The sequence below is a fragment of the Electrona antarctica genome (genome assembly GCF_951216825.1).
Source record: "Electrona antarctica genome assembly, chromosome: 14".
NCBI lineage: Eukaryota > Metazoa > Chordata > Actinopteri > Myctophiformes > Myctophidae > Electrona > Electrona antarctica.
In genome coordinates, this window is record NC_136795.1 from 41,995,197 (window position 1) to 42,283,554 (window position 288,358).

General features: G+C 43.5%; 39 protein-coding genes and 2 pseudogenes across 45 annotated transcripts; 20 read left to right on the plus strand and 21 right to left on the minus strand.

The window, feature by feature from the left end:
• Positions 1-8,348: 8,348 nt before the first annotated feature.
• On the plus strand, positions 8,349-8,660 carry LOC306936650 (histone H4; the record flags this gene model as incomplete). The annotated part of the gene is made up of 1 exon (XM_079520237.1): positions 8,349-8,660. The coding sequence occupies one exon, from the start codon at positions 8,349-8,351 to the stop codon at positions 8,658-8,660; it is 312 nt and encodes a 103-aa protein (XP_079376363.1).
• Positions 8,661-11,869: 3,209 nt separating this feature from the next.
• On the plus strand, positions 11,870-12,484 carry LOC306936620 (histone H1-like; the record flags this gene model as incomplete). Its single annotated transcript, XM_079520204.1, has 1 exon — positions 11,870-12,484. The coding sequence occupies one exon, from the start codon at positions 11,870-11,872 to the stop codon at positions 12,482-12,484; it is 615 nt and encodes a 204-aa protein (XP_079376330.1).
• Positions 11,952-13,407, minus strand: LOC306936636 (histone H2A-like). Its single transcript, XM_079520221.1, has 2 exons — positions 13,007-13,407; positions 11,952-12,054 (listed from the first exon to the last, which is right to left on the minus strand). The coding sequence occupies exon 1, from the start codon at positions 13,390-13,392 to the stop codon at positions 13,009-13,011; it is 384 nt and encodes a 127-aa protein (XP_079376347.1). The 5' UTR covers positions 13,393-13,407; the 3' UTR covers positions 11,952-12,054; positions 13,007-13,008.
• An 898-nt stretch (positions 13,408-14,305) lies between these two features.
• LOC306936631 (histone H3.2-like) lies at positions 14,306-14,797 on the plus strand (the record flags this gene model as incomplete). The annotated part of the gene is made up of 1 exon (XM_079520216.1): positions 14,306-14,797. One exon carries the CDS (start codon positions 14,306-14,308, stop codon positions 14,714-14,716), a length of 411 nt encoding a protein of 136 aa, XP_079376342.1. The 3' UTR covers positions 14,717-14,797.
• Positions 14,798-19,380: 4,583 nt separating this feature from the next.
• LOC306936637 (histone H2A-like) lies at positions 19,381-19,764 on the plus strand (the record flags this gene model as incomplete). Its single annotated transcript, XM_079520222.1, has 1 exon — positions 19,381-19,764. The coding sequence occupies one exon, from the start codon at positions 19,381-19,383 to the stop codon at positions 19,762-19,764; it is 384 nt and encodes a 127-aa protein (XP_079376348.1).
• Positions 19,765-20,337: 573 nt separating this feature from the next.
• On the minus strand, positions 20,338-20,715 carry LOC306936655 (histone H2B-like; the record flags this gene model as incomplete). Its single annotated transcript, XM_079520242.1, has 1 exon — positions 20,338-20,715. Exon 1 carries the CDS (start codon positions 20,710-20,712, stop codon positions 20,338-20,340), a length of 375 nt encoding a protein of 124 aa, XP_079376368.1. The 5' UTR covers positions 20,713-20,715.
• A 1,118-nt stretch (positions 20,716-21,833) lies between these two features.
• Positions 21,834-23,446, minus strand: LOC306936615 (heterogeneous nuclear ribonucleoprotein A/B-like). Its single transcript, XM_079520199.1, has one exon. The coding sequence runs from the start codon at positions 23,392-23,394 to the stop codon at positions 22,201-22,203; it is 1,194 nt and encodes a 397-aa protein (XP_079376325.1). The 5' UTR covers positions 23,395-23,446; the 3' UTR covers positions 21,834-22,200.
• Positions 23,447-29,758: 6,312 nt separating this feature from the next.
• LOC306936623 (histone H1-like) lies at positions 29,759-30,361 on the plus strand (the record flags this gene model as incomplete). The annotated part of the gene is made up of 1 exon (XM_079520207.1): positions 29,759-30,361. The coding sequence occupies one exon, from the start codon at positions 29,759-29,761 to the stop codon at positions 30,359-30,361; it is 603 nt and encodes a 200-aa protein (XP_079376333.1).
• An 838-nt stretch (positions 30,362-31,199) lies between these two features.
• On the minus strand, positions 31,200-32,745 carry LOC306937204 (histone H2A-like; the record flags this gene model as incomplete). The annotated part of the gene is made up of 2 exons (XM_079520870.1): positions 31,200-31,539; positions 32,726-32,745. The coding sequence occupies 2 exons, from the start codon at positions 32,743-32,745 to the stop codon at positions 31,200-31,202; spliced, it is 360 nt and encodes a 119-aa protein (XP_079376996.1).
• A 2,215-nt stretch (positions 32,746-34,960) lies between these two features.
• On the plus strand, positions 34,961-80,656 carry LOC306936618 (histone H1-like; the record flags this gene model as incomplete). Its single annotated transcript, XM_079520202.1, has 2 exons — positions 34,961-35,431; positions 80,394-80,656. The coding sequence occupies 2 exons, from the start codon at positions 34,961-34,963 to the stop codon at positions 80,556-80,558; spliced, it is 636 nt and encodes a 211-aa protein (XP_079376328.1). The 3' UTR covers positions 80,559-80,656.
• Positions 37,527-37,838, plus strand: LOC306936651 (histone H4; the record flags this gene model as incomplete). Its single annotated transcript, XM_079520238.1, has 1 exon — positions 37,527-37,838. One exon carries the CDS (start codon positions 37,527-37,529, stop codon positions 37,836-37,838), a length of 312 nt encoding a protein of 103 aa, XP_079376364.1.
• On the minus strand, positions 38,602-38,985 carry LOC306936638 (histone H2A-like; the record flags this gene model as incomplete). The annotated part of the gene is made up of 1 exon (XM_079520223.1): positions 38,602-38,985. One exon carries the CDS (start codon positions 38,983-38,985, stop codon positions 38,602-38,604), a length of 384 nt encoding a protein of 127 aa, XP_079376349.1.
• Positions 44,293-44,667, plus strand: LOC306936645 (histone H2B-like; the record flags this gene model as incomplete). Its single annotated transcript, XM_079520230.1, has 1 exon — positions 44,293-44,667. The coding sequence occupies one exon, from the start codon at positions 44,293-44,295 to the stop codon at positions 44,665-44,667; it is 375 nt and encodes a 124-aa protein (XP_079376356.1).
• Positions 45,501-45,911, plus strand: LOC306936634 (histone H3.2-like; the record flags this gene model as incomplete). Its single annotated transcript, XM_079520219.1, has 1 exon — positions 45,501-45,911. The coding sequence occupies one exon, from the start codon at positions 45,501-45,503 to the stop codon at positions 45,909-45,911; it is 411 nt and encodes a 136-aa protein (XP_079376345.1).
• On the plus strand, positions 47,674-48,285 carry LOC306936621 (histone H1-like; the record flags this gene model as incomplete). Its single annotated transcript, XM_079520205.1, has 1 exon — positions 47,674-48,285. One exon carries the CDS (start codon positions 47,674-47,676, stop codon positions 48,283-48,285), a length of 612 nt encoding a protein of 203 aa, XP_079376331.1.
• LOC306936649 (histone H4) lies at positions 49,723-50,034 on the plus strand (the record flags this gene model as incomplete). Its single annotated transcript, XM_079520236.1, has 1 exon — positions 49,723-50,034. The coding sequence occupies one exon, from the start codon at positions 49,723-49,725 to the stop codon at positions 50,032-50,034; it is 312 nt and encodes a 103-aa protein (XP_079376362.1).
• Positions 53,300-56,179, plus strand: LOC306936625 (uncharacterized protein). Its single transcript, XM_079520209.1, has 4 exons — positions 53,300-53,502; positions 54,062-54,206; positions 55,307-55,443; positions 55,920-56,179. The coding sequence occupies exons 1-4, from the start codon at positions 53,334-53,336 to the stop codon at positions 55,979-55,981; spliced, it is 513 nt and encodes a 170-aa protein (XP_079376335.1). The 5' UTR covers positions 53,300-53,333; the 3' UTR covers positions 55,982-56,179.
• On the plus strand, positions 61,878-69,609 carry LOC306936236 (5-hydroxytryptamine receptor 3A-like; the record flags this gene model as incomplete). Its single annotated transcript, XM_079519728.1, has 10 exons — positions 61,878-61,917; positions 62,076-62,236; positions 62,982-63,026; positions 63,661-63,770; positions 64,665-64,834; positions 65,491-65,651; positions 66,542-66,752; positions 67,912-68,094; positions 68,714-68,796; positions 69,376-69,609. The coding sequence occupies 10 exons, from the start codon at positions 61,878-61,880 to the stop codon at positions 69,607-69,609; spliced, it is 1,398 nt and encodes a 465-aa protein (XP_079375854.1).
• Positions 74,583-117,703, plus strand: LOC306936642 (histone H2B-like; the record flags this gene model as incomplete). The annotated part of the gene is made up of 2 exons (XM_079520227.1): positions 74,583-74,984; positions 117,614-117,703. The coding sequence occupies one exon, from the start codon at positions 74,583-74,585 to the stop codon at positions 74,955-74,957; it is 375 nt and encodes a 124-aa protein (XP_079376353.1). The 3' UTR covers positions 74,958-74,984; positions 117,614-117,703.
• Positions 81,389-81,799, plus strand: LOC306936632 (histone H3.2-like; the record flags this gene model as incomplete). The annotated part of the gene is made up of 1 exon (XM_079520217.1): positions 81,389-81,799. One exon carries the CDS (start codon positions 81,389-81,391, stop codon positions 81,797-81,799), a length of 411 nt encoding a protein of 136 aa, XP_079376343.1.
• LOC306936639 (histone H2A-like) lies at positions 103,439-103,822 on the plus strand (the record flags this gene model as incomplete). Its single annotated transcript, XM_079520224.1, has 1 exon — positions 103,439-103,822. The coding sequence occupies one exon, from the start codon at positions 103,439-103,441 to the stop codon at positions 103,820-103,822; it is 384 nt and encodes a 127-aa protein (XP_079376350.1).
• Positions 105,584-105,895, minus strand: LOC306936654 (histone H4; the record flags this gene model as incomplete). Its single annotated transcript, XM_079520241.1, has 1 exon — positions 105,584-105,895. The coding sequence occupies one exon, from the start codon at positions 105,893-105,895 to the stop codon at positions 105,584-105,586; it is 312 nt and encodes a 103-aa protein (XP_079376367.1).
• Positions 107,261-107,854, minus strand: LOC306936624 (histone H1-like; the record flags this gene model as incomplete). The annotated part of the gene is made up of 1 exon (XM_079520208.1): positions 107,261-107,854. The coding sequence occupies one exon, from the start codon at positions 107,852-107,854 to the stop codon at positions 107,261-107,263; it is 594 nt and encodes a 197-aa protein (XP_079376334.1).
• On the minus strand, positions 109,912-110,479 carry LOC306936629 (histone H3.2-like; the record flags this gene model as incomplete). Its single annotated transcript, XM_079520213.1, has 1 exon — positions 109,912-110,479. The coding sequence occupies one exon, from the start codon at positions 110,477-110,479 to the stop codon at positions 110,069-110,071; it is 411 nt and encodes a 136-aa protein (XP_079376339.1). The 3' UTR covers positions 109,912-110,068.
• On the plus strand, positions 112,344-112,727 carry LOC306936640 (histone H2A-like; the record flags this gene model as incomplete). The annotated part of the gene is made up of 1 exon (XM_079520225.1): positions 112,344-112,727. The coding sequence occupies one exon, from the start codon at positions 112,344-112,346 to the stop codon at positions 112,725-112,727; it is 384 nt and encodes a 127-aa protein (XP_079376351.1).
• Positions 117,704-128,458: 10,755 nt separating the features above from the next.
• On the plus strand, positions 128,459-130,125 carry LOC306936614 (heterogeneous nuclear ribonucleoprotein A/B-like; annotated as a pseudogene). The gene has a single exon. The product of its transcript is annotated as a heterogeneous nuclear ribonucleoprotein A/B-like (transcript).
• Positions 130,126-135,277: 5,152 nt separating this feature from the next.
• LOC306936641 (histone H2A-like) lies at positions 135,278-135,661 on the minus strand (the record flags this gene model as incomplete). Its single annotated transcript, XM_079520226.1, has 1 exon — positions 135,278-135,661. One exon carries the CDS (start codon positions 135,659-135,661, stop codon positions 135,278-135,280), a length of 384 nt encoding a protein of 127 aa, XP_079376352.1.
• An 8,096-nt stretch (positions 135,662-143,757) lies between these two features.
• Positions 143,758-145,542, minus strand: LOC306937205 (thimet oligopeptidase-like; the record flags this gene model as incomplete). Its single annotated transcript, XM_079520871.1, has 1 exon — positions 143,758-145,542. The coding sequence occupies one exon, from the start codon at positions 145,540-145,542 to the stop codon at positions 143,758-143,760; it is 1,785 nt and encodes a 594-aa protein (XP_079376997.1).
• Positions 145,543-153,730: 8,188 nt separating this feature from the next.
• Positions 153,731-165,097, minus strand: LOC306937206 (5-hydroxytryptamine receptor 3B-like; the record flags this gene model as incomplete). The annotated part of the gene is made up of 8 exons (XM_079520872.1): positions 153,731-153,760; positions 159,029-159,111; positions 160,426-160,608; positions 161,372-161,518; positions 161,884-162,053; positions 163,246-163,329; positions 164,789-164,954; positions 165,058-165,097. The coding sequence occupies 8 exons, from the start codon at positions 165,095-165,097 to the stop codon at positions 153,731-153,733; spliced, it is 903 nt and encodes a 300-aa protein (XP_079376998.1).
• A 7,975-nt stretch (positions 165,098-173,072) lies between these two features.
• Positions 173,073-176,319, minus strand: LOC306936626 (cobalamin binding intrinsic factor-like). Its single transcript, XM_079520210.1, has 4 exons — positions 176,142-176,319; positions 175,230-175,374; positions 173,664-173,800; positions 173,073-173,326 (listed from the first exon to the last, which is right to left on the minus strand). The coding sequence occupies exons 1-4, from the start codon at positions 176,308-176,310 to the stop codon at positions 173,265-173,267; spliced, it is 513 nt and encodes a 170-aa protein (XP_079376336.1). The 5' UTR covers positions 176,311-176,319; the 3' UTR covers positions 173,073-173,264.
• A 5,403-nt stretch (positions 176,320-181,722) lies between these two features.
• LOC306936622 (histone H1-like) lies at positions 181,723-182,353 on the minus strand (the record flags this gene model as incomplete). Its single annotated transcript, XM_079520206.1, has 1 exon — positions 181,723-182,353. Exon 1 carries the CDS (start codon positions 182,332-182,334, stop codon positions 181,723-181,725), a length of 612 nt encoding a protein of 203 aa, XP_079376332.1. The 5' UTR covers positions 182,335-182,353.
• Positions 182,354-184,809: 2,456 nt separating this feature from the next.
• On the minus strand, positions 184,810-185,348 carry LOC306936628 (histone H3.2-like; the record flags this gene model as incomplete). The annotated part of the gene is made up of 1 exon (XM_079520212.1): positions 184,810-185,348. One exon carries the CDS (start codon positions 185,346-185,348, stop codon positions 184,938-184,940), a length of 411 nt encoding a protein of 136 aa, XP_079376338.1. The 3' UTR covers positions 184,810-184,937.
• A 912-nt stretch (positions 185,349-186,260) lies between these two features.
• Positions 186,261-186,635, minus strand: LOC306936646 (histone H2B-like; the record flags this gene model as incomplete). The annotated part of the gene is made up of 1 exon (XM_079520231.1): positions 186,261-186,635. One exon carries the CDS (start codon positions 186,633-186,635, stop codon positions 186,261-186,263), a length of 375 nt encoding a protein of 124 aa, XP_079376357.1.
• Positions 186,636-188,738: 2,103 nt separating this feature from the next.
• Positions 188,739-189,122, plus strand: LOC306937695 (histone H2A-like; the record flags this gene model as incomplete). Its single annotated transcript, XM_079521603.1, has 1 exon — positions 188,739-189,122. One exon carries the CDS (start codon positions 188,739-188,741, stop codon positions 189,120-189,122), a length of 384 nt encoding a protein of 127 aa, XP_079377729.1.
• Positions 189,123-189,949: 827 nt separating this feature from the next.
• LOC306936237 (histone H4-like) lies at positions 189,950-190,662 on the minus strand (the record flags this gene model as incomplete). Its single annotated transcript, XM_079519729.1, has 2 exons — positions 189,950-190,243; positions 190,642-190,662. 2 exons carry the CDS (start codon positions 190,660-190,662, stop codon positions 189,950-189,952), a joined length of 315 nt encoding a protein of 104 aa, XP_079375855.1.
• A 5,355-nt stretch (positions 190,663-196,017) lies between these two features.
• Positions 196,018-196,425, minus strand: LOC306936046 (histone H3.2-like; the record flags this gene model as incomplete). The annotated part of the gene is made up of 1 exon (XM_079519467.1): positions 196,018-196,425. The coding sequence occupies one exon, from the start codon at positions 196,423-196,425 to the stop codon at positions 196,018-196,020; it is 408 nt and encodes a 135-aa protein (XP_079375593.1).
• A 6,771-nt stretch (positions 196,426-203,196) lies between these two features.
• On the plus strand, positions 203,197-203,580 carry LOC306937339 (histone H2A-like; the record flags this gene model as incomplete). The annotated part of the gene is made up of 1 exon (XM_079521044.1): positions 203,197-203,580. One exon carries the CDS (start codon positions 203,197-203,199, stop codon positions 203,578-203,580), a length of 384 nt encoding a protein of 127 aa, XP_079377170.1.
• A 598-nt stretch (positions 203,581-204,178) lies between these two features.
• Positions 204,179-204,553, minus strand: LOC306936740 (histone H2B-like; the record flags this gene model as incomplete). Its single annotated transcript, XM_079520360.1, has 1 exon — positions 204,179-204,553. One exon carries the CDS (start codon positions 204,551-204,553, stop codon positions 204,179-204,181), a length of 375 nt encoding a protein of 124 aa, XP_079376486.1.
• A 6,761-nt stretch (positions 204,554-211,314) lies between these two features.
• Positions 211,315-234,513, minus strand: LOC306935966 (cAMP-dependent protein kinase type I-alpha regulatory subunit-like). Of its 5 annotated transcripts, none has more exons than XM_079519347.1 (11): positions 234,443-234,513; positions 231,641-231,826; positions 225,253-225,429; positions 223,001-223,107; positions 222,301-222,362; positions 221,618-221,664; positions 220,832-220,990; positions 219,593-219,653; positions 218,726-218,847; positions 217,345-217,465; positions 211,315-216,087 (listed from the first exon to the last, which is right to left on the minus strand). In XM_079519347.1, the coding sequence occupies exons 2-11, from the start codon at positions 231,818-231,820 to the stop codon at positions 215,915-215,917; spliced, it is 1,209 nt and encodes a 402-aa protein (XP_079375473.1). In that variant the 5' UTR covers positions 231,821-231,826; positions 234,443-234,513; the 3' UTR covers positions 211,315-215,914. The 5 variants fall into 5 exon arrangements, with proteins under 5 accessions (XP_079375473.1, XP_079375476.1, XP_079375474.1 ...); XM_079519350.1 differs by having other exon boundaries at positions 217,345-217,426; positions 223,001-223,092; positions 234,390-234,488; XM_079519348.1 differs by having other exon boundaries at positions 223,001-223,092; positions 234,390-234,488.
• Positions 234,514-236,380: 1,867 nt separating this feature from the next.
• LOC306936762 (arginine--tRNA ligase, cytoplasmic-like) lies at positions 236,381-238,348 on the minus strand (the record flags this gene model as incomplete). Its single annotated transcript, XM_079520379.1, has 1 exon — positions 236,381-238,348. One exon carries the CDS (start codon positions 238,346-238,348, stop codon positions 236,381-236,383), a length of 1,968 nt encoding a protein of 655 aa, XP_079376505.1.
• A 435-nt stretch (positions 238,349-238,783) lies between these two features.
• Positions 238,784-239,983, minus strand: LOC306936238 (selenocysteine-specific elongation factor-like; annotated as a pseudogene). The gene is made up of 3 exons: positions 239,198-239,983; positions 238,958-239,151; positions 238,784-238,821 (listed from the first exon to the last, which is right to left on the minus strand). The product of its transcript is annotated as a selenocysteine-specific elongation factor-like (transcript).
• Between the last annotated feature and the right edge of the window lie 48,375 nt (positions 239,984-288,358).

The window sequence follows — 288,358 nt, forward strand, 5'->3', positions numbered from 1 at the left end:
GGAAGGACTAGGCTCTGTGGGTTGACTCCTGTCCGGGCCCCTCCTGCGTCTCACCAGGTCCACTCCTGCTCTCACCAGGCCCAGGACCTGTGCGTTGCACCAGAGTCCCAGCACCAGACACTTCATTCAGGAGTGGTGGGCAATGGTTCTGCAAACTCCACCCGCTTGCTGCTTGAATGGCCCTCCTAAGGCCTCACCGAGGGTTTGTTGGGCTTCCTCCTCACAGAGGACACAGGCTGGGGCACTGCAGAGTATCACTGTCATTCGGCTGTTGCAACATGTTTCTCAGATCTATCAGAGCATTAAGTTCAACCATGTGGCCTCCATGGTTCCATTCATGAATGATTTCCAGCTGGAGCGCTCCATTGTGGATGCTGCAGGTTCGAATTGACCATGCAAATCGTACCTTGAGTTTTGGTTTGTGCCAAAGAGTTCTCCCCAGCTTCTCTGGCTAATGCCATCCAAATCATCAAGCCTGCCTCTATCCTGCAAAAAGCGAGTTGCAGGGTGTTAGGGGGCCTAGGGTGGCAAAAACAGTCAAATTTATGTTTTTTGTAAAACTTCTTACTCATTTATATTTTTCATTTCATTCATGAACAGTTTTGCAACATTACATGATTGACATTGACATGACTCATGCTGATTGGCTATAGGCTATGCTCCAAAATGAGTAAATCAATCATATAGTCAGTGTCTAGAAAAATAAATACTTGTCTTGGATATTTACCGTAGTTGTTTATATTCTATAACTTAGCCACTGATCTCACATATGTGTACCCAGATATTGTAGGCTATGTAACCCCCCCCCCCCCCCCCCTTGTGAATATGTCTTAAAAATCACACCTCAGACCTGTGTGAAGTGAGGGGCGCTAATATATTAAAGTCTAACTCATGTTGATTAGGTGATGTAATGGTGATGTAAAACAAACGGTGCCAACACAAACATTACATTCTCTCTCGACAAGATGACGTACATTTTCCCTTCATTGCCAATGTGTTTTTAAAACAAACAAAAACAAACCTTCCCTCAAAAATAACTAACTGACTGACTGACTGACTGACTGACTGACTTTAGATGAACCGACTGTATTCATTCAGTGTGTAATTCAGAGTATCGCCAGTGGGGGTCAGTGGTGTGACTATGATTCAGTATCAGTCAATCTTCATTGTTTATAACAGTCACCTGTTATATAACAGTCAACTCTATGCAGTCACCAAAGTGTTTTTCTAACTATCAAAAAGGATGGAGCGTGCACTGCTTTAGACCTACAAACTAGCTGTGTCACAGAGTTTAACAGGTTTACAAGTATAAATTAGTATTTTAAAGTGACAGTAGGCTACATAAATAGCCTTGTCTGCAAGACCTTCCGTTTAATATGTCTTGTTAGATGTCTATGTTAATATTAAGATTAACTATTATTAAGATGTCTATGTTAATATTTGCAAAATTTGACGACAACAACAACAACAACAAGTAGGCCTACCAATAATATAGAAAAGGATGGCTTTTGAAGATTATGTCATATGGCGCTGGCAGCCATATGTCTATATGGGATTTTTGAGTGGTGCAACCACTCCCTTACGGAGCTATGTGTGTGGCTGGGTGCCTGCATGGCTGGGTGGCTGGGTGGGTATGAGCACGAAAATAGCATGGTTGTTTTTCACCACCTGTGCGCATTTGCGCAACCTAACACACACACAAACACACACGCACATATTAACTGTATATATGATGATTGCGGGTGTGCCAGTACAGTACAGTGACAGTACAGTACGGTCTGGCTTATTAGCCAGGCTAACAGTACAGTACAGTACAGTAGAGGGAGCCCCACACATGGTAGCTCTGTCATTTCTCTACCGTTTCGGACGTGGGGCGGCTCGCCGGAACTGGGCCGGCACCCTGGCCGTGATCCTGTGGGTCTGGAACTTCCGGGGACCCCCCGGGGACCCCCCGGGGACCCCCACACCACTCACTTCACACAGGTGTGATTTTTTTAAACGTTTGTTTAGAGCACTTGACGTAAATCATTTCCAGGTCAAGTCTATGGACTTTAATGTTTGTTTAGGGCAGTAAGAAAAGAGGTCATCATGTGGCCAATATAAATAAATCTTGTAAAAATTTGTTTCATCATGCAAATAGAAACAATGTAAGCCGGCCAGGACGGATAAAAGCAAGACAATTACAACTATAACCATTGTTGTAAAAGCTTCAACAGAAACAGTAAATTAAAACAGATAATTCATAGAGACATGCAGATTCTTGGCTGCCACCTCATCATGTAAGTCAATGGGCCCATTGTGACATTGTCGTCGTATCATCCAATACAACAAATAATATACTTCTTCATGAATTATGTTATTATCTTTTAACCATGATGATACATGTTTAACCCTAGAACACTAAATCGGCAAAATCTGTGAAAAACGTGGATATTATTTTTTCAATATTCCTATAAAAAGAGAAATTAAGTTGGGAACTTCTCTTTTGGTCCACCCATTCCTATGACATGTGAGATTGGTCCAGTGAAAAAATATCCATTGTGGGTGTATTGGATTTTTCTGGATTCTTCTCTATCAGACTATCACTAAACACGGGTGAAATTCACCCGAACACCTGCCTGTAGGAAAAATCAGGGATGTGGGCAGGGAAACAAACCTACCTTCTATGATGTCACTAAGCATCATGAAGGTACTGAAAGACCCACCCACCTCAGACATCAGCAACATTATGAAAATTGCAAAAATATAATCGTCCGGGTGAACATCACCCATGTTTAGTGTTCTAGGGTTAAAAAACCTCATCTTTTCACCATGAACATGTAAGATGACAACTGAAGTTATGTGATTGGTTAGCCGATTTGCTCGTCTAGGCCTACATTTGAATTGTCCTTTCATCGTCAATGGCATACTCATTGAAGGCCAAGTATAGGCCTACTTATTTTTCACAAAGTGCCTCCAGGCCAAAGACTTATTTTTAAAGGGTTAGATTGATAACATTATAATCATGAAGACAAATCTTACAACTCTCGTTCTAAAAAAAATAGAACAAATCTATGGTGGCCTGTGCTGAACTATTGCTACTGCCATTTAGCGGTGGATGAGTTAATGTTTGTGTTGCCATGCACAAATCATATTTCAGGCACATATATGACGTAAATTCTCCTTTCTTTGTCATTGGCAAATGTGAGATGTGACGGGACGAAAAGCTAATCCGCTCCCCTCAAAAAAGGCGCCCCTCCCTTTGATACGTTGGTTGATTTCAACCACATCTCTCCTTGAGGACTCAGTACTGCATGCAATAGAATACAGATATATTCACGTTTAAGTAATGCATTGCATGCGGTTATTATTAAAGATGGGTCTATAGCTGGTCAGTGATTTGCTTGCATGATGACTAACTAACTAACTAACTAACTAACTAACTAACTAACTAACTAACTAACTAACTAACTAACTAACTAACTAACTAGTCCAGGTCTATCTTTATTCAAAATAGACTAATAATTCAGAGTGTGTGATTCAGAGTATCGCCAGTGGGGGGCAGTGTAGGATAAGGGAAAGGTGTGATATGATTCAATATCAGTCTTCAGTTTATAACAGTCACAATCATCTTGCTTGAGATCCAGCAGCCAAAACCATTTTTTTCCCCGAAATACAATACCATTAGAACAAACTATACCTACCTACCTAAACATCAGCAGCACAGGGAACTTCAACCAAGCTGTAAAGGACCTGAGAGACAAGGCAAGATGGGCCTTCTATTGACCATATGCAGACCTCATCCACCTTGCCAGCAAGGTGCTAACTATGGTGCACTAACACACGATTAAACAACGTCAAACTCACCAACCTTGCAGCTGTACGGAAATCTTGAATTATCCTCTATCAATCTGTAAAGTTTCTAGGTTCATACAAATCCACCGTACATGAGTTACTTCCTGTCAAGAACTTCCGTGCAGGTTATTATAATTATAATATTATATAAGTGTCAGAGTTTGGAAGCGCTCGTTATCAGTAAAGCAACCTCCTGCATTATGTGCAAATTCAAAACAGGTGGTAGGCTACTCACGCCGTTGAGTGATATTCAACGAACACTTCCAAACTCCAACACTTGAGAAAATAAATCACCTGCGAGGAATTTCTTGACAAGTATACCTCATAACATGTCTACTGTATATTAATGAAACACACTAACCAATTAGATGTGACTTTTCTGTTTGGATGAATGTGCTGTCAATGGGAAGTTGCCCCTAGGCACCTTAATTGCTGGCAAATGAAATTAAATGGAAATTAAATGATTACTATATTTACCCAGGGTATCTGGGCTAAGCTCAATAACTTGTTTCCAGCCAGGCCCTGCTCATAGAACATTTCATCGTAGTGGTTCAATGCCTTGTTCAAGGGCACTTCAGCGGTGGTAATTTTAACGTGTCGGATCGCTGATTCGAACTGGCGACCTTCCGGTATCAAGACCGCTCCGCAATCCTTTCGGCCACCGCTGCTGCAGTCTGCATATGGTCAATGCCATCAAAATAAACTATCAAAATAGACATCCCTAAAACCTGGCTTAAAATACTGGACTCTGTGATAGAACCAATTTCCCTCTATGGTTGTGAGATCTGGGGTTCATTATCAAACCAGGTCCTCGAAAAATTGGATAAACACCAAACCGAGACACTACTAAGGCTGTACCCTAGCCCTGTTTTTAGGACTCGAACTTCAGCAGGAATTTTCGAGCGAACCTTCGAACCATTCGTTTCTAATTAATTTGAAAAATAACCTTCGAGCTCCGAACCTCGGTGGGGGTGGTGGGAGCACTGAAATGCCCCCCTGATTATTAATAACATCTAAACATGTAACATGTAAACACAACATGAACATAGTACTCTCATTATGCATATCGCATTCTCGCCGAGATATATTTTCGAGTTAAAAAAATAAATAATAATAATAATTTAAAAAAAAAACTAAAAAACTAAAAAAAATGAATGGTTCATGCCCATTCATTAAGATTCGAGTGCCAACCCTAATGAGCGAAGGTTTGAACCCCGGGTTCTGGGGGACAGCCTTATACACTACACACAGCATTCTGCAAATCGATTCTCCAGAACCAGCAAAAAATACCAAATAATGCATGTAAGGCATTGGGACGATAAACACTCATAATCAAAAGAAAAAAAAGAGCACACTTAAATTCTACAACCACCCAAAAGAAAGTGACCCAAATGCACTCCATAACAAGGCACAGCAAAACTCTAGAGCAGTGGTTCCCAAAGTGGGGTCCGGGGACCCCCAGGGGTAACTGAGGGAGTTCCAAGGGGTCCCCCAGCTAAATGATAGTTTGGAACCAAATGGACCATTATGGGTCTGTAACTCAGAGAGTGTACAAATGGAACCAAATGGACCCGTTAGGGTGTACAAATTTGTACACTCTCAGAGTTAAAATAACATTGATTTTACAATATAAATTGGGGGTCCCAGAGATAGAAATGCCATTAAATGCGGGTCCGTAGACTAATGCATGTCAAACTGGGGGTCCTTGAAATTAAACGGGTTGAGAATCACTGCTAGAGCCGTAAAAATCTTCTCTTATGGGCGGTCCCTGGCATATTTTTTCAAATGGGGGTCCGCAGGCTAATTAGTGTCAATTTGGGGGTCCTTGAGAGCGTCTGCTAAATGCCTAAATTGTAAATTGTAAATTGTAAATTGTCTTGACATGACAAAGTTTGGGAAACAGTGCTCTAGAGAGATGCCCCCTCAGCCAGCTGGCCATGGAACTCAAACCCAAACAGAGCCACCAGATAGAAAACCCATTGGACTAAGCCAAATTACCACAAGGAAAGCTATCTGAATCATCAGAAAGAAGAAACCCAAAAGCAGAATAAACTAGAATGCTATCTGTCCCTAAACAGAGAATACACTGTGGCAGAATACCTGAGCACGGTGACCAACCCTAAACAAAGACAAATCTTAACTATAGGTACAGACTCAGTGTGCACAGTCTTGCGAAGTTGCGATCAAGAAATCATCATCATCATCATATAGGCAGACCTGTCTCCCTAGAGAATACAGATTATACACCCACTGCAAACAAAGTGGAAACTGCTACATTTTCTATTAAGACATCAGAGACAGATTACAATCACCCACAGAGATTTTAAAAACATGACTAATGCCAAAAAAACTCCCATATCTGCTGGATGAAGTACATTAATGTGCAAACAGTAACAGCAGCAAGATCTGTCAGCTGCTGTGATAGGAGAAGGTGTTAATGTTTGTAAAGGGCAGTAAGATATGAGGTCATCATGTGGCACGTGGCCGATATATAAATACATATTGTAAACTAATTTTGTTTCATATATAAACAAGCCAGGATGGATAAAATAAAGAAACAGTATAGGTAAATGTAGATGCGAAAAAGAAGGGCGTGCATGTTTCGGATTACTCCGCCGGCAGATGTGGGTGACTGAAGAAAAGGCTGTATCATGCTTGAGGTTGAGTGCATGACTTTAAGAATAGGCCGGTGGCAATTTGGATAATTAAGCAGAGTCCAAGGAGTGATACAACTGCAACCATTGTGGACCCCTGTGACATACAAGCAACAAAATCACACTTGTGTGAAGTGAGGGGTGCTCTTATCATGATACATCATCTCATTCTGACCAATCACAATTTGCGTCCTCACCTTCATCTTCAACGTTTGTATTTACACAATGTTTGTGTTTACATAAACACGTTTAAGTAATGAATGGTTATTACTTGCGCAGGCAGAGCACGCAAGTAATAGTTTTCGTTTCCGTATGTGGCCGTGATGTTTATGCGCCATGCCAGCGTATGACGTAATGACTACTTGTGCTTGATATGGCAGTGGTGTCAGATTACATACATGTATGCATAGGGGCATTACCTTTAATCCTCCCGACACTAAAACATATCGTCATTACGTCACCATCGAAAACCAATTACACCCTGGCATTGGGTCCTTTAATCCACATCTTTATTACGTCATCATTGAGAGCTAGTTGTACCAGTTATACCCTGACGTCATATGCTGCTACGATACATACGCATCAAACGGGGCATACGCAAAGTAACCACAGTATACCGCTAATCAACTTACAAATTACATATACATAGAGGCATTCCCTTTAATCCACCCGAAACTGATCGACATATACGTCACCATCGAAAGCCGTCACTCATGCGTATGACGTAATGACTACTTGTGCTTGATATGGCAGTGGTGTCAGATTACATACATGTATACATAGGGGCATTATTTTAAAACCATACCATATGTGCACGTGCCCATATGGTAGATCCGGCCCTGGACAGCACTAACGACTGTGCCACCGTGCCCCCATGAATGGTTATTAATAAGATTGGTCTTTAATAGCTGGTCAGTGATTTGCTTGCATGATGATGGTGGATGGTGCCGGTGGTGACTTTGAGTAGGTTAGGGTTGACAACTCATGTGCCACCTCTGTGAGGAGTGGGAGTCTGGGAGAGCTCCAACGTGGGTCAAAGGCTAGCCTGTGTGGATAAGACACAGGCTTGCTGCCCATGCAAGATTTACATTTTCTGGAAGTTAAAACATGTAAATACTTTAAAATAATTCCAAGTAACTAAACCTAAATTCCTCGTGTGGGAGCACTACAGCAGAGTTTAAGGCGTTTCTAACATTTCAAATGGCCATAACTCGGTGACCATTGCTTGTACTGGAATACCAGCACCCGTCCCACACATAAAATAGAGTAGTAACATCTGAATTTCAGCGCCTACCCTGCACGCACCCATCGAATTTTGCAGTAGGCCATGCAGGCCTACTGCCTGAATACCTAGCCTGGTTAATAAACCAGACCGAATCAGCCGTTGGCAAAAAAAAGTTGCCTACCGCGACAGTGTTGTGTGATATTAGTCTGGTTTATTAGCCAGGCTACTGAATACCAGCACCCACACATAAATAGATAGTGAATCCTAACACGAACACTAGAGTAGGCCTACACCAATAAAAGAGACCCCCGGGCCCGCTATGATAAACTTCATGATTAAGTGCCTATTGTTGAAAGTACCTATAATTAAAGTGAGGGTCTCAGCTACAACCAGTCAACCATGCTCAATGTGCAAAATAAATCCATGCAGATTTCAGACCGTTGGTGAGATTGAGAACAAAGACAGCAGAACGGCTGCTATTGTGTGAATGGGGAGGGGGTCTGCATCTTTGGCACCGCCCAGTGCACTGCAGAGCAGTCTGCCTGTCCTCACTTACGTCCTCACATCACACTTAAAAACAGGATGCTCTGAGTTTATCCTTCATTCACTTTCGTCTCTTCAACCAAAGCGAAAAAATGTCAGGCCGCGGAAAAGGAGGAAAGGGTCTTGGAAAAGGAGGCGCCAAGCGTCACCGCAAAGTGCTTCGTGATAACATCCAGGGAATCACCAAGCCCGCCATCCGCCGTCTGGCTCGACGTGGCGGTGTGAAGCGTATCTCGGGTCTGATCTACGAGGAGACCCGCGGTGTCCTCAAGGTTTTCCTGGAGAACGTGATCCGTGACGCCGTCACCTACACCGAGCACGCCAAGAGAAAGACTGTGACCGCCATGGATGTTGTCTATGCTCTGAAGAGACAGGGCCGCACTCTGTACGGCTTCGGAGGTTAATAACGCTGACTTGATCTACCAACAACCCAAAGGCTCTTTTAAGAGCCGCCCACACTTTCTTTAAAGAGTTTATTCCATGCTTTCATACACGTTTGCATGAGCCATGATTAATGAACTGAATAAAATCCCTTACAGTTACATCATAGTTCCACACATTGAAAGGTCTTACTGTAACATTGTGATCCCCTAAACAGCCAAGACATGTAGGAAATGCCGGAGCGCGTGCACTCGTCTTCAGTTGCATTGCACAGTGCGCTATTTCCGAACGCGCCCACAGAGTCCCCAGTGGCGGGCAGGGTGGTTGGAGCCGGTGGCCATGACGCACCATTACACGTTTGATAACCGATTATACTGCCAAAAGTCCAGGGTGTAAAAACTCACTTTGCACATTTAACTTCCAGCAAGATACACAAATTCCAAGCGAATATGTAATATAAATGTAATTGTTATAAGATGCTTTATAGTCAAGGTTAAGATGAAGAAACCACTGTCCATTGGTGCTTAAATGGTTGTGGACGATAAAAGCTCAATGCAGATTAAATTCACACCCACTTGCCAGTATTGAGTTCCCATACCAGGAGTCGAACCCGGGTCGCCTGGGTAAAAATCAGGAATCCTAACATAATATGGAACTGTACTAAATTCCTATCACAAAATTACACGATGCTTTAAGTTTGTGCTTGGAGTCAGCGACCCACTCACTCCAGCTTGAATCATGAACATGATGAAATGCAAATATTGATTGCTTTGTGACAGGGACATGGGTCATAGAAATATCATCTCGGATTAGTAGCAAATAGACTTAAATTGACTGCAGTAAGTGGACTGACTATAGAAAGTGTGTTACACGTGGATTTAAATTAGAGCGTCGAAAAGAGCTATTAATTAAATGTGTTTATTATCATAATTACATCCCTACCCTAGTCTAGCGGGACAATATATCAGGCAGGCGGGAGAACATTATGCAGAAAGAAAGACAGTGTGAGACACCCATAGGAGACACCTCCCTCTGTGGGTCACGTGAGCAGTGGCTGCAGAAGCCAATCATGTGCTGGGAGTCGCATACTTAATTTGCTTTGGCTTGGTAATTTCCCATCTCAGGCATTCAATTAATATTTGTATGTATTTTTATATAGAATAATATGTAACAGGGTTGAAAATCATAACAGTAATCCAACAGTAATCCATTACTCAGGGGATTTTTTTTTACTCAAGATGGACACTACTCTACCTGTGGTGATTCAGATATATTGTTGAAATAACAAACATAATTTTCACATAATTGTTTTCTATCTTTATTCCATGTAACAGAGTTGAGCTATTATGCTTTACGACCACATGTGAGAGTAGAAATTACTCTAAAACATTGTAAAATAAGGTGTGAGATTGCCTCTTTCTGTAGCATGTTGTTCAGAAGACTTGTAGAATGCCACTTCATGTTGGTGATGTCACTAAGGGGCCAGTTAAGTATTCTTAGAGTGACTTGTGTAACGGGGTTGCGTGCGATTTTAATGATTAATCATCAATTTATTAAAAAACTAAACATGACCAGCAGTAAAGCACTGATAGATATGTGAATGGCATAATTTATGGATTTTTGTACATTTGTAATAGTGATATCTGAAGTCGACTTTCATCGAAGGCCATTGGGGACATGACAAAATTGACAAAATAGGGGGTGTCTACTAAAATAAATCAAGATAATTTCTGCTATGAAGATACAATCCATGTAATTTTTACACAATATTAAAGGGAACATAAATTGATGAAAAAAGCTTTTAAAAATAAATGTTGGTGACTCAATCAATACAATACACCTTAAAAGTTCACTCAGAGGGACTGCAAATCGTACCGGTTTCATGGAATGACTCAACTATTGCAGAGCCTGCCCACTAAACCAGTTAGGACGGTAATCAATTTTGTCTTGCCTGTATCTTTCATGTAAAAACTGCCGTAGACTTGTCCATTTTGATGTGTATGAGACTAGTGTTAATTATTGTGCGTATATAGTAGCCTTAAAGATTTGTACGATTCTTACACTGATGCATTTGCCCGCAGACCCATCTGAAATGAGATTCCGCCAGGGACCCCACCATAAATTGTCTGTCTTTCTCACTGATCTACAAGCTCACACATTGTAACTTGACGTGACCTTGTATAATGGCTATTTTCGAATAGACAAAGCCCCTCTCTTTCAAGTCGAATAACCAAAGTATAACACTGTAACAATTAAGTGCTTAAAGTTACCTTATTTGGCTGGGGAGACCCCGTTGGCACTTTGATAACCACTCGTTTGTGTGGATAAACTCAGCACCCTAACACAGCATATAGGCCTTTGTCATTCAAGTGTCATACAATGCATTTGAAGGCTGCTTAATACTGGCAATTTGGTTTTACTAGTAAAACACACAAGTAATCAACACCCACACAATACTGTATTTCCTTTGACCAATACAAATATATCATGCAATCTGAGGATAAGTGCGCTGTTACCTATGCAGGCCCATGTACATTGAAAAAGTGATTGTTCTCAATTGGCCATTCTTGAATAAATGTGAAATGACATGTGAAATGAACTGAAACATGTCACATTTATTACAATTAATCACAAGACAACACTTAGAGAGCAAAATAAACGACCACAAGTGTCCTCTCATAAGTCATCATGTCACAGGTCCACGGTTGTGTTTGCAGACACTGACAAGTTTTGATTTTTAAAACAAACACATTGATACAGATGACCTATTTTATTTTTATAACATTGCCAGACATCTCACCTTGCTGTGCAGTGAATATTGCTCAGGGAATTGTATGTGAAACTATTTTAAAAACCAAATGACAGAGGAAAGTTGATGAACAACTCTCCATGTACCTATGTATATGTGATGTTTTCAACGTCTCATTACAAAACGCAGGAGGCCTCGGGGCTCCACATGATTTAATTATGATGCGAAACTAGTCTGCTATATTCTCCATTTGTTGTTTTACTTTAATACTTCAATTTGTCTGTGTTTTATTTGGTTTTTAGTTGTAGAGAAAACACAAGTGTTCCACTATTCTGCAGCACACAGAGCACTGACCTAGTGGGTTGAGTCTACATGGTTCTCACACATCCTTTAAGTTCCACCTCCTCCTCCTCTGCTTCATCATCACTCTACGGCTACGCAGAGAGTTTAGTTCAGTGCAACTGAAATACGAACTACAAGAGAATGGCAGAAGTCGCCCCAGCTCCAGCTGCCGCCTCCCCGGCTAAAGCCTCCAAGAAGAAGGCCGCCGCCAAACCCAAGAAGGCCGGTCCCAACGCCCAGGACCTCATCGTCAAGGCTGTGACCGCTTCCAAGGAGAGGAGCGGTGTGTCTCTGGCCGCACTCAAGAAGGCTCTGGCCGCCGGTGGCTACGACGTGGAGAAGAAAAACAGCCGCGTCAAGGCTGCTGTGAAGAGCCTGGTAGCAAAGGGCACCCTGCTCCAGACCAAGGGTACCGGTGCTGCTGGATCCTTCAAGCTCAACAAGAAGACCGAAGTGAAGGCAAAGAAGCCCGCTAAGAAGGTAGCCACACCCAAGAAGCCGGCAGCCAAGAAACCTGCCGCGGCTAAGAAATCCCCCAAGAAGGTTGCAGCCAAAAAGCCCGCAGCCGCTAAGAAATCCCCCAAGAAGGTAAAGAAGCCTGCCGCTGCAAAGAAAGCCGTAGCTAAGAGCCCCAAGAAGGAGCCTAAGAGTCCCAAGAAGGTGAAGAAGCCCGTCGCCGCTAAGAAAGCACCAGCAAAGAAGGTAGCAAAGCCCAAGGCGGCGAAACCCAAGAAGGCAGCCGCCAAGAAGAAGTAATCATCCACTTTCACACAACAGCATGTTTTAAACCACAAAGGCTCTTTTAAGAGCCACACACAACTTCATTTAAAGAGAATTCCTCAATATAGTATAATGTAATATTGGCTCAACTAGTCAATGTGGAAATAATTCTTCATTGTTCTCACTGCACGAATGAATGGAGTCCCTTCATATGAGTCTTAATAGTCTAGGATTATCCTAAACCTTTCGTTGTCAACAGAATCCGAATGCAATCAATGCATGGTGCATAATTATTGAAATTCAATATTTGCATTGCAGCAAAAAGCTCCAATGAACGCAAGCCTACACTTAAAATGAAGCTACGTGGTATTACAGTTTTAAAGTATTGCAATAAAAGGACTTCATTATAAATGTGAGACATTCATTCGGCATATTACTTAATAGTAATTAGTTTTATAACAAGACTGTTCTCCCGGGTGAAATGGAATGCTCTTTACATGGAAATAGTGGGTGGCTCTTAAAAGAGCCTTTGTGGGGTTCATTAACAGAATGTAGTACATTTATTTCTTGGCGGCTTTCTCGGTCTTCTTGGGGAGCAGAACAGCCTGGATGTTGGGCAGCACACCGCCCTGAGCGATGGTCACTCCACCCAGCAGTTTGTTGAGCTCCTCGTCGTTGCGGACGGCCAGCTGGAGGTGACGGGGGATGATACGAGTCTTCTTGTTGTCACGGGCAGCGTTTCCAGCCAACTCCAGGATCTCAGCGGTCAGATACTCGAGCACCGCAGCGAGGTACACTGGAGCACCGGCGCCGACTCTCTGGGCATAGTTGCCTTTACGCAGCAGTCTGTGGACACGACCCACGGGGAACTGGAGCCCGGCACGGGATGAGCGGGTCTTTGCCTTCGCCCTGGCCTTTCCTCCGGTCTTCCCTCTGCCACTCATTTTGATGTAGCTTTATTTCTGTAGTTGAATATAGAAATGTGATAGAGGAGAGGCGCGCAAGACCTTTTATACCTTCAACAACACAGAGTAAAGTACTTTCGGTATGTGCGGGTGTGCGCCCCACCAATCGTAGAAACGGATGAGAGCGCGGGCTGAGTGTGTATGAGCTTCCAACCAATCAGTAGTAGTGACATGAACTGCTCCTCCCAAAAAGGAGGTTCTTGACCAGAGACAGAGTCTCAGAGCCAATGAGCTTAAAAGCAGCAGTTTGCGCCCTTTTTGTTACAACTCATTTATTAACTTTACAAAGATAGAAAATGACAAGAATCAACAGCATGACCTCTCGTAATAATGACGTTGACTGTGTCTTTTAAGTAAGTATAGGTATACACCATATTATGTGGTAGTAATAATTTGTATGACATCATACATTTAGCCTACATTTAGTGTCACATTGCATGGATTCCAGTGCCTATATCCAAGTTCAATGCACAGTTCTAGTCAACAATCAACACTTCTGTGCAGCAAAGCACCGACATGTCCACATATTGGAAGTTTAACCACATGAATATGCTGTGTGAGTGTGACTACCGTATATCATGTGAATGCGATGTTACTTTCTTATACACTAGTATAAAACAAGTTTGATAGTAGAAATGTTTATTTATTTGCCCCAAATCATACAACAGAGCAAAGTATTTTCTTTGTTCAGTCCATAGTATTTATTACTTGGACTTCTGTAAGAGTTCCCCTCCAATCGGTGCCAGTGATGCATGGTACCTCCCCAAACAAGGAGGTCCCTCACCATTGACCAATCAGAGAACAAACGGCGTCTCAGAAATAAAATAAAAGCAGCAGTTTGCGCTGCAATAACCATTCTATTCTCAACTTCTTTAGAAGAGAACAAGATACAATGGCAAGAACCAAGCAGACCGCTCGTAAGTCCACCGGTGGCAAAGCCCCCAGGAAGCAGCTCGCCACCAAGGCAGCTCGTAAGAGCGCGCCGGCAACCGGTGGCGTGAAGAAGCCTCACCGTTACAGGCCCGGTACAGTGGCTCTGAGGGAGATCCGTCGTTACCAGAAATCCACCGAGCTGCTGATCCGCAAGTTGCCCTTCCAGCGCCTGGTGAGAGAGATCGCCCAGGACTTCAAGACTGACCTGCGCTTCCAGAGCTCCGCCGTCATGGCTCTCCAGGAGTCTGCTGAGGCTTATCTGGTCGGTCTGTTTGAGGACACCAACCTGTGCGCCATCCACGCCAAGAGGGTGACCATCATGCCCAAAGACATCCAGCTGGCCCGTCGTATCCGCGGAGAACGTGCTTAAACTAATCTGTCACTGCCACAACCCCAAAACGGCTCTTTTAAGAGCCACCAAATGCGTTGTTTGGAGAGCAATTATTCCTTTGATATATATATACACACTGGAGTCTGGAGTCGTGCACAATATGACATAACTAAAATAAAAATATTTGCTATAATAACTGGGCCAGCTGTGTAGGGTCACAGCAGACACATCTTTTTTGCATAAAAGCTGATTATTTTTTTGGTCTTCTATAGTTTGTTTCATTGTCTCCACCAGGCCGAAGGCATGGGGAGAGTACGTTTTGCACTCCGTCCGTGTGTGTGTCCGTCTGTCCGTTACCAGTTAATCTCTGGCACCGTTAACCCGGTCGATGCCAAACTTTGCACACACACTCCCTGGATGCCAACGATGAACCTCTGCCCCACATTTTCCAGAACGGCCTGTTATAGCGCCACCATGAGGCAGCTTTTCACATGTTTTACCTAAAACTGCACCGATCTGCGTGAAACGTTGCATGCACACTCCCTAGAGGCCAAGGACAAACCTTTGACCTGCATTTTCCGCATCTGCCTTTTATAGCGCCACCAGGAGGCCGACTTTTGTAAAACACATGTTTTGATATTACTCCTCCAGATTCTGTCCAAAAATCTCACAAATCGTTAGAGTATCTCTATGGTCATGTGCTCAACTTGGATCTGTCCCATATTTCATATTCCATCCTAATTGGCTATAATTGGCTTTCACAGTTTGCAAGATTGCCCCGTTTTGAACAAAAGCCTCAAATCATGAACGCAGCATGCAATTTACGTGAAATCTTTCACACATTTTCCTACTAGGCTGAGGAATATATCCCACCCTTTTCACATTGGCCTGTTATAGCGCCACCAACAGGTTGATTTTTGCAAAACACATTTTTGGAACAAAATGCCTCAAATCATCCAATTGCCATCAAAGGCAAACATGTTTATATTACTCCTAAACATGTTGCCAAACATCTCACACAGTCCTATCCTCCTGGTGGAGACCTGTGCCCAGAAGGGCACTTTTTCTAGTTTTAAGTACTTTTCTCTTTGAATCAGAAATATAATAATTATACATCTCACTGAAATTAACCAATGATTAAATGTGTGATTTCAATCACTCAGACATTCAGCTCCACCCTGGGTGAGGGAAGAGGCATTGTGCCATTGTGTTGAACTCAACATGATGCTTCACACCAAAACCAGTAGATTGTACAAAGCAAGTTTAGAGAGTTTTGGATGTAAATCTAATCTATACATATCAGTGGCTTCACAAAGTGGAGGCGGGGGTGAGCATGTTTCTAGTATTTGGTGGGTCAGGATGTATTTAAATTGTTATCAAAGTGTGCTAAATGTTTTGTCTTATACCCACATGTGCACAGTAAAATCCTCAGTGTCAATGTATCCATGTGTAACTCGGAGAGATTTGCATTGTGGGAGATGTATTTTCCAGTGATGTTCAGATTTGTAGGACTAATTGTCTTATTCTTATTTATTATGCATACCAATATATTTGGTCAAACAAATGTAACACCAATAAATTAGCTAAAATAACCGGGTCTGGTACAAGAGTTTGGTGTGTAGCGTTCCAAAGACCTTTGTTGCAATCAATAGTGACTGAGTTAATATGTGCATGGCAGGGGGAAAAAAGCAATGTGATAAACACAAATGACTTGTGGGCTGATGCTACAATGCATGTGTGTGCATGTGCGCATGCCTGCGTACATAATACATATTGTGTATTTGTAATGTATGCATTGATGTAGGACTATGTATGTGTAAAGGACCCCCCCCCCCCCCCCCCTAAAATGAGAAGCTGCATCAACACATGTTACAAATGTCTTGTGTGGGCTGATGCTACAATAGTTCAGTAGAATTGTGTGTGCGTGAGTGTGTGTGTGTGTGTGCCTGCGTACATATTTGTAATTGATGTAGGTCTACCGTATGTATGTGTAAAGGACCCCCTAAAATGAGAAGCTGCATCTCAAAGGGCTAACTCTGGACACAGAACGAAAAACAACAAGCAATGCTTGCACGGCATAATTAGGGCGATACCCACTCATTATCAAAATAATGAAGAGAGCAATTACATTTCAGGACCACCTAAAAGAAAGCAACCCAGACACACTCCATATAGCCCTCAATCATAGAGAAAACCTACAGTGATGCCCCCTATGTCAGCTGGTCCAGGGACTATATGCCCAAACGCAAGCACAACCACCAGACGGAAATCCATTGGATTTAACCAGATTATAAGAAAACAAAAATAAAGCTACCTGACTACTGGAAAGAGACTACCAAAATAGCTAAATGGGATGCTATCTATCACTAAAAACTAAAGATAATATACATTGGCTGAATACCTGAGCACAGTAAACAACCCAAAACTTAGGAAGCATTGACTAGGTACAGACTCAGTGAACACAGCCTTGTAATAGAGAAAGGCCACCACAGACATAGCCTGGTTAATAAACCAGACCGAATCAGCCGTTGGCAAAAAAAAAATTGCCTGCCAGCGGATTAGGGTCTGGCGAGGCTCAGTAGCACGCCTCTTTCCTACAACCGAGAACAGGTCGGGCCAATCGGGACACGGTATGCAATATGGGCGGGCTTTGGTACAGTGACGTTCAATGCTTGAGACCTTTGACTGACAGTAGCTCTGACCAATTGCGTCGAAGATAAAATGTTTGAACCCGCCCCCCGGGAAATGAAATCCAAGTGGAGCCAGCCCAGACTAATATACCGCGACAGTGTTGTGTGATATTAGTCTGGCTTATTAGCCAGGCTACCACAGACAGACCCCGCTCAAGAGAAAACAGACTATGCACCCACTGCACACAAAATGTGGGGAAACAGAGCTACACTTCCTAACCACCTGCCCACTCTACCAAGACATCAGAGACACATACTCCCCACAGATTACACTGATGACACATGCAAGGCAAGCGCTCAGAGTGATTACTCAACATGGATTATTATGAGGTTATAGGGAGTTATATTATCCGTGACTTGGCCTGTGGGTGGGGTTCACACGTACAGCACCTATCCATTTAGGAAGGCCAGGGGGGAGCTGAGTGTGGAAAATTACTTAAATCTGTCTCCATTTTGCACTGTTCAGCAACACAGACGTGAAAATGATGCCATGGCAAAACTATTATAAATGGGGGTAGATGGCTGTGTTGACTCCAGTGTGAAGTGACTGATATTCACAGTTTGATGTAGGTCACTTAATCAAATTTACAATTACTTCATCACAGTAGTTTGACCATATATCCACTGACAGTGAAAACTTAACAGAGAGTACATTCAGTATGTTGACAAGCTTCATGGAGATGCTAATTTTCCTTTCCAGCTCGATTTGGCACCTGCCCACAGAGCCAAAACTACTAGTAACTGGTGTACTGACCATAGTATTACTGTGCTTAACTGACCAGCCAGAATTACGGCTGTTATCAAAGCAAACCAGGGCTTCCATAACACATCAACAGTGCCACTGGCTGATCACCTCCATGCCATGCCCCATTGATGAAATGATTTGTTCAACAAAAGTAGCCCAGTACCAAGTAATATACTTTTCAGATTTCTCGTCTCGTAAAATATTCTAATTCATTGGGATAGGATTTTTTGATTTTCATGGGCTGTATGCCATAATCATCAAGATTAAAACAATAAAGGTTTTAAATAATTAACTTTATGTACAATGAATTGAGAATATATGAAAGTTTCACTTTTTGAATTATATTATGGAAGAGAATTAACTTTTACAAAATATTCTAATGACATGGGATGGACTTGTATGTAAAGCTGTGCGTGTGTCGCCGTCCTCCTCTGATTGGTCAGTGGTCAGTGGTCAGGAATCTCCTTGTTGTTTGGGGAGCTACCATGCATCACCCACTCACACCGATTGGAGGGGAACTCTTACAAACGTGATTGATTGATTGATTGATTGATTGATTAACAAAATTACAGTACATTTCGAGTACAACTCCTATACTCCTGTACAATAACTGTCAGTGGACGACACCATAAAGCATTACTTAGCCTACTGGACTGGAGTAATAGCAAATAAACCATAATAAACACTATGGAATAGTAGTTTCCAGTGAACTGACAAAAGCAAATGCATTGCTGTATCATGGAGCAAATAAATAAACATTTCTACTACATATCTCATGTCTTCAATTTTGGACAATTCTGTGCTTTTGCTGCACAGAAGGGTTGATTGTGGACTAAACTAAAATGTGCCTTGCACTTTTAGGCACTGCAAGCCTTGGAATGTGAGTGACACTGTAGGCTAAATATATTGATTGCCTAGTGCTTACAATTATTTACGACCACATCACACGATGTATATAATAAGTGAGTTAGTTTATAAACTGATGCTTCTGATTTCAGTGGGCTGCTGTGCTTAGCTTTGTTCTTGCCACTGTTGGGTCTGAAACTCCGTTTCTGGTCAGGAACCTCCTTCTTTGGGAGGAGCCGTTCAGCCACTAGGTCTGATTGGAGGGGAGCTCATACACACTCGCTCTCAATCATTGGTGGGGCGCACAGCCGCACACAGAGATTAGTACTAGGCTGTGTTTGTTGAAGATATAAAAGCTCTCGCGCGCCTCTGTTTCCTCACATTTCTCTGAGATATTACTTCAGAAATAAAACGTCATCATCATGAGTGGAAGAGGGAAGACCGGAGGAAAGGCCAGGGCGAAGGCAAAGACCCGCTCATCCCGTGCCGGGCTTCAGTTCCCCGTGGGTCGTGTCCACAGACTGCTGCGTAAAGGCAACTATGCCCAGAGAGTCGGCGCCGGTGCTCCAGTGTACCTCGCTGCGGTGCTCGAGTATCTGACCGCTGAGATCCTGGAGTTGGCTGGAAACGCTGCCCGTGACAACAAGAAGAGTCGTATCATCCCCCGTCACCTCCAGCTGGCCGTCCGCAACGACGAGGAGCTCAACAAACTGCTGGGTGGAGTGACCATCGCTCAGGGCGGTGTGCTGCCCAACATCCAGGCTGTTTTGCTCCCCAAGAAGACTGAGAAAGCCGCCAAGAAATAGATCTGCTTCATTCGGTTAACGAACCCCAAAGGCTCTTTTAAGAGCCACCCACTCTTTCTATATAAAGGGCAATTCCCAATGTATTCTAGGAGGGAAACTATTTAAAAATACAAATGTCTGAATTTAATAAGCTTCCTATAGTTCCTACGCCTAGTATGAACCCGTCGGTGTCTGCATCAATATAGCTCCACTTATTTCATATAGTAAGTTTAGGGCAAGTGTATAATTAAAACTAGTTACATAATTCAAGTTTATATTCCGCTTTGATTCAGCATTTATCGTCACTTAATTCTGTTGCTGGCTATGACACCCACATTGCCCATGATCTACCACGAATAATGGTAGGTTAAGCAGTTTGTCAATCTTTATCAGCACGTGCGTATGATCACAATGCTACTGTTGCACTGACATTTCAACTTTATCTCGAACACGGTTGTCTGATGCGGCTCATGACATGCTGTCAGGCTCTGCAATAGTTACCATTTGCTTATTATAGTACTTGGATAAACGCTTTCTTGGAAAAGATGGGTGGTCCTTAAAAGGACCGTTGTTTTTAATAGCAGACTATGCAATTTACTTAGAGCTGGTGTACTTGGTGACAGCCTTGGTGCCTTCAGACACGGCGTGCTTGGCCAGCTCACCGGGGAGCAGAAGGCGGACGGCGGTCTGAATCTCCCTGGATGAGATGGTGCGGCGCTTGTTGTAGAGAGCCAGTTTGGAGGCTTCACCGGCGATGCGCTCAAAGATGTCGTTGACGAAGGAGTTCATGATTCCCATGGCCTTGGAAGAGACACCGGTGTCAGGGTGGACCTGCTTCAGGACCTTGTATATGTAGATGGCATAGCTCTCCTTCCTGGACTTTCTGCGCTTCTTTCCGCCCTTAGCGGCGGTCTTGGTGACAGCTTTCTTAGAGCCCTTCTTGGGCGCTGGTTTCGCTACTTCAGGCATGATTATTTCTCAGTGGATTGAAGACAATATGTGAGTATTACTCGGCGTTGCACCAGTATTTATAGCAAGCCAATACAAATGACGCGTGCTACTCCCAGCACATGATTCGCGTCAGCTCAGCTGCCACGGACTGCTTATGTGACCCACAGAGGGAGGAGTCTCACAACACTGTCTTTGTTTCTGCATAATGTTCTCCCGCCTGCCTGATCTACTGTCCCGCTAAAATAGTTTTCCCGCCTGCCTGATCTATTGTCCCACTAAAATATACTATGCATATTTGAATTGGAATTAATAGTTATTCCACGCTGCAATTTAAATCCATGCATTTGTAACACTGTCTATATTCATTCCACTTACTGCAGTCGGAGGGTATGCGCATGCAGTAAATGGCAGATCGAGTGGCAAAGTGAAATTAATGTTGTCATTTAATGGAATGAATTAGGACTTTTCTTTTTGGATGTATGGGCTGCCATGGCCAGAAAGTAGTGTTTTGCCACTCAGTAGGCATTCCCGCATAATTTCCGGGTATGATGTCACACGCATACCCTCTATACGAGATTATATTTCCATGGCCCATCATAGCTGGGGTAAGAGTGGTCTGACTTCTATCACGAATTTAAATATTGTGTTAGTGTTTTGTCAATTAAGCAGGTCATTTTATACAGTCATAGTCTACTGTAGCGTTTAAAATTACTAGTTTTCACACTAGAGGAATGAGTTTCCAGTGAGAGAGGGAGTGCCCTCTTACATTTAAACAGGCTTGCTTTCGGTTGTATCATAACACTAGTAAAGCCACTTAAAATTGCAGACATGATGGGGAAGAATCTCCTTTTAAAAGCCAAAGCAACAAAAAAAGAAAATAACTGGTTGTCCTTGTCTACTTAGCCAACTGCAAACATTCACTTAACACACTTACAATTAACCCTTTGATTAGTTAAATCCCTTATCCGTCTTTCCTCACCCCACATCTGAAGCCATGCAGCTCACATCAAACACTCAACAAAAAATATTCAAACACCAAATATGCAAAAAAAAATGTTTTATTCTTGAGCTCCTTGCTTGTTGGTAAATACAACCATGTAAAATACAACCATACAATACATTCGATTAAAAAAAAAAAAGGTACCAAAAAGTACAGTAAAAAATAACACATCTGAAGCCATGCAGCTCATCAAACACAGGAAAGACAAATCTACAAACACCAAAGAGGGAAAAAAATGCAAATATGCAAAAAAAAAATATTCTTGAGCTTCAAAATCCAGTAGACATGTAATACATTAGATTAAAAAAAAGGTACCAAAAAGTACAGTAAAAATAACACTTCCATTGCTGGAAATGTAAATGGACACAAACCAATATAAAATAAAAAGTGGAAAAGTGACATTTGCTTCCCCAATTCCTCACTTGATCTGTACATATGGAGCATGAGTCCAAATGTCTGCCAACTCCAAAGGAATCGTATTTACTTTAGACCTGCACTACTTGTGATCAGTATGGCATGTAGCTACTCTGGTGGCCTCCACGTCTTGGAGTTTTCCCATAGCTTGTATTGCCCTGGTTGTAGTCGTAGCCACCCCCATAGGCCACCCCCATAGCCCCAGCATGGGGGTAGTCATAGTTGGCATAGCTGCCATATCCATAGCCTTGTCCGTAGACCTGTCCATAGCCCTGGTTGCAGTAGTTGTTGTACAGTACTTGGTTACAGTTCTGGATCTGGCCACTTCCACGTCCTCTGCCACGCCCCCCATATCCTCCTCCACCACCCCCACCGCCATACTGCTGCTGCTGGTACACCTCTTTGGGCTGGGCTATTTTAATCTCACACTTGCTCCCACTGACATTATGGAATTTCTTTTCCAAAACTTTTTTGACTGGATTCTCTTCCTTATACGTGATAAAAACAAATCTCCTCCTCTTCTCCGTCTTTGGATCTTGCGGGAGCTCAATCGTTTCGATCTCTCCAAAAGTGCCAAAGTACTCCTGGATAACATCTTTGTCTGTGTCTGGGTTGAGGCCTCCAACAAAGATCTTCTTGACTGGCTCCTTCTTCATAGCCATGGCCTTCTTAGGGTCAATCTGTCGACCATCTAGCCTGTGTTCCTTCTGTTCAAGGACTTTATCTACTGCTGCTGCTTCTTTAAAGCGAATAAAGCCGAACCCTCTTGAACGGCCTGTCTGCTGGTCCGTTTTTATGGTGCAGTCTGTCACTTCACCAAATTTAGAGAAGTAATCGTTGAGATCCTTCTTACTCGTGTCCCAGCTGAGACCCCCGACAAACATTTTCACCGCATCCTCCTCCCCTTTACTGGCGTTGATCTGTCCGCCTTCCGAGGCTCCACCGCCGCCGTTCTGGGCTTCGTCTCCTGCCTCGCCTCCCCCCTCCTCCGTCGCCTGTTCTTCGCCACCATCGCCGTCTTCCAGAGCGGACTCTGCTTCGACTTCGGGCCCTGCTGCTTCTGCTGCCGCCGCTACTGCTGTTTCTGTGGCGTCCTCCTCCGCGTCGTCCACCAGTTCCGACTCGGCCTCGGCGTCCCCGTCGGTCCCGTCTATGGCCTCCTGCTCCGGCTCTGCCTCCTCTAACTCGTGCTGCGGTTCCTCCTCCTCGGCGGCGCCTCCGTTCAAATCGTCGAGTTCGTGACCGTTTCCCGACGTTTCCATGAACTGCTGCTCGGTGTCGGACATTTTATAAGCCTAGTATGATCCCTCTATTTTATATTCTGATCACACAATCGGAGAGCACTATTCGAAGTGAATGAATTTGAGAACTCAGAGCCTCGTCTCTTTATGTGTGCTCTGAGGACAGGCAGAGTTGTGTGGGAGTAGCCAACACCCTCCCCTCCACCCCCCACTCACCCCCCCCCTCTCTCTAACACACACACACGCCCACGCACACACACACACACGCACACACGCACGCGCACACACACACGCACACACACACACACACACACACACACACACACACACACACACACACACACACACACACACACACACACACACACACACACACACACACACACACACACTTCCTACATTTTGGGTCATTTTACCATGCTCAGGTATTCAGCCATGTATATTATCTTTTTAGTGATAGATAGCATTCCATTTAGCTATGTTTTTTGGTAGTCTCTTTCCAGTCGTCAGGTATAGCTTTCTTTTTGTTTTCTTATAATCTGGTTAAATCCAATGGGTTTTCCGCCTGGCATATAGTCCCTGGACCAGCTGACATAGGGGGCATCCCTGTAGGTTTTCTCTATAATTGACCACCTTTATTTTAGGCGGTCCTGAAATGTAATCGGGTATCGCCCTAATTCTGCTGTGCAATTTACAGCAATTTAGACATTTAGACGCTCTTAATCCAGAGCGATTTACATTAGGCAAGAACAAAAAGCATGGGGATACATCACAAATATATAATGCATTTATCAAGCATTGCTTGTTGTTTTTCAGTCTGTGTGCAGCGTCCACACACAGAGGTTAGCCCTTGAGATGCAGCTTCTCATTTTAGGGGGGGTCCTTTTACACATACATAGGCCTACATCAATGCATACACGCACGCACACACACACACACACACACACACACACACACACACACACACACACACACACACACACACACACACACACACACACACACACACACACACACACACACACACACACACACACACACACACACGACAGACACACACACACACACACACATACACACAAACTCTTCTCCCTTCTGGCCCCAAAACTGTGGAATGCACTGCCCGTTGCAATCAGAACTGCAGCATCACTCCCGATCTTCCGCCGTAGTCTGAAAACCCACCTCTTCAGACTCCATCATGGCCCATAGCACTTACCCTACCCCCTTAGACAGCACTTCTTAGACTTATATAGCATTTGAAACAGACTTATAGCATGTCATGTAGACAGCACAATAAGTGCATTGTATGTAGTCATAGCACTTCATAGTATATATGTACAGCATAGTATAGCATATATGTGTAGTTTATATGTATAGTGTCATTATATAGATATGTTCTAGTTATAGTTTATATGTATAGTGTCATTATATAGATATGTTCTAGTCACGGTCTTAGCTTACGCATGTTTCGCGATAAATGCATTTTTTTACATATGTGATGTATTCCCATGCTTTTTGTTCTTGCCTATTGTAAGTCGCTCTGGATTAAGAGCGTCTGCTAAATGCCTAAATTCTAATTCTAAATTCTAAATTCTGTGTCTGCTTAGCAAATGCCAAATTATTCATGCACTCATCAATGTCTATACATATTCCTGGCCAACAGCATATAGTTATCGTATAGCAAACAGTTGAATATGGAATGATACAATAAATGAGTACCACAGACGAAAAACAGTCTAAGTCCAAATTTCAGACTGACCCCTCCACGAAAAGGCCTTGTTGTCCTGAACCCTTATCTATCATTTATACATTATGGATCAATAGTGTGGACTTAGACTGTTATTCGTCTGTGGTACTCAAATGTCCATCTGAATGTATCAAGGGAGACGATGCAACAAGTTGTACGTAACATTACGTTTTGGAATACAATTTGAAATGAGCCTGCATTCCAGTTTAATGGTGTATCAGTCTAGACTATCAAGCTTAGAATTACAGACCCTATTCACAGCAGTCATTTTATATAATCCTGTCTGATGACATTTGGATAAACTCTTTCTTGGAAAATATGTGTGGTCCTTAAAAGGACCGTTGTATTTAGAGCAGAGAGAATAGTTTACTTGGAGCTGGTGTACTTGGTCACAGCCTTGGTGCCCTCAGACACTGCATGCTTGGCCAGCTCACCGGGGAGAAGCAGGCGGACGGCGGTCTGAATCTCCCTAGACGAGATGGTGCGGCTTATTGTAGTGGCCCAGATGAGAGGCTTCACCGGCGATGCGCTCAAATATGTCGATGCCTGATCTATTTTCCCACTATATAGGTGTATATGATAATAAACGTTTAGGGTAAATCTATACTGTACAGTCAGTCCACTTACTGCAGTCAGTCTATTTGCTACTAATACCGTATTAGTATTAAGAGATTATATTTCTATGGCCCATGGCCCTGACCATGTTCATCATAGCTGTGGTTTGTGGGCAAGCAAACTTAAAGTATTGTGTAAACTTTGTGATGTCAATAATATTAAGCTGGTCATTTTATACAGTCCCGGTCTACTGTATGAGATTTGGATCACTAGTTTTGAAGGCGGCCCGGGAACTCTACTACCCAAACTGAACCAGGGAATATGAATTGACAATGACCACAAGTCACCGTTAACACATTACACATTGTGTGGCCTTTCAAATGAGTCTACTCTGCGATTTTAGACCTAAACAGTGGCTGTCCATGAATCATTGTTACCCAAATCTGTCACAATGCTTTAAAAGTATTGCCTACTTATATAATGGGATCAACTCCGTAAATAGTGTGGGCGGCTCTTAAAAGAGCCTTTGGGTTGTTGGTAGAATAAGATCAAGTCAGCATTAACACTAGTATCAACCCAGCAAGTTATAAACACTACTAAACGTGTATTGTTTCAAGGGATAAGCATGATTAAATGTAGTTGCACCTGCATTCGCACAAATAAACAGCATTGAAGTACCACTATGAATATTGGGAACTGTGGGTGTTATAACATAGTTTATAGCCCATTTTAATTCATTGCAACACATTAAAAAAAAACAATGCAACATTGCTAATGCAGACACCATAAATACAAAGTCTGCCATATTTACAGGTTCATACTAGGCGAAGGACAGACGAAGTTTGTCAAGTTATGGTCATTTAAGAGTACATGCCCCATAGACACAATGTTATGTGTCCCGAGGTAAGATGGCCGCCACGTAACGACGTCACTCTCCATTGGCCAACAGCGCGGGTGAGCTATCTAGAGTTTATATATATCTATGGTCGAAACCCTCTGACAACCAGTCCGTGGGTATTTCCTAGGCTGGATCACCATAGGAAACAAAGTTCTTAGTCTTGCACTGTTGCTTGGTGTTAAAGCACTCTCTGTAGTTGTTCTCATGCATGTGCACACACACACACGCACGCACACACGCACGCACGCACGCACGCACGCACACACACACACACACACACACACACACACACACACACACACACACACACACACACACACACACACACACAAACACACACACACACACACACACACACACACACACACACACACACACACACACACTCACACACACACTTCCTAAATTGTGGGTCATTTTACCGTGCTCAGGTATTCAGCCATGTATATTATCTTTTTAGTGATAGATAGCATTCCATTTAGCTATGTTTTTTGGTAGTCTCTTTCCAGTCGTCAGGTATAGCTTTCTTTTTGTTTTCTTATAATCTGGTTAAATCCAATGGGTTTACCGCCTGGCTGGCATATAGTCCCTGGACCAGCTGACATAGGGGGCATCCCTGTAGGGTTTCTCTATGATCGACCACCTTTATTTTAGGCGGTCCTGAAATGTAATCGCTCTCTTCATTATTTTGATGAGTGGGTATTAATGAGTGGGTATCACCCTAATTCTGCTGTGCAATTTACAACAATTTAGACATTACATTACATTACATTTAGCAGACGCTCTTAATCCAGAGCGATTTACATTAGGCAAGAACAAAAAGCATGGGGATACATCACATATATAAAATGCATTTATCAAGCATTGCTTGTTGTTTTTCATTCTGTGTGCAGCGTCCACACACACAGAGGTTAGCCCTTGAGATGCAGCTTCTCATTTTAGGGGGGTCCTTTTACACATATATACATAGGCCTACATCAATGCATACACACACACACACACACACACACACACACACACACACACACACACACACACACACACACACACACACACACACACACACACACACACACACACACACACACACACACACACACACACACACACATACACACATTATTGGACTTTAGATAACCTTTGAACTCAGTACGACACATCAAATGGGAGATTGAACTAGATTTTATTGCAGATTAACTCCTGGTGACTGGATTCAGGAGTTGTGCAGCTGTACAATGACAGCGTCCTGCTATGTTTTCTGCAATGTCCTGTAAACGCTTGTGTATTTATTACTCTGATAACAATTCTTACAATAAATTCTGATCCCCTCCCCTAGTAAAATATGCTCAACCCCCACATGTGCTTTGAGAAGCCACTGATACTAGACATGTAGATTAGATTTAAACCAAAACTCTAGACTTGCTTGGTACAGAAGAGTCTCATTCCGCACCCATTCCAGGACAATGAAGTGTGAACAACTGCTGGTTTTGGTGTGAAGCATCTTGTTGAGTTCAATACAATGAAACAATGCCTCCCCTCCCCAACAGGGTAGAATGTCTGAGTGAGTGATTGAGGGGATTTAAATGATTTGCATGTTGATCACACATTTAATCCATGGTTTATTTCAGTTAGATGCATTATTAGTTATTATTTCTCATTAAAGTAAGACCAGACCTTTTCTAAGACCAGACCTTCTTAATCAACTATAAAAAATAAATAAACCCAGGCATTTAATCTTCAATGTGTGAATTAAAGTATGTGTCTGCTTAGCAAATGCCACATTATTCATGCACTCATCAATGTCTATACATATTCCTGGCCAACAGCATATAGTTATCGTATAGCAAACAGTTGAATATGGAATGATACAATAAATGTCCATCTATATGAATGTATCAAGGGAGACGATGCAACAAGTTGTACGTAACATTACGTTTTGGAATACAATTTGAAATGAGCCTGCATTCCAGTTTAATGGTGTATCAGTCTAGACTATCAAGCTTAGAATTACAGACCCTATTCACAGCAGTCATTTTATATAATCCTGTCTGATGACATTTGGATAAACTTGAGATGCAGCTTCTCATTTTAGGGGGGTCCTTTTACACATATATACATAGGCCTACATCAATGCATACACACACACACACACACACACACACACACACACACACACACACACACACACACACACACACACACACACACACACACACACACACACACACACACACACACACACACACACACACACACACACACACACACACACACACACACACTACACTCTACTCAGTAGCTCAACCCCCCCTCCACTCTGAGAAGCCACTGATAAGACATGTATAGATTGGATATACATCCAAAACTCTCATTCATTTGTTCATATCACACTGACCCATTCGTTTTGGGATATGTATCACAGTGGTAATCATTCAAAAAATGTTCAATGTTCAACATAGTTTACAATATTTTAGAAGAACAATGACAAAGGCAACACTTTGATCTGACTCTAGACAGGTGATGTTTTGAGGTTATTACTAAAAAGGAGTGCACTGCTTTCATCTTAGATACATTCATGACTGGTCAGCTCTTTGTCGCATTAAATAATATAAACAGTAGTTTGTTATAACTTGTTTTAATCGAGGAGAAAACACAAGTGGCACAAGAGAAGAAGGCCTGTGTGTGTTGACTCCACATGGTTCTCATGTGGTGTTTAAGTCCAGCCCCTTCAGAGCGTTCAGCATCAGTCTGTGAGAGTTTACTTGAGAGAAGGAACAGCAATGTACGAGATAATGCACCCGATAATAATGAAGATAATAATGGCAGAAGTCGCACCAGCACCAGCTCCGTCACCGGCCAAGGCCGCCAAGAAGAAGGCAGCACCCCGACCCAAGAAGACCGGCCCCAGCGTCGCTGATCTGGTCGTCAAGGCCGTGTCTGCCTCCAAGGAGCGGAGCGGTGTGTCCCTGGCTGCGGTCAAGAAGGCTCTGGCTGCCGGCGGCTACGATGTGGAGAAGAACAAGTCCCGCGTTAAGATCGCCGTCAAGAGCCTGGTCACTAAAGGCACCCTGGTCCAGCTGAAAGGCACCGGGGCTTCTGGCTCTTTCAAGATGAACAAGGCAGAAGCGGTGAAGGTAAAGAAACCTATTGCTAAGAAAGCAGTTAAAGCAATGTACGAGATAATGCACCCGATAATAATGAAGATAATAATGGCAGAAGTCGCACCAGCTCCGTCACCGGCCAAGGCCGCCAAGAAGAAGGCAGCACCCCGACCCAAGAAGACCGGCCCCAGCGTCGCTGATCTGGTCGTCAAGGCCGTGTCCGCCTCCAAGGAGCGGAGCGGTGTGTCCCTGGCTGCGGTCAAGAAGGCTCTGGCTGCCGGCGGCTACGATGTGGAGAAGAACAAGTCCCGCGTTAAGATCGCCGTCAAGAGCCTGGTCACTAAAGGCACCCTGGTCCAGCTGAAAGGCACCGGGGCTTCTGGCTCTTTCAAGATGAACAAGGCAGAAGCGGTGAAGGTAAAGAAACCTATTGCTAAGAAAGCAGTAAAAGCAAAGACGCCTGCTGCAGCCAAGAAACCCGTAGCAGCTAAGAAGCCCAAGAAGGTGGCAGCAAAGAAGCCCGCAGACGCCAAGAAATCACCCAAGAAAGCCAAGAAGCCTGCCGCCAAGAAAGTAGCAGCTAAAAGCCAGAAGAAGGCCGCCAAGAGCCCCAAGAAAGTGGCTAAGAAGCCCGCAGCAGTCAAGAAAGCTCCTGCCAAGAAGGTTGCCAAACCCAAGGCAGCAAAGAAGGCCGCTCCCAAAAGGAAGTAAACGGACTTCTCCATCTTTATACCCACAAAAGGCTCTTTTAAGAGCCGACCACATTATTTTACAAGAGTATACTATCCTCACTTGTTACGTCATGGTCACATGTGAGCACTGGAATAATAACCAGTTTATGGCTTTATAGTAATACATTTTTTTTGCCTTTATGTATTGCAAACATCATTTCTGCTGCTGGCCTATCTGATGCTCTCATTGCTCTAATCCAAAATATCACAGTACAACACAATATTCAACGCATGGCATTACATCACATCAGATAAAGAATACATGTCATCAGATTGATACATCAAAGTTACTCACGTAATCAAATCAATACATTCAGTTAGATAAATAACATTTTGCAAATCCCCCCACCCCTAATAAATATTGACATCAATATTTGTGAAGCCATCAATCACTGTTTTGCTATGGCCATGACCACTGTTTTGTTCGAAATAGCATTTCAATTGAGTAGTGCCATTACAAATGTAATAGCAAAACAACTAAAGAGAAAAACAGTAACACGTCCACCTCATCAAATTTAAATTGTCAAGTTAGACATGTATTACCATGTGTTGTGCCTATATCTCACAAATTCATCAAGGATGAGAACATAACATCTGTCTAACAGTAGAATATCTGTACAATCAATAAACACCATAGACACCATAAATACAAAGTCTGCCATATTTACAGGTTCATACTAGGCGAAGGAACTAGGAAACTTAATTCAGGCAGTGTGCGTGTCCCTCCTTAATGACATTGGAAGTTATTCTTTATATGGAGACAGTGGGTGGCTCTTAAAAGAGCCTTTGTGAGTTTGTTCGGTCGAAATGAAGCGGATCTATTTCTTTGCGGCCTTCTCGGTCTTCTTGGGGAGCAGAACAGCCTGGATGTTGGGCACGCCGCCCTTAGCGATGGTCACTCCACCCAGCAGTTTGTTGCGGACGGCCAGCTGGAGGTGACGGGGGATGATACGAGTCTTCTTGTTGTCACGGGCAGCGTTTCCAGCCAACTCCAGGATCTCAGCGGTCAGATATTCGAGCACCGCAGCGAGGTACACTGGAGCTCCGGCACCGACTCTCTGGGCATAGTTGCCTTTACGCAGCAGTATGTGGACACGACCGACGGGAAACTGGAGCCCGGCACGGGATGAGCGGGTCTTGGCCTTTCCTCCGGTTTTCCTAATTTTAAAGTATTTTATTGAATTTCCACAAATTACAAAGCATCACAGTAGCCTACACATCAAGGCTTGGAATTACATTCAAAACAGGCTGCTTGTCATCATATAAATACAAAGTTACATATATGTCATCAAAATTGAGACAAACACCTAGGCGCCAGAGCGCACGAGCAAATAGCACCATGCTTTGGTGCCATGTGTGTCTATCCGCACGCACACTCTAACGTCCAGATGCCTTCACCGGTACCAGGTCGTCTTGCCCCTTTTCCAACTCGCCCCCGCGAAAAGTGAAGACGGCTCGCCACAGAATTTCGAAAAGTGAAGACGGCTCGCCACAGAATTTCGAAAAGTGATGACGGCTCGCCCCGAGCCGTGGAGACAGGTGGATTTTTAAAAATGACTCAAATCATGAAGGCAGTGTGCAATTTACGTGGAATCTTTCGGCTACTATTGTGAATCAGTGGACCATGACAGCTTAAACACAACTCTTCTTTACTTTCAAAACTCAGAGTCAATAATAAGGCAAAGCAACATCATCACACATCATGTTGTATGTATGTCAAGACTGAAGGGGCGACCGCTCTTCCCGTTGGGGCGACCGCTCTTCCCGTTGAGGCGACCGATCTTCACCGCTTTGGGCGAGTTGGAAAGGGGCGAGCCGTCTCGTATTCCCTTCAATTTACAATTTACAATTTAGGCATTTAGCAGACGCTCTTAATCCAGAGCGACTTACATTAAGCAAGAACAAAAAGCATGGGAATACATCACATATGTAAAATGCATTTATCGCGAAACATGCGTAAGCTAAGAACGTGACTAGAACATCTATATAATGACACTATACATATAAACTATAACTAGAACATATCTATATAATGACACTATACATATAAACTATACATATATGCTATACTATGGTGTACATATATACTATGAAGTGCTATGACTACATACAATGCACTTATTGTGCTACATGACATGCTATAAGTCTGTTTCAAATGCTATATAAGTCTAAGAAGTGCTGTCTAAGGGGGGTAGAGTATGTTGTTCTGAAGGTGCTGCCATGCGCCAACAGACACCATGCTTTGGTGCCATGTGTGTCTGTCCGCAAGCACATAACAACACCCCCAAAACCACACACTCAGTATAAACATTTAAATTTAAAATGTTGGTGTGATGCTTCACACCAAAACCAGCAGCTATTCATAGTCATGGGATGAGACTCTTCTGTACAAAGCAAGTGTAGAGAGGAGAGCTTTTGTGTAAATATAATCTGCATGTCTATCAGCGTTTGCTTCTCAAAGTGGAGGTGGGGGTTGAGCGTTGAACATGTTTCTAGTATAGGGGGGGGGGGGGATTTTAACTGTGTGTTAAATGTGTTGTCTAAGTTCAGTTGTGTTTTAGACTCTTAGGGGCCGATTCATACTCCTATTTTACCGCTGTTTCGGCGCTGTAGTGCCGAAATGATTTCGGCTCGTCATAAATTTTCAGTAGCACCGAAGAGCCGACTTTAGGACGGTACCCGCCCCCCGAACCTCAAATGACGTCACATTGTAGGCTCTACAGCGCCGAACCGACTTTTTTTTTTCGGCTCTAAAATAGGAGTATGAATCGCGCCTTTACTCACATGTGCACAGTAGTGGGATATTTACTTTCCAGTTATGTTCAGGTTTTAGGACTCCTAGCTAAAAAAACTGAGTCTGGTACAAGAGTTTGGTGTGACATTGTTGCAATAGCGATTGAGTTAACATGTGCCAGGTTTTAGCATGTGAATTTTGTCAATGATGGCCCGTCTCTGGGAGGAAAAACTAAAATAAATTGGATGACTATTATTGCTTGGCAATGGGCCATTTGCTTTTAATGAAAAGCATGTACACCCAGGTTGGTGTTTTTCTATATACTGTAGAAGAGTGATAAACACATCTTACAAAATGTCTTGTGTTGGGTGACATTGCGTGAAGACTATTAGTTGTGTGGCCCAATGTTCTACATGACTCCTTTTGTTCTAAATAACACAATGAGGGGGGGCACGCTACTATGAAAGGCAAAGCCATTTTATTTCAACAAGTCAATTAAATGTGCTTTACACAGAACATCAAGCAATGGTGTTCCAAAACTATGGAATGCACTTCCCATTACAATCAGAACTGCAGCCTCACTCCCAATATTCCGCTATAGTCTGAAAACCCACCTTTTCAGACTCCATCGTGGCCCGTAGCACTTACACTACCCCCTTAGATAGCACTTTATGTAGACTTATAGATAGCATTTGATACAGACTTATATCGTGTTATGTAGACAACACTAGAATTGCATTGTATGTAGTCACAGCACTTTATAGTATAGTATACGTATAGTTTATAGTGTCATTATATAGATATTCCACTGTTACGTTCTTAGCTTACGCATTTACTACTTTCTATGTATGTGATGTATTGCCATGCTTTTTGTAAATTTAATGTAAATCGCTCTGGATTAAGAGTGTCTGCTAAACGCATACATTGTAATTGTAATTGTAATGGAAATGTGTGAAATGGCACTAGGGAAGAAGTATGCCTATATATATTTGTATTTTATACAGAGTACAATGAGTACATTTGCTTTGCAGCATGGCACATAATGAAGTATCTTAGCCTGGCTAATAAGCCAGACTAATATCACACAACACTGGCAGGCTTTTCTTTTTTTGCCAACGGCTGATTCGGTCTGGTTTATTAACCAGGCTAGAAGTATCTAGGCCTACCTGAGAAGTGTCTCCATAATCAAATATACATACAGTTTATAGAAGATTTAAACACTCTTAGTTTTCTGATCACAGTGAGTTATTTGTCCAAATTAAAATTAACCAAGTTTTCCAACAGCTGGCATTCTGTCATTGGCAGTTGGGATCAACTCCACCATCATGCTTTCCTTGAACAGGAGTGTGTTTACTGCGTTCAGAAAACATTATATTTATAGCAAAACGGATGACATAACAAAATCATAGTTTATGGTATCACGTCACCAGGAATGTCTACTAAATTGTTTGTGAGTATTGTTGTTATTAGAACATAGTTTACAATATTTTAGAAGAAAAATGACAAAGGCAACACTTTGATCTGACTCTAGACAGGTGATGTTTTGAGGTTGTTACTAAAAAGTAAGAGTGCACTGCTTTCATCTTAGATACATTCATGATAGAAAGGCACATGTGTGTTAACTGGTCAGCTCTTTGTCGCATTAAATAATATACACAGTAGTTTGTTATAACTTGTTTTAATCGAGGAGAAAACACAAGTGGCACAAGAGAGAAGAGGGCCTTTGTGTGTTGACTCTACATGGTTCTCATGTGGTGTTTAAGTCCAGCCCCTTCAGAGCGTTCAGCATCAGTCTGTGAGAGTTTACTTGAGAGAAGGAACAGCAATCTACTATCCGAGACAATAATGGCAGAAGTCGCACCAGCACCAGCTCCGTCACCGGCCAAGGCCGCCAAGAAGAAGGCAGCACCCCGACCCAAGAAGACCGGCCCCAGCCTCGCTGAGCTGGTCGTCAAGGCCGTGTCCGCCTCCAAGGAGCGGAGCGGTGTGTCCCTGGCTGCGGTCAAGAAGGCTCTGGCTGCCGGTGGCTACGATGTTGAGAAGAACAAGTCCCGCGTTAAGATCTCCGTCAATAGCCTGGTCGCTAAAGGCACCCTGGTCCAGCTCAAAGGCACCGGGGCTTCTGGCTCTTTCAAGATGAACAAGGCAGAAGCGGTGAAGGTAAAGAAACCTATTGCTAAGAAAGCAGTTAAAGCAAAGAAGCCTGCTGCAGCCAAGAAACCCGCAGCAGCTAAGAAGCCCAAGAAGGTGGCAGCAAAGAAGCCCGCAGCCGCCAAGAAATCACCCAAGAAAGCCAAGAAGCCTGCCGCCAAGAAAGTAGCAGCTAAAAGCCCGAAGAAGGCCGCCAAGAGCCCCAAGAAAGTGGCTGGGCTTCTTAGCGTGTGTTATGTGTGTTCGGAGGCTAGTCGGAGGCTAGTCCTCCGAACACACATAAAAGAGCAAGTCTCTGAGCTCTCAAATCACTCAGTTTTCTATCTCTAACTACAGCTGAACTCAAAATGTCAGGAAGGAAGCAGCGGGCTTCTTAGCCAGGCTAAGATACTTCATTATGTGCCATGCTGCAAAGCAAATGTACTCATTGTACTCTGTATAAAATACAAATATATATAGGCATACTTCTTCCCTAGTGCCATTTCACACATTTCCATTACAATTACAATTACAATGTATGCGTTTAGCAGACACTCTTAATCCAGAGCGATTTAAATTAAATTTACAAAAAGCATGGCAATACATCACATACATAGAAAGTAGTAAATGCGTAAGCTAAGAACGTAACAGTGGAATATCTATATAATGACACTATAAACTATACGTATACTATAAAGTGCTGTGACTACATACAATGCAATTCTAGTGTTGTCTACATAACACGATATAAGTCCAAGCTCCAGCCAAGAAGCCCGCTCCCAAAAATAAGTAAACTGCCTGCTCCATCTTTATACCCACAAAAGGCTCTTTTAAGAGCCGACCACATTATTTTATAAGAGTATACTATCCTCACTTTTTACGTCATGGTCACATGTTGGCACTGGAAGCTTATGGCTTTATATTAATACATTTTCGTATACATTTTTTTTGCCTTACGAGCAAAAATATGGACCCTTTCTAAAATATTCATTGCTAATATTATGTATTGCAAACATAATTTCTGCTGCTGACCTATTTATGATGCTCTCATTGCTCTGATCCAAAACAGTACAACACAATATTCAATGCATGGCATTACATTACATCAGATAATGAATACATGTCATCAGATTAATACATCAAAGTTACTCACGTAATCAAATCAATACATTCAGTTAGAACATTTTGCAAATCCCCCCCACCCCTAATAAATATTGACATCAATATTTGTGAAGCCATCAATCACTGTTTTGCTATGGCCATGACCACTGTTTTGTTCGAAATAGCATTTCAATTGAGTAGTGCCATTACAAATGTAATAGCAAAACAACTAAAGAGAAAAACAGTAACACGTCCACCTCATCAAATTTAAATTGTCAAGTTAGACATGTATTACCATGTGTTGTGCCTATATCTCACAAATTCATCAAGGATGAGAACATAACATCTGTCTAACAGTAGAATATCTGTACAATCAATGAACCTATGAGTATACACTATAGTGCTGGTCTATATAGTATATTATACATGCTATCGAAATAACATAGTTTAGTCTTTGCATGAATTCGTCAAGGCTAGATTTGACAAAACATTAGGAAGGGTGGGGATAATTCATCACATATTAATATATATTATAATATGATATAGAATATAGAGAGAGTTTGTGTGTGTGTGTGAGAGAGAGAACAACACTAAATGTGACCATTATCTTGACACACACACACACACACACACACACACACACACACACACACACACGCACGCACACGCACACACACGCACACACACACACACACACACACACACACACACACACACACACACACACACACACACACACACACACACACGCACACGCACACGCACACACACACACACACACACACACACACACACACACACGCACACACAATGGACACTTTAATACTGTACATAATTTGCATAATTTGTATTGTGTCAGTTAATGTTCTATTTGTATGTTTGATATTGTTTTCTGTTATATTTTTATTTATTTTATTTTTTGCTGCATTGTATGCTTTGGCAATACTATAGTTACTACATTCATGCCAATAAAGCTAATTGAATTGAATTGAGAGAGAGAGAGTGGTGGGGGGCGGGGTTAGTAACGCCCACGCAGCTCGTTTTCCCTTTCGGGGTTAGTAACGCCCACGCAGCTCGCTCTGCCTGTCCTCCCTTACGTCCTCCGAACACACATAAAAGAGCAAGTCTCTGACCTCTCAAATCACTCAGTTTTCTATCTCTAACTACAGCTGAACTCAAAATGTCAGGAAGAGGCAAGGGAGGAAAAGGTCTTGGAAAAGGAGGCGCCAAGCGTCATCGCAAGGTGCTTCGAGATAACATCCAGGGAATCACCAAGCCCGCTATTCGCCGTCTGGCTCGCCGTGGCGGAGTGAAGCGTATCTCCGGCCTGATCTACGAAGAGACCCGCGGGGTCCTCAAGGTCTTCCTGGAGAACGTGATCCGTGACGCTGTCACCTACACGGAGCACGCCAAAAGAAAGACCGTGACCGCCATGGATGTTGTCTATGCTCTGAAGAGACAGGGACGCACTCTGTACGGATTCGGAGGTTAATAATGCTGACTTGATCTACCAACAACCCAAAGGCTCTTTTAAGAGCCGCCCACACTTTCTCTACAGAGCAGATTCCATATACAATTTGTAGAACCTTTTGAAGATTTGTGCTTTACTAGTCAAACAAGCAGTGTTACTATGATCCGTTGACAGTTACGTCTGCCGTTTCCCCAAAATTCCAATACCCTAGCTTTATACACCACTGGCACTAATGTATCATAGTTAGCAAGCTACTGACTGGTCCATTTTCTATATTGTCTAGTCCAGAGAGTGACCGTATACTGCTTTGCATAGGCAAAATAAATGTTCCATTGGCCGATTGGTTTGTGCGGATTAAAAATGCTAGTCTGTTGCAAGTAGTCTTTGACTAGTTGTTCGGACGTGGCTGAGCGTATATAACTGGTACAAACTGTAGACATGGGCCATAAAGTAAAAAATGGTCTGAATTATTAACTTTGGTTCAGACTACATTAATGACAAGTACTATTATGAATACAGATAAGACATATGCATTTATCTAAAAGTATTATATAGTCAGTCTTTAGTATATTGGGTCCTATTTATAAACTACTTTTTGGCTGCTGTTGACGCATATAAATATATAGTCAGCCTTATTTAGTTGCATATTAAGCGACGAAACTAACATTAATCAGTGATTTATAAAGTGTGCTCCTCAAAGACATTGGAAATTAACCTTTACATGGAAACAGTGGGTGGCTCTTAAAAGAGCCTTTGTGGGGTTTGTTAAATGAATTTAGCACATTTATTTCTTGGCGGCTTTCTCGGTCTTCTTGGGCAGCAGAACAGCCTGGATGTTGGGCAGCACACCGCCCTGTGCGATGGTCACTCCACCCAGCAGTTTGTTAAGCTCCTCGTCGTTGCGGACGGCCAGCTGGAGGTGACGGGGGATGATACGACTCTTCTTGTTGTCACGGGCAGCGTTTCCAGCCAACTCCAGGATCTCAGCGGTCAGATACTCGAGCACCGCAGCGAGGTAAACTGGAGCTCCGGCGCCGACTCTCTTGCCATAGTTGCCTTTACGCAGCAGCCTGTGGACACGACCAACGGGGAACTGGAGCCCGGCACGGGATGAGCGGGTCTTAGCCTTCGCCCTGGTCTTTCCTCCGGTTTTCCCTCTGCCGCTCATTTTGATGTAGGTTAAATTCTGGAGTAAAATCTCGAAGAAAATCTCGAAATGTGGTGAAGACAGGCGCGCGAGATCCTTTTATAACTTCAACAACACACAACCTAGTATTGTCTGTATGTGAGGCTGTGCGCTCCACCAATGAATGAGTGTATAAACTGAGCTCCCGTCCAATCAGTGCTAGAGGCGTGAATGCTCCTCCCAAGGAAGGAGGTTCCTTGGGAAAGACGGTGTCGAGAGAGAGAGAGACAAGGGAAATTTGTTTTGCTCAGGTCAATGCATACATTCAGGACAATACATACACAATGAAACACCCAGCATAGTATGAGTAAAATAATTCTAAATGTAAAAGATATTTAAAAGAAAGCAGTCTCTCTCCATACATATACACTGTGTTCGTAATCATTTTGTAGGCAAGCATTACTTGTAGGTAAGGTAATCACTATCCTTGTATTTAGCCTACACGTAGTGTCACATTCCATGGACCACAGTGCATAAAAGTGCAAGGCACATTTGAGTTTCCTACACTTAAGTGTAGGAATATTGAAGACAAGATTATGTATTAAACTGCCAATGTGTTGTGTCATCTCCCTTGATACATATTCATATAGATGGATGTATATTATTTTTTATTTCATAACTTTTTGCTAAGATAACTAATGCTGTTGGCCAGGTATGTAGACATTTAATAGTGCATGCATATATGGCATTTGCTTAGCAGACACAATTTGAAACGTGAAATTTAAATTCCTGGGATTTTTTTTGTATAGTTTGTTTTATTTAAGAAGGCTTGGTCTTATTTTATCTGGAATAACAATAATAATGCATCTAACTGAAAGTGTGATCAATATGCAAATCATTGCCCAAAACGTAGATCGCAATCTACCAGTAAAACTGTAAATCTAATCTGCATGTCTATCAAATTGCAGGTTGAAAAGACCCTCAGCTCTGAACTCAGTAGAATCTGCACCTGGCTCACTGATAACAAACTATCCTTACACCTGGGAAAAACTGAATCTATTCTCTTTGGATCAAATAGTAATCTCAGCAAGGCAGATGGCTTCTTGGTTAGAGTGGGTGACAATATTATCACATGAAAAGATGAAATTACCTACCTAGGTTCCATCCTGGAGGCTAATCTTTCCGGTGATAATGGCCACCAACGTAATAAAAAAAAGTCAATCAAAGAACAAGATTCCTTTACAGGATCTCCTCACTGGTCAACAAAAACACCTTGAAGACCTTAAAGGGTAAGACCACTTTTTTTTTAGGTTTGAGTTGTGTAGTTACCTTGCCATGATGTAACTCCACATGTGGACAAGAAATAAAAAAAAATGTTCCAGTGATCAGAATTGATAATTCAAAATATGCTCCTCATTGATTTACATTGTATGCTAAAACGGCTCTCAAAGTCACTCTTTTAGTACGTAAACAAACACAAACAAAGTTGATTCAGACAATATGGAGCTTCACCAAAATTCATGTGGTTTTATTTTTTCATAAAAATGTTAACTTCCTGTTGATTTTACTAGTTGAAGATCTGGATCCCGATCCACGGATCCAGTCCGGGTTTTCTTCCCAATAAAATGGACAAATCAACAGGAAGTTAACATTTTTATGAAAAAATAAAACCACATGAATTTTGGTGAAGCTCCATATTGTCTGAATCAACTTTGTTTGTGTTTGTTTACGTACTAAAAGAGTGACTTTGAGAGCCGTTTTAGCATACAATGTAAATCAATGAGGAGCATATTTTGAATTATCAATTCTGATCACTGGAACATTTTTTTTTATTTCTTGTCCACATGTGGAGTTACATCATGGCAAGGTAACTACACAACTCAAACCTAAAAAAAAAGTGGTCTTACCCTTTAACAGGAGCCCTCATACAAGGTTTCTTTGACTATGCATGCACCTCTTGGTACCACAGCACCTCAAAGGCCCTTAAAACAAGGCTCCAGACCTCCCAAAAAAAACTGGTCAGGCTCCTACTTGGCCTCACTCCCCGAACCCACCTCACCCCTGCCCACTTTGACAGGCTGGAATGGCTTAGGGTCGAGGACAGAGTACAGCATCTTGCAATGGGTCTGGTCCACAAGATTCGATACACCAACCCAGATTCGGCACAAACAAGGGACTAAATTATTTTCGCTCCTATGCCACCAAAATGTGGAATGCCCTACCAACAGTCATTAAGACATGTGAATCCCTTGACTCCTTCAAAACCGCTCTCAAAGGGCACCTACGGACGGCTGCAATTCCAAACTGTCCCCCGTAAAATCTGAATCCCCCCAAACCGTCCCCCCCTTTTTCCCCTCACTGTATATGTTTATTTTCCCTTTTTACCTCCTTTATGATGAATTCCTGTTCTGTTCTTTGACTATATATAAGTGTCTATTTGTACGTCTCTAAATGTTTTGATGAATTGAACATGGTGGACCCTCTTGTAAACAAGTGTAATGCTTAATTGGGTCGTCCACTCACAGTTAACAGTCTTTGTATTGAGTTTGTGCTTGAAATGTACTGTAATTCTGCAAACTGTTAATACATATTTCAATCAATCAATCAATCAATCAATCAATCAATCAATCAATCAATCAATCAATCAATCAATCAATCAATCAATCAATCAATCAATCAGTGTTGGCTTCTCAAAGTGGAGTGGTGGTTGAGCATGTTTCTAGTAGGTCCAACATATGCACAGTAAAATCCTCAGTGTTAATGTATCCATTTGCAACTCTGAGAGGGCTGCATTGTGGGAGATTTGATTTATTTCCCAGTGGTGTCCAGATTTGTAGGACTATTTTAGCCTGTCATTCATGAATGCCAATATATATCTGTCAAACAAAGAGTTAAACGAACCAAGTCTGTTACAAAAGGTTGGTGTGGTTGAGACCTATGTTGAAATAGTGATTGAGTTTGTATGTGTCAGGTTTTATTATGTGGATTATGTTCCTCCCTGGGTTATTCACATTACTGTAGAAGCTGTGATTAACACCACAGCAGATGACGTTACAACACCAGAGGGAGTTCAACAAACATGCGTGTGCGTGCGTGTCTGTGTGAATGAATTCATGAATGAATACATATTTTATCTCCGTGCCCGGACAATTTCTTGACCCATCCCACATGGGATTATCAGTCACACACAGCAATTAAAACAATAACAAAAAAACAAAACAAAAAAAACAGATTATTACAAACAGTAGTAGTAAACCCACACAGACCTTTTCAGTACATGAAATATATAACCAATCTATAAAACAGTTCATATATAAGTTAATGTAGTTATACGTCACCCTTCGCCATGCCCTGTAAAGATACTCTGAAAAAGCGAAAACATTGTGAAAAATAAACAGAGCAGGGGTGTGGACTTTTTCAAACAATACTACTCTCAGAGCATGATCAGGACACAATAAAATTGATTTTGTTCTCCACCTCGTTCAGATCACAGTATGCACATATCCTGTCCTCCTCAACAATATTTACAATTACAATTTACAATTCAGGCATTTAGCAGACGCTCTTAATCCAGAGCAATTTACATTAAGCAAGAACAGATCACAACATAAAAAGTAGTTATCATGCAACATGCATAAGCTAAGAACGTAACAGTGGAATATCTATATCATTAAACTATGCATATAAACTATTACGTATATAGTATAAAGTGCTATGACTACATAAAATGCAATTCTAGTGCTGTCTACGTAACATGCTATAAATCTGTATAAAAATCACACCCGTGTGAACTGAGTGGTGTAAGGTTTTATATAGCATGATCAGCTCTGATCTGACGTAATGAAATCACACCTGGATGTGATTTCACAACTGGCTTTTTTTGTGCAGAGAAAATGACCATGGTTGCTACGGTCATCCAGTTCACCCGGGTGTGATTTAATTACGTCAGAAATTATTTTGAACATAGCAACCATGCTCATTTTTTTCTGCACACAAAAGCCAGTTGTAGGAGTGGTTTACACCACTCAAAAAGGTAAGTCTACAAAAAGTTCTATCTAAGGGGCTAGGGCACGTGCTTTAAAAATACACATTGCTGAAGCCTAGAATTGAACCTGAGACCACTGGCTCTCTCATCATTCAACTTTGACCGCACCTTATGCCCCACACTACACCGGTCAAGGTCTACTGTGACATGGACACAGCTAGAGGGAAGTGGACAGTCATCCAGAGAAGAGTGGACGGCACTGTGAACATCTACAGACCCTGGGCTCAGTACCAATCTGGGTTTGGAGACGCACATCAGGCGAGTACTGGCTGGGACTGGAGAACATGCATATCCTCACCAACAACAAAATCAAGTTTAAGCTGAGGGTGGACATGGATGACTTTGAGGGAAACACCGTTTGCCTCTTACTCCTCTTTCTCTGTGTATTCTGAGGCTGACGGCTACAAGCTGCAGGTTGCTGGCTTCAGTGACGGAGGAGCAGGGGACTCACTGACCTATCACAATGGTGGGAAATTCTCAACCTTTGACAAAGATCAGGACACCCATGGCCAGAACTATGCATTTAGCATCATGCTAAATGCCTAGTAGTAGTCTATTTTAGTGGGATTCCTTTACAGGATCTCCTCACTTGGTCAACAAAAACACCTTGAATACCTTAACAGGAGCCCTCGTACAAGGTTTCTTTGACTATGCATGCACCTCCTGGTACCACAGCACCTCAACGGCCCTTAAAACTAGGCTCCAGACTTCCCAAAACAAACTGGTCAGGATCCTACTTGGCCTCACCCCCGAACCCACCTCACCCCTGACCACTTTGACAGACAAAGGGCACCTACGGACGGCTGCAATTCGAAACTGGCCTCCGTAAAATCTGAATCCCCCCCACCGCCCACCCCCTTTTCCCCTCACTGTATATTTTTATTTTCCCTTTTTACCTCCCTTATGATGAATTCCTGTTCTGTTCTTTGACTATATAGAAGTGTATATTTGTACATCTCTAAATGTTTTGATGAATTGAACAAGGTGGACCCTCTTGTAAACAAGTGTAATGCTTAATTGGGTCGTCCACTCACAGTTAGCAGTCTTTGTATTGAGTTTGTGCTTGAAATGTACTGTAATTCTGCAAACTGTTAATAAATATGATCAGGCAGGCGGGAGAACATTATACAGAAACAAAGACAGTGTGAGACACCTCCCACTCTGGGTCACATGAGCAGTGCCAGCATAAGCCAATCAACTGCTGGGAGTCGCATATGTCATTTGAATAGGCTTGCTATAAATATTGGTGCAACGCCACGTACAGATCATTTCTTAGCTATTTTCTTCCATACACAGGGAAAACTATGCCTGAAGTAGCGAAACCAGCGCCCAAGAAGGGCTCCAAGAAAGCCGTCGCCAAGACCGCAGCAAAGGGCGGCAAGAAGCGCAGAAAGTCCAGGAAGGAGAGCTATGCCATCTACATATACAAGGTCCTGAAGCAGGTCCACCCTGACACCGGTGTCTCTTCCAAGGCCATGGGCATCATGAACTCCTTCGTCAACGACATCTTTGAGCGCATCGCCGGTGAAGCCTCCAAACTGGCTCACTACAACAAGCGCTCCACCATCTCATCCAGGGAGATTCAGACCGCCGTCCGCCTGCTGCTCCCCGGTGAGCTGGCCAAGCACGCCGTGTCTGAAGGCACCAAGGCTGTGACAAAGTACACTAGCTCCAAGTAAACTGTTCTGTCTGCTCTAAACACAACGGTCCTTTTAAGGACCACCCATCTTCTCCAACAAAGTGTTTATCCTCTTAACATAATGACCAACTATTACATCGCTTGAGATCTAAACCAGTTTGTCCAGTTCGGTTATCGAACGTTTATGTGAAGTGTTCACAGATGACATGAAACATTCTTATTGGGCAATACATTCAGTTAATAATTTTCATATGCAACTACGTATATACAGTACGTTAGAGAAGCTTTCTATTACACTAGTCTCGCTCCACTAAGACTGTAAATTAATTGTATTCTTATGATCCAAGCAATTTATAAACATTACTAAAATGTGTATTTTGTTCTAAGTTGTGAATACATTATTTGTAGGTGCACCTGTATTCTATCATAAAACTCATGATATAGATTAATAAAGACACAGGGTCAATTCAAAAACTGAATACAAACGTGACTTTAAAGCATATAGGCCCTAGCAATGTTTACAGTGCCAATAGAGCGCACGAGTGGGAAAAGAAACGGGATTCAATTAAACAGCAGTGTAGGCTTATTTCACCAATTACTTTTTCCATGTCATACGAAATATGCCTACAGCAATGCATTATCAGTTTGCAATGGAAACTATTTGCACAGCAACCCCAGTGCAGTAGGCTATGGTATTTGTAAGAGTTCCCCTCCAATCGGTGCCAGTGATGCATGATACCTCCCAAACAAGGCGGTACCCTGACCACTGACCAATCAGAGGACGACGGCGTCTCTGGGGCGCTAATAAAAGCAGCAGTTTGCAGTGCCTCTAAGCATTCTATTCTCAACTTCTTTAGAAGAGAACACGATACAATGGCAAGAACCAAGCAGACCGCTCGTAAGTCCACCGGTGGCAAAGCGCCCAGGAAGCAGCTCGCCACCAAGGCAGCTCGTAAGAGCGCGCCGGCAACCGGTGGCGTGAAGAAGCCTCACCGTTACAGGCCCGGTACAGTGGCTCTGAGGGAGATCCGTCGTTACCAGAAATCCACCGAGCTGCTGATCCGCAAGCTGCCCTTCCAGCGCCTGGTGAGGGAGATTGCCCAGGACTTCAAGACCGACCTGCGCTTCCAAAGCTCTGCCGTCATGGCTCTCCAGGAGTCTGCCGAGGCTTATCTGGTCGGTCTGTTTGAGGACACCAACCTGTGCGCCATCCACGCAAAGAGGGTGACCATCATGCCCAAAGACATCCAGCTGGCCCGTCGTATCCGCGGAGAACGTGCTTAGACTAATCTGTCACAACCCCAAAACGGCTCTTTTAAGAGCCACCAAATGTGTTATTTGAAGAGAAATCATTCCGTTCAATAGTATATTTGACAATAAGCCAATAATTACTGATTATTAAAAACGGTCAACGTGTTGCATGTTTGTCTATAGTTATTAGTTATCAGCCTATTAACAGCCATAATTACATATGCTACAATAACTAATTCTTTTAGCCAGTTATGTAGATACATTGGTGAATATTTTTGATTAATTACTATATATAAATAATATGGAGGCTTTTGGTCTGGTTTTACTGATCTGATTTACTAATTAGTAATAATAATGCGTCTAGCTGAAATAATTGTATTTAATGTGATTTAAATCACTTCAATCACTCACATTGACACATTCAGCTCCACCCTGTGGGGTGTTGTTGAACTCAACATGATGCTTCACACCAAAACCAGCAGCAGCTATTCATAGTCCTGGAATGAGACTCTTCTGTACAAAGCAAGTGTAGAGAGGAGAGCTTTGGTGTAAATATAATCTGCATGTCTATCAGCGTTTGCTTCTCAAAGTGGAGGTGGGGGTTGAGCGTTGAACATGTTTCCAGTATTGGGGGAGAGGGGGTTATTTTAATTGTTGTGTGTTAAATGTCTCTGTCTCTAGGAGGAAAAACTAAAATAAAGTACAATTGGGTGACTATTATTGCTTGGCAATGGGCCACTTGCTTTTAATGAAAAGCATGTACACCCAGGTTGGTGTTTTTCTATATACTGTAGTAGAGTGATAAACAAATGTCTTGTGTTGGGTGACATTGTGAGAAGACTGTAATAGTTCAGTAAAACAGAGAGCGAGAGAGAGAGTGTGTGTGTGTGTCAGTGTTTTTCATGACTCCATTTGTTCTAAATAACACAATGAGGTGGGCTACTATGAAAGGCAAAGCCATTTTTATTTCAACAAGGCAATTCAATGTGCTTTACACAGAACATCAAGCAATGGCAATTTGTGAAATGGCACTAGGGAATATTCCTATATATTTTGTATTTTATTTACAAAGAATACAATGATGAGTTAATCATATGCTTTGCAGCATGGCACATTGCACCATGAAATATTCTAGGCATACCTGAGAAGTGTCTCCATAATCAAATATACAATATATCTTAGTTTTCTGATCACAGTGAGTTATTTGTCCAAAATTAACCACGTTTTCCAACAGATGGCATTCTGTCATTGGAAGTTGAGATCAACTCCACCATCATGCTTTCCTTGAACTGGAGTGTGTTTACTGTGGTCAGAAAACATTATATTTATAGCAAAACGGATGACATAACAAAATCATAGTTTATGGTATCGCTTCACCAGGAATCTCTGCTAAATTGATTGTGAGTATTGTTGTTATTACAACATAGTTTACAATATTTTAGAAGAAAAATGACAAAGGCAACACACTGATCTGACTCTAGACAGGTGATGTTTTGAAGTTATTACTAAAAAGGAGTGCACTGCTTTCATCTTAGATATATTCATGACAGAAAGGCACATGTGTGTTAACTGGTCAGCTCTTTGTCGCATTAAATAATATACACAGTAGTTTGTTATAACTTGTTTTAATCGAGGAGAAAACACAAATGGCACAAGAGAGAAGAGGGCCTGTGTGTGTGTTGACTCTACATGGTTCTCATGTGGTGTTTAAGTCCAGCCCCGTTCAGAGCGTTCAGCATCAGTCTGTGAGAGTTTACTTGAGAGAAGGAACAGCAACCTATTATCCGAGACAATAATGGCAGAAGTCGCACCAGCACCCGCTCCGGCACCGGCCAAGGCCGCCAAGAAGAAGGCAGCACCCCAACCCAAGAAGACCGGCCCCAGCGTCGCTGAGCTGGTCGTCAAGGCCGTGTCCGCCTCCAAGGAGCGGAGCGGTGTGTCCCTGGCTGCGGTCAAGAAGGCTCTGGCTGCCGGCGGTTACGATGTTGAGAAGAACAAGTCCCGCGTTAAGATCGCCGTCAAGAGCCTGGTCGCTAAAGGTACACTGGTCCAGCTCAAAGGCACTGGCGCGTCTGGCTCTTTCAAGATTAGCAAGACTGCAGAAGCGGTTAAGGTAAAGAAACCTGTTGCTAAGAAAGCAGTCAAAGCAAAGAAGCCTGCTGCAGCCAAGAAACCCGTAGCGGCTAAGAAGCCCAAGAAGGTGGCAGCAAAGAAGCCCGTAGCCGCCAAGAAATCACCCAAGAAAGCCAAGAAGCCTGCCGCCAAGAAAGTAGTAGCTAAAAGCCCGAAGAAGGCCACCAAGAGCCCCAAGAAAGTGGCTAAGAAGCCCGCAGCACCCAAAAAAGCTCCAGCCAAGAAGGTTGCCAAACCCAAGGCAGCAAAGAAGGCAGCTCCCAAAAAGAAGTAAACTGTCTGCACTCTGCTCATCTGTATACCCACAAAGGCTCTTTTAAGAGCCAACCATATTATTTTATAAGAGTATCTTCTTTGTCTACATCTACACCATGGACACATGTGCTGGGATAATCAGTTTATTACTACATTAATAGTAAAATAAGGCCCTTGCTCAAATATAATAGTGAAGTTATGTGTAAGTTACATGCAGTTTGCCTATGTTCTAAGGCCACTAGGCCAGGGCATTTCTCCCTGAAAGTTTCTCTCAATTTCTTGAGTCACTGTTTGATTTGGTTCAAACTTCAAAAAAACGACAATGAATAGTGGACATGATATATTTAATCATAATCATTCATTCAAACCTTTTATTCTCCAGAGTTTCCCTCATTTGCAGTGTTGTCGAGATACAGTACAACATAATACATTTCCTAGCGATAAACAAATAAAAGGAAAAAATATAAACAGTAACCAACCACTCTACTACATAATTACAACTAGACATTGTGTGCAGTAGCCTGGTTAATAAACCAGACCGAATCAGCCGTTGGCAAAAAAAAAACATACCCTACCCCCTTAGACTGCACTTTTTTAGACTTAGATAGCATTTGAAACAGACTTATAGCATGTCATGTAGACAGCACAATAACAGTACAGCATAGTATAATATATATGTATAGCTTATATGTATAGTGTCATTATATATAGATATGTTCTAGTTACGTTCTTACCTTACGCATGTTTCTTGATAAATGCTGTTTATATATGTGATGTATTCCCATGCTTTTTGTTCTTGCTTAATGTAAATCGCTCTGGATTAAGAGCGTCTGCTAAATGCCTAAATTTTATTGTAACATCAATTTATACATTATTGTATCAGTCTCTTGGATTGACAAAAAATAATAATAGGGGGAATTATTAACAGCATGATAGAGGGGTTGACTACTAGCAATATTACTGTAAACTATCCGAAGGTGATGTGACAACAAAGAACCAGGTCTCAGGAGGGGTATGTTACATAGCCTACTACTGTACATAGGCTACGCAATATCATATTGTATTACATTAAAATAGAGTTAAAGTTTAACTGATGCACCCAATGGGTGATGAACCAAAGGGGGAGGAGTGTGCGTGTGTGCGTGTGTGCGTGTGCGTGTGTGTGTGCGTGTGTGTGTGTGCGTGTGTGTGTGTGTGTGTGTGTGTGTGTGTGTGTGTGTGTGTGTGTGTGTGTGTGTGTGTGTGTGTGTGTGTGTGTGTGTGTGTGTGTGAGAGAGAGAGAGAGAGAGAGAGCGAGAGAGAGAGAGGTGGGCGGGGTTTAGTAACGCCCACGCAGCTCGCTCTGCCTGTCCTCCCCTAAGGTCCTCCCTTACGTCCTCAGAACACACATAAAAGAGCAAGTCTCTAGGCTCTGAAATCACTCAGTTTTCTGACTCCAACTACAGCATAACTCAAAATGTCAGGAAGAGGCAAGGGAGGAAAAGGCCTAGGAAAAGGAGGTGCCAAGCGTCATCGCAAAGTGCTTCGTGATAACATCCAGGGAATCACCAAGCCCGCTATCCGCCGACTCGCTCGCCGTGGCGGCGTGAAGCGTATTTCCGGTCTGATCTACGAGGAGACCCGCGGTGTCCTCAAGGTGTTCCTGGAGAACGTGATCCGTGACGCAGTCACCTACACCGAGCACGCCAAGAGAAAGACTGTGACCGCCATGGATGTTGTCTATGCTCTGAAGAGACAGGGCCGCACTCTGTACGGCTTCGGAGGCTAATAATGCTGACTTGATCTACCAACAACTAAAAGGCTCTTTTAAGAGCCACCCACACTTTCTTTACAGAGTTTGTTTCATTCAAGTAGGCAATATTTGCATTGTATAAAGTTTGCATATGAGCCATGATTCATGGACTAACCGGAATACCGGTAGATCTGAATAAAACGCGTTCTGAAATACCGCACTGTAGCCCCCTCTCATCCTCCCCAGTGGAGGGAAGGGTTCGAGCTAGCCGTTGGCCTCCTGTGGCCATGACGCACTGACACGTTTTATACTGCCAGTAGTCCATGGTGTAAAAACCCACTTTGCACATGTAACTTCCAGCAAGCTACACAAGCGAATATGTGATACAACATGAAGACGCTGTATAGTCATGATACATATAGAGAAACCAGTGTCCATTGGTACCGCATCTATATTGTCTAGTCTAGAGAGCTACTATGCATATAGGCCTACATGGTGTTTAGTTTTTTACTATATGCAGATTAAATTCACACCCACTTTCCAGCATCTATCAATTGATTCGGTTTGGGACTATGGTTTGGGATAAATTGAGTTCCCATACCGGGAGGCGAACCCGGAGTGGAATGTGACTGTATATACATGATGCACTAAATTCATATCACATAATGCTTCAAGTTTGCAAATTATAATTGCTTTGTGTGTCAGGGACATGGATCATAGAAATATCGTCTCGGATTAGTAGCAAATAGACTTGACTGCAGTAAACTATTCATTAAATGTGTTTAATGAATTTGTTTTTATCATAATTATATATCCATACCCTAGTCTATATTTTAGCGGGAGATATATTTAGCAATATATCAGGCAGGCTGGAGAACCATGGGAGAACATTATGCAGAAACCCTCCGGTATATCACGTGAACATTGGCAGCCGTTAGCCACAAACTGCCAAAATTGATTTTAAAAGAGGGGGAAATCTTAACCACTGTGTGTGTATATAAAGGACCCTCTCTAAAATGAGAAGCTTCATGCATCTCAAATGGCTAATGCACTGTAACACCCCCCCCCCCCTTAACACTTGCTATGCATAAGACATTATATAACCTATAACCACTATGTGTGTGTGTGTGTGTGTGTGTGTGTGTGTGTGTGTGTGTGTGTGTGTGTGTGTGTGTGTGTGTGTGTGTGTGTGTGTGTGTGTGTGTTTAATATAGCATTGTGTCTACATTTGTTTGTTTGTGATGTCCACCTCGACCTGCACCCTCTGTTTTAACATAGGTTGATTGTGTCCAGATAGTCAGGGAATATTATCTGTATAATCTGGGAATACATTTCCCACCAAGAATTTTCTTCACCAATGTTTTTGTAAAGGTGTATACTAACATATCCCACATTGGTTTATATTCAACCACCCTAGGGGAATTTTTGACATGCTGCTGAAAGTTGGGGTACCATCAACAGCCAATACAATACAATAAAATGTTCTAAATTTCATTATGCTTTAAATAGCATGTGACTCTCCCGCCCTCTTGAATGGCTGCTCACAGGACAACAGGACCCAGCTTCAACCTAGCCTTTTATGGGTGAAATTCAAGTGAATGACATAGAAAAAAGGATCTCTGAGGACAGGAGGAGACAGGAAGTTCTACCAGCAAAACATTTCTACATTGTAGAAACTCAAGGCCACAAGGCCTGGTCAAGGGTGTGGCACTAAACTGAGAAACGTGTTATTGACACATGAGCCATGTGAGGACACTTGCACACTCATGCACGCGCACATGCACACTCATGCAAGCACTTCCATCTGACACACAAACACAGACACATACACAAGTAGAGAGATGGCTGTCAGGTTGAGACCGAAATTCCAAGAAGTAAACATATCAGCATGACAACTAATATAGGAGTCTGCACACAAAAATAGAAGGAGTGGTTGGGTCAATAAACAAATAAAAAAATGCACGCGCACGCATACACGCACAGTCGGTCGACTACCAATGTTAACTTAATAAATGATGCAAATCTCTTTCTGGGTCCAAGCAGTCTGTCTCTGCCCCAAAAAGCTAGAATTTCAAACCCACAAAATGTATTTTTTTTGTTATTTTAATATCCATTGGATGACATGCCCCAATCTCTTAACTGCCCATGGCCCATGGACATGGGAGAAAACGGATTAGAAAGTACACCAGAAACACACATAGCTGTCTATAGGAGTGGTTGCACCACTCAAAAATCACACCTGTGTGAAGTGAGGGCCGCTCTTCATTGTAGATCATCTATTCATTGTCAATGGGAAATTAATCTTTGTGTAGGACGAAATAGCCGATTTGCTCGTTGACATACATTCTTCATTCATTGTCAATGGCATTTAATGTTTGTTTTAGGACAAAAATCTACACTATATGAATATAGGAGGGGCTAGCGCCCCTCAAAAATCACACCTGTGTGAAGTGAGGGGCGCTCTTATCGTACAGCATATCGTAAAATAGGCACTAAGCCAATTTGCTCAGACACATAAATTCTCCATTCCATGGGAATTGAATTGGACAAAAAGAGCCAATTTGCACGTCCACATCAGAGGCGTATCTACAATGGAAAGGCGAGGGCAGGCGACCGCCTGTCCAAATCCATTTCTCGCCTGGCCAAAATCCATACAATGATAAAAAAAGAGGACAAAAACAAGATCTGAGAACTATTAATGGACAGCTGATTGGCCGTTGTGGTAGAGCGCGACCCTCAATCACCCATTGGAATGTAAATGCATGCCTTTCAGCCTTTGTATCCTACTCGTCTGGCAGGTATATCTCTTTGAAAACCTTTAGTGCTACGATTGTGCGCGGGGAGACGACAATTAACACATATCTTGCCTGGCCAATTCCTGGATACGCCACTGGTCCATATATGACGTACATCCTACCATTCATTGTCAATGGGAATTTAATGTTTGTGTAAGAAGAAAATCATCAAAAAATTCATCCACCCGCCATTGTTAATCCTTCATGTAAACAACGACACACAAGCAGAGGAACTGATCTGTCTGTCTGTCTGTCTGTCTGTCTGTCTGTCTGTCTGTCTGTCTGTCTGTCTGCCTGCCTGCCTGCCTGCCTGCCTGCCTGCCTGCCTGCCTGCCTGCCTGCCTGCCTGCCTGCCTGCCTGCCTGCCTGCCTGCCTGCATGCCTGTCTACCTGTCTACCTGGTTGCATGCCTGCCTGGCCTGCCTGCCTATATCTTATGGACGTCATGTTGAAAAAGGGGCTGTTCCACCTAGAGGTGGGTGAGTATAAAGCGTCTGCATGCTGTGTGCAGGATTAGTATCACAGTCACTGCCTGTCAGGATGAAGACCATCAGCGGAGCTTTGCTGCTCTTCCTCTTCTGTGTGTGTGAGGCTGGGACCGACATTCACTTTCAGCTGAGCATCGACCACCATCAGAACCCAGAAGAACATGAGAACCCACAACCTGAGAACCCAGGACCAGTGGCGACCACCACTCCAGAGCCACACGGTAGGGATGATCCAGACCACTTCAATATGCTTGTGCAAAACTCCATGTAACCACGTGACCCGTTAACCATTTTGCTATTAGTAAAGTAAATTTTATAAAGTATTTTGAATTGTACACAATAATAATAGGCCGCCCCCTTTTTTGTCGTTGAAAGTGTATTTTTTTCCCATTGTTATTATTATTATTATTATTATTATTATTATTATTATTATTATTATTATTATTATTATTATTATTATTATTATTATTATTACATTTTCACAATCTAAAGCCGGCTACCTTCTAATGTTTTAATAATTTGTGCGACAGATGTATGCATATGACGGTAGGCCTATAGAGTTTCATGTGACGAGCTTAATGTAATTGTGAAAATATAATAATGAAATGATTGAACGACAGAACTAGTGTACTCTCTGCTAGCGTGAAAATATAATAATGAAGGCATTAGAGCTCTGGACTAGAGCTAGCCACTACTATGCCCAGCTTTGTGTGTTTGTGTGTATACCACATAGTGACGATTCAATCGGCAGAGCACGGAATGTGATGTTTTTTTTTCCAGCTGGATATGGTCCATACCCCATCAAGCTTCTGGTGATGAATAGCATAGAGAACACCCCCAATAACACCTACTGCATCGAGGTGGCCTACAGAGGTGTTCTAATTGGAGCCATGAGGAGGATTGAGATGGCCTACAACAACTTCACGTAAGATGACAGCACTGTTGGTTTAGGCTAAATTTATAGCATGCAAACCTTGGTTCTTCACTCAAAGCTGATTACATGCCCAAATAGTTGGGTTTGCTTATCCTGATTAACACCTCTGCATTTGGTAAATCAGACAATTGTGAGTCATTGACCATTTATTGTGTTTATTAGCATGTCCAACAGCTAATCTTACCGGGGTCCCCATTCACACAAAAACATGACATGCATCATGTGTCTGGGTAAGGCTAAGAATGTGTTAACTTCATTACTGCGTAAACATGCCAATTAAGTCCTCTAGTGACACTAGTGTGTTGTTTGTGAGACAGGAAAAACAGGTTAGAGAATAAGAGATGAGATTTAATACCCATCACAGAGTTATCATGTCTGCCAAAAAAATTGACATCTTAATCCCAATTCTTTTTTTAAACACACACAACATATCTATCTCACAAGCTCACAGCACATCACTCGCAGCACATTACGAGCTTCTTTATTTTTCCACCTATCTAACCATAACAAAGTTTATTTAAAAAAATAAAAATAAAATAAAAGTGCCCAGATGAACACGAACGTAGACTACAGCCCAACATATAGTAGTATTTATTTGAAATAATTGGGAAGGTTGGCGTTGGGTCATAACTGCTAATGATGTAAACTAAAACGCTATGCTTACCAGAAGGAACCCAACAAAATGCAGGCCTCTTACTTACCTAAATTAAAAACTCAGTACAAATGGGAAAAAATATATATGTTGGTCAGCCGCCAGCCACCCCTGAGCTCCATGAGGCTGCAAAGTGAATTGTGCTTCCCATGCATGGCAACTAACAAACTTAGTTAAAAGGGTCCTTCTGCACACCTGCTCCTGGTGCGTAGGAGTGTAGGAGTCAATAGGCTATACATGAGACAGGGAGAAAGGAATCCTGCACACTTACAGTGAAAGGTTTCAGTCACACTGACCTCATCAGGTACTGTATCTCTGACTAAGTAATAACAAACATAGAAAAGATACAAGATTCAAATGTTCCCTCTCCTCTCCTCTCCTCTCCTCTCCTCTCCTCTCCTCTCCTCTCCTCTCCTCTCCTCTCCTCTCCTCCTTCCAGTTTCACCTACAGTGAACACTTGGACTATGGACCCTACCTGGAGAATGTAAACGGTTTGGCTGGGAATGCTACAGAACATACCTACTGGCAGATACTGGGGACCACGGAAGATGGTACAATCAAGCCAACTGATGTTGGTGAGTCTCTGCTGTTTTCCTAACTAAAACCATATGCAATAAAACAATACATATTACAAAAAAAGTAAAAGTAACACTAACTAGAACTACTCCTTTTTACAAAAACTAGCATTTAAAAAAACCTGAAACTAAACTGAAATGTTATTGTTTTTAATTTTGCAAAATAGAATAAGAAAATTCAAAACCTACATATCTCTCTCTCTCTCTCTCTCTCTCTCTCTCTCTCTCTCTCTCTCTCTCTCTCTCTCTCTCTCTCTCTCTCTCTCCCCTCTACCGTGGGCCGATCATGTTCACACGCAATTTGCACAACTTTAAAGATGAAACGGAAGTGGGGAGGAGGCGTCCCATCCGCTTTATCATCTGTTCATTTTCAGAGCTTCCGTTGCTCAAGACTGTACGACCGGAAGTATTTTGAAATTTCTGTGTGTCTGTTCGTCTATCTTCCTGTGTTACTATACTCTTTCTATTGCTTGCAGGTATTGGCTGTTACATTCCTAAGCGCAACGAGCAAGTGTACCTGAAATACACCAGTTATTGAAGTGCTTGGAGTCCCTGCCCTCGCACCTACCCATCAATCTGAATTACCAGTTATTGAAGATCAATCTGCGATGAGCCACTGTGAGACAATCCCGTTTTTGTCACGAGAATCAAATTATTGTCATGAGAGAATAATGTTACTAATTAAACAAATATCTCTGTGGTGATTTGAATAAATCTGTGGAACTTGAAAAACTCAGCTGGTTTAAGTCACAAATGTCTGTTGTTGTGGATCATGCATAGAAACGGAATTTTCTCTGAAGAGGTGAGTGCTAGGAGGTGAGGTCTTTTATGATGATCTCCTGTTTTTTTGTTATATAGAAGTGTATATTTTTACGTCTCTAAATGTTCTGATGAATTGAAAATGGTGGACCCTATTGTAAACAAGTGTAATGCTTTATGTGGTGTAGTCCAAAGTTTCTGTATTGAGTTGTGCTTGAAGTATATGTGTACCTATACTGTTAATAAATCGATCAAAGGTGGAGTCTGAAGAGGTGAGTGCTAGGGGGTGCTAGGGGGTGAGGTGGAGTTTGAAGAGGTGAGTGCTAGGGGGTGAGGTGGAGTTTGAAGAGGTGAGTGCTAGGGGGTGAGGTGGAGTTTGAAGAGGTGAGTGCTAGGGGGTGAGGTGGAGTTTGAAGAGGTGAGTGCTATAGGGGTGAGGTGGAGTTGCTAGGGGGTGAGGTGGAGTTTGTAGAGGTGAGTGCTAGGGGGTGAGGTGGAGTTTGAAGAGGTGAGTGCTAGGGGGTGAGGTGGAGTTTGAAGAGGTGAGTGCTAGGGGGTGAGGTGGAGTTTGAAGAGGTGAGTGCTAGGGGGTGATGTGGAGTTTGAAGAGGTGAGTGCTAGGGGGTGAGGTGGAGTTTGAAGAGGTGAGTGATATAGGGTGAGGTGAGTCTTCAGAATACGGCTGGGAATTAGGATTGAGAATGCAGTTCTGTCTACGATGGGGACTGTATTCCACAGTTTGGGAGCCAGGAGGGAGAAGAGAAGACTGTAGGTCGGACGGACGTGTGGAGCGTTGTCCCGGGTGTCTTTAGCGAAGTTGTTTTAGGTACAGCACGTTCCATCCAGTGCTATTGCTGATCTAAGTGAGCGGGAGGGGCTGTAGGGTTGTATCAGGCCTCGAGGGTATGGGCATGCCATGAGCCATGAGTCTGACTTTAAAGAGTCCAGTGGTACAGTACGTGGTCTGGTTTATGTAAACATTGGTACCGCCCGAGCTCCCATATAATTATCATATTCACAGTGCCCACATAGACATTTAAAAGCACTGTTTATTACTGTCTGTCTATTGTATGTTTTACAACATGGAACCCCATCAAGGACCACTGGTGGTCCCCGGACCACTGGTGGTCCCCGGACCACTGGCTGAAAACCAGTGAGTCATAGATGATTGTCTCCACCAGGCGGAAGGCATGGGGTGAGAGTATGTTTTCCACTCCGTCCATATGTGTGTCCGTGAGTGTGTGTGCGTCCGTCCGTACGACTGTTACCAGCTAATCTTCGGCACCGTTAACCCAGTCGATGCCAAGTTTTGCACACACACTCCCTGGATGCCAACGATGAACCTCTGCCCCAAATCTTCCAGAATGGCCTGTTATAGCGCCACCAGGAGGCCGACTTTAGAAAAACACACTTTTTGATATTGCTCCTCCAGATTTTGTCCAAAAATCCTGCAAATCGTTACACACCATCTCTATAGTCATGTGTTCAAGACGGATCCGTCCGATACTTCATATTCCATCCTAATTGGCTAACATTGGCTTTCAATTTTGCAGGATTTGCCCGTTTTGAACAAAAGCCTCAAATCATGAACGCAGCGTGCAATTTATGTGAAATCGTTCACAGACTTTCCTACTATAGGTTGAGGAATATATCCCACCCTTTGATGGCCTGTTATAGCGCCACCAGCAGGTGGATTTTTGCACGACACATTTTTGGAACAAAATGCCTCAAATGATCCAATTCCCATCCAAGGCGTAAGAAGAAATGGCCCCCTTTTCACATTGGCCTATTATAGCGCCACCAGGAGGCCACAACCTGACCTGGCCTGGTGGAGACCTGTGCCCCGTGGGGTACTTTATCTAGTTAGATATGCTCTGTCCCATTTTGGTAGGAGAGTCAGTCAGAATGAATATACCCCCATATCAATTTACTTGGCCTATATAATGTGAATGATTATTTATAAAACAATCCTTTTAACGTGATGCAAATTGTCACTGTGTAAATAGAACATTAAAATACATGAAAATGCACGTGCCATTATATTGTGTATTACTATTTTGCTCTCCAGCATGTTCACCATGAAAAGCAGGCAACGTTGCATGACATGACTTTTATTTGAGGCTCACAGATTCATGTTACAGATACTATTGTCTTGTATTATTAATGACAGGGATGCTGGGTCACCTGGGTGGACTGGAGGCTGATCCTCCCAGTGTCTTTGTCAAGGAGCAGTATATCGAAGAAGCACATTAACACGTTAATTCATACGCAACACACTCACCAACTTTAGGTCAATGTTTATACCATCTAAAATGTAACACATACACAGTATAAGCACGTTTGTCTAAAATGATCAAAAGGCTTCAAAGAGAGTGAAAATAGCTTATAAACTCACATCACGTCGCATTATGCGGCAGGTTGTGACCTTGTAGATCGCCTATCTGTGCTACTTGTAAAATATTCTTCCTAACGTGGTGCGCTTTGGGAGCGTGCCTGAAGATGTCTAGGTCCAACATGTCCGTACATAAATAATATAGCATATACATTTATTTCATTATAATGTATATGTCTTCTCAAAATATTGACAATCTAATAAGCCACAAGAGGTCTCAGGTTACCATGGATTTTATAATGGCTGAGAGGCGTAGATATAGACCCGACGCAATAGCGGAGGGTCTTCTACCCTCTCGCCAGAGCAAGCCACACGTCCTTGTTTTGCTTGTGACAGGATAATAGCGCTTCATGTCTTTACGGGGCCACCCGGAGCCACACATTCACAGTCATATGAGCGCGGGCTATGCTTACACGCCCGCACGGCCAGCGTGTGTAAGGCAATCAAGTGCTCCCCTTCTCCAGTTCAGATACAGAGCTGAGGGATCAGCTGGGAATGATATAAAGTGATTGAAAGTGTGGATTATCGTTGATTTTACAACGGTAACCAGCCAATCAGAATCAAGTATTGGGACTAACCGTTTTAGAATAGTTGGTCAAATATCCTATTAGCTTCCTTCCCCATTCTCTGCCTATGGTTTCTGGTAATATTTTTGACCACTTATTTTGTATGTGAGAAAATCAATAATTTGAATAAATAATTGAATCATCTGAATAAAGTTTATTTTAAAAGCAGGAACACTAGGAGATACCGTAACTTCACATGAAATAACAACATAGAAAACTGACAAAACAGTGGAGAAGGCCTATATAGACACACGGATAACAGGACACAGGTGAACACAACTGACAATCAACAGTGGGATAGGCTGGGGAACTAAGAGGACACAGGTGGAAACACTGACAAATCAGAAGGTTAGACAAGGCAGGTACAGAACTACAGAACTACAGGGGCAGACCATAGAGTATATAAAAGGATAGAGACTGAACTGGCGCGAAGCTCCGCCCCCCCAGCTATTCATGTCAGTGGAAGGCACAGAACAATACTGCAAAATGAAGGTACAGCAGTGTAACAAAAAGGTAAACTCTAACTGGAAAATAACAAGGAACGCATCAAAACATTGATGACAAAAAAAGCTTCAAAGATTGTTTTTGATCATTTTGAAACACCACAATGTACAATTTTAACGTGAAGACCAAAAGGAAATACTTATAGATACATTTCCCTGCACTTTCTGAACTAAATGTTCAACCCAGAGAAACCAGTGCACCCGTACACACACCCACACACGTGCGTGCGCACACACACACACACACACACACACACACACACACACACACACACACACACACACACACACACACACACACACACACACACACACACACACACACACACACACACACACATTGTTCCTCTTCATGGACAAACAAATCCTTGCCTCCTGTCCAGCCGCGGTCACCTTGAATCGCACAGCGTATCTGTCACTCAGCCTAATAAACCAATCATAACCACTGATGCCACCGTCACTCAGCCTATAAACCAATCATAACCACCGTTACCCAGCCTTATAAACCAATCACATCCACCGCTACAGCCATGGTCGTGTTGAATTGCACGGCATATATTTTGTGGCAGCGACTCATGCACGATTTGTGTTGTGAAAATGTTTAACAAAATATCCCACATATTTCTAAATATTTAAATATTTTATTTATTTTAGATGCCACGCCTGAGATAACGAGGTTAATCTACCTTTGTTCAGGTCGCCACCCCCGAGAGAAAGAGATTTGATATTTTTTTTAGCTATAGCCACCGCTAGCGTCTCTGTAAAACAGCCAAAATCCCCATGTGCATGCACGCACGCCGTCTTCATGGACATTATGGCTCAAAATGAGATGAAATAGGCATGTAAAAATGATCGGCGTGTAAAAAATCATTACTCCAACCTCCCGCTAATGAAAACACTGATCGCATCGCTGGGCATCCACAGAGCCGGGGGGCTCGATTAGTTTCACTTCCAGCAAAACAACAAGACCACCCCTTCTTCACTCATATTGCAAATTCGGCTGGCACACCTGCTACCTAAAGCATCTACAGCCACCTGGAGTCCAAGGAGTTTTAACTAGAGGTTCTCAAAGGGGGGTCCGGGGACCACCATTGTTCCTTGAGGGAGAGTGGATGTTATACTTCCGCCATTCGAAAATATGGACAATCTACAAGCTCACAACATGTTGTGATGCCATGCGTTGTACTTGTAAATTGTAAGCTTATTTTTATTTTGTAAGCTTATTTCGACACATTTCGAAGAATCTTGAAAATCTGAAAAATATGTGAATCATTTTGTAAACCTAAATCTTCCCTAATGGGGGTCCTTTGCACACAGTCTATTCAGTTGGGGTCCGTGGCAAAAAAAACACATATCAATTTGGGGGTCCTTGACATGAACATGTTGGAGAAGCCCTGCCTCCTCCTCGTCTCTTCTCTGTAACCCGATCAGAGCAGCTGGGATGTGGATCTGCGTGGGACGTTTGTCCCTTTCAGCCAAGCACCTGTCTCGCATTAGCACATCAAAAACAACGCTTAATACGTTTTCTCCAGGCCACCAGAGGTGGAAGAAGTACTCTGCTTTTATTTATAAGTAAAAGTAGCAGTACTCCTGTATTCAAACTATTACTTGAGTAAAATCAAAACTGTATGAAATAAAATATACTTGGTAGCCTATACTAAAGGCAGAATGTCCTCAAAAGGTGTCAATATTCTTAAAATATAGCAGATTGGTAAGCTCACAACACGACACGTCACACGATACATCATGAGTATAAAATAGGGCTTACGTGGTGATGTTTTCAATATATATCATATCAATCTAAATCAAATTGGGTTTTCTAATAATTGTAGGGGAGTAAAATGTGCAAACTCTGCCGCATGTAGTGTAGTAGATTAAGGATCGAGCATTGAAAATATGAAATACACCCATGTAAAGTTAAGTATCGAAGCACCTCAAAATTGTACTTAAAAGTAAATGTACTTAGTTACTCCCCCCCCCCCCCTTCAGTGTAAACTCAATCAAGAGGCTCAGTTGTGCAGGTCTGGTGATACTGACCACAGTTCGGATATATAGACGCAAGTCTCTCAAGGTCTTTCTCAGCGCAGACGAGAGACAGGAGAGGCGAGACACATACACATGCACCTATCGCTCTGACTGCACGCAACAACATACAGTGCCGTACCATATACCGTGCCATACGTGCACACATATAAGCCTACTGCAGGCGCAGCTATGATGCACATCGTCTTGCTTTTCCTGCTCGTGGTCACAGGTAAGGTTTGTGTGTGTGTGTGTGTGCGTGTGTGCGTGTGTGTGTGTGTGTGTGTGTGTGTGTGTGTGTGTGTGTGAGTGTGTGTGTGTGTCTGTGTGTGTTGTGACTGTGAGATTAACATACATAAAGGATCATGTAAACATATATGTTCCCTACAGACACAGCCTCCTGTCAGAAGGTGTGCAGTTACCAGCAGGTTCTGGACCATCTGAACTTCACCAGACTCAACGAGTTGTACACGTCGACGCGGCCCGTGTTGGACCACACACATCTGACCGTGGTCAACCTGGATATCTTCCTCTATGCCATTCTGGCGGTGGTAAGATGTGTATGTGTGTGTGTGTGTGTGTGTGTGTGTGTGTGTGTGTGTGTGTGTGTGTGTGTGTGTGTGTGTGTGTGTGTGTGTGTGTGTGTGTGTGTGTGTACTTGTATTGCTACTTGTGAGAGCCAAATGTCCGCACAAGTATAGTACAATAAGATATAGACAGTGTGAGGAGGATTTTCCTGGTCCTCACAAGATTAATGGTTGTTTTAGAGTACAGTACAACTTACAATTAGGAAAAGATTCAGACCGTTCAGCGGTTTGTGTTGGAGTCATATCTTGATGTATACATAGTTGTGTGCCGGTGTCACGCACCGAATATAGTTGATCTACAAGCTCCCAGCGTGTCAAAGTGTGACACGATTATTGTAGATTTGCTATTTTAATTGTCCGACAACGCCACACGTCAAGTACAAGCACAACTCAGGCTTCCGCGTTAGGGTTCAAAATTTCACCCAAAAGAAACGTAAACAGCAATAATGACATCCACAAAATTGTCCTCACAAGTATCATAATACCAACATGTGCGTGCGTGTGTCATCTGTTGATCTGTATTGCCATAAAGTTTACGTGTGTGTGTGTGTGTTGTGTGTGTGTGCGTGTGTGCGTGCGTGCGTGCGTGCGTGCGTGCATGCGTGCGTGCGTGCGTGCGTGCGTGATTCAAGTGTGTGTGTTATGTTGGAGTGGGTGTGTTATGTTGATGTTTTGTGTTCTCACCTGCATGTGTGTTTGTGTTTGACAGATTGAGAAGACACAAACCTTCATTCCTTTCATCTGGGCAGTAATGGTGAGTTTTCCCAACACATCGATATGAATTCACCGGTCTTCATTAGTGGAACCACACACCGTATAATATTGTACAGCCAGCAACGTGAAGCCTGATTTAAGTCCTTTTCTATCCTAGCTGCATGAATGCAGATCAAAATTCAATTTCAATGAGAGGCGAGCGTTCAGGCAATTTGGCGAAACTGTCCTCCCATGCACTCACAACCGGAGTAGAAATGTATTGCACTTTTTTTCGTGTAGAGATCCAAATACAATTGACAAATTTGCCAAAATTACATTTTAGCCTTTGCATAAGATTGGAAGGTTGTCATGGCTAGGGCAAGTTCTATGGCAAGTAAGTAAGTGCTCCGGGCTAAGGTGGAGTCACAGCGCAACAATGAGGATTGATACTTTGTGTTTCTTAGAATCTTTCAAGTGCTGAATAAAATGCTGCCATGCCCAATTAAATCATATCAGTCTGACCTAGATCTGATCCTCTCTACCTCCAGTGTGTTCACAATTTCAGCGGCCCACATTTTGACATTATGGGTGTGTCTCGTCGTGCATGTCTTTGTCTTTGTGAACCTTTTCTTCCTCTCCTTCTTTTGTGTATTATTTGGCTGGCTTCTGAATGATGTCTTGCTTTCACTGTGTAGACGTGGAACAACGAGTTCATCTCCTGGGACCCCAGTCTGTTCTGTGGAATCACCCAGGTCTCTGTTCCTATAGACATGCTGTGGAGGCCAGACCTGTTCATCTACGAGATGTAAGAAAACAGACACAGCTGCACGCACACGCTAGCATGCACGTATGCACACACACGCTAGAACGCACATATACGCATGCATTTGAGGCTTAATTGGGACTCAAATTAAACTATAGTGAAGTCACATAAATTGGTCTTCATCTTCCTTACTTCCTTCACAGTTCTTAAGGCTCTGGCACTGCTACATTTAGTGTGGCACAGTGGTTCTTAAACATTTTAAAGGACAGCCACAACTCTGAGATTGTACACATGGAACCAAATGGACCCTTAAGGATCATTCTCAGAGTTAGACATCCATAAGGGCCCATTTGGAACCCTCCAAGTAACCATGAGTAAATGTATCACACTATGAGTGAATGTATTTCTTGCATTGCTGTTTTATTAATGTGTTGTAATGTGGCACATTAAACATATTGTTCATGTCTAAGACCATTAGACAGTTGAGATACAGAAAAGGGGGAATGACATCACTCATGTGTCATTAACTGGTTCAGTGCCAGAACGGCGACCTGACAATGACTATAATCTAATAAGCGAACATTTGCTCAAATCAGCACATCCTGTCTTTACTCAGTAGACGAACAGCAATGTTCATTACTTAACCACATAAGCCCTATTCCAAAACTGAAAATAGCTGATCTACAAGCTCACGTGGCTACTTTCACTAGGCCTATGTTTGAAAATGTAAAACATGCCCAAAATAGGGATTGAAAGTTATTAAGAGCTGTCCACGCCAATAAAGATAGCTAAAATAAAAATTGCCATGATTCCGAAATGCTGATGCTTGTGTGTGCGTGCGTGCGTGCGTGCGTGCGTGCGTGCGTGCGTGCGTGCGTGCGTGCGTGCGTGCGTGCGTGCGTGCGTGCGTGCGTGCGTGCGTGCGTGCGTGCGTAGGACAGAGAAAGACGCAGCTCCGCACAGCCCCTATGTGTACGTGTCTCACGACGGGACGGTCACCATGGAGGACGACCTGCGCGTGGTCAGCACCTGCAAGATGGACGTCCACAAGTTCCCCTTCGACACGCAGAGCTGCAACATCACAGTGGGCTCCGCCATTCACTGTGGTGAGCTGGAACATCGCCGTGTAGGAGCTCTGCCATTCACTGTGGTGTATGACAGAAAACTGTGGTGTATAGCCTAGGGTCCATTTGGTTCCATTGGTATACTTTTTTTTTTTTAATGTTTTTTTTTGTGGCTTTCGCTTTTATTTTATATTTTTTATCGAGGGACAGACAGTAGGCTGACAGGAAATGGGGAGAGAGATGGGGGGAAGACATGCAGTAAAGGCACACTGCCAGACTGGATTACCAGCCAAGGTGCCTGGACCACTGAGCCATGGCCCAGGCCTCCATTGGTATACTGGTACTTGGTACAGACCTGTTAACGGTCAATTTAGGACAAAGTGACATAAATTTGGCATGCCACTCTACAAAAACAGCAATTACCTTACCTTGTTTCAAAATGGTATAGGCCTATACCGTTATGTGCCGTTCCAAAAAAAAAGGGCACATACCGTTTTGAAAAACGATATTATGCCATATTTGTAGAGTGGCACATACCACTTTTGGAGGAAGGAACCCTGCAAGAGTCCCTGGACCCCACGTTGAGAACCACCACTAGTAGCAGTATAGGCTATGGTTGTTTACTGTAAATGCCGTCTCTTCAAGTGACATCCTCTTTGCCTCCATGCTCTTTGTCTGTCTGTCGCAACGTCCCTCAGTTGACGAGATGCGTCTCGTCCCGTTCTCCAACTCGTCCCGGGCCACCCAGTTCTCTCTCCAGGTGATGCAGCGCCAGGGGGAGTGGGACTTCCTCCATCTGTCCGTGACCAGCGACACGCTGCCCTACGAAAGAAGAGTCATGGAACGCATAATATACACTGTATGTACATAGTGTACATATACTGTACATTTACATCAATATGACACACTGAGCTGAGGAGACATAGGAACCCGTAGTCTGAAAACTCACCATTTCAGGCTCCGTCTTATAGCCTGTATAGAACTTAGCCTCAACGACCTTACAGGCTTATGCAAAGGCTAAACTAATGTAATTTAGATAGCATTTATGTAGACGTAGCACTCTAGTATAGTGTATAGTATATAGCTTTACTGTACTGATTTTCCACTGTTAGACAGATGCTACTGGTTATTGTCTTCCTTTTGATTCTTGATCACCAATTTGTATGTATTGTATGTAGTACCATGTGTTGTTCTTGCTTACTGTAAATCACTCTGGATTAAGAGCGTCTGCTAAATGCCTCAATTGTGAATTGATAGGAACTCCTCATATATACACTGTAAACGTACTTTAATGTAAACCATATGCACACTTTACACATATACACTTTACACGCGTGATTCGCAACATGTGGGACCACTGGTGGGCTGTGGGGGTATTGCAAGTGGCTCCCCAAATAATTGGCACAACATTACGATTTTGATGATAATATAACATTACTATTTAATAAAGAAAACATGTATCTCATGCTGTTCCGCTGAGCTAATGCAAAATGCAGTATGACCAGTACTACAAATAAATAATATGTAGCGGTAATAAACCTTGGTCTTAATTGTTATGTACAATTACAAACATTTATACAACCTTATAAGTGCATAATTATTAATGCATTATAAAGCATTATAGACCTAACCTTTAATAAAATGTTATCCACCGACTTTAAAGTAGCCTATTTAGAGTAAAATGTGTGTGCGTGCGTGCATTTTCTATAGCGTCACCTCTCGTTAACCCTCTGTGCCCCATGCATGCAGATCACCATGAAGAGAAGACCCCTGCTCCACGTCATCAACTTCCTGCTGCCCATCCTGTTCTTCCTGTGCCTGGACCTGTCCTCCTTCCTGATCTCTGACCACCGCGGAGAGAAGCTGGGCTTCAAGGTCACCGTGCTGCTGGCCATCTCTGTGCTGCTGCTGATCCTCAACGACATCCTGCCCTCCATGTCCAACAGAACTCCACTCATTGGTACAGTACTAAGGTCCTCCATGTCCAATAGAACTCCACTCATTGGTAGAGTAATAATGTCCTCCATGTCCAACAGAACTCCTCTCATTGGTACAGTACTAAGGTCCTCCATGTCCAACAGAACTCCTCTCATTGGTACAGTACTAAGGTCCTCCATGTCCAATAGAACTCCACTCATTATTATTGTAATGTCCTCCATGTCCAACAGAACTCCTCTCATCATTGGTACAGTAATGTCCTCCATGTCCAACAGAACTCCACTCATTGGTACAGTAATAATGTCCAAGGCCTCATACACACGCATCGGACACCATCAAACAAAATGTTTGGTCGTTTTTTTATTTTATTTTTTTATTTTATTTTTTTATACTTATACTTATATTTATACTTTTTCTTATTTTTCATTGTTCAGTGCCTTAGACCTTCAGCACCTCCTCAATTTTGGTGCGCGCCCTTCTCCTGCTTGGTTAACTTCACAGTGACCTATTGTATCATGATCTACATCAGGGGTGCCCACACTTTTTTGACTTGAGAGCTACTTTCACAATGACCAGCTCAACAAGATCTACTCACCCAAAAAAAAGTATTATCCCATTGCTGAAAACAGCAGCACTGGCGTTACATACTATAAGACACATGGAATGGGAAATAGAGAGAGGAAAATGGAATTTGTAGTTATTTGTATATGACTTTGTATTTGTATTGCATTTGTATTGTGTGTTTGAGCTGACAGGCTCTTTTAACCCTCTTTAAACCCTAACCCTAACCCTGAGATCAGATTCTAAAAATGTCTTCTACATCCTGACAGTTTTCTGAAAAAGCTATGTTTCCATGTCAGTGGTTCTTCGTAGCGCGCCACTCGGTGGCGCGCTATGAGCTTGTAGATCTGCTATTTTTCAATAGATAAAGCATAACATAACGCTAACACCAAAAGGGGTTCCCGCCCAGAATGGGTTAATCAATCAGTCACCTTAATTCAAGTAGTTTTTTTTTAATGATATATATTTTGGGACATGTCATGTGGTCTACCTGCAAAGCCTTTGTGATCTACTGGTAGATCGTGATCTACCTTCTGGGCACCCCTGATCTACATAGTAAAGTGTTTTCCTCCTTCACAGTGACCTATACTATCATGAGCTAAGTGTTTTCATCTTCACAGCCACCTACTGCATCGTGATCTTTGCTCTGATGCTGCTGAGTCTGTTGGAGACGGTTCTGGTGACGTACCTGATGGAGAAGGACACTGTCCCCATGCAGGAGACGGGGACAGACGAGGACCACAGCCTGAAGGTGGACTGGCAGGACAAACAGGACAAGACCACCGTCCTCAGCTGTGACAGAGGTGAGGAGGAACATACCTGAAATATTATTATTATTATTAATATATTATATTATTATTAATTATACAGTTCATACAAACTTACACTGGAGTTTAGGTTAGTATATAAACCACATACAATGACAAACCAGCAACTGACTGAGACAAAATGCAGGCACAGATCTGTGAACCCATCAGCAAAATAAAGGAAAAACAGGACCCTCTGCTGTTTGTTTCATTTGAATTTGCCTCAATAGAATGTGTATCGCAGGATGTTGCCCGTTTGGCCCGCCATCAGCCCTCCACTTCCTGTGATGTTCCTGTGTTTTCATTCCCACTATCAACAATGTATACACATTTTGAATGACCCTGCTGGCAGATTCGGTAGCACAGCTCAGAATCTGTGATAGTAGAGAGACAAACTTGAAAGTTGGTGTCCCCTGGTGGATAAACTGGGAGAAACACAGGTAAACTTGTAAAGTGACAAGGGCATGCACAGAAGACACAGCCAATGTGAAGTGTGTGGAATGGCTCGCAATGCACAGAAGCTAAACAGTTGCTGTCTGTAAACCTGTGCCAACAGGACCAAATTATATGAAACAAATTGTTTAGCTTTCATCCATGTGCCAACGTGTCATTTTAGATGGAAGAAGAAGAGTGCTTCCTGCGTACTGTGATGTGACTGGTGGTGACAGGACATGTGAGCTGCTTCCCATCACTGCACAGGTTAGCCTACAACTGAATACCACTTCCTACTTCCTTATCCAACTCTTCTACTTATAGTCCTGACCTATGCATTGACCACAGGATTGCATGCTGTCATAATGCCAGGGGCAGCTGGCATTATGCAACACCACTGCAAGCATAGTAATATGCCTGTGCTGTTGTAGGCACCTATTTGTTGGTGTTTTATAATAACCATTGCTGTTTCCATCTATGATATGGGGTTATATAGTATTCAATTGTTATCGAAGTGTCCTCCATACGTGTCTGACACAACGAACCAAACCACTTGAAAAATATTTGAGAAATCAGTGAGTTATGATGATTGTAATAGTGGAGAGACATTTCCATCCCGTACAGTACTGTTACTACTGTGAGGTTTAGAAATTAGGTGCATTATGAGCATAGCAACCTATTGTACGCCTACTGTTCATAATATAGTTAGACATTAAGGTGGCACGAAGAATCTCAGTGGATTGTAGGCGTGTCAGGTTCAACCACATAGTTCCAGAAAGGGTACATTTCACAGGTATAATATTGCACAAGGTCCATGAATGAACCCAAATCTCTCTCTCTGTCCAGGTTAGTGACATCACCCATCAGGGAGGAGAGTCCCAGGTGTTACAGCAGCAGATCCTGGACCAGCTGAGAGAGCTGGAGAACACCGTGTCTCACTTCCTCAGGAGGAAAGATGGCGGCTGGCAGAATCCCGGCTACTGGACCCGCGTCGCCACCAAGATCAACGCAGCTTTCTTTGTGTTCTACTGTGTCACCGTGGCGGTCTTTCTCATACTCATGTACATAGAATGGAGCTGAGGACGTGTAAGGGGAGTGGGTGTGGTGTGTGGACCCACCTGGAGGTGTTGCTGTGTTATTGTTAACATTTACTAGTTGCATATCGTCACTGTCGGGCAGAAACCATGTATGTCCGGTTTGTAAAGTACATTGTCTTACTATAGTGTCACACAAAAGTATAGCAAAAATAGCTACTCCAGACTGTAACCGGGACGCTTGTCCTCATTCTTTTCTGCCAACCTCACGCTGTCCACTGTCAGAGTGGTTCTTGCATTCTTGTATTTGTTTTACTGAGAATAAGGTTAGAAATAAGTTTAAGGTTAGGCATATAGTTTTACTGAGGTTAGGTTATGAATAGGGTTAGGTTTTGTAACCGTTTTCCTCAGGTTAAGATTAAGAATAAGGTTAGATAAGGTTTAACTGTTTAAGCATAGTTTACTTAGGTTACATAAGGAATATCAGGCCGAGCGGTTCCGCCGGCTGTATGCCCGGGCCCCGGGGTGACTGTGTTTTGAGGTGAGTGTTCTAGTATTCCTTCATACAGTTTTCCACTGCTGCTTGCTTGCTTGTGTTTTTGTTTGTTTGTCTGTTTGTTTGTTTGTTTGTTTGTGGGTTGTTGGTCACATGTGCATATATTAAAAGGTGTTGAATGTTTTGAAAATAGCTGATTATATTATGATGTATGTATATAGAGTCAGCAAATTTATTCTATAATATGAATATCCATTTAGCTGGGGGAACCCTGGAAGCCCCCCCTCCACACACACACACACACACACACACACACACACACACACACACACACACACACACACACACACACACACAAACACACACACACACACACACACACACACACACACACACACACACACACACACACACACACACACACACACACACACACACACACACATACACACACACACACACACACCTAAAGCGATGTCTACGTTATATTGTGCTGATTCTGAATGTAGAGTAAACATAGGCTACCTGTGTCAATAGATTCAAAGCTACTTCGGATTGTACAACCATGCTGCATACTGTATGTCTAAGTAACTTTAATACAGGAAACCCATATGGGCTAAAACGTAATAATGAGATAATAAAATGTGTCATTCTTGTTGTTGTGACCAAAGGTTGCAGATTACGTTTTTGTCACATCACTCACAACAATTCCCATCACTCTAACATGTCACCTAACTCAAATCCCCGTCACTCACCCCAGGCAAGCCCCCTGGTCACCCCAGGCAAGCCCCCAGGTGCCCAGGTCATCGTGACATCAACATGCCATCAAGGACCATGTAAGATAGCTCAAACCAGTGCTATAGCTGTCTCGTTAGATCCCGCTTCAGTGGTGTCCAAACCAAACTTAACCGGGATGCAGGAATCCCAACCCAACAATATCCGGTTTGTAAAGCCAGATATCACTGACATTTGGGTTGTAAGGCCAAATATCCTGTCTCGTCCAGAAGGCAATGGGGTCTCTCGTGAGGAGCATAGCAAATGCTGCTAGCTCCCTAAACCTATGATTCTTCTTATATATGGTTCACTAGATGTGTGTCATGATGACAATGTCAGCCAACTGGTCTATCACCAGGACGATGCCAGGCATGTATATCCATATATGGGGTTTCTACACTAGTCTGATGTCAGCGCTGGATATCGTTGTTGTCTCCATACATGGAGATAATAACGAAGGCTTTCACCTTGAGCTCCATATATGGAGACAACCTATACTCGTCCTATAGCTATAGCTGATGCCCATGCGCTTGTGTGAGTGTGTGTGTGTGTGTGTGTGTGTGTGTGTGTGTGTGTGTGTGTGTGTGTGTGTGTGTGTGTGTGTGTGTGTGTGTGTGTGTGTGTGTGTGTGTGTGTGTGTGTGTGTGTGTGCACGCGTGCTTGTGTGCGTGCGTGTGTTTGAATACTTTATGAGAATTAACAGTACAGAAAATGGTGCTGTTTTTATATAGCGCTTTTATCCAAAGCTCTTTACAATCTTGTGCATTACATTCACCCATGCCAACCTGCACATCAGGACAGGAGCAATTATGGGTTCAGAGTCTTGCTCAAGGACACTTGGACACTACAGTTAGGGTAACTAACCCTAACTCTGGGGGAGCCCATGATCGAACTGGGAACCTCACGTTCCCATTCGGCCTCTCTACTGGCCACTCCACCCCTGATCCACCACTGCCGCCCTAGCCCTGGTCAACCACTTAGTCTAAAAGGATATCACAGAAAAAAGTTTTACTCAGATTATTTGGTTTAAATATGATCAAATAAGCACATTTTATTCAAATAATTTCTGATTTCAATGAATGACGCATGTTAGACATAATGTAGAAGAGTAGATTATTTTGAAAACCATTGACCTCACCCAGCGCCCCCCCCCCTATATGGGTCATAGAAATATGAATACGAGACATCTCACCCCGGTGAGTTGTCTTCACTTTTTGACATGTCGGGGTGAGTTGTCCGGACAGCTCACCCCGGACAGCTCACCCCGGAAAGTGAAGACAGCTCACCCCGGAAAGTGAAGACATCTCACCCCGGTGAGATGTCTTTACTTTCCGGGGTGAGCTGTCTTCACTTTCTGACATTGCGGGGTGAGTTGTCTGTACTTTCCGTGGCACCCATTACAGTAGGCATAATTCAATTTCGGATCTAACTATCGGTTCCTACAGACGTGCGCAGTCACGGCTAATTATTTATTTATTTAACAGTAAAATCCGGTGAAACACTTGTAAGGAGTAGAGCGTCTCTCTCTCTCTCTCTCTCTCTCTCTATGCAGCATTGAGGGGGGGGGGGGGGTCGTTTGTGGATAATGTTTGCGCTTCAAAGGCAGTCTGACGGCTGTACAAAGTTGCTAATTAGGTCACATTCTCACCTAATACTTCGGTAGACTCAAATGCGTATGGGCGGAGAATTTGGATTCTTGCATATTTAATTTGATGCGGTTTGCCTTCACACTGGCTGTGTCAGGCGCAGCAAGGAAACGTAGCAGGGAATTTTATCAATGTGTTCAGAAGCCGATGTTAAAAAATAGACTTTTCACGTAAAGTGAGAGTAACGGATGCAGTGTGTCGTCGGAGACTTACTGTGTGTGTGTGTGTGTGTGTGTGTGTGCGCGCGCCACTGTTCTTTTTTTTTGGGCACATGAACGAGGCACAGCGGAGACGGGAGCGCAAAATGATCCGAAGTTTACAATAGTATAGATAGCCTACTCCCAGAGTCCCATTGATGATCCGATCACAATTATTATGCATATTCCATGTTAGCTATACAGTTTATAGATCCTGCTGAGCTAAACATGTGTTTTAATTTTGAAGTATTTATATTTAAACAAGATGAAGAAAGTCTCCACTCGGATCCCCACACAGTGACAGACAGACACACACGACAGACAGACAGAATATTCTGTACACTGCAGTGTTTTTTATGTGTTTCCTTAAGCAATAGATTAATGTGCTCGTCCTCATATTTCGATCTCCTTATTTGACCACGTCACATGATAACGGGACATCTTTGCACTGCGTAAAATGAATATCCCTTCTCCGTCTCCAACTGTGTTTAGCTCCTTATCAGCCACATGATAGTTTGCTTCATTTCCTTTATTTGCTACGGATTGCATTCCCACCTGCACCGAATCGAAATCAAGTGCGCTTGGAAGCGAAGTGAAACCCCCGTTTTTGGGAGGAGTAGAATGCGGTTCTTTGCTGCGCATTAGGATTCGAATGAGCCTTCACACCTGCCAAACGAAGCGAACTTTCGGACAATGATCTTGCTACTGCTAGTTACATTAGCATGTGAGAAAAGTGACAGCCATCTGGAGTAACCAAATTGAGAGGGGTTCAGTTCACATTTCTTCAGAAGTTTGCACACACACACACACACACACACACACACACACACACACACACACACACACACACACACACACACACACACACACACACACACACACACACACACACACACACACACACACACACACACAAGCCTTGAATTCATGGTGATCTTTTGTTTAAAGACATTTTCAACAATTTAAGATCTCTATTTTGGCAGGAATATGCTTGGAAGATGGAAACAATGTTGCACATTCATCTAATCATATGGGTAGGCTACTGGGTAGCCTACATACAAACAATAATGTTTGTATTTGTAAGGTTTATTATGCATTTGACCTTGACATACTTAAAGGCGAATTCGACATTTTACTGTGTCATAAATATATTTACATCTGTAGCCTGTAGTTTCTATATTTAAATAAACTACATTACATTTGACCGTACATTTGACACTTGTGTTATATTCTTGTGAAATATTCAGTAAAGTATAGCTCAAAGGCTACATATTCAGTCAGACTTTTGGTGAGTTGTCCTGACAACTCACCCCTAAACGTGAAGACATCTCACCCCGAAAGTGGCCAAAAGTGAAGACATCTCACCCCGGAAAGTGAAGACATCTCACCCCTAAAAAAGCAGGGGTGAGATGTCTTCACGTTTAGGGGTGAGTTGTCTGGACAACTCACCAAAAGTGGCTTTAGGGGTGAGTTGTCTTGTTACCGAAATATCATCTCAGGTTAGTAGCAAATAGACTGACTGCAGTAAGTGGACTGACTATAGAAAGTGTCTTCCAATTGGTTTTAAATAGCGCTATTAATTAAAATGTTTATTATCATAATTATATCCCTACCATATATTTTAGCGGGACAAATATTATATCAGGCAGACGGGATAATTATTTTAGCGGGACAATAGATCAGGCAGGCGGGAGAACATTATGCAGAAACAAAGACAGTGTGAGACACCTCCCTCTGTGGTAGCCTGGTTAATAAACCAGTGCTACCTCTGTGGGTCACGTGAGCAGTAGCTGCATAAGCCAATCATGTGCTGGGAGTAGCATACTTCATTTGCTTTGGCTTGGTATAAATGCTGGTGCAACGCTGATCACAGCTCACTTCTTTTCTTCACCACTGAGAAAGAATAATGCCTGAAGTAGCGAAACCAGCGCCCAAGAAGGGCTCTAAGAAAGCCGTCACCAAGACCGCAGCAAAGGGCGGCAAGAAGCGCAGAAAGTCCAGGAAGGAGAGCTATGCCATATACATATACAAGGTCCTGAAGCAGGTACACCCTGACACCGGTGTCTCGTCCAAGGCCATGGGCATCATGAACTCCTTCGTCAACGACATCTTTGAGCGCATCGCCGGTGAAGCCTCCAAACTGGCTCACTACAACAAGCGCTCCACCATCTCATCCAGGGAGATTCAGACCGCCGTCCGCCTGCTGCTCCCCGGTGAGCTGGCCAAGCACGCCGTGTCTGAAGGCACCAAGGCTGTGACCAAGTACACCAGCTCCAAGTAAACTGTTCTGTCTGCTCTAAACACAACTGTCCTTTTAAGGACCACCCATCTTTTCAAGAAAGGGTTGATCCACAAATTAAATTACAAATGCGTTAAACAGCCATGCATTTGAACATTATGGCAAAGTTTTGCTTTATGTCTGTAATGACTGCCTCAGGCATGACTTACAATTTATGCATTTAGCATACTATTTAGTCCAGAGGAATAATAAAAACATGGTAATTCATCATATGCAGTCTTCTGTTGGATTCTGTTTGGTCTGTGTACTTGTGAATGTGTATAAATAGTACATGGTTCAATATGTGATCCTCAGAAACTAAAAACCAGATTTTCAAATCGAACACTCATCACTGACAAGCTTGATGTGGCCAACTACTTGAATATCTTCTTTGCAAACATAGCAACAATGCTGGTTAACAAACTGCCCCCCCACTCTGGGCTCTTTGGTGTAGAGCACATTCAAACTTTCTACAGAAACCTAGGTGTTTGTAAAGACGATTTGAAACTAGTTATGGTAACAACTGATGAGGTACTTAAGAAATTGAGTGCCCTCCAACCCCACAAGGCCACTGGCCATGACAATATTCCCTCCAATATTCTTCTCAGAGACTCAGCCATCTATAGCTCCAATCATCACCCACATAATAAACCTCTCCATCAAACAGGGACAGGTGCCCCAAGATTTCAAACTGGCCAAAGTAACCCCCCTGCACAAGAAAGGGAGTAAATTAGACCCCGGCAACTACCACCCTATTTCTATTCAAAGCTCCATTTCGAAAGTGATGGAAAAAATTGTCTATGAAAGTATCTTGCCACAAATTAATTAATGTATGAGTTCCAATCTGGCTTCAGAATATCCCGCTCCACTGACACATGCCTTCTCTATTTGAGCGACCACATCAAACAGTATTTAGGTGTCAGCGTTGCCAGTTAATGTACATTTAACTTGAAGTGCTATACATATTCCTAGAGCTCATGCTCTAGGAATATGGGGGGGGGGGGGGGTAATTTGTTTATGTAAATGTTATCTATTTGGGTTTCAGTGTTACTTTACTTACTTGAGTTGTTGTTATTTGGCACACAGTTGTATTTATAACATATTTGTAGAGATGCAGAACAAGCTTTGTCACTCAAGCTAGCCCCAGTATGTTCCCTCAGCACTACGCTCATTCTGTAGCTCCGGAGCTACAGAATGAGCGTAGGGAGAGGGCACATTATGGGGCTACACTCAAGCATGCATGATCTATTGTCCTGCTAAAATAGTGTCTCACTGTCTTTGTTTCTGCATAATGTTCTCCGGCCTGCCTGGTCCATTGTCTCACTAGGGACTAGGGATATATGATAAAAAATTAGGGTAAGTCTATATTTCAATTCTTATTAATAGCTCTATTCCACACTCCAATTTAAATTTAACATGATTGTACACACATAGCTAGATACTGGCACAATGTTTCTTGAGGGAAAATAAAAATAGAACCAGTGGAATGTAAGACATTTTAGAAGCGGCAAACAAAGTGTCATCATTCAATTTGTTTACTCTCCTATTGTGTATGTATGTAATTATATATATATATATATATATATATATATATATATATATATATATATATATATATAACTGTAGGCATATACGTTGCCTGCAAATGTGTGGTGTTTCATCTATTACATTTTATTGAGCTATGTCATGTTTTTTGTATTTTGAGTATTGCATACATATAAATTATACATTTGAGTGTGGAATTACCTGAAACATGTCAGATTTCTCATCACAAAACAAGAGCTTAGCAGCGTAAGATAAAGTGCCCTCTGATAAGTCTCCATGCCACAGGGCCAACAGCTGTGTTTGCAGACACTGGTAAGTTGTACATTAAAAACAAAAATATTCACCACAAACGACTTGTTTTACTTTTATTCCAAACCCAGGCATCCCTGCTTGCTCTGCAGCAAATATGGAACAGGGTATCATATGTTAAAACTATTTTAAAAGACAAATGACAGAGGAAAGTTGACAAACAACTGTACATGTAAGGGTGTACAAGTGAGGTTTTAAACGTCCCTAAACAAAACACATGACTCCTCAACGCTCCACATGATTTGATTATGAAGCAAAACTCGTCTGCTATCTGCTCGAGTTTTTTGTATGACTTTAATCCATTTCTTTGTATGTATTTTATTTAGTTTTAGTCGTAGAGAAAACACAACTGTCAGTATTCTGCAGCACAGAGTACTGACCTAGTGGGTTGAGTCTACATCGTTCTCACATATCATTTAAGTTCCACCCCCTCCTCCTCTTACAACATTCTCTACTCTGACTTAGTTCAGTGCATCTGAAACTCGAACCACTACAGAATGGCAGAAGTCGCTCCAGCTCCCGCCGTCTCACCGGCTAAATCCGCCAAGAAGAAGGCAGCACCCCTACCCAAGAAGACCGGCCCCAGCGTCGCCGAGCTGGTCGTCAAGGCCGTTTCCGCCTCCAAGGAACGCAAAGGTGTCTCCCTAGCTGCGGTCAAGAAAGCTCTGGTTGCCGGTGGCTACGATGTCGAGAAGAACAAGGCCCGCGTTAACACTTTGATTGCTGCAAGATCTCAACAGGCCTATTTGGATGTTGCTGCCGTTTAACATTGCACAAAGGCCTTGTTCGGGGGCCCACAGTAAAATGTTCTCTTATAGCGAGAATCACACGCCTACATCAAAAGAAAGCTGAACTTGTCCACTTCAATTAAAAAAATACATTTTGATTTTACCATGTTCCATTCTGGAGATATTGACCTTTTTGCAACACCTGCATTTGCCTGGAAGTGGTTATCTTGAACAGCGAGCAGAGTTATGGATGGTTTAAAGTCAGAGACATTGACAGGCAGATATAAAATTGAACCCAATAAATATCCTATACATCCTATACACCGAATGAAAGCCCTGAATGTGTACTTTTACGAGGAAAACAGTAAACATTGATCCCATCTACAGTTAGACAGTAATTGGTTATTGAATGCAGCTTGTGCCCACCAGATAACTTCAGAGAAGACATGGACGTGAACTCCTCAATATTCACAAAATAAGGCCTATAGCGACATATAAATACTATATACCGTATGAAACAGAAGACTCTCTGCTTTCATAAGGAAATGTAATAATAAAAAAATCACACCCCTGTGAAGTGAGCAGTGCAACTCTACTTCTCTACTTATTCACTACAGCTCGCTATATACGGACTGAGGCAGAAAGTCATGTAAACCTTTTATTTACAGTTTGGTCTGTAAACTTCTACTGTAATAATAAAAATCACACCCCTGTGAAGTGAGCGTTGCAACTGTTCTGTACTTATTCACTACAGCTCGCTATATACGGACTGAGACAGAAAGTCATGTAAACCTTTTATTTACAGTTTGGTCTGTAAACTTCTACTGTAATAATAAAAATCACACCCCTGTGAAGTGAGCGGTGCAACTGTTCTTTATAGTTGCGCGGTGCAACTGTAGAGAACAGTTGCACCGCTCACTTCACAGGGGTGTGATTTTTATTATTACAGTAGAAGTTTACAGACCAAACTGTAAATAAAAGGTTTACATGACTTTGTCTCAGTCCGTATATAGCGAGCTGTAGTGAATAAGTACAGAACAGTTGCAACGCTCACTTCACAGGGGTGTGATTTTTATTATTACAGTAGAAGTTTACAGACCAAACTGTAAATAAAAGGTTTACATGACTTTCTGCCTCAGTCCGTATATAGCGAGCTGTAGTGAATAAGTAGAGAAGTAGAGTTGCACTGCTCACTTCACAGGGGTGTGATTTTTTTATTATTACAGTACAATTTTTTTCCTTATGAAAGCAGAGAGTCTTCTGTTTCATACGGTATATAGTATTTATATGTCGCTATAGGCCTTATTTTGTGAATATTGAGTTCGGGTCCATGTCTTCTCTGCAGTTATATCTGGTGGGCGCAATGTGCATCCACCCAGTATCCAATTTATGACAAACTGTACATGGGATCAATGTTTACTATTTTCCTCGTAAAAGTACACATTCAGGGCTTTCATTCGATGTATAGGATGTATAGCATATTTATTGTGTTTATTGTTATATCTGCCTGTCAATGTCTGACTATAAACCTTCATAACTATGCTTTCTTTTTGATGATGATTGCCGCCTCGCCTAATCTATCTCACTGCTTTCATTGTTTTGATCGCAGTAACATTGGGGGGGGGGTCATGGGCACATTGGGCAGCAAAAGTCTTGATCCGTACGGCTATAAAAAGTCCCATTCCACCGTTCGGTTCAGAACTATAGTATAACGGCGAGACGCGTTGTCATCAGCTGATTTTGTTTTTCAAGCTAGTGTAGGGGAACATGCCTGGGCATGCTAGCCTGGCACGGCCAGACTCATAGCGAGGGTTCACTGATGTTTCCTCCGGGGAAGAATCTTCAGTGAATCCCCGCTATGAGGCTGGCCAAGCCAGGCTATGGGCATGCAGCTTGGGGGCGATGGAGGGGGAAAAAAGCGTCACCCGGCTGTGATGTCGACGAGAAGGAAAAAATGACTTCCACAGATGACAGCACCACGGTTTAGGTCGCGGAAAAGTTCGTTATACATTACACCCGGGTCGATTACGTCCCCGACGCGTTCATTGCGGTCTTATCACTACAATTATAATGAATAAAAAAGCGTTACAATCACACGTCTGAGCGATCTCCGATTATGACGGCTCTGCATGGCGATACGTGATCCACCAACGGAACACTGTCTTGTCGTGGCAGCCCCTCGATACTGTGGTTAGTTCGTAGTATTGTAGGCTCGGGGATCGTTTGGTCGCTACAGTATGAAGAAGGAAACATGCATCTGTCCATGTGTGTTGCAGATGTTATGCATTGCAATGCCTATCTGGTGCATATGTGTTTAGGCAATAGGCAGCGTTCCGTTCAGCGTTCAACTGGCTTCTACACGTAAAGCGGCCAGCCCTCCTGTTTTCAGGAGGGGAGGGGGGTTTTTGTTTTTTGTTTTTTTTTCTGATCACGTGAGCGGGAGTAAGCAGCAATGATAGGGCGATGGTTCTTCATTGTCCGGGTGGGTAAAAAGATGAATGAAAGTATTCTATAAAAAAGTGATTGAAACGTATTGATACGTGATCCGCACCCGACGTTTGATTAATTGATAACGTATTGATACGCGATCCGCGTTGGGAGTGTTAAGATCGCTGTCAAGAGCCTGGTCGCTAAAGGCACCCTGGTTCAGACCAAAGGTGCCGGAGCATCTGGCTCTTTCAAGATGAACAAGGAAGCACCGAAGGCAAAGAAACCCGCGAAGAAAGCAGTCAAACCCAAGAAGCCAGCAGCCAAAAAACCCGCCGTGGCAAAGAAATCCCCGAAGAAGACAGCAACCAAGAAACCCGCAGCCGCTAAGAAATCTCCCAAGAAGGCAAAGAAGCCTGTAGCTGCAAAGAAACCAGCAGCCAAGAGTCCAAAGAAGGCCACAAAGACTCCCAAGAAGGCCACAAAGAGTCCCAAGAAGGTGAAGAAGCCTGTCCCCGCCAAGAAAGCCCCAGCAAAGAAGGTAGCAAAGCCCAAGGCGGCGAAACCCAAGAAGGCTGCCGCCAAGAAGAAGTAAACATCCACACAACAGCCTGTTTTACCCCACAAAGGCTCTTTTAAGAGCCACCCACAACTTCATTTAAAGAAAGTTCCTTTATTTAATATAGTTGTCATGAAAATTAATATGTTTAGAGAAATAGAACCTGAGACAAAACAATGTGTAACAACTTACGGGGAAGTATGCTTCAACAACCATACAGCCGAAATAAATAATTCAGCAGTTCTATTTGGTATAATGAAGTGAAGAATAATCTTATAAATAAAAGCCTACGCAGAGTCAGGGCGGCATCAGTGCTGGCGTTTATTAAATCATTTTATACAGAAATCAGCTGTTGCTTAACAATTTCCGGTTAGTCTATTTCATAAGGGACTCTAGTCTAGAGTATCTCAGACAATATATGAATGAATTAAAACCTACAATTGAGCGCATAAATCCCAACACCCATAATCAAGCCGTATGGAGCGCAAAACAACATGAGCAATTTGTGGCCTAGTCCAAATTGAACGAAAGAAGGCTTGTGTTAAAAACAATTTGTGCATGTATACAAATCCGGGAAAATGCATTTTATCTTTTAAACGTTAAAAATACTGTTAATATGTTCAACTTTGTAAAAGTCTATGTGCGGCTGTGCGCCCCACCAATCATAGAAACGGACGAGAGCGCGGGCTCAGTGTGTATGAACTCCCCACCAATCACTACTAGTGGCGCGAGCGGCTCCTCCCAAAGAAGGATGTTTCTGACCAGAGACCAATCGGAGAAGGACAGCGCCTCAGAGCCGATGAGATAAAAGGCTGCAGCTTGTGCAATATGATCATTTTTATTACGACTTTACAGAGAGAGATACAATGGCAAGAACTAAGCAGACCGCTCGTAAGTCTACCGGGGGCAAAGCGCCCAGGAAACAACTCGCCACCAAGGCAGCTCGTAAGAGCGCGCCGGCAACCGGTGGAGTGAAGAAACCTCACCGTTACCGTCCCGGTACAGTGGCTCTGAGGGAGATCCGTCGTTACCAGAAATCCACCGAGCTACTTATCCGCAAGTTGCCCTTCCAGCGCCTGGTGAGGGAGATCGCCCAGGACTTCAAGACCGACCTGCGCTTCCAGAGCTCCGCCGTCATGGCTCTCCAGGAGTCGGCTGAGGCTTACCTGGTCGGTCTGTTTGAGGACACCAACCTGTGCGCCATCCACGCCAAGAGGGTGACCATCATGCCCAAAGACATCCAGCTGGCCCGTCGTATCCGCGGAGAACGTGCTTAAACCTTTCTGACATTGCTAGAACCCCCAAAACGGCTCTTTTAAGAGCCACCCATCTATTTATTTTAAAGGGCATTTCCCACATGGTTTTAGTCAGTGACATATGAGCGTTGGAATAATATAATAAGACACTGGTCTATGCATTACCGCGTAAATCAAACATTAATTTGGCAGTTTGTGGCTAACGGTTGCCACTGTCAATGGAGTCTGTCTTCCTGCCTGATTTATTTCCCGCTAGAATAGTTCTCCAGCATGCCTGATAGTGTTGTCCCGCTAGACTGGGGTAGAGATATAATTATGATAACATTTAATAATGGCTCTATTCGACGCTCCAATTTAAATCCAGTCAATTTGCTACTAATCCGATATGACAACATGATCCTCCATGATGTCCCTGACCAGTCTGTAACAAACTGCAATCAGAATAAGCAAACTTCAAGCAACTCAATTTATCCAAAAACGAATCAGTTGATAGATGCTGGCAAGTCGGTGTGAATTGAATCGGCATTAAGCTTTATAGTCCAAATAAATCTATCTTAATATTGCATATATATATTATATATATATAACGTGACATGGTGCGTCATGGCCACATCAGGCCAATGGCTCCAACCTGCCCTGGGGACTCCGGTACAGTATTTCCGAACGCGCCCCGAGTAGCATGTTAACGGACATGTCTTGATCACTATGCTGTATACAAATGGATCATGTGCCATTCTTACTGCTGTTGCCATCACACCTACATATCCATAATGGTACTTTAATGCAGTTTGTCTTTATTAATCTATATCATGTCTTAGTGTAGCTAGAGTAATAGGAAGCTTATCTAACGTACGTACTAGTTCATACAAAGTTTAGTCAACTTTGTAGCATATGAAAATTATTAACTGAATCCATTGGACAATATGAAAGTTCCATGTAATATCTGAGCACTGCAATTCACATGAATGACTGACCTGGACAAACTGGTTTAGATGTCAAGCGCTGTAATAGTTGGTCATTACTTATATTATGTGGGTAAACTCTTTGTTGGAAAAGATGGGTGGTCCTTAAAAGGACCGTTGGGTTTAGAGCAGACAGAACAGTTTACTTGGAGCTAGTGTACTTGGTCACAGCCTTGGTGCCTCCAGACGGTAACAAGACAACTCACCCCTAAAGCCACTTTTGGTGAGTTGTCCAGACAACTCACCCCTAAACGTGAAGACATCTCACCCCTGCTTTTTTAGGGGTGAGATGTCTTCACTTTCCGGGGTGAGATGTCTTCACTTTTGGCCACTTTCGGGGTGAGATGTCTTCACGTTTAGGGGTGAGTTGTCAGGACAACTCACCAAAAGTCTGACTGAATATGTAGCCTTTGAGCTATACTTTACTGAATATTTCACAAGAATATAACACAGGTGTCAAATGTACGGTCAAATGTAATGTAGTTTATTTAAATATAGAAACTACAGGCTACAGATGTAAATATATTTATGACACAGTAAAATGTCGAATTCGCCTTTAAGTATGTCAAGGTCAAATGCATAATAAACCTTACAAATACAAACATTATTGTTTGTAGGCTACCCAGTAGCCTACCCATATGATTAGATGAATGTGCAACATTGTTTCCATCTTCCAAGCATATTCCTGCCAAAATAGAGATCTTAAATTGTTGAAAATGTCTTTAAACAAAAGATCACCATGAATTCAAGGCTTGTGTGTGTGTGTGTGTGTGTGTGTGTGTGTGTGTGTGTGTGTGTGTGTGTGTGTGTGTGTGTGTGTGTGTGTGTGTGTGTGTGCAAACTGCTGAAGAAATGTGAACTGAACCCCTCTCAATTTGGTTACTCCAGATGGCTGTCACTTTTCTCACATGCTAATGTAACTAGCAGTAGCAAGATCATTGTCCGAAAGTTCGCTTCGTTTGGCAGGTGTGAAGGCTCATTCGAATCCTAATGCGCAGCAAAGAACCGCATTCTACTCCTCCCAAAAACGGGGGTTTCACTTCGCTTCCAAGCGCACTTGATTTCGATTCGGTGCAGGTGGGAATGCAATCCGTAGCAAATAAAGGAAATGAAGCAAACTATCATGTGGCTGATAAGGAGCTAAACACAGTTGGAGACGGAGAAGGGATATTCATTTTACGCAGTGCAAAGATGTCCCGTTATCATGTGACGTGGTCAAATAAGGAGACCGAATTAAGCCCTCATCGAAATATGAGGACGAGCACATTAATCTATTGCTTAAGGAAACACATAAAAAACACTGCAGTGTACAGAATATTCTGTCTGTCTGTCGTGCGTGTCTGTCTGTCACTGGGTCCTCATTCACAAAGGAGAAATACACCGCAGTGTAACGTATGCGTAAACAGATACTAAATATCATCGTATTTCTCTGTCCGATCACGCTGCGATTTGCTCCCGTCTTATTCAGGGAAGCTGGTGTAATCACTTCATTTGTGCGGATCGCAGAGTGTAGCCTTTCCGCATTTTTCCCAAGCGATTCGCCTGGTTAGAACGCCCATCCCACACCATATAAGGCAACAGGAAATATAGAAATACGTCATCATAGCCTGCAACAGCCGCGATGAGCTTGTAGAGCAGTTAATTTTGACAGGCGGGTCTCTGCACGGACAGATCTTCAAGCAAACAGCGCGTTACAGCGCGTTACAGCGAGTTATATGTATATAATTATAAACGAAACTTGCCAACTTGGCACGCATTACTTCACTCCTTGTTAAATGTCAGAACGTTAATAAGTTAACTGATGTTACAGTTACTTTCACATAATGAGAAAGAAGTTTTTGTACTGTTCACCACACGACCAAATGCTATATTAAAACTCGGCAATGATAAAAGGCCCTATTGATTAGTCTACTGCGGTGATTGATTCCCTGCAATCCCGTCGGATTTGGAAAGCAAATATATGGACATGCATGGACACAGGACATATTTTCTTTCTTTCTTTTCTTGTGGGATTAATTCGTTTTTGGACTAGGCTATAGGCTATTTCATCCGATCCAACTACGTTGTATGTTTCCTCAGCTGCAGGTTAGAGTTGGCTATTCTGTGTGGCGTCCGCATGTGATCAATATACATTATTATAAATTAATACCACGACGCAAATGGAGGCAGATAGGTGCTTGCAGCAAAGGCATTTAGGCCTACGTGAAACTTTAATTGGCTGAGTCTTTGTCAACATGCTGATCAGCGAGTTACAGTGGTAATAATAATCATCATCAACAGCCTTTCTTGTCTGTCTGTCCGTCATGTTTGTGAACAAGCGCGAGTGGAGGTGAGCTGGCTTAAAACTATGATATGACTGGCCGACTTTCAAACACGCTGATGCCATTCATTCAAATAGGCTAATGTGGTCTTCTATTTTTTATATAGGGGTAATCCCCCCCCCCCCCTCACACCGACAGTCAGACTGACTCAAAGGAGCTCCGTAACAAAACAATTTCAATACTGCAGACATTACTACACTAAACAACGTTGGATTCGTACAGTGCAGAATGCAGATAAGTGTATGTTCTTATTATAATTGTGAGTTTGTTTTTTAACATGCAGCGCGAGTCCGCGAGACTGCGAGAGCCGATCTACAAGCTCACAGCGCGTTGCACTGCGAGTAGAAAGCTGTCAAGTGAGCAGCGCAATCGCGCATGCTAGAAATATCCTAATAAATAAATAAAAAAGGTGTCGGGCTTGCAGGGGCAGTTTCTGTATGGGACTCTAGGCTAACCTGCCTCTAGAATGCATGCATTTAGGCATAGGCCTACAAGTGATACTTGGCTTTTATATAGGCTATCATTTTTTTATGTGCGACCAATGTTGGGGACACATGCCTTGCCTACATATTTTATCTGAGGTTTGGGGACTTTTAATTGATTCAGCATGAAGACTAAAGCCTTCTTAATACATCTACGCAAGCCGTACACGACCATGAGAGGTGGCGCAGCTTTCAGCGGAATTTCCGACCAACCCACGTCACCGTCAAGTTCACGTTCAAGTTCATGAATTCCCACGTAATGTGGGAATCCACGTAAATGCCTGTCCGCTCACGCTCCGCTCACGTAACGTCACTTTATGAGCGTAAACGCCGTTGTGAATGAGGATTGTGTTTGTTGACATTCTAACCGCGATACATAACTAATTTGCATACATAATGATTGACGTTCGGAGGATACCCCTCATTCCCCTGGTAACGCTATGAACTCTGGGTAATTTCTTTGCCAAAGTCAGCCAAAGTCAGCATTGATGCTGACTTTGGCAAATGGCACATAAAGGGGCGGGCCTGAGCCCTCACTGACTTACCGATTTCAAATGGGACATTCCTCAACGCGCAGCTAATAAATCAGCAATTGAGTCAGCAAGGGAGCGGATTGGGATTGGGCCTTTGATGCCCCTGTATAGTGGTTCCAGCTTTTAAAGTATTTTATTGAATTTCCACAAATTACAAGGCATCACAGTACATATCAAGACTTGGAATTACATACAAAAACAGGCTGCTTGTCATCATATAAATACATGCCCCTCTATAGTGGTTCCCTTTCCAGTGCATGCACTCTGGCTCTTGTGAGCTACAGTACAGCTCACCTCACCACATCTCCCACACTTCCTAACACCTCTGCAGACTGCCGCAGCATGACCATATTCCTGGCAGCAAAACCATCGTAGGTGTCCCCTCTCATATGGCCTGACCTGTATTCCACATAAATTATTTCAGGAAGTTCATACAAAGCTTGGTAGAATCTGCACCTGGCTCGCTGATAACAAACTATCTCTACACCTGGGAAAAACTGAATCCATTCTCTTTGGATCAAATAGTAATCTCAGCAAGGCTGATGACATATTGATTAAAGTGGGTGACAATGTTATCACACGAAAATATGAAATTACCTACCTAGGTTCCATCCTGGAGGCAAATCTAAAATGGCCACCAACATAATCAAAGAAAGAACAAGATTCCTATACACTCACTGGTGAACAAAAACACCTTGAATGAAGACTCTATAACAGGAGCCCTCGCACAAGGTTTCTTCGACTATGCATGCTCATCCTGGTACCACAGCACCTCTAAGGCCCTTCAAACTAGGCTACAGACTTCCCAAAACAAACTGGTCCGGCTACTACTTGGCCTCACTCCCCGAACCCACCTCACCCTGCCAACTCAGGTCCCCAATATCTCCCCAATATCTGCCCAGGGCCTCCCTAGTGACTCCCCACTCCCCAGTGCCTCCCCAGTGTCTGCCCAGTGTCCCCCCCAGTGCCTCCCCAGTGTCCCCCCCAGTGCCTTGCCAGTGTGTCCCCCAGTGCCTCCCCAGTGTATCCTGCTTAGGGCGCGAGCTTGCTCATGACCGGCCCTGGTTGAAACCCCCCTGCCCCCCTCCTCTAAAAAGGAACGGCTCCCTACTGTGAACCGGATCCCATCGTTCCTTTGAATACGAGACATCTCACCCCGGTGAGTTGTCTTCACTTTTTGACATGTCGGGGTGAGTTGTCCGGACAGCTCACCCCGGACAGCTCACCCCGGAAAGTGAAGACAGCTCACCCCGGAAAGTGAAGACATCTCACCCCGGTGAGATGTCTTTACTTTCCGGGGTGAGCTGTCTTCACTTTCTGACATTGCGGGGTGAGTTGTCTGTACTTTCCGTGGCACCCATTACAGCATAATTCAATTTCGGATCTAACTATCGGTTCCTACAGACGTGCGCAGTCACGGCTAATTATTTATTTATTTAACAGTAAAATCCGGTGAAACACTTGTAAGGAGTAGAGCGTCTCTCTCTCTCTCTCTCTCTCTCTCTCTCTCTCTATGCAGCATTGAGGGGGGGGGGGGGGGGGGGGGTCGTTTGTGGATAATGTTTGCGCTTCAAAGGCAGAGTCTGACGGCTGTACAAAGTTGCTAATTAGACGCACAACGGACGCATGATCAATCAATCACAGTTCTAATAGGCCTATACTGACTGAATTACATCTGAATTGAATGCCCCAGTGTGGAGATGAGCACACTGCACTGCACAACTTTTGACCAAAATGGGACAGCACACTGCACACTGCACTGCACTGCACAACTTTTTTCTTTCTTTTTGTAGATATGACAACTTTTTAGTGCACAACTTTTGACCAAAATGGGACAGCACACTGCACTGCACACAGCACAACCTTTTTCTTTCTTTTTGTAGATATGACAACTTTTTAGTGTTTTTGTAGCAAACTGATGTTTGTTTGTTTTTTTATGACAACTTTTTACTATATTTTTTAGTTTACATTTTTTCTATACTTAACTTTTTTCTATATTTTTTTGTACAAACTGATGTTTTTCTAAACTTTTGATGTTTACCTTTTTTTATATTTTTTGTACAAACTGCTGTTTGAACTTTGTTTACAATGTTTCTATATTTAAATAAACTACATTACATTTGACCCTACATTTGACTCTTGTGTTATATTCTTGTGAAATATTCAGTAAAGTATAGCTCAAAGGCTACATATTCAGTCAGACTTTTGGTGAGTTGTCCTGACAACTCACCCCTAAACGTGAAGACATCTCACCCCGAAAGTGGCCAAAAGTGAAGACATCTCACCCCGGAAAGTGAAGACATCTCACCCCTAAAAAAGCAGGGGTGAGATGTCTTCACGTTTAGGGGTGAGTTGTCTGGACAACTCACCAAAAGTGAGTTTAGGGGTGAGTTGTCTTGTTACCGTTCCTTTCAAAGAGCCGTTCAAATTATCCGACTCGTTCACGAACGTCACATCTCTATGGCTCACTACAACAAGCGTTCCACCATCTCATCCAGGGAGATTCAGACCGCCGTCCGCCTGCTGCTCCCCGGTGAGCTGGCCAAGCACGCCGTGTCTGAAGGAATACGAGACATCTCACCCCGGTGAGTTGTCTTCACTTTTTGACATGTCGGGGTGAGTTGTCCGGACAGCTCACCCCGGACAGCTCACCCCGGAAAGTGAAGACAGCTCACCCCGGAAAGTGAAGACATCTCACCCCGGTGAGATGTCTTTACTTTCCGGGGTGAGCTGTCTTCACTTTCTGACATTGCGGGGTGAGTTGTCTGTACTTTCCGTGGCACCCATTACAGTAGGCATAATTCAATTTCGGATCTAACTATCGGTTCCTACAGACGTGCGCAGTCACGGCTAATTATTTATTTATTTAACAGTAAAATCCGGTGAAACACTTGTAAGGAGTAGAGCGTCTCTCTCTCTCTCTCTCTCTCTCTCTCTCTCTCTCTCTCTCTATGCAGCATTGAGGGGGGGGGGGTCGTTTGTGGATAATGTTTGCGCTTCAAAGGCAGTCTGACGGCTGTACAAAGTTGCTAATTAGGTCACATTCTCACCTAATACTTCGGTAGACTCAAATGCGTATGGGCGGAGAATTTGGATTCTTGCATATTTAATTTGATGCGGTTTGCCTTCACACTGGCTGTGTCAGGCGCAGCAAGGAAACGTAGCAGGGAATTTTATCAATGTGTTCAGAAGCCGATGTTAAAAAATAGACTTTTCACGTAAAGTGAGAGTAACGGATGCAGTGTGTCGTCGGAGACTTACTGTGTGTGTGTGTGTGTGTGTGTGTGTGTGTGCGCGCCACTGTTCTTTTTTTTGGGCACATGAACGAGGCACAGCGGAGACGGGAGCGCAAAATGATCCGAAGTTTACAATAGTATAGATAGCCTACTCCCAGAGTCCCATTGATGATCCGATCACAATTATTATGCATATTCCATGTTAGCTATACAGTTTATAGATCCTGCTGAGCTAAACATGTGTTTTAATTTTGAAGTATTTATATTTAAACAAGATGAAGAAAGTCTCCACTCGGATCCCCACACAGTGGTCCTCATTCACAACGGCGTTTACGCTCATAAAGTGACGTTGCGTGAGCGGAGCGTGAGCGGACAGGCATTTACGTGGATTCCCACATTACGTGGGAATTCATGAACTTGAACGTGAACTTGACGGTGACGTGGGTTGGTCGGAAATTCCGCTGAAAGCTGCGCCACCTCTCATGGTCGTGTACGGCTTGCGTAGATTTATTAAGAAGGCTTTAGTCTTCATGCTGAATCAATTAAAAGTCCCCAAATCTCAGATAAAATATGTAGGCATGTGTCCCCAACATTGGTCGCACATAAAAAAATGATAGCCTATATAAAAGCCAAGTATCACTTGTATGCCTAAATGCATGCATTCTAGAGACAGGTTAGCCTAGAGTGCCATACAGAAACTGCCCCTGCAAGCCCGACACCTTTTTTATTTATTTATTAGGATATTTCTAGCATGCGCGATTGCGCTGCTCACTTGACAGCTTTCTACTCGCAGTGCAACGCGCTGTGAGCTTGTAGATCGGCTCTCGCAGTCTCGCGGACTCGCGCTGCATGTTAAAAAACGAACTCACAATTATAATAAGAACATACACTTATCTGCATTCTGCACTGTACGAATCCAACGTTGTTTAGTGTAGTAATGTCTGCAGTATAGGCCTATTTAAATTGTTTCGTTATGGAGCTCCTTTGAGTCAGTCTGACTGTCGGTGCGTGTGTGTGTGTGTGTGTTGGGGGGGGGGGGGGGGGATTAGCCCTATATAAAAAATAGAAGACCACATTAGCCTATTTGAATGAATGGCATCAGCGTGTTTGAAAGTCGGCCAGTCATATCATAGTTTATAGTTTTAAGCCAGCTCACCTCCATTCGCGCTTGTTCACAAACATGACGGACAGACAGACAAGAAAGGCTGTTGATAATGATTATTATTACCACTGTAACTCGCTGATCAGCATGTTGACAGAGACTCAGCCAATTAAAGTTTCACGTAGGCCTAAATGCATTTGCTGCAAGCACCTATCTGCCTCCATTTGCGTCGTGGTATTAATTTATAATATGTATATTGATCACATGCGGACGCCACACAGAATAGCCAACTCTTACCTGCAGCTGAGGAAACATACAACGTAGTTGGATCGGATGAAATATAGCCTTAAGTCCAAATCCCACAAGAAAAAAAAGAAAGAAAATATGTCCTGTGTCCATGCATGTCCATATATTTGCTTTCCAAATCCGACAGTGCAGGGCAGGGAATCAATCACCGCAGTAGACTAATCAATAGGGCCTTTTATCATTGCCGAGTTTTAATATAGCATTTGGTTGTGTGGTGAACAGTACAAATTAACTTCTTTCTCATTATGTGAAAGTAACTGTAACATCAGTTAACTTATTAACGTTCTGACATTTAACAAGGAGTGAAGTAATGCGTGCCAAGTTGGCAAGTTTCGTTTATAATTATATACAAAACTCGCGCTGTTTGCTTGAAGATCTGTCCGTGCAGAGACCCGCCTGTCAAAATTAACTGCTCTACAAGCTCATCGCGGCTGTTGTATATAATTTAAAGCCCGGTGCAGGCTATGATGACGTATTTCGATATTTCCTGTTGCCTTATATGGTGTGGGATGGGCGTTCTAACCAGGCGACACCAGGCGAATCGCTTGGGAAAAATGCGGAAAGGCTACACTCTGCGATCCGCACAAATGAAGTGATTACACCAGCTTCCCTGAATAAGACGGGAGCAAATCGCAGCGTGATCGGACAGAGAAATACGATGATATTTAGTATCTGTATACGCTTCCGTTACACTCTGGCGTAAACGCCGTTGTGAATGAGGACCCATGAGAGGTGGCGCAGCTTTCAGCGGAATTTCCGACCAACCCACGTCACCGTCAAGTTCACGTTCAAGTTCATGAATTCCCACGTAATGTGGGAATCCACGTAAATGCCTGTCCGCTCACGCTCCGCTCACGTAACGTCACTTTATGAGCGTAAACGCCGTTGTGAATGAGGACCTATGAGACACAGGCTGAGTAGAAAAACATCATATTATATGAAGATAGGTTGAAAAGTGACGAAGTGGTCCTTTAAGGACATAACTGGAGAGGATCTTGATTTCACACTGAGAGAAGGATTTGCACTCAGATCACTGGGTCTGGGTAGAATGGAATATAGCAGGAAAAAGGGATCACTTTGGGTGTTTTTTTGTAAATATTAGTTGATAACGTCTGTTATTTTCATCATGTCTGTTTAGTTATGTTAGTTTATGTGTTGTTTTGCCTTCCCCTATATATAATGTATCATCTGACAAGAAAATCTCACATATTCACCCATTCTTTTTCTTCAACAAACAACGTACACCCCCTCAACGAAACAAGGACAAACAGGACAAAAGGGAGGAAAAACTATGGAATGTATTGTCCTTGTACAAGTCATTAAAGCACCTAATTCCCACATCGTTCCATCTATTGAATGCTGAGTCTATAGTAGATAGTTTATTTAATACATCTTATTACTGAGCCTCTCGTGTTATCCTCTGCTGCACCAATATTAAAAGTGATTTATTTGGTACCGTCTATACAGTGTACAGTCGACGACAGAGTACAGCAGAGTACAGCATCTTGCAATGGGTCTGGTCCACAAGATTCGATACTCCACCAAGATACCCATGTACCGCCAGTGCAGTCCTGCACTGGCGGCTGACCAACGGTCATCCTCGGTCAGCACTGACACGCATCCCATCCCTGCACTCTTCTCTTCCGCCCCAACAACTTATATTATAGGAGATTCTTTAATCCGACAGGTCCGTTTTAAAAACTCGATTTCTTGTTGCCTCCCTGGTGCCACAGTCCCAGTCCTGCTGAAACACCTCCAAGATGCTCTGCCCTCACTCCCATCCACAATACATAGGCTGATCGTGCATATAGGTTACAACGACACGTCATCAAAGCACTTTGAAGTGATCAAGAGTCACTTCTTGGATCTCTTTAAATTCCTGAAACGGTCCGGCATCAGTACTTTTATTTCTGGTCCAACAGCTACAATTCCCCGCGGCACGAGCGACCGCTTTAATAGAGTCCTCTGTCTCCATAAGTGGCTTCACTCCGAGTGCAGTGCCCAACGGCTGGGTTTTATTAACAACTTTGACCTAGTATGGAACTGTCACGAACTCTTTAAAAAGGACGGAGTCCATCTAAACAACCTGGGATCACGTGTATTAACGGATCACTTTCGCTTCACCGTAAACTATGCCCCGCTGCCGTTCCCTGCTCCGCATCACTGACTATGCAGAGCCCCGGAAGCACCCCTTTCTCTGTCAATATGGGTACCTTCTCCTCTCCCCCTGCCCACCTCTCCTGCGGAGTCCCCCAAGGATCCATCCTAGGCCCCATCTTGTTTTCCCTCTATATGCTCCCCCTTGGTCATATCATCAGACAATATAACATCTCATTCCACTGCTACGCAGATGACACCCAACTATATCTCCCTCTGAAACCCAACGATCAATCCACACTAAACAACCTAAATAAATGCCTCACCGACATCAAAAGATGGATGGCACAAAACTTCCTACAACTAAATGACAGTAAATTTGAAATAGTACTATTTGGTCCACCTGACTCCATCACACAAATAAAAAATGACCTTGGCGACCTCGCCCCCCTTGTCAAACCCCACGCTAAAAACCTTGGGGTGCTTTTTGATTCCGCCTTTAAATTCGACAAACAAATCAACACCATAGTCAAAACCAGCTTTTTCCACCTCCGCTCCATCACCAAAATTAAGCCATTTCTCTCCACACACGACCTCGAAATTGTCATCCATGCACTCATTTCATCCCGTCTAGATTATTGCAACTCCCTCTACACCGGAATTTCCCAGTCATCCCTATCCCGTCTCCAACTGGTGCAAAATGCGGCTGCCAGACTCCTGACTGGCACCAAGAGGCGAGACCATATCACCCCTGTCCTTGCCTCTCTCCACTGGTTGCCAGTCCGGTTCAGAATTAAATTCAAAACCCTTCTCTTCACATACAAAGCACTAAACGGACTGGCCCCCTCCTACATCTCTGACCTCCTATCATACTCCTCCTCCATCAGGACCCTCAGGTCAGCAGACAGACGACTCCTAGTAGTCCCAGCAACAAGGAAGAGGCTCAGGGGCGACCGAGCCTTTGCTGTCGCAGCTCCTATACTTTGGAATAGCATTCCTCTCGCTGTCAGATCTGCCCCCTCCACTGAGAGTTTTAAGTCTAGGCTCAAAACGTTCCTCTACTCTCAAGCCTTCCAGTCCCCCTAATACTCGTGCACTTTATACCTAGGATACGTTTTTTTTCGTACTGCCTTTTAACTGCTTAACATCTCTCTTGACTACTGTACCATAACTATGCATTTTTATCATTTTATTTTATTTATTTTATTGTTTCACTGATGTACTGTATTGCACTGTATCGTATTGTTTTTCTGTGACCTGTGAAGCACTTTGGTACGATGAGAGTCGTTTTTAAATGTGCTTTATGTAGAGGGTTCAGAAATAGCCTCTATTGTAGTTTTGCACTAAAACATACACCCCCCATTTTTAAAGATTTATTAGAACTATTCTAACATTATTGACACTTTTCTATGAGATGCCACATCTTATTAGACTTCCTAGTCAATAGATGGCGCTCATGCGCTTCTGTGAATCATAGAGGAACTGCCATAGTCTCGGTCCCGCACATGCGCAGTCAGTAATAAACCGCTGCAGACCGAGCTACGCAACACTAAAGAATGTGTCCCATTCCTCGTTTTTCACAGGTATAAATATCATATCTAAACATTCCTAATTATGTTGAAACTACTGTGAACTGTCAGTGACATGTTTTGTAACGTTTTGAGTGTACTTGAAGTGAGTTTGGACCAGTAGTTTTATTGTTTTGATTGAGTTGAATAATGGCTGCTGCCAGGTAGTTTGCAGGTAGTGTTACACTGTGTTACCACACAGACGCCACACGTGGTGCGCATGTGCGTGCGCGCGTGTCTGAATGCAAACGTGTTCTTTTGAATGTGTATTTGAGCTGATGGTGTGAATGAAGAAGAGTATTAGATTCAGTAAATGTATTATTGTTATGATGATAAATGCAATCTGAGTGTTCTGACAGGAAATGTATTGTTATGATAAATGCAATCTGAGTGTTCTGACTACAGTATTAAGTGTGTATGTTGAGAGTAAGAATACAGATTGATATTGTGTCAAAAGGGTTATAAAGTGCACAATACTTTATTTTTGGTTTCATGAAGGATACAGTTTATTTTTGATTTATTTGGTTTATTGTCTTTTGTACTTTTGGAGCTATTGTGAACTAAGATGTCGGTTATTATTTTGATATATTTTGATACTGAATGCAAATGCATATTGATATATTTTATTACTGAATGTTGATACATTGAGTCAGTAATAAACCGCTGCGACCGAGCTACGCAACACTAAAGAATGTGTCCCATTCCTCGTTTTTCACAGATCCACAGCGCATTCAAGCCTGTGTATCGCTTGTACCGACCCAGACTCCCCTAGGTCTGAGGCCGGTAACAATTGGGGGCTCGTCCGGGATACAGCGCCACCTAGCTGGGAAAGTGGGAACTGCCACGGAGAGAACCTGTGTCTAAAGCTTCAGGGAAGGCTGCATTGCTGTGCGTCATCCAGAGAGTAGAGACCACGGGCGCTAAAGATGGCTACTACCACAACCCCACGAAGGATGCTGATATTCACGATCCAAAAGAGACTCTTAGCCTTGAGTACCAGTCAGCTACAGACTGTTGCCAGTGCTGTTGATGAATACAGAGAAGCTGAGGAGCTTGCGGCTTTGAGTGAACCAGAACTGTATGATTTGATTGTCGACTACCTGAAAGGTGACAAGTTGAAAGAAATGGAGGATGAAGGCATGTCACAAATCCTTCCCCTCAACGACATGATCGATGACATGTTCCGACTCCTGGATGGAAGAGGTACTGTGGAAGGAGCGGACGTGAGAAGAGTGGTTGAGACTGCACCTCTCCAGACAGAAGATGCAGCGACTCAACAGACCAGTTCAACTACAGCGACCATGGACAGTCACCTGCTACCGACTATGGACAGAGACACTAGCACACCAACCAGGAACCTTGCCACTATATCGCCAGCCAGATTTATCACCAACAGTGCAGGTGGTGCCCCTCCTGGCCGTGCCAGTCCGTCCTCCAGTAGTGGTGAGCAGGTGGTGAGATTGACTGATGTAGCTGCTCTGTTTCCACGCAGAGAGTTTAAACTTTATGGTGGACAGATTTCTGACACAGGGTCTGAAATGTCATTCAGTAGCCTTTGTAAACAGATGGATGAAGGGTTACATGAAGGGTTTAGTGAGTCAGAGGTTATCCGCACTGTGCTTAAGATCACTAAACCTGGTACATTCAGAGAAATGTTAACTAACAAAGATGACCTTACTATGAGTGAGTTAAAACGGTTTCTCCGTTCCCATATCAGAGACAAAAACAGCACTGAGCTTTTTCAGGAGCTTAGTACTGCCAGACAGCAAGACAAAGAGGGCCCACAGCAGTTTTTGTATAGAATCATGGGTCTAAAACAGAGAGTTGTTTTTGAGTCACAACAGCCAGGTGCAGATTTTTGTTATGACAGAAAGCTTGTTCAGGGTACATTCCTTCACACACTCTACCAAGGGTTGAATGAAAAAAATAACCATGTCAGATGTGATCTCAAACCTTTCCTCACAGACTTGCAGGTTAATGATGACCTTCTCCTAGAACAGATCACTAAGTCCACCAGTGAGGAGGCAGAGAGGTTAAGACGCCTTGGTACTGTAATTAAACCCCGACCAGTGACTGTAAGTACAGCTCAGACTGAGCAGACTGACCAGACTAAACAGACCAAAGTTGACTCTGAATTACAGGCTAACCGTGCTGCCATTCTAGAACTGACCGCACAAGTGTCCTCACTGACCAAACATTTTGCCCAGGTTGTCAAAACCACAGAATCTACGACTCCTGTGAACCCAGATCCACCCCCAAACCGACCCTCAATTCGACCCCAAACAGCTGAGACCAGGGGCCGATGTCAGGACTGTGTGCAAAAGAACATTAAACATTGTCCTCACTGTTTCATATGTGGTCAGGAAGGACATAGAGCCGTTGGCTGTCTGCAGAGAAAGGCATCGGGAAACGAGAGGAGGTCACTGGAGTGAGGCTGCCAGTGACCGTCGCCAGTAACAAGTCTCCAGTACAGGTTAACTCAGTTGAAACAGTAAACCCAGGAAAACCAACTACACAGTGCCAGCCAACACCAAGAAAACGTGTAGCACAACTAATTGGCAAGCGATGTATGGTCTCATGTGCAATCAATGGGGTCCCTCTCCAAATGCTGCTCGACTCAGGGGCCCAAGTGACTATGGTGGGGAGAGCGTGGGTAGAGGAAGCATTGCCTAGTGTCAAAATACAGCCACTCTCATCCCTATTCACAGATAAACCCCTCAAAATATCTGCAGCAAATGGCACAGCGGTTCCCTTTGATGGATGGGCTTACGTTGACTTACAGATACACAGTGAGAACCATGGACATGCTGACATACAGGTGCCCATATTAATCAGTCAGAACTGTGTTAACTGTCCCCTGTTAGGTAGCAATGTCATTGCAGAGATGATCAAAGAGAACACAGAACAGGTGGATCTGACTGCAATACTGAAGGAAGCCATGAGTGTCAGTGAAAGCACAGTGGAAACCCTTATTTCTGTTCTCCAGATGCTGCCCCCTGATGAAACACCTCCTCAGTACACTGTGCGAGTTGGAAAGAAAGGACTAACTATCCCTTCTGGTCAAATATGTGAGGTGAAGTGCAGAGTCAGAGCATGGCCCCGTGGCGGAACAATGCTATTTGAGCCGAGCCCAGAGAACAACTGCCCTGAGGGTTTAGACCCCTTTCCCACTTTAGTAGATGTCCCCAATGGTTCATCTAAAACCGCCAAAATCCCTATTCAGAATTTCACTAAACATGACATTTATCTGTCACAGAGAACCATTTTAGGCACACTAGAGGAAATTACTGAGGCCAAACCCATTAACCACTCCTCCAACAACCCAAAGCCCATAAACCGTTCCACTGTTCAAACCTGCTCCGCTCTGACTCAAGATAAATGGCACCCACCTATTGAATTGTCACACCTCGAAGAGGAGGAACAAGAGATGGCCAAAAACATGTTATACGACGAGTCAGATGCCTTTGCAAAGGATGACTCTGACATAGGTTGCATCCCAAACCTGCAACTCAAAATTAAGCTAAATGATGAGACACCAGTCCAAAAACGCTACAATGCAATCCCGAAACCCCTGTACAGAGAGGTAAAAGAGTATGTGCAGAACCTGCTTGACCATGGCTGGATAAGAAAGTCCACTTCACCGTACTCATCCCCCGTGGTTTGTGTCCGAAAAAAAGATAAGAGCTTGCGTCTATGCATTGACTTCAGGGAGTTAAACCGCAAAACTGTCCCTGACCGTCATCCGCTCCCACGCATTCAAGACCTGCTGGATAACCTGGGAGGCTACTCCTGGTTCTCAATACTCGACCAAGGCAGTGCATACCACCAGGGCTTTGTTGATGAGAGTTCCAGGCACCTGACCGCTTTTAGTACCCCTTGGGGATTATATGAGTGGCTTCGCCTACCCTTTGGCCTTACCAACGCCCCAGCGGCCTTTCAAAGATGTATGGAGGGTGTCTTCGATGGAATGAGGGACGAATGCTGTTCTCCTTATTTGGATGATGTTCTTTGTTTTTCTAAATCATTCCAAGACCACGTGGAGGACCTGAGGCGAGTGCTCCGCCGCCTGCGAGAGCATGGCATCAAGTTACGTCCAAAGAAATGTGAGCTGTTCAGACGAGAAGTGAGATACATCGGACGCCTAGTGACAAGTGAAGGTGTCCAGATAGACCCTAAAGACCTGGAAGCAGTGCTGCAGCAAAAAGAGAGAGAGCCAAAGAATGTGGGAGAAGTCAGAAGTCTGTTAGGTTTCCTAGGCTATTACAGATCCTACATACAGGACTTTTCCAGGATTGCACGGCCACTATTCAAGCTTGCAGAGGGTCCCAGTCTGCCCAACCAGAGACCCGTTAAAGATAACAACAACATTACACACAAAAGAAAAGTTACAAAGTCTGGCCAGCTCCCCTCTAATACACCTGTCCAGTGGACCCCCGAACACAGTGCTGTCGTCTCTCGCCTCGTAGACATGTTGACCAATCCACCCATTTTAGCCTACCCAGATTGTAATTTGCCCTTTGTGTTAAATACTGACGCATCCAATGAAGGTCTGGGGGCTGTGCTCTATCAGCAGCAGGGGGGGAAACTCCGCGTCATCGCTTATGGATCCAGAACACTCACGCCTGCAGAAAATAATTACCATCTCCATTCTGGCAAGCTCGAGTTTCTGGCTTTGAAGTGGGCCATCTGCGATAAATTCCGGGATTATCTCTACTATGCACCCACGTTCACAGTGTACACAGACAATAACCCCCTTACTTATGTGTTGAGCACAGCCAAACTCAATGCCGTCGGACATCGCTGGGTGGGTGAGTTGGCAGATTTCCACTTCACCATAAAATACAGGCCAGGCAAAGCGAATGCTGACGCAGACACACTGTCACGGTACCCAGTAAAGCTTCATGGTCACATAGGGGAGTACACTGAAACTCTGCCCCCAGATGTAGTTTCCACCATATGGCAGGGGAACAAAGCAGTGGCGGAGAAGGATGTGCCATGGATGGCTGCACTGCAACTCTCTTCTGGTGGTGACGACGATCCCCCTGTGACAATCCCCACTATCACCCCAGAAAACATCAGAGCTGCCCAAAAGGAGGATGCATCAATCTCTGAGGTGATGACATTGAAGAGGAGGGGATGGAACCCCAATGACAAAGACAAAAGACAAATGCCACAAGAGACAAGGAGACTAGTACATGAATGGAACAGACTAAAACTGGACAAAGGAATTCTATACAGGCAAGCAGGAAAATGGAAACAGCTCGTTCTCCCCAGTAAGCTGAAGTCTACTGTGCTCAAACACCTGCATGACGACATGGGTCATGTCGGGGCTGACAAAGTTATCCACCTGGCAAGGCAAAGGTTCTATTGGCCATTCATGCAACGTGAAATAGAACATTATGTCATCCGCCAGTGCTCCTGTATTAAGCAGAAACGACCCACCATCCCAGAAAAAGCACCCATGGGTTCAATCACGACCAGTGCCCCATTTGAGCTTATTTCTATTGATTACCTCCACCTAGAGCCAAGTAAAGGAGGCTTTGAGTACATTTTAGTCCTGGTAGATCACTTCACCCGCTTCGCACAAGCCTACCCGACTAAGAATAAGTCAGGCAAAACAGCAGCTGAGAAAATCTTCAGTGATTTTATCCCACGTTTCTCTTACCCTGAAAAGTTACACCATGATCAGGGACGGGAATTTGAGAACAATCTATTCCAGCGACTCCAACAGCTGTCTGGCATTTCCCATTCCCGAACCACCCCATACCACCCGCAGGGGAACCCGGTGGAACGCCTGAATAGAACACTGTTACAGATGCTCCGCACTCTCCAAGAGGAAAGAAAAGCTGAGTGGAAAGACCACTTGCCCCACATCGTCCATGCGTACAACTGTACGAGACATGAAGCAACTGGCTATTCGCCATTCTTTCTCCTCTATGGAAGATCCCCACGTTTGCCCATTGACTTAGTCTTTAATCTGAGAACGGAGGAAGATGTGTCGAGTCGACAGGAGTTTGCACAGAAATGGGCTTCTCGGATGCAGGAGGCTTACAGGATCGCCTCGGAGAATAGCCAGAAGAGCTCTGCAAAAGGAAAAAAATACTACGACCGTGGTGTTAAAGGGATTGCACTTCAGCCAGGAGATCGTGTGCTTGTCAGGAACCTGTCCGAGAGAGGTGGACCTGGCAAACTCCGTGCTTACTGGGAGGAGAAAGTTCACAGAGTCATTGAACGGGTGGGAGACGGGCCTGTGTACAAAGTTCAAGCAGAAAAGGGAGAACGAACTATCCGCGTTCTGCACCGTAACCTCCTGTTATCTGTAAATGACTTGCCATTCGAACAAGATGAGCAACCCTGTCATGCACAAAAGAAACAGAGAAAACAGAGAGACAAACAGACTAACAACAGAGAAGCAGCTGAGCAGGAATCGGATGATTCTGCTGAAGAGGAAGGATATTCCTACAACCTCCGACCGTTACCTGTGTACACAAGGAGGACAGTCAGACATCAGGCGCCTCAACCTGAACCACACAGTCATCTTAGAGCTGTAGCACCAGAATTCCAACCTCTGAGACAAACAACAGAACCAGATGATATGCATCAGCAGGAGGAAGCTGTTCCAGTTGTTGTACCAGCATCAGCACAAGCACCAACACCAGCCGACACGCTGCCTGCTGAGAATGTCCAGGAACAACCTGTGATGGATGACAACGAGGGTGATACAGGTCCAGGGGTGCCAGAGGATATGGTTGAACCTGACATAGAGCCACGAGGTGGAGAGGAACTGCCCGCGAGGAGGTCCACCCGGACTGTAAAACCCAGAGACAGATTCACATATGAACATTTCGGACAGCCGTCATACCAGAATTGGAGGCCCGAAGCAAACGCCATGTTCACATGTGTGCCTTACCCCATGACCCCTTACCCAGTCCTGCCCCAAACCTACTACTACCCTACCCCAACTGAATGGACTTATTAGATTTAGGACAGAGGACTTACATAGGATTTGACATTGACGTTCACTGACTTGACAGACTTTGACTAACTCCAATGAACCTCACTAGACACTACACAGACTAGACTGATGACCTTTTTCCTGACTATGACTTGACTACTTATTGTTGTTTAGTTCTAGATGTCAGGAGACATCTCTTAAAGCAGGGGAGAGTGTAGAGGGTTCAGAAATAGCCTCTATTGTAGTTTTGCACTAAAACATACACCCCCCATTTTTAAAGATTTATTAGAACTATTCTAACATTATTGACACTTTTCTATGAGATGCCACATCTTATTAGACTTCCTAGTCAATAGATGGCGCTCATGCGCTTCTGTGAATCATAGAGGAACTGCCATAGTCTCGGTCCCGCACATGCGCAGTCAGTAATAAACCGCTGCAGACCGAGCTACGCAACACTAAAGAATGTGTCCCATTCCTCGTTTTTCACAGGTATAAATATCATATCTAAACATTCCTAATTATGTTGAAACTACTGTGAACTGTCAGTGACATGTTTTGTAACGTTTTGAGTGTACTTGAAGTGAGTTTGGACCAGTAGTTTTATTGTTTTGATTGAGTTGAATAATGGCTGCTGCCAGGTAGTTTGCAGGTAGTGTTACACTGTGTTACCACACAGACGCCACACGTGGTGCGCATGTGCGTGCGCGCGTGTCTGAATGCAAACGTGTTCTTTTGAATGTGTATTTGAGCTGATGGTGTGAATGAAGAAGAGTATTAGATTCAGTAAATGTATTATTGTTATGATGATAAATGCAATCTGAGTGTTCTGACAGGAAATGTATTGTTATGATAAATGCAATCTGAGTGTTCTGACTACAGTATTAAGTGTGTATGTTGAGAGTAAGAATACAGATTGATATTGTGTCAAAAGGGTTATAAAGTGCACAATACTTTATTTTTGGTTTCATGAAGGATACAGTTTATTTTTGATTTATTTGGTTTATTGTCTTTTGTACTTTTGGAGCTATTGTGAACTAAGATGTCGGTTATTATTTTGATATATTTTGATACTGAATGCAAATGCATATTGATATATTTTATTACTGAATGTTGATACATTGAGTCAGTAATAAACCGCTGCGACCGAGCTACGCAACACTAAAGAATGTGTCCCATTCCTCGTTTTTCACAGATCCACAGCGCATTCAAGCCTGTGTATCGCTTGTACCGACCCAGACTCCCCTAGGTCTGAGGCCGGTAACATATACAAATACAATTGATTTGATTTGATTTGATGTACCTGTCTAAATACTTCCTTAATGTTAACGAAGTCCACACCCACAACACCAGAGGGAGTGCAACGAACCATGTACAACCCAGATTCGGCACAAACAAGGGACTAAATTATTTTCGCTCCTATGCCACCAAAATGTGGAACGCCCTACCAACAGTCATTAAGACATGCAAATCCCTTGACTCCTTCAAAACCGCTCTCAAAGGGCACCTACGGATGGCTGCAATTTGAAACTGGCCCCCGTAAAAATCTGAATCCCCCACCGCCCCCCCCCCCCTTTTTCCCCCCTCAATGTATATGTCTCTATTCCCCTTTTACCTCTATGATGAATTCCTGTTCTGTTCTTTGACTATATAGAAGTGTCTATTTGTACGTCTCTAAATGTTTTGATGAATTGAACATGGTGGACCCTCTTGTAAACAAGTGTAATGCTTAATTGGGTCGTCCACTCACAGTTAACAGTCTTTGTATTGAGTTTGTGCTTGAAATGTACTGTAATTCTGCAAACTGTTAATAAATATTTCAATCAATCAATCAAAAAGTATCTCTCTCTCGCTCTCTCTCTCTCTGTGTCTCTGGGCAGGAACCGCCTTCTTTGGGAGGAGCATTCACGCCACTAGCACTGATTGGAGCTCATACACACTCAGCCCGCGCTCGCATTCATTGGTGGGGCGCACAGCCTCACATACAGACAATACTAGGTTGTGTGTTGTTGAAGATATAAAACGTCTCGCGCGCCACTCCTCACCACATTTCTCAATTTTCTTCGAGAGTTTACTCCAGAACTAAACCTACATCAAAATGAGCGGCAGAGGGAAAACCGGAGGAAAGACCAGGGCGAAGGCTAAGACCCGCTCATCCCGTGCCGGGCTCCAGTTCCCCGTTGGTCGTGTCCACAGGCTGCTGCGTAAAGGCAACTATGGCAAGAGAGTCGGTGCCGGAGCTCCAGTGTACCTCGCTGCGGTGCTCGAGTATCTGACCGCTGAGATCCTGGAATTGGCTGGAAATGCTGCCCGTGACAACAAGAAAAGTCGTATCATCCCCCGTCACCTCCAGCTGGCCGTCCGCAACGACGAGGAGCTTAACAAACTGCTAGGTGGCGTGACCATCGCTCAGGGCGGTGTGCTGCCCAACATCCAGGCTGTTCTCCTGCCCAAGAAGACCGAGAAAGCCGCCAAGAAATAAATGTGCTTCATTCGATTAACAAACCCCACAAAGGCTCTTTTAAGAGCCACCCACTGTTTCCATGTAAAGGTTAATTTCCAATGTCTTTGAGGAGCACACTTCATAAATCACTGATTAATGTTACTAGTTCCGTCGCTTAATATGAAACTGTAAATAAGGCAGACTTGTCTGCGTCAACTCAAAGCCAAAAAGTAGTTTATAAATAAGGGATCCAATATACTAAAGAGGGCCTATATAATACTTTTAGATAAATGCGTATTTTGCTTTGATCTTGTAAGTTATTACGCACAGGTCTTATCTGTATTCATAGTATTTTGTCATTAATGTAGTCTGAACCAAATGTAATAAAGCAGACCATTTTTTACTTTATGGCCCATGTCTAGTTTGTACCAGTTATATACCCACGCTCAGCCACGTCCAGTTTTGTTCAACTAGTCAAAGAACTTCAACCGGGTCCGTCTAGCCTTTTTCAATCAGCACAAACCATTCGGCCAATGAAACATTTATTTTGCCTATGCAGAGCAGTATACGGTCACTCTCTGGACTAGACAATATAGAAAAGGGACCAGTCAGTAGCTTGCTAACTATGATAAACTAGAAAAAGTGCCCTTCTGGGCACAGGTCTCCACCAGGAGGATAGGACTGTGTGTGATGTATCTTCATTTTGTTGAGGAAATGCAGAGCCAGATCACTCATAGCATCTCTGAGGATAGAATTCTGGATGAGCAGGACATGTGCAGCATTTTGAACGAAACAGGCCACTCCTGAAAACTTTGGAAGGCAATGTTAGCCAATCAGTGTAGAATCTGAGAAATCCAACAGACTCGTCTTGATCACATGACTACAGAGATCGTGTGTACCGATTTGCGTGAGATTTGGATTAAATCTGTGCGACTAACATAAGCAATGTGTTCAGCAGAAATTGGCCTCATGGTGGCGCTATAACCGGCAGATGTGGAGGGATGCAGGGAAAATGTTTTTCCATGGCCTCTAGGGAGTGCGCATACATAAATTGTATACAGATTGATGCAGTTATAGCTAAAAACAGGAATTGGCCTGTTATAGCGCCACCATGAGGCTGATTTGGAAAATAATGAGTGGCATGTCGTCCTCGGCCTAGTGGAAATGTGCGTGTATAATTTCACGGAAATTGCACACTGTTTTTGTGATTTGTGGCATTTTGTTCAAAACGGACCATTCATGTGAGCTTTGGAAGCCAATATTAGCCAATCAGGATGGAAGATGGGAAATGGTGCAAATCCGTGTTGATCACATGACTATGTAGATAGTGTATACCGAATTGTGTGATGTATGGATAAAATCTGTACGGTTAATCTACAGAAATGTGTTTTGCCTAAATCGGCCTCATGGTGGCGCTATAACAGGGCGTTGAGGAATATGTGGGGCAGAGGTTCATCGTTGGCATCCATGGAGTGTGTGCAGTTTGGCATGGATCGGGCCAACGGTACCGGAGATTAGCTGATAACGGACGGACGGAAGGACGGACGGACACACACACGGACGGAGTGCAAAACATACTCTCTCCCCATGCCTTCGGCCTGGTGGAGACAATTAGTCTTGAAAAGTGAGTGTATAAAGCTAGGGTATTGGAATTTTCGGAAAACGGCAGACTTAACTGTCGACTAGTAAGCACAAATCTTCAAAAGGTTCTACAAATTGTACATGGAATCTGCTCTGTAGAGAAAGTGTGGGCGGCTCTTAAAAGAGCCTTTGGGTTGTTGGTAGATCAAGTCAGCATTATTAACCTCCGAATCCGTACAGAGTGCGTCCCTGTCTCTTCAGAGCATAGACAACATCCATGGCGGTCACGGTCTTTCTCTTGGCGTGCTCGGTGTAGGTGACTGCGTCACGGATCACGTTCTCTAGAAAAACCTTGAGGACACCGCGGGTCTCTTCGTAGATCAGACCGGAGATACGCTTCACTCCGCCACGGCGAGCCAGACGGCGGATAGCGGGCTTGGTGATTCCCTGGATGTTATCACGAAGCACCTTGCGATGACGCTTGGCACCTCCTTTTCCAAGACCTTTTCCTCCCTTCCCTCTTCCTGACATTTTGAATTCAGCTGTAGTCTGAGATAGAAAACTGAGTGATTTGAGAGCTCAGAGACTTGCTCTTTTATGTGTGTTCGGAGGACGTAAGGGAGGACAGGCAGAGCGAGCTGCGTGGGCGTTACTAACCCCGACAGGCAGAGCGAGCTGCGTGGGCGTTACTAACGCCCCCCACCACTCTCGCTCTCTCAATTCAATTCAATTAGCTTTATTGGCATGAATGTAGTAACTACAGTATTGCCAAAGCATACAATGCAGCAAAAAATAAAATAAATAAAAATCTAACAGAAAACAATATCAAACATACAAATAGAACATTAACTTACACAATACAATATGCAAATGATCAAAATGTACAGTATTAAAGTGTCCATGGTGTGTGTGTGTGTGTGTGTGTCAAGATAATGGTCACATTTAGTGTTGTTCTCTCTCACACACACACACACACACACACACAAACACACACAAAAACTCTCTCTATATTATCATATTATAATATTTATTAATATGTATGTGAGTAATTATCCCCACCCTTCCTAATGTTTTGTCAAATCTAGCCTTGACGAATTCATGCAAAGACTAAACTATGTTATTTCGATAGCATGTATAATATACTATATAGACCAGCACTCTATAGTGTATACTCATAGGTTCATTGATTGTACAGATATTCTACTGTTAGACAGATGTTATGTTCTCATCCTTGATGACTATTTCTATGCATTTGATGAATTCATGAGATATAGACACAACACATGGTAATACATGTCTAACTTGACAATTTCAATTTGATGAGGTGGACGTGTTACTGTTTTTCTCTTTAGTTGTTTTGCTATTACATTTGTAATGGCACTACTCAATTGAAATGCTATTTCGAACAAAACAGTGGTCATGGCCATAGCAAAACAGTGATTGATGGCTTCACAAACATTGATGTCAATATGTATTAGGGGTGTGGGGGAATTTGCAAAATGTTCTAACTGAATGTATTGATTTGATTATGTGAGTAACTTTGATGTATTAATCTGATGACATGTATTCTTTATCTGATGTAATGTAATGCCATGCCTTGAATATTGTGTTGTACTGTGATATTTTGGATCAGAGCAATGAGAGCATCATAGGCCAGCAGCAGAAATTTGCAATACATAATATTAGCAATGAATATTTTAGAAAGGGTCCATATTTTTGCTCGTAAGGCAACACAAAAATGTATACAAAATGTATTATTATAAAGCAATAAGCTGGTTATTATTCCAGTGCCCACATGTGACCATGACGTAAAAAGTGAGGATAGTATACTCTTATAAAATAATGTGGTCGGCTCTTAAAAGAGCCTTTTGTGGGTATAAAGATGGAGCAGGCAGTTTACTTCTTTTTGGGAGCGGCCTTCTTTGCTGCCTTGGGTTTGGCAACCTTCTTGGCTGGAGCTTTCTTGGCTGCTGCGGGCTTCTTGGCCACTTTCTTGGGGCTCTTTGCGGCCTTCTTCGGGCTTTTAGCTGCTACTTTCTTGGCGGCAGGCTTCTTGGCTTTCTTGGGTGATTTCTTGGCGGCTGCGGGCTTCTTTGCTGCAACCTTCTTGGGCTGCTTAGCTGCTACGGGTTTCTTTGCTGCAGCAGGCTTCTTTGCTTTAACTGCTTTCTTAGCAATAGGTTTCTTTACCTTCACCGCTTCTGCCTTGTTCATCTTGAAAGAGCCAGAAGCCCCGGTGCCTTTCAGCTGGACCAGGGTGCCTTTAGTGACCAGGCTCTTGACGGCGATCTTAACGCGGGACTTGTTCTTCTCAACATCGTAGCCGCCGGCAGTCAGAGCCTTCTTGACCGCAGCCAGGGACACACCGCTCCGCTCCTTGGAGGCGGACACGGCCTTGACGACGAGCTCAGCGACGCTGGGTCCGGGTGCTGCCTTCTTCTTTGCGGCTTTGGCCGGTGACGGAGCGTGAGCTGGTGCGACTTCTGCCATTATTGTCTCGGATAATAGGTTGCTGTTCCTTCTCTCAAGTAAACTCTCACAGACTGATGCTGAACGCTCTGAAGGGGCTGGACTTAAACACCACATGAGAACCATGTAGAGTCAACACACACAGGCCCTCTTCTCTCTTTGCCACTTGTGTTTTCTCCTCGATTAAAACAAGTTATAACAAACTACTGTGTATATTATTTAATGCGACAAAGAGCTGACCAGTTAACACACATGTGCCTTTCTGTCATGAATGTATCTAAGATTAAAGCAGTGCACTCCTTTTTAGTAATAACATCAAAACATCACCTGTCTAGAGTCGGATCAAAGTGTTGCCTTTGTCATTTTTCTTCTAAAATATTGTAAACTATGTTCTAATAACAACAATACTCACAATCAATTTAGTAGACATTCCTGGTGACGTGATACCATAAACTACTATTTCGTTATGTCATCCGTTTGCTATAAATATAATGTTTTCTGAACGCAGTAAACACACTCCAGTTCAAGGAAAGCATGATGGTGGAGTTGATCCCAACTTCCAATGACAGAATGCCAGCTGTTGGAAAACTTGGTTAATTTTGGACAAATAACTCACTGTGAATCAGAAACCTAAGAGTGTTTAAATGTTCTATAAACTGTATATGTATATTTGATTATGGAGACACTTCTCTGGTATGCCTAGATACTTCATGATGGGCCATGCTAATGTACTCATTGTACATTTCCATTACAATTACAATTACAATGTATGCATTTAGCAGACCGATCCAGAGCGATTTACATTAAACTTACAAAAAGCATGGCAATACATCACATACTTAGAAAGTAGTAAATGCGTAAGCTAACGTAACAGTGGAATATCTATATAATGACACTATACATATAAACTATACGTATACTATATGCTATACTATAAAGTGCTGTGACTACATACAATGCAATTCTAGTGTTGTCTACATAACATGCTATAAGTCTGTATCAAATGCTGTTATAAGTCTACATAAAGTGCTATCTAAGGGGGTAGGGTAAGTCTGAAAAGGTGGGTTTTCAGACTACGGCGGAATATTGGGAGTGAGGCTGCAGTTCTGATTGTAATGGGAAGTGCATTCCATAGTTTTGGAACACCATTGCTTGATGTTCTGTGTAAAGCACATTTAATTGACTTGTTGAAATAAAATGGCTTTGCCTTTCATAGTAGCGTGCCCCCCCCCTCATTGTGTTATTTAGAACAAAAGGAGTCATGCAGAACATTGGGCCACACAACTAATAGTCTTCACGCAATGTCACCCAACACAAGACATTTTGTAAGATGTGTTTATCACTCTTCTACAGTATATAGAAAAACACCAACCTGGGTGTACATGCTTTTCATTAAAAGCAAGTGGCCCATTGCCAAGCAATAATAGTCATCCAATTTTACTTTATTTTAGTGTTTCCTCCCAGAGACGGGCCATCATTGACAAAATCCACATGCTAAAACCTGGCACATCACTATTGCAAAAATGCCACACCAAACTCTTGTACCAGACTCAGTTATTTTAGCTCCTTTATTGGTGTTAAATTTGATAAATAAATATTGGCATGAATATTAAGAAAGAAGAATAAGGAGTCCTAAAACCTGAACATAACTGGAAAATAAATATCTCACTACTGTGCACATGTGAGTTAAGACTAAGAGTCTAAAACACAACTGAACTTAGACAACACATTTAACACACAACAATTAAAATAACCCGAATACTGGAAACATGTTCAACGCTCAACCCCCACCTCCACTTTGAGAAGCAAACGCTGATAGACATGCAGATTATATTTACACCAAAGCTCTCCTCTCTACACTTGCTTTGTACAGAAGAGTCTCATTCCAGGACTATGAATAGCTGCTGCTGGTTTTGGTGTGAAGCATCATGTTGAGTTCAACAACACCCCACAGGGTGGAGCTGAATGTGTCAATGTGAGTGATTAATCAAAAATATTCACTAATGTATCTACATAACTGGCTAAAAACGTTAGTTATTGTAGCATGTCATTATGGCTGTTAAATATAGGCTCTATAGACAAACAATGCAACACGTTGACAGTTTTTAATAAAATGAAGCTAATCAGTAATTATTGGCTTATTGTCAATCTATACTATTGAAAGGAATGATTTCTCTTCAAATAACACATTTGGTGGCTCTTAAAAGAGCCGTTTTGGGGTTGTGACAGATTAGTCTAAGCACGTTCTCCGCGGATACGACGGGCCAGCTGGATGTCTTTGGGCATGATGGTCACCCTCTTGGCGTGGATGGCGCACAGGTTGGTGTCCTCAAACAGACCGACCAGATAAGCCTCAGCAGACTCCTGGAGAGCCATGACGGCGGAGCTTTGGAAGCGCAGGTCGGTCTTGAAGTCCTGGGCGATCTCCCTCACCAGGCGCTGGAAGGGCAGCTTGCGGATCAGCAGCTCGGTGGATTTCTGGTAACGACGGATCTCCCTCAGAGCCACTGTACCGGGACGGTAACGGTGAGGCTTCTTCACTCCACCGGTTGCCGGCGCGCTCTTACGCGCTGCCTTGGTGGCGAGCTGCTTCCTGGGCGCTTTGCCACCGGTGGACTTACGAGCGGTCTGCTTGGTTCTTGCCATTGTATCGTGTTCTCTTCTGAAGAAGTTGAGAATAGAATGCTTAGTGCACTGAAAACTGCTGCTTTTATTAGCGCCTCAGAGACTCCGTCGTCCTCTGATTGGTCAGTGGTCAGGGTACCGCCTTGTTTGGGGAGGTATCATGCATCACTGGCACCGATTGGAGGGAAACTCTTACAAATACCATAGCCTACTGCAGGGGTTGCTGGGCAAATAAATACTATGGAATACTAGTTTCCATTGCAAACTGATAATGCTGGTAGGCATATTTCGTATGACATGGAAAAGTTAAAAGTACTTGGTGAAATAAGCCTACACTGCTGTTTAATTGAATCCCGTTTATTTTCCCACTCGTGCGCTCTATTGTAAACATTGCTAGGGCCTATATGCTTTAAAGTCACGTTTGTATTCAGTTTTTGAATTGACCCTGTGTGCCATATGCTGTCGCTATCAAACCTACATATGCCCATATTCCTAATGGTACTATAATGCCGTCCCCGTGTCTTTATTAATCTATATCATGAGATTGATAGAATACAGGTGCACCTACAAATAATCATGTATTCACAACTTGGAACAAAATACACATTTTAGTAATGTTTATAAATTGTTTGGATCATAATACAATTAATTTACAGTCTTAGTGGAGCTAGACTAGTGTAATAGAAAGCTTCTCTAACGTACGTAGATCATACATACTGTATATACGTAGTTGCATATGGAAATTATTAACTGAATGTATTGCCCAATATGAAAGTTTCATGTAATCGGTGACCACATAAATGTTCGATAACGGAACTGGACAAAGTGGTTTAGATCTCAAGCGCTGTAATAGTTGGTCATTATGTTAGGAGGATAAACGCTTTGTTTGAGAAGATGGGTGGTCCTTAAAAGGACCGTTGTGTTTAGAGCAGACAGAACAGTTTACTTGGAGCTGGTGTACTTGGTCACAGCCTTGGTGCCTTCAGACACGGCGTGCTTGGCCAGCTCACCGGGGAGCAGCAGGCGGACGGCGGTCTGAATCTCCCTGGATGAGATGGTGGAGCGCTTGTTGTAGTGAGCCAGTTTGGAGGCTTAATTTAGCCCAAGGAGTGTTTTTTGTGTAAAACTAATGCTTGGAATGGATTCAGAATCATGAAATCACCCTAGTTTCATATGTCACATGCTACTTAAAGAATGATGAAATTTGGACTTTTTTGCCTTATATAGGATGTTAAGGGTATGGTCACATATTATGCTAATAACTCAATTTCCCACGGGAGTTGAATTTCAAACTTTTAGTACATGTTATTAGACACCTTTAGAAACACGTTGGTGAAGACGTTTCTTGGTAACGATTTAGTTCCCAGATTGGTCGAATACCTGATAAAATGCCCTTACTATCAAAGAACAGAACAGGAATTGTGTGTGTGTGTGTGTGTGTGTGTGTGTGTGTGTGTGTGTACGAACACAGTGTATATGTATGGAGAGAGACTATTTTAAATATCTTTTACATTTAGAATTATTTTACTCATACTATGCTGGGTGTTTCATTGTGTATGTATTGTCCTGAATGTATGCATTGACCTGAGCAAAACAAATTTCCCTTGTAAAATAAAGACTGTCTCTCTCTCTCTCTCTCTCTCTCTCTCTCCTAGACACCGTCTTTCCCAAGGAACCTCCTTCCTTGGGAGGAGCATTCACAACTCTAGCACTGATTGGACGGGAGCTCAGTTCATACACTCATTCATTGGTGGGGCGCACAGCCTCACATACAGACAATACTAGGTTGTGTGTTGTTGAAGATATAAAAGGTCTCGCGCGCCTCTTCTCACCACATTTCTCAATTTGCTTCGAGATTTTACTCCAGAACTAAACCTACATCAAAATGAGCGGCAGAGGGAAAACCGGAGGAAAGACCAGGGCGAAGGCTAAGACTCGCTCATCCCGTGCCGGGCTCCAGTTCCCCGTTGGTCGTGTTCACAGGCTGCTGCGTAAAGGCAACTATGGCAAGAGAGTCGGTGCCGGAGCTCCAGTTTACCTCGCTGCGGTGCTCGAGTATCTGACCGCTGAGATCCTGGAGTTGGCTGGAAACGCTGCCCGTGACAACAAGAAGAGTCGTATCATCCCCCGTCACCTCCAGCTGGCCGTCCGCAACGACGAGGAGCTTAACAAACTGCTGGGTGGAGTGACCATCGCACAGGGCGGTGTGCTGCCCAACATCCAGGCTGTTCTGCTGCCCAAGAAGACCGAGAAAGCCGCCAAGAAATAAATGTGCTTCATTCGTTTAACAAACCCCACAAAGGCTCTTTTAAGAGCCACCCACTGTTTCCATGTAAAGATTAATTTCCAATGTCTTTGAGGAGCACACTTCATAAATCACTGATTAATGTTACTAGTTCCGTCGCTTAATATGAAACTAAGTAAGGCTGACTTTATATTTGTATGCGTCAACAGCAGCCAAAAAGTAGTTTATAAATAAGGGACCCAATATACTAAAGACTGCCTAGATACTTTTAGATAAATGCATATTTTGCTTGATCCTGTGTCAGTTGTTATTACGCACAGGTCTCTTTATAATAGTACTTTGTCATTAATGTATCCGGCACCAAATTTAAATGCAGACAATTTAACTTTATGGCCCATGTCTAGTTTGTACCAGTTATATACGCACGCTCAGCCACGTCCACACCGAACAGTTTTCTCAACTACTAGTCAAAGACTACTTGCAACAGACTAGCATTTTTAATCCGCACAAACCAATCGGCCAATGGAACATTTATTTTGCCTATGCAAAGCAGTATACGGTCACTCTCTGGACTAGACAGTAGCTTGCTAACTATGATACATTAGTGGTGTATAAAGCTAGGGTATTGGAATTTTCGGAAAACGGCAGACTTAACGGTCAACGGATCATAGTAACACAGCTTGTTTGACTAGTAAAGCACAAATCTTCAAAAGGTTCTACAAATTGTATATGGAATCTGCTCTGTAGAGAAAGTGTGGGCGGCTCTTAAAAGAGCCTTTGGGTTGTTGGTAGATCAAGTCAGCATTATTAACCTCCGAATCCGTACAGAGTGCGGCCCTGTCTCTTCAGAGCATAGACAACATCCATGGCGGTCACGGTCTTTCTTTTGGCGTGCTCGGTGTAGGTGACGGCGTCACGGATCACGTTCTCCAGGAAGACCTTGAGGACCCCGCGGGTCTCTTCGTAGATCAGACCGGAGATACGCTTCACTCCGCCACGGCGAGCCAGTGTTCGGAGGACGTAAGGGAGGACAGGCAGAGCGAGCTGCGTGGGCGTTACTAACCCCGAAAGGGAAAACGAGCTGCGTGGGCGTTACTAACCCCGCCCCCCACCACTCTCTCTCTCTCAATTAAATTCAATTAGCTTTATTGGCATGAATGTAGTAACTATAGTATTGCCAAAGCATACAATGCAGCAAAAAATTAAATAAATAAAAATGTAACAGAAAACAATATCAAACATACAAATAGAACACTTACACAATACAAATTATGCAAATGATGTACAGTATTAAAGTGTCCATTGTGTGTGTGTGTGTGTGTGTGTGTGTGTGTGTGTGTGTGTGTGTGTGTGTGTGTGTGTGATTGTGTGTGTGTGTGTGTGTGTGTGTGTGTGTGTGTGTGTGTGTGTGTGTGTGTGTGTGTGTGTGTGTGTGTGTGTGTGTGTGTGTGCGTGTGAGTGTGTGTGCGTGTCTGTGCGTGTCTGTGTGCGTGCGTGTGTGTGTGTGTGTGTGTGTGTGTGTGTGTGTGTGTGTGTGTGTGTGTGTGTGTGTGTGTGTGTGTGTGTGTGTGTGTGTGTGTGTCAAGATAATGGTCACATTTAGTGTTGTTCTCTCTCTCACACACACACACACAAACTCTCTCTATATTCTATATCATATTATAATATATATTAATATGTGATGAATTATCCCCACCCTTCCTAATGTTTTGTCAAATCTAGCCTCGACGAATTCATGCAAAGACTAAACTATGTTATTTCGATAGCATGTATAATATACTATATAGACCAGCACTATAGTGTATACTCATAGGTTCATTGATTGTACAGATATTCTACTGTTAGACAGATGTTATGTTCTCATCCTTGATGAATTCGTGAGATATAGGCACAACACATGGTAATACATGTCTAACTTGACAATTTCAATTTGATGAGGTGGACGTGTTACTGTTTTTCTCTTTAGTTGTTTTGCTATTACATTTGTAATGGCACTACTCAATTGAAATGCTATTTCGAACAAAACAGTGGTCATGGCCATAGCAAAACAGTGATTGATGGCTTCACAAATATTGATGTCAATATTTATTAGGGGTGGGGGGATTTGCAAAATGTTATTTATCTAACTGAATGTATTGATTTGATTACGTGAGTACCTTTGATGTATCAATCTGATGACATGTATTCTTTATCTGATGTGATGTAATGCCATGCGTTGAATATTGTGTTGTACTGTGATATTTTGGATTAGAGCAATGAGAGCATCAGATAGGCCAGCAGCAGAAATGATGTTTGCAATACATAATATTAGCAATGAATATTTTAGAAAGGGTCCATATTTTTGCTCGTAAGGCAAAAAAAATGTATTACTATAAAGCCATAAACTGGTTATTATTCCAGTGCTCACATGTGACCATGACGTAACAAGTGAGGATAGTATACTCTTGTAAAATAATGTGGTCGGCTCTTAAAAGAGCCTTTTGTGGGTATAAAGATGGAGAAGTCCGTTTACTTCCTTTTGGGAGCGGCCTACTTTGCTGCCTTGGGTTTGGCAACCTTCTTGGCAGGAGCTTTCTTGACTGCTGCGGGCTTCTTAGCCACTTTCTTGGGGCTCTTGGCGGCCTAATTCGGGCTTTTAGCTGCTACTTTCTTGGCGGCAGGCTTCTTGGCTTTCTTGGGTGATTTCTTGGCGTCTGCGGGCTTCTTTGCTGCCACCTTCTTGGGCTTCTTAGCTGCTACGGGTTTCTTGGCTGCAGCAGGCTTCTTTGCTTTAACTGCTTTCTTAGCAATAGGTTTCTTTACCTTCACCGCTTCTGCCTTGTTCATCTTGAAAGAGCCAGAAGCCCCGGTGCCTTTAGTGGCAGCGGTGGCCGAACGGATAGCGGCGCGGTCTAGATACCGGAAGGTTCCCAGTTCGAACCAGCCGTCCGACACGTTAAAATTACCACCGCTGAAATGCCCTTGAACAAGGCATCAACCACTACGATGAAATGTGTTCTATGAGCAGGGCCTGGCTGGAAACAAGTTCTTGAGCTTAGCCCAGATACCCTGGGTAAATATAGATTTCAGCTGGACCAGGGTGCCTTTAGTGACCAGGCTCTTGACGGCGATCTTAACGCGGGACTTGTTCTTCTCCACATCGTAGCCGCCGGTGTGTTATTTTTTGACGAAATCAGATCAAGACGAAATCCGTCATCCGTCGCCGTAGCAACGAGCTGATGTTCTAACGGCGACATAATGCGTAGCTGTCCTCGCAAATGCCTGTCACAATGCCAAAACATACCCAATCCGTTATCCGATCCGATTATTGGGCAGACGGACACTCACATTATTGCGTTGTGGAAGTGGACCTTAGCCGTAGCCTATGTTTTGTTGTCATTAAACAGGAAGACAACCCGTCTCCTTCCTGTGACTGTATCTCCAACAACAATACATAGCCTATGCTTTAGAAATGTAACTATCGCCATAGGAGTATATATAGCATGCAGCCCATGTAATGCGTCAAAATAAAATAATGAATTAATTAATGAATAAAGTAATACATGAATGAATGAATAAATAAATAAATGTCTGTTTCTGACGGGATTCGAACCCCTCCCTTTGGCAGCATAACGTTTCCTAGACCTGGAGCGTAATACAGGACGTCATTCCTAGCAACAATATTGTGCAATCATATTCAAATGATAGAGTATAAAACCGTGCAGCCATTCAAAAAATGGGACATGGGACCTAGATTAAGGTGAGATCTCATTCACCACAGGCACATTTATTTCCAACACGACTGTTTAATAGCCTACAGATTGGTTGCATATCTCCAACCATCATCACCTAAATTCACCATTGGCCTATAGTCATTGTTATACAGGCTGCTCAGAAATAGTACATAATAAATATGACAAGATAGGTTAGATTTGTTTTCAAACATGAGACTAAATATGCATGGCAAAGTGTCTGAGAAGCCAATGTGGTACCATTTACAAATGACCTCTGGCAGTCTACTAGCAAATGCTCTATCGTTTCATCTGTATTACAATTTAGAACCGGGCATTTAATAGTTTTAACAAAACAGCTCCATTTTACCACCGCCCTTACTGCTAGTCTTCCCATTTTTACCTCTTTACCTCCTTTATGATGAATTCCTGTTCTGTTCTCTGGCTATAATACAGGGGTATTTGTACGTATCTAAATATTTTGATGAATTGAACAAGGTGGACGCTCTATTAAACAAGTGTAATGCTGTATTGGGTCGTCCACTCGCAGTTAAGAGTCTTTGTATTGAGTTGTGCTTGAAATATACTGTAATTCTGCAAACTGTTAATACATATTTAAATCAAACAAGGTCTGCTTGAAGTCAAATTACCTCACTCATTACAGCAATGGTACAAAGTGGTTCAGGGCAAGCAAATAGTATTTTAGTGGACTGACTAGATTATATAAATGCATTGAGAGATTAGAACGTGGGTTATAATTGTATTTAGCGTGAAATAGAAGATTTACTCATTTACCCTAGTAGTCTGTATTTTATCGACAGTAGATCAGACGGGTGGGAGAACATTATTTGTATTGAGTTGTGCTTGAAATGTACTGTAATTCTGCAAACTGTTGACAAACTGTCAATCAATCAATCAATGTCTCCTCCCTCTGTGGGTCACATGAGCAGTGGCAGAAGAAGCCAATCATATGCTGGGAGTCGCACACTTCATTTGCATAGACTTGCTAGTATAAATACTGGTGCAACGCCGAAACACAGTTCACTTATTTTCTTCAATCACTGAGAAAGAAACATGCCTGAAGTAGCAAAGCCAGCGCCCAAGAAGGGCTCCAAGAAAGCCGTCACCAAAACCGCTGCGAAGTGGGGCAAGAAGCACAGAAAGTCCAGGAAGGAGAGCTACGCCATCTACATATACAAGGTCCTTTTAAGGACCACCCATCTTTTCCAAGAAAGAGTTCATCCTAATACTATACACAAAAGGATATTAGAGTCTGTCAGCTAAACCAGTTTCATCTGACATGAATGTGAATACAGTGATCAGAGGCATACATTGTCCAATACGTAATCGACATTGTTTAATTCATAAGCAACAATGATTCCTTTAAATCGGGTCTAATGTTTATGAACTTTAGAGGAGCTTGTGAACATGTAGATTCATATTTCAAGTGCATATAGCTTCAATTAAAAGCTACGTACAGCCAATGTTATCATCCACCATTAATTAAGGTGCTGTATTTTCGAAGTTGTGAATACATCTATCATTGTGATTGAAATGCTCATGCTGCTATAGATGTAAGCATGGTACACAGGATCAATTAAAAAAGTGGATATTTTACATTTACCATAAATATATTTAGCCCCCACATGTTTACAGGGACAATTGAGCCCACAAATAAAACTACCTATTACACAGAAGTGTATGGTAATTGTATTACTTAGGCCTACTTTAAATTACAACTGAACAAATAAATTAAGTAATAACACACTGTGCTGTTAATGCAGACATAATGGTCAGACTGTGACAGGGAACACATTCAACACACACAAGTATGTCTTGTGATTTGAACTAGGAAGCGTAATAGCGATGCCCTTAAAGTGCGCTTTATATTGGTAAATGACCCTTGGTACATACTCAATTTCATAGTGTGCAATACAGTTGCAAAAAATGCTGTAACTTTAGAGTAGAGACCGTTAATAGTGCGTGAATAATTCAGCTCCACCCTGTGGCTTGTGTTATGCTTCACTGTTTACACCAAAACCAGCAGTTACTTCATAGTCCTGGAATGAGTTGAGGTTGGGGCTGAGCATGTTTTCTAGTATGTTGGGGGGAATGTTCAAAGTTGTGTTAAAATGTGCATTTATTTTAAATTTGTCCAACTCACATGTGCACAGTAAAATCCTCAAATTGTAACTATGGGAGGGTTGAACTAATGCAGTGTATATTCAATCTTTATTTCAGACTCATGGGAGATACATATCACAATACAAACACAACACAATACAAATACTGTATATTATTGGAGTGGCATTGTGTGAAGGCTATAATAAGTCAGTAAACTGTGTGTGTATGCGTGTGTGTGCGTGATACCTGTGCATGCTCCTTACTATTAATTATCTCAGACACCCATTCACAGGCAATTATTATTAGTTCAGCAGTAATTTGATAAGTAATAATCACACTTTTTTTGTCATGGCTCATTAAGCCAATTTTATTTCAACAAGGCAATTAAATGTGCTTCACATAGAACACCAAGCATATTTGTGAAATGACAGTAGAATACAGAATACAATGCAAACAAAAATCACACCCGTGTGAAGTGATAAGTGCCCTATCATCATACGTTATTTTACATCATCTCATTCTGACCAATCACAATTTCACATTAAGACATGTCCTCGTCTTCAATGTTTGTGTTAACACAAACACTCAGAACTGGCCATTCATTGTCAATGGCATTTCATGTTTGTGTTAGGAGTCAAAGTTTGTGTTTACACACACACTAAAGGCTCGACATATAACAATACTGCAAGACTGCGACTCTGTGATCTTGTAGATCTGCTTGCTATTCTTAAAATAATTTGAAAATATGGTTCAAGTGGTTAAAGTGATGTTGGTGCTATTAATCAGCATTGCTAGGGGGAAAAAATACATCCTGACCCAGAGACTCCTTTTATGTTATATCCCAATAATGTTAACTTGAGTCCTGTGTGAGGCTCCATAACCAAGCTTGTCTCAAAGTCGCCTCACCTAAATATGCACTGCCACCTCTGTCATGAATTCATCCATTACTACTATAATGCACGTTGATATCACTGTTGAGAACGGGTTACATATAAGTAGTTCGACCCCATTGATCATGAAACTTAGCTGAATAAATATTGAACGAAAGTGTGGGTGGCTCTGAAAAGAGCCTTTGGTTTGTACAAAAATGATAGTAGGCCTACAGTGATGAGGAAGACCATATTCGTTGATGCGTTTATTTTGATGCTTTAAATGACTGGGGCTGAATGGTTAGTGTGTGACACATTAGCTTACATTTGTAGCACATTGTCTGGTCAATGTGCTACTGTCAGTGTATATTAATGAGGGAGCTTTTCAGACACTGTCTGAAAAGCTCCCTCAGTATAGGTCATGTTATTAACAAACTGTTAATCTACCTGCTCATATTTACTATTTCTAAGTAGCCTATACAGGATGGCATGATGAATAATATATGATGATGGCAATATTAAGAAATCTGTATTAAACAGCCGTATTGGAAATCAGTGTGATGAATGACATCATTCTCAAATTAATCTAGGTCTCATGTCTGTTGTTTTGAGTTGTGTTAACTGGATTTGTACTCTATGAGTTAACTACTGTTCAGAGATGGAGTGCACATAATGGCACACAGGGCTATGCTTCAGACTGGTGTGCTCCTTTTGACATTGGGAGGAGTTCGAATCCTGTGAGATGCTGACAGTTATTTATTTATCATCCATTGATGCGTTTATTTTGACGCTTTAAATGGGCTGAATATTGTGTGTGAAACATTAGCACCATTAGCTTTGATAATTTGGAGCACGTAAATGAAATGAAATGAAATGAAATCTATATTTACCCAGGGTATCTGGGCTAAGCTCAAGAACTTGTTTCCAGCCAGGCCCTGCTCATAGAACACATTTCATCGTAGTGGTTGATGCCTTGTTCAAGGGCATTTCAGCGGTGGTAATTTTAACGTGTCGGACGGCTGGTTCGAACTGGGAACCTTCCGGTATCTAGACCGCGCCGCTATCCGTTCGGCCACCGCTGCCAGTACATTGACTGGCGTGACTTGAGTCAGTTTAATGTGGCTTTTGGGCATATTTAGGTCATGTAAACAAATTGTTAATTTAACATATCATGCATTTATTATTTCTATGTAGCCTGTAGGCATATAACATAATGACCATAAGGTGAACGTATAGGTGATGATGGTGAGAGACGTTAGAAACAAATCTGTAGGCCTATTAAACAACCGTTTTGGAAATCGGTGTGATTAATGAGATTTCAAGTTAATCTAGTTCCCCATGTTCGTTTTGAGTTGTGATGGCTGCTTTTATAAAATATGATTTGAGTATGATTACAAAATGTTATGGCGAGAATGGCTCACTGTAGTACCTTCCATGACTGGGAAACTTTATGCCGAAAAACGGAGGAGTTCGAATCCTGTGAGATGCTGACAGTTATTTATTTATTCAGTCATCCGTTGATGCGTTTATTTTGACGCTTTAAATGGGCTTAATATTGTGTGTGAAATATTAGCACCATTAGCTTTGATAATTTGGAGCACGTACATTGACTGGCGTGACTTGGGTCAGTTTAATGTGGCTTTTGGGCATATTTAGGTCATGTTATAAACAGATTGTTAATTTAACATATCATGCATTTACTATTTCTATGTAGCCTGTAGGCCTATAACATAATGACCATAAGGTGAACGTATAGGTGATGATGGTGAGAGACGTTAGAAACAAATCTGTAGGCCTATTAAACAGCCGTTTTGGAAATCGGTGTGATTAATGAGATTTCAAGTTAATCTAGTTCCCCATGTTCGTTTTGAATTGTGATGGCTGCTTTTATAAAGTATGATTTGATTATGATTACAAAATGTCATGACTAGAATGGCTCACTGTAGTAGTTCCATGGCTGGGAAACTTTATGCCGAAAAACGGAGGAGTTCGAACCCCGTCAGAAACAAACGTTCATTTATTTACGGTATGTATTTATTCTTTCATCGATGCGTTTATATTGACGCATTACATGGGCTGCATAGTTAATGTATGTGACACATGTTTACTTATAGTTGCATTTATAAAACGAATTGTTGTACATAGACAGTCACAGGAAGAAGGCGAGTGTCTTCCTGTTTCTCAACAACAATCACAACAACAAAACACAGGGCTAAAGGGTGTGCAACCACAACGCAATGTGAGTGTCCGTCCGTCTCCCCGACGCTTCTTAATCCAAACGAGAATCAGATCGGTATTGTGGGAGCTATTAAGTATTTTTGCTATGCTTTCTATATAATTTAATGCATTTATTATTTGTTTGTTTTGCTTGGTTTGTTTACACTTATTATTTCAGTCTATTTGTGTTGCAGCTATATGCTTTTATTTTGAAGGTGATGGGCAGTTTTGGGGCACAGCTGAGGTTACTTAATTAATGAGCACACACAGTTAGTCAGCAGAGCACCAGGAAGGCATATGGTTTTTTACCAGTAGGTTAGGGATGAACCTGAACATTTTCCATCTTTTGCTGTCTGGACCAAAAAGCTAAAAATAAACACCACTAAACTTCGCTGCCTGTCTGACAATGGTCTCATTTCTACCTCTGAGTACGATTCGCTACCTGGTGCCCTTAGTGGCTTTTTTAAGTTTTATTGTTGGTGTAAATTAGCCACTACATAAAGTAAAAAACCCTCCCTTATTTGAAGCGGAAACTTTTATTGTTGTTTTGGATTTTTTTGCACTGTTGGATGTTTGGAGTTGGAGTGGATCGACGCACTTGCACTTTCAAACAAATCAAGCAATGGAGCCACCAGCCATGCCGGCACACCCGCACAATGCACTGTCACTTTGAAGTTTGGATCAAGCTGTTAAAGATACGATCAGAGGACCAAGCGGCCCAAATGGACATCACACTCGCACAAAACTACGCAGCAACAACATTGGTATGTGAAGAATAACTGTCAGCCTTATTGGAAAGAGGCAAGCTCATTGGAGTGACTGAATTATTGTCCTGCTACACGTTGATGCATATTGGGAGTTTGTTGGACGTGTGAGTCTTTCATTCTTAAATCTCTGACGTAAATTAATTACACATTGCTTGTGTGAATCACATTCAGAAAAATGGATCCAGATGTGACAAATGAGACAGTGACTGTGTTTGCTGCAGGGCACCCTCATGTGGTATCAAATACAAATGATGTTGAAAATGAGTCTGAAATACATGAAACTGGTGTTGCAATAAATGACAATGATGATCTTGAGACTCAAACTATACAAAGTACTATTATTGACGATATCAATCCAGAAGACAGTGCCTCCAACATTTCATGTCCAAGGGAAAAAACACACTCTAATGTATCTAAGACCTCCTCTACTGCATCCGCCAGGCTAATGGTGGAGGCTGACAAAGCAGCACTTGTGGAGCGCATTAATGCATTAAAAAGGAAACATGAGTTGGAAGCAAAGGAGGAGGAATTAAGGAAGGAAACAGAGAAAATAAGAAAGGAAAAGGAACAGTTGGCTCTGGAGAGTGAGCTAGCTGCAACTAATGCCAAACTCAATGTGTTGGAAACCAGCTCAAAATGCAGCTCCAAAAGATCAGATGGAATGAACTCATACCTGGAAAGAAACAAGGCTCAAAATCGGATGACAAGCAACCTCAACCCTCAAGCTAAGCAATATGTCCCACAGGGAAATGACAAAAATGACATGCAAAGTGTATCTCACCCTGAGGCCCAGGCTGTCACTGTAAGGCCAAAGACAACATCACAGACCATCAGGTTTATGGAAACCACACAAAGGGCAACATTGCAGACAAACCTCAGACCACCAAACAATAACACTCGAGCACCAATAACACAAATGGTTCACAATGCTCCACAAACAGGACAGGTATCCACCTCGAACATGACATCTAACAATAGCACCCAAAATGACATTGTGAACATTATGCAACGCCAAACTGAAATCACTAATATGTTGGTAAAGCAAAATTTAGCGTCTTCCCTACCAGTGAGAGAAATACCCGTTTTTGATGGTGATCCCCTTCATTACCATTCCTTCATCAGATCCTTTGAAAATTGTGTTGAGGTCAAAACTGACAATGAAAGTGATTGTTTACACTTTTTAGAACAGTACACCAGGGGGCAACCAAGAGACCTGGTGAAAAGTTGTCAGCACCTACCCTCTGTTCAAGGCTACCAAAGGGCCAAATCCTTGCTTTCTGAACATTTTGGAAATGAATACAAAATTGCTTCTGCTTATATGGACAGAATTGATAACTGGCCTCTGGTTAAAGGAGAAGATGTCAAAGCACTGCAATCCTTTTCTCTTTTCTTGAGGGAATGCTCAAATTTAACACAGCAAATCATGCACATGAATGAGTTGGACGTGCCATCAAACCTCAGAAATATTGTCATGAAGCTTCCTTATAAGATGAGGGAGAAATGGAGGAATGTTGCATGTGATTTACAGGAGCAACGTGGTTGCAGAGCACTTTTTATTGACCTTGTGAACTTTGTTGAAAAGGAAGTTAGAATTGTCTCTGACCCACTGTTTGGAAATATTCAGGATCCAAAAAATACCAGCTACAACAGGTCACCCCCCACTGTCAGTCAACCAAGGCAGAGGAATCAGGGCACCTTTGCCACCAGTGTCACTGCAGTGAAAGAGGGAAACAAAGGTCACATAAAATTCTGTTTATTCTGCCAACAAACCAGTCACTCACTTGACGAATGCTCACAGTTTGAGTCCAAGACACAAAAAGACAAAATAGATTTCATAAAGGAGCATGGGATTTGTTTTGGATGCCTGAAAGTGGGACACACAAGCACATTTTGTATGAGTAGATTGTATTGCGGCGTGTGTCAGAAAAGGCATCCGTCAGTTCTTCACATTGAGCATAATGAAGCTCATGAACCTGGGAGTGATGCATCTCATGAGTCTCAGACATGTGGCCATATAGGGGCCGGAGACGAGGACAATGCTGTATTTTCAATTGTGGCAGTTAAAGTGAAAAGCAAAATGAGTGACAGAGTTGTGCAGACATATGCATTTTTGGATCCGGGGAGTTCCGGTACCTTTTGCACTCAGAACCTTGCAAAGAGACTGGGGCTAAGTGGCAAGCCAGCCAGTATTCTATTGCGAACAATGGGGCAAAAGAAAATTGTGAGTACCAGTGTGTTGTCTCACTTGGAAGTATCAGGCATGGACATGAATGATTTTATTGAACTGCCAAATGTTTTAACCCAAAAGGCTATGCCAGTGTCACGAGTGAACATTCCACGACAGGATGAAGTGGACAAATGGCACTACTTGAGGAACATAAAGCTGCATGACTTGGATGCAGATGTGGATATGCTCATCGGAACTAATGCAGCAAAAGTGATGGAACCATGGGAGCTGATCAACAGCCAAAATGAAGGACCATACGCAGTCAGAACAAGAGTCGGCTGGGTCATCAATGGACCACTCAGGAGTGGAACTAAGAGCAGAGTTAAAACTGGCTGCTCTGTGGTCACAACAAATCACATATCTGTTGAACATCTGGAAGGAAATCTCATTAAACAACACAACCATGCTTTGAATGAAAAGACATCAGAGGGGCAATTGGAAATGCCCAGAGAGGACACTCAATTCACGATGAGAACAGAAATGAAAAATGAACATTACGTTGACTTACCTTTCAGAAAAGAAGATCCGGTCTTGCCAAGTGAATTGCAGAGCATCAAGCAGCAACTTCAAGGCCCGAAGAGGAAAGGCCCAGATTTGCTTGAAAACGAGTGGCCTACGCTGGAAATGGAGTCAGTTATTCCCATCGATGACCCAGAGGTCAAAAGAGAAGCAGCAGCCATCGTTAAGGACTCCTCTTGCTTCTCATCTTGGAAGATTAAAATGTCTGTCGCCCGATTCTTTGAACTTAAAAGGCTTCTGAGTCAAAAGAGAAAGGAACTTAAAGCCACCAAAAGTGACAATGATGCTGGAGTCAAAAGTATTGAACAGAATCATCACCGCTTCAAATGCACATTGTCTGGAAAACATCTCACTCCAGAAGATTGTGATGAAGCAGAGAAGGCAAGCATTCATTTTGCACAGAAACACAGGTTCAAAAATGAAATTGCCTCCCTCAAACATGGTTCAAATATCATCTCCAAGAACAGTCCACTGTACATATTAGACCCCATACTGGAGGAGGACATCCTCAGAGAGGGAGGTAGTTTGCAAAAGTCTGCATTAGCATCAGAAACAAAGCGCCATATTCATTTCAAAGACTTGCATCTTTCCCAGCTCATTTTACATCACATCCATCAACAACTAGGACACGCTGGGAAGAACCACATGTTGTACAGAACCCCCACAAAAGCATCTGACGACCCCCATGGCCTTGAGGCCCTCACCCCAAACCACATTCTCCTGCTGAAAGGAAACCCCAACTTTCCCCCAGGACTATTTGAAAAGAGTGACTTGTATATCAAAAGGAAATGGAAGCATGAAGTACAGTATATCGCAGAACTGTTTTGGATCTGGACAGCTGAATACTTACTTGTGATGCAAGACAGACAGAGATGGGCACCTCCAAGAAGAAACTTCCTCCCAGGAGTTATTATCATTGCCGACGCTTCAGCTCCTGGAAGATGGGTCGAGTGTTTGAGCACCAAATCCGACTCCATAAAATCAATCTGCTCTGTGTGCATCCAAACCAAAGCCAGCGTTCTGGAGAGACCTGTAATGAAGATCTGCCTGCTGGTGGAGGCCACAGAATAAGACAATGGACAACCTTTCTATCTGCTTTCTCTCTCTCTCTTGTCTACTCTTCGCTCTGTTTATCTTTCAGTGGCTACAGAGAAGGACACAAGACACGCACATGGATAGAAAAATAGCTCCCTTACATGTTTAAATATTGTAATTGTGATTCTCGCAATTAGGGGCCGGAATGTGGGAGCTATTAAGTATTTTTGCTATGCTTTCTATATAATTTAATGCATTTATTATTTGTTTGTTTTGCTTGGTTTGTTTACACTTATTATTTCAGTCTATTTGTGTTGCAGCTATATGCTTTTATTTTGAAGGTGATGGGCAGTTTTGGGGCACAGCTGAGGTTACTTAATTAATGAGCACACACAGTTAGTCAGCAGAGCACCAGGAAGGCATATGGTTTTTTACCAGTAGGTTAGGGATGAACCTGAACATTTTCCATCTTTTGCTGTCTGGACCAAAAAGCTAAAAATAAACACCACTAAACTTCGCTGCCTGTCTGACAATGGTCTCATTTCTACCTCTGAGTACGATTCGCTACCTGGTGCCCTTAGTGGCTTTTTTAAGTTTTATTGTTGGTGTAAATTAGCCACTACAGGTATGTTTTGTTTAAATTGGCATTGACGAGGACAGCTACGTAGTGTGGGGTCCGTGTAGGACCACAATGGAACATCAGCCGTTACTAGGACGACGGATGCGCGATTTCGTTTTGATCTGATTTCGAGTTAAACTTGTTCACCTGTCCTGTGGCAGCCAGAGCCTTCTTGACCGCAGCCAGGGACACACCGCTCCGCTCCTTGGAGGCGGACACGGCATTGACGACCAGATCAGCGACGATGGGGCCGGTCTTCTTGGGTCGGGGTGGTGCCTTCTTCTTGGCGGCCTTGGCCGGTGACGGAGCTGGTGCTGGTGCGACTTCTGCCGTTATTATCTCCATTATTATCTCGTACATTGCTGTTCCTTCTCTCAAGTAAACTCTCACAGACTGATGCTGAACGCTCTGAAGGGGATGGACTTAAACACCACATGAGAACCATGTGGAGTCAACACACACAGGCCTTCTTCTCTTGTGCCACTTGTGTTTTCTCCTCGATTAAAACAAGTTATAACAAACTACTGTTTATATTATTTAATGCGACAAAGAGCTGACATGTGCCTTTCTGTCATGAATGTATCTAAGATGAAAGCAGTGCACTCCTTTTTAGTAATAACCTCAAAACATCACCTGTCTAGAGTCAGATCAAAGTGTTGCCTTTGTCATTTTTCTTCTAAAATATTGTAAACTATGTTGAACATAGCAGGACGCTGTCATTGTACAGCTGCACAACTCCTGAATCCAGTCACCAGGAGTTAATCTGCAATAAAATTGAGTTCAATCTCCCATTTGATGCGTCGTACTGAGTTCAAAGGTTATATAAAGTCCAATAAACATAACTCATGGGACCTTAAAGAAATTTATTTTTTTAATGATTACCACCGGGATACATATCCCAAAACGAATGGGTCAGCGTGATATGAACAAATGAATGAGAGTTTTGGATGTATATCCAATCTATACATGTCTTTATCAGTGGCTTCTCAGAGTGGAGGGGGGGTTGAGCTACTGAGTAGAGTGTAGTGTGTGTGCGTGCGTGCGTGCGCGTGTGTGTGTGTGTGTGTGTGTGTGTGTGTGTGTGTGTGTGTGTGTGTGTGTGTGTGTGTGTGTGTGTGTGTGTGTGTGTGTGTGTGTGTGTGTGTGTGTGTGTGTGTGTGTGTGTGTGTGTGTGTGTGTGTGTGGGCTAACCTCTGTGTGTGTGGACGCTGCACACAGAATGAAAAACAACAAGCAATGCTTGATAAATGCATTTTATATATGTGATGTATCCCCATGCTTTTTGTTCTTGCCTAATGTAAATCGCTCTGGATTAAGAGCGTCTGCTAAATGTCTAAATTGTTGTAAATTGCACAGCAGAATTAGGGCGATACCCACTCATTAATACCCACTCATCAAAATAATGAAGAGAGCGATTACATTTCAGGACCGCCTAAAATAAAGGTGGTCAATCATAGAGTGTGTGTGTGTGTGTGTGTGTGTGTGTGTGTGTGTGTGTGTGTGTGTGTGTGTGTGTGTGTGTGTGTGTGTGTGTGTGTGTGTGTGTGTGTGTGTGTGTGTGTGTGTGTGTGTGTGTGTGTGTGTGTGTGTGTGTGTTAGAACGAGAGAGAGGGGGAGGGTGAGTGGGGGGTGGGGGGTGGGTGTTGGCTACTCCCACACAACTCTGCCTGTCCTCAGAGCACACATAAAGAGACGAGGCTCTGAGTTCTCAAATTCATTCACTTTGAAGAGTGCTCTCCGATTGTGTGATCAGAATATAAAATAGAGGGATCATACTAGGCTTATAAAAATGTCCGACACCGAGCAGCAGTTCATGGAAACGTCGGGAAACGGTCACGAACTCGACGATGATTTTAACGGAGGCGCCGCCGAGGATGAGGAGGAGGAACCGCAGCACGAGTTAGAGGAGGCAGAGCCGGAGCACGAGGCCATAGACGGGATCGACGGGGACGCCGAGGCCGAGTCGGAACTGGTGGACGACGCGGAGGAGGACGCCACAGAAACAGCAGTAGCGGTAGTAGCGGAGGCAGCAGGGCCCGAAGTCGAAGCAGAGTCCGCTCTGGAAGACGGCGATGGTGGCGAAGAACAGGCGACGGAGGAGGGGGGAGGCGAGGCAGGAGACGAAGCCCAGAACGGCGGCGGTGGAGCCTCGGAAGGCGGACAGATCAACGCCAGTAAAGGGGAGGAGGATGCGGTGAAAATGTTTGTCGGGGGTCTCAGCTGGGACACGAGTAAGAAGGGTCTCAAAGATTACTTCTCTACATATGGTGAAGTGACAGACTGCACCATAAAAATGGACCAGCAGACAGGCCGTTCAAGAGGGTTCGGCTTTATTCTCTTTAAAGAAGCAGCAGCAGTAGATAAAGTCCTTGAACAGAAGGAACACAGGCTAGATGGTCGACAGATTGACCCTAAGAAGGCCATGGCTATGAAGAAGGAGCCAGTCAAGAAGATCTTTGTTGGAGGCCTCAACCCAGACACAGACAAAGATGTTATCCAGGAGTACTTTGGCACTTTTGGAGAGATCGAAACGATTGAGCTCCCGCAAGATCCAAAGACGGAGAAGAGGAGGAGATTTGTTTTTATCACGTATAAGGAAAAGAATCCAGTCAAAAAAGTTTTGGAAAAGAAATTCCATAATGTCAGTGGGAGCAAGTGTGAGATTAAAATAGCCCAGCCCAAAGAGGTGTACCAGCAGCAGCAGTCTGGCGGTGGGGGTGGTGGAGGAGGATATGGGGGCGTGGCAGAGGACGTGGAAGTGGCCAGAGCCAGAACTGTAACCAAGTACTGTACAACAACTACTGCAACCAGGGCTATGGACAGGTCTACGGACAAGGCTATGGATATGGCAGCTATGGCAACTATGACTACTCTGCTGGGGCTATGGGGGTGGGCTATGGGGTTGGCTACGACTACAACCAGGGCAATACAAGCTATGGGAAAACTCCAAGACGTGGAGGCCACCAGAGTAGCTACAAGCCATACTGATCACAAGTATAGTGCAGGTCTAAAGTAAATACGAGAAGGAACCCATGGTCCAACCACAGCCATCATGGGCTCTTCCTTCCTGGCTTTTCCTTTGGAGTTGGCAGAAATTTGGACTCATGCTCCATATGTACAGATCAAGTGAGGAACTGGGGACGCAAATGTCACTTTTCCACTTTTTATTTTATATTGTTTTGTGTCCATTTACATTTCCAGCAATGGAAGTGTTATTTTTACTGTACTTTTTGGTACCTTTTTTTGAATATAATGTATTGTATGGTTGTATTTTACATGTCTACTGCATTTACCAACAAGCAAGGAGCTCAAGAATAAAACATTTTTTGTTTGCATATTTGGTGTTTGTATATTTTTTGTTTGAGTGTTTGATGCGAGCTGCATGGCTTCAGATGTGGGGTGAGGAAAGACGGATAACTAATCAAAGGGTTAATTGTAAGTGTGTTAAGTGAATGTTTGCAGTTGGCTAAGTAGACAAGGACAACTAGTTATTTTCTTTTTTTGTTGCTTTGGCTTTTAAAAGGAGATTCTTCCCCATCATGTCTGCAATTTTAAGTGGCTTTACTAGTGTTATGATACAACCGAAAGCAAGCCTGTTTAAATGTAAGAGGGCACTTACTCTCACACTGGAAACTCATTCCTCTAGTGTCTTGGGCAATTTGGTAGAAATAAACGTTTGATTTATATTAAAAAATAAAAGGAGGAAAGGGTCTTGGAAAAGGAGGCGCCAAGTGTCATCACAAGGTTCTTCGTGATAACATCCAGGGAATCACCAAGCCCGCTATTCGCTGTGGTGGTGTGAAGCGTATCTCTGGTCTGATCTACGAGGAGACCTGCGGTGTCCCAAGGTGTATTTTACAGTTAGGTTTCCAAACCAACTGGTGATACCATAACATAGAATTGACTCTATACTAGCTCTATAGAAGATCAGCATTATGTTGACTTACACCAAAAAGTCTGAGCCTACGGAGAAAATGAAGGCGTCGGTGTACTTTTGCACACATACTTGTCACATGGGAGTGCCAGCTCATATCCCAATCCATGTGCACTCCTAGATATTTATTTATAGGAGGTGACCTGTTTGATGTCATGACCATGTATGGTGATCACAATCTCCTCAGTTTTCCTTACAATAATCAATCAATAGTGATATAGTTCAAAACATGTTTTTGTAATAAATATTAACCACTTCTACATCGTCTACACCTAATGGGAAATGTCACACTAGTGACTACTCAAATAAGGAGACATGACATCATAGATTGTCTTATTAATGCTGTCAAAGTGTGTTTGGTAACAGCAATTTTATGTAAATTAGAGAGAGAGAGAGAGAGAGGAGTTCACTAGAAATATAATATTACTGTAAAGTAAACCAAAACGGACCAGGAGGGGTGTTGGTGTATATATAGGCTACATAGCCTATAATATTCTATTGTATTATATTAGTTGACTAGCAATATACTTTACGTTTAACTCATTGCTAATGTGACCAAAACGAACAAGGGGGAGGAGTGTGGGGGGGGGGGGGGTGGAGAGTGTTGGCTACACCCACACAACTCTGCCTGTCCTCCCTTACGTCCTCAGAGCACACATAAAAGGGCAAGGGTGCGAGCTCTTCACTTATTCAAAATCCACTTTTCTTATTGTATCTATATCTTCAATACTGCGAAAATGTCAGGCCGAGTTAAAGAAGGAAGTGGTAATTGCCAAAAGCTTAAATGTCTTAACTAAATCATATGTTGATTTATGGGAAATTATTAAAGATAGGCTAAGATACTACTTTAAATACAAATGTAAAATATTGAATCAAGAGCTAAATTAACCATACAGTAGATTAATGGCTGATTATATAAACCTAAAAACTAAGGCAAATAAAACGGATGAGGATAATGATAAATTAACTGAAATGGAATCTGAATTGGCCAAATTAAATGATCTCTCCCAGGGCCTACGCCTACAGGCAGGCATGGGTAACACAGATGCTTCTAGCAATGCGCAGTGTCTTATACATCTACATAAGAAGAAACTCCAAAGGAAACATGTCAGTGCAATTTTAAGTGAAAATGGTGTCATGATAGAGGATGAGAAAACGAAAAGGGAAACTGTTAGAAACCTGTGTAAAAAAAATGTACCAGAAAGTCAACATTAATGAAGCCAAGCTGCATGCCTTCCTTGATTCGACACATATTGGGGAGGTTGGCCGTAATTCTACGGGTGGGGAAATCACCATGCAGACAAGAGGTGAGGGACGCAATGGTCCAATTGATTAAGGGTAAATCCCCAGGTCCTGATGGCCTGCCTAATGAGTTTTATCTCTGCTGCACAAACGATTTAGTTGATCTGCTAACCTCAGTGTACAATGATGGAATCAAGGAGGGCAAAATGCACTCATCCTTTTATCATGGCATCATATCACTTATATATAAAAAAGGGTAATCTTATAACTTAGATAATTGGATACATATTACATTAATGAACGTAGATTATAAAATACTGGCAAAAATAATAGTTAATCGATTAAATAAAGATTTAGAAGAACTTATTGAAAAAGAACAGACATGTGCTATTAAGGGAAGGTTGATGTGGGATAATGTTGGTATATTAAGGGATATAACAAGTGGGTGTACAAAGGAGGAGTTTTTTATTATAAGTTTAGACCAAAAAAAGGCTTTTGATTTTATTTCCAGAGAGTACTTGTGGGAGGTATTGAAGGTATATGGTTAACCAGGATTGTATTAACCTGATAAAATTGTTGTATGCCCAGTCCACAGTTCAAGTACATGTAAATGGTGTTTTAACAGAGAGCTTTGAAATTAAGAGGGGTGTGAAACAAGGGCGTCCCTTGTCCGCTGCACTTTACATTTTAGCTATTAACCCTCTATTACATGAGATAAAGATTGATAGTAGGCTTACAGGTGTAAAAACTAGTGGTGGTGAGCGCGTTGTTGTCTTGGCTTATGCCGATGACATCACCATCATAATTAAAAATAATAAAGAGCTAGATATTATAAATGAGCACTTAGCACTTTATGAAGAGGTTTCAGGTTCCAAATTAAATCATGACAAAACGGAAGGTGTCTGGTTTGGGAGGAGTGAGACAAAGCCAAATGTTAATATAAAGGACACAGAAACGATGACAGTTCTGGGGGTACAGTTTTGTAATCAATTTATGAAAATAACTTGGATTGTAAAGATAAAGAAATAAAGGATGAATTAGAAAATGGGAAAATAAGTCATGTTGTTATGGAACAAAGATTATAATTATAAAAACATATGTTTTGGCAAAACTGCTATTTTTGGCAACTATATTTCCTCCTAAGGACCAGACACTGAAAAAAATAAATAAAACAATGGTTAATTTCATATGGGGAACCACTAGAGAAGTTACAAAAATAAACATATTATATAAGATTAAAACATATGGAGGCCTTGGGGCTGTGGATTTGGGACTCAAATTAAAAAAATCATTTTGTAAGCACATAGCATCTGGTTTTAAAAGAAGAGCTATATGGATAGGGGAGGCGCTGAGCTGGACCAAAAAGAAGGGCCGGGCAAGGAGCTCAGTGCCTTATTTTAAAGTCATGTATGGTGATTTGGTGTCAAACTCTGCACATTTAAATCTGGACTGGAATGACAAGTAAATGTATATATAGTAAGATATGTGATGATTTATATGGTGGCTTTTTTCCCTACAAATATCTTGATGAAAATCAAAAACGGGTTTGTATTAAAAATATTAGTAGTAATAAAAATATCTCCGAAAAAAAAGAGATGTCATGTGGCTGGTCTCTGTGAGGAGACTAGCAGTGAGAGCAGTTGTGAAATGGAGATGCTTCGTCAAAACCGTTAAATATAAATTGTGGTGCAGATGAGACAATTGAGCACCTGCTAGTTGACTGCCAGAGGTCTAGCTTTGTGTGGGGGGAAATGCCACAAATTGGTTTTAAAATTAAGATAAATTACAATGCTGTTATGTATGGGGTCTTTGGGGAAAAAATGTCTGCCATTGAACAAGACACAAGAGCTTTACTGGACCGTGATTTGTACAGTTGTGAACAAACTGTGGACAACCAGGTGTGCCATGGTAATCCACCAGGAGGCCATCTCAGGGGAGGTGGTCTTTAAACAGATACAAACTGAACTAAAAAGACAAAGAACTCTTGACACAACAAAAACGAAACTGACACCATGGCACCTATTAACATTGTAAAAAAAAGAAAGAAAGAAACCCTTTTGTATTTGAAATGCCTTGATATATATATGTTGTTTTTTTTTTTAAATATATATATTAGATATATGTAATATTTGCATATTTTGTAAACCCTGAATAATTTTCAATAAAGTATATATAAAAAGCAAGGGAGGAAAATGTCTTGGAAAAGGGGCGCCAAGCGCCATCGCAAGGTGCTTCGTGATAACATCCAGGGAATCACCAAGCCCGCTATCCGCCGTCTGGCTCGCTGTGGCGGAGTGAAGCGTATCTCCGGTCTGATCTACGAGGAGACCCGCGGTGTCCTCAAGGTGTTCCTGGAGAACGTGATCCGTGACGCAGTCACCGTAGGCTACACCGAGTACGCTAAGAGAAAGACCGTGACCGCCATGGATGTTGTCTATGCTCTGAAGAGACAGGGACGCACTACGGATTCGGAGGTTAATAACGCTGTCTTGATCTATACCAACAACCCAAAGGCTCTTTTAAGAGCCGCCCACACTTTCTCTACAGAGCAGATTCCATATACAATTGGTAGAAACTTTTGAAGATTTGTGCTTTACTAGTCAAACATTTGTTACTATGATCCGTCGACAATTAAGTCTTCCGTTTCCGAAAATTCCAATACCCTAGCTTTATACACCACTCACTTTTCAAGACTAATGTTAGCAAGCTATACTGACTGGTCCATTTTCTATATGGTCTAGTCCAGAGAGTGACCTTATACTGCTTTGCATAGGGAAAAAATTGTTTTCATTGGCCGACTGGTTTGTTCTGATTAAAAATGCTAGTCTGTTGCAATCTGACAATTTGTAGTCTTTGAGTAGTCTGAACAACTGTTCGGTGTGGACGTAGCTGAGCGTGCGTAAAAATAACGCAATTCATCATAACGCACAAACTGGAGACATGGGCCATAAAGTTACAAATAGTCTGCATTATTTAAATTTGATGACTACAAAAGTACTATTATGAATACATGTGCGTAATAACAACTATGACACAAGATCAAAGCAAATTATATATGTATTATATAGGCCCGCTTTAGTATATTGCGTCCATTATTTATAAACTACTTTTTGGCTGCTGTTGACGCATACAAATAGTCAGCCTTATTTAACAGTTTCATTTCATTATTTACAGACCGTCGGAACTGGTAACATTAATCAGTGATTTATGAAGTGTGCTCCTCAAAGACATTGGAAATTAACCTTTACATGGAAACAGTGGGTGGCTCTTAAAAGAGCCTTTGTGGGGTTTGTTAAACGAATGAAGCAGATCTATTTCTTTACGGCTTTCTCGGTCTTCTTGGGCAGCAGAACAGCCTGGATGTTGGGCAGCACACCGCCTTGAGCGATGGTCACTCCGCCCAGCAGTTTGTTAAGCTCCTCGTCGTTGCGGACGGCCAGCTGGAGGTGACGGGGGATGATACGACTCTTCTTGTTGTCTCGGGCAGCGTTTCCAGCCAACTCCAGGATCTCAGCGGTAAGATACTCGAGCACCGCAGCGAGGTACACTGGAGCTCCGGCGCCGACTCTCTTGCCATAGTTGCCTTTACGCAGCAGCCTGTGGACACGACCAACAGGGAACTGGAGCCCGGCACGGGATGAGCGGGTCTTAGCCTTCGCCCTGGTCTTTCCTCCGGTTTTCCCTCTTCCGCTCATTTTGATGTAGGTTTATTGCTGGAGTAAAATCGCGAAGAAAATAATGAGAAATGTGGTGAGGAGAGGCGCGCGAGACCTTTTATATCTTCAACCAACACAGCCTAGTATTGTCTGTATGTGAGGCTGTGCGCCCCACCAATGAATGAGAGCGTGTATGAGCTGAGCTCCCGTCCAATCAGTGCTAGTGGCGTGAATGCTCCTCCCAAGGAAGGAGGTTCCTTGTGAAAGAGTGAGTCAGTCTTTATTTTACAAGGGAAATTTGTTTTGCTCAGGTCAATGCATACATTCAGGACAATACATATACAAATACAATGAAACACCCAGCATAGTATGAGTAAAATAATTCTAAAATGTAAAAGATATTTAAAAGAAAGCAGTCTCTCTCCACACATATACACTGTGTTCGTAATAATTTTGTAGGCAAGCTTGTAGGTAAGGTAATCATCCTTGTATTTCATGGACCACAGTGCATAAAAGTGCAAGGCACTGTTGTTTACTCCACAATCAACACTTCTGTGCAGCAAAAAGCAAGTGTCGGAATAATTGAAGACAAGATTATGTATTTAACTGCCAACGTGTTGTGTCATCTCCCTTGATACATATTCATATAGATGGATGTATATTGTTCTTTATTCCATATTAAACTTTTTGCTAAGATAACTAATGCTGTTGGCCAGGTATGTAGACATTTAATAGTGCATGCATATATGGCATTTGCTTAGCACACATTTGAAAGATGAAAATGTAATTCCTGGGATTATTTTTGTATAGTTCGTTTCATTTAAGAAGGCTTGGTTTTATTTAATCTGGAATAACAATAATAATGCATCTAACTGAAAGTGTGATCAACATGCAAATCATTGAAATCAGGAGTGCCCAAAACGTAGATCGCAATCTACCTGTAAAACTAAATCTAATCTGCATGTCTATCAAATTGCAGGTTGAAAAGACCCTCAGCTCTGAACTCAGTAGAATCTGCACCTGGCTCGCTGATAACAAACTATCATTACACCTGGGAAAAACTGAATCCATTCTCTTTGGATCAAATAGTAATCTCAGTAAGGCAGATGGCTTCTTGGTTAAAGTGGGTGACAATATTATCACACGAAAAGATGAAATTACCTAATTAGGTTCCATCCTGGAGGCTAATCTTTCCGGTGATAAAATGGCCACCAATGTAATACAAAAAGTCAATCAAAGAACAAGATTCCTTTACAGGATCTCCTCACTGGTCAACAAAAACACCTTGAAGACCTTAACAGGAGCCCTCATACAAGGTTTAAAATGGTAAATGGTGCATTTATATAGCGCCTTTATCCAAGGCGCTTTACATAGATTGTGCATTACATTCACCCATTCACACACACATTAGCGGAACCATGCAAGGCACCAACTAGCACATCAGGAGCAATTAGGGGTTCAGTGTCTTGCTCAAGGACACTTCGACAGTAACTCTGGGGGAGCCCGGGTTCGAACTGGCAACCTTGCGGTTCCCATCCAGGCACTCTACCCCTGAGCCACCGCCGCCCCATGCATGCACCTCTTGGTACCACAGCACCTCAAAGGCCCTTAAAACAAGGCTCCAGACCTCCCAAAACAAACTGGTCAGGCTCAAACTTGGCCTCACTCCCTGAACCCACCTCACCCCTGCCCACTTTGACAGGCTGGAATGGCTTAGGGTCGACGACAGAGTACAGCATCTTGCAATGGGTCTGGTCCACAAGATTCGATACACCACCAAGATACCCATGTACCTGTCTAAATACTTCCTTAATGTTAACAAAGTCCACACCCACAACACCAGAGGGAGTGCAACAAATCATGTACAACCCAGATTCGGCACAAACAAGGGACTAAATTATTTTCGCTCCTATGCCATCAAAATGTGGAACGCCCTACCAACAGTCAATAAGACATGTAAATCCCTTGACTCCCTCAAAACCGCTCTCAAAGGGCACCTACGGACGGCTGCAATTCGAAACTGGCCCCGTAAAATCTGAATCCCCCCAAACTGTCCCCCCCTTTTTCCCCTCACTGTATATGTTTATTTTCCCTTTTTACCTCCTTTATGATGAATTCCTGTTCTGTTCTTTGACTATATAGAAGTGTCTATTTGTACGTCTCTAAATGTTTTGATGAATTGAACACGGTGGACCCTCTTGTAAAGAAGTGTAATGCTTAATTGGGTCGTCCACTCACAGTTAACAGTCTTTGTATTGAGTTTGTGCTTGAAATGTACTGTAATTCTGCAAACTGTTAATACATATTTAAATCAATCAATCAATCAATCAACCAAACAATCAATCAATCAATCAATCAATCAATCAATCAATCAATCAATCAATCAATCAATCAATCAATCAATCAATCAATCAATCAATCAATCAATCAGTGTTGGCTTCTCAAAGTGGTGTGGTGGTTGAACATGTTTCTAGTAGGTCCAACATGTGCACAGTAAAATCCTCAGTGTTAATGTATCCATTTGCAACTCTGAGAGGGCTGCATTGTGGGAGATTTGATTTATTTCCCAGTGATGTTCAGATTTGTAGGACTATTTTAGCCTGTCATTCATGCATGCCAATATATATATCTGTCAAACAAACGTAACACCACTAATGGAGTTAAACAAACCGAGTCTGTTACAAAAGGTTGGTGTGGTTGAGACCTATGTTGAAATAGTGATTGAGTTTGTATGTCAGGTTTTATTATGTGGATTATGTATGTCACTGTTCCTCCCTGGGTTATTCACATTACTGTAGAAGCTGTGATTAACACCACAGCAGATGACGTTACAACACCAGAGGGAGTTCAACAAACATGTGTGTGCGTGCGTGTCTGTGTGAATGAATTAATGAATGAATAAATATTTTATCTCCGTGTCCGGACAATTTCTTGACCCATCCCACATGGGATTATCAATCACACACAGCAATTAAAACAATAACAAAAAAACAAAACAAAACAACCAGATCATTACAAACAGTAGTAGTAAACCCACACAGACCTTTTCAGTACATGAAATATATAACCAATCTATAAAACAGTTAATTTAGTTATACGTCACCCTTCGCCATGCCCTGTAAAGATACTCTGAAAAAGCGAAAACATTGTGAAAAATAAACTCAACCACTGCACCACTCTCGCACTCCACCAAGTTCAGACTTCAGAGCAGGGGTGTGGACTTTTTCAAACAATACTACTCTCAGAGCATGATACAGAGGACAAAATAAAATTGATTTTGTTCTCCACCTCGTTCAGATCACAGTATTCACATATCCTGTCCTCCTCAACAATATTTACAATAACAATTTACAATTCAGGCATTTAGCAGACGCTCTTAATCCAGAGCGATTTACATTAAGCAAGAACAGATCACAACATAAAAAGTAGTTATCATGAAACATGTGTAAGCTAAGAACCTAACAGTGGAATATCTATATAATTAAACTATGCATATAAACTATACGTATATAGTATAAAGTGCTATGACTACATAAAATGCAATTCTAGTGCTGTCTACGTAACATGCTATAAGTCTGTATAAAATGCTAAGTCTACAAAAAGTTCTATCTAAGGGGCTAGCTAGGGCAAGTGCTTTAGAAATACACATTGCTGAAGCCTGGAATTGAACCTGAGACCACTGGCTCTCTCATCATTCAACTTTGGCCTTATGCCCACCACTACACCGGTCAAGGTCTACTGTGACATGGACACAGCTGGAGGGAAGTGGACAGTCATCCAGAGAAGAGTGGACGGCACTGTGAACTTCTACAGACCCTGGGCTCAGTACCAAGCTGGGTTTGGAGACGCATCAGGCGAGTACTGGCTGGTACTGGAGAACATGCATATCCTCACCAACAACAAAATCAAGTATAAGCTGAGGGTGGACATGGAGGACTTTGAGGGAAACACAGCGTTTGCCTCTTACTCCTCTTTCTCTGTGTGTTCTGAGGCTGACGGCTACAAGCTGCAGGTTGCTGGCTTCAGTGACGGAGGAGCAGGAGACTCACTGACCTATCACAATGGTGGGAAATTCTCAACCTTTGACAAAGATCAGGACACCCATGGCCAGAACTGTGCAATTCTGTTTCATGGGGCATTTTGGTACAAGGCTTGTCTCTATGCTAACATCAATGTCGTTTACCTGTGGGGGCCGACGCCTCATGCACATATGGGTGTAGTCTGGAGGCACTGGAAGGGTGCATCGTACTCCGTAAAGGCTGTGGTGATGAAGATCAGACGTGTTCCTTAAACATGTTTAGGTTCACAATTCACATGCATGCATCTTTGAAAAAGCACAGTCGTGGTATAAAAGCCATGATGCATTACTTACTTTTCTTTCATGTTTTTTTTGTATTATTATTTTAGGGGCTATGCCCATAAGGTTGCGAATACAAGCGGCCAAAATGAGTTTTCTTCGACGGGTGGCTGGCATCTCCCTTAGAGATAGGGTGAGAAGTTCAGTCACACAAGAGAGACTCGGAGTAGAACCGCTGCTCCTTCGCCTGGAAAGGAGCCGGCTGAGGTGGTTCGGGCAGTGTGTGTGTGTGTGTGTGTGTGTGTGTGTGTGTGTGTGTGTGTGTGTGTGTGTGTGTGTGTGTGTGTGTGTGTGTGTGTGTGTGTGTGTGTGTGTGTGTGTCTACATAGTCTCTCGAGACAGACTTACATCTTAACTATATAAAGAGTATTATAACAATCACATTGGTGTTGTATTACTTATTCACCTGGAATGCAATGTGTATCTTTATGCACATAATATGTGCATTACATTGACCCATTCATGGCTCTCCAGGAGTCTGCCGAGGCTTATCTGGTCGGTCTGTTTGAAGACACCAACCTGTGCGCCATTCACGCAAAGAGGGTGACCATCATGCCCAAAGACATCCAGCTGGCCCGTCGTATCCGCGGAGAACGTGCTTAGACTAATCTGTCACAACCCCAAAACGGCTCTTAACACGAGGCCTGCCGGGAACATAGGAATTTTAACACGTAGAATCTTGTGGCCTGCCACAAACGGAAAAGCCGTTTTAACAGCGATGTATTCATTAATGCATGTTTTAATACGATCGTATCGAAATCTACCGTCCGTTAGCTTTGTTATGCTTCTGACACAATGGGCGCGGCCATTTTGAAAATGCGCGCGCATCCACTTACATTGCCGGCTCTGGTTTCAGACGGCTTTATCTCACAGAAGCGACATTGCAGAGGACGCTTTGTCCCAGACAAGCGTTTTCAACGGCCTGTAGCAGGCGCTGTGATACTCGCGGTCCACTTTTTCCACCACCGACCGAGAGAACGAGCACCAGCTTCGTCAACACACACGGAATGGTTTCATAGTAAAATGCGATACGGATATTTGGCTCTTCAAAGTAAGTGTCACGCGTGATTAAACCATGGCAATACGCAATCGAGGGATTAATTAATGGCGGCAGGAATTGTGTTGAGCCACCAAATGTGTTTTTTGAAGAGAAATAATTCCTTTCAATAGTATAGATTGACAATAAGCCAATAATGATTATATCTTCCATTTATTACAAACAGTCAACGTGTTGCATTGTTTGTCTATAGTTATCAGAGCCTATATTTAACAGCCATAATGACATATGCTACAATAACTAATGCTTTTAGCCAGTTATGTAGAGACATTCGTGAATAGTTTTGATTAATTACTATATATAAATAATATGGAGGCTTTTGGCCTCGTCTTACTGATCTGATTTACTAATCAGTAATAATGTGTCTAACTGAAATAATTGTTTGATTTAAATCACCTCAATCACTCACATTGACACATTCAGCTCCACCCTGTGGGGTGTTGTTGAACTCAACATGATGCTTCACACCAAATCAGCAGCTCCTGGAATGAGACTCTTCTGTACAAAGCAAGTGTAGAGAGGAGAGCTTTGGTGTAAATATAATCTGCATGTCTATCAGCGTTTGCTTCTCAAAGTGGAGGTGGGGGTTGAGCTTTGAACATGTTTCTAGTATTGGGGGGGATTTATTTTAATTGTTGTGTGTTAAATGTGTTGTCTAAGTTCAGTTGTGTTTTAGACTCTTAACTCACATGTGCACAGTAGTGGGAGATTTATTTTCCAGTTATGTTCAGGGTTTATGACTAAAACCTAAATTGTCCTTATTCTTCTTTCTTAATATTCATGCCAATATTTATTTATCAAACAAATTTAACACCAAGGAGCTAAAAAAAACTGAGTCTGGTACAATAGTTTGGTGTGGCATTGTTGTAATATTGATTGAGTTAACATGTGCCAGGTTTTAGCATGTGCATTTTGTCAATGATGGCCCGTCTCTGGGAGGAAACACTAAAATAAAGTACAATTGGGTGACTATTATTGCTTGGCAATGGGCCATTTGCTTTTAATGAAAAGCATGTACACCCAGGTTGATGTTTTTCTATATACTGTAGAAGAGTGATAAACAAATGTCTTGTGTTGGGTGACATTGTGAGAAGACTGTAATAGTTCAGTAAAACAGAGAGCGAGAGAGAGAGAGTGTGTGTGTGTGTGTGTGTGTGTGTGTGTGTGTGTGTGTGTGTGTGTGTGTGTGTGTGTGTGTGTGTGTGTGTGTGTGTGTGTGTGTGTGTGTGTGTGTGTGTCAGTGTTTTTCATGACTCCATTTGTTCTAAATAACACAATGAGGTGGGCTACTATGAAAGGCAAAGCCATTTTTATTTCAACAAGGCAATTCAATGTGCTTTACACAGAACATGCTTTACACAGAACATCAAGCAATGGCAATTTGTGAAATGGCACTAGGGAAGAAATATTCCTATATATTTTTTATTTTATTTATACAGAATACAATGATGAGTAAATCATATGCTTTGCATATTGGCGCATGGCGCACAATATATCTTAGTTTTCGGATCACAGTGGGTTATTTGTCCAAAAAAAAAACCCACAACAGCTGGCATTCTGTCATTGGAAGTTGAGATCAACTCCACCATCATGCTTTCCTTGAACTGGAGTGTGTTTACTGTGGTCAGAAAACATTATATTTATAGCAAAACGGATGACATAATGTGATATATGGGAATCAAAATCATAGTTTATGGTATCGCGTCACCAGGAATGTATGCTAAATTGATCAATGAATCAATGAATCAATGTTATTACAACATAGTTTACAATGTTTTAGAAGAAAAATGACAAAGGCAACACTGTGATCTGACTGCAGATGGGTGATGTTTTGAGGTTATTACTAAAAAGGAGTGCACTGCTTTCATCTTAGATGTATTCATGACAGAAAGGCACATGTGTGTTAACTGGTCAGCTCTTTGTCGCATTAAATAATATACACAGTAGTTTGTTATAACTTGTTTTAATCGAGGAGAAAACACAAGTGGCACAAGAGAGAAGAGGGCCTGTGTGTGTGTTGACTCTACATGGTTCTCATGTGGTGTTTAAGTCCAGCCCCTTCAGAGCGTTCAGTATCAGTCTGTGAGAGTTTACTTGAGAGAAGGAACAGCAATCTACTATCCGAGACAATAATGGTAGAAGTCGCACCAGCTCCGTCACCGGCCAAGGCCGCCAAGAAGAAGCCGGTAGCACCCCGACCCAAGAAGACCGGCCCCAGCGTCGCTGATCTGGTCGTCAATAGCAATAGCCAGCAAGAGATAGTTATGCATCCATATAGGCTAGCAATTGGTTTAGTCTTAGTCTGATTGGCTGAGCTTTGAACCAGCACTAAAGCCTCTGCCCTAAATCCAGAACACCCCTAGATCTCCATATATGGAGCTAGCCTGTTCTGACATCATAATGATGTTCTAACATCCGAATGATGCACAACCTTGCCCTTTATTAGCCAATTGATCACACCTGATCATCCCCCAACGGGAACTGATCAACTCTAGATCTCCATATATGGATCTGACATCACAAACACAATGCTTGTCGGTGTCGGTGAGAGGTTGATGTAGTTGTGGGTCGCTGAGAGCATGTTCCAACAATCCTGACCCTATAATTCTTACTTTGATTCTTTCAATGTTATTTGTCTTTTGTTTCTTTCTTCGTTTCTTTTTTTTCTTTCTTTTGTTTTTCTTTGATGTTGAAACCATTAGTCCACTATTGTTGATAATTTTAGTCCTTTCTCCAGCATCTGGGACGGAGCTTCCTACCTGGACACGTTGAAAGTGTTATTCCTTTGCTCAGGAGGAATGCTTCCTGATTGGGTTCACGACCCAAGAAGTTCTTCAGCATCTCTTTGGCATCCTTAGAAGCACCTGGCTTCAGGATGCAGTTCCTGTAGTCCAAACCCACCTTAGGGTTCATGATTCCTTCCTCTTTGAAACGACTGTAGAACATGTCCATAGACAACACCTCACTCCACAGGTAGCGGTAGAACATGGCACTGTGGCTGTCTACAAGTTGGTAACAGATCCATGATATGATAGGGCCTTGAAAAGCAGGGAAACCCAGAATGTCCTTGCTGAGCCTCCTGCATTCATTAGCTGGGTCCAAAACAGTCTGAGCGTGAAGAGCCTGGTACAATTTATATTTGACTATCTTCTCCAGGTAGACAATACCGGTGTTTGCGAGACGAGACTTGATGAGTTTGTCCAGCAGGTCATCCGGAATCGGAGCTCCTGTCTTGTAGTGTTTAGATATTCTCTGGAGTGGTTCCTTCTCCCAAACCCAGTTCTCCAACATCGTGGACGGAGCCTCAATAAAATCTCTTTCCACTTCGTGTCCATTGAATGCAGCGTAGTCAACCTGAGCACAGAGGTAGTGCACCATGTGACCAAACTCATGGAAGTATGTCACGACATTGTCGTGCGTTAAGAGCAAGGGGGAGTCGGCCGTGGGTTTGCTGAAATTGGTCACTATAGCAGCAATAGCCATCTGTCTGCTCCCATCAGACAACAGACAGCCTGGCTGCAGCCCAACGCAATGACCAGTGTGGGTTCCATTTCTGGAGAACAGGTCAAGGTAGAACTGTCCGATTGTCTGCCCAGAGGAGAGGTCGGTAACACGGTACAGAGTGACATCCGGATGCCACACGGGGGCGCCGTGCACCAGGCTGAATGACAGACCCAGCAGGTCCTGGCAGATGTCCAGCAGACCCTGGGTCACAACCTCCAATGGAAAATACTCCTTCAACTGGTTGTGATCCACTCCATACTGCTTCATCACCTGTGCCTTGTAGTATGGCATGTCCCATTCATACAGCTTTCCATCGTATGGCAGAGATCTCTGCTGACACTCACCCTCCTTTAGTTTGAGGAGGTTTGTTCTCTCTTTGTCTCCAAGTGGTTTGAGCTTGTGGGCCAGCTCCTCCAGGAAGATGGAGAGCTTATTGGCAGACTTTACCATGTTTTTATTCAGGACAAAGTCAATGTGGGGTTTGAATTCCCTAGAATATTCCTTCAACAACTCCATGATATTTTGGTTATATGCTTCCCCAAGTTTCTTGCGTGTTTCAGGGACAAAGCATTTCTCCATAAAATACACATATTTGTCCTGTTTGATCTTGAGCTTGTCTCCATCTGCTTCCAGGTAGCTCAGGTCATCCTCAGGAACACCTCCCAGTTCATCCCTGCTGAAGGTCAAACTAGTGCACTTGGCCTGGTTTTGCTTCCCTTTACGGAGATGCACATATGAGGAATGTGTGTTGTCTTGTGTCTCTTGGATACTTTTCCCAGTCAGCAGTCTCTCCATGTATCTCTTATCCTCCACAGCAAGATTGACTTCATCCACCTTCAATCCCAGAGCTAAAATCCTCCGGTAGACTTTTTTCCTTCTCACAACCTCGTCAAACATACTGGTAGGCATCATAGGCTTCGTACCTGCAACTATGGTGGCGCGCCTCACCTTCTTACTGGGAGACATACGATAGAGGTGGATCAACATGTTCCACTGGACCATGTGCTCAGCTTCAAGGTCAGCCAGGGCCTTCAGGGTGTTGATATTTTACATATTTCCATGGGAAATATGGGGGTGGCTGTTGCGAAGGCTTTCACTTAGAGTTCCATATATGGGATAACCCATAGTCCCATATATGGAGACAACAGCGATATCCAGCGCTGACATCAGATTAATGTAGAAACTCCAAAGATGGATATAGACAGTGGTGACATCATCGTAACACTAGACTTGCACAGCATAAAAGGCGGCTCCCATGGCTTCTAAACCTGAGATTCCAGGCAACGCACGCGCTATCTCCAACAGGTCAACATATACGAATCAAGGTATCTGGCTTTACAACCCATATACCTTGAATGGCTTGTATTACCTTGGCTACGAGTCTTCTAGATGAGACAGAATAACTGGCTAATGGCTAAGCAACTCGTAGAGCATTGAAGTAGAGGTTTCCACATCCCGGTTAAGTTCGTATCGAACACCACTGTAGCGGGTCCTAACGAAATAATCAGCACTGGTTCGAACTATTTTACAACATGTGCTAAACCAGCGGAGTTTCTTGGTAAGTGTTACCTTAATAGATGTCTGGGCAGAAACGAGCAACCTAAACACAAAGGTTCCGCCTTAGAGAACTTTGGTTCCTACCTAAATAAATAACTGAAATAATACTGCGCCGACTGACACAGAGGCAGTTACACACTGGTTCCGAGTAAAACGGCTTTCAAAATAACGTTTAATGACGTTTCCTCTGTTGAAATGACTGGTGTCAGTTCTTTCAAAATAAGACAGTTCTCGAGTATAAATTCTGCCACCAGATGGCGCTGAAGGCGGCGGGTGAGTTAAAGGTGTAGTGAAATGGCTTTTTTGGGCATTTTTTTAGGGGAAGTTTCAGCCTCAGACGGCAGGATCTAAGTTTCTGAAACAATCAGAGCGTCGCATCCCTCCAGGCTATGGGAAGTAGGTCCACGTGTTTGCAGAGTGGTTTGTTTACAAAGTGACAGACAGACGGAAGAAAAGCCAGGGGATTTTGTTGTTAAATAACTCAGAAACTACAAAACATTTCAAAGTAAAACGTTCCAGGATGTGTGCCCACAGTAAGCTGAATTGTAAAAAGTGTGAATGGAGTTTCTAGTTGAAAGTGACTTTTGACATGCCATGGAGCTGCCATTGAGCTCCATTATAAATTTCTCAAATTTGAAAGCACTATATTTCTAAAACTATGAAACATTTCAAAGATTCCTTTTCAGGCAAACATGTCCACTGTAAGATGAACCTAAATAGGTTTGAATGGGGTTTCTAGGTGTAAGTATGTAGGACTAGTAGCATGCCAAAGTTTGTGCTGGGACAACCTCCCTACTGCTCCCAGTGGCAGCCTTCGGAACTGCACCCATGGCCATAGTCTGCTGGTAGCTTTATAATAGTTAAAATAGCTTTAAAAATAGTTAAATTGTTTATAAAATGAAAAAAATATATATTTATACCGGTACTATAGAGTCTGCTCAAAATCTGTTAAAAATACTGGTCCTCTCCGATGCTACTGCTGGTTTTCACCCAGGCGGCCCAGGTTCGACTCCCGGTATGGGAACTCAATTTATCCCAAACCATAGTCACAAATTGAATCAATTCATACCCTGGCAAGTGGTGTGAATTGAATCTTTTATAGTCCAAAAGACAACCATTTGGAAGCTCTCGACTAGACAATTATATAAAATGATCTGCCAATGGACACTGGTTTCTCGATCTTAATCTTGACTATAAAGCATCGCTAAATGCCTACATTGTAAAAAAAAAATATATATATATATATATATATATATAAGCTCTAGATGTGGGACTTGGAACGATTCACTCTAGAGGTGAAAATTGGAACGATCCACGCTAGCCGTGAAACTTGGAACGATCTACGCTAGAGGTGGAATTTGGAACGATCCACTCTAGCCGTGGAACTTGGAACGATCCACGCTAGAGGTGGAATTTGGAACGATCCACCAGAGAGGCGGAATTTGGAACGATCCGCCAGAGAGGTGGAACTTGGAACGATCCAGCCTTGCCAATGAACTTGGAACGATCCGCAGTAGAAACCCCCCACCAGAGTGAGGACAGAATAAGTAAGATAAAATACCTACCTTATAGGATTAGGCTAAAAGCACAATCCTTACCTGTTGGGAAGGAGCCGCCCCCCCGGTGGGCAGAGACTGTGGGCCCGATTATGCAGGTGCAATCAAATTACATATTATATTACAGTGGTGTGAGCAAAACAGCCATGGGAGTGTTTAAGGGAGTTTTAAGGCTTACCCAATCAACATGTCCGTACTATTCTGTTTACGAGTCAGCTGATGTCCTCATACGGAATGCGCCCTTTTCTGCAAGTGGTATTACATTTCTGCAGGCTGGCACCAAAGACATGACATAGATAGATAGTTTATTTGTCTCGGTCATGGTTTATCCAACATTGTTACATACATAAAAGGGGTTGACATGATACAATTGACCGAAAAGGGAAGGGCTGAAGCCGAAGCTTATTATGCCCACCTTTTTGAGATTTCAGTAATCTCGTAGAAGGAAACAAAGACTGAATAAAGTAATCAGATTTCAACATTGCTGCATTTCTGACAAAATCATGTGAAAAAAAAAAAAAAAAATGTTTTTCTTTTTTGATCAATTGACAGAAAAAGCACTACTTCTACCACTTGTGATAGTGATAATAATAATTGTAACAATGATGATGATGTTACTAATAATAATAATTATTCACTTTTTTTCTTTTATAAACATACATACATACATACATACATACATACATACATACATACATACATACATACATACATACATATGCCATACAAACACACATTTACATATGTTCATACATACATATGCGTTTACATGTATATGAAGTGGTTGCCTCATATACATGAATACTGTTTGAGTTTGCTTTTGAGATGTGTATATCCTCATTCCTCACACACACACACACACACACACACACACACACACACGCACACGCACGCGCACACACACACACACACACACACACACACACACACACACACACACACACACACACACACACACACACACACACACACACCCCCACACTCATATATGCATAGTCTACAGATAACTGCAAATTTCAATGTGCGGTTTTTAATGAATAGTGGATTTGTTGGCGCATAATAGTCAGCCCGGTTGACAATTCTTATTGCTTTCTTTTGTAGAATAAAAATGGGGTGTAATATAGTTTTGTATGCGTTTCCCCAGACTTCGACACAGTAGGTTAGATATGGTAGAATTAGAGAATTGTATAATGTCTGGAGTGATTTTGTATTAATGATGTCTTTCATTTTATATAGGATTGCTATTGTTTTTGATATTTTAGTTTTTAAATAGTCTATGTGAGGTTTCCATGTGAGTTTGTTGTCAATCATGATTCCTAGGAATTTTATGTGGGTTACTTGATCGATTTGTTTGTTGTTTATGGTTAGTTTTATTGATGAATTTATATTTGTATTTCCGAATATAATACATTTAGTTTTGCTTATATTTAATGTTAATGTATTTATATCAAACCACTTCTTTAATTTTTTTAGGTCAGCTTCCACTACCTGCAGGAGGTGTTGAAGGTCTACCCCGGAACAGTACAGGCTGGTGTCGTCCGCAAATAAAACACAGTGTAAGTCTTGTAGGGCTTCCGCAATGTCATTGATGTAGAGAATGAATAGTTTTGCGCCAAGGACAGAGCCTTGGGGGACTCCACATGTTACTGGTATAGGGTAGCTGAATCTAGTCTGTTTAAATTAACAAATTGCTTTCTTCCTTCAAGGTAGCTTTTGAGCCAGGTTAGAAAGGCTTCATAATGCTTAATTTGGCTCATTTGCTGCATATACACCACTCCAGGTATGTGTGTTCAGGTCGGCTTTGAGGGCTGCTATAGCTTCTGGAGTTCTTCGACGTGTTAATACAGGGGTGTGGTTTTTGTGCTCAATGTCCTTGTTGAGAATGTGTTGAAAAATTGCAAAGACGGGGAGGTGGTCACTTATATCATTAAGGAGGAGTCTTATATCATTAATTAATGAGCCTGTTATTTGTCTTTCTAGAATGTTCGTAAAAATATTGTCAATTGAGTGCGTGAGACGAATAACCATTTAAGTCCACATTTTAAAAGTTTTGGAAAAAGATATTTTTATTTATTTATGGGAGTGTAAACCACAAACTATTAGTTTAGAAGCTATGAAATGCTTAATGCACTATTTTTTTTCTTAACTCATTTATATTAGGAAATAGAAGCAATAATATGTCTGGAAAGTGGAAAAACAGTGTAAGTCCAACTGTTTGTGGAACAACAGTGTAAGTCCGTACAAGCAGGGGGGTCCCTGGGGGGTCCCTGGAACATCCAGACCACCAGGAATGTGCCCAGGGGGCTGTTACAAATACTATTACCATGTGGGGGTCCCCAGGGGGGGTCACTGGGGGTCCCTGGGGGGTCCCTGGGGGGTCCCTGGGGGGTCCCCGGAACATCCAGACCACCAGGAACGTGCCCAGGGGCTGGCCCGCTTCCGGTGAGCCGCCCCACGTCCAAAACGGTCGAGAACTGACAGAGTTACAATGTGGGGGTCCCCGGGGGGTCCCTGGGGGGATCCCCGGAAAATCCAGACCACCAGGAACGTGCCCAGGGGCTGGCCCGCTTCCGGTGAGCCGCCCCACGTCCGAAACGGTCGAGGAATGACAGATTTACAATGTTGGGGTCCCTGGGGGGGTCCCTGGGGGGTACCCGGGGGGTCCCCGGAACATCCAGACCACTAGGAACGTGCCTAGGGAGCTGGCCCGGTTCCGGCGAACCACCCCGCGTCCGAAATGGTCGAGAAATGACAGATTTACCATGTTGGGGTCCCTGGGGGGGTCCCCGGGGGGTCCCCGAAACATCCAGACCACCAGGAACGTGCCTAGGGAGCTGGCCCGGTTCCAGCGAGCCGCTCCGCGTCCGAAGCGGTCGAGAAATGACAGATTTACCATGTTGGGGTCCCTGGGGGGGTCCCTGGGGGGTCCCTGGGGGGTCCCTGGGGGGTCCCCGGAACATCCAGACCACCAGGAACGTGCCTAGGGAGCTGGCCCGGTTCCGGCGAGCCGCCCCGCGTCCGAAACGGTCAAGGAATGACAGATTTACCATTTTGGGGTCCCTGGGGGGATCCCTGGGGGGTCCCCGGAACATCCAGACCACCAGGAACGTGCCCAAGGAACTGGCCCGGTTCCGGCGAGCCGCCCCGCGTCCGAAACGGTGGAGAAATTACAGATTTACCATTTTGGGCCCCTGGGGGGGTCCCTGGAGGGTCCCCGGGGGTCCCCGGAACATCCAGACCACCAGGAACGTGCCCAGGGAGCTGGCCCGGTTCCTGGCGAGCCGCCCCTCGTCCGAAACGGTCGAGGAATGACAGATTTACCATTTTTGGAGGGTCCCCGGAACCTCCAGACCACCAGGAACTTGCCCAGGGAGCTGGCCCGGTTCCTGGCGAGCCACCCCGCGTCCGAAACGGTCGAGAAATTACAGATTTACCATTTTGGGCCCCTGGGGGGGTCCCTGGAGGGTCCCCGGGGGTCCCCGGAACATCCAGACCACCAGGAACGTGCCCAGGGAGCTGGCCCGGTTCCTGGCGAGCCGCCCCTCGTCCGAAACGGTCGAGGAATGACAGATTTACCATGTTGGGGTACCTGGGGGGGGGGAAGGGTCCTCGGAACATCCAGACCACCAGGAACGTGCCCAGGGAGCTGGCCCGGTTCCGGCGAGCCGCCCCACATCCGAAGTGGTCGAGGTGAAAACCAACCAAGTGATAGTTACCGTGTGGGGGTCCCCAGTGGTCCCTGGGGGGTCCCTGGAACATCCAGACCACCAGGAACGTGCCCAGGGAGCTGGCCCGGTTCCTGGCGAGCCGCCCCGCGTCCGAAACGGTTGAGGTGAAAACCAACCAAGCTATTTTCGTGCTCGGACAGACCCAGGGACAGACCCAGGGACACACATAGCTCTGTAATGGAGTGGTTGCACCACTAGTTGGGTAAAGTTAACTTAAGTTGTGGCTGTTTGTGTGCGCGCGTGTGTGTGTGTGCATGTGTGTTACACACACACACACACACACACACACACACACACACACACACACACACACACACACACACACACATACACAATATCAAAGGATTATGAAATGTGTAACTTCCATTGTTTGGAAATGATTCACTCACTGGCTTTACAATGGTGTACGCAGCACAATGCATATCAGGGAGATATAGCCTACATTTTCTGCAGGTCTATAACAAGTTAGACTGTGATGGAAGCGTATACGTGACTTTCTATCAATGCAATCAGTGGTGGACGAAGCATATGCTAAAGTAAAATGAAATACATTTCATTTAAATATCAATGCATTGTTTTATTGAAATTTTGGACGTTTGAACTTTGTGTAAAACATTTTCAGATATTGAAAATCTAAAAATAATCCTTTCCTAAAACATATCCTTTTTACACCATCATGAGCAAAGCTAACATTTGTAATCAGTGTAGGACTGCTGAATTTGAAGTCTTTGGGACATACTGTAGTGTACAGTATATGTTCATGGAGGCATATTTACACCAACGTCCCATTGGCCCTTTAGGGTCCACATTCAAGTGCTTGGTAAAAGGCCTGCGCAGCTGGAGGCATATAGGGAAGCATGCTCATGATATCTTGGTGCTTCTCCTTCTTCACTGGCAGAGGAAACTTGTACGCTCTGGGGTAGATTCTACTGAATGAGGGAGCTGGAGGAGGTTGCCCTTTGCGAGGCTTTGTGACGAGCCACGGCCTCCAAGCTTCGTACAGGCTGTGGGTCTGCTTGGTGTGGAGATTCCATGGGTCTGTGTGGAATCGTAAAATATAGTCCATAGCCAATAATGCAATATTCTGTCAATAATATTAGACTACACTTTGGTCTCTGTGCGAATTTGATGCAGGTTGAGTGGAGCCACAATGTCTACAGTCAGAATAGTTTGGGTCTGAGAGCAAACACCTCAGAGGTTCTCATGAAGTACCCTGGGGCTAATCCTTTTGTTCTATACTGCTTGGTCACAGGTGTGAATCAAAACACACAGGGGGACAGCCATTTGTTGTCTCTCTGCCATCTGTTGATCTGTATGTTAATTCAACTCTGTCTATGCAAAAGTATATCATGTCATGTTGTCAATGTGAAAAGTTAATCAGTGTTAGCTGGCTGGCCACCATGGTCAGTCTGCTGGGAGCTCCCGTGGGCCGACCAAGGCCTACGGGGAAGCTATGCTATTTTTGTCATTCTGGACTCTGTCTTTGATTGAATAAATGGTCAACATGGATCTTCAATTCATCTCTCTGCCTGTGTTTCTCCGATCCGATCTGATGCTTTTTGGCGAGGTTTTTCACTACTCTACAAGTTTGCTTTAGCCTAGTTCATCTCTCTAGAGTTTACTACGGTTTAGTGAGTTTTAGGTGTGAAAATACACCACATAGATGTTGCCCTGAAACCCGGTGTCTTTGGTGCATCCAGTGCCAGGCAGAAGAGGGCCGGCGGGGACTTTTTGACAATTTCAGTCTAATTTTGGCGGTTGGAGGTTTGTTTGATTTTTCGGCGAAACGGCGTTCGTCTACAGCGGGAGGAAGTGGTCTTCTCTTCGGCGACGATGGGGACGATGGCGCAAGCGGTGCGCTCCGGAGCTCCGATGTGTACGGCGACCTGGACTCGGCGACGGACGGGAGTGCAGCAGGCCTCTACAGCGCGTCGACGGGGACCCATGCTTCTCTTCACGTCTCGGCGGGGAGCAGCGAGTCTCCAGCCCGAGGGCTGCAATCGATCTGCACGGCCTTCACCAAGGAGCGGACCGAGGGGGTTCGTCACGGCGTGCGCCGAGGGGGGAGCGGAGGTGCGATCAGCGCATGTTTCGTTTCATCGGCGGGGGTGGTCACGGACGGACCACGGGTTCATTTCATTCTTCAGAGACAGCGGATCTGCGAGCTCGTTTTGCGGCGTTTCTTTGTTTCGACGAGGCCTGTAGCTACACGTGCGTTCATGTTTTTCTTTCCAGTCATTTATGTGATATTTCATATTCATGTAATGTCTGGAGGGGGGAGTATGGTGCTGTGTTGGATAGGACAATGGAAGCAGAGCGGCGACGGCGGGGCGAGTTCAACGGCAACTTTCATGCAGCCTGTTTGACCCGATCGCATGGCTGAACGGACACATGAGGTGAGACAATGACAATTGCGACATTATAGGAAGTTTATTAATAACGGATGGAGAGATTCAACAGTCTTTATCTGTATTCAAAAAGTGTGTCTAAATGTGAGTCTATTCAGCGTATATGTAGGCATACGTTGATGTTTGTGTGTTTTGTCGAATTTAAAATTAGTTAAGAAGTTGATTCAAGAAATAGAGTCTATGGGGTAATTTGGAGAATGTTTAAATAATTTTAGCTTTATTGAGATTAATTGATGCTCTGTGTCAGACGAACGAGATCCCGGTGCCACTCTCATACGCTTCAGTATAAAATCGTCTTAGAATTAGTAGAGCTGATTATTCTTTTCTCGTGTTAAATTTAGTTTACGATAATGTCAACTAGAGGCAGTTAGGGTGCCACGACGTGAAAGATTCTTTTGTTATTATTGAGAGAACTTTTGCCTTTAAACGTGAGGGAGTTAGCGTTCATCAAGTAGTTACTTGAAAAGTTAGGGTCAGGATAAGTAACGTAACCCGATAGTACCCTGGTTAAGTTGAACTGTGACTTGTTAGTCTGAAGCAGGAGGTGGCCTCTGGCTAGGATCGTATTGGCATCGGATCTTATTTTGCCCCACTCCCTTCCCCGCATCGCGCTTACCAAGCCTTTGAGGGAGAAGTTTCAAAATATGAATGAATTTATCAAACATGTCCGAAAAACTTATTTGATAATGAAGGTTATGGCTATGTTTTACTCTTAATATCATATTAAACTGGGTGTTTAGTTATTAAGATTGAAGGCCAATAATTATTCCAAAAAAAGTGGGAGTTTCAAAGTGGAACAAAGGGGTTAAGACGGAAAGTGTTGTGATTTTAATGTCAGTATATGTTTAAAGTTTCTATCATTGATCATGTGGTTATGTGAAATTCGTTTTAAAAAAGTGATTTGAAGTTACAGACGGGTATTGTGAATGTCGTGATGTGTCGAAAAGTGATGCTAGGTGTACATTGATGAAATTGTAAGGATGTAGGAGAAGAATCATTTAGAAGAACGTGAACATGTAATTTGAACCAGTTGTAATCATTTTGGGAACTTTGTGTAATGTTGTCATTTGTTGTTGTTTTTCCTGATGTGTGTTATAGGCTGTGATGGAGTCAAAGGGGGGTGTACTACAGTTGAATATGGACTATATGTATTTTTCTGTATGCCAATCTTGTGATTGTCATAAGGGGGGAGTGTGGAATCGTAAAATATAGTCCATAGCCAATAATGCAATATTCTGTCAATAATATTAGACTACACTTTGGTCTCTGTGCGAATTTGATGCAGGTTGAGTGGAGCCACAATGTCTACAGTCAGAATAGTTTGGGTCTGAGAGCAAACACCTCAGAGGTTTTTGGCGAGGTTTTTCACTACTCTACAAGTTTGCTTTAGCCTAGTTCATCTCTCTAGAGTTTACTACGGTTTAGTGAGTTTTAGGTGTGAAAATACACCACATCTGCAGCTGGAATTGCAAAACACAACACAAAAATATATATATGTTATTAATTCCTATTGTGACAAGAGATTATTTCATTCAGTGCTTCTATGACAGGAGGTATTTTAACCCATTTAGACCTGAAGACGATTCTACAAAAGGCTTCTACATCCGGACAGTTTTCTGAAATATCTATGTTTCTATGTCAGTGGTTCTCAAACTATTTCATGTCAAGGACCCCCAAAAATATATGTATTTGGCCGCTGACCCCCATCTCAAAATATGCTGTTCCAGAGACACCCCAGAAGCAAAGATTTGAGTTAAAAGAATATATAATTTTTCAAAAATAGCAGATCTACAAGCTCGTAGCGCGGCATCTAGTGCCGCGCTACGAGCTTGTAGATCTGCTATTTTTCAATAGCTAAAGTATAACCCTTAAAACACCAAAAGGGGTTCCTGTCCAGAATGGGTTAAAGGGATAGTTCAGATTTTTTTAACTTAAGTTTTATGAAATACTTTCCATTAATATAGTGGTTGCAACTGTATTAATTGATTGCCCGAGTCCTGTGGTGGGAGTTCTGCTCTGTTTTTGGTGAAATATCAAGTAGTTCCGGTCATTTTGTGGGGGGCACTGGGGGCCACGCAGTAAAAGTAAATTAATCCACAAAACTAACTAATTTGTCTTGTTGACCTATTTCTAAAATATTAGTGCAACTTCCGTTCTTTTTTTACCCCTCTATCACACAGAACTATGTTTTTTGTGTCCATATCACTACGCCCAAAAAATAGTTCCATGTGATAGAGGGGTCAAAGTTGAACGAAAGTCACGCTAATATTTTAGAAATAGGTCAACAATACAAATTACGTTCGTTTTGTGGATTCATTTACTTTTACTGCGTGGCCCCAGTGCCCCCCACAAAATGACCGGAACTACTTAATATTGACCAAAACCAGAGCAGAACTCCCACCACGGGACTCGGGCAATCAATTAATACAGTTGCAACCACTGTATTAATGGCAAGTATTTCATACAACTTAAGTTAAAAAAATCTGAACTATCCCTTTAAGGTCATAGTAGGATTGTGAATAATACCTGTTACTTTAAACCACATTTGTGATGTGATTAGCAGGCCAGCTGGCTTCTTGAGCACGGCATCAGGGATAAGTCTGAAGTCTTCACTATTCATCTGCAAGACTCTAAAAGGACTCTGCATCCTTGACTGCAAGATCATCTCTGTAGATGATAAGCCTTCGTTCCTTAGGTTTTACCAGGGGAGTGAAGGAAGACTGCACCCATTTCTGCAGACAGCTTGCTACCTCAACAGAGCCTCGGTGGGCATTGGCAATCCCCTCATGCCAGAGACACATGGTTGGGCTATCTTCAGTTCCCATCTCATAAATATATAGATTATAATTTGCAAACTGACGTTGGTAATAAACATTGGAATGTGTCAGATTGGGCAGAAATACAACCCCTTGCATATCTACATACAACATGGCAGTCAGTGTTTGCTTTAGCCCATTCTTTATCAATCTCCAGCTGGGCGTAGGCCTTCTCTGCTTTCCGATGATGAAGTTCACTCTCATTAGAAATTGTATTTCTTTCTTCATCTGATGATGCTGCTGCTGCTTGGCAAAGTAGGAATCACACTTGGCACATGTGTCACTTCTTGGCTGGCCAAATCGCAGGTTCTGCTGTTTAAAGATGTCTCTGTACAACCAGAACTTTGCTCGGGACATTGGGTTATTTTCTTTATAGAGTCTGTACATACGCATAATATTAAGATCTGGGCTCAGATATTCTCTGTCTACAGTTCCCTTCATATGAGTGTAGTGGCTCAGTTCCCGTGGAAAAGAGAGGATATGTTCCTTTATACCCTCTGTCACTGCAGGTTGAATGCGATGTGGTCTGAAAATAAAGTAAAATTTAATTAAATAAAATGATCATGCTACCAGCTTAGAGTGCAGCTTCAATAGCCACAAGACTATAATAACAAACAAAAAAAAACACAAATCATGCAAATAAGATATACAAATCAAAAAATAGACATGCCATTCGACCTGAAATAATTTCCTGTTGAGGTGATGTGTGGCTACATGTGAACACTATGTTTATTCTTTCTACTGCACTGACCTACATGACCTGAGAACGATTCTACAAAATGTCTAAATCCTGACAGTTTTCTGAAAAACCCATGTTTCTATGTCAGTCGTTCTCAAACATTTTCATGTCAAGGACCCCCAAAAATATATGTATTTGGCCGCAGACCCCCATCTGAAAATATGTTGTTCCAGGGACTCTCCCAGAAGCAAAGATTTGAGTTAAAAACGTTCACTCTGAAAGAATATATTAAGATTTGTCCCACATTTTCACGATTTTTCTAAAATAGCAGGTCTACAAGCTCGAGCCGCACTACGAGCTTTTAGATCTGCTATTTTTCAACAGCTAAAGTATAACATAATCCTAAAACACCAAATGGGGTTCCCACCCAGAATGGGTTAACTAAAATGAAATTACCTATTGCTATGTTTTCCTCTTAAATCCTCAAGAGGAGAACTGGACAGGCCTGGCCTGGCTGCTTGTCCTTGATTCTCTTGTCCTTCTCCCTGCTCTGGGGAGGCTGGAATCTTAGCCTGAGAGCCTAATTTTTCCTGAATCACCTGTACAAAATATAGAGAATAAATCTGAGCTCACCTGTATTTGGAAAATGTCTACATAATTGTATTGGCACATGCGAAAATGCATAATGAGACAAACCTGAATGCGACTGTTGGTGATCTGATACACAGACGTGAATGTTCATTTACAGACATTCAGTCTCTCCCCTCTCTGCTGCAGATGGTATTTGAAAGTGAAAGATCTTTTGGACTCTGTCACATCGGGGTTCCGGATTCGTTTACGTTTCACCTTGTGCTGAAATAAACAAATACACACACAAATAGTATAAACAGGATATATATATACACATATAGGATTCTGACATTATAGATCAGCTATTTTCACTACTTTTGACAAAGTTTAAAAGTCATAATGTGGTGCAGAAACACACCACAGTGGTGCGGTGGTGTAATGTTTAGCTCTAGAATATAGATAAACGCCACCACACTGCTGTAGTGTGTTTCTATGGAGTATAGCTATAAACACCACCACCACACTACTGTAGTGTGTTTCTATGGATTATAGCTATAAACACCACCTCCACACTACTGTGTGTTTCTATGGAGTATAGCTATAAACACCACCTCCACACTACTGTAGTGTGTTTTGGTAGAATTTCTGACATCTGGGTCCTTCACCTTTAACCCCCAGAGAGGTGCAAAATTCACACGCGTTCGTTTACATGATTATTCCCATAAATGACCCAAAACTTCAGGAATGACACACAGAGAGATTTACAATTTCAGTCAATTAGTTTTATGCCCTACTTCTAGTTACATTTATGCTTGAGCCTAATCATAATATATGAATCCTATACAATCATACTATAACGAACAGAGACAGATGTTACCAACATTGATTACCGCAGAGCTCATAATGAATTATCAGCTCCGGACTCATCATCATAGACACGATGAGTCAAGTTTACAACAATAGCCAGAGATATTTATCTCTCTGCAAGTCTGCAGTGATGTTTCATTGTCCAATCAAAAGTTTTCTTCAGATGGTCTGATCCATCATCCGTCATCCTCCTTTGCGTGTTCACTTTTCCTCGGGACTCTGCTCCCAATGCACCATCTCATCTCTCATCTCATAAGTAGAAGAGTTGGATAAGGAAGTAGGAAGTGGTATTCAGTTGTAGGCTAACCTGTGCAGTGATGGGAAGCAGCTCACATGTCCTGTCACCACCAGTCACATCACAGTACGCAGGAAGCACTCCTCTTCTTCCATCTAAAATGACACGTTGGCACATGTGTCGTATATTACAGAGCCACATTACGATGAAATATCCATATAATGTTGTATAATGTCATATGTTGTTGTGCTCAACAAACCTTCACTGACTGAGTTTCTGCATGTGAGATCTGAGTCTGATATTGGTTGGTCTAGTGCCACATTCCAAGAAGGGCCTATGTGATCAGTTGAAAAGGTCTGCTATGAAATTGTAAAGGCTATTGAATTGAACCGTGGATACCATTGTGTTAATAATCTATAGAAGTGACCATCTACTTAGTATGCGGTGGTCTAGCAGACATTTGGGGACGCACATGCACGTGCGTACACACATACAAGGGCTTTGGGGTGCACACCCTACATGCACTATTTGGGAGAATTATAAAGAGGGTCTCAAATGTGCGGAGATCCAGAATCCAAGGAGAATCCACAGAATCCAGTCAGAGAGGTCAGTCGAGAATCCAGTCAGTCAGAGTGAGATCTATAGCCAGGTTCCAGATGAGATCGGGGACTGCTACGATGGGACTGCTCTAGGATGGCTCTGGAGTTGACTGATCATGAATTTGGTAACTAAGCTTTGTCCTTAATAAAATGATACAGAAATAAGGACATGCCTGGCCTCTCCAATCATTTATGCAACAGGGTAAAAAGTGCTTCCTGGACACTCAATATACGACAAATAATGGCAATACACTACACATGGATGAAAGCTAAACAATTTGTTTCATATCATTTGGTCCTGTCAGCACAGGTTTACAGGCAGCAACTGTTTAGCTAAGCTTCTGTGCATTGCGAGCCATTCCACACATTTCACATTGGCTGTGTCTTCTGTGCATGCCCTTGTCACTTTACCAGTTTACCTGTGTTTCTCCCAGTTTATCCACCAGGGGACACCAACTTTCAAGTTTTATATAGTTGTTGCTCTACTAGTCACAGATTCTGAGCTGTGCTACCGAATCTGCCAGCAGGGCCATTCAAAATGTGTATACATTGTTGATAGTGGGAATGAAAACACAGGAACACCACAGGAAGTGGAGGGCTGATGGCGGGCCAAACGGGCAACCTCCTGCTATACACATTCTATTGAGGCAAATTCAAATGAAACAAACAGCAGAGCGTGCTGTTTTTCCTTTATTTTGCTGATGGGTTCACAGATTGGTGGTCAGTTGCTGGTTTGTCATTGTCTGTCGTTTCTATACTAAACTAAACTCCAGTGTAAGTTTGTATGAATTGTATAATTAATAATAATTAATTAATAATAATATAATATATTAATAATAATAATAATATTTCAGGTATGTTCCTCCTCACCTCTGTCACAGCTGAGGACGGTGGCCTTGTCCTGTTTGTCCTGCCAGTCCACCTTCAGGCTGTGGTCCTCGTCTGTCCCCGTCTCCTGCATGGGGACAGTGTCCTTCTCCATCAGGTACGTCACCAGAACCGTCTCCAACAGACTCAGCAGCATCAGAGCAAATATCACGATGCAGTAGGTGGCTGTGAAGATGAAAACACTTTACTATGTGTAGTAGATCATGATACAATAGGTCACTGTGAAGTTAATGAGATTAATTAAATACCACAAATGTTGTTGTTTGGGGCAATAGCATACATTATACAACCAAGCAGGAGAAGGGCGCACACCAAAATTGAGGAGGTGCTGAAGGCCTAAGGCACTGAACAATGAAAAATAAGAAAAAGGCTGCACACTCGTAGCCACGATGCCATAAGTTTATTATACAGAAACCAACGTTTTGACCGGTGAGGTCTTCTTCATTCCCTGAAGAAGACCTCACCGGTCGAAACGTTGGTTTATGTATAATACACTTGTTTTGAAAATGCCGCAAATTGCATTGCAGTGAACAAGCGAAGATCACAACTTCCCCCGTTTGTGGGCGGAGTCACAGTTTGAGGCGCTGTTTACGCGCTGTGGTGTCGGTGTATGGTACTACATCAAATACATACAAATTAGTGATCAAGAATCAAAAGGAAGACAATAACCAGTAGCATCTGTCTAACAGTGGAACATCAGTACAGTAAAGCTATATGAGTATACTATACACTATACTAGAGTGCTACGTCTACATAAATGCTATCTAAATTACATAGCCTTTGCATAAGCCTGTAAGGTTGTTGAGGAAATAAGTCCTACAGGCTATAAGACGGGGCCTGAAATGGTGAGTTTTCAGACTACGGGTTCCTATGTCTCCTCAGCTCAGCTCAGTATGTACACTATATGTACATACAGTGTATATTATGCGTTCCATGACTCTTCTGTCGTAGGGCAGCGTGTCGCTGGTCACGGACAGCTGGAGGAAGTCCCACTCCCCCTGGCGCTGCATCACCTGGCGAGAGAACTGGGTGGCCCGGGACGAGTTGGAGAACGGGACGAGACGCATCTCGTCAACTGAGGGACGTTGCGACAGACAGACAAAGAGCATAGAGGCAAAGAGGATGTCACTTGAAGAGACAACATTTACAGTTAACAACCATAGCTAACTGCTACTAGTGGTGGTTCTCAACGCGGGGTCCAGGGACTCTTGGGGCGAGCTCCAAAAGTGGTATTTGACATGTGCCACTCAAAATATGGCATAATATCGTTTTTCAAAGTGTGGCATGCCAAATTTATGGCACTTTGTCCTAAATTGACCGTTAACAGGTCTGTACCTCTGACAGTATACCAATGGAACCAAATGGACCCTATACACCACAGTTTTCTGTCATACACCACAGTGAATGGCAGAGCTCCTACACGGCGATGTTCCAGCTCACCACAGTGAATGGCGGAGCCCACGGTGATGTTGCAGCTCTGCGTGTCGAAGGGGAACTTGTGGACGTCCATCTTGCAGGTGCTGACCACGCGCAGGTCGTCCTCCATGGTGACCGCCCCGTCGTGAGACACGTACACATAGGGGCTGTGCGGAGCTGCGTCTTTCTCTGTCCCGCACGCACGCACGCACGCACGCACGCACGCACGCACGCACGCACGCACGCACGCACGCACGCACGCACGCACGCACGCACGCACGCACGCACGCACGCACGCACGCACGCACGCACGCACGCACGCACGCACGCACGCACGCACGCACACACACACACACACACACACACACACACACACACACACACACACACACACACACACACACACACACACACACACACACACACACACACACACACACACACACACACACACACACACACACACACACACACACACACACACACACAATACCATACTTGTGAGGACATCAGCATTTCGGATCATGGCAATTTTTATTTTACCATTTGCCATTTTTTTACCCTGATGATAAAGGCAAAACTATGCATCATGCTGTGTCACATCGTGAGCTTGTAGATCGGCTATCCGAGCTTTCCAACGACCTACCTTTTAAAACAATATATATTTATAGCTATCTTTATTGGCGTGGACAGCTTTTAATAACTTTCAATCCTATTTGGGCATGTTTTACATTTTCAAACATAGGCCTAGTGAAAGCAGCCTTGTGAGCTTGTAGATCAGCTATTTTCAGTTTTCGAATAGGGCTTATGTGGTTAAGTAATGAACATTGCTGTTCGTCTACTGAGTAAAGACAGGATGTGCTGATTTGAGCAAATGTTCGCTTATTAGATTATAGTCATTGTCAGGTCGCCGTTCTGGCACTGAACCTGTTAATGATACATGAGTGATGTCATTCCCCCTTTTCTGTATCTCAACTGTCTAATGGTCTTAGACATGAACAATATGTTTAATGTGCCACATTACAAAACATTAATAAAACAGCAATGCAAGAAATACATTCACTCATGGTTACTTGGAGGGTTCCAAATGGGCCCTTATGGGTGTCTAACTCTGAGAATGATCCTTAAGGGTCCATTTGGTTCCATGTGTACAATCTCAGAGTTGTGGCTGTCCTTATTAAAACGTTTAAGAACCACTGTGCCACACTAAATGTAGCAGCGCCAGAGCCTTAAGACCTGTAAAGGAAGTAAGGAAGATCAAGACCAATTTATGTGACTTCACTATAGTTTCATTTGAGTCCCAAATGCATGCGTATATGTGCGTTCTAGCGTGTGTGTGCATACGTGCATGCTAGCGCGTGCGTGCAGCTGTGTGTGTTTTCTTACATCTCGTAGATGAACAGGTCTGGCCTCCACAGCATGTCTATAGGTACAGAGACCTGGGTGATTCCACAGAACGTTGTTCCACGTCTACACAGTGAAAGCAAGACATCATTCAGAAGCCAGCCAAATAATACACAAAAGAAGGAGAGGAAGAAAAGGTTCAGACGACAAAGACATGCACGACGAGACACACCCATAATGTCAAAATGTGGGCCGCTGACATTGTGAACACACTGGAGGTAGAGAGGATCAGATCTAGGTCAGACTGATATGATTTAATTGGGCATGGCAGCATTTTATTCAGCACTTGAAAGATTCTAAGAAAAACAAAGTATCAATCCTCATTGTTGCGCTGTGACTCCACCTTAGCCCGGAGCACTTACTTACTTGCCATAGAACTTGCCCTAGCCATGACAACCTTCCAGTCTTATGCAAAGGCTAAAATGTAATTTTGGCAAATTTGTCAATTGTATTTGGATCTCCACACGAAAAAAAGTGCTATACATTTCTACTCCGGTTGCGAGTGCATGGGAGGACAGTTTCGCCAAATTGCCTGAAAGCTCGCCTCTCATTGAAATTGAATTTTGATCTGCATTCATGCAGCTAGGATAGAAAAGGACTTAAATCAGGCTTCACGTTGCTGGCTGTACAATATTATACGGTGTGTGCAGGTTCCACTAATGAAGCCCGGTGAATTAATATCGATGTGTTGGGAAAACTCACCATTACTGCCCAGATGAAAGGAATGAAGGTTTGTGTTTGTGTCAATCTGTCAAACACAAACACACATGCAGGTGAGAACACAAAACATCAACATAACACACCCACTCCAACATAACACATACACTTGAATCACCATTGCACGCACGCACGCACGCACGCACGCACGCACGCACGCACGCACGCACGCACGCACGCACACACACACACACACACACACACACACACACACACACACACACACTTTATGTAACGTTATGGCAATACAGATCAACAGATGACACACGCACGCACATGTTGGTATTATGATACTTGTGAGGACAATTTTGTGGATGTCATTATTGCTGTTTACGTTTATTTTGGGTGAAATTTTGAACCCTAACGCGGACGCCTGAGTTGTGCTTGTACTTGACGTGTGGAGTTGTCGGACAATTAAAATAGCAAATCTACAATAATCGTGTCACACTTTGACACGCTGCAGGGAGCTTGTAGATCAACTATATTCGGTGCGTGACACCGGCACACAACTATGTAGGCCTATACATCAAGATATGACTCCAACACAAACAGCTGAACGGTCTGAATCTTTTCCTAATTGTAAGTTGTACTGTAAGTTGTACTCTAAAACAACCATTCATCTTGTGTGGACCAGGAAAATCCACCTCACACTGTATATCTTATTATACTATACTTGTGTGGCCATTTGGCTCTCACAAGTAGCAATACAAGTACACAAACACACACACACACACACACACACACACACACACACACACACACACACACACACACACACACACACACACACACACACACACACACACACAGACACATGCCTGAAATGGCATAGAGGAAGATATCCAGGTTGACCACAGTCAGATGTGTGTGGTCCAACACGGGCCGCGTCGACGTGTACAACTCGTTGAGTCTGGTGAAGTTCAGATGGTCCAGAACCTGCTGGTAACTGCACACCTTCTGACAGGAGGCTGTGTCTGGAGGGAACATATGTTTACATGATCCTTTATGTATGTTACACACACACACACACACACACACACACACACACACACACACACACACACACACAAACCTTACCTGTGACCACGAGCAGGAAAAGCAAGACGACGTGCATCATAGCTGCGCCTGCAGTAGGCCTATATGTGTGCACGTATGGCACGGTATAGTACGGCACTGTATACGTTGTTGCGTGCAGTCAGAGCAGAGCAGTGCATGTGTATGTGTCTCCCCTCTCCTGTCTCTCGTCTGCGCTGAGAAAGACCTTGAGTCTATATATCCAAACTGTTGTCAGTATCACCAGACCTGCACAACTGAGCCTCTTGATTGAGTGGGGGGGGGGGGGGGGAGTAACTAAGTACATTTACTTTTAAGTACAATTTTGAGGTGCTTCGATACTTAACTTTACATGGGTGTATTTCATATTTTCAATGCTCGATCCTTCTACTACACTACATGCGGCAGAGTTTGCACATTTTACTCCCCTACAATTATTAGAAAATCCAATTTGATTTAGATTGATATATGATATTTGATATATATTGAAAACATCACCACGTAAGCCCTATTTTATACTCGTCATATCGTGTGACGTGTCGTGTTGTGAGTTTACCAATCTGATATATTTTAAGAATATTGACACATTTTGGGGACATTCTGCCTTTAGTATAGGCTACCAAGTATATTTTATTTCATACAGTTTTGATTTTACTCAAGTAATAGTTTGAATACAGGAGTATTGCTACTTTTACTTAATAAAAGCAGAGTACTTCTTCCACCTCTGGTGGCCTGGAGAAAACGTATTAAGCGTTGTTTTTGATGTGCTAATGTGGGACAGGTGCTTGGCTGAAAGGGACAAACGTCCCACGCAGATCCACATCCCAGCTGCTCTGATCGGGTTACAGAGAAGAGACGAGGAGGCGGCAGCGCTTCTCCAACATGTTCATGTCAAGAACCCCCAAATTGTGTTTTTTTTGGCCACGGACCCCAACTGAATAGACTGTGTGCAAAGGACCCCCATTAGGGAAGATTTAGGTTTACAAAATGATTCACATATTTTTCAGATTTTCAAGATTCTTCGAAATGTGTCGAAATAAGCTTACAAAATAAAAATAAGCTTACAAGTTACAAGTACAACGCATGGCATCACAGCCTGTTGTGAGCTTGTAGATTGTCCATATTTTCGAATGGCGGAAGTATAACATCATCTCTCCCTCAAGGAACAATGGTGGTCCCCAGATCCCCCTTTGAGAACCTCTAGTTAAAACTCCTTGGACTCCAGGGGGCTGTAGATGCTTTAGGTAGCAGGTGTGCCAGCCGAATTTGTAACATGAGTGAAGAAGGGGTGGTCTTGTTGTTTTTCTGGAAGTGAAACTAATCGAGCCCCCCGGCTCTGTGGATGCAACGAGGCCTACTAGCGATGCGATCAGTGTTTTCATAGCGGGAGGTTGGAGTAATGATTTTTTACACGCCGATCATGCCTATTTCATCTCATTTTGAGCCATAATGTCCATGAAGACGGCGTGCGTGCATGCACATGGGGACGCTAGAAAATGGTAAATGGTGCATTTTTATAGCGCCTTTATCCAAGGGGCTTTACATAGATTGTGCATTACATTCACCCATTCACACACACATTCATACACCGATTGCAGCGGAAGCCATGCAAGGTACCAACCAGCACATCGGGAGCAATTAAGTTTAGTGTCTTGCCCAAGGACACTTCGACATGTAGACAGGAGGAGCCGGGATTCGAACCGCCAACCATGGATGATTGGACGACCTGCTCTACCTCTTGAGCCACAGTCGCCCCACCGCTAGCTGTGGCTATAGCTAAAAATCTCTTTCTCTCGGGGGTGGCGACCTGAAAAAAGGCTAGATTAACCTCGTTATCTCAGGCGTGGCTTCTAAAATAAATAAATAAATAAAATATATGCCGTGCAATTCAACACGACCATGGCTGTAAGGGTGGATGTGATTGGTTTATAAGGCTGGGTAACGGTGGTTATGATTGGTTTATAGGCTGAGTGACGGTGGCATCAGTGGTTATGATTGGTTTATTAGGCTGAGTGACAGATACGCTGTGCGATTCAAGGTGACCGCGGCTGGACAGGGGGCAAGGATTTGTTTGTCCATAAAGAGGAACAACAGTGTGTGTGTGTGTGTGTGTGTGTGTGTGTGTGTGTGTGTGTGTGTGTGTGTGTGTGTGTGTGTGTGTGTGTGTGTGTGTGTGTGTGTGTGTGTGTGTGTGTGTGTGTGTGTGTGTGTGTGTGCGCGCACGCACGTGTGTTTGTGTACGGGTGCACTGGTTTCTCTGGGTTGAACATTTAGTTCAGAAAGTGCAGGGAAATGTATCTATAAGTATTTCCTTTTGGTCTTACATTGTACATTGTGGTGTTTCAAAATTAACAAAAACAATCTTTGAAGTTTTGTTTTGTCATCAATGTTTTGATGCTTTCCTTGTTTTTTTCCCCAGTTAGAGTTAGGGTTAGGGTTAACTTTTTGTTACACTGCTGTCCCTTCATTTTGCAGTATTGTTCTGTGCCTTCCTGTCTGCCCCTGTAGTTCTGTACCTGCCTTGTCTAACCTTCTGATTTGTCAGTGTTTCCACCTGTGTCCTCTTAGTTCCCCAGCCTATCCCACTGTTGATTGTCAGTTATGTTCATGTGTCCTGTTATCCTGTATCATGTGTGTCTAGGCCTTCTCCACTGTTTTGTCAGTTTTCTATGTTGTTATTTCATGTGAAGTTACGGTACCTCCTAGTGTTCCTGCTTTTAAAATAAACTTTATTCAGATTATTCAATTATTTATTCAAATTATTCATTTTCTCACATACAAAATAAGTGGTCAAAAATATTACCAGAAACCATAGGCAGAGAATGGGGAAGGAAGCTAATAGGATATTTGACCAACTATTCTAAAACGGTTAGTCCCAATACTTGATTCTGATTGGCTGGTTACCGTTGTAAAATCAACGATAATCCACACGTTCAATCACTTTATATCATTCCCAGCTGATCCCTCAGCTCTGTAGCTGAACTGGAGAAGGGGAGCACTTGATTGCCTTACACACACTGGCCGTGCGGGTGTGTAAGCATAGCCCGCGCTCATATGACTGTGAATGTGTGGCTCCGGGTGGCCCCGTAAAGACATGAAGCGCTATTATCCTGTCACAAGCAAAACAAGGAAGTGTGGCTTGCTCTGGCGAGAGGGTAGAAGACCCTCCGCTATTGCGTCAGGTCTACCTACGCCTCTCAGCCATTATAAAATCCATGGTAACCTGAGACCTCTTATACAGATATCTCATATACAGTACATTATAATGAAATAAATGTATAGGCTATATTATTTATGTACGGACATGTTGGTGACCCAGACATCTTCAGGCACGCTCCCAAAGCGCACCACGCTATAGGAAGAATATTTTACAAGCTGAAAAACAGTAGCACAGATAGGCGATCTACAAGGTCACAACCTGCCGCATAATGCGACGTGATGTGAGTTTGTAAGCTATTTTCACTCTCTTTGAAGCCTTTTGATCATTTTAGACAAACGCGCTTATACTGTGTATGTGTTGCATTTTAGATGGTATAAACATTAACATAAAGTTGGTGAGTGTGTTGCGTATGAATTAACGTGTTAATGTGCTTCTTCGATATATAGCTCCTTGGCGAAGGAGGATCAGCCTCCAGTCCACCCAGGTGACCCAGCATCCCTGTCATTAATAATACAAGACAATATTATCTGTAACGTGAATCTGTGAGCCTCAAATAAAAGTCATGTCATGCAACATTGCCTGCTTTTCATGGTGAACATGCTGGAGAGCAAAATAGTAATACACAATATAATGGCACGTGCATTTTAATGTATTTTAATGTTCTATTTACACAGTGACAGACAATTTGCATCACGTTGAAAGGATTGTTTTATAAATAATCATTCACATAATATAGGCCTAGTAAAAGTAAATTGATAACTTTTTGTGGGGGGGTATATTCATTCTGACTGACTCTCCTATACCAAAATGGGACAGAACATATCTAACTAGATAAAGTGCCCCACGGGGCACAGGTCTCCACCAGGCCAGGTCAGGTTGTGGCCTCCTGGTGGCGCTATAATAGGCCAATGTGAAAAGGGGGCCATTTCTTCTTACGCCTTGGATGGCAATTGGATCATTTGAGGCATTTTGTTCCAAAAATGTGTCGTGCAAAAATACACCTGCTGGTGGCGCTATAACAGGCCATCAAAGGGTGGGATAATTTCCTCAACCTAGTAGGAAAGATTTCACATAAATTGCACGCTGCGTTCATGATTTGAGGCTTTTTGTTCAAAACGGGCAAATCCTGCAAAATTGAAAGCCAATGTTAGCCAATTAGGATGGAATATGAAGTATCGGACAGATCCGTCTTGAACACATGACTATAGAGATGGTGTGTAACGATTTGCAGGATTTTTGGACAAAATCTGGAGGAGCAATATCAAAAAGTGTGTTTTTCAAAAGTCGGCCTCCTGGTGGCTCTATAACAGGCCATTCTGGAAGATTTGGGGCAGAGGTTCATCGTTGGCATCCAGTAGTCCATGGGCTCAGACCAGGATTTTTACTAGTGAGGGACATTCAAGGTGGCAAATGCTATCATGTTTTTTTTAAAAGGTCTATATCCCTAGATAATATTTCAACATGATAGCAGTTCCAAAGTGGTAGCTTAGTTGCAGTTATCAGCCTTCAAAGACACCAACCATATATTCACAGAATGAAAAATCGCCTAACTGTTTTTTGAATAAAACATGTCATACAGAGGGAAAAATGAAGAATTATCTGTCTTTCACTCACTTTAACCAATGAACATCATCATAATCATCACTGTCATATCAATATCAATTATTCAGTATTCGTCATATTCTTCATTATCATCACATAATCAATCAGTTTCACTTCAGGTTTGTAGCTTGCACATTTCTGTGCACTTTAATTTGTTGGTAAAGCAGGAGCAATCTGAAAGCTTGCAGGTCCGTACACACTTGCAGGCCATAAGTTCCAGCACAGCCATTTGTGCTGGTGCCCCCACCCCCCCACCCCATGCACACATCCAGTCTAAAATCAGCATACCTCAGCAAGAATAAGAGATGTCATCCATAAGAGTTAGGAGCCCAAATGACTATGAATTTCAGATTGCTGGGAATGGGGGGTCAGATCAACATATGGAATAAATTCTGTACTGGCCATATATGGAGCGTGTCTTGAGTGTACAGGGTTTCATTAGGTCAGATCTGAACGGGTCAGCTCCATATATGGAGATCTAAGGGTGGCAGTGGGGGCAGTGTCTTTAGTCTACAGGGTTTGGTGAGGTCTGGCCATATATGGAGCGTATCTTGAGTGTACAGGGTTTGATGAGGTCAGATCAACATATGTAATGTCAGAACAGGTCAGCTCCATATGTGGAGATCTAATGGTGAGCGGGGGCAGTGTATTGCATATACAGGGTTTGATGAGAGCCCAGGTAGGACCGGGCCTTCATTTTCGGGCCTGTTGAGAACTCTAGTTTTCGCCGGCTGCTGGGCGCGGCTGCACTAATACCTTTGCGGCAGGCCCGTCTAGAGTTTAAATGGACAGGTAGGTATCAGTCAAAAGGGAGACATCGAAGAGGAAGGACGGGTGGGAATGGATCAACATATGGAATGTCAGAACAGGTCAGCTCCAGTTTTGAAGCTCCATATGCAGATCTAGGTGATGATCCAGTCTTCTCCATGTATGGCTATCCAGGGTTTGATGAGGGCAGTGATCTTCATATATTGAGACGGCCATATATGGATCGTGTCACAAGGCGTGATGGACTGATGGCCATATATGGTGGTGTGATGTGTCACGAGGCGTGAGGCACTGACCGCCATATATGATGGTGTGATGTCACAAGGAGAAACAAAACACCACATTCCACTATAATCTTTGGCCTTTGTTGGCAAGCGAAAACATTGTGGTATTATTCTGGTTGCTGATCAACATAACCAAAGTCATATGGTCCTCTTCTGGTTGGACAGCATTTTGAGTATGACCTTGCTCTCTCCTCCTATGTCCACAAGGCCTACAGTGACCTTTGTGATGTGAAGTGCATTATTCAGCCAATGGCACAGGGATCTGATTCTTATTGAACATGAAATGTACATTGATGAATTCTTGTCTTTTAGAGGGGAATCAGAGGGGACGCAGTTTCATAGCACATTGAGAAAATAAAGGTAAAGTTCCCCAATTTCGGGATCTTCCTCCAGGATTTTATTGTAGTAGCATGGCCTGCTGCTCATGCTCTCAAGTCTCAACCAGCTGCACTGATTCTGCACATGAACCGTTCTGGTTGGGAAATAGGACTGTTTTCATGTGTGCTTCTACAGCACTATTCTTGTTCTTTGCTTCTAGTACGCCTTGTTGTGGTAGGGCCATATACTGTATACTGTATTTGCCTATTTCCAGGCTCCATCAAGCCAACTATCTTCTATATATGGTGTTGGGTCCAAGCTTATCTGTATTCCAGTGATCATGCAGTACATCCGTTGTGTCTGTTTCAAAGACAGTGTTTTCCATTCATAAGGTAGAACTGCAATCAAATCACAGTACAAGTACAGTACAGTACAGCGAAAAGTATTTTTGGTGAGATGCGAAAATACTTTTCGCTGTGCTGTACTGTACATTGACAATACATTGAATCTCATCTCGTCTTATCTCATCTCAAATGCAAAGCAGGAAGACCTCTGTCAAAGGCTTCTCAGATGCCAGGATTGAGTTATATGCTGACCAGATAGGGATATCCGGGTGTGGTGGAGATAGGACTGCTGTTTCCTCAGATCTTTCAGAGGGCAACTGGTCATTTCAATAAGTAGTGACTGCTAAGCCCTCAGGGACATCTTGCTAGGAACCCCAAGAGGGTGACAGGTCATCTGTTGACATGGTGTCCACGACCAGGACATCCTCAGCTTCAGTTTTGCGCATGAAGACTTGAAAGTAGCCAGACCAGACATGCTTGATTCCTTCAAGGCTTGCCCCAGGATTAAAGTCATCAAGGTTACATAACTTAATTATGACAATACATTATTTTATGGACATCAAAACAGACTTAGACTGTAAGATCCTTCTCAATAAAGGTAAAGCAAAACATATAATAGCTATTTATGGGTTTCAGCCCATTTATGCAAATATGCTAAATGACAAAAGGTTGAATAATTTAGTCATGGCAAGAATTTCAGGACATGTATAGACTCAGAGTCTAAGAGAGACTAAGATAAAACTTGACTAAATTGTGAAAAATGTAGAAAGTTTCTAGTAAAGTATAGAAATGTCCTTATTTTGACCATTTCTTTCACGACTTATGCAAATTATGCAAATTAAAAAGGTTGCATGATTGCACTATGGTAACATATTAATTTCTAAACATCACAAACATAGACTTAGACTCTTAGATCACCTTTTTAAGTTAAGTAAAGCAAAGTTATAGTAATTTCTTGTTTTGGGGAATAATTAGCTAATTATGCTAGTGCATTACTATTATAGGCCTACATGTTTATATACTTTTATAACATACTCTTATATGTCATAGCATTTGTGTGTGTGTGTAATTATAAGTGTGAATCAAACATAATTGTAACATATACCACCTACAGTAAACTGCACAAAATCCTACTCTGCATATAATGGGAGTTAATGGGGAAATTTTGATTGTCCCAAAAAAGTATTAAATGCTATCATGTCTCAAAGTACTTATATGGACCCAACAAACAAAATGGTAGTAAAGAGATTTTGCCACTAAAAATGTCCCTCACTTCTGGTCTGGCCCATGGACTACAGGGAGTGTGTGTGCAAAATGTGGCATCGACCGGGTTAATGGTGCCGAAGATTATCTGGTAACAGTCGGACGGACGGACGCACGTATAGGTACATTTCAAGCGCAACTCAATACAGAAACTTTGGACGACACCACATAAAGCATTACACTTGTTTACAATAGGGTCCACCATTTTCAATTCATCAGAACATTTAGAGACGTAAAAATATACACTTCTATATAACAAAAAAACAGGACATCATCATAAAAGACCTCACCTCCTAGCACTTTTTCAAGTTCTACAGATTTATTCAAATCACCACAGAGCTATTTGTTTAATTAGTAACATTATTCTCTCATGACAACAATCTGATTCTCGTGCCAAAAACGGGATAGTCTGACAGTGGCTCATCGCAGATTGATCTTCAATAACTGGTATCAGATTGATGGGTAGGTGCGAGGGCAGGGACTCCAAGCACTTCAATAACTGGTGTAATGCAGGTACACTTGCTCGTTGCGTTTAGGAATGTAACAGCCAATACCTGCAAGCAATAGAAAGAGTATAGTAACACAGGCAGATGAACAGACACATAGGTCGTACAGTCTGGAGCAACGGAAGCTCTGAAAATGAACGGAGGATAAAGCGGATGGGACGCCTCCTCCCCACTTCCGTTTCATCTTTAAAGTTGTGCAAATTGCCTGTGAACATGTTATGGTTTTGCCTATTTCTATTTTGCCTAATTTAAAACAATTACATTTCAGTTTAGTTTTTTTTTTAAATGTTAGTTTTTGTGAAAAGGAGTAGTTGTAGTTTATAGTGTTACTTTTTTTGTAATATGTAATAATTGAAATATTGTTAGGAAAACAGCAGAGACTCACCAACATCAGTTGGCTTGATTTTACCATCTGCCGTGGTCCCCAGTATCTGCCAGTAGGTACGCTCTGTAGCATTCCGAGCCAAACCGTTTACACTCTGCAGGGAGGGTCCATAGTCCAAGTGTTCACTGTAGGTGAAACTGGAAGGAGAAGAGGAGAGGAGAGGAGAGAGAACATTTGAATATATATATATATATATATATATATTGTGGGGGTCGCTGTTCTATACACACCAAAGTCACACAGGAAACAGTTGCATATTTGGCCACTCTGGCACAGGTTTTATTTCACAGAAAAGGTAGAGACAAGGTGAGTGCATCTATGCTAGTTCATTTCTTCCTTTTCGGCGGGGCAGGGGGGGCCAGCGAGGAGGAGCAGCAGCGGACCATCGGAGGACCAGCCGAGGACCGGGTCTGTCTTACCGTGCGCCGTAGGTATCACTGCTTCCCCGGGAGAGTCTCTGAGGGACTGAGATAGGCAGGGGTTTATAAGTCACCTGGGCGTCGGCCCGCAGGTGTCAGGTAATTTGGTAGATGAACAGGCGGCGTGGGAAGTACCGCCCATTCTGCACAATCCCAAACTGACAGCGCGTCATCCTGCTTCCCTCTCTCTCTCTCTCCCCGGGGTTGCAAACCTGTGGCGCTATATATATATATATAGGGGTCCCTGTGATATCGGGGGGGGGGGGGGGGGGGGGGGGGGGGGGGGGGGATTTGTTTTTGCCGTAGTTCCAATCATGCCATCTTTTTTCCAAGAAAAACTAAGACCAAGGTGCAGATGGAGGGATTTCATCGACTCACTGGCCTTGGAACGCCTCGGGTGGAAGTTACTATAACGTTGCTCTGGAGAGGGAAGTCTGGGGCTCTCTGGTGGAGCTGTTGCCCCTGCGACCCGACTATGGATAAGCGGTTGTAGATGGATGGATGGATGGATGGATGGATGGATGGATAATGAGTTAATTAATATTAACTCATTATTCTAACTTTTTCTTTTTTTTTGTTTTTGAATAACCTTTGTTATGGTTAGATAGGTGGGAAAAAAAGAAGCTCATAATGTGCTGCGAGCGATGTGCTGTGAGCTTGTGAGTTATATGTTGTGTGTGTTTTTTTTGTTTGTTTTTTTTAAATTGGGATTAAGATGTCACATTTTTGGCAGACATGATAACTCTGTTTGTGATGGGTATTAAATGTCATCTCTCATCTCTAACCTGTTTTTCCCGTCTCACAAACACCAGGCTATAGTGTCACTGAGGACATGGCATGCATTGTTTACACAGTAATGGAGTTAACACATTCTTAGCCTTACCCAGACACATGATGCATGCATGTCATGTTTTTGTGTGAATGGGGACCCCGGTAAGATTAGCTGTTGCTTAATGGGCATGCTAATAAACACAATAAATGGTCGATGACTCTGACAGTCTGACTCACCATTGTCTGATTTACCAAATGCAGAGGTCTTAATCAGGATAAGCAAACCCAACTATTTGGGCATGTAATCAGCTTTGAGTGAAGAACCAAGGTTTGCATGCTATAAATTTAGCCTAAACCAACAGTGCTGTCATCTTACGTGAAGTTGTTGTAGGCCATCTCAATCCTCCTCATGGCTCCAATTAGAACACCTCTGTAGGCCACCTCGATGCAGTAGGTGTTATTGGGGGTGTTCTCTATGCTATTCATCACCAGAAGCTTGATGGGGTATGGACCATATCCAGCTGGAAAAAAAAGAAGAAGAAAAAAGTAAGAAAAGAAAATCACACTTGTGTGAAGTGAGGGCCCATAGTGACAATCGAATTGTCACTATACACACAAAGCTGGGCATAGGAGTGGCTAGCTCTAGTCCAGAGCTCTAATGCCTTCATTAGAGCTCTGCTACTATTCTCTTCCTGCGCTCACATGAAATACAGACCAGCCTCTCCTCAAGTTACGAAAATATAAAGAACGTTTTACTGCTTATTTTCCAATGCCGGAGCGGTTGCGCAAAGACCCGCCCGGCAGCACTGTTTAATGGAATTTATTTCTGCGTGTTATTTATTTGTGTTGACAAAGTTGTAAATGTCAACAGTATATCCATAACATAAGCAAGCAGCACGATAGCAGACAGTACACTAGTTCTGTCGTTCAATCATTTCATTATTATATTTTCACAATTACATTAAGCTCGTCACATGAAACTCTATACCGTCATCTGTCGCACAAATTATCAAAACATTAGAAGGTAGCCGGCCTATCAGATTGTGAAAATGTAATAATACTAATACTAATACTAATACTAATACTAATACTAATACTAATACTAATACTAATACTAATAATAATAGAAAAATGTAATACACTTTCAAAGACAAAAAGGGGGCGGCCTATTATTATTGTGTACAATTCAAAATACAAATTTACTTTACTAATAGCAAAATGGTTAACAGGTCACGTGGTTACATGGAGTTTTGCACAAGCATATTGAAGTGGTCTGGATCATCCCTACCGTGTGGCTCTGGAGTGGTGGTCCCCACTGGTCCTGGGTTCTCGGGTTGTGGGTTCTCATGTTCTTCTGGGTTCTGATGGTGGTCGATGCTCAGCTCAAAGTGAATGTCAATCCCAGCCTCACACACACAGAAGAGGAAGAGCAGCAAAGCTCCGCTGATGGTCTTCATCCTGACAGGCAGTGACTGTGATACTAATCCTGCACACAGCATGCAGACGCTTTATACTCACCCACCTCTAGGTGGAACAGCCCCCTTTTCAACATGACGTCCATAAGATATAGGCAGGCAGGCCAGGCAGGCATGCAACCAGGTAGACAGGTAGACAGGCATGCAGGCAGCAGGCAGGCAGGCAGGCAGGCAGGCAGGCAGGCAGGCAGGCAGACAGACAGACAGACAGACAGACAGACAGACAGACAGACAGACAGATCAGTTCCTCTGCTTGTGTGTCGTTGTTTACATGAAGGATTAACAATGGCGGGTGGATGCATTTTTTGATGATTTTATTCTTACACAAACATTAAATTAAGTCATATGTGGACCAGTGGCGTATCCAGGAATTACGTTTTGGCCAGGCAAGATATGTGTTAATTGTCGTCTCCCCGCGCACAATCGTAGCACTAAAGGTTTTCAAAGAGATATACCTGCCAGACGAGTAGGATACAAAGGCTGAAAGGCATGCATTTACATTCCAACGGGTGATTGAGGGTCGCGCTCTACCACAACGGCCAATCAGCTGTCCATTAATAGTTCTCAGATCTTGTTTTTGTCCTCTTTTTTTATCATTGTATGGATTTTGGCCAGGCGAGAAATGGATTTGGACAGGCGGTCGCCTGCCCTCGCCTTTCCATTGTAGATACGCCTCTGATGTGGACGTGCAAATTGGCTCTTTTTGTCCAATTAAATTCCCATGGAATGGAGAATTTATGTGTCTGAGCAAATTGGCTTAGTGCCTATTTTACGATATGCTGTACGATGATAAGAGCGCCCCTCACTTCACACAGGTGTGATTTTTGAGGGGCGCTAGCCCCTCCTATATTCATATAGTGTAGATTTTTGTCCTAAAACAAACATTAAATGCCATTGACAATGAATGAAGAATGTATGTCAACGAGCAAATCGGCTATTTCGTCCTACACAAAGATTAATTTCCCATTGACAATGAATAGATGATCTACGATGAAGAGCGGCCCTCACTTCACACAGGTGTGATTTTTGAGTGGTGCAACCACTCCTATAGACAGCTATGTGTGTTTCTGGTGTACTTTCTAATCCGTTTTCTCCCATGTCCATGGGCCATGGGCAGTTAAGAGATTGGGGCATGTCATCCAATGGATATTAAAATAACAAAAAATGTAGAATTTGTGGGTTTGAAATTCTTGCTTTTTGGGGCAGAGACAGACTGCTTGGACCCAGAAAGAGATTTGCATAATTTATTAAGTTAACATTGGTAGACGACCGACTGTGCGTGTATGCGTGCGCGTGCATTTTTTTATTTGTTTATTGACCCAACCACTCCTTCTATTTTTGTGTGCAGACTCCTATATTAGTTGTCATGCTGATATGTTTACTTCTTGGAATTTCGGTCTCAACCTGACAGCCATCTCTCTACTTGTGTATGTGTCTGTGTTTGTGTGTCAGATGGAAGTGCGTGCATGAGTGTGCATGTGCGCGTGCATGAGTGTGCAAGTGTCCTCACATGGCTCATGTGTCAATAACACGTTTCTCAGTTTAGTGCCACACCCTTGGCCAGTTTGCAGGCCTTGTGGCCTTGAGTTTCTACAATGTAGAAATGTTTTGCTGGTAGAACTTCCTGTCTCCTCCTGTCCTCAGAGATCCTTTTTTCTATGTCATTCACTTGAATGTCACCCTTTTCAAATACTAGAGAGCCCATAAAAGGCTAGGTTGAAGCTGGGTCCTGGTGTCCTGTGAGCAGCCATTCAAGAGGGCGGGAGAGTCACATGCTATTTAAAGCATAATGAAATTTAGAACATTTTATTGTATTGTATTGGCTGTTGATGGTACCCCAACTTTCAGCAGCATGTCAAAAATTCCCCTAAGGTGGTTGAATATAAACCAATGTGGGATATGTTAGTATATACCTTTACAAAAACATTGGTGAAGAAAATTATTGGTGAGAAATGTATTCCCAGATTATACAGATAATATTCCCTGACTATCTGGACACAATCATCCTATGTTAAAACAGAGGGTGCAGGTCGAGGTGGACATCACAAACAAACAAATGTAGACACAATGCTATATTAAACACACACACACACACACACACACACACACACACACACACACACACACACACACACACACACACACACACACACACACACACACACACACACACACACACACACACACACACACATACACACACAGTGGTTATAGGTTATATAATGTCTTATGCATAGCAAGTGTTAAGGGGGGGGGGGGGGGGGGTTGTTACAGTGCATTAGCCATTTGAGATGCATGAAGCTTCTCATTTTAGAGGGGGTCCTTTATATACACACACAGTGGTTAAGATTTCCCCCTCTTTTAAAATCAATTTTGGCAGTTGGTGGCTGGCTGCCAATGTTCACGTGATATACCGGAGGGTTTCTGCATAATGTTCTCCCATGGTTCTCCAGCCTGCCTGATATATTGCTAAATATATCTCCCGCTAAAATATAGACTAGGGTATGGATATATAATTATGATAAAAACAAATTAATTAAACACATTTAATGAATAGTTTACTGCAGTCAAGTCTATTTGCTACTAATCCGAGACGATATTTCTATGATCCATGTCCCTGCACAAAGCAATTATAATTTGCAAACTTGAAGCATTATGTGATATGAATTTAGTGCATATGTATATACAGTCACATTCCACTCCGGGTTCGCCTCCCGGTATGGGAACTCAATTTATCCCAAACCATAGTCCCAAACCGAATCAATTGATAGATGCTGGATAGTGGGTGTGAATTGAATCTGCATATAGTAAAAAACTAAACACCATGTAGGCCTATATGCATAGTAGCTCTCTAGACTAGACAATATAGATGCGGTACCAATGGACACTGGTTTTGAATTCCTGTTCTGTCTATAGAAGTGTCTATTTGTACGTCTCTAAATGTTTTGATGATTTGAACATGGTGGACCCTGTTGGAAACAAGTGTAATGCTTAATTGGGTCGTCCACTCACAGTTAACAGCCTTTGTATTGAGTTTGTGCTTGAAATGTACTGTAATTCTGCAAACTGTTAATAAATTCTTCAATCAATCAATCAAAAACTCTATATTTATCATGACTATACAGCGTCTTCATGTTGTATCACATATTCGCTTGTGTAGCTTGCTGGAAGTTACATGTGCAAAGTGGGTTTTTACACGATGGACTTCTGGCAGTATATAATCTGTTATAAAACGTGTCATAGTGCGTCATGGCCACATGAGGCCAACGGCTAGCTCGAACCCTTTCCTCCACTGGGGAGGATGAGAGGGGGCTACAGTGCGGTATTCTTTCCGAACGAGTTTTATTCAGACCCACCTGTAATCCGGTTAGTCCATGAATCATGGCTCATATGCAAACTTTATACAATGCAAATATTGCCTACTTGAATGGAACAAACTCTGTAAAGAAAGTGTGGGTGGCTCTTAAAAGAGCCTTTTGGTTGTTGGTAGATCAAGTCAGCATTATTAGCCTCCGAAACCGTACAGAGTGCGGCCCTGTCTCTTCAGAGCATAGACAACATCCATGGCGGTCACGGTCTTTCTCTTTGCGTGCTCGGTGTAGGTGACGGCGTCACGGATCACGTTCTCCAGGAACACCTTGAGGACACCGCGAGTCTCCTCGTAGATCAGACCGGAGATACGCTTCACTCCGCCACGGCGAGCCAGACGGCGAATAGCGGGCTTGGTGATTCCCTGGATGTTATCACGAAGCACTTTGCGATGACGCTTGGCGCCTCCTTTTCCTAGGCCTTTTCCTCCCTTGCATTTTAAAGTATTTTATTGAATTTCCACAAGTTACACGTTATCACAGTACATAGACTTGGAATTACATATATAAAAGCAGGCTGCTTGTCATCATATAAATACATATCATATCAAAATTACATACATGTCATCAAAACAAACATTTCGTATACACATAATGTAGCAAGCACTACATTACAAAGGGTACATTACATGGACTGTTTTAAAGTGACTACAGTGCTAAAGTGGGCCAGTTTAAGTGCGTGTGCAGTCTCTTCAAGTCCATGTTTTTTCTCCTTTTAAGCTCAGTTCTAATTTGCTTAAAAACAGTGTTTACATCAATTACGATATTGTCCGTTGACATTTTACACCGAGTCTTCCAAATCTTAAACACAGTTACACAAATGCAAACCCAAAATAAATCATAATTCTCTTTTCCGCAGTTAAAGCCTCTTCCAGACATTTTGAGTTATGCTGTAGTTAGAGTCAGAAAATTGAGTGATTTCAGAGCCCAGAGACTTGCTCTTTTATGTGTGTTCTGAGGACGTAAGGGTGGACCTTAGGGGAGGACAGGCAGAGCGACACACACACACACACACACACACACACACACACACACACACACACACACACACACACACACACACACACACACACACACACACACACACACACACACACACACACACACACACCCACACCCACACGCACACACACACACACACACACACACACACACACACACGCACACACACACACACACTCCTCCCCCTTTGGTTCATCACCCATTGGGTGCATTAGTTAAACTTTAACTCTATTTTAATGTAATACAATATGATATTGCGTAGCCTATGTACAGTAGTAGGCTATGTAACATACCCCTCCTGAGTCCTGGTTCTTTGTTGTCACATCACCTTCGGATAGTTTACACTACAGTAATATTGCTAGTAGTCAACCCCTCTATCATGCTGTTAATAATTCCCCCTATTATTATTTTTTGTCAATCCAAGAGACTGATACAATAATGTATAAATTGATGTTACCAAATACGTATGTGTACACCCTTAACCCTTAATAAATGTCCATTATGTAACTTCCCCATTTACTGCACACAATGTCTAGTTGTAATTATGTAGTAGAGTGGTTGGTTACTGTTTATATTTGTTCCTTTTTTTTGTTTATTGCTTGGAAATGTATTATGTTGTACTGTATCTCGACAACACTGCAAATGAGGGAAACCTCGATGTCTCTGGAGAATAAAAGGTTTGAATGAATGAATGAATGAATGATTAAATATATCATGTCCACTATTCATTGTCATTTTTTTAAGTTTGAACCAAATCAAACAGTGACTCAAGAAATTGAGAGAAACTTTCAGGGAAAAATGCCCTGGCCTAGTGGCCTTAGAACATAGGCAAACTGCATGTAACTTACAAAATAACTTCATTATATTTGAGCAAGGGCCTTATTTTACTATTAATGTAGTAATAAACTGATTATCCAAGCACATGTGTCCATGGTGTAGACAAAGAAGATACTCTTATAAAATAATGTGGTTGGCTCTTAAAAGAGCCTTTTGTGGGTATACAGATGAGCAGAGTGCAGACAGTTTACTTCTTTTTGGGAGCTGCCTTCTTTGCTGCCTTGGGTTTGGCAACCTTCTTGGCAGGAGCTTTCTTGACTGCTGCGGGCTTCTTAGCCACTTTCTTGGGGCTCTTGGTGGCCTTCTTCGGGCTTTTAGCTGCTACTTTCTTGGCGGCAGGCTTCTTGGCTTTCTTGGGTGATTTCTTTGCGGCTGCTGGCTTCTTTACTGCCACCTTCTTGGGCTTCTTAGCCGCTACGGGTTTCTTGGCTGCAGCAGGCTTCTTTGCTTTGACTGCTTTCTTAGCAACAGGTTTCTTTACCTTCACCGCTTCTGCAGTCTTGCTAATCTTGAAAGACCCAGACGCGCCAGTGCCTTTGAGCTGGACCAGGGTGCCTTTAGCGACCAGGCTCTTGACGGCGATCTTAACGCGGGACTTGTTCTTCTCAACATCGTAGCCGCCGGCAGTCAGAGCCTTCTTGACAGCAGCCAGGGACACACCGCTCCGCTCCTTGGAGGCGGACACGGCCTTGACGACAAGCTCAGCGACGCTGGGGCCGGTCTTCATGGTTCGGGGTGCTGCCTTCTTCTTGGCGGCCTTGGCCGGTGACGGAGCTGGTGCTGGTGCGACTTCTGCCATTATTGTCTCGGATCGTAGATTGCTGTTCCTTCTCTCAAATAAACTCTCACAGACTGATGCTGAATGCTCTGAAGGGGCTGGACTTATACACCACATGAGAACCATGTAGAGTCAACACACACAGGCCCTCTTCTCTCTTGTGCCACTTGTGTTTTCTCCTCGATTAAAACAAGTTATAACAAACAACTGTGTATATTATTTAATGCGACAAAGAGCTGACCAGTTAACACACATGTCCCTTTCTGTCATGAATATATCTAAGATGAAAGCAGTGCACTCCTTTTTAGTAATAACCTCAAAACATCACCCATCTGCAGTCAGATCACAGTGTTGCCCTTGTCATTTTTCTTCTAAAATATTGTAAACTATGTTGTAATAACAACAATACTCACAATCAATTTAGTAGACATTCCTGGTGACGCGATACCATAAACTATGATTTTGTTATGTCATCCGTTTTGCTATAAATATAAGGTTTTCTGACCACAATAAACACACTCCAGTTCAAGGAAAGCATGATGGTGGAGTAACTGGAGTTGACAGAATGCCAGCTGTTAATTTTGGACAAATAACCCACTGTGATCCGAAAACTAAGATATATTGTATATTTGATTATGGAGACACTTCTCAGGTAGGCCTAGAATACTTCATGGTGCAATGTGCCATGCTGCAAAGCATATGATTAACTCATCATTGTATTCTGTATAAATAAAATAAAAAATATATAGGAATATTTCTTCCCTAGTTCCATTTCACAAATTGCCATTGCTTGATGTTCTGTGTAAAGCACATTGAATTGCCTTGTTGAAATAAAAATGGCTTTGCCTTTCATAGTAGCCCACCTCATTGTGTTATTTAGAATGTCGTATCTGATAGACACGAGACACTCCAAAAAACTCTAGTTCCACTTAACCAAAATACTGGGAGAGCATTGAGAGAATTGTGAGACGGCACAGACAGAGTGAGATGTTCCTTGATGTTTATTCGGAGTACACAGCACAGCATAGCAGGTTAAATGCACACGCCAGCCAGAGTGGCCTGACGTGCTCCACACATGGGCTGATGCCCCGAACTGACAAAGAGTCACATTTTGATTCACCTTTTAAGCAGTTTAAAGAGTGTAGGGTGTCAACAGAAATATGCATACATTTTAGTGACAAGTCCTTTGATCAATCAGTCTGTTCCTTCATGTCAACAAACTCCTTTTGTCAAACAAATAGCCACAGGAAGGCACATAGCAAATGGCAAGGCCCTCACCACATGGGACCGGGTGTGGGAAAGACAGTCACAGACTTTGGAGACGAACTGACTAGTGCAATTAACTATACCTACTGAATAAACAGGATCACCCATATGCTATGGCCAAGAACATGAGATATTGTAAGAATTATGGATTCTCAGATTCCACAAGAACAAATGGAGTCATGAAAAACACTGGGACGGACACAGACACACACACACACACACACACACACACACACACACACACACACACACACACACACACTCTCTCGCTCTCTGTTTTACTGAACTATCACAGTCTTCTCACAATGTCACCCAACACAAGACATTTGTTTATCACTCTTCTACAGTATATAGAAAAACACCAACCTGGGTGTACATGCATTTCATTAAAAGCAAATGGCCCATGCCAAGCAATAATAGTCACCCAATTGTACTTTATTTTAGTTTTTCCTCCCAGAGACGGGCCATCATTGACAAAATGCACATGCTAAAACCTGGCACATGTTAACTCAATCAATATTACAACAATGCCAAACCAAACTATTGTACCAGACTCAGTTATTTTAGCTCCTTTATTGATGTTAAATTTGTTTGATAAATAAATATTGGCATGAATATTAAGAAAGAAGAATAAGGAGAATTTAGGTTTTAGTCCTAAACCCTGAACATAACTGGAAAATAAATCTCCCACTACTGTGCAGTGTGTGCACATGTGAATTAAGAGTCTAAAACACAACTGAATTTAGACAACACATTCAACACACAACAATTCAAATAAATCCCCCCCAATACTAGAAACATGTTCAACCCTCAACCCCCACCTCCACTTTGAGAAGCAAACGCAAACGCTGATAGACATGTAGATTATATTTACACCAAAGCTCTCCTCTCTACACTTGCTTTGTACAGAAGATTCTCATTTCAGGACTATGAATAGCTGCTGGTTCAGGAGCTGAATGTGTCAATGTGAGTGATTGAGGTGATTTAAATCACACATTAAATCCAATTATTTCAGTTAGACGCATTATTACGGATTAGTAAATCAGATCAGTAAGACCAGACCAAAAGCCTCCATATTATTTATATATAGTATTTAATCAAATATTCACTAATGTCTCTACATATAAATAAATGGCTAAAAGCATTAGTTATTGTAGCATATATGTCATTATGGCTGTTAAATATAGGCTCTGATAACTATAGAATAATGCAAAACGTTGACTGTTGTAATAAATTGAAGATATAATCAGTAATTATTGGTTTATTGTCAATCTATACTATTGAAAGGAATGATTTCTCTTCAAATAACACATTTGGTGGCTCTTAAAAGAGCCGTTTTGGGGTTGTGACAGATTAGTCTAAGCACGTTCTCCGCGGATACGACGGGCCAGCTGGATGTCTTTGGGCATGATGGTCACCCTCTTGGCGTGAATGGCGCACAGGTTGGTGTCTTCAAACAGACCGACCAGATAAGCCTCGGCAGACTCCTGGAGAGCCATGACGGCGGAGCTCTGGAAGCGCAGGTCGGTCTTGAAGTCCTGGGCGATCTCCCTCACCAGGCGCTGGAAGGGCAGCTTGCGGATCAGCAGCTCGGTGGATTTCTGGTAACGACGGATCTCCCTCAGAGCCACTGTACCGGGACGGTAACGGTGAGGCTTCTTCACGCCACCAGTTGCCGGCGCGCTCTTACGCGCTGCCTTGGTGGCGAGCTGCTTCCTGGGCGCTTTGCCACCGGTGGACTTACGAGCGGTCTGCTTGGTTCTTGCCATTGTATCGTGTTCTCTTCTGAAGAAGTTGAGAATAGAATGCTTAGTGCACTGAAAACTGCTGCTTTTATTAGCGCCTCAGAGACGCCGTCGTCCTCTGATTGGTCAGTGGTCAGGGTACCGCCTTGTTTGGGGAGGTATCATGCATCACTGGCACCGATTGGAGGGGAACTCTTACAAATGCCATAACCTACTGCACTGGGGTTGCTGTGCAAATAAATACTATGGAATACTAGTTTCCATTGCAAACTGATCATTTATTGCTGTAGGCATATTTCGTATGACATGGAAAAAGTTAAAAGTACTTGGTGAAATAAGCCTACACTGCTGTTTAATTGAATCCCGTTCATTTTCCCACTCGTGCGCTCTATTGTCACTGTAAACATTGCTAGGGCCTATATGCTTTAAAGTCACGTTTGTATTCAGTTTTTGAATTGACCCTGTGTGCCATATGCTTACTTCTGTCGATATCAAACCTACCTACATATGCCCATATGTAGGTAGGTTCTATATCATGAGCTTATGATAGAATACAGGTGCACCTACAAATAATCATGTATTCAAAACTTGGAACAAAATACACATTTTATGTTTATAAAATTGTTTGGATCATAGGAATACAATTGATTTACAGTCTTAGTGGAGCCAACTAGTGTAATAGAAAGCTTCTCTAACGTCCGTAGATCATACATACTGTATATACGTAGTTGCATATGACAATTATTAACTGAATGGATTGCCCAATGTGAAAGTTTCATGCCATCTGTGACCACTACAATTCACATAAATGTTCGATAACCGACAAACTGGTTTAGATCTCAAGCGCTGTAATAGTTGGTAATGAGGATAAACGCTTTGTTGGAGAAGATGGGTGGTCCTTAAAAGGACCGTTGTGTTTAGAGCAGACAGAGCAGTTTACTTGGAGCTGGTGTACTTGGTCACAGCCTTGGTGCCTTCAGACACGGCGTGCTTGGCCAGCTCACCAGGGAGCAGCAGGCGGACGGCGGTCTGAATCTCCCTGGATGAGATGGTGGAGCGCTTGTTGTAGTGAGCCAGTTTGGAGGCTTCACCGGCGATGCGCTCAAAGATATCGTTGACGAAGGAGTTCATGATGCCCATGGCCTTGGAAGAGACACCGGTATCAGGGTGGACCTGCTTCAGGACCTTGTATATGTAGATTGCATAGCTCTCCTTCCTGGACTTTCTGCGCTTCTTACCGCCCTTTGCTGCGGTCTTGGCGACGGCTTTCTTGGAGCCCTTCTTGGGCGCTGGTTTCGCTACTTCAGGCATAGTTTTCTCGAAGTATTGAAGAAAATAACTAAGAAGTCATCTGTTCGTTGCGTTGCACCATTATTTATAGCAAGCCTATGCAAATGACGTATGCGACTCCCAGCAGTTGATTGGCTTATGCTGGCACTGCTCATGTGACCCAGAGTGGGAGGTGTCTCACACTGTCTTTGTTTCTGTATAATGTTCTCCCGCCTGCCTGATAATATTTACAGTTTGCAGAATTACAGTACATTTCTAGCACAAACTCAATACAAAGACCGTTAACTGTGAGTGGACGACCCAACACTTGTTTACAAGAGGGTCCACCATGTTCAATTCATCAAAATATTTAGAGACGTACAAATAGACACTTCTATATAGTCAAAGAACAGAACAGGAATTCATCATAAAGGAGGTAAAAAGGGTAAATAAACATACAGTGAGGGGAAAAAGGGGGGGACGGTTTGGGTGGATTCAGATTTTACGGGGGCCAGTTTCGAATTGCAGCTGTCCGTAGGTGCCCTTTGAGAGCGGTTTTGAAGGAGTCAAGGGATTCACATGTCTTAATGGTAGGGCGTTCCACATTTTGGTGGCATAGGAGCGAAAATAATTTAATCCCTTGTTTGTGCCGAATCTGGGTTGTACATGGTTTGTCGTCGACCCTAAGCCATTCCAGCCTGTCAAAGTGGGCAGGGGTGTGAGGCCAAGTAGGAGCCTGACCAGTTTGTTTTGGGAGGTCTGGAGCCTTGTTTTAAGGGCCTTTGAGGTGCTGTGGTACCAAGAGGTGCATGCATAGTCAAAGAAACCTTGTATGAGGGCTCCTGTTAAGGTCTTCAAGGTGTTTTTGTTGACCAGTGAGGAGATCCTGTAAAGGAATCTTGTTCTTTGATTGACTTTTTTTATTACGTTGGTGGCTATTATCACCGGAAAGATTAGCCTCCAGGATGGAACCTAGGTAGGTAATTTCATCTTTTCGTGTGATAATATTGTCACCCACTCTAACCAAGAAGACATCTGCCTTGCTGAGATTACTATTTGATCCAAAGAGAATGGATTCAGTTTTTCCCAGGTGTAAGGATAGTTTGTTATCAATGAGCCAGGAGGGTCTTTTCAACCTGCAATTTGATAGACATGCAGATTAGATTTACAGTTTTACTGGTAGATTGCGATCTACGTTTTGGGCACTCCTGATTTCAATGATTTGCATGTTGATCACACTTTCAGTTAGATGCATTATTATTGTTATTCCAGATTAAATAAGACCAAGCCTTCTTAAATGAAACAAACTATACAAAAAAATCCCAGGAATTTAATTTTCACGTTTCAAATTGTGTCTGCTAAGCAAATGCCATATATGCATGCACTATTAAATGTCTACATACCTGGCCAACAGCATTAGTTATCTTAGCAAAAAGTTGAATATGGAATAAAAAATAATATACATCCATCTATATGAATATGTATCAAGGGAGATGACACAACACATTGGCAGTTTAATACATAATCTTGTCTTTAATATTCCTACACTTGCTTTGTGCAAGTGTTGATTGTGGAGTAAACTAAAATGTGCCTTGCACTTTTATGCACTGTGGTCCATGGAATGTGACACTACGTGTAGGCTAAATACAAGGATAGTGATTACCTTACCTACAAGTAATGCTTGCCTACAAAATGATTACGAACACAGTGTATATGTATGGAGAGAGACTGCTTTCTTTTAAATATCTTTTACATTTAGAATTATTTTACTCATACTATGCTGGGTGTTTCATTGTGTATGTATTGTCCTGAATGTATGCATTGACCTGAGCAAAACAAATTTCCCTTGTAAAATAAAGACTGACTGTCTCTCTCTCTCTCTCTCTCTCTCTCTCTCTCTCTCTCTCTCGACACCGTCTTTCCCAAGGAACCTCCTTCCTTGGGAGGAGCATTCACGCCTCTAGCACTGATTGGACGGGAGCTCAGTTCATACACTCATTCATTGGTGGGGCTCACAGCCTCACATACAGACAATACTAGGTTGTGTGTTGTTGAAGATATAAAAGGTCTCGCGCGCCTCTCTTACCACATTTCTCAATTTTCTTCGAGATTTTACTCCAGAACTAAACCTAAACCTACATCAAAATGAGCGGCAGAGGGAAAACCGGAGGAAAGACTAGGGCGAAGGCTAAGACCCGCTCATCCCGTGCCGGGCTCCAGTTCCCCGTTGGTCGTGTCCACAGGCTGCTGCGAAAAGGCAACTATGGCAAGAGAGTCGGTGCCGGAGCTCCAGTTTACCTCGCGGCGGTGCTCGAGTATCTGACCGCTGAGATCCTGGAGTTGGCTGGAAACGCTGCCCGTGACAACAAGAAGAGTCGTATCATCCCCCGTCACCTCCAGCTGGCCGTCCGCAATGACGAGGAGCTTAACAAACTGCTGGGTGGAGTGACCATCGCACAGGGCGGTGTGCTGCCCAACATCCAGGCTGTTCTGCTGCCCAAGAAGACCGAGAAAGCCGCCAAGAAATAAATGTGCTTCATTCGTTTAACAAACCCCACAAAGGCTCTTTTAAGAGCCACCCACTGTTTCCATGTAAAGGTTAATTTCCAATGTCTTTGAGGAGCACACTTCATAAATCACTGATTAATGTTACTAGCTCCGCTTAAATATGAAACTAAATAAGGCTGACTTTATATTTGTATGCGTAAACAGCAGCCAAAAGTAGTTTATAAATAGGGGACCCAATATACTAAAGAGGTCCTATATAATACTTTTAAATATAAATATATATATTTTGCTTTGGTCCTGTGTCATAGTTGTTGCTATTACGCACAGGTCTTATCTGTATTCATAATAGTACTTTGTCATTAATGTCATCAAATTGAAATAATGCAGACTATATGTAACTTTATGGGCCATGTCTACAGTTTGTACCAGTTATTTTTACGCACACTCAGCTACGTTCAGACTAGTCAAAGACTAAAGACTGCCAGGTTGCAACAGACTAGCATTTTTAATCAGCACAAACCAGTCGACCAATGAAACATTTATTTTGCCTAAGAAAAGCAAAATAAAGGTCACTCTGGACTAGACCATATAGAAATGGACCAGTCAGTAGCTTGCTAAATTAGTCTTGAAAAGTAAGGTGTATAAAGCTAGGGCATTGGAATTTTCGGAAACGGAAGACTTACTGTCGACGGATCATAGTAACAAATTTTGATAAACATTGCTTGTTTGACTAGTAAGCACAAATCTTCAAAAGGTTCTACAAATTTTATATGGAATCTGCTCTGTAGAGAAAGTGTGGGCGGCTCTTAAAAGAGCCTTTGGGTTGTTGGTAGATCAAGACAGCATTATTAACCTCCGAATCCGTACAGAGTGCGTCCCTGTCTCTTCAGAGCATAGACAACATCCATGGCGGTCACGGTCTTTCTCTTAGCGTGCTCGGTGTAGGTGACGGCGTCACGGATCACGTTCTCCAGGAACACCTTGAGGACACCGCGGGTCTCCTCGTAGATCAGACCGGAGATACGCTTCACTCCGCCACGGCGAGCCAGACGGCGGATAGCGGGCTTGGTGATTCCCTGGATGTTATCACGAAGGACCTTGCGATGGCGCTTGGCGCCCCCTTTTCCAAGACCTTTTCCTCCCTTGTAGAGATGTGACGTTCGTGAACGAGTCGGATCATTTGAACGGCTCTTTGAAAGGAACGATGGGATCCGGTTCACAGTAGGGAGCCGTTCCTTTTTAGAGGAGGAGGGGGGCAGGGGGGTTTCAACCAGGGCCGGTCATAAGCAAGCTGGCGCCCTAAGCAGGATACACTGGGGGGGACACTGGGGAGGCACTGGGGGGGACACTGGGCACTGGGGAGACACTGGGGAGGCACTGGGGAGTGGGGAGTCACTAGGGAGGCCCTGGGCAGATATTGCCCCCCCCCCCCACCCATCGGGAACGTCGTTCAAAAGAGCCAGTCTTTTGAACGACTCTCTGAAAGGAACGGATCCCAGAGATCCGGCTCCCTTCAAAGAGCCATAAATCCCATCTCTACTCCCTTGCCTCTTCCTGACATTTTGAGTTCAGTTGTCGTTAGAGATAGAAAACTGAGTGATTTGAGAGCTCAGACTGGCTCTTTTATGTGTGTTCGGAGGACGTAAGGGAGGACAGGCAGAGCGAGCTGCGTGGGCGTTACTATCCCCGACAGGCAGAGCGAGCTGCGTGGGCGTTACTAACCCCGCCCCCCACCACTCGCTCTCTCAATTAAATTAAATTAGCTTTATTGGCATGAATGTAGTAACTACAGTATTGCCAAAGCAGCAACAAATAAAATAAATACAAATATAACAGAAAACAATATCAAACATACAAATATAACATTAACTTACACAATACAATATGCAAATGATCAAAATGTACAGTATTAAAGTGTCCATGGTGTGTGAGTGTGTGTCAAGATAATGGTCACATTTAGTGTTGTTCTCTCTCACACACACACACACACACACACACACAAACACACACACACTAAAACTCTCTCTATATTCTATATCATATTATAATATATATTAATATGTATGTGATGAATTATCCCCACCCTTCCTAATGTTTTGTCAAATCTAGCCTCGACTAATTCATGCAAAGACTAAACTATGTTATTTCGATAGCATGTATAATATACTATATAGACTATATAGTGTATACTCATTCATTGATTGTACAGATATTCTACTGTTAGACAGATGTTATGTTCTCATCCTTGATGAAGTGGCAGCGGTGGCCGAACGGATAGCGGCGCGGTCTAGATACCGGAAGGTTCCCAGTTCGAACCAGCCGTCCGACACGTTAAAATTACCACCGCTGAAATGCCCTTGAACAAGGCATCAACCACTACGATGAAATGTGTTCTATGAGCAGGGCCTGGCTGGAAACAAGTTCTTGAGCTTAGCCCAGATACCCTGGGTAAATATAGATTTCATTTCATTTCATTTCATTTCATTTCATGACTATTTCTATGCATTTGATTAATTCGTGAGATATAGGCACAACACATGGTAATACATGTCTAACTTGACTATTTAAATTTGATGAGGTGGACGTGTTACTGTTTTTCTCTTTAGTTGTTGCTATTACATTTGTAATGGCACTACTCAATTAAAATGCTATTTCGAACAAAAAAGTGTTCATGGCCATAGCAAAACAGTGATTGATGGCTTCACAAATATTGATGTCAATATTTATTAGGGGTGGGGAGGATTTGCAAAATGTTATTTATCCAACTGAATGTATTGATTTGATTACGTGAGTAACTTTGATGTATCAATCTGATGACATGTATTCTTTATCTGATGCAATGTAATTCCATGCGTTGAATATTGTGTCCATATTTTTGCTCGTAAGGCAAAAAATCACACCCGTGTGAACTGAGTGGTGTAAGGTCTTATATAGCCTGTCTGACATAATGAAATCATGTCTGACGTAATGAAATCACACCCGGGTGAACAGGGTGAACATAGCAACCATGCTCATTTTTTCTGCAGACTAACAAAGCCAGTTGTAGGAGTGGTTTACACCACTCAAAAAAAAAAAAAAAAAAAATATATATATATATATATATATATATATATATATATATATATATATATATATATATATATATATATATATATATGAAAATGTATTAATATAAAGCCATAAGCTGGTTATTATTCCAGTGCCATGACGTAAAAAGTGAGGATAGTATACTCTCATAAAATAATGTGGTCGGACTCGGCTCTTAAAAGAGCCTTTTGTGGGTATAAAGATGGAGCAGGCTGTTTACTTCTCTGAAAGGGGCTGGACTTAAACACCACATGAGAACCATGTAGAGTCAACACACACACAGGCCTTCTTCTCTTGTGCCACTTGTGTTTTCTCCTCGATTAAAACAAGTTATAACAAACTACTGTGTATATTATTTAATGCGACAAAGAGCTGACCAGTTAACACACATGTGCCTTTCTATCATGAATGTATCTAAGATTAAAGCAGTGCACTCCTTTTTAGTAATAACCTCAAAACATCACCTGTCTAGAGTCAGATCAAAGTGTCGCCTTTGTAATTTTTCTTCTAAAATATTGTAAACTATGTTCTAATAACAACAATTCTCACAATCAATTTAGTAGACATTCCTGGTGACGTGATACCATAAACTATGATTTTGTTATGTCATCCGTTTTGCTATAAATATAATGTTTTCTGAACGCAGTAAACACACTCCAGTTCAAGGAAAGCATGATGGTGGAGTTGATCCAACTTCCAATGACAGAATGCCAGCTGTTGGAAAACTTGGTTAATTTTGGACAAATAACTCACTGTGATCAGAAAACTAAGAGTGTTTAAATCTTCTATAAACTGTATATGTATATTTGATTATGGAGACAGTTCTCAGATAGGCCTAGATTATGATGTGCCATGTTGCAAAGCAAATGTACTCATTGTACTCTGTATACAATACAAATATATATAGGCATACTTCTTCCCTAGTGCCATTTCACACATTTCCATTACAATTACAATGTATGCATTTAGCAGACACAGGGTGATTTACATTAAACTTTCAAAAAGCATGGCAATACATCACATACATAGAAAGTAGTAAATGCGTAAGCTAAGAACGTAACAGTGGAATATCTATATAATGACACTATACATATAAACTATACGTATACTACTAGAATTTCGCCGCCCTTTGGGCGGCGAATCCTAGTTCCGTTGGCAGCGCAATGGGAAGAAGGAAATAGCGGGATTTGACAGACTCCACTCCAGTATTGTGCCCTTGACATGTAGTAACGGATGGGTATTATTATGATTTGTTGTATTTTCACATCAAAGGAAATTAATGTAAATGAAAATAAGCAGACATGAAACTGCTGTTTACTGTTTTTGTTTGCTTACAATAAATTACTGTTTTTGGAAACCAAAAGCTGTTGAGAATGGAGCAGAACATACTGTAGTATATTTTTTGGGGGACCTTGACTGCATTATAGTAGGGCTACAATATTTTGGATTGCGGATTGCAGTGACGCCACATTGTTTGTTCGGGAACAATATTTGTAGTTACAATGAGGGCTACATGAGCCGAAGGGAGAGAAACACTTCGCCTCTCTCCAGTCCGTGCATATGGTGCTGGTACGGATCGCATCGCTGACTGACATAAACACACAGTTACAATTCAGAGGCACTTCAATGAGAAAACGCAACTAATAACGCTTGTGTGTGTTAATGTGCCCGGTGCTGACGTTAGTATATAATGTTTAGATTGTTTTCCTGGCTGAATAACAACGGATCGCATCGCTGACTGACATAAACACTCCAATTCAGAGGCACCCCGCACGCACACACACACAGAATCCATGCGACTCGGTGCGTCGCAGTTGTCATGTTTCCATGAATAAAACGGGTCGCGCAATTGTCGTGTTTACATGAATGAAACTGGTGGTGCAATTGTCGTGTTTGCATGAATTAAACGGTGTATTGATGTAATGGCGCCGCTGTCCATGCAAGTCCGAATCAGTGTGTGTGTGTGTCTGTGTGGGACTGTGTGTGTTGTGGAAGACGGGGAACAATGTTGCCAGGGTCGTGAATTGTAAGCGAGTTGTAGTGTGTGTAAGTAGCGTGGTGAATGGCTTTGTTTCTGGGTCTGTTTGCTTTTTTCTGGGCCTGTTTTCATAGACCTGGCAACAGTGGCCCGTGTGTGTGTGTGTGTGTAGTGTTGTGTTCGTGTTGTTCTTCTAATGTGTGTGTGTGTAGCGTGTAACTTCCGGTGTTGCAGAAACATAAAAGCTCTCGTGGGTCACGTGGTTGGCTTTGAGCGAATGGGAGAGGGGATGTAGTGTTGCCAGGTCCGCGTATGTTTCTGTGCTTGTTTTCATAGACGTGGCAACAAATTAGGCGGGGGTGTCGGTGCTTGTGGCGTGTTTGTGTTTATTATTGATATTGATATTGTTTGTGAGTCTGGACGGGAGCCGGCTGTAGTGGCAGTGTGATGACAATTTTTACGCGTGTGGTGTTGAGTGTGGGCGTGCTGCGCGACATGAGGAGATAGCCGTGGATCGACGCGGAGGGTAAGTCTGTGACGTGTTAGTGTGTTTAGTGGGTTATTGCAGTGTGTGTTGCAGTGTGTCAGACACTCTTGGAGTGACGTAGTAGCTGGTGCCTTTTTTTCCTGGGTTGGGAACAGCGTTTTGGGCACACCTTTTCAATTGTATAATAGATGCTATACTATAAAGTGCTGTGACTACATACAATGCAATTATAGTGTTGTCTACATAACATGCTATAAGTCTGTATCAAATGCTATCTAAGGGGGTAGGGTAAGTGCTACGGGCCATGATGGAGTATATATATATTGGGAGTGAGGCTGCAGTTCTGATTGTAATGGGAAGTGCATTCCATAGTTTTGGAACACCATTGATTGATGTTCTGTGTAAAGCACATTAAATTGACTTGTTGAAATAAAATGGCTTTGCCTTTCATAGTAGTGTGCCCCCCCTCATTGTGTTATTTAGAACAAAAGGAGTCATGCAGAACATTGGGCCACACAACTAATAGTCTTCATGCAATACACCAACACAAGACATTTTGTAAGATGTGTTTATCACACTTCTACAGTATATAGAAAAACACCAACATGTGAGTACATGCTTTTCATTAAAAGCAAGTGGCCCATTTAGTCATCCAATTTTACTTTATTTTAGTTTTTCCTCCCAGAGACGGGCCATCATTGACAAAATCCACATGCTAAAACCTGGCACATGTTAACTCAATCACTATAGTAACAATGCCACACCAAACTCTTGTACCAGACTCAGTTATTTTAGCTCCTTTATTGGTGTTACATTTGTTTGATAAATAAATATTGGCATGAATATTAAGAAAGAATAATGAGTCCTAAAACCTGAACATAACTGGAAAATAAATCTCTTTGTACAGAAGAGTCTCATTCCAGGACTATGAATAGCTGCTGGTTTTGGTGTGAAGCATCATGTTTGGTTCAACACAATGGAACAATGCCTCCCGTCCCCCACAGGGTGGAGCTGAATGGGAGTGATTGAGGTGATTTAAATCACGCATTAAATCAAATTATTTCAGTTAGATGCATTATGATTAGTTTAGTAAATTAGATCAGTAAGGATATACTCTAAGGTAAGGACAGACCCAAAAGCCTCCATATATATTATATACATGTGTAATGAATACAATTCTCTACATAACTGGTTAAAAGCATTAGTTGTAGCAGGTTATAATACACGTTGGGTGTTTGTAATACATGTTGAGATAATCAGTTATAGGCTAATTGTCCATCTACTATTACAAGGAATAATTTCTATTCAAATAACACTTTTGGTGGCTCTTACAAGTTTGGGGGTTTTGGCAGTGACAAATTAGTCTAAGCACGTTCTCCGCGGATACGACGGGCCAGCTGGATGTCTTTGGGCATGATGGTCACCCTCTTAGCGTGGATGGCGCACAGGTTGGTGTCCTCAAACAGACCGACCAGATAAGCCTCAGCAGACTCCTGGAGAGCCATTACGGCGGAGCTCTGGAAGCGCAGGTCGGTCTTGAAGTCCTGTGCGATCTCCCTCACCAGGCGCTGGAAGGGCAGCTTGCGGATCAGCAGCTCGGTAGATTTCTGGTAACGACGGATCTCCCTCAGAGCCACTGTACCGGGACGGTAACGGTGAGGCTTCTTCACTCCACCGGTTGCCGGCGCGCTCTTGCGAGCTGCCTTGGTGGCGAGCTGCTTCCTGGGCACTTTGCCACCGGTGGACTTACGAGTCTGCTTGGTTCTTGCCATTGTATCTTGTTTTCTTCTAAAAAATGATCATTGCAGCGCAAACTGCTGTTTTTATTTGCTCTTGTGGTGTATTATGAATCATAACATAGGCATAACTACATGGTTAGTCACAATTGTACATATAACTTTAACTTCTGCAAGTCTGATCTCACTCCAGTGTCTCACCAAAGTGACCCACTAGAACTAAAGGCTATCTGTAGGTAGGGTCTGTGACCACAGGCCGTGGCTTACGGCAGCTGTAAACATACCTAGGCTATCTTTGGGGTCTGTTTCAACATCTTTTATTACTCAGTATGCTTTACAGGAGGTTAACAGTTTGACTCTATGCATTATATTACTACAGTGCCTGTCACAGGTGGGGGTCTTTTGACTTCCTGCCACACACACACACAGACAAAGGTGACACCCACTGCATGTTATATTGGTATAAAGAGATGGGACACAGAAGAGTGGGGAGGTTGGTTGGTTGGAGTGGGAGAACGGAGAGGACAGGCTTGGCCTGGCCTGAATGCTGTATGGAATTGATGCTTGATGACTTGATGCGTGTAACTTGATGTAACTATGGGATATGCCTTGATTGAATAAAAGAAGGACTTTGCCTGGATATCGCGACTCATTTCATGCTATAGGAAAATAAGGTTATAATCCACGGACCTGTTTAAGGAAAGATTCCACAAAGTGGTGCGAAGACCCGGTGTTTTTGGTGCATTTTTGCTTCAGGCAATGAGAGCCAGTGGACAAGATTTTTCAGTCTAATAGGCGATGGGTGAGTTAAGTTCTTGATGACGTGGAGGATCTGGAGATATTCTACGCCACAGACACCGGACCTGCGAAGGATCAGTGGATTTCCCTTAATTTTTCCTTTTTTTGGAGTGAGTTTTGCGACCCCAAGACTGACGAGGATGATGGACACAAGCTTTGCCACTCTGGTGTTGAGGCCTAGTGTTACGTGAGGAGTGAGCTTCTGTTAGGGAGTTTAGGAGTTGAGCGGTAGTGTGTGCATGGTATGAGTTGAGCGATAGTGTGTGCATGGTACAGTATGATTGTGCGCGTGTGTGCTTTGTTTGTTTGGTTTTGTTTGTTTGTGTCTGTGAGTCTCTGTTCGTATATGTGTTAGTGCTGGTCGATCATCGTTGAGCTGTGGTTAGGTGCCAAATATTTCTCAATTAAGTATTTTGTTGCTATTTTAATTGTGCGGTCATTGGTAATTTTTCTTGGCTGTATAAATTGCTGTTGTTCAGTGACTTACACGTTTTTTGGGAGTGATTTGGCATTTATTCATTGATTCACCGTTGCTCTCCTGGTTTGCAGTAAAGAGGGACGGTGTGCGTTCTTGTGTTTCTCTTCTGGGGACACACACTTACACACACGCTGGAGGGGCCTTCCTTTTTCTCAGGGCATAGTGGGGGAGAATTTTACTTTTTATTTGGGTATTTCTGAAACGTGTGAAACATGTTTCAAAAGGGGGGAGTAATATAGATATTAAATTGGGGATTTAATTCAGGTTTAAAATTAAATTGGCTTTAATTTGGGGTACAGCTAAATTTAGAAGGTAAATGAGAATACATCTCTCATTGTAAATCATCACAGTTAGGATATTTCATTTATCCTTTGTAAAATTAGATAGTTTAATTTGGATTGTTAACCCTAAAGGTTTTTATTTTAGTCAAAAAAGATATAGTCTGCAAAAGTAAGTTAAAGCCACAGCAACTGTTGCTTACAAGTACCTGTAAATGAGGACAGTGAGTGACGTGGGTGTGAAATGATCAAGGGGGGTCTCTTCCCTAAGTCAGTGAGTTGCTAGTCTAAAAAATATATATAGAGGCATTTCTATATTTATTTTTTGAGTTACAGACTATCTGTGTAGTTTGTTTTTCTCATTTCTTTATGTTACACTGTCCTGTGTGAATGGTGTGACAGAGAAAGTATTGCATGTTTTCCTTGGAGTGAGTTTGTTGACTATCTACTCATTCTTTGGGGCTAGTATGCAAATGAGTATGCATGTTGGTGACTGTGTGAGGTGAGAGGAGACATGCATGAGTGTGTCACCCAGAATTTATGACAGTGAGTGAGATTATCTACAATTTAGTAGTTATGGCTGCCACTCCAAAAATTGCATCAGCGTTGGCCTGACAGGCCATGGCCAAAAGAGGGCTCTTTCGATGTAGAAGTCCTTAAAATTATGAAGACTATTGTGTGTGCGTACAGAACAGATCAGACGACAAAAGAGAGAGCAAAGCAAAGGCAAGAAGAGCTATCAGTTTTAGACTTGTTTTGTAAAGAAGGTCGAAGACGAAGATTGAAGATTCAAGTGAAAATGGGTCGACAGCTGAGAACGAGCCTTATTGACAGTGAGGACATGAGCAGGAAATTGTTCGTACCATTGTCTCCTGTGTCAGTACTGCCCGATGAGAAGATTTCCGCTGATTGCAGCACAGACAACCAGTGCATTGACACTGAGGGTCACAGCAACAACTCAGCACAGACTGAGGTGGACAACAGGGACGTGAGAACATCTGAGCAGTCAAAACCTGGGCTACAAGCAGACTGTATTAAAGAGGAGCTGGGATCTGTCCGGCGCCTGAAAATGGACTTGATCAGTGAATTGACTGTGTCGACGAGGGCACACAGACATTTTCTGCGTATGGTTGAGACGCAGTTGAATGAACTTTCAGTGAGGGAGAAACAGTTGATCGGTGATCTCAGTGACAAGGCTGCGCACAGCCACAGAGACAGTTCACGTGGAGGTGATGACGTCTACAGAAGGGCAGCCCGCCCTGGCGCGGACATGAACATTGACTCTGATTCTGACCCACTTTCTGATTGTGACCCTGACGCGGAGGTTAGGCCTACACAGACCGACCGGAGGAAAAGGATTCAAAGTCATGAGAGGACAAGTGGGAGTAAGAGGACGAGGAAAGAGGACTTCAACGAAAGTGAACAAGAGGAGGTGGTGATTGCGCCCATTAAAATACTGCCTGTGGTTGTCCGAGGACAGAATCTTGACTACAGACCATGGTCTAATATGGACATGACGGACGTGGTGACAAAGTTGCCGCCACTGCAGGAGGGGGCTTACGCGTGGATGGCCAAACTCGACGTACTTATGGTGGGTTCTCAGCTAACCGTAGGGGATATGAAACAATTATTAGCACACCTTGTGGGAATGCAGATGTTGAATAGCCTCCTGATCCGTGCGGGAATGCAGGCTTATGTCAACACCGCTGTAGGAGACGCAGATTTGTATGTGGGACACAAGGGGTTCCTGGATCGTGCACTAAGGGAACTTTACCCCACAGACCTCAATCCTGACAGGATTTTGATTGACTCTTTGGCTGACAACGAGGATCCGCGTTCATATGTGGACAGAGTCCACCAGACATGGATGGATGTGACAGGAAACAATGCCAGTGGTCCAGGTTTCGAGCGGCCCATTGTTAGGGGCAAGATTATGAAAGGTTTGCCCCGGTCCGTGCAGACTAAATTAGAGGAGATGGTCTCCCTTTCAACCCTGTCTTTGGAAGCCTACACAGACCATATTGCTCATGCTGTGGAAATTCACGGGGAGAGAATGGAGTGTCAGCAGGCCAAAGCTTTGGACCTTGTTCGACAAATGAATGAGAACACGGTGTCACTACAAGCAGAAAAGCTGAAAAAGATTCAAGGAGAGAGACTGATTCAGCCAGAAGTTGCACCTTTTCAGCAGCAGCAGTCAGAAGTGCTGCCATGGAGAATGAGGGCATCACCAAGTCAACAACTGGTGTCATCCTATCAGTGGGCTGCACCATGGGGAGTACAGTCGTATTCTTCAAAGCAAGGATATAATCCGCAGACACGTCATGGGCCAGAGAGCTGTAGACTGAAAGGAGTTTGTCATAACTGTGGAACATTTGGTCATTTTTCTGGACAGTGTGACCAGGGACCACAGCGAGAGACTCTGAGAGGCTGCACGCTGAGACGCCCCTCTCTGTGCTGTTGAAAGCACATGGCTTTTGATCTGTCACCTAGCTGTCATCTGACACTGACCTTTTCTAGATATCTAAGAGCACTGAGGAAATGTATTGTCACCCCATTTGTGCATTTGGCATGAAGGACGGATATTTTGCTTTTGACACTTTGAGGTTTAGTTTAGGGAAAGAAAGACTTTCTAATGAAAAGGGGTACTTCAGTTTAGGAATGAAAAGATTTTGGTTGATTTGTTTAAAAATAATAGTTAATGGTAATAATATGAGTTCATTTTAGATAACTTCCTTAAGTATCACAGTGAAATCCAATTAAAAAATGAGAATTATATTCTAGTTAGTAATACAAATGTTGTTTAATTGTTAGTTGAAAAAGAGAGGGAACCCGCACACTCATATGCTCCAAAAGATAAATGTATTGACGACGTTTCGAGCCAAGGCTCTTCATCTGGTCAAAACTGTATTTGAAACTCACCATGAGTATTACATGTTAGCTCTTAGTTTGTGTGCAACTTTCCGAATCAGGGGTCAGATGGATGGTTTCTGCAGGACCATTCATCTGTCCATTATTCCATGAAAGTTGCTCACTAACTAAGAAGGGGGGGAGAAGGGAATATTATTCTTATTACAGGGATCAGCCTCTCTCACCCTCTCCCTTGCTCAGCTGGCAGGGGGGAGGGGGGGTATTTGTGTGTCTGTGAGTGTATTGAAGTCCTGGCCAGGTCTGTTTGTGAGAGGATGAATGTTGGGGAACAAATTAAAAATAGTATAGGAATTAGTCTAGGAACAGCTCACTGGTATTCTACTTTAATTTATTTTATCTGGGTGTGAAAACAAACAGCTTCGGACTGATAGTCTAACAGATGTCAAATAACATAGCTTTTGATTTTGTTCATTTTGTTTTAGGTTTGATTTTACTGATTTTGTTTTGAGTTTTTGTGTTAATATTACTGTTTTCAGTTTCTGAATAGTGTCCAGGGGGGAAGAGGTACCTACAAAGGGGATTCAGTTTCAGGGTTAGTTGAGACTATTTGGGGAGTTTGAACATTTGGGGATTTTTGGGGGAAAAGGACAAAAAATGATTTTTTTGGACAAAATGTATGATTCATATTTTATACTAATAGTATTAAGGACTATTAGTAGGGGGGAATATGTGGTGTATTATGAATCATAACATAGGCATAACTACATGGTTAATCACAATTGTACATATAACTTTAACTTCTGCAAGTCTGATCTCACTCCAGTGTCTCACCAAAGTGACCCACTAGAACTAAAGGCTATCTGTAGGTAGGGTCTGTGACCACAGGCCGTGGCTTACGGCAGCTGTAAACATACCTAGGCTATCTTTGGGGTCTGTTTCAACATATTTTATTACTCAGGATGCTTTACAGGAGGTTAACAGTTTGACTCTATGCATTATATTACTACAGTGCCTGTCACAGGTGGGGGTCTTTTGACTTCCTGCCACACACACACACACACACACACACACACACACACACACACACACACACACACACACACACACACACACACACACACACACACACACACACACACACACACACACACACACACACACACACAGGGACAAAGGTGACACCCACTGCATGTTAAATTGGTATAAAGAGATGGGACACAGAAGAGTGGGGAGGTTGGTTGGTTGGAGTGGGAGAACGGAGAGGACAGGCTTGGCCTGGCCTGAATGCTGTATGGAATTGATGCTTGATGACTTGATGCGTGTAACTTGATGTAACTATGGGATATGCCTTGATTGAATAAAAGAAGGACTTTGCCTGGATATCGCGACTCATTTCATGCTATAGGAAAATAAGGTTATAATCCACGGACCTGTTTAAGGAAAGACGCCCTTGTTCTCTGATTGGTCAGTGGTCAGGAACCTCCTTGTTTGGGGAGGTACCATGCATCACTGGCACCGATTGGATGGGAACTCTTACAAAAGTCATAGCGTATGGAATAGTAGTTTCCAAAAAAATGAACAAAGAACATACTTTATGTTATATGACATGTTGTATGAAATGGGGCAAAAAATAAGCATTTGTACTTGTGACAAAATAACACATGACGCAGGGATGTAGGCCTATACAATAAAATCAAACTTTGTTATACTTAATTGTCTATCAGAAAGTATGGAGCTTAACGAAATAATTAACATCTAATTCACATTATATATTCACACAGCATATCATGTGGCTAAACTTATATTTGGACATGAAGTTTTGATTGTGGACTAGAACTTAATGTGCATTGAACTTGAATATAGGCACTGGAATCCATGCAATGTGACGCTAAATGTAGGCTAAATGTAATGTGATTTCCTACAAATGTTTACTACCACATAGTCTGGTGTATAACTATGCTTACTTTCAAGACAAAGTCAAAGACAGTCAGTTTATAGTTTATAATAAGAAGCTCATACATGGGCGTGGCTTCTTATTTGAGCGGTCTGGAAGGTTCTTGACATTTTTTCTCTGCAAAGTTAAGATAGAACAAAAAGGGCGCAAACTGCTGCTTTTTATCTCATTGGCTCTGAGACCCCGTCTCTGGACAGGAACCTCCTTCTTTGGGAGGAGCAGTTTATGTCACTACTACTGATTGGTTGGAAGCTCATACATACGCAGCCCGCGCTCTCATCCGTTTCTATGATTGGTGGTGCGCACAGCCGCACATACAGACAATACTATCCTCTGTGTTGTTGAAGAAATAAAAGGTCTCGCGCGCTGCTCTTCCACTCCAGCACATTTCTTTCTACGATAGTCAACTCCAGAAATAAACCTACAACAAAATGAGTGGTAGAGGAAAGACCGGAGGAAAGGCCAGGGCGAAGGCTAAGACCCGCTCATCCCGTGCCGGGCTCCAGTTTCCCGTCGGTCGTGTCCACAGGCTGCTGCGTAAAGGCAACTATGCCCAGAGAGTCGGTGCCGGAGCTCCAGTGTACCTCGCTGCGGTGCTCGAGTATCTGACCGCTGAGATCCTGGAGTTGGCTGGAAACGCTGCCCGTGACAACAAGAAGAGTCGTATCATCCCCCGTCACCTCCAGCTGGCCGTCCGCAACGATGAGGAGCTCAACAAACTGCTGGGTGGAGTGACCATCGCTCAGGGCGGTGTGCTGCCCAACATCCAGGCTGTTCTGCTCCCCAAGAAGACCGAGAAAGCCGCCAAGAAATAAATCTGCAACATTCGTTTAACGAACCCCACAAAGGCTCTTTTAAGAGCCACCTACTCTCTCTATAAAGGGCGATTTCCAATGTAGTGGTGGGTCTGTCGCGGGCGATTCGTTCATAAGACCTAGGTAAACGCACTCTTACAAGTGCCTGGATTATGCTATTAATGTTCCTAGTGTGAAACTAAATAAGACTAGTGTGTGCGCATCACTGGGCATATATTTGAATGTCTAGTTTCAAATATGTTAAATAAGGCTACACTGTAGTTTCCCCTGCTCATGCGCTCTAGCCTCATTATTGTCCTTGAACATGAGGTTGCTGCACTTATATTTTATGTATCATATTTCATGAGTTTTAATAGGCTACAATAATATTGTTATTGTCAGTAGTGGAGCTAGTCTAATAGAAGCTTCTATAGGTTAAACGTATTGCCTTGTTGCAAGTTACATGTCTCTGGGCAATACTATTCACAATATTGTCTGATAGCATGCGTTCAGGCTCTGCAATATTTGGCCATTTGCTTATAGTACTTAGATAAACTCTTCCTTGGAAAAGATGGGTGGTCCTTAAAAGGACCGTTGTGTTTAGAGCAGACAGATCAGTTTACTTGGAGCTGGTGTACTTGGTGACAGCCTTGGTCCCTTCAGACACGGCGTGCTTGGCCAGCTCACCGGGGAGCAGCAGGCGGACGGCAGTCTGAATCTCCCTGGATGAGATGGTGCGACGCTTGTTGTAGAGAGCCAGTTTGGAGGCTTCACCGGCGATGCGCTCAAAGATGTCGTTGACGAAGGAGTTCATGATGCCCATGGCCTTGGAAGAGACACCGGTGTCAGGGTGGACCTGCTTCAGGACCTTGTATATGTAGATGGCATAGCTCTCCTTCCTGGACTTTCTGCGCTTCTTACCGCCCTTAGCAGCGGTCTTGGTGACGGCTTTCTTGGAGCCCTTCTTGGGCGCTGGTTTCGCTACTTCAGGCATGGTTGTTTGACTTTCTCAGTTGAAGAAAATATATAAGCTATCATGGGCGTTTCACCGGTATTTATAGCAAGCCAATGCAAAGTAGGTGTGCTACTCCCAGCATATGATTGGCTTCTGCTGCCACTGCTTATGTGACCCAAAGAGGGAGGTGTCTCGCACACTGTCTTTGTTTCTGCATAATGTTCTCATGATCTATTGTCCCGCAAAAATATAGACTAGGCGTATATGATAATACATTTTTACGGTAAAAACCTGGTTTTAGTCTACTTGCCAGCCCATAGAGCCCTATTGTGAACCCGGACATGTTGAGTACACCAACGTTTTATGTTAGAAATGTTGACTATGGGTCCCCAGCATGTAGAAACTGCCGGATACTAACTTGCATATGTGGAGCAATTTTCATAATTGGCATATGTGACCATACCATTAACAACCTATAGAAGGCAAAATATTCAACATTACATCATGCTTTATGTAGCATGTGACATGTCAAACTAGGGGGTTTTCATGATGCTGAATTCATTCCAAGCATATAGTTTGGCCAAATAAAATCACTCTTTGGGCTAAAAACGGCCATAGCCAAGCCCAAATGTGCTGACATCATCACATTTGTGATGACCGCAATGGCTGTTTTTAGCCCAATGAGTGTTTTTTGTGTCGAATCGCAACACATTGTGAGCCTGTAGATCTGCTATTTTCAAAAGATTGTTGTGAAAGGGGACATTATGCATGGTAGGCTACTTAAAGAACATTTTGATACCAATACTTTTGTAATTTTACTCAAGTACATTTAGAATTCCGGACTTTTATTTCTACATTGCAGTAAGAACTAAAAAACATCGCAAGGATGGAACTGGGACGTATGCTCACTTGCTCAGTGATGTATCCCAAGGTCATATGGGTTTCGGGTCTTCCAACATCATACCCCTCACTCGGGTGTCAAGTGATCAAGTCCCGACTTACGTCCCAGTAGCTACCCTTGTGTCCCCCTGGTTTTTCCATTAGGGAAAAACCAGGGGGACACAATTTGCTGCTCCAGAACTACTCTGCCGGTACTGGGAGGGCCATCCGGCAGCCGGCAGGTAGCCTACCGGACGGGCCAACTAATTGTACTACTGTAACAAATGTGAGTCCTTTTCCACCACTGCCTGTCTGTGACATATGTGTGTTTTAAGGTGCCAGGAATAAATAAGATATCCCATCCATCGCATGGGCTTAGTGCACCTGTCCTAATACTATACAGCATTGGTTCCCAACTTCTCCTCCTAGATGTCCGGGGACATCTAGGGGTCCTTGAGGGAGTTCCAGGGGTTCCCCAGCTAAATTAAAGTTATAGGAACCAAATGGACCCTTATGGGTCTGTAACTCAGAGAGTGTACAAATGGACCCGCATTGTAATGGACCCATACGGGTCTGTAATGGACCCGTTTGGGTCCATTTGTACTCTCAGAGTTAAATTAACATTCATTTTACAATATAAATTGGGGTCCCAGAGATAGGAATGCCATTAAAATAGGGGGTCCGTAGCCTAATGCATGCCAAACTTGTTGAGTCATACAGGTCCCTGCATGGCATATATTTTCTAATGGGGGTCCATAGGCTAATAAGTGTCAATTTGTGGGTCCTTGACGTGTTGATGTGACACATTCAGAAGACTGCATGTGCAAATAATGATACTGATAATAATGATATAACAACAATAACAGAAGGAAGTAGAGAGAGCAAGCTGGTGGTTGTAATAGTATGGTTTAATAGGGCAGTGCTGCTGCCTCGAAAACTGGCCTGCATGGGCCCTTTTTTAAACCAGTCCCTTGACTTGAAGTGCTCTTGGGAGGTTCCCTCGTCAGGAAGTGTCCCTCCAGCTGAATCAAGTTCCCTTGATTATGGTGCTGGGTATAAAAAACAGTTTGGAAATACACTTGCCCTCCTTGTGAAGAAACAGGAAACAGTCACCATCCGTTGCCATGGTTACCATCATGCAATTGTGTTACCTGTTATTTTGTTTGTAGTACAGTTATATTGCATTGCATTGTATGTTTGTGTGACATGTGGATTTCATTAATATGGACATTTAAAAGGAAATACAGCGTGACTGTCAAAAGGACATTTCATATACATCCATGGTGTTTATAAATCTTTTTGTTAAAAGTTGTTTTGTTTGTGTGGTTTTATTTATAGTTTTTCACGGTGGGGTAAAATAAAGAGCCCTTGTGAACATCAGTTGGAGCATTGTCTATTCTAGCCTGGCTAATAAGCCAGACCGAACCACATGACAGTGTGATTTGAGTCTGGCTTATTAGCCAGGCTATGTCTATTCTGCATCAGATGAAGATGGTTTAGGAGTAGTTCATTTATCATTTATTTATGGTGGTTTCTTACATTTGTAGGTCGCTGTTTCCATGCGGAGAGAGCAGGGCTGCACAAGGCAATCGAGTCTAGATTGGCACAGACTCGCTCTTGAGGGCTTTATAAGCCACTTCCACTCAAGGCTGCTTGGTTTCGGACGGCACTTAATATGGCGCAGCCTCACATGAACGCGCATATCGAGGGCAAGTGTGTAGGGCGAGTGGCGAGGAGGCGGTTTAAAAAAATGGGCATGGTTCCACTTCCAATCACTGAACATCTAACAGAGAATACTTGTAAAACAAATTGGGAAAATACAGTAGTCCTATAAGTGGCTATTCAAAAGCCTCAGCTTTTTCACGATAACCAATGTTTAAGATGGCAAAAAAGTCAAAATGTCATCATGCTTTATGTAGCATGTAACATGTCAATCTAGTGGGTTGAGGTTCTCATGATGCTGAATCCATTCCAAGCATTAGTTTAAAAAAACACCCATTAGGCTAAAAACGTCCATAGCCACTTGCCCAAAATGTGCTGACATCATCACATTTGTGATGACGGCTATGGCCGTTTTAGCCCAAGGAGTGTTTTTATGCCAATTATGAAAATTGCTCAACATAATAGGCAAGTTAGCATCCAGCAGTTTCTACATGCTGGGGACCCATACTCAACATGTCTAACATAAAACCTTGGTGTACTCAACATGTCCAGATAAACATTCTGGGAAGTGGACTATGTATAGCATTAGATACGTTATGTATTTGTTTGTGCTAAGATCTACTTGCACTACAGAGATATTCCACTATTGTTTCATACAGGGAGCAAAGTTTGTTTGTGTTTGATTGATTCATTGAAGTATTTATTAACAGATTGGAGAATTACAGTACATTTCAAGCACAACTCAATACAAAACTGTTAACTGTGGTAGACACCATGAAGCATTACACTTGTTTACAATAGGGTCCACCATGTTCAATTCATCATAACATTTAGACGTACAAATATACACTTCTATATAGCCAAAAACAGGAAATCATCATAGAGGAGGTAAAAAGGAAAACAAGTGTTATTACAATAAGTGTTATTGTCCACCAGGCCGAAGGCATGGGGAGAGAGTATGTTTTGCACTCCGTCCGTGTGTGTGTGTGTTGTCTCCACCAGGCCGAAGGCATGGGGAGAGAGTATGTTTTGCACTCTGTCCGTGTGTGTGTGTGTGTGTGTGTGTGTGTGTGTGTGTGTCCGTCCGTCCGTCCGTTATCAGCTAATCTCCGGCACCGTTGGCCCGATCCATGCCAAACATATTCCTCAACGGCCTGTTATAGCGCCACCATGAGGCCGATTTAGGCAAAACACATTTCTGTATTTTATCCATAAATTTTATCCATACATCACACAATTCGGTATACACTATCTCCATAGCCATGTGATCAACACGGATCTGTACAATTTCCCATCTTCCATCCTGATTGGCTTCCAAAGCTCACATGATTGGTCCGTTTCGAACAAAATGCAACAAATCACTCAGTGTCCAATTTCCATTAAATTATACACGCACATTTCCACTATAACAGGCCATTTCCTGTTTTTACCTATAACTGCATCGATCTGTATACAACTTATGTATGCGCACTCCCTAGAGGCCATGGAATAACATTTTCCCTGCATCCCTCCACATCTGCCGGTAATAGCGCCACCATGAGGCCGATTTCTGCAAAACACATTGTTTATGTTAGTCGCACAGATTTAATCCAAATCTCACGCGAATCGGTACTGTAGTCATGTGATCAAGACGAGCCTGTTGGATTTCTCAGATTCTACACTGATTAGCTAAGATTGCCTTCCAAAGTTTTCAGGAGTAGCCCGTTTTGTACACAATGCTGCACATGTCCTGCTCATCCAGAATTCTATCCTCAGAGATGCTATGAGTGATCTGGCTCTGCATTTCCTCAACAAAATGAAGACAATTGTTGCAAGAAACAAACAAAAAAAAAAACATGTTTATATACTCCTAAACATTTGCCAAACATCACACACACTCCTATCCTCCTGGTGGAGACCTGTGCCCAGAAGGGCACTTTTTCTAGTTTTACTATGCACTTGTTCAGTATCCTTATTTACCCAATCAGCTGCAGCACACTGTTATGAGTGAAGACGGTCGCAACTATGGAATTGTGCATTTCCCGTCAGTGTGTTGGCCGGGCCCAGGTCTCGTGACATAATGTGACATCATCAGGGATGGAGAGGAGTGCCCATAAATGGGACTGACTTCAAACTCGGCGCGCGTATCAGCGAAGGACCCATGAGTGAGATGTGCCATGGGGGAAGTCGGTTGGATCAACAGAGGTCTTTGTTCTATGTCGGCATATAACAGATTTTTTTCTCAACCAATTAAGTTAACGTGGTTATGATCCTTTATGGTCTAATGTATTAGTACATGTAATGGCCTTTGTAGATTCATTTTCTTTTCCATTTCAGGGAAATCATTTGTACTTTACTACGAGGATTGCCTTCTACTGCACAAATTGGAGTTAGATTACTAGGGATATTGATAGCAGGTAATTGTTGTTAATACCGTTTTAATTAACATTACATGTATTACAAATTGATTTTGTTTTCTTTTCCCCTTTTTCCTGTGTTTTGGATCAAATACTCCTTGCTGATGTCATGATGATGTACGATGATAAGAGCGCCCCTCACTTCACACGGGTGTGATTCTTAGATGGTTTTCTTAAAGGAGCATTCAGTGATTTGGGTGATTTGGAGAAAAAAAACCCGGTCCACCCGGTAACAAGATGTGCACATGCACACACTCTACAGTGGGTACACTAGGGATCACTGAATATACCTTTAACGGAATCCGGCTACTTCATTTTGTCAAATAATACAACACTGTTTGTATAAAAGTCTGTGGCAACATATACAGGCCTCTCCTGTACGCTAAGTTCAAATTTAGAAATGAGTTCAGTCATTGTCTGGTTATTGCGTTCTGATGTTTTGTCTCGTCTTTCAATTTTTCGCTCAGAAACCTAAACCTAAAATATGTAGTATGTCTTCCGTTTTCCAAATCGATCACCCTTCTCTTCGCGAGTTTCATGTCTTTGATTTAGTCTACGTCAAAAAAACTTTCCCATCATTTGGACTTGAACCCAGCCATTCGGGAGGTATTTCCTCTTCCTTCTGAGACTCAACTTCTTGTCCTTTGACCAATTCCTCTTCAACAAAAGGTCTTTTGTCTGCTCTTTCTGAGTCCAACATGATGACCTCCTGATTCTCTGTCTGGTATCAAGTCCTGTCAATGACTCTCTGTAATGATTCTGTGGGCTGAATTTGGCCCCTTCTGCCACCAGTCTGACACCCCTGGTCTATTGTAGACCACCCAACGTGAGAGGATGTCTTGCCTATGTATCTTCTCTATGTATCTTCTCTTTCCCAATGTAAATTGCAAGCTTCTTTGGCAAATGGGTAAATAGAAACGGACACTATCAGCATCCTATAACTTTGAAACTCAAAGTGGCTACATCATCCACATATGTCCGTTTTTAGATAAACATACATAGTTACGTCATCAGCCAATCCCTGATTGGCAGAGCGACACCACCAACATACAGAGCCAATACAATCGGTCGAGGGGCCACCGACATACGCAGCAAGCTACCAACTTGCGCTCCGATTGGCCGAGCGACACCACCAAAATTACACACTCCCCGATTGGATTTGGCCAAGCGACGCCACCAAAGACAATACACAATCCCTGATTGGCCAGAGATGCCACCAAAAATTCACAATCGCTGATTGGCCGAGGGGGTCACCGACATATGCAGCCGAAAACAGTACTTGCGCTCTGCTCACGCAAGTAACAAATCCTTGATAATCCCAACTTTCACATGGTTCCACTATGATGGTGTATTGCAGGGGTGCCCAAAAGGTAGATTGCAATCTACCAGTAGATCACAAAGGCTGTGCAGGTAGTTAACAGCATGGCATGGTCCTAAAAATATATTTAATTAATGTCAGCTCAAACCCACAATGCAATACTTTGTTTAAGATTGTTGTGCACAAACGTCAGTAGCATTACAAAGTTACTTACAAAAAAACACCCTACCAATTCAAAATGTCCCACTATTTCCCCATTCCAAGTGTGTTTGTCTTATGTCTTGCTGTATGTAACGCCAGCAACGCTATTCCAAAGCCCCCTCAGGTGCATTTTTAAACACATTTCAGCAATGGGATCATATTTTTGGTGGGTAGATCTTGTTGAGCTGGTCATTTTGAAAGTGGTGTATTGTATTGACTTTTTAAATGAATCACCATTAACCTTTCAGACCTAAAAGTTCTCCTTAAAAAGATGTTCAATGAGGGGGAAACAATTACAGTTCAGAAACAATTACAGCTCAGAAGCATGTGAGATAGATGCAACGTAGAAATGCATGTACTGACTTTATTTGTGTGAATTGCTGGATGAGCAATTGTCCCGCAATTCTTTAATCATGTTTGCCTCAACACATGGGTATAATAGTACCTGTGGCAGTAGACCAGTGGTTCTCAAATGTTTTAATTACAAAAAGTGTACAAATGCAACATGTGTACTCTCAAGAATAGAGTTCCAAACCTGTTCCAAACCTGTTGCCCCATCGAGGAACCGAGGGTCCCTGGACCCCACTTTGAGAACCAGTACAGTAGACTGAGATTATGACAGCCCTTCTTTTGAACAATAAGCCAGCATCCCGTGTCCCCTCTAGAAAGCCTCGTCCACACCCTGTTGCTAATGTGTATACTTCAGAAAATGTTGACAAATAGCCAGATCACATATTTTTAAAAGTGCATTTGTTAATTCTCTGAGAGTTGTGAAGTTGGTGTGTTTCCCAAGACCATCCAACTCAAGGCCTTATTAGCAGACATAACTTCTCATCCAACAGTGGGTTTTTTGGAATACTTTGAAAATACAAATCTCCATTTCCTATGTGATTACATCAACAGCCTGGAGCAAATGTCCTGTTTTAAAAGTATGAAATAAGAGACACACACAAACCCCAGACAATATCGTCCCATATGACAATACTGAGATTGCCAAGTCCCAATTCTACACCAGTGGTTCTCAAAGTGAGGTCCGGAGACCCCCAGGGGTCCTTGAGGGGGTTTTCCCATCTAGATTGATATTTAGGACCCAAATGGACCTTTCCAGGCCAATAGTGTTCAAATGGAACCTTACGGGTCCACTTGGTTCCATTTGTACACTTGTTTAGTTATTATAATTGGGGTCTGTGGCCTAATGGTATACAAAACTGAAGATCCTATAGGAATAAAAGAGCAGAACTGGTCTACAATGGAACAACATAATGGCAGTCTGATCTTCCAAGAGGTAGCGGTTTCTTTCCTATTTTTAACACCGTATCATTTTATCTTGTACGTCTATTAAACGCTGGGACCAGAAGTCACAAACTAGCAGGCGTATAGAAACATTTTCTTTTATCCTGAATATATATATTTATATATCACAAACTGTGCAAAACATATGATTGTGGTCATTTGCTCCTAATATACTTTCACACAGAAGCTATATGCTATAAGTATGTGCTAACTATGACACAAACATTATGGTACCATTAAAGGATGCTTTCGACATTTTCACTTTGACCCGTTTCAATTTGTTCAAGAGACACTTGGAAAGTGTTCAATTGAGTACACGTGCACTTTCCACACATTAACTTGAAAGTAGGGATGCATGATAATGAAAATTGAAGCCGATATAACCAATTGATAATGCTATGCAAATTTGCAATGCATCTTTAAGGAGAATTCCATGCTAGAAGGCTTTCTTACCTTTATTTGTAGTCGTTACGTCACCACCAAAGAGATCCAGGTGTTATTTTGTGTGAAGGCGCATTATTGGCCATTTCCCCTACCATAAGACCTCAATGAATTGAATTGCATTGAATTGAATGGGCATTGGGGTGCTGTGCTAATTGGCTCATTTCCATCGCTCAAAAATCATTTTGTATATATATCCTCTCTTCATAATGTAAATATTATCCCAAGCACAAGCAGCACACTTTGCTACTTATTGTGATGGAAATAAGCAAATTAGCACAAAATCCCAAACCCCATTGGATGGCTTATATTATGGGAAATAATGCACGTTTGCATAAAATAACACCTGGACCTCTTTGGTGGGGACATAACTACAAAAAAGGTAAGAAAGCCTTCAGGCATGGAATTCTCCTTTAAATCGGTTGTAAAGTAACTAGAACTCTGGGTTGTAGATGCAGACTTAGAAATGTCTTAGGCCTACTGTTGCACATAAGCTCAAACAACTTAAAAGTATATATATATATATATATATATATATATATATATATATATATATAGATGTAATATATATATTAGGACTGAGGCCGAATGTTGCTATATACTGTAGATAGAATCGTCCTGAATGGGTAAAAGATAATAATCTTAAAATGTTGTACAACTCCTTTTTAAACCCTTTTGAAAGCTTCGCCAGAAAAAAAACACCTGAAGTATTTTTTTACGCTCCACATTTCAAATAAATATTATAAAATAAAACATTGGCTAAAATACCATGATTATTTTGGCGATAAATATTTGAACAACCTTAAAATGTTAAGTAAATAACGTCCCGATAGAACGTATAATATTATGATTAATCGAGCATCCCTACTTGAAAGTTTACATTTTAAACGAACATGTTCTAGTTCCGTTGAGGAAAGCTAGCTGGTTAGCTAGCCATCAGTAACTACTCTCTCGCACACTGTGACACAAGTGTCTAGTGAAGGAAAAAACGAATACATTTAAAATGTCCAAGTATCCTATCAGTATGGCATTTCATTTACACCAAGTACCATGAAGGAGAAAAAAGAAATAAAAATAGATATATACAATATAATATTATGCAAAATTTAACTAAATGTTACATGGAGCACAGACAAGCCTTTGGCATATCAGTCCAAAAAACATAACGCGTATAGCCCGACCGATATGTTGGCCATCTTTTTTTTTTAACATCGGTACCAGCAATGATATAGCCCATGTGTCCCAATTTTTAACCACTTAGCCAAGGCGCATCATTTTGAATATTTTCAAAATTGTTGCAAACTACATCGGCCATTTCTTTTTCAAATGTTTGAATAGAAAAGGGGATTAAATAAAATAAAGTTTACCTTGTTCATTTTTTCACTTTCTTATAATTAAAATGTTCTTTCACTGTCTTATAATTAAAATGTTCTCAAACAGAAACAGAAATCAAAATTCTAATGGACAAAAATCGGACCAAAGAAACTTACCATCGGCCGGGCTCTAATATATTCCTTTCAGCTCAGCCATTTGATAGAAAAGCATCATATAATTCAAATGTATTGCAGTGACACTTGAAGCATGAGGACGTAACAACACATGTGGAGGGCAGAGGCTGAACCGTCTCTTCCTCTGGGGCCTGGTGAACGTTCAAGAGAGGCACAAAATCAACATCCCTCTTCTGTCTCCAAAATAAAAACAAAACATGACGAGGCAATCCTAGTTCAACCAGATCCCTGGATACAGCCGGCCAAGAATGATGTCGGTCAAAAACTGAAACCTCTCAATTAATTTGTTTTATAAAGCAATGCCTGACTTATACTTGGTGGCGTGACAAAAATTGAAATAGCACATCTACAAGCTCACAATCTGCCATTTTTGGTCACATTCCGTACTTTGGTAGATGTGATTGGGGGTGAAACTTGCATCATTCCTAATTTTTTTTGGTTCATCCCCTATATTTGTGCGATTGCATTCACACCTGCGGTGATCCGTACTCTGGTGCACGTTCAAGCGAAGCGAAACCACTGTTTCTTCTGTTGAATTAAAATGCATTTGTTTGATCCGCACCAGAATTCGAATGAGCCTTCACACCTGCCCAAACAAAGCGCACTTTCCGACAATACACAGGCTAGGATTAATTTTAATCGCAGTAAAGCATCCTGGTGTGAAGGGGACGTATAAATGCAGGTTAATCTGTGTTCAGAGTGACAGGGGACTGGGGAACTGTCATTCTTTCAAAAATGAATTTAAATGTGAATACTTTAACTATGAAGTAATGAGGGACTTCCCTTCACAACTTATTCATCTCCTTTGGTGCTTTTACCAAGACATCTGAATTCGTTCTAATGTTAGTATTAAACGGATTCACGGGGGATAACGGATATTCGGAGGTAACGGAGCAGGCAAAGCAGACCGATGACAGAATGACAAGTTATCCCACAGCCGTGCATCATTTTCTGTTATAAAAGCGACTATTCAACCTATTAGATTTGAATTTAAGAATCAGGTCAGGGTTTGAAAATAGATGTGTGTGAAGCGGATCAGCGCAGTGCGCCTCAAATCATTAATAACTGCACTGCAGGTAAAAAAAAAAGATCCAACACGCTCATCATTACTGCACATTACAGCAATGTTTCTCAATGCCGGGTCCGGGGACCACCAGAGGTCCAAATTGTCCCGCCTGGGTCTGGAACTCTAGAGAACCAAATGGAGAACCATGTTGTACACTGTACACGCTTTGATGATTTTACAGCATAAACTGGGTTCGCAGAGCTAAACAATGGTATCAAAGCGGTCTAATGCATATCAAACTGATGATCCTTGAGAATCACTTCATTCCAGGATGTTTGCATCCTGCACGAGGGAGGGGTTGTCACGCAGTTTGCTTCCTGCATGGTGTATTTCACTAACGGGGAGTCAGTCAGTTACCGACATCCACCATACTAGGCCAGCCCCCCCAGGGTCCGGTGGAATAAAAAAAATAAAGAAATATCACAAGTATGAAAAAAATACTATTTGATTAGATACACACAATACAAATGTGACAAGAGGTGGAGACAAATAATACGTTTAAATGATCGCTAGCGGGGGGCGCGGCGGCTGTGGCTACGCGACCCACTCAAAAGAGAAAAAAGGAACAAATTAAATACATTTTTGTATTTGTGGACCCTGCGATGGAGGAGGAGGAGGAGGAATGGAGGGACGGCCTCAAACGGACAGGGAAACGAAGCTGTTGTACTGCTGGATGTTTCTCTTCAGGATGTCGGAACAGGGCCCCAGCACACGCTCAAAGCGCGGGCGGTCCAACTTGACGCACTTGAGCGGCCCGCGGGAGACCACCGTGGCGGCACGCGGACGGTTCATCAGCAGGGCGATCTCACCTGGGGGGGGGGAAGGAAAGACCACTCCGTTAAAGCATTTCGACCGAGACCGATTCTACAAAATGTCTTCTAAAATCATGATAGTTTTCTGAAAAACCCATGTTTTCTAGGTCAGTGGTTCTCAAACATTTTCATGTCAAGAACCCCCAAAAATATATGAAATTGGCGGCCGACACCCATATGAAAATATGTTGTTCCAGGGACCACCCCCCAGAAGCAAAGATTTGAGTTAAAAACGTTCGCTCTGAAAGAATATGTTCAAAGATTTGCGCCACATTTTCAAGAATTTTCAAAAATATTTCAATAGCTAAAGTATAACATAATGCTTTAAAACACCAAAAGGGGTTCCCGCCCAAAATGGGTTAAAACTAAAAACAGACGGAACTCGTGTCGATGCCGCCCTAGCCTCAGTAAAGGCTCATTTAAGTCATCACATGCCACTTCCACAAATGTAACTCCACAAAAAAATATATACTTTCAAACTGGGGAGAAAAGAAAAAATAATAATGTTGATGAAGTATAATTTATCCTTAAAGTACCACACACTGGTTTGTTTGATTTTCAACAAAGCCCCTAGGTTCAGTGAATTTCGGTATGGTATGAAAATAAACATGCAGGGGCTAGCAGAGAACATTACTGTTCCTCTCCAGTATTGTTAGCGTTTTTCAGCTGTTTATTTGTTTGTTGACCGAGTGACATCAGCTTGATCAGCTTGCTAGTCCACCTGCTTTCTATAGCGTTGCTTAGGCAATATTTGACTTCAAACCACAACCTCCAGTATGGTTTTAAAAATGTGTGGTGTAGACAGGTCGTCACATTGGTTGGAGGGAAACACTAATGCTGTATTCACACTGGCAGATACAAAGCTACACAGGCTACCATTTATTTGCAATCGAAGCCAGCGACATGAAGATACAAAATGACCATACAAGATGAGCTGGAAATCCCAGTTCAGCTGGCTTCATTGGAAACTACAAAACAAATTGATCAAGAGTTGTTTAACCTCCACTCATCTACTCTCTTCATACAATCCCTGCTTGAAATGGGGGGGGGGGAAGTTATTATTTCGTTCATCCAGTTTCATGTTTAAAGACTTAAAGATTTTTAAAGACTTTACAGGCATTGACACTAAGGCCCCTGGCAGGTAAAAAAAAATCCGGCAGGTGGAGTTTGATTTTAGATATGCTGTCTATTGTAGGTAGCAGTGTGGACGCAGCATAAGAGCCCTGTCAGATCAACGTCCATCGTCCCACTCACCAAAATAGTCTGACGGTCCGAGTCGGCCGACCTCCACAAACTCCTCGTTTTCAGAGCGTCTCTGCAGAACAGCAGCTGAGCCCTGGACCACACGGGAGAAGGAACACGTTGAAATGACACTCTGCAAATAGAAGTCGACAAGATACTATGTGGAAGAACATAATAGCTGTATAGTTGGAAATAACCTGAACATGCTTGGGAAAATAAGTTCTCAAGTTTCATTCACCTGCTAACACGGTGGGGCGATATGGTTAATTCACCTGCTAACCGGGCGGGGGGATATGGATTTTTTCAAATACCACAATATAAACTATCTTTTAACACTCTGTCTGTAGTAAAGTAAAATATCTTGGACATTTTATTACAGAACAGTTGACAGATGATGATATACACAGACAGTGTCGTAGGATGTATGCACAGGCGAACACCCGTGTGTTCAGAAGCAGTTAAGATTACTCTATTTAGAGCTTACTGTACACCACTCTACACTGCCCACTTGTGGTCAAGCTACAAAAAAGTATTCAGAAACTTCAAGTAGCGTATAATGATGCCATGAGAATTTTACTCAAAAAGCCTAGATGGTGCAGTGCAAGTGAAATGTTTGTGGCTGCAAGAGTCAATACTTTTCAAGCTGTTCTCTGGAACTTAATGCATAGATTCATGTGTCGCTTGGATGAGTCTGTGAATAGCATCATCATCAGTATAAATAACACTGTGAAAAGTTGCACTAGATACTCCTCTAGCCTTAGAAGACATTGGCTTAAAAGCCTTTATTTATAACTGTCACAAATGCCTGTCTAACATGTACAGTTTTTTATTGGATGTATATTGTATTTTGTATGTTTCTCTATGGACCCCGAGTCTGCAATAAAGGCATTCATTCATTCATAAATGTATTTTTATCTAAGACTATTTAATGACATCGTTACCCAGAAGGTTCAATTATGTTATATCTCATCTTAACCAATTTAGAGCTGAGGCAAATTTTAAAAGCACAGCACTAATATTGACCTAAGTTTTCTGAAAAACCTATATTCAAGAAGAGGGAAAATCATGTATATTGCTATGCTATATATAACAACCACACACAGGATGTATCTGGCTTTAAGGAACATAAAATTAGGGCTGCAACTATCAAGTTTTAATTTTGTATATCAACAAATCAATCAAAATGTATTTTGCATGTCGTCAAAGTTAAAATAGCAGATCTACATGCTTGTAGAGCAGCCATTTTAACTCTTTTTTCCCTCAACGTTTTTGAAGCATTTGGCCAATACTGACATGCCCAAAAAAGGGACGACATATCATTACATTTTTTTTGTCATCAATTACATGGATCAGTTCGATTAACCGTTACATTGAGTGATTTATGAGGCCTGACCTCCAGAATGATGAAGAACTCGTCTCCAGGTTCTCCCTGCACCACGATCTTCTGTCCGTCCTCGAAATGCACCGTCTCCAAGGCGTCCGCCACCGTCAGGCGCTCCCACTTGTCCAGAGATTCTGTCACACAAACACCCGTTCAGATCATTGACCCATTCTGGGCGGGAACCCCTATTGGTGTTTTAAGCATTATGTCATACTTTAGCTATTGAAAAATAGCAGATCTACACGCTCATAGCGTGGCACCGAGCTTGTAGGTCTGCTATTTTTGAAAAATGAATTAAAAATGTGGCACAAATTTGGAATATATATTCTTTCAGAGCGAACGTTTTCTAAATCTTTGCTTCTGGGGGGTCCCTGGAACAACATATTTTCAGATGGGGTCGGTGGCCAAATGTATAACATTGTTGGGGTCCTTGACATGAAATATTTTGAAAACCACTGATATAGAAACATAGCTTTTTCAGCAAACTGTCATGATTTAGAAGACAGTTGTAGAATCTGGTGTCAGTCCTAAATGGGTTAATCCATTTAGACCCGAGACCAGATTCTAGATAATGACTTCCGAAACGTTTTCATGTCAAGGACCTCCAGAATTGATATGCAATTGGCCGCCGAATCCCCATCTGAAAATATGTTGTTCCAGGGACTTGGTGCCGTGCTATGAGCTTGTAGATCTGCTATTTTTCCAACAGCTAAAGTTTAAAATAATGGTTAAAGTGGTTAAAAGCTATAAGGTGACTCAGAGTGTCCGCAAGTCTAAATGGGTTAAAATACATAGATTAAAATACACAAATAATTAAAATACACAAACACCCATTAATTGTATTCTGCGGCCACCGACAAACACACAGAAGACTCTTACCTAAAATGGACACTTTGCTAAGGAATTCCTCATACATCTTGCGCTTTCTCAAGGTGCTCCCCTGAAAAGAAATAAAGACAAAGGTATGAAAGAAAGAACTAAAAAAGATATATGGATTTAGATTGAATTGTTCTGTTGCAAACATATCTGGTTGTAAGAATGTTAAGCCACGCACACCCATTGGTGCCGTTCAGTTCACTCAAGACAGATACGTTCCTTTTATGAATGACATGACGTCATGCACCTGTCTAGATGCAGGAGGAAGTGCTGTGACAGCGGACTGAGGCTGGAGGTGTTTGTTTGGACTCGCGGTTACGTTTTTTTTGGTTGTAACCCTTTAAGGGGCGGCGGTGGCTCAGAGGTAGAGTGGCTGGATGGCAACCGCAAGGTCACCAGTTCGAACCCGGGCTCCCCCAGAGTTAGTGTCGAAGTGTCCTTGAGCAAGACACTGAACCCCTAATTGCTCCTGATGTGCTGGTTGGTACCTTGCATGGTTTCCGCAGCCATCGGTGTATGAATGTGTGTGTGTGTGTGTGTGTGAATGTAATGCACAATCTATGTAAAGCGCCTTGGATAAAGGTGCTATATAAATGCACCATTTACCATTTACCAAGTATAATTTGTTGTTCGCACGGAGCGTTATCTTTTGGAGGACAAGGACAAGTCATTGTGGAGAGGATCACACTGAGAGGACTCCCCGGGGATCGGTTGGATCCTAAGGAGGACACCTTGGAACAGTGGGGATTTAACCAGCACACTTGTACGTCCGTGAGCGAGTAACTAACGTGGATACACAACAGAACAGCTGAGGGGTTTTGGGTTACAAACTAACGGATACCGTGCGGGGTACAAGAAACATAACTGTCGGGTTTTGCGTTTGTGCAAGGGCTGGATATAAGCTGGAACTGTATGGGAACCGATTACGGAACTGAACTGTGGTGAACCCATGTGCTTTGAACGTCTCAATATATACAACCCATTAACTGCAATCTACGGTGTCTGTGCTTTATTGTGTTACAAGTGACTTTACAGGGTGTGTAGTGTGGTGCGGACCACGTTAACTGCACAGAATTATGCAACGGTCCCCTCTTAATTGAACATTTTGTCAGGATACAACTGGCTGGCAACCCAGAACCATGATCTATACAAACCGTTACAACACGAAAATGTGATATTCCTAATGTGATATTCCGGCCAGTGACCAACAGACGGTGAGACGTGTCCTGGTGTGTGACTGACCATCAGTATTCTGCGGTAGCTGTCTCTGTCGATGCCCCACAGCTTGACGTTGGACTTGGCTCGGACAGTGGCCGCACGGGGCGTTCCATAGATCAGGGCCAGCTCCCCGAAGCTGCCTCCCTCGCCGATGTTGGTCACCAACTCACTGTTCACGTACACCTGGGGACAGGACACGACACAAGAACACAGGCCCGGACAGAACAGAACAGAGAGATTCCAGTGTTAAGATGTGAGGCCGATTCTACAAATGCCTTCTGAATCTCAACAGTTTTCTGAAAAAAACCTACAGGTATTACTGCTATACATCATTGCCGTCAGGCAGAAACCTCTTATCTCCATATTTTGCAGATACACCAGCTCTAAACGTGGCACGAAGTGACGTTTTGAGATTGTAGATCATGCTACCTTTCATACTTTTGAATTTGAATCCGTAAAAATGACAGTGTTGGACATATGACATATTTTTCACCCGAAAAGGGACGAAACCACAATCTAAAATGACACGGATGCTTTCCCGGATTGAATGGGTCGAGTATCCTTCAACGGGCTATGCCAATATTTCCACCGACGTTATGAAATTACAATTTGGCCATTCACCATATAGTCTTAGCTAAAGCGAGACACGGTAAGCACACCAGTAAAGATTGCAAATAACTAACATGCAGGTTAAATACTCCTCTGTGCCGTGTAGGATGAGCTCATTACGGAGAGACCAAGTTTAGATTAGACTTGGATTGTTTAATTGTGATAAAATGACACCCATATAAACAGACTGAAATAACTTACGTCCATATCCCCTTGATCGATAACATAGAAGTTGTCTCCTTCATCACCTGGAAAAGATAGCAACACAAATGAAGTCAGCCAGCGACTAAACCACTTTAGACCCCAGGCCAATTACCTACAAATCCCATTATTTTAATACGCATGCTGTATATGAACATATTATTGGCTAATCAGAGACATGTGCTATACCAGGTCCGATATTTATTTGCCTCTAAACCTCTAACGCGTTGGTCCCTATGGACCGAAACGCTGCGACGTTTAAAAGAACAACGGAGCTGATAGAAAAAAAAAAAAAAAAAAACACACCGGCACATTAGAGTGTGAGAGTCAGGACTCAGGACAGGAGGGGCTGTGTGTGTGTGTGTGTGTGTGTGTGTGTGTGTGTGTGTGTGTGTGTGTGTGTGTGTGTGTGTGTGGATATATAGAAATCGATATTGTCAACAACACTAGTAGCTTGCGAGCTTGTAGATCTGCCAAATGTTCGCCACATAATAGGGATGCTGGGGTTCATGTGGGTAAGACCGGTCTTTAACTTGATGTAGTTGAATGTACATTATACACGGTCGAAAAGCTATGCTGGTTAAACGAGCATATGGGGGCAAAAACTGCACAAATGCATAATAAATGTGAAATAAAAAGAAATGCATAATTGTATCCCCCCCAATTTGCTGCTGGACACTCACCTTGCTGAATGACTGTCTCTCCAGCAATGTAAGTGACGGAAAACATGGCATCAAAAATATCACTGGAAAAGAAGAAACGGTACAATTACAGTGAATACATTTGCATGGATTAAAGATAAATAAAATCTCACGACCGAAACATTTTGTATGGACGTCCTATGCAATTTGTGAAACAGTGTGAACGTCTCCCCCCAAAATAGCGCAAAAACAATAACGCCACTAGATGCAAAATTAGGATGTTGTAGCATTATTTTTGCTGCTGTTCTACATAATGCCAACCAGGTGAATAAATCACAGATTGAGGCTTTAACCATTGCTTTTATGAAATAGCCGAGATCATTAGGTTTTTATGGAAGATGCTCCTGAACAATTTATAGTTGTTTGACTACTTCAAATGCTCTAATATTAAAAATAATAACCGGAAATAGTCTTTCTACGAGCTCTCAATGTGTCGCAGCCGGATTGAGAGCTTGTAGATTGGCTGTTTTTGCTGTGCAACATGCTTCCATGGCATAGAAGACACCCTTGGCTTCTATGCAAACCAAATGACTGAAATCAGTCGTGACGACTGAGCATTTTAACCCATGTATTTGTCCATGGGCTGAACCCCTTGCCATCACAATTAGATCGGAGGCCAACACGCTACAAACAAGACATGCTACGAAACAATATGAGACACATTAAATATGAGGACCATTACCTTCTCTCATTGTCATCCAGGTGGGCAAAAAGAACATTCTTCTCGATAGACTTCGCCAAAGCAGCCATGGTCTTGTAGTCTTTAGGGATAACCTGGGGTGAAACATCCTGTTTACATCAAGTTTACAAAAAGCTGCATGAACAACACATTAAAACAATCATAGATTCAAGTACTAGTTGGTTATAGTAAACCTTAAAACTATAATTGCCAATAGTAATTTATTAATCCAAAAGATCTTGAAGAGGAATATCTATTCTGAATGTAATACCATAACCAGCCTGTATTTGTTTCGAGAACACACATTTGACACACAGTTGACACATTTTATTTATTTTTTACATAGAGATAACAAGCATGCACCTCAAGATACCTCAACATACAGCTGATTTAGGCCTCTTTTAGACGGCGACCATCTCCAGATATAACGGCAAAGTCCCGTTGCGTTCTAATTTTGTATTGACCCTTTACACGAGAACGCACACTTTATTGAAAACGCTATAATGTCGCTAGGTGGCAGCATGCAGGTTAATATCAGAATAATAATAGACATATTATTAATTTCAGCTACAATTCCAAACATGCAAACATGACCTGCTTTAATTACTTCAGTCTATATGTGTAGCTTAATAACTAGAATTAAAATGTTGGTCTTTTTGATGTCCAATGTATTTGCATTTAGTTCATAAAGTTAAACTATAACTAAAGACATTTAAAATTAACACCCCGAACGCCTGGGGGTATTTAGGACCATTAAATCAGAGCGCCCAGCGATTTGCTGCAAAGGAGCACATTTCAAGGTGCCATCTTGGATGTAGCCAAAACAACCCCGAGACGATCGACAACAGGGAGGTATGATTCATTCTAACACGGCTAGCGACAGGCCGTCAAAAACAAGATTTTTCAGTCTAAAATGGGGGGGGAACATTTTGGTTGACGTCCCAACCGGAAATTACATTGAATGTTGCGGTGCACTCGGTTATGATAATGATATCAATAAAGTTCCGTCCTGTGATTAATCTCCGTCCTGAGCGTCAATCGTTACCATTTGATAGGACGGAGACCTCCGTTTATGCCGCTCAGGGAGTTAAAGACAAATGTTACTTTCCAGGATTCCAATTCAAAAACAGCAAAAAGATAGTTCAGGATTTCAATTCAAATATAGCAAAAATAGCTGATCTACAAGCTCGAATCACGCCGCAGTGAGACACGTTTTGAGCTTGTAGACCGGCTATTTCTGCTACGACAGAAATATGCAATGTGGCCCATCTGGAGTGAGTGTGGAAATATAGTGTGTCTCTCTCCGTCGTCAAAGCTCTATACAGTACTATACTCAGGGGTGCACAAAAGGGGTGCGCCAGTGCGGATGCGTCGTCAAAACGTTTGGTGTGCGGTAGATCAAAGGCGCATTTGCGCACCCAACAGCTGAGAGAGATTTAGAGAATGCTGACAGGCACTTAAATGAGATGTTAACGTCCTGTAAGTAGACTTAGAAATAAAACTAGAGTTGACTAATCAATACAAGTGGCTCTTATTTTGATGAGGCAGTTTCTGCACAGGAAGTCTGTTTCACACAAGCTACGATGGATGAGCTGTCAAAGTGCTAGTCGCTAAACCATGTTAGCGACCATATTTACAATATGAAAACTGTCACTTAAACAATGCAGGTTACACACGCTGGAATTAAACATGGAACCTGCAGGCAGCATAGGGGAGTAATTCATTGTATATGTGTTGGACGTTTGTGGTTGTGTTAGTGATAAACGGACAGCTTAACGACAACACTGTCTGTGGGCAGGTGCTCCTTTGAGTACTAGCCCAAAATAATAGTGGGCACCCCTGACTATACTGTAGTGGGTCAGTAGCAAGAGGTTAACCCATTTAGACCAGAGATCGGATTATACGAATGTCTTCTAAATCAGACTACTATATTGGTGGTGTTCAAACTATTTCATTTCAAGGACCCCAAAAAAAAAAGATATATAATTGGCCGCCGACCCATATTTGACAATCGTTTTTTCCAGGGAGTCCCCAGAAGCGAAGAGATCAGTTAAAACTCTTTGCTGTGAAAGAATATATATTCAAAGATTTGTGCACGTTTTCCCAGATTTTTCAAATATATTTGCAGATCTACAGGCTCGTTGCGCGGCACTCTGTGCCATGCTACGAGCTTGTAGATCTGCTATTTTTCAACGGCTAAAGTGGTTAAAAGCTATAAGGCGACGTGGTCTGAATGGGTTTTTTTAAGCGCTGACCTTTCTGACGTAGGAGTCGGCGTCCTCCTCGGTGTAGACCTCGGCGCTGATGGCGCCGCGCCGCCTGCGGCCCTTCACCACCGGGTTCATGGGCGGCGACACCTCGTCCTCGCGGGAATCTGACCGGCAACTGTTGGACCGCTGTGCCTGGTGTGCCGTGATCTGTCTGGCCTCCTCCTGCACGGTGGACACACACACCATTGATTGAGAAGACAAGTTAGACAACACTTTAACCGGTGTGATGATTTATGTATATTCAATTTGCTGCAAATCTAATTTCTCATCTGGGATCATGTTTATGTACTTCTTTTTATAGATATTTTTTGTCTATCTAATTGCAAAGACGGCAATATCTTGATCAACAATCATCAGAGTGCATATGCCCCATCTGCAGTAGAGATGTACGGATTACCAATCCGGGGTCCAGGGACTTACGGTCTGACGCACCTAGTAATTCATTTTCACTGAGAGGCCTGAGCTTATTTTGGATGTGCAGAGAAGTTGAGGGGCGAATGTCCGTGGGCGCGTAATTGTCACGCGCGTGTTTGTTTCGTACACACGCCCGAGGGCGACCAGACCTGGGCCTTTTGTTTTATTCGCCGTTTTGGATAACTTTTAAGACATACATGGTTCTCCTCGGACACTCAATCATACGTCACATGTTTGGGATCACGTGACAGGAGGAGAATTCCCCAAAACAACTTATCAGGGTTTTTGGGAAATTAGTGAATCATGGCACCCTCCGTGTCGCTCTCTGAGTAACTCTGAGAGTGCGCAAATGGAACCATATTCTCAAGAGTTATGGGGGTCGTTAAAATTAACCCATTTAGACCTGAGGCCGGTTCTACAAAACACCTCCTAGAAACCTAACTTAAGGTTTTCTGAAAACCTTAAAATTCATAATAAAAAAATTAAAATGTTGCTATATGAGACACAGATATGTATGTGACATAGAGGGCGCAGCCGGCATAAAAAGTTAAACGTATAGGTAGCACCAGGTCTAAATTGGTTAAAAGGTTTGAGAACCACTGATCAACAGTGGAAATAGCCGTGCAAAAAGTGTCACGTCGCTCATGTGAGCTTGTAGATCTGCTATTTCGGCTATTTATGAAAATCTGATAATATATGAACATTTTTAACATGATGGAAAAGATCATGACGATTGTGCAAAATCATTGATCATTGATTAACTCAAATAATTACAACTATGTAATAACTGTGTAACAGGTCTGAGTTATGTCTGAGTAAGAGTATGTCTGATTGGCGGCCACCAGAGACATCTAATAGAAGAGTTGGGACTAGGGCTGGGTGCAATAACCGCAATATCGCCATACCGCCGGTATGTAACGCATACCGCGGTGTCGGGTTCATTACCGCGGTAAAAAAAAAAAAAAAAAAAAAAAATATTTTTTTTTTTTTTTTTTTTTTTTAATATAATTTATTTAAACTTTTTTTATATAGGCCTACGGGTGCATATGGTGTTGTATAAAATTAAAACAAAAGTTTACCATAATAAACAAGTATCATTGTTTAGTGTCTGATTATTTATGAACATATCATGAATCATGATGCTAGACTAGGCTAACCTGTATGGTATTGGCTTCGCGTTCGGGGGCGGGATTGTGTCGGCTCCTTAATAGCAGACCCACAAGCTCAGATCGCCTCTCGACTCGAGGCAGTGTTAGCTTGTAAATCAGTTATATTGAGCAAGACACGGACAGGGACAGTCCATTATAAAACGTATGGGGGGTTTCTTGTGTGTGCCACTGCCTGTCTGAGTTGAGTCGACCAATCCAGTCAACTTCCGCTCAACGTGTTTCTCCTCTCCAAACAAACAATGGCAACTGGAGGTGGAGGTGTTGTTGTCGATATAACTAAATTGATTACTAAGCCAAATGTCACAGCGTCTATTTGGAAATATTTTGGGTTTATACCAGACGACAACGGCAAGCCAAAAAATGTGGATGAGGTCATTTGCCGCATCTGTTGCGCCAAGATTTCTGCTCGTCGTGGAAATACAACAAACCCCAGGACGCATCTCAGAGTAAGCCATCCTGCAAAGTTTGCTGAGTCGACGCACGGCGCCGATGGCGGCGAAAGCAGTTCTACTCAGTCTTCTGGAAATGAAGGACATAGCAGGCGACAGCTAGGAGTCTCCGAGTCCTATGCTAGAGTGGCAAAATACGAGCGAGACAGCAACCGATGGCGTAAGCTCACCGACAGCGTGGTACGCTACTTGGCTGAAGAAACCGTACCATTTCGCACCGTGGATAAAGGGGCATTCATGGACATGTTGTACACGTTCGACAGACAATATACACTACCTGACAGAAAATACTTTTCTGGGAAAGCAGTGCCGGGTTTGTATGATGTGATGAGAGAAGATGTCGAGCAGGAGCTGAAGGACGTTTCCTTCTACTCGTTGACAACCGATTTGTGGTCAAGCGTAAACATGATGCCCTACATGAGCCTTACGGTACACTACTTGACCAAAGAGTGGGTGTTAAAAGTGAAGTGCTTGGAGACAGAGTTTCTACCAGAAAGCCACACTGCAGTACATTTGGCTGAAGCCCTCAGAGAAGCCCTCCAACGCTGGCAACTGGATGAGAAGCGACTGGCTTGCATTACTACGGATAATGGAGCCAACATAGTTGCTGCTATTCGAGACCTTGGGTGGACATGGCTAAACTGCTTTGGCCACAATTTGCATTTGGCTGTAACCAATGCATTGAAGGCGGAGGATGCCAGGACATCCCGAGCACTCGGCATGTGCAAAGGTCTCGTGAGAACCTTTTCAAAAAGCTGGAAAAAAAAGAAAAAGCTCAGGGAAACACTGAAGGACCTCAACCCAAACCTTGAAACTCCTGCCAAAGGTTTAGTCATGGTGAGTTAAAGTTGTTCTTAATTTCATATTTCTTAATCAATAGTCAATAGTTATCGACGTATTTTATTAAATATATAGGCCTAATATAATAATGGGAATCTCAAAGTGATACAATGAGCAAATGCAAAAAAATAAAAGTATATACGTTAAATAAAATCACACCCGAGTGAAGTGAGGGGCGCTAATATATTAACTCATGTTGCTATGGTTGGGTGATGTAAAACAAACACGGACAAAATAAACATTAAACTCTGCTCGTCACCTGGCCTGACGCAGAACAGGCTCATAGCGCCCTCTATAGGCATTTTAACGACTACAGTCATGTCCCTGTTTTTGTGTTTGTGTTATCATGTGTAAATGATCAAACAGCTTTCTATTAATTTATTAGTAGGGGATCTAATACTACTTTTGCTTTTACTAATGCTGTTTGCTGTTTTTTTCCCACAGGATTGCCAAACCAGGTGGGGTTCTACACAGAAAATGGTACAACGCATTTTGGACCAACTGCCAGCCATCGAAAAGGCGTTGGAGGGTGACAAGAAAAGCCTCAACAACGTTCCTAAGTGGCAGAGCAAAGGTGTGCTGGAGTCAATAAATGCAGCACTGAAGCCAGTAGCTGAATTCACAGATTCCCTCTCTGAGGAGAACTCAGTCACAGGCTCTTCTGTGAAACCAGTGTTGCAGCTGTTAAACGAGGAAATTCTCGCAACGACTGAGCCACAAGACACCGAGTTAACGATAAACCTGAGGAAGAAGATGCTTGATGTCTTGAATGCGAAGTACGCAGACCCTAAACTACAGCATTTGTTGGCAAAGGCATCGTTTCTTGATCCCAGACACAAGGGCTGCATCCCAGCTGATGAAGTGAAAGATGTCATACTCGAAGAGATATTAGCCGAAATGGCTGACGAAGAGAGGCTCAGGTGTGATGATGATGGTGCCATGCCCAGGGCCAGGGCCTCAGATGGAGATGATGATGATGATGCCCCTCCACGTGCACCACCTCCTATCAAAAAGAGGACTCTGGCTGACCTTCTGAGCCAACGGAAACAAAGGGCCTCCATTCCGATCCCCAAGAGAATCCGTGCAGACACAGAGCTCACGAGATATATCCAGGAGGAAGCCATTGATGATCATGATGATCCGCTCATCTGGTGGAAGCACAATGAGGCCAGATTCCCTCTCTTGTCCAAGCTTGCCAGAAAGTACATGACCGTATGTGCTACAAGCACTGCGTCGGAGCTGCTGTTCAGTGCTGCTGGCAGGGTGGTGACACCAATGAGGGCCTGCCTTAAGCCAGAAAAAGTCAACATGTTGGTTTGCCTGGCAAGAAACCTGAAAAGTGAGCGTGAGGCTAGAAAAAGATCAGCCAAAGCTGCCTTGCGTGCCTAGTTAGATGGGCTATTTCATGTCAAGGACATTATATGTTCTTGGAACATATGTTCCGTTTTATTTACTTACTTACTTACTACTTGTTTACTTACTTACTACTTGAAAAAGAGCAGCCAAAGCTGCCTTGTGTGCCTAGTTAGGATGGGCTATTTCATGTCAAGGTCTCAAGGACATATTATGTTCTTGGAACATATTTGTTCCATTTTATTTACTTACTTACTTACTACTTTACTTGAAAAAGAGCAGCCAAAGCTGCCTTGTGTGCCTAGTTAGGATGGGCTATTTCATGTCAAGGTCTCAAGGACATATGTTCTTGGAACATATTTGGAACATATAACTTGGAACATATTTGTTCCATTTTATTTACTTACTGTTTTATTTACTTACTTAACTTACTACTTTACTTGTTATACTGTGAATAACATTATACTGTGAATTTGCACTACACACTACAGCAGAGCATTGCACTATATTGCCTAAATGGCTGTTTTTTGTTTTGTTTGTTTGTGCTTGAACATATTTTTGCACTGAAATAATTCTTTTTTCAAAGAATTGTTGTGAGACTGTGAGACTGTGACTGACTTTGCAATTTGCATTATTGTTGTGCTGCTGTTCAATGGCTAATGGCTATGAATAAATCGTATTTGGAAATTGTTGGTTCATGTTAATGACTTTAATGTAAATATCTCCAGTATACAATTACAGACAGTGTATAATGTTTTGTATAGCCTAAAGAACGTCAACTGGCAAAACTTTACTTTACTGGTAAAATGTCGCCATCTACTGCTTATATGAAATAAGCAGTAGATGGCGACATTTTACCATCTCCCAAGAATCGCATGGTCTATGGAATTGCTCTTTTCTTTTTTCGACTTAATGAGCTATTTATATTTCGCACGGTATCGCACCTATAGCATTCACAGGTTTGTTCATGTTGAATGGATTGATTTGAAATAGCTTGGCTCGGAGTACATCACCATTATAATGTAATACCTGCGTATCACCTGTCAAAAAAGCTGATCTACAAGCTCACCTCCGAGCTTGGAGATCTGCCATTTCCGGCGTCGATTCACGTGACGGTCACGGAAGACGGCACTGTCGCAAACAAATACGACAGTTTGATCTGCAAAATGTTTTTTTTTATCTGAGACGAGACTTTCCAAATAATCTTTCACGGATTACATTAATGTCATGATCATGGATGGCCCTGCAATTTCTTTACTATACCGCGTTGGAATATAAACATTTGGAACGATGATTTGCAGCGTGACTACGAGACGAGCAAACATCAGCAGGTAAATAAAACGAGCAATAAAACTTGCGAGGCTACCGTGGCATCATAATAACATGGTGAATCATGATAATCATTTATTTTTGCCAGAAAGTGATGTCATATTAAATGTTCATTGATGAGGTCCATTCAGTATCAGTAAAGACAGACGAGGTTCACGTTAAAGTAAACTTCAAGTTCTTTATTGTTAATCTTTGTAGGCTACAGGTATTGTCTGGCTTCCTTAAAAGTAAAGCAGCAGCATAGGTGATAAGTAAACGACGGGACCTTTATAAAACCGCCATTAAATCGAATAAAAAAATGACATCTGGGGTCCGCGGTGCATACATTGTGCTGAGCTGCTCTATACATCTCCGTACACGGTGTTTTACCGGATTGTGCTGACTGCTGAGCTGCTCTATACATCTCCGTATACGGTGTTCCACCGGACTGAATAACACTATAAAACCGGAGGATTTTTTTTTTCGCGCGGGGGGGGGGGGGGGGGGGGGGGGGGGCGGTAATTACCGCCATACCGGCGGTATGGGGGCCGACAATAACCGCGGTAATAAAACTCCCATACCGCCCCAGCCCTAGTTGGGACATTGGGGCAGAAAACAGCCTGGTCACGTGGTTCATGTACTCGTGCGAGCCCATTGACTCCAATGCATTGTGTAAACTTCCGGTTGTCCCAATTTTAAGCCTTCAATTAGGGACAAACCAATAGAAGTCTATGTAGAGGAGCCGCCATTGGACTGGCCCCATGAAGTAAACAGAGTTTGCGTAACTCCGTCTATACTCTATGGAGCTGGCGGCCAGTGGCCACACAACAACCGACCCACCTTCTCTAGCCTCTCAAAGTGCTCCCTGAGGAAGGCCATGGGCCGCTCGGGCCTGGAGGTGCACAGCTGCACGATGCAATCCTTGAGCAGCTGCTGGATGTTGTGTCTCTGCACGTACTGCTCACACTCCCGAAGACTGCGCTCCTCATCACTGCCTGGACCAGAAGACGACGCCATCATCCCCGTCTGGAGACACGAGAAAGGGAGAGGGAGAGAGAGCGAGCATAAGGGCCCATTGCAACTGCTCTGTGTCTAAATCCGCCTTGTCTAGCACAAGTTAAACTAGGGCTGTATTTGTATTGATAATTTGATTGAATACGTATTAGTCAGAAATGTAAACAGCACAAGGTAGAGTCATTGAGGGATAACACAATTAGGCGATTGTGTAATCATTGTTTGTGACACAGTATAAACACTCAAATGAAAAGACAAAGAAATGTTTACACACACTGTCCTTATTCTGGACATAACGGGTCGTCGACCACCACCACAATGTTCACATAGTTGAACATTCGCCGTTCACAACACGGCATGGTGTGAGTTTGTTATGCAGATCTGCTGTAGCCTGTTTTCACTGTGTGATGTACAACAGTACAGTATAGTTTGTGGTTAAGGCGTATTACCGGTACGCAAAACATGTTCCATCCTTCTTAACCGAGGTGACAAAACCAGCATGGGCGTGGCAAAGCCCCCCAGTCACAGCTAGGCGGGAGATGTGAAGTAACAGTGATGCAAATAGCCTGCATCCTTAGACTCACTAAATTGAGAAAGGACGCCATCATGTCACCCTTCGGGGGTCCTGGGATGCAATACTGTACTCAGTATTGTACTCTAACATCGTTGAAGTAGGACTCGTAAAATGTCCCTGGGACCCATCTAAAAGGCCACCCCTGGAGCCTGGACCCAATTGAAAACCAATTTAGACCAGTGGTTTTCATCCTTTTTCATACCAAGGACCATTATTTATTTGGTATTTGAGCCACGCACCATTTGATGATGTATTTAGCCTCAGACACAAAAGTCAGGGACCAATCAGAAGGCTGACAAAGGACCACTGGTGGTCCCCGGGCCACCGGTTGGAAACCACTGATTTAGACCATTGGAAGTGGAAACAGTCTCCTGTGCAGCCTGTACCAGGCAAAGTGTATAATCATAACACAAAGGTGTGAGATCTAGCCTGTTTAGACTGGCTAGATCTCACGGCTGTGTGTTATGATTGTACATATACACTTTGCCTTGTGTATAGTTAAACTAGGGCTGTATTTGTATTGATAATTTGATTGAATACGTATTAGTCAGAAATGTAAACAGCACAAGGTAGAGTCATTGAGGGATAACACAATTAGGCGATTGTGTAATCATTGTTTGTGACACAGTATAAACACTCAAATGAAAAGACAAAGAAATGTTTACACACACTGTCCTTATTCTGGACATAACGGGTCGTCGACCACCACCACAATGTTCACATAGTTGAACATTCGCCGTTCACAACACGGCATGGTGTGAGTTTGTTATGCAGATCTGCTGTAGCCTGTTTTCACTGTGTGATGTACAACAGTACAGTATAGTTTGTGGTTAAGGCGTATTACCGGTACGCAAAACATGTTCCATCCTTCTTAACCGAGGTGACAAAACCAGCATGGGCGTGGCAAAGCCCCCCAGTCACAGCTTTGAGGGTTTAAGTTAATCTGCAACATAATGCTATACAATATGTAGTTGCTCTCTACATCTCTCCCTCTTTGAAAGACCCCTGCTTTACGTGGTACAAAGGACGACAAAGCTTTTCGAGAAACGCTAGACCAGAGATGTGCTTTAAGCTTTTCAAGTTGTCATGAGTAAATAGCATTGTTCACGTTTACCCCTATAACCAAACAGCAGTCACCACCACCTCCCTCAGCTCAGTGAACTCACCCTCGCGGTGGTCATAAGATGAGCTGAGGATTGAACAACAAGAATAAATCTTAACCAGACGCCCTTAGGGCCCTAAAAAAAACAGGTTATATATTTGTTTTAAATGTGTCACTCGGGTCTCTCACTCTCTCTCTCGTGAACACCAATAAAGTGTGACAATTGGTCTATAGTGTGGGCAACGGCAACCACAATAACTGACAGCCTACAATAAGATGACTGCAGTACAATTAGCCTAATATTTAGACTCTCGTAGATGTATTTGATAGATTCTTTGTGGCATTTGAAAATGTCAGAATCGACGATAAAATACATCTACGAGAGTCTAAATCAGACAGACAGTACAATAATAACCAGAATAGTCTATAACTAAAACTCTGATGGTCACTGCACTGGTTTGCATCAACACTCAAATCAGTCAAAGACAGTGCATTACGGAAGCGACCTAAAAAGGGGGAAAAAAAGAAAAAAACACCAGCAGCTAACTTGGGGAAGTTAGCTTTAGCAGTTCTGCTAACATCGGCTAAACAGTATAAAAGAACAAAAGGGAGAAAGGGAAAAGGAGGGAATTGTGCCGCACGAGCGTTCAGCATGGAGATTATACTTATTAGTATCCTGTTATTTGGGTAAGAGTTCACCTTCTGTCGTGGAATCCAGAAGTCAACAATAACAACAAAACAGCCATTTTGGAGCTAGAACGCTAACCTTGGCTAACGCCAACAAGCCCCGTTCGTTCACTTCAGCCAGACAGAGACGGCTGTATCAACACAAACGTTAGCAACAACCTGTATGTTTTATTTTTCGTTTGAAAATCGTTTGCTTACGCAGAGAAACTTACCGAAATGGACCTAAAACGTTTTCTTTGGTCTTGGAAAAATGACGTTGACTTACTTGACGCGGTGACCGTTGATCTGTGTTGTTTTGACTGAGCACAGGGGTAGTGTTGCCAGATTGTGTGAGAACTAAGCAGCCAGGTTTATGAAAACAAGCCCAAAAGAAGCGACTACTAGGCTATTTGAAACAAAGAACAAAGAATGTGACAAATTATGTTTTTTAATACATTTTAACAGCCCAAGTCCAACAGAGTAAACGGTAGCAAAGGGCATTAGGGCTATGGGTCAGAGCTACCTGGCAGGCTGACACATGGGGGGGTGGTCCTTGGATAAATACATACAGAGGGGTTGTCCACAATCCACATGGCATGGAAATATGTGAGAATCACTGGACATTCATTCACAATAGGAAACAAGACAAACTAAGACTAACACCAATAATTAAACCTCAAACCACACCAGTTGCAACTCCTTGCAACAAAAAACATGTAACCACACCAATGCAATTCCTTGAGTTGCAATTGCATTGGTGTGGTTTGGGCATAGGCCTGAAGCCCAAAGTCGCTCATAATAAGCCGACGTGGCAACACTGTTTCCGCTCTACACCGGAAACGGGCTGAAGGCCAATCGAATGCAGCACTTATTATCTATGATAAGTGACGACTCGAGGAATACAACAACAAACGTATATGTTTTGCTATTTGGGTTGTATTGCCATGTTGTATTGCCGTGTTGACGATGTCTAGGATATAGTATTAGTATTAGTATTAGTATTAGTATTAGTATTAGTATTAGTATTAGTATTAGTATTAGTGTATAGTATGTCTTTACATGTCTATGAATTGAATATCATGAACTCCCTGTTATTTGCACTACAGCACTAACTCCACAAGGTGGAGACAAAGGTTCAGGAGAGACAGCCGTGGAGATGGAGAACCAGATATTTTCTACTAGTATATCAGAGATGGCTGTGTCTGAAAATACACATTAATATGAATCCAACATACAATGATGACAGTGCTGTCAAACAAGTCTCTCAGCTAAGGGGTCCTTGACCTGAAAAACGTTGAAGACCCCTAGCTGTTCTATAGGATTTGGCTGGTACATATTAGTTTTGTGTAGCACTTAGGTCATAGGTTATAGGAGTATAGTTTACCACCAAAAATACTGATGTTCTACAGTTCTATCAATTACACACCCCATGAACAGGAGTGGACATCTTTTGTCAATTTAATTAAATAAATGTAACCAAACAAGCTATACACTTTTGTCTTTCTTTCTTTCTTTCTTTCTTTCTTTTTCTATTTTTTTTTAGGTTTGTTTTAGCCGGCTTTTCTGCCTTTTTTGATAGTTGAAGTGAAGATGCACAGAAAAGAGGTAAGGAGAGACACTTGCAGCAAGTCGTCTCGGACATGCGACAGGCTGCCAGACCAGAGCCTATATGTGGCATACGCCTGGACCTCTAGGTCAGCGGGCGCCCCCCTTCCTTCATTCTTAGGAGTGGATAAGGCAATGAAGGCATCATGATCTGTCACAAAACATATGCTCAGCAAGGTTTTTTAGGCTTTAGGCTTGTAAATCGACATTAATCGATTTGAAAATATTGTTTATTGTACCTACTGTGTAATATGTATATTTAGGGTCCCAGCATTGCCCAGGTTTTTGTGTGTAAAAATTCGATGCTCGAGTCACCAGGGGTTTTGTGTGATTCTGATTTTGATAGGAGCTCTGTCTTCTCTCTCTGCTTTTTGCTCATATATGCAGATCAAGATCTGTATCTGTATTTTCTTTTTCTTTTTTTAATTATTATTATTTTCCCGCAGTATACTATTCGGTAGGTCTGGCATGTCCAAAGTTGGGCATAATGCAGGCACACAGGCAGAACTTCAACGTTATAGAGATATTTTTTTATGAATAATAATAATGATTTATTATCATTCGAGTCACACCATCCCGTTACAGAACCATATCCTGTGACATTCCAGTCCCGATGACATCACATCTTGTCTACGGTGTTGATGCCCAGGATGTGGAAGCCTTTGGCCATGACAGCTGCTGTCGCCTCACACAGCAGCATCCTCGATATGTTGACCTTCACCACCTCACGCGTCTCTCTGTCCTTCTCCACGCAGTAGCATTTGTCGTAGAACTCCGTGAAGGTGGTCGCCAGTTCATACATGTACTCACACAGCGTGTGGAGCAGCAGGTCTTCCACGATCTTGTGCAGGACCTCAGGGAAGCGCAGGATGCATTTGCCTAGCTTCCACTCCTTGTCGTGGTCCAACTGGACCTCTGTGGTCTCTGCCGCCTTCCTCAGAGTGGCCTCATTCAGGCCGGCCAGACGCGCTATGGACCTGATGCGCACAAACGCATACAGCAGGTATGCCGCCGTGTTTCCTCTGTCGTCCAGCATCCTCTCGAAGGAGAACACGTAGTCGCTCACTCTGTTCTGGGACAGGTCTGCGTATTTGATGCAACCGAACGCCACGGCGCGCTGAGCCTTGTGCAGCTCATCGTCCGTCAGCACCTTATCTTGTCCTTTCCCTTTCAGTTTGTCCATGGACCTCTTCAGCCCTTCCTCCAGCAGGTCCATGAGCCTCACTGTCTCTCCAGAACGAGTCTTGAACTTCTTCCCGTCCTCCCCTAGCACCACCCCAAAACCTGCGTGTTCCACCCTGGTAACCTTAGGGTCGTACCAGCCGATCATCTGAGCAGCTGCAAACTCGACCTGAAAGTGGAGGGCCTGTCCGCTGTCTGTGACATAGATGATGATGTCGGCCTTTTCCTCACAGATTCGATGTTTGAGCGCAGCCAGGTCCGAGGTGTCATACGTATAACCGCCATCAGTCTTTACCACAGTCAGAGGAATCATGTCGGCCAAAGGCTTCACGACCTTACGACCGGCATCAACTTCCACCAGCCCTCTGTCTTCAAACTCTTTGACCACATCAGTCATCAGGTCCTGGTAGAATGACTCTCCTCTCTCAATGAGCCTAATGTCCAGACAGGCGTACACCTTCTGGAACTCCCTCCTAGATACATCACAGATAAGGTTCCAGGCTTTGATCAAGTCGTCCTTCCTGCTCTGCAGGTCAACGACACACTGATACGCTTTCTTCTTAAAGTCCTCGTCCTCATCGAAGCGCTTCTTTGACTCCTTGTAGAATGCTTGCAGGTCTCCTATGTCAGGACTGACAGACAGGTAGTTTGGGAAGTTGTCCTGTAGGTGAGCAATGAGCATTCCAAACTGAGTCCCCCAGTCTCCTACATGGTTCAACCTGAGGACCTCATGTCCCAGGAACTCAAACAGGCGACACACACTGTCTCCTATGATGGTGGAGCGGAGGTGACCAACGTGCATCTCTTTGGCGATGTTGGGAGACGAGAAATCTACCACTACCTTCTTCCTGAAGGCCAGTGGAGGTGGCTGGACTCCATTGACCAGTAGGCCGGAGAGCAGTTTGGACACAAATGCCCTCTTCAGATGGATATTTATGAACCCTTGGCCTGCTACCTCCGTCTCCTGGATGAGCTCGTTCTCAGGAATGATCTGCACGATTCTCTCGGCGATCTCTCTGGGATTTGCACGGGTCTCCAGCATCTTAGCGAGGGCCATGGCGCTGTTACACTGGTAGTCTCCAAACCTGGCTTGCTGGTTGAGTGTGACAGACACAGGAGGGTTGTCCAACTCTGGATATGCTGCCCTGATGGCCTTGCCAAAGATCTCCACCAGCCGCTGGTTAATGTTCACCATAAACATATTGCTCCTCTTCTCCTCCTCCTGTAGGCTCCTCTTCAGGATCTTGAGTCTGTATTTCAGACGCGCGTTCTCTTCTTTCAGTTCGTCCAGCAGTGAGAGTGACGCCTCCCGGGACAGACACTCCTGGATCTCCGCAGAGAGAGACAAGATTTCACGCTCTTGTTCCTGGAATCGGATTGTGTATTCAGAGATTTTGTCGGCCATTCCAAAAAGTTATATTGGAAGTAATGTGGAAATGTGCGTTTTGACTGTGCTTGAAAGATGGACAGGCTTATATTGGCAGAATGATGTCCGAGTTTGTGCAACCTTGCATTTTGATTGGCTGAGAGAGGCATTGTCAACATTTCAGAATTTAACTTATCCCTGTATCCTAGCAACGGCCGCTTCCAACCATACACAATTGAGAAAGAGAGAGAGAGAGAGAGAGAGAGAGAGAGAGGGAGGGGGGAGAAGGAGAGAGATACGACCATTGGAGATGCTTGTGATGCTTTGATCTGACTGCAAAGCGATCACGTGTTGTATGTATTGTGCGTGCATGCTTCATCAACACCCATTATGAGTATTCCGTTTCGGAAGCCAAAGCAGAGAGTGTACTCTTCATGCCCTGACTCATCCATCCAGCAGGGCAGCACAGTATCATCAGGAATCTGGCACAGTGAAGGTCAGGACTGAACCATCTTTTTATGGGGATCAAAGACATATCGCTTGAAGTGCAAGTGAATGGTGACAGGCTGAGAATCAGCTTCTTTGGCCTGCTCCACTTTGGCCGCAGCACCTTTTCCTTTCTTCTTAGAGACAGAGGACAGCAATTGCTTGGTTTCTGAAGACCCTCTGGTATTCGAATCTTGAACTTCCCACTCTGGCCGAACCCACCGTCAATTACGCCGACCTCGCCCGTCGACAGCGTGACTTTCAACCCCACAAAGAGCTGCAGGTCGGTCTCTTTCTTAAAAAGATTCCGGCCAATGGCAATGTACTTATCGGTCAACCGTTCCACCCGGCCCTGCCTCGACCCGACCCGTGACATAGTCATCCTGGTAGAAGTACTCCCACTCGAAGGAGAAGGGTGTGTCCAGTGGGCCTGGTGGAAGTTTCGATGAGGCGAGCGGTTTGGCATCTGAGAGGGACTCAGGGTTGTCCGCAGGCGGCAGGCCAAAGAAGCTCACCCTCGCCATTACCGTCTCGTGGCCCACGGTGACGTGGAACTTGGCGCGCGTGGAGAGATCACCCCCCCCGGAAGTACCCGATCATCATCACAGAGATGATCGCTGCATGGAGCGTGCGCAGCGAACCGGGGCTGCACACCGCCCCGCGCTCCAGCAGTTTGGGGTCGAACTGTGTCACACACGCTCCCACGCGGTCAGCCTGCATTGCACCCGACACTGGCTTTCGGAACCTCTGCACCGACTTCACCTTCTTGGTCACCTTGAGGGCAGGGATCTCCACTGTGTCGCTGACGGCCAGAGAGCCCTGCAGGACGGTTCCTGTCATCGCCGTGCCCTGACCACGGATAGAGAAGCAGTGGTCTACAGCCATCAGAAAATCACCCTTAGGGTCTCTGTGAGGAAGGTACGTATGTCTGCCCTTCAACAGCTCTATTAGGTCCTGCACTCCCTCGGGCTCCGCTGCGTCAGGGGCCTCGCGTCCCCCTGGCTTCGCTGCCAGGGTTTTGTGTAGTCTCTTGGTCATTTTCGCGATGGCGCCTGGCCTCTTGTCGGCAGCAAGGAGGTCGGTCTTGTTCAAGACAGCGACCATCCGAGGGCAGGCCAGCTCCCCTATGAGCAGACACTCTGCTGTCTGAGTCTGCACTCCTTTCACCACGTCCACCACCAACATCATGGTGTTTGTCCACAAACTTTGTCCCACACAAACATTAAATTCCCATTGACAATGAATGGAGAATTTTACGTCATAGTGTCTGAGCAAATAGACTGTCTATTTTATGTCATTTAGATGTACTATGATAAGAGCGCCCCTCACTTCACACGGGTGTGATTTCTGTAATGCAATAAAGACGCTTTTCTAAGAGCTATAATTATTACACATCCATTGGAATTTGCTTCAACATACCAATGGCATTACATAAAATTCCCCAACATTACAAAAAATACATACAGTATAAACTGTATATAAATCAAATATCTATAAAATGACACATTACTGCAAGGCCATGTTTAGACTATATGTACATGTATTACATATGTACTATATGTACGATATGTACAAGTATTTTTGTTTGCTTGCTGACCAGGTGCCATCAGTATATGGGCATATACTGTTGATATCAGGGACCTCCATATACTGTATGGGGATAAAAGAGACAGACAGACAGACAGACAGACAGACAGACAGACAGACAGACAGACAGACAGACAGATCTGACCATATACCTGTATGCGACTAATCTAATTCAAAATTGACGTGCATATCACCGAAGACACGATGTGCCAAATTTGTGGGAAGTTGGTTGGATCAGTGGACCCCCAAAAAATTACGTTAATACCTCAAATCACCATATATGGAGTACCTGATATCATCGTTTGCCTCAAATCATCATTTGCCTGGACCCCATGTTTGAGCACGCCTGACACGGAACAAATAGAGACATCTCCATATGTTCGTACAAATACCTAGGAGTAGAAATAGACCATCTGTTGTCATGGAACGATCAGATTGATTCAGTGTGTAAGAAAACAAAGCAAATAATCTCTTAGATCCTTCTGTTATTATGAGTGTTCTTCAGTAGCCTACTGTAGTACCACCTGGTATGGATGTTTGTCTGCAGACCTAAAGTCACAACTGCTGCAACAACTGTTCAAAGATTGTTGGACAACCACTTCAGAAACTTTATACATCCACGTATGATAACAGCATCCTAAGGTTAGCAAGGCATATCACCTCTAATACTAAGCATGGGGGTAGGTAGGTACCCTCACAAAAAACATGCAGTAATCCTGGTCTCTAAACTGCCTCCCTCTGGCCAGTCGGGGCGCCTGATGGAGGGGAAAGGAACTGGTTGGAATAACGTGTTCCTTCCACGCGCTACGTCCAACCAGGGAAAAACCCTGTCAGGTGTAAAGGAGCAACTTGGACACCCCATGTCCAAGTTGCTCTCCCCATGTCCCCCATATATGGGGACTAGGCTGGCGGAGGGTGTCTAGAGCCCAGGATCACATTAGATAATTGACACAGGTGAAAAATGGGTTACAAAATCATGGGATAAAAAATTTGAAAAAAAGAAAAAAAAAATACTAAGCATGTGTTGTATGGAGAATATAGGTTATGTAGCGCTATATATCACTCCAATATATGATAGTTCCTCCGCCAGGCGGAACGTCGAGCGGACTTACCGATGATCCCGTGCTAAAAGCCACGGGAAAATGACGTGCGAGTGAGGCACCGCCTCCGAGGTTACTTTGCCCGCACACGTCATTTCCCCTTCCTCTTTCCTTTCCTCGGCGTCGTCGGTTGGTAAGGACTAATTGTTTACCGTAGGAAGGTATAACTCCCTCTGAGTAGCTAGCTTGCTGGCCCCTCTCTGAGTTGCCTTCTTTGTCAGTGTGTTTTGAAGCTAAAGCTAAAACACCCCCGTTCACCGTGCTACGGTGGTACGAGCGGTCGCTCGTGCTACGGCGTCAGGAAGTTGCCCTTGTTGACTAGCTGTCTTTCGTTGACTGTACTGTCTGTCTGTTTCGCCGGTCCCTCACGGCTTATTTCGGGAACGGACGCCTTCCCTAGACGGCTGCGGAGCGGGTCTCGCTAGCCCGCTGGGCAGCTAGTGACTTGTCTCCCAGGGAAGAAGGAGACGCCACGCGTTCTCCGCTTCCCCGTCTTTACTGTAAACTCGCTCTCCATGGGAGCTGTGGTGATTTAAAATCCAACAGAATAGGCGAGTATTAAATCGACCGTTCAGTACACCAAGCACACAGCTGATTCACTCAGTTGGCTGGAGTACTAATTACATTAAGTCAGTTGCACAGGCACTATACCTGTCTTGTCCCTCCGTATAAAGCCAAAGGCTAATAAACGGTGTGTGATAAGGTTTCCATATACTATATTACACAAGTGTTGGTATATATTGGTTCTTTCGCCCGGGCTAACACACGGTGCGCATTTTAAAACGTTGTACATTATTATATGTTACACAAGTAAGTTGAGTACTATTGATTTTGAGTACTATTGGTTTTTCTGTGCTGTCACCCATATGAGCTAAAGCTAGGCCAATATATGATGCGTGATATAGCGTATATTGTATATTATATACGTTGCACGGGTAACTGTGTATATAATCATTTCTGTAGTGTCACCCGTACGAGCCAAGGGCCAGTGTACGGTGTATGATACAGCCTGGTATATCTATACGTTGCACAGTTGACTGTTGTCTGTATTCTATCACCCGTCTGAGCCAAGTGCCAGTATACGGCGTGTGATAGTGTGATATTGTATATTATATAAGTTACACGGGTAACTGAGTATATAATAATTCGGTCCTGTCACCCGTACGAGCCAAGGGCCAATGTACGGTGTGTGACAAAGCTTTATACATTTGTAAGTTCACAAGTAACTGTTATCTGTATATTTAACTCTTTCTGTGCCGTCACCCATACGAGCCAAGGGCCAATGTACGGTGTGTGATAAAGCTTAGATATATATATTGCATACGGTGCGCAGTAACGGTATATTCAATATTTTCTGTCTGGTCACTCGTGTAAGCCTAGGGCTAATATACAGTGCGTGATTTGAGGGTTACATTGTGGCAGCATGACCTTCCACTGTACCTCATGTAAGGGGCCGATGCCCGTCGGGGATGGGCACCGTGCCTGCTTCCGTTGTCTGGGTCTAGAGCATGCACGCGCAGCGGTTGCAGACCCTATGCGCTGTCAAGCCTGCGACCTACTGGCCGTGCGGCCCGGCTAGAGGCCATGGAGAATATGTCCGAACAGCAAGCCCCCCCCCCCCCCCGATATCAGTGATCTCCCCCCGTCTGGGACGGTGCGGGAGAGCCGCTCTGCACCTGTGGCCCAGGTGGCACAGGGTGTGGGTGTGGGGGTTGGCGGGCGTGACCCCACCAAGGTTAGGGATCTCCCTGCTATGGGCCCTCCGGCTACCAAACACCGTAGGGTGGAGCAGCTGGATACACTCGAGCGTAGAGCTCAGTGCCTGCGCCGAGAGTTGGACGCTCTGGAGGGCGTTGACAATGACGACGTCAAGACTGTCTTAGCCCCAGACGATCCGGATCTTCTTGAGAGTGCTTCGGTTTGCGATGAACCTTCAGCTGCTGGCTCAGAGGAGCCGTTGACAGCTACGGAGTCTATACGCTTTCTCTTGGAAAGAGTGGCGAGTACTTTGGGTCTTGAGTGGGCAGACCCAGATGACATCAAAGCACAGATCCCCATGTGTCCACAGTTTGCTGCAGCGTTCCGTGAAAGCTGGTCCAGAATGGGGAAGTCCGGGCCACAGGCTCGTTTTCGCTCCTCTAGAGAGACCGCTCCATGGACCCGCATGGCCAGCCAGGATGCCATTGGGATTGATGCATACCCTGCTATAGACAATGTAGTGGCGGCTACCTTCCTCACTGACGCAGAGATCATTGGAGGCAAGGGCCCTCAGCTGAAGCCTGGCCTAGAGAAGACCAGTGACCAGCTCCTGAACAGGACCTTTAATGTCCTTGCTGTCATGGCCCGCCTTAATAATGCAGCCATGCTGCTGGGCTCCTATTTGGCGCACTTGCTCCCCAAGCTCCAAGGGTCCGAACAGGGTTGGATGGACGAGGCAGTGGAAGTATCCAGGCTTCTGGGTCTTCTGCAGTCCGAATTGGTGGGAGCCAACGGCCAGGCAGTGGCCTCGGTGGTGGAATCGCGCCGTCAGCTCTGGTTGTCCCTGTCGGGCCTAGAGCCTCACGTGCAGAAGGCTTTCTGTGGCCTCCCCCTAACGCCAGGCATAACCTTTGGCACAGGGGTGGACGACATACTTCGCAAAGCGGAGAACTTACGCAGGGACATGGATACCTTGGTTAAGTTTCGAGAGACCCCTCAGCCACGTGCAACTGCGCCCAAGAGATCATGGTCGCAGGCACGCCGAGGACTCTCAGCCGGCTTGCAGCAACGCCTTGGTCCTGACCCTCACCAAGCCCAAGCCCACCGGTACCAAGCCCAGCCCCAGGGGCAGTGGCAGGGTAACCAGGAACGAGGGAGACGGCGTCGCCAGAACAGAGGGCGTGGAGGCCCCTCTGCCGGGCGAGGCCGATCCTCAGGGAAGAACCCAGGCCCGCAGCAGTCTACCTGACTGCTGCGTGGTCGGCATCGGCCGCTTCTCCCAGGCCCAAAGGGCAATCTGGGAGGAGCGCGTGGAGACCCCTTGGGTGTTGGACACAGTCCTAAGAGGGTACAAACTCCAATTCCGTTGTCGGCCACCGCCCTACAGGGGCATGCGAGAGACTACTGTGTCCGATCCTGCGAAGCGGGTGGTTCTCCGGCTGGAGATCACCGCGCTCATCGCCAAGAGAGCAATCAGGAAATTAGAGCCTTCAGAACGGCTCGATGGGTTCTACTCCAGGTACTTCATCATTCCGGATCTGCGCAGCCTCAACTGCTGCCTGAAGGACCTGACGTTCAAGATGCTGTCCCCAGCCCGGGTGTTGCAGGCCATGTCCGAGGGACTGTGGTTCACCACCCTGGATTTAAAGGACGCGTATTTCCAAGTGCCCATCCATCCAAGCCACTGGAAATACCTCCGGTTCGCCTTCGAAGGAGAGGCCTACGAATATCAGGTACTTCCCTTCGGGCTTTCTCTGGCACCGCGCACCTTCACGAAATGCATGGACGCGGTTCTGGAGCCCCTCTCCTCCGTGGGCATTCAAGTGTTAAACTATCTCGACGACTGGCTTCTCTGCGCTCCGTCCATGGAGCACGCAGCCAGGGACACCAGCCTCCTGTTGAGACACATCCAGGAGCTAGGGTTGGTCCTGAACGAGAAGAAGAGCCGTTTGTCCCCTTCACAAGACGTGGTCTTCGTGGGGATGGCTATAGACTCGTCTCTCATGAGGGCGAGTCTGCCCGCCAAGAGAGTCGAGACGATTCTGTCCTTTCTCCACCGGTTCCACCTGGGACGGATGGTGTCCGTCAGGGACTGCCAACGCCTACTGGGCCTGCTAACAGCGGCCTCGTCGCTGGTCCCCTTAGGCCTCCTTCATCTCAGACCGCTGCAGCGTTGGTTCAATGCCCACAAGCTGCATCAGCGGCGACACAGACACCGTCGTCTGTTGGTGACGAAGTCCTGTGTGCTACTGTCTCTGGTCGCGGGGACACCATGGCAGTTGCCTCAAGAGACCCGACCTGCTTTCGCAGGCTCGGGGAGCCCTGTGGCACCCCCGCCCCGATCGCCTCCAGCTATGGGCTTGGCCCCTGAAAGGCGCAGGTGGTCGGGTCTAGGTCTCCCAGAGGGAGTCCTACATACGTTGCAGAGTTCCAGAGCCCCGTCCACTATTGCAACATACCAGGCCTGTTGGCGCCGGTTCCGCGCTTGGTGCGCAACCGTCGGTGCGGACCCGGAACACTGTGACGTTCAGACTGTGCTACACTTTCTGCAGTCACTGCTGGACGAGGGCAGGGCGGCTAACACCCTAAAGGTGTATGTTGCCGCTATCTCTGCATGCCATTCTGATGGCCTTGACGGACAGCTGGGTAAGCACCCATTGCTGTCACGCTTTATGAAAGGAGTAAGGCGCCTCCGCCCAGTGAAGGCTCTTCAGGTGGCTTCACCTTGGCTTGGTGCTCTCAGCACTCGGGAAGCCTCCCTTCGAGCCCCTGGATACTGCCTCTCTTCAGCACCTTTCATGGAAGGCTGCGTTTCTCTTGGCAGTCACCTCCGCAAAGAGGGTTGGTGAGCTCCATGCGCTCCCGATGAGCGCGGAGTGTCTCCAGATGGGTCCTGGTAACTCGAGTGTTACGTTGCGACCCAATTCCTCCTTTCTGCCGAAGGTTCTGTCTGTGGGACATGTGAATCGGCCTCTTCACCTGTCTGCCTATGTCCCCCCCTTGAGTGGGGAGGGCTCGGTTGATGCTCCTCACGTCCTCTGCCCGGTGAGGGCTTTGGACGCTTACGTTGTGCGAACGAAGGCGATCAGACTGACTGATCAGCTCTTCGTATGCTATGGTGATAGAGTCTTGGGCCAAAGGCTTTCGAAGCAAAGACTCTCGCATTGGCTTGTTGATACCATTGCTTGTGCTTACCGCTTGGCCGGGCAGGCTCTGCCGCCCGCGGTGGTGGCACACTCGGTTCGGGGCATGGCTACTTCTTGGGCGCAGCTTAAGGGGGTCCCCCTTTCGGACATCTGTGCCTCAGCCAGCTGGACGTCGCCTAGTACCTTCACCAGGTTCTACCGCGTCAATGTGGTCCCTGAGAATCGGTTGGAACAAGCCGTGTTGGGGGTTGCCTCTGCTCCTTCGGAGGGCCCCTCTCTGTGATTGAGCTGGGGCGGGCCGCTTCCACCGGGAGGGCCTGGCTCTTGTTCTCATTGATAGGTCTCCGACTGATCTGGTAGTGTACTATCATATATTGGAGTGATCCAATATAGCGCTACATAACGTAGGTTACATAGGTAACCAAGGTTATGTGAGCGATTGGATCACTCCAATCTAGTCGCGGAGATCTATCGTGCCTCGGAAAGGGTACGAGGAAGGGGAAATGACGTGTGCAGGAAAAACTACCTCGGAGGCGGTGCCTCACTTGCACGTCATTTTTCCGTGGCTTTTAGCACGGGATCATCGGTAAGTCCGCTCGACGTTCCGCCTGGCGGAGGAACTATCATATATTGGAGTGATCCAATCGCTCACATAACCTTGGTTACCTATGTAACCTACGTTGCTACCTTCAGGAAGGAGATGTACCAGCATACAATAAGGTCAGACTAAAGAGGTCCTTTGTCCACCAGTCGACCTTGAGGCTTAATCAGGAGTTGTAGTAGCCACGGGGTAATCTAAGTTGTGGATATTGCTCTTGTCTTCATGTCTTTATGTATGTAAATTGTCTTGTTCTTTGTGTTATGTCAAATGTGTGTATGTGTTCTGCATACTTGGCTGCTGGGTCGCGAGACAAATTTCAGTGTGAACTGACAATAAAGTACTATATCATATCATATGGGCAGTAATGTAAAGTAATGTAATGCAGACAGACAGAAACCACCATGTATGGGCAAATATAGGCAAATGCTGTTGCCTTGTTTGGGCATGGCCATATATGGCATAAAAGGGATATATACAGACAGATATAAATCTCCATATATGAACATACAAAGGACACAGAGGAATCTCACGCTGTGTTACTATAGCACCACAATCAGTTTAACCACTTTTAACCCTATATGTTGTACTTTAAACATTGGCTATTCAAAAATAGCATATCTACAGGCTCACAACAGCCCTATTGTTTTCAGTTAATGTCCCAGCCCTAATTTAGCTTCAGCTTTTTCATGATAACCATAGGCCTACTGTATTTTCCCAATTTGTTTTACAAGTATTCTCTGGTAGATGTCCAGTGATTGGAACCAGGCCAGGTTTCGAGGCAGCAGCACTGCCCTGTTAAACCATACTATTACAACCACCACCAACCACTTTATTTATTCATTAATTTATTGCTGAAGTATTTACTTTTTACTTCCGTCTGTTATTGTTGTTATATAGCTGGGGGCGAACTCGTAAGAAATCACCACAATTTGGCTCTTGTTGACTAGTTTTTGAATTTTGTTGTGGTGTTAGGTGTGGGTATAAGGTTTTCAAAAAGCTGTGCAAACGCGTTGGGTGCGCCCTCTAGTGGGCTGTTTCACAGACTCAAATATTAGATACGTATAGCTATGGTTGTAAACCAAAATAATTGACAAAAGAGATTTTTCAATGGATTCTGTTACTATTGGGTGTGCTAAATAACATACTAAAATCTTAGGAAAAACGAACAACCAGAAAGGCATCGTTTTAAAGATGGCGTCCACAGTGGCTAAAATGAGCTAAAATGCCTATAAACTGGGATTTAATATGTAAAAAATCATAACAATTATGCACTTCGTAACTACTTTTTGAATTTTGGCATGGTGTTAGGTATGGGCATAAGGTTTTCAAAAACCATTGCAAACTAATTTGGCTCGCCCCCTAGTGGTCGGTTTGCAATGAAACCACTAATACACTGACACCACGCTAGACAGGAACCCCCAAAAACGTCACATCCGGTTTTAGCCTGGGGTAAGAATTTTCTATGGCTGCCAATGCAACTTGGTCCAATCCTTAATCACATACGGACAAACATCTATGCCGATGCTATCTAACTTGCGGAGGTAGCGTGCCTTGTCCACGGGCAACAGATCTTTCAACGTATGGCATTGCAAATATGTTTGATAATCGCTACTCTGCTCAATATTGTTTTGAAAATGCTGCAAATTGCATTGCAGTGAACGAGAGCAAATCACAACTTCCCCCGGGGGTGGGCGGAGTTACAGTTTTACGCACTGTGGTGTCAGTGTATAGATATGTCAGTATATGGTTGGAACCCCAAATAATTCATAGAAGAGATTCTGTTACCATTGGGTGTGCTAAATAACATACAATTTCTTTACGGAAAATTAACAACTTGAAAGGCATCGTTTTCAAGATGGCGTCCATGATGGCTGCCGGGAGCTTAAAATGCCTGTTTCATTCCAAAGTTGCAAACCGACCACTAGGGGGCGAGCCAAATTAGTTTACGATGGTTTTTGAAAACCTTATGACCATACCTAACAGCATGCCAAAATTCAAAGAGCAGTTACCAAGTGCATAATTGTTATGATTTTATAGGCATTTTAGCTCCCGGCAGCATCACGTAAAAAATCATAACAATTATGCACTTGGTAACTGCTTTTTTAATTTTGGCATGGTGTTAGGTATAGTCATAAGGTTTTCAAAAACCATCGTAAACTAATTTGGCTCGCCCCCTAGTGGTCGGTTTGCAACTTTGGAATGAAACAGGCATTTTAAGCTCCCGGCAGATGGATGGAGTATTTTGAGGAACTTCTAAACCGGCCAGCACCACAGAACACACCAGACATCACACAGGCTGACACAGACCTACCCATAGACTGCAACGCACCAACCATGGAAGAAATCAGGAAGGCCATCAAGCAGCTGAGACATGGAAAAGCTGCAGGACCGGACAACATTCCTGCGGAGGCATTGAAGGCAGACCTAGAAACCACTGTGAGGCTGCTTCATCCACTCTTCAGGAAGATTTGGGAGGAAGAACAAGTGCCAGGAGATTGGAAAGAGGGCTACCTCATCAATATCCCAAAGAAAGGAGACCTTAGCAATTGCGCAAATTATAGAGGGATCACACTGCTATCAGTGCCAGGGAAGGTTTTTAACAGAGTCATCTTGAACAGGATGAAGGACCTCATCAATGCACAACTCCGCGATCAGCAAGCTGGTTTCCGCAAGGATCGATCCTGCACAGACCAGATTGCAGCGCTGCGCATCATCGTGGAGCAGTCAATAGAGTGGAACTCCTCCCTCTATATCAATTTTGTGGACTATGAGAAAGCCTTTGACAGTCTGGACAGAGAGTCCCTCTGGAATCTTCTCTGACACTATGGGGTGCCAACCAAGATCGTTTCCATCATCAGGAACTCCTATGAGGGACTGACATGCAAGGTGGTCCACGGAGGGCAGCTCACAGAGGCATTCCAAATGAGGACTGGGGTCAGACAAGGTTGTCTGCTCTCACCCTTTCTCTTCCTGTTAGCCATTGACTGGATAATGAAGACCTCCACGGCACAGAGAAGGTACGGAATTAAGTGGACACCTTGGAAGCAACTCAACGACTTGGACTATGCAGATGATTTGGCACTACTGTCACACACCCAACAACAGATGCAGGAGAAGACCAACAAAGTGGCAGCCGTTTCGGCACAACTCGGACTCAACATCCACAAAGGCAAGACCAAGATCCTCAAGACCAAAACAGCTAACACCAACACAATAACACTGGACGGCGAGGCATTGGATGAAGTTGAAGCCTTCACTTACCTAGGCAGTGTGATCGACACGCAGGGGGGCACAGATGCTGACGTTAGAGCTAGAATCCGTAAAGCCCGTGCATCATTCGTCCTATTACGGAACATCTGGAGTTCCAAAGAACTGACTTCCAACACCAAAGTTAGGTTCTTCAACACCAACATCAAAGCGATCCTCCTATACGGTGCAGAAACATGGAGAACTACAGCTGCCACCATCAAGAAAGTGCAGGTCTTCATCAACAGCTGCCTGCGGAAGATCCTCCATATCCGATGGCCAGAGACCATCAGTAATAATGAACTCTGGCAGAGAACAAACCAGCTTCCGGCGGAAGAAGAAATAAGGAAACGCAGATGGCGATGGATAGGCCACACCCTACGAAAGCCTGCAAGTACCATCATAAGACAAGCCCTAACATGGAACCCACAGGGCAAGCGGAAAAGGGGTCGCCCTAGAAACACCTGGCGCAGAGACCTGGAGGCGGACATCAAGACCATGAAGACGACCTGGAACTAACTGGAGAGAACAGCTCAAGACAGAGATGCCTGGAGATCGCTTGTTGACGGCCTATGCCCCAGAAGGGGCAGAAGGCATAAGTAAGTAAGTAAGTTAGGTATGGTCATAAGGTTTTCAAAAACCATTGCAAACTAATTTTGCTCGCCCCCTAGTGGTCGGTTTGCAATGAAACATAGGCATTTTAAGCTCCCGGCAGCTCCATCGTGGACGCCATCGTGCAAACGATGCCTTTCTAGATGTTTGTTTTTCGTAAGAATTTAGTATGTTATTTAGCACACCCACTAGTAACATAATCCATTGAAAAATTGCTTCTATTAATTATTTGGGGTTTCAACCATATACTGACATATCTAATAGTGGTTTCATTGCAAACCGACCACTAGGGGGCGAGCCAAATTAGTTTGCGATGGTTTTTGAAAACCTTTTGCATAATTGTTATTATTTTTTACATGTTAATTCCCAGTTTATAGGCATTTTAGCTCATTTTAGCCACCGTGGACGCCATCTTGAAAACAATGCCTTTCTCTTCTATCAATTATCTTGGTTTTCAACCATACAGTGTCTAATATTTGAGTCTGTGTAAACAGACCACTAGGGGGCGCTCCCAATACGTATCATTATTTGCACATGCAGTCTTCTGAATGTGTCACACCAACTTGTACTGCACATAATCTGAGTGAGTGACACAATACATAGGCCTATAAGTCTATAATCTTTTTTAAAGATGCCAAGCATAATATTCCAAGCATTATTTTTGAAGAAAAAAAAACACTCATTGGGCTAAAAACGGCCATTGCCGTCACCACAAATGTGACGATGTCGGCACAAGTGGCTATAGCCGTTTTTAGCCCAAAGAGTTTTTGGCAAAACTAATGCTTGGAGTGGATTCAGCATCATGAAAACCCCCTAGTTTGTAAGGCTGTCACGATTCGTATCGAAATCGAATCGAAATTGACGTTCGATACAGTGTATCGAAATCACCAGCCGACTCGCGATATTTCATTGCATGCGCGGCCGTCCGTTTATTCACCCCGGAACGTTTCTCACAGGACGAGTTTCAGCCTGTCAGTCTCGGACATTATATGCCGGTGCACTGCACAACCCAGCTTGTTCTGGACAAAATTAAATGGCATGATATACAGCTCTGCAGTAAAGTGCATGCTGGAGGAGTCATGGGAGTTCTCTGGAAACGAAAAGAAGTCTAACTTCTTTCACTCTACTAAGCAAAAAGCAGCTAACATTGGGCTGGAGCAAATTGGGGTGTCTGGGCATGTCTGGTCCCCAGTCCCGTTCTGGCAGCTCCCAGATCCAGTTGACCGTCGACTCTCGAGAATAGCAAAAACATGTTGTGTGAACAGGTGGACAGATATCTATATGGGATTTTGATCAGTACCAACAGATGCACAGACGGCTCTAGGGACCCTATTTCAGGGAAAACCTGTCAGTGTTCACTGCTGAGCTGAGAGCAATTCAGTGTGCACTAGAGTGGATTGAACATGCTAGACCAACGAATAGTATAATTTGCTCTGACTGATCTGCGGCTGCCCTGCTGGCTCTAAAGGATGGAGACTCCAGTGCCCGCCCAGACCTGGTACTGGAGTGCCTGTGCTGGTTGCTCAAAGTGGAGAGCTCAGGGTGCCAGGTATGCTTTGCATGGGTGCCTAGCCACTCAGGAGTTGAAGGCAACGAAAGGGCTGATAGTTTGGCTAAGGAGTCCCTGTTGAGGGAAAATGTGGACCTGAATATCCCATGGTAAACGTGAGTGCTACAGTGTATGCAAAGAGAAGCTTGAGTACCAGTGGCAGATTGAGTGGGCAGAAGAGTACAAAGGTCGGCACTTTGTCTCTATACAGACTTCTATTAAAAATCACACCCGTGTGAAGCGAGTGGTGCAACTCCGTGGGTGCCGGGCCTACCCCGGCGATCCGCCCCATGTCCGAAACGGTTGAGAAATGACAGAGTTACCGTGTTGGGGTCACTCTAATGTACCCTCTACTGTACTGGACTGTACTGTCACTGTACTGTACTGGAACACCCGAAATCATCATATATACAGTTAATATGTGCGTGTGTTTTTGTGTTTGTGTTTGTTAAGTTGCACACAGGTGGTGAAAAACAGCCATGCTGTTTTTGTGCTCATACCCACCCAGGCAGGCAGGCAGGCACCCACACACATAGCTCCTTAAGGGAGTGGTTGCACCACTAAAGAATAAGAGGTGGAAATTAAAATCTGGGCGAAGGGATGACATTGTCCTAACAAGACTCAGACTTGGGCACTGTGGGCTTGCCAGCAGCTTAAGTGTGGTTGGTAAACATCCCAACGGGTTGTGTGACTGTGGCAGTCCAGAAACAGTGCAGCATGTCATCTTAGCCTGTAATCAATATGCAAAAGAACGCTGTTTGTTGAACTCTCTGACCTGGGAGTTACAAGGTTTTCTCTACAGTCAATTCTGGGAATTGGCACAGAACAGGACAAAACAGAATGTGTAGGTAAAGCAGTGCTGAAATATCTCCACTCTACTAACCTCGCCTTACCAGGCTTTCCACCACCACTCTACTGGGCTAGCGGCGAAAATATGAGCAATCGTCGGAACACAGACACTGTAAATGATCTATACCACCGAACTGTGGAGGGCTACATTGCACGTAGTCTGCAAGCCTGCCGGAAACTAAAAGAAGAAGAAGAAGAACCCAGCTTGTAGCTCATTGCGTTGCCATCATCAGAGCAGACAACAACACACCCAATTTCACCCAAAGGAAGAAGCAGTTTATATCGCTGTTTATATAGTATGGTTGTGTAATGTGTACAATAGCGGAGCGAAAGGTTCCATATGGGGCTGCCTGGAGTCTGGACTGGCGCTGGCCTCCACGCTATGGCTGCTTCGACGTATGTATCTGTGGCTCAAGAGGTAGAGCAGGTCGTCCAATGATCCATGGGTCGGCGGTTCGAATCCCGGCTCCTCCTGTCTACATGTCGAAGTGTCCTTGGGCAAGACACTGAACCCCAAATTGCTCCCGATGTGCTGGTTGGTACCTTGCATGGCTTCTGCCGCAATCGGTGTATGAATGTGTGTGTGAATGGGTGAATGTAATGCACAATCTATGTAAAGCGCCTTGGATAAAGGCGCTATATAAATGCACCATTTACCATTTATCGCATCGAGACGAGGACCACGCAGCGTGAAGCTGTGTTCAGTGCGAGACATGAGGCAGCCAGCGTGGAGGCTAACGCCAGTCCAGCCCATGGAACCTCTCCCTGAAGCTGCTACATTAGAGCGCCGGAGTGAGCTCCTTTAGTGGGGCTAATGCTAGTCCCAAGTCCTGAGTCCGACTCTAAGGAGTAGCCCTGAAACATGACTGTGAACAAGCCATGTGAACCATGGCTAGTATAGGGTGTACCAAAATCTCCTGGAGGGGGCATCAACATATATGTCACGTGGTAGCGGCCGCTATACTTGTTGGCTTGTCTGGTTTGTTTACATTGAGCGACCATCCGGTGTGCTTGTATACGTTCTTTTTTTAAACTGACCTCACAATGGTGCAGACTTGCTCAATAAATAAGTGCCACAGCAGGTCACGTCGAGGGAATGAGCCAGAAAACGGAATTAGATTTTCAGCTTTCCAGCATGGAGACAGCATCAAGGAACCCAGATTGACGAGTTTACAAAGAGACGTAGAATGGCTTGGATCTCGGCTGTACGGCGCACGGGCGCGGAGATATAACGTTCAACAAAGTATCTAAGCACAGCCGTGTTTGTTCACAACATTTCCCTTGTCCTTGTAATGTATTTGGGCCCAACGTTCTTTCTATCCATCCTGGTGTTGGTTCACTATGTTGTCACCAAGAACAAGCTCAATATTTACAAAAACATACCACCGTCACTCTATTCTGAGTGATGTGGGCTAGAATATAAAGCCCACGAGAGGGCCGTCCCTAGATTTTCAGACGCCGCCCCCCTCTTGGTGACGTACACGTTACCAGCTAGCGCCCCTCAAAAACAACTAGAGGCAAAAACAAAATCTAGTGCCCAGCCGCCCCTCAAAAACAATGTTTTATTGCTTAATCTTTTGTAGTCACTATTCATTGATTCACTGGCATACCTTTGAGAAAACTGTTTCTCACTGTTATATTGAATATTGATATGCAATTACAATGTGATTAATTGACATTAATTCATTATAAAGTCTCTAATTAATTTAGAGACTTTAATATTGTTGATGCTATTCTCATTCTCATTTGTTATTAGTCAAATAAAAGTGACTTCAGATAAACAAGTGTTTTTCTTTAGAAATCAAAACGTTAGCCTAAATGAATGATCATACAGCGCTCTGTGCTGAAAATAGGAGGTTTTAAAAAATATCCATTGAATCGTATCGAAAATTGTATCGAATCGAATCGTGACCTTAACATCGAAGGTTGAATCGAATCGTGGATTAGGCGAATCGTGACAGCCCTACTAGTTTGACATAGAGCTACATAAAGCATGATAAAATTTTGAATATTTTGCCTCTATAGGTTGTTAATGGTATGGTCACATATTATTCCAATTCTGAAAATTGCTCAACATATGCAAGTTAGCATCCGGCAGTTTCTACATGCTGGGGGCCCTAGTCAACATTTCTAACATAAAACGTTGGTGTACTAGACATGCCTGTAGTAGAAGCCCCAGGAGGGGTCCACACACACCCCCCCTTATTTATTTTCTCTAATATACAGATTGCGATGATCCCAAGAAAAAAAATTGCCCAAAGTGTGTTTATTTTTCAATGTTTTATTACCACTATGAGACCTGCAAAATTGCTGTCTGGAACACCGGCGAGACTGTCTTTCAGAGACTGTGGCACGCTCAAATTTAGAGATAGACCAAAGATAGAGATACCATTTGATTCTAGACAACCTCAGGTTTCCAATGGGACCAACCTTGTCATACCACCTTGTCGGGAAGGGGGGTAAATACCTAATTGATTCAAGGTTTGACTACATTTGGACGAGGGAAAAACGGCCATAGCCATTTTCCAAAAGGTCCCTTTAGCTGTCACTTCAATATATGTGAATGGAAATGGGTTACATGGATACCTTCAAAACTCCTCTGTACAGTTATGCCAATTTCATGCCGTTTTGGGCAAGAACCATGCCGTTTTATACATGCAGTACAAATGTGTAATTTCTGCCTATTGTAAAAATGAGACCACTTAACTGTATCTATAGCTGTATGAGACCACTGTACTGTTTCTATAGCTGTATGAGACCACTGTACTTTTATTGATCTAGATACCACTGTACTGTATTGACCACTGCACTGCAGATCACTGTACTACATCTCAACTCAACTCAACACAAAAATAATTTATAAAGCATTTAAAATGACCAGGTACACCCAAAGTGCTGTACAGGTTAACATACAATTGAAATAGAAACTAAAACAAAAAATTAGCATATGTAAAGGAAGATCATGGACTGCCAGGCTCAGCTGTCACTAAAGACCAGACAGAAGGAATTTGTCTTTAATACAGATTGACATATATCCATCTGACTGGGCAACTCTATGTGTAGTGGGCTAGGGGCAAGATATTTCACAGCCTGGGGGGCTGAGGCTCTGGAACAGCTTGCCCCCAGTGGGAGGCAGTCACTGCAAAGGCTCGGTAGATGAAGTACAGTGTTCTACATATCCACTAGAGTGGTCTACTGATGCACTAGAATGGTCTACTGACACACTAGAGTGGTCTAAACATGCAGTAGAGTAGTCTAAACATGCACTAGAATGGTCTAAACATGCACTAGAGTGGACTGAACATGCACTAAAGTGGTCTACTGACACACTAGAGTGGCCTCTAGTGTGTCTGGAACACCGGCGAGACTGTCTTTCAGAGACTGGCACGCTCAAATTTAGAAATAGACCAAAGATAGAGATACCATTTGATTCTAGACAACCTCAGGTTTCCAATGGGACCAACCTTCTAGTGTGTCAGTAGACCACTTTAGTGCACTAGAGTAGTCTACAGTTGGACTAGAATGCTCTACATATGCACTAGAGTGGTCTACTGATGCACTAGAGCTGTCTACAGATCGAGACAGTGGTCTACAGATGCACTACACTGGTCTGCAGATGCACTACACTGGTCTACAGATGCACCACAGTGGTGTGTAGACCACTCTAGTGCATGCTTAGACCACTCTAGTGCATCAGTAGACCACTCTAGTGGATATGTAGACCACATAACTTCATCTACCGAGCCTTCGCAGTGACTGCCTCCCACTGGGGCCCCTAGCCCCCTACACATAGAGCTGCCCAGTCAATGGATATTTGTCAATCTGTATTAAAGACAAATTCCTTCTGTATTGTATTTTAACCTGTACAGCACTTTGGGTGTACCTGGTCATTTTAAATGCTTTATAAATATTTTTTGAGTTGAGTTGAGTTGAGTTGAGTTGAGTTGAGTTGAGTTGAGATGCAGTACAGTAATCTATATGCAGTGCAGTGGTCAATGTATGGGGTCTATATATGCAGTACAATGGTCTATATATATGCAGTACAGTGGTTTATAGATACAATTCAGATGTCTATAGATGCAGCACAGTAGTCTAGATGCAGTACAGTGGTCTCATACAGATATAGATGCAGTACAGTGGTTTAGATACAGTACAGTGGTCTTGTGCAGCTATAGATGCAGTACAGTGGTCTAGATACAGTACAGTGGTATCTAGATGTAGAACAGTGGTCTCATCCAGCTATAGAAACAGTTCATCGTGGTCTCATACAGCTATAGATACAGTAAAGTGGTCTCATTTTTACAATAGGCAGAAATTACATATTTGTACTGCATGTATAAAACGGCATGGTTCTTGCCCAAAGTGGCATGAGATTGGCATGAATGTGGCATGTCTGTACAGGGGAGGCTTGAAGGTATCCATGTAACCCATTTCCATTCACATATATTGAAGTGACAGCTAAAGGGACCTTTTGGAAAATGACTATGGCTGTTTTTCTCTCGCCAAAATGTAGTCAAACCTTGAATCAATAAGGTATTACCCTCCTTCCCGACAAGGTGGCATGACAAGGTTGGACCCATTGGAAACCTGAGGTTGTCTTGAATAAAATGGTATCTCTATCTTTGGTCTATCTCTAAATTTGAGCGTGCCACAGTCTCCGAAAGACAGTCTCGCCGGTTTTCCAGACAGCAATTTGGCAGGTCTCAAAACACACGTTGGGCCATTTTTCAGGGCTTAAAGTTCTCCGTCCTGGGGACTTCATAGCAGTCTTTTATGAGATCAGCGCAGATTTAGTAAGAGAAATCTATGAAAATCTGGGAACTAAATCGTTACCAAGAAATTTCTTCACCAATGTGTTTCTAAAGGTGTCTAATAACATGTACTAAAAGTTTGAAATTCAACTCCCGTGGGAAATTGAGTTTATTAGCATAATATGTGACCATACCCATAACATCCTATACAAGGCAAAAAAGTCCAAATTGCATCATTCTTTAAGTAGCATGTGACATATGTAACTAGGGGGTTTTCATGATTCTGAATCCATTCCAAGCATTAGTTTTGCACAAAAAACACTCCTTGGGTGGAAAACGGCCTCACAAACGTGATGCGGTCAGCACATTTGGTCAAGTGGATATGGCCTAATTTAGCCCAAGGAGTGTTTTTTGTGCAAAACTAATGCTTGGAATGGATTCAGAATCATGAAAACCCCCTAGTTTCATATGTCACATGCTACTTAAAGAATGATGAAATTTGGACGTTTTTTGCCTTATATAGGATGTTAAGGGTATGGTCACATATTATGCTAATAAACTCAATTTCCCACAGGAGTTGAATTTCAAACTTTTAGTATATGTTATTAGACACCTTTAGAAACACATTGGTGAAGAAATTTCTTGGTAACGATTTAGTTCCCAGATTGGTCAAATACCTGATAAAATGCCCTTACTAATTCGCAAAATAAATATTTAAGGGGGAGTATGTGTATATGCAGCGATATGATGGCCAAATCCGTGAAATGCAGCCTGTCTCTTTAAGAAGCTAGTGTGCGCGCTCGCCCCTCCCACTCCCCACTATGTTCTCTACAGCTCTCTCTGCATCTGCGCTCAGAACCCTCAGTACAGACTAGAGAGAGCACGGTGCTGCTGACAGAGAGAGAGCCTACATACGTTCATATTTCCCTCTACCCAGGCCAGAACAGTGACAGTCACTGCAGTCAGAGGGTTTCTTTTAAATTAGCTTAGAGCAGTGATAATGTGGAGGATTTATTTTCAACGCAAATGTGTATTGCCTCGTTGGTTACAAGCAGCACTCTCTAGCTGGCTAGCCTAGTAGCCGTTAGCTGCTAGCTAGTAGCCGTTAGCTGCTAGCTGCGTGCATGGTGTTGTCCTCCTGTCTGCCAGCCTGTACATTCTCCTGCTCAACTCTACTGAATACTTATGTTATAATATAGAATGGAACTTTCAGGGAAGACAGTGATAAACTATACAATGGTTCTTGTATTTATGGGCAGGGGCTGGATTGCTTAGAACAGACAGGGGCTAATGAATTTAGGCACAATGATAATGTACCATGCACATTCATTTTCAAATATAATAACACTTTGGACAAAATAGCCAAAGTGCCCAGATGTCCAGATGTTGCTGAAAACTATATAGTGCCCACTGCACTGCCCACCTATCACTGTATCCCATTTTAGTTGCCAAACCAATGGGTTCTCTTGTAATTCACTTTTGTTCTTACTTGCAACCTTATAATGCAAGGTGCATAATGGACTAGAAGGCTACATGCCTAGAAGTGTCTTCCTCTGGGTTTTTTCTACTTTAACACACTGTTGCTATGCACCATGTGGCTGTAAAATCAAGCCCTACAGTAATTTCAATGAGTATTTATTGATTGGCCAGACTAGCAATATAATACAACATAACTTCAAAAGCTGCTTCTATAAAATGAAGCATGGATTGACACACATTCGGTAGGCAACTTTGAAAACATAATTTTACAACCCCAAAATTGGGTGCGCACCATGTTTTTAATTTATGATTTATTTTTATTTTACACTGACTTTTATCACTGTCTAGGACAGGGGTAGATCGATGCAAATTTGGGGGGTTCGCCACATCGTTTGAAAATTGGTCTGACATTTTTCAGTCTTGGGATTTTTGGCTTTAACGTGTGTGTGTGTGTGTGTGTGTACACCAAAACATAACTAATTTACATCAGAATACTCGCTATGAGGCTAGTCGTGCATGCATGCCCTCAAGAGGCAGGGATGTACTCAAATCAAAAATGTTCTGCCTCCTCAACTTTTTGGCCGCGGGAGACCTTGAATGGTTTTGCCGACGCAGTCTCAAAGAAGCTAGCTTCTCCTAATATTCTTTAATCCTTCCATGGGCCACCTCGGCTACAATGAAGTCCGGGTCCGCGCTTTTGGTTTCATCTTCTACAACAGCGTGCATTCCCTTGATACGTGCTATCAGATTCTTACTTGTCAGCTTCATAAAGACAGCGCCGGCTTCGATAAGTGCTACCATCGCCGCGCCATCAACGTCCTCGCCGGAATGCAGGTCCTCGTCCAGTGCAGGACTCTGGTTAGGAGGTCGCTCAGGTAGTTAGTCAGCCATCTCGTTGAATCTGCAGGTGAAGATTCCAACTCCAAGAGATTTGTGGTTTTGACCTCGACAAGGTGATTGAGCTTATCGCACCCCGTTCCGATTCCTCCCCATTTCGACACCCCCCATTCCGAATCATCCCCATTCCGACCCAACACACAACCCCGCCTCCCCCAACCCCCACCAATCACCCCACAGTGGCCCACACACACCCTCCGAAGTGGCGTCCGAAACGTAGGCTACACAATCAACCCCCCCCCCTCCGAAATGTAAACACCGCCATTCAACGCACAGGCAAGGGTGTGTGTGTGTGTGTGTGTGTGTGTGTGTGTGTGTGTGTGTGTGCACCAAAACATTATAATTAATTTACATCAGAGAATGTTTTCATTCTGGATAAAATCATAAAAATAGTCTATGGTCTAATGGATGATCAAATGCAAGAGTTTTCACAACACATCTAACTGACTGTCACCTTCATATGCGGGGAGGAAGCGTCAGTGAATACTCGCTATGAGGCTAGTCGTGCATGCATGCCCTCAAGAGGCAGGGATGTACTCAAATCAAAATCGGGCACTTTTATGGAAACCGTGGGTGGCTCTTAAAAGGGCCTTTGTGTCGTTGATTTAGGAGAGTTTATCGGTAAGGGAACGGCTTTGGTTTCAGTGAAGTATACTTCATCCTTTTCACATGAGAGCGTCAAGCCTTCTTTTTCTGCCTCCTCAACTTTTTGGCGGCGGGAGACCTTGAATGGTTTCGCCGAGGCAGTCTCAAAGAAGCAAGCTTCTCCTGATATTCTTTAATCCTTTCATGGGCCACCACGGCTGCAATGAAGTCTGCGTTGTCGCTTACGGTTTCACAGTTTATAACAGCTTCCCATCCCTTGATACGTGCAATCAGATTCTCACTCGTCAGCTTCATAAAGACAGCGCGTGAAACTCTTTATTAAAGAACAAAGACGTAGGCTTGAATCATGGCGACTGCCACTTCTACAAAGACTTTGGTTAGGTATGCCTGTCAATAAGACGCCTCAGGCGTTGCTTCTTGCAAAGATGCTTCATGGCAGCCTCCTCCTCCTCAATTTCAACCTCTGGTTCATCAGAATCATTAGGATCAAGAGAGAACTCCACCCCGACCACCCTCCATCCGCCGCCAATGTCTGGTACAGCCAAGCCGGTGTTCTGGTCCTCCTTCACAATCTCTGGATCAGTCATCTTTCGCGCGTGAAACTCTTTATTAAAGAACAAAGACGTAGGCTTGAATCATGGCGACTGCCACTTCTACAAAGACTTTGGTTTCCCGGGCGCTGCCCGGCGGGTCATGGGTGTAACGCCGCCGGATCGCGAGTCGGCATCGTTTATGGTCGGAACTATGGTCGGAACTAGAGAGTTTAGTAATGAGAGCGTCAAGCTTTTCTCTTCCATTTCCTCATCCTTTTAGCGGTGGGTGAAGTTTTGGAACCCCGATCGCGCTTTCGAAGCTCATCAGCAAATCCGGATCTGAGCTCTCTGCGCATCCAGAGGAGACGTTTGATTGATTGATTAATTGATTGAATATTTTATTAGGCAACATATAAATGCAAACAGCACAATGTACAGTCAGGCATTTTTTGTCCGAAAAAGGATTTCACCGAAGAAAGACCTTGTGGCCTTGTTTCCATTCGGGTCCCATCCACTCACACATGACATGAATAATAATTTAACACAGTAACAACAGTTGATATAACAGCATATCAATTTCCTCTAAACATGAAATATACAGTAATTCATAGGTTGGGGCCGAAGTTAATCGGAATGGGATTATTAGTATAAAGAGGCTGGGGCGATCACCTCCTCTCCCTTTGACCTGCTGATAGGTGAATTTTTAGGCCTGTCTTGAAGGAAGCCAGAGATTTGTTTGTTTTGAGAGATGGGGGGAGGGCATTCCACACCTGGGTAGCAGTGCTTTGAAAGGTGAATTTGCCCATATTTGTTTTATACATGGGTGGCACCAGATCGTTGTTCACGCTCCCTCTAGTATTATGGCTGTGGGTATTGCTCACTTTTTAAAAGTAATTTGTCAAGTAAGTGGGTACTGAGGGCATGGAGGGTAAAGTTGCATTTACAATTTTGAATGTCAGGCTCATCTTCAACTGCTTGACTCTGTCTTCCACCCTGAGCCAGCCTATGCTGTCAAAATGCTCCGCATATAGGTGGGTCATGGGCCCTAGGTGAATAAGAAGTCGGATTAGTTTGTTTTGGGAAGTTTGAAGCTTGGTTTTCTGTGCCATTGAGATGTTAGAGAACCAGGACGTAAAGCATAGTCAAAAAGGGGCAGTATGAGGGCTCCAGCTAAGGTCCTGAGGCCCCTTTTGTTAATAAAGGAGGAGATTCTGCCCAAGAATCTTGTCCTCTGGTTTACTCTTTTGATCGCCCTTGTTGCCATGCTATCCCCTGTCAGTTTATTATCAAGGATACATCCTAGATATGTTACCTCTTCTTTGCTGGAGATTATTATGTCATCGACTCGGACCTTAAAATCATTTACATTTGTCCTACTCAGGGAATGGTTGGACCCAAAAAGGATGGATTCCGTTTTACCGAGGTGCAATGAGAGTTTGTTGTCGGTGAGCCAGGTTCGGATTTTGGTGAGTTCTATACTTAGGGCTTCCTCAACCTGCGCTTTATTTTCTCCCGATATCAGGAGTGCTGAGTCGTCGGCAAACAAGAACAGCTTACAGTTACATGCGGCGCTCATGTCGTTTATGTATAGTAGGAAGAGTAATGGCCCTAATATGCTTCCTTGGGGAACCCCACAGTTCACTGGGAGGGGGGAGGACATGGTTCCATTGATGTCAACCATTTGTTCTCTACCTTCAAGGTAGGACCTCATCCAACATAAATTAGTACTATCAAAGCCAGTCGCCTTCAGCTTGTCCAGTAGGATTGAATGATTGACAGTATCGAATGCCTTTTGAAGGTCCAGCATGACCATCCCACAGTATTTACCCGCGTCTACCTCATGTTTGATGTAGTCGTTCAAATATAATAGGCATGTGTCAGTGGAGTGTGATGTTCTGAAACCAGATTGGAATTCGAACAGCAGATTGCGTTCGCTTAAGTAGCTGCTAATTTGTTCATAAATTATTCTCTCTATGACTTTTGACATTGAACACAAGATAGAGACAGGGCGGTAGTTTCCCATGTCTAATTTACTTCCCTTTTTGAACAGGGGGATTACTCACGCCATTTTAAGTTCCTGAGGAACGTGGCTTTGACTGATGGATAGGTTTGAAATGTGGGTTATTATAGGAGCTATAGAGACAGCAGCGTCTCTGAGGAATCTGGTTGGTAAATTGTCATGACCGGTGGCCTTGTTTGGCTGAAGGGCGATTAGTTTTTTTAGCACCTCTTAATTTGTTACTGGTTTGAATGAGAATGAGTCGTTTATAGCTCCTAGTTTTTGTGCTTTAATGTGATCAGAACCGTACAGGCCAGAATGCGGGGGGATTTTATTTACTAACTGTGTGGCAATATTGGTGAAGAAATTATTGAAACAGTTTGCTACCAGCAATTTGTCAGTGATAAGGGAACCGCTTGAAATGATACAAAAATTTGACGATTTCGTTTGTTGCTGCAACCAAGTTTGTTTAGAGCCTCCCATAATTTTTCTGGATGTTGTTTGTTTGATTCAATATTATCATTAATGAAGTCTTTTTTGGCGTTTGTGATTAATCTCTTTACTATATTTCGTTGTTTTTTGAATTTGTCATGGATTTGGACATTTTTCTTTTTGTTATATTCAGAGTAGTATTTGTTTCTCAGTTTGATGGCATGCAATATTTCTCCCCTCATCCATGGCTCTGTACGGGCCCTGATTCTCACCACTTTTGTGGGAGCAATGTTATCCATCTTGCAATGGGTGCAATGGGTCTGGTCCACAAGATTCGATACTCCACCAAGATACCCATGTACCTGTCTAGATACTTCCTTAATGTTAACGAAGTCCACACCCACAACACCAGAGGGAGTGCAACGAAACATGTACAACCCAGATTCGGGACAAACAAGGGACTAAATTATTTTCGCTCCTATGCCACCAACATGTGGAACGCTCTACCAACAGTCATTAAGACATGCAAATCCCTTGACTCCTTCAAAACCGCTCTCAAAGGGCACCTACGGATGGCTGCAATTCGAAACTGGTCCCCGTAAAATCTGAATCCCCCCCCTTTTCCCCTCACTGTATATGTTTCTTTTCCCTTTTTACCTCCATTATGATGAATTGCTGTTCTGTTCTTTGTCTATATAGAAGTGTTTATTTGTACGTCTCTAAATGTTTTGATGAATTGAACATGGTGGACCCTGTTGTAAACAAGTGTAATGCTTAATTGGGTCGTCCACTCACAGTTAACAGCCTTTGTAACTGTTAATACAATTTTCAATCAATCAATCAATCCAGGATAGCCAAAAACTTTATTTTGAAGGAGGTCGAAGCGTTTTCCACTGAGGTGCAATGTAATATGTTAGACCAGTCTATTTCTTCTAGAGCTGCTGTGAGAGCATCATTGGAGTATTGTTTCATGGATCTTTTTTTAACGGTAGTATGACAGTGAACTGCTGATTTGTGAATTTTACGCGTGCAAAAGATAATGTTATGGTCACTCAAACTGCTTTTGATTACCCCACTTAGAGATATTTTGGCCGGGTCGGATGTCAAAATTAGGTCGATTGTGGAGTGAGAAGCTGGCCTAGTAACGTGCTTTATCAGTTGAGTGAGGCTATGTAAATTACAAAATCTGGAAAATGATTTGAAAATGATGGTGTCTTTACGGTAAATGTGGGTATTATAATCACCTAAAATGATTGTCTCTAATTTTCCTATTTCTGTTAAGTCCTCTTCAATATGGTCGTAAAATTGGTTTTGGTCTGGGGGTCTGTATATTGCTCCTATTATTAAGGGTTTGGTTTTAGGAAAAATTATCTTCACCCAGATGGATTCCGATTTTTTTCCTAATTCAGAGAGTACATTATAATTAATATTGTTTCTTATGTATATACACACTCCCCCCCTGAGCGGTCTCTGTCCTTTCTGATAATGTTATAACCTATAATCTCAATTTCGGAATCGTTTACCATCTAGCTTGGTCTCTGAAAAGGAGAGAATGTCCACTTTTCCCATTCCAAATATGGATCTGATCTCTGAGATCTTGGATGGGCATTTTAAACTGTTTATATTCTGATGCATAACGTGAAGGCCTCTATTGGAAAATAATGTATCCAGTTCATCTGTGGAAAATGGTCCTTTGCTGCCCCGTCGTGTTTCAGAGGGGGCGGTGCGGGGTGAGGAAGGAGGAGGAGGGGGGGGTGTAACTGACGTTGGGGCAGGTATGATAAACAGTGTTGAAAAAGGCACAATGGGGGGAGGAGGGAGTGAATGTAGCTGTAGAGAAGCAGCAATCTGTCCCGTGGGTGGTGATGATGACGATGATGATGATGACGACGATGAAGATGACGATGATGATGATGGTGGTCCCAGTCCGCTAGAGATGGCCAGGGCGGAACTAACGGTTTGTGGGCTAGGACCAGGGGAATGTCAATAGCGGGACACCACCGGGCTGATCATCACAGTATCGATCGGTGGTGGTGGAGGAGCGATGCGCACATTGTAACCAATATTTGCTGATAGTGCCTGGGCACCCTGTCTGTTCGGGTGGAGTCAAGGGGCCAGTGAGGCTATTCAACGTTGAAGCTCTCCTCCCTAGTGGTAGGAGGAGGGACTATAGGCGGACCCGTGGATTCATGACCGGGAAACCCCGTGCAGCTGGGCTTTAACATTGAGCGCTCGGTTGCACTTCCGCATTTGACCACCAAAATTTGGTGGTCAAATGCGGAAGTAGACGTTCTGAGACGGTACTTCCGGCAGTCTTCCGGGTGCTTCAAAACGCCACTGAGCAACTTCCACTGACATGAATAGCTGGGGGGGCGGAGCTTCGCGCCAGTTCAGTCTCTATCCTTTTATATACTCTATGGGTGGAGTCCGTCGCGATTAAAAAAGGAGGGACGGCACCAGAACAAGTTAAAATTGTCTATAAAGTTAAAATCGTGGGTGGAGCAGAATCGTTTCATCCAGGTGTTAAAACCAAGGATTCTACTGTAATACGTGTCGCCGCGAGACATCGTTGGGATGGGACCAGATATATAAAAGGGCAATTTGCTGCTAATTCAAATGTCAATCATTTGTAAAAAATGCTCCTTCGTCAGTTCTGAGTGGCAACGGGATTGGTCATTGGTCCCGACATGGATGATCATTTTCTTGATTGACTTTGGTAGTGAATCGATTACACCTGGTAGTTTTTCGATCAGAACAGGAATGGTAGCTCCAGGAAAGCAAAAAACTTTGGCACGTGGAACCTTTATATTTCTTAGAATCGAATCAGAAATTATCGCAATCGATGGTGGAGTCGCTGTGGACGGAGGATTTTTATTTAGACCCCAGTTTTTAGGGTGTTGGACTCCTGGAGCGACCGACTGGGGATATTGATTTTTTTGTGAAGATGGAAGCCTATGCTGCGTTGTTTTTCTCCAAGGCCATTCCCAGGTATTGGCTAAAGTTGGGATTATTTGACTAGGCTTTGGAGACGGGAGTAGGACATTTGGAGAGGCCGGTAGCTGAGTTAGCTGCGACACCGTAGGCTGGGATCCGAGTCGTACGGCGGCCTTTAGCATTCGTACCCGACTCTTTTTTTGTTCTGAGACTGACAGCTTGGATCTAACAGAGAGGGGTGGAGGGGCCAGTGAACCATTGGACTGTCCCGGGTTTGATGGTGGAACATTATGAACGGACAGTGGAGGGAAATCTTCTATGCTGCTCAGTAAAAGGAAACTATTGCTGGTGGTGAGAGGCTGGGCATGGCATGGAAGTACAGGGGGCTGGAGCCCTCCGCGTTTACCATGTGTGACCAGTGACCAGGAGGCTGGAGTAGAGCTGACCAGGCCCCCGACACTGATCCCGTCAACTGGGGGACCTCTGCGGAGGTCTGGCACGGTGTCGTCCAGTTCAGCAGCGAGGGTCCAACTGTGGTGGGAGGGGGGCGAGCAATGGACTGTATCATTCTGCTTGACCGTTGAGGTATTTTTCACTGCGACTGATGGCTCGAAGACCAATTTGATACATAAATATGTATTTAAGGGATAAGGGAAGGCTCACCAAAGATAAAAAGGACTGTATAACTGGATTATTGAGCTGCACAGAGCTAAAACTATAAAAATACTTTTAAGAAAGTACTCAAAAGTACTGATGAATACTCAGCACCACAACACTAGGCAGAGAGCCTCTGACAATGGTAAATGGTTTCCAAATCTTTTAGATGACCAAGTTAACAATTAGCTTTAACAGGATTACTTTAAGCAGAAAGATCAACTTCCAAATGTTGATCTGAGCAGGAAATACTCTTTTAGAAAAATACCTTAAGTACCCAATTAAAAAGATGAGTCCACCAGAAGAATGATTGTCGAGTCAGAACATTATGGTTTAGTTAATTCATTTTCCAGATCTGAGAGACAGAATGATACTCACATACAGCCAAATAACTCTCCCCTGTACCACCAAAAGGCACAGGGTAGTCTCTCCCGAACAATTCATTTCACAGGCATTAATACTGTAGAATACGTCAATTGTTGATACACATTCATTGGCTGAATAGATAGTTAATTTCCGCACTAGGCTACGCTGGTACTGGTTGTCAAGCGCTCATTGGACCAGCACATGGATGATGAGACGGGTATTGTGACAGCTCCCTTGGTTCCGTCATTGAGGGCCATCAACCGGGAAAGCACTGAGGCTGGCGTTGCTATGGCAACCTGAAGATAACATTTCTTTCCCCGCTAGCGGTGAACTCTTAACAGAGAAAAGCATGGCTATCTACTTTCTCACTAGGCATCAAGGTCAAACACATGCAGTCCCACATCAAAACAGACCTCTCAGTATGCGAGTTAACTTTTGACTGGGGACAGACAGTGAATCTTAACTTGGCGTCAGGCAACCCTTAAAAGAGCCTTTGGTTTGGTGGGATTGATCTAGAGTTCAGTAGTGAGAGCGTCGAGCTTTTCTCTTCCATTTCCTCCATTTCTTAGCGGTGGGTGAAGATTTGGAATTCCGATTGAGCTCTCGATACTCAGCCGCATACAGGGATCTGACAGCCTCGCGAAAGCAGATTTCGCGGATATCTGGAACGGCCCTGGCCAGTGCTAGGCGGATGAAAACGGTATGCATGATAATAAAATGCATCAAGCGTTGCTTCTTGCACAGACCCTGCCTGGCAATCAATTCCTCCTCCTCACTCTCCTCCGTCTCAAGGAATGACAACATTTCGTCCAGCGTCGTATATGGTGGAAAAGTCATCTTTCAACTGAAGCATGGGGGCTTATGAAGTTACACAGAGAGAGAGTGCTTGTTATGAAGCCGTCGTGAGGACGTAAGGGAGGACACCCCTGGAACACGCGATGCGTTTGGAACGCCTCCTGGTGGCAGTAATAGCCAGTAATATACTGGGAGTCACACACTTAATTTGCATTGGCTAGGTATAAATATATGTGCCTCGCTTCACCACGCTTTCCAGCCAAAGGCGCCAAAGTGCTACTCAGGTGTAAATTCGGAAAATGCACTGAGAAATAAATAACCTGCCTGAAGTTCAAGTTGCCAAGCCAGCGCCCAAGAAGGGCTCCAAGGAAGCCGTCAGCAAGACGTTCCTGACACCTGCCTCTCTTCCAAGGCAATGGGCATCATAGCCCTATATAATATTTAGGTCTTATCATGCTGGCACACAATTGTATTTATGTGTAGAGATGCAGGACATTCAAGCTTTGTCACTCAAACATGCATGAGCTAGTGTCCCGCTAAAATTGTCTGTTTCTGCATATTGTCCTGTACCGCAAACAAAAACAATAAACATTTAGGTACGCTGGTACTGGTTGTCAAGCGCTCATTGGACCAGCACATGGATGATGAGACGGGTATTGTGACAGCTCCCTTGGTTCCGTCATTGAGGGCCATCAACCGGGAAAGCACTGAGGCTGGCGTTGCTATGGCAACCTGAAGATAACATTTCTTTCCCCGCTAGCGGTGAACTCTTAACAGAGAAAAGCATGGCTATCTACTTTCTCACTAGGCATCAAGGTCAAACACATGCAGTCCCACATCAAAACAGACCTCTCAGTATGCGAGTTAACTTTTGACTGGGGACAGACAGTGAATCTTAACTTGGCGTCAGGCAACCCTTAAAAGAGCCTTTGGTTTGGTGGGATTGATCTAGAGTTCAGTAGTGAGAGCGTCGAGCTTTTCTCTTCCATTTCCTCCATTTCTTAGCGGTGGGTGAAGATTTGGAATTCCGATTGAGCTCTCGATACTCAGCCGCATACAGGGATCTGACAGCCTCGCGAAAGCAGATTTCGCGGATATCTGGAACGGCCCTGGCCAGTGCTAGGCGGATGAAAACGGTATGCATGATAATAAAATGCATCAAGCGTTGCTTCTTGCACAGACCCTGCCTGGCAATCAATTCCTCCTCCTCACTCTCCTCCGTCTCAAGGAATGACAACATTTCGTCCAGCGTCGTATATGGTGGAAAAGTCATCTTTCAACTGAAGCATGGGGGCTTATGAAGTTACACAGAGAGAGAGTGCTTGTTATGAAGCCGTCGTGAGGACGTAAGGGAGGACACCCCTGGAACACGCGATGCGTTTGGAACGCCTCCTGGTGGCAGTAATAGCCAGTAATATACTGGGAGTCACACACTTAATTTGCATTGGCTAGGTATAAATATATGTGCCTCGCTTCACCACGCTTTCCAGCCAAAGGCGCCAAAGTGCTACTCAGGTGTAAATTCGGAAAATGCACTGAGAAATAAATAACCTGCCTGAAGTTCAAGTTGCCAAGCCAGCGCCCAAGAAGGGCTCCAAGGAAGCCGTCAGCAAGACGTTCCTGACACCTGCCTCTCTTCCAAGGCAATGGGCATCATAGCCCTATATAATATTTAGGTCTTATCATGCTGGCACACAATTGTATTTATGTGTAGAGATGCAGGACATTCAAGCTTTGTCACTCAAACATGCATGAGCTAGTGTCCCGCTAAAATTGTCTGTTTCTGCATATTGTCCTGTACCGCAAACAAAAACAATAAACATTTAGGTACGCTGGTACTGGTTGTCAAGCGCTCATTGGACCAGCACATGGATGATGAGACGGGTATTGTGACAGCTCCCTTGGTTCCGTCATTGAGGGCCATCAACCGGGAAAGCACTGAGGCTGGCGTTGCTATGGCAACCTGAAGATAACATTTCTTTCCCCGCTAGCGGTGAACTCTTAACAGAGAAAAGCATGGCTATCTACTTTCTCACTAGGCATCAAGGTCAAACACATGCAGTCCCACATCAAAACAGACCTCTCAGTATGCGAGTTAACTTTTGACTGGGGACAGACAGTGAATCTTAACTTGGCGTCAGGCAACCCTTAAAAGAGCCTTTGGTTTGGTGGGATTGATCTAGAGTTCAGTAGTGAGAGCGTCGAGCTTTTCTCTTCCATTTCCTCCATTTCTTAGCGGTGGGTGAAGATTTGGAATTCCGATTGAGCTCTCGATACTCAGCCGCATACAGGGATCTGACAGCCTCGCGAAAGCAGATTTCGCGGATATCTGGAACGGCCCTGGCCAGTGCTAGGCGGATGAAAACGGTATGCATGATAATAAAATGCATCAAGCGTTGCTTCTTGCACAGACCCTGCCTGGCAATCAATTCCTCCTCCTCACTCTCCTCCGTCTCAAGGAATGACAACATTTCGTCCAGCGTCGTATATGGTGGAAAAGTCATCTTTCAACTGAAGCATGGGGGCTTATGAAGTTACACAGAGAGAGAGTGCTTGTTATGAAGCCGTCGTGAGGACGTAAGGGAGGACACCCCTGGAACACGCGATGCGTTTGGAACGCCTCCTGGTGGCAGTAATAGCCAGTAATATACTGGGAGTCACACACTTAATTTGCATTGGCTAGGTATAAATATATGTGCCTCGCTTCACCACGCTTTCCAGCCAAAGGCGCCAAAGTGCTACTCAGGTGTAAATTCGGAAAATGCACTGAGAAATAAATAACCTGCCTGAAGTTCAAGTTGCCAAGCCAGCGCCCAAGAAGGGCTCCAAGGAAGCCGTCAGCAAGACGTTCCTGACACCTGCCTCTCTTCCAAGGCAATGGGCATCATAGCCCTATATAATATTTAGGTCTTATCATGCTGGCACACAATTGTATTTATGTGTAGAGATGCAGGACATTCAAGCTTTGTCACTCAAACATGCATGAGCTAGTGTCCCGCTAAAATTGTCTGTTTCTGCATATTGTCCTGTACCGCAAACAAAAACAATAAACATTTAGGTACGCTGGTACTGGTTGTCAAGCGCTCATTGGACCAGCACATGGATGATGAGACGGGTATTGTGACAGCTCCCTTGGTTCCGTCATTGAGGGCCATCAACCGGGAAAGCACTGAGGCTGGCGTTGCTATGGCAACCTGAAGATAACATTTCTTTCCCCGCTAGCGGTGAACTCTTAACAGAGAAAAGCATGGCTATCTACTTTCTCACTATAGTCCAGTAATAATGTAATTTGACCTCTAACTAATTGCAAAAAAAACAAACTCAACTGATTTTGCATCTTCAATATATCCTGAATAACAGAAAGAAAGTTGCCTGGAATTGTCTGAGGGGAAAGTGTTGAAAATGGCCTGTACAGTATGGCCACCATTGACATCCTATTATAAGGCAATATTTTCTAAATTTCCTTATGCTTTAAGTAGCATGTGACATATCAAACTAGGTTGTTGTCATGATGCTGAAGCCATTCCAAGCATTAGTTTTGCATAAAAACACTCATTGGGCTAAATTTGGCCATAGCAAATTGCCAAAATGTAATGAGGTCAGCACATTTGGGCAAGTTGCTATGGCCAAATTTAGCCCAATGAGTGTTTTTATGCAAAACTAATGCTTGGAATGGATTCAGCATCATGAAAACCCCCTAGTTTGATATGTCACATGCTACTTAAAGCATAAGGACATTTAGAAAATATTTCCTTATAATAGGATGTCAATGGTGGTCATACTGTACAGGCCATTTTCAACACTTTCCTCTCAGACAATTCCAGGCAACTTTTTTTCTGTTATTCAGGATATATTGAAGATGCAAAATCAGCTGAGTTCGGTTTTTTTGCAATTAGTTAGAGGTTGATCCTGTATTTTCCATAGATTTCCTGTACTACTAGGCATCAAGGTCAAACACATGCAGTCCCACATCAAAACAGACCTCTCAGTATGCGAGTTAACTTTTGACTGGGGACAGACAGTGAATCTTAACTTGGCGTCAGGCAACCCTTAAAAGAGCCTTTGGTTTGGTGGGATTGATCTAGAGTTCAGTAGTGAGAGCGTCAAGCTTTTCTCTTCCATTTCCTCCATTTCTTAGCGGTGGGTGAAGATTTGGAATTCCGATTGAGCTCTCGATACTCAGCCGCATACAGGGATCTGACAGCCTCGCGAAAGCAGATTTCGCAGATATCTGGAACGGCCCTGGCCAGTGCTAGGCGGATGAAAACGGTATGCATGATAATAAAATGCATCAAGCGTTGCTTCTTGCACAGACCCTGCCTGGCAATCAATTCCTCCTCCTCACTCTCCTCCGTCTCAAGGAATGACAACATTTCGTCCAGCGTCGTATATGGTGGAAAAGTCATCTTTCAACTGAAGCATGGGGGCTTATGAAGTTACACAGAGAGAGAGAGTGCTTGTTATGAAGCCGTCGTGAGGACGTAAGGGAGGACACCCCTGGAACACGCGATGCGTTTGGAACGCCTCCTGGTGGCAGTAATAGCCAGTAATATACTGGGAGTCACACACTTAATTTGCATTGGCTAGGTATAAATATATGTGCCTCGCTTCACCACGCTTTCCAGCCAAAGGCGCCAAAGTGCTACTCAGGTGTAAATTCGGAAAATGCACTGAGAAATAAATAACCTGCCTGAAGTTCAAGTTGCCAAGCCAGCGCCCAAGAAGGGCTCCAAGGAAGCCGTCAGCAAGACGTTCCTGACACCTGCCTCTCTTCCAAGGCAATGGGCATCATAGCCCTATATAATATTTAGGTCTTATCATGCTGGCACACAATTGTATTTATGTGTAGAGATGCAGGACATTCAAGCTTTGTCACTCAAACATGCATGAGCTAGTGTCCCGCTAAAATTGTCTGTTTCTGCATATTGTCCTGTACCGCAAACAAAAACAATAAACATTTAGGTACGCTGGTACTGGTTGTCAAGCGCTCATTGGACCAGCACATGGATGATGAGACGGGTATTGTGACAGCTCCCTTGGTTCCGTCATTGAGGGCCATCAACCGGGAAAGCACTGAGGCTGGCGTTGCTATGGCAACCTGAAGATAACATTTCTTTCCCCGCTAGCGGTGAACTCTTAACAGAGAAAAGCATGGCTATCTACTTTCTCACTAGGCATCAAGGTCAAACACATGCAGTCCCACATCAAAACAGACCTCTCAGTATGCGAGTTAACTTTTGACTGGGGACAGACAGTGAATCTTAACTTGGCGTCAGGCAACCCATAATATATATGATAAAATAATATAAAGGATAATATAGGGCTGAGATGATTAGGCACGTGGATGGTGACATGACATAAATAGGATAAGGAGAACAACCCAGAGTAAACAGGCAGTAGGCTGATGATAAAACTGATGGTAAAAGGGCAAGATGACAAAATATGAACACGGTCTGGGCCAAAGGGAAAATTGACAATTCCATCCACCAAACTCCAAAATTATCCATCAGCGACGGCGGGGACCACTGGAGCTTCGTCCTCGAGGGCAGGGCAGTCGTTGTCCGGGCACAGGGAGTCAAGGAAAGTCTCGTCGTCCTTGATCTGATGGAGCCGTGACACCCTCATCCTTAGTTCGGACACCTCCTGGAGCAGCCGATGACAACTGCCACAGTCGGGCGACACGGTAGGTGGAGCCATGCCCGAGGGCATGGTGGCTGAGGGTAAAAAAATATCTTTGGCGAGTAAATTGTGAAATTAACAGTGTAGGTTGGGTTATCAGTGATGCTAGGGGTAAGGCACGTAGTAGCCCGGACCGGCACCTACCCGCGAGGGCCACACAAGTGGTGGCCCGGTGCGGTGAGTGGACTCAGAAAAGCAGGATTATGAACAGTAGTAATGCTGTGCAGGAGTGAAACCTACCCGCGAGGGCCACATACGTGGCCCGGTGCGGTGCGTTGTCTCCGCGTTGATAGACTCAGGAAAACCGGTTTCTGTCGAGCTCTCCGCCGGTAGCGGTTTCTTGGTTAGCCCCCGCTGATGCCGGTCGCTAGAGTCCGGAACAGAGTTTGCCACCACGGGCCATACCGCGATTATCCGTGGTGAAGTTGTCCAGTAACTCCTTCAGTGTTACCATAGGTCTGATCCCGGGTTGTTCAAATACGGGAACCACAATGCACATGTATCACATTGAATCTGAAAGAAGATGGATATATTGTCATTGTTTTGGTTAAAGAAAGCATGTGCTCTCCATGTAAAGAAATGTGCTCTCCATGTAAAGAACTGTAATGGTTTCTTACCCAATCATCCAGAGATGCTGTCCCCGTGTGGACTTCCCCACAAAAGCGACACAGATATGTCAGATCATCTATTCAAAATTTAAATTGCACATTCAGTTAATTGAAGTCAAATCTTTTGGTTTGATGAAGATGAAATACATTTGATTGAACCCTACCAGAGTTCTCCATGAGGGAGATTCCCATGCTGCATCTGACAGCATCAATGTCACCCAGCAGGTCCTCCTCCACCCTTGTGCCCAACACCAACATCTCTGCAAGCTTAAATACAGGTGAGGTTAGTGTTAGCCGTGTTCTTTAAGAATGTATTACATTGTTAGGATATATAATCTTACTTTGCACACAAACACCCCACATGTTGTGGAATCCCTTTGGCGGGGATGGGGAATGGTCTCACAGCACCACTGCCGTGAAATGGTCCCCCCACGCATCCTGCGCATATAAGCTCTGAAGAAAAAAAAGTTTGTTACTACTTGTTACTCAGAAAACATTGAACATTACAATGAATCTTGATTAACTTGCCTTGTTGCGTTTTCAGCCTGTTTAAGCTGCCCTTCAACTGCACCCATTGGGTCAATGAAAACCGCACGGTTCTCTTCGGCATACAGGACCTTCAGCAGATAGGATACTTTATGCAACTATATTTACAACTAAGCCTTTGAAGTTTTAATTTGAATTGATTAAAGGTCACTTACTAGCAGTGTGTAGTGGCCATTTTCACACACTACCCCCACGATGAGCTCCCATTCCAGGGCATCAATCTGCAAGTGATCATTGAATTTGTTAACATGGTGTGATTGTAAGCAACACTTTTAAAAGCAACCATTATCCTTACTTTTTTCACCCCCTTGGTGGAACTATTCCACATTTTTGTGGTCTCCTCCACTGACAGGACCTTTATTGGCCCGTTAGCCATTCGGGCCACCCTCTGCAGATAAGCATTCACAATCTACAAAAAACAAACAATCACTTTAATATTACTTTAATATCAAAGAGAGCACTTTGCAAAACAAGACTTACTTCACTGTGCAAGCTCTCTCCAGGTGTCAGGACCTTGAACCTGGCGAATTTTGCCCACAGAATTTGGCCTGTTGTCCTCCATATCGCTGTGAGAACTGGAAATATAGAACATTTCAGTCATTCAAAGTTGTACATTGGGCATCATTATTCTTGATGTTGCATTATTAAATGGGATTTACCATCCCCATGGCCCAATTTGGAAGGGGGGGGGGGGGGGGGGGGTCAGTGGAGGGGCCTGCGGCTGGTGGGTGGTGTAGGGCAGGTGGGGGGTCAGTCGAGGGGCCTGCGGCTGGTGGGTGGTGTAGGGCAGGTGGGGTGTCAGTCGAGGGGCCTGCGGCTGGTGGAGGGCAGGAGGAGGCCCAGAGGGGCTGAATGAAGAGGGCTGGAGGGACTGGGTGACAGTTGGGGAAGGTGAGGACCAGGGGGAGGAGATAAAGGACAAAGTGGTGGAGGGGGGCGAGCCAGAGGAAAGGTTCCAGCTGGCTTTAGCATTGCTGGAATCCTCTCCTCTGGCTCTATGTAGCGTGAAAGCTGGTCCAAATTAGCAAATTGCTTCTCTCCTTTGTTCCCAACCAAGTACACCGCTTTCCCCTTTATCTCCGTGATGGTGTATGGCCCCAGCATCTCTGCGGCCATTTTCCCACCCTTCCTCTGATCCTCCCTCATGTTCTTTTTAAGGACCCTATCCCCAACTGCCATGTCGTCATCCCAGCCCTGCTTGAGCTTCCTCTTCCTGACCTTGTCCTGTTGGTTTTGGACATTGCCCTGCACAGCCTCATAAATGGCAGGTTGCTTTGTCAGCCCCACCGAGACCTCCTCTCGCATCATGAGGCCCTCCACATCTTCTGGACTCACCTATAGTACAAAAACACCAGGTGGGGTTATTGACAGTATATGTTCAACATATTTGCATTTAAGTTCATAAAGTTAAGTATAACTAAATGCATTTGAAATAAAATAAGTTACTTTTCAGGATTCCAATTAAATAGCAAAACAATAATTCAGGATTTAAATTCAAATATAGCAAAATAGCTGATCTATAAGCTTAAAGCTTGTAGAAATATAGTGGCCCGCTCCATCGTCAAAGTTGCCCACCCCTGAAAATCAATATGCAACTGGCATTGACCTCTCAGAACACCATTTCACAATGCGTTGAGAGACTGTAGATTGTCCATTTGTATAAAGGAGGTTAAACTGAGTTGGTGCAATGGAGCCACTTACATTATAGTCCTCCAGGACCTCTGAGGGATACCTGGCCTCCCTGCCAAACATCAGGTAATATGGGGAGAATCTGGTGGTAAATAGTTTTTTGGTCCTCAGGGCGAACATGGTGGGTTTTAAATGTTTATCCCACAGTGTGGGGGTGCTGGTTGCACAGCGCTGTCAGAGACCTGAAAATATCCATAACATAAGAGCAGACATTCAGACACTTTTAATGTACACCAGTCATGTTGTGGAGGTGTATCTGACAAGTTGACAGTATGCAACGTACCTCTGGATGGTCCCATTCATCTTTTCCACCAGCCCATTGGTTTGGGGGTGGTATGGGGCGGAAAAGCTCCTCTTGATTTTGAGGGCTTCACACAGCCCATAATTCACCTTAAATTACATTTCCCATTAAGAATAAATGGGGATTCGCATTTGACACAATAATATTTAAATACATAACACTGAAATTAACAACATTCCGATCAACGGTTTGAGTCCCTCCCCAACTATACACAGAAACAAATGATTGTTTACCAATACAAATGTAAAGTAGCTATAAACATTTTGATGCCATTTTATTTTTGAGTGGTGTAAACCACTCCTACAACTGGCTTTTGTGTGCATAAAAAAATGACCATGGTTGCTATGTTCAAAATAATTTCTGACGTAATTAAATCACACCCGGGTGAACTGGATGACCGTAGCAACCGTGGTCATTTTCTCTGCGCAAAAAAAGCCAGTTGTGAAATCACATCCGGGTGTGATACATACATTTATCAAAAATGATAGCTTTTTTTACTTAACATATTTTGTGTGATTTCATTACGTCAGACATTACGTCAGACCACAGCTGATCATGCTATATAAAACCTTACACCACTCAGTTCACACGGGTGTGATTTTTGAGTATTCAGACAGCGAGCAATGGATTTAACGCAGGCACTAGGATGGCATCACAATAATAGAAACTGTAATAGTGAAATAGTGAAATAGTGTAATAAGTGTGTAATAGCCCCAATAGCGTAATGTGCCAAATTTGGCACATACCTAAATTTATATCTATTGTTTGTGCTAAATTGCGTTAATGCTTTGATTGTTGTACCTGGTTCCGGAATTCGGTCCCCTGATCTGTTAACAGCCGCTGGGGGGCCCCGAATTTGTAGAACCAGTCTAATATGCAGTCTGTCACCGTCTGATTGATAGAAAATTGGATTAACAGTTTGTAGAATGGGTGCAGTTCAACAAAAGTACAGGAGAGACAGAGACGACGAGATACAATTGCCGACTGACTTATTCTGCATACCATCCGATGGCAATTGGATCTCTCCCCTCCTGAAGAACAGGTCAATACAACATTTGCTAAGACGATAAGAGTAGTAAGACTTGTTTACATAAGAGTCCTCCATTTTCAATTCATCAGAACATTTAAAGACATACAGAAGCAGATACACTTGGGGAAAGAAAAAACATTTTATTTATGCATTTATTTTACCTCAGCCTTTTTGTTTGGAAGGGGATAAGCCTCTGACCACTTGGTGAAGTAGTCCACCATGACACAAATATAGGTGTTGCCCGATGTTGTGGTCTTAAGCTTGATGAGGTCCATACCGACCAGCTCAAATGGCCCCTTGACCTGAAAAATAAAGGCAATTAGACATATGTTGGTAGCCCATCTCAGCAAATGTAGATGCCTGCTATATTCAGTTGAACACTCACAGAGATTGGCTGGTATTGCACCTTCTCCTTGAGGTTCCCCCGCTTGACCTGGCACGCTGGACACTCCTTGATCTTAAATCAAATGATATGAACATTAATGTATATCACAGGCCTTATTGGTCAAGCACAAACAGTAAGTGAAGGTGATCTACAAGCACATGAATTTAAATTGATGCTTCAATTTGACATTGTTTTCCTAAATTGGCCAGCATGTACAAAGAATATTAATTTGGATGAACCTTGACCCTTCCAACTTACCCATTTGCGGATGTCACTTTGCATCCCAGGCCAGTAATATCGGCGGATCACTGCGTCATGGGTCTTCATCACACCGCAGTGACCACCGATATCACTGGCATGGAACTCCCGAAATATGTCAGAGGCCTCAGCAGTCGATGACACCACCTGCATAGGTAAATAGCATATAGAGATGAGATTGACAGATACTGAAAGGACCACTTCACCACTTTGCAACCCATCTTCATATGATTTATATATAGCCTAATTGCATTCATCCTCACTATATGAAGACAGGTTTAAAAGTGGTCCTTTAAGATTCCTCTTTTGATCAATTCAATTGTTAGAGCACTAAAAGTAACCATGAAACACATTTACCTTTGCATAGTGTGAGTCCTCGGTCTTGCGACGCTGGCAGAGATAATGAAGGACTCCATCTAGTACAAATGAATGAGAAAAATCTCAATGTCCAAGATACTTTTAGACATTTGATCATCTACTCAGGCTTATGTGAACACCACAGTTTTAGAGTTGATCAATTCTGTATTTATATATTTGATAGCCCTGAAACATGACTGCCATGATAATCATCATGACAGTCATGACGCAACTGCAGCCTGTTTTACGCGATCGCTACATTTACAGTCCAAACGTGTATATAAACATTCCGTTTTCAAATATAAAGTACTCACAATTTGTCCCACGGGTGTTAGAAATTTGCTGGTACAGCGATTAGCATTGCTGCATCCCGCGTTGTTTAATAAAAAGCATTTTTATCCGAGCTCCCCGGCTACTTTTCTCAAACGGGGTTCGTTTGGGAAATACAAAGTTGCACACCGGGAGCGCACTCGCCTATTAGTCTGTATTGGCAGTGCTGTCAGCGTGAATATATCGAACACACCCAGTGTTTCAGACTGCCACACTCCTCCCGACCGATAGGGGCGCGTAGTTGAAAGCCAATGGCAAAAAAACAGCTCGGATAAAAATGCTTTTTATTAAACAACGCGGGATGCAGCAATGCTAATCGCTGTACCAAAAAATCTCTAACACCCGTGGGACAAATTGTGAGTACTTTATATTTGAAAACGGAATGTTTATATACACGTTTGGACTGTAAATGTAGCGATCGCGTAAAACAGGCTGCAGTTGCGTCATGACTGTCATGATGATTATCATGGCAGTCATGTTTCAGGGATATATATTTGATATTCTAATCATTACATTTCTAATTTTATAAGACAAATATATTATGTAGAATTGATAGTGTAACAGAATACATACCCTTAAGAATATACTGCGCAGCCGACCTTGAAATTAAATGTTGCCTGCGGTGTTGTGGCAGACACTGGCAGATGATCATGGAGTTTATACTCCATGATATTGGTGAACTTCACTGGGTCCATGACTCTTACTCTCTTGCTCTCTTGCTCTCTTGCTCTCTTGCTCTCTTTCCTACTTCCCACACAATTGTTTGTTTTGCACCACCTTATATATGTTTGTTAATCACACCCCAATTACTCAGGTGTAAGTGATCACTGATCGGGCAGCAATGGCTCAGGGGTAGAGTGGCTGGATGGGAACTGCAGGGTTGCCAGTTCGATCCCAGCTTCCCCCAGAGTTAGTGTCAAAGTGTCCTTGAGCAAGACACTGAACCCCCAATTGCTCCTGATGTGCAGATTGGTGCCTTGCAGCCCTTGCCTGTCATCGGTGTAGTGAATGTGTGTGTGAATGAAATGCACAATATATGTAAAATTCACCATTTACTGATTACTGCCTCCCCTTAAGCCAGGTGCCAGTCAGTCATTCCTGTTTGTCTATTGCTATGCACTGACTTCTGTGGGAACAAGGTGCCCTCCCCATAGGCCTCAGTGTTGAGGACCGAGTGAAGTTTGTTTGTAAGCCATTTTAGGGCCAAAACCGCACTTAACTGAAGGCTGGTGTACTGTCATGTAATGTTAGTGTGTTTAGGCCTACTCTTTCAATGAGTCTTGAGTACCAATGTACCAGACCTTGACTGTTGAGGCTTAGGCCCAGGCCACACTACTCTGGATCTTTTGCAAAACGGATATTTTCGTCCTCCGTTTTAGAAAAAATCCCTGGCCATACGACAGAGATATCTATGTCCACACACAAACGCAGAAACGCATTGAACACAGGATAAAATCACTGCAGTAGCAGGTTTCAATTGTAGGCTATATTATATTTGATTTTATATTTACACTTATGAGGTGCCAATCATATTTTTAATGAAGGAATAAGTACCGCATTTTAAAAGCCACCTAAATTGTGAGTGGAAGTATATGTTTCTTTCATTGTCTGTCAGCATGTCACACTATGTGCGTAAATCTCCAGATCCCGACTCTCGACTTTTCTCTCCATATAATTTAAAAATGATAGACACTTTACCATTGCTCTGGCGACCTGGCAAGTCCTGCACAGAAATTAATAGCAGAGTCAGACCTATAGAAGTGTCCACAACCAGTTGTGAGCTTGTAGAGTGGCTATATTTTCGAGCTGTATAATAAATGTCACGTTATAATGTAGGCTAATACAAGTTCACGTGCACATTGTCAGCATGTAGGCACAGTGACATGCAGTCAATGGTGCGCCCTGAGAGAGATGTGCCATAATGCGCACGCACGATGCGATTCCATTCACACCTCTCTCTCTCTCTCTCTCTCTCTCTCTCTCTCTCTCTCTCTCCTCGCATGACCATGATGCAAAATACAGCACGATATAGTTTCACATGCGGCTATGCACACACCACGCATAGACTTGTTGGTGTAGGCTACTGCGCAATGGCATTTGGCCTGAGTCCTTATTGGTAGGTTAATATCCACAGTTTATCTGTAGCGGTCCGCAATTAACCTATTGGCTTCGCACTCGGCACCAATACAAATGAAACTATTTGAATAAAGGTTCTACACATCAGTGAAATTAACCTCTGGGAAAATCCCTAATTGAGAGTGTAGGCCTAGCAAGTGCACCACAGATCATATAGGCTGCATGGCTATAAGGGCTTGGGCACTACCCTACCATCTCTCTATATCATTTGATAAAGGCATATTAAAAACATGACTTGTACACCCAATGAAAATATAAACTTCACGGAATATATACCACTTCGAATTATAACAATCGGTTGAAGATTATCTGAATATAGCACGAGTAAAATCTCAACCTCTTTGCGCAACGGGCCATTGCGCTGAGGACTGGGCTGGCAGTGTTTTACCTATACTTGTGAGGACCTCTGCTTGACAAGCTGCATGTGGACGGTGGCGGTGACATCATCGTTTCTCAAAAGCTCCGTTTTGCATGACTACACCGCTCCACTGATCCTGATATTTTCGAAAATCTTCACTTATTTATCCGTTTAAAAAAACCTCCGTTTGAGTGGCCGAAAACGCCGTTTGCGTGTGGCTGAAAGGCCCAAACGCACAGAGAAATGTGCGTTTTGCAAAAGACCCATATACGTGTGGCCTGGGCCTTAGCTCCTTGCTGTGCTTCTAGATTATTAGAATTATTAGATCATTGTAGTATTGTATTTTACTTTTTGATAACCCAGCTGCCAATTAGCTGTTAATTGTTACTAATTTACTTGTTATTTCTGGTGTACTCAGAGAAGAGCGGACAGTTGTACTGTGGGGGAGGACTATCTGGAGGGCTCTTTACCCATCTTCCTAATCACCCAGTGTGTGTGTGTCTGGTTGTGTAGTGCAAGTGTGGTTTGCTGTGGATTTGAAGCAAACCACACAGCAAACCCCTCTTTTTCTCTCCTTCCCCATGTCAATTGTGTTCAACTTTTTTAATATTTTGTACTGTATAACCAGATTAATGAAATAAAAAATGATATTTTATGCTTTGTTACAATTGTTACAATGAACCCGTGTTGCACTTTAGACTTTAGCACTTTAAATTCCCATGGTGGCAAACATGGGTTTGTTGCATGTGTGATTATCACATATTGGCTCTATTCCAATTAAGGTCCTGATCATGCACATATTCTTGATTATAGGCTGATAACATTCAAACCGGGTGACAAAATGACATATAGGACTTAATGGTCACATTGTCAATGTTAGGATAGAGAAGACCCCACTAAAGAGTACACTATAATATGCAATGAAAAACATTAGAGAAATTGTAGCCTACAAAGTTATTGTATTGGATCGGCGAAATCATCCGTTATCAGCACCTTCCAATAGGGCCAATATGGCCATACTGGCATACTCATTGGCTGAACGTGTCATTTCCAAAACAAGAAGGGAATCTTGGTGAGCAGCCTTGCTCGCTGTTATAGAACTTTGGTTACATTCGTAACCCCCAGTTCTAATAATCAGCTTAGCAAGGCTGCTCACTATGGGAGACTTCATTAACTCCCTTATTGTCATCGCAAAGTCTGGACCCCTAGGGCCCGTACCCTCATCTGTGAGAAAAGGACCACAGCACGTCCCTCAACAGGACCACTGCACCTTATTGGGAAGGCCGACAGACCCAAGTCTGCCAAAAGTGCCTAAGAGGGGCCGACAGAACAAACTGTCGTAACGCCCTGGAGAAAACCAACGTCCCCCGTGGGGAACTAAGCCTCTCCCTTACCTGGAGGCTACGCCCAGGACCACATGCGCCACTGGCGCCGCTGTCACATCCAGTCTATAATAGGTGGCAAACGCGGAAGACGATGCCCAACTTGCAGCGGAACAAACATCCTGAACAGAGACCCCCCTACAGAGGGCCCAGGACCATGCCATTCCCCTCGTGGAATGTGCCTTCAACCCTACGGGAGGCACCATATTCCTGCCAGAGTAGGCCCGTTCTATAGCCTCCACGATCCACTGGGAAAGCCTAATCTTTGAGATAGGCAGTCCCACCGTCTTGGGATCCCAGGAGACAAACAGTTGTGTAGTCTTCCTCATCGCCTTAGTCCTGTCCAAATACAACCTCAACGCCCTCACCGGACAGAGGTTATGCCTCCTCCTATCCTCCTCAGAGGCAAAGGGAGGCGGACAGAACGCCGCCAAGTCCATCGGAACCGGGGTAGCTAGGCGGTTCTTAGGTAGAAATACTGGATTGGTCTTCATGACCACCCTTGCATCTCCATTGAATCTCATGCATTCCGCACTTGTCGACAAAGCATGGATATCACTGACCCTTTTAGCGGTCACCAAAGCTAGCAATAACGCTGTCTTCAGCGATAATAGCTTCATACTCAACTCCTCCAAGGGCTCAAATGGCAACTGGGACAGAGAGTCCAAAACCAAAGCAAGGTCCCACGAGGGGACCAGAGACTTGGTCACCGGATGAAGGTGGCTAGCCCCCTTCATGAACTGGCGCACCAGTGGGAGCTGGCCCACCGTCTTGTCCTCAAACCCGATGTGGCAGGCTGAGATAGCAGCCACATACACCTTGACTGTACTAAAGGCTCTGCCTTTGTCCAGGAGGTCCTGGAGGAATGACAGTATGACCCTCACTGGTGCTTGAAACGGCACAACTTGAGCTGGTGAACACCAGTCCTCAAACAGCCGCCACCTCATATCATAAGCATCCCTGGTCGACTGCGCCCTCGCACACTGAATAGTGTCGATGACGCTCTGGGGAAGACCCTCCGCGCCAAGATTCAACCTCTCACGGGCCAGGCCCAGAGGTCTAGATCTTCCGGCCGTGGGTGGAATATCTCGCCTCCCGCCTGGGTCAGTAGGACCCTGCGCAACGGAAGTTGCCAGGGCCGGTCGTACAGGAGAGGCACTATGTCTGACTTCCAAGAGCCCCACCCTGGGGCCACTAAGATCACTGACATGCGCTGCGTTCTCACTCTCTCCAGCGTGGGAAGGATGAGAGACAACGGGGGAAACGCGTAAAGTAGGCCCTGGGGCCATTGGTGCGCCAGGGCATCCAAACCCAGCAGAGCCGTCCCTGCTATGGAGAAGAACAGTGGACACTTGCTGTTCTCGTCCGACGCAAACAGATCCACTTGTGGCCTGCTGAACCTCTCCCATATCTGTCTGGCCACTGTTTGATGCAGTGACCAAGCCGCATAGAGGTATCGGCCCCTGGACAACAGATCCGCCCCCGTGTTTCAGTCAGACATGACTGAAACGAGCGGATCCTCTCGTCGGAGAGACGCGCCGTGAAAGACACAGCGTTCAACGTCATGCCTATGTAATCTATCGATTGCGCCGGCACCAACACGCTCTTGGCGTAATTTATGCTGAAACCCAGAGACGTCAAGTGATCTACCACCCAGCCTGTGTGTAGTCGCAGTGTTGACGCTGAGTCCGCATAAATTAGCCAGTCGTCCACATACATTGCTGCCTGTGTACATTTCATGAAAGTCCTTGGACTTAGTGACAGCCCGAACGGAAGGACCAGATATTCGTATATCTGTCCCTTGAAGCCGAACCGCAGGAATTTTCTGTGTGGTGGGTAGATGGGAATGTGGAAATACGCGTCTCTCAGATCGAGAGTTGTATACCAGTCCCCTCGGCGCATCATGCGCAGCAGAGCCTTCCTCGTGAGCATTTTGAAGTGAAACACTTTCAAATAGCCGTTCAGAGCACGTAGGTCTAGAATGGGCCGCATGCCCCCCCCTTTCTTTTTCACGAGAAAGTAGCGGGAGTAAAACCCTGTGTTGCTCTGCTCCATGGACACCACACGTATAGCCTTCTTCTCCAACAGAGACGTTATCTCGTCCTGGAGAACCTCGGCTGCCTGACCACTCGCATGCGAGAACAGAACGTTCCCACAAGCCTCGGGAGGTCTTCTGGCAAACTGTAGTTTGTACCCCTTCGAGATGGTGTTCAACACCCAAGGATGAACACCACACCGATTCCATTCCTGTAGACACAGCGCCAGAGGAGTTGAAGCCAGCTCTGAACCCTTCTGTGGCAGAGCGGCGCCCCTTACGGTCAGAACCTGGGCCTGGGGCCTCTGTCCTGCAATATGGACCTGGGGCCCTGGCGCTGTGTCCACGGCAGCTACGCTTGCATCTCGGCCGACTGCCACGGGCCTCCTTGAAGGCCCGGGCTGTGGGCCCATCCCCCTCAGTTTCAAATGACGATTCATGAGACCGGTTTTCAGTAGAGAACACTGCTTTATTGTAAATCGTGGTGGCACAGAAAAAACTGGAGAAACATTTATTTTTGAAAAACAAGTCCTCTTTCTGTCCACACTGAGAGCGTCCGGCATGCTGCGCTTCAAAGAAACTCGGGGAAGGGTGGGGGAGACTGTGTCCGACGTCTCCCCGTGGGGCGGGTCTGGTTATTTCGCCTTCCCGCCTTGTGGCCCTCCTTTCTTAGCCCCATTGCGGGGGCCGCCGGCCGGAGAGGCGCCTCCTATCGACCTTCTTGCGGTTGCGAGGTGGGCGGGAAGATGAGGCCGACGCTGACGGAGCCCTCTGGGCGTCGGGGACTTTGAAGGTGCTCCTCCTGGACCTGAAACGATCGTCCCTGTCCTTGGTGCGCTCGTAGGTCGGCCTGTAGGGTTGAGCCTGTTTGGGCCGTGCTCCCGTCGCCGGGAGACAAGTGCCGATGACCTCCGTGTCAGTCTTCATCTGTCCGTCGCGGGAGCGCATCTCCTCCAGCATGGACGCGAAGAGTGTCAAAGTGGAGACCTTCTGTTCCAGTGGAGTGCGTCCCACCTTAGGGGACAACTCCAACCACCTGGCCCTCTCAAGGACCAGTAGTTTTGCCATGGTTCTGCCCACCATCTCCGTCTGGGCCTGAGTGAGACGGAGGAGCTCAAGGTGCAGGCGCCTCAACTCAGCCATGTGTTCGGGGGTAGGCTCGCCACCCACCTCCAGCAGGACGTGAGACACTGACCCTTGCAGAAGGGTCGTGGCGTTCAATGCTCTGGCCGCGGTCGAGGCGCACTTGTAGGCAGCCTTGTTGACTTTAGAGTCGTCCTTGTCCGTAGGCGAGGAGAAGTCCGGGTACTTATGGAAGACATTGGGGTTAATTCCCATGAACTAGCCGGCGAAGGACTTGTCCATTGGAGGCATGGCCTCGAGGCCCGCCTCCCGTTGTCCTGCGCAGTCCAAAGCCTCCACTCAGGGAGGTGGAGGCTGCGTAGGGCTGAGCCCAAGATACCATGAGGGAGGTCAGGAACCCGTCATCGAGGGGGATCTCAGCCTTGGTCTGGGGCTTCGCTAGGTCGCCCTAAATCCTCCTGCGAAACTGGTCATACAGGGTGTATTTAGCCACCGGAGGCTCAAGACTGGCCGGCCAGACCAGACCACAGCGAGCCGTCGCCTTCTTGAACAACTCGACGATGTCAGTGTTGTCATAGCGGAGCTGTGGTTCAGCCGGGGCCGCCGTTGCTGGATCCGTCGGAGCTGCAGCGGGGCCGGCTGGGGCTGCAGCAGCAGCCGGTGCAACTTCTGCAGTAGCTGGTGGTGCTGGAGCGGCGACGTCGGCCGCCTGAGCGGCCTCGACGACTGGAGGCCTCTTCAGCGTCGCTCTCGCTGCTGCCGCGGCTCTCTCCATCATCCTCCTCGTCAGAGGTGTAGGAGGATGCTGACTCCTGAGATGAGGACTCCCCGGAGCTCATCTCAGCGTCGTTCCTTCCAGGAGCCTGCTCCACGCTTGCGTCGTCGTCCACAAGAACGACAACGTCAGGAGCGTCCGGGTTGACTCCCCGCTTCACAGCGGCGTCGTAGGCCCTCTTTGCCACAGTCGCTGCGACGGCGTGTGCCGCCTCCTCAGGAGTGGCTCCCTGCTTCCTCACTGCATCGTAGGCGTCCTGTGCTGCAGCAGACGTGAGGGACCGGGCTGCCTCTCCGGGGGTCGGGGCTCCGATGAAGAGGCTTGGATAGTAGCGGTTAGGGTCAGCTGCCTCCCTGGAGGCTTCCTGACGCTGGGCTTATGGCAGGAATGAGCTCTCATCATTCGCGATCAGCAGACAGAGGTGAAGGCACGACACAGCGGCAAGGAGTCAGGCATATCGTCATCATCGTTCTTTATTCATCGTTCCGATCATCTCAGTACAGCAGAATCGTTGCAAGTCCAACAGCACTCTCCCACAGCACCCTCCATCAATGACATACAACCCCCTTTTATTATCAAGCATGTCTCAATATACAACAGGGACATAGACAGATAATAACAGGTGGTGATTCAATCGTCTCCTTTCATGGTGTTTGCTTGCGACATTTAGACATAGTCTAAATGGGATAGTTGGAGGCAAGCAGGAAACAGACTAATTTGAGAACACACCCAAGTAGGTACTCGTCACCTTTGCCAGTAGGGCTTGAAGACTTCAGC

What these genes read in the sequence shown, in the direction of transcription:
- LOC306936615 (XM_079520199.1), bottom strand. Translation starts at nt 23,394, where the DNA reads ATGTCCGACACCGAGCAGCAGTTCATGGAAACGTCGGGAAACGGTCAC.
- LOC306936625 (XM_079520209.1), top strand. Translation starts at nt 53,334, where the DNA reads ATGAAGACCATCAGCGGAGCTTTGCTGCTCTTCCTCTTCTGTGTGTGT. An exon ending in ATGGCCTACAACAACTTCAC is followed by an intron (nt 54,207 to 55,306) that starts GTAAGATGACAG and finishes TCCTCCTTCCAG; the next exon opens with TTTCACCTACAGTGAACACT. An exon ending in AATCAAGCCAACTGATGTTG is followed by an intron (nt 55,444 to 55,919) that starts GTGAGTCTCTGC and finishes TATTGCTTGCAG; the next exon opens with GTATTGGCTGTTACATTCCT.
- LOC306935966 (XM_079519347.1), bottom strand. Translation starts at nt 231,820, where the DNA reads ATGATGGCGTCGTCTTCTGGTCCAGGCAGTGATGAGGAGCGCAGTCTT. An exon ending in ACTTTGAGAGGCTAGAGAAG is followed by an intron (nt 225,430 to 231,640) that starts GTGGGTCGGTTG and finishes TCCACCGTGCAG; the next exon opens with GAGGAGGCCAGACAGATCAC. An exon ending in TCGATCAAGGGGATATGGAC is followed by an intron (nt 220,991 to 221,617) that starts GTAAGTTATTTC and finishes TCCTGTCCCCAG; the next exon opens with GTGTACGTGAACAGTGAGTT.
- LOC306936626 (XM_079520210.1), bottom strand. Translation starts at nt 176,310, where the DNA reads ATGAAGACCATCAGCGGAGCTTTGCTGCTCTTCCTCTTCTGTGTGTGT. An exon ending in ATGGCCTACAACAACTTCAC is followed by an intron (nt 173,801 to 175,229) that starts GTAAGATGACAG and finishes TTCTCCTTCCAG; the next exon opens with TTTCACCTACAGTGAACACT. An exon ending in AATCAAGCCAACTGATGTTG is followed by an intron (nt 173,327 to 173,663) that starts GTGAGTCTCTGC and finishes TATTGCTTGCAG; the next exon opens with GTATTGGCTGTTACATTCCT.
- LOC306936636 (XM_079520221.1), bottom strand. Translation starts at nt 13,392, where the DNA reads ATGAGTGGCAGAGGGAAGACCGGAGGAAAGGCCAGGGCGAAGGCAAAG.